At 42.1% G+C, this 264,419-nt stretch overlaps 3 protein-coding genes and 1 long non-coding RNA gene across 10 annotated transcripts; 3 read left to right on the top strand and 1 right to left on the bottom strand.

Annotated features, from left to right (window-relative positions):
• The first annotated feature begins 18,407 nt into the window (after window positions 1–18,407).
• Window positions 18,408–30,026, top strand: LOC141985774 (flavin reductase (NADPH)-like). The gene is made up of 5 exons (XM_074949968.1): window positions 18,408–18,787; window positions 21,254–21,395; window positions 22,492–22,693; window positions 24,111–24,278; window positions 29,819–30,026. Exons 2-5 carry the CDS (start codon window positions 21,261–21,263, stop codon window positions 29,974–29,976), a joined length of 663 nt encoding a protein of 220 aa, XP_074806069.1. The 5' UTR covers window positions 18,408–18,787; window positions 21,254–21,260; the 3' UTR covers window positions 29,977–30,026.
• An 8,400-nt stretch (window positions 30,027–38,426) lies between these two features.
• Window positions 38,427–75,700, top strand: KLHL8 (kelch like family member 8). 4 transcript variants are annotated; one of them, XM_074950554.1, is made up of 10 exons: window positions 38,427–38,648; window positions 48,259–48,581; window positions 60,065–60,613; window positions 62,837–63,023; window positions 63,768–63,911; window positions 64,801–64,912; window positions 67,651–67,819; window positions 69,034–69,193; window positions 71,608–71,809; window positions 73,208–75,700. In XM_074950554.1, the coding sequence occupies exons 2-10, from the start codon at window positions 48,375–48,377 to the stop codon at window positions 73,329–73,331; spliced, it is 1,854 nt and encodes a 617-aa protein (XP_074806655.1). In that variant the 5' UTR covers window positions 38,427–38,648; window positions 48,259–48,374; the 3' UTR covers window positions 73,332–75,700. The 4 variants fall into 4 exon arrangements, with proteins under 4 accessions (XP_074806655.1, XP_074806656.1, XP_074806653.1 ...); XM_074950555.1 differs by having other exon boundaries at window positions 48,255–48,581; window positions 60,065–60,463; XM_074950552.1 differs by having other exon boundaries at window positions 48,255–48,581.
• Window positions 75,701–88,385: 12,685 nt separating this feature from the next.
• On the bottom strand, window positions 88,386–249,829 carry AFF1 (ALF transcription elongation factor 1). Of its 4 annotated transcripts, none has more exons than XM_074950549.1 (22): window positions 249,589–249,829; window positions 238,597–238,659; window positions 178,092–178,212; window positions 176,616–177,515; window positions 141,153–141,197; window positions 137,111–137,197; window positions 135,735–135,771; window positions 135,289–135,340; window positions 126,396–126,450; window positions 126,230–126,267; window positions 123,399–123,555; window positions 119,831–120,748; window positions 116,088–116,182; window positions 112,016–112,280; window positions 110,300–110,391; window positions 108,799–108,862; window positions 103,501–103,637; window positions 101,864–101,935; window positions 101,180–101,273; window positions 101,018–101,061; window positions 99,192–99,421; window positions 88,386–95,921 (listed from the first exon to the last, which is right to left on the bottom strand). In XM_074950549.1, the coding sequence occupies exons 2-22, from the start codon at window positions 238,629–238,631 to the stop codon at window positions 95,800–95,802; spliced, it is 3,660 nt and encodes a 1,219-aa protein (XP_074806650.1). In that variant the 5' UTR covers window positions 238,632–238,659; window positions 249,589–249,829; the 3' UTR covers window positions 88,386–95,799. The 4 variants fall into 4 exon arrangements, 3 of the variants coding, with proteins under 3 accessions (XP_074806650.1, XP_074806651.1, XP_074806652.1); XM_074950550.1 differs by lacking the exon at window positions 249,589–249,829 and adding an exon at window positions 249,017–249,097; XM_074950551.1 differs by lacking the exons at window positions 238,597–238,659; window positions 249,589–249,829 and adding an exon at window positions 219,349–219,442.
• Window positions 249,771–257,342, top strand: LOC141986248 (uncharacterized). Its single transcript, XR_012639238.1, has 3 exons — window positions 249,771–249,845; window positions 255,769–255,905; window positions 257,261–257,342. It is a non-coding gene; the product is annotated as an uncharacterized LOC141986248 (long non-coding RNA).
• Window positions 257,343–264,419: the final 7,077 nt, after the last annotated feature.

Genomic DNA, 264,419 nt, shown 5'->3' with positions numbered 1-264,419 from the left:
AGGCTCTGAGTCTGGACTGTGGCCAAGGTGAGCTTAGCATAGGCTGAAAATGCAAAGGGACAGTTTACTCATCTGTTAAGCAGTCACTCACCTTTAAAATGGATGTTTACCTACCTCCAAGGAGCATGGAGAAACGTAATTAAGTAATGTCTTAAAGGGCTTTGAGAACCCTGTGAGCAAAAGCGCTGTATTTTCCCCTCTCTGTTAGAAGGCTCCTTTAGAGTATGTCTACACTGCAGCTGGGAGTCAGCATCTCAGCACAGATAGAGTCCCGTTAGCGGGGCTCAAGCCAGCCCGCTAAAAATAGCAGTGTGGATGCTGCAGCTCAGACTCTCAAGCCTAGGGAATCAGACTAGGCAAAGTGGTTTTATCATTCCTTCTAACCAAGGCAGTTCAGGGCCTACCTGCCCATAAGCCAAAGTCACCATTTCCTGATACCTTCCATCTACATTCCTCATCTTACTGTACTTCAGCTGCCTCATAAGTGACATCTGTCTTTGATTCCTGTGCATGAATTTGAAAGTGGCCAAACCGCCTCCTTCTGCGAAAGATACACACAAGTCAGACTGTCATCCTATCAGTTACCTGGAGTATATGCCATGGCAGATTTCCTTATACTGTCTCTTCCTCCTACATATGGGTTTCACATTTCCATTCTGATTCTCCACAGGGAATATTACTTCAAACACCTGCTAGAATGCACTGGCTTAGCTAAATAAGACCAAAGTCTCTCTGTTCACTCATTCCAGCTTTGGTACCTGCCTTTCTTGAAAGAGAGCCATCAACTCTCCCATAGATCAGTCCCCACCCCACATCTCCATCATATCCATCCACTGGCTCCCTCTTCTCGATTATACCAAACATAAGCCACTTGTGTTCACTTCACAGCCCTTCACGACCTATCTCCACTGTACCCGTCATCCCTCATTTGCTAACAAAGTGTCAACTCCCACCTCTGATCAACCCATGATGCCAGTCTCCATTGCCCACTTGTTAAATTTTCAAACAGGCACCTCCATGCTTTCTCCTGTGCTTTCCCTCACACTTAGCAGAAGCTCCCCATAAGCATCCCTAAAACTAATTCACTATCTTCCTGCAAAACTCTCATCTGTTGTTTAACCTACAAAAAACGTAATGGTTAGGCTGGTGGTACACTGAGACCACAATCAATCAATCTGACCAATATTGTCTTATTGCTTCCCTGTACTCCCCCATTGGTCTGTCTGTCTTAATCTGTTGTCTTATATTTAGATTGTAAGCTTTTTGGTGCACGGACTTGTCTTTTCGTTCTGTGTTTACACAACTCCTAGAACAATGGAGTGCTGGTGCACTGGTAACACAAATAATAAACAAACAGTAACCAGGATCATTCAAAGGAGCCAATTCCAAGCAAGACACACGGTAAACGCCCTCTGGTCTGAGACCAAGATTTGTTTTTCAGTATGCTCATTTTAGAATCCTCAAGATGCACCAGAGTTTTGTGCACATAATGACCTTGTGATTACTGGCTTCAGGTAAAAATTCTCTCTCTTATTCAAGCAAGCCACTCACAGTATTTTAGACTGCCAATTGGAGGACAATATTGCAAGGAGTCTGTAGCTGAAACAATGAATCTCCTGCTTGAGATTCTCTTGCTTTTTGTCACCATAATCTACTCCTTCATGGAGGTTTCTGTGAAGCTTTTTATTCCGGTGAAAAGAAAATTTGTCAGCAGAGAAATTGTTCTGATTACTGGAGCTGTGCATGGAATCGGGAGACTCGGCCTATGTATTTACCAAGCATCAAAGCAGATTATTGTGTTCATGTCCCACAGAAACAAGGCAAACTGCATATCTACCTTTACTACCCTTCTGCCCGCAGGCTGGAATCTTCTAAAGGAATCAGAATTAGAGCTGGATGATATTTTTAGGATGAACAGTTTAAATGGAAAAAAAAATGCAGTCTCAATAGACCCAAAACGATTTGTGAAGTTGCCAAATAGCACTACTTGGAACAGACTCTTCCCATATTGCCTAGCTTAGTTCATGCAGCCTGCATGAAAAACTGGAGAGTCATAACCAACCTCTTCCTCTTCTCTCAGCTGGCTAGGGCCAAAAGGTGTAAATAACTAGTTCTCTGCAGGATGAAGCGTGGAAGCAGAAATGCACCTTCTTCTTATGCTGCATATTTCATTAATGTACCTAACCCCAACCAAGTCTGATCCTCTTATTTCCTCTCTTTCCTCCTCTCTTTTATTATCAAAGCTAGTAAAAGTTGCATTTACATAGTCATAAAATGGAACCTGCATTAGCTTGTGGCTAGAACAACATACACTGAAATGAATGTGAGTCCATGACAGGGCCAGCTGGAGAGAAAATTTTTGATAGGAAGCCCATGTCAATTGCAAAAAAACCTTTGGGGTTTCAGGTTTATTTTTCAAAGGGTTTTGTGCAATCACAACACCCTTCCCACAAAACAAACAAACAAACAAACAAACCTTTCTAGTTACATTCCTTATCCATGGCTTAAACATCGCCATTTATAAACACAAAACAGCATAAGCAGCACAGCAGAGCTTTCTGTCCAGGCTTCTAGAGACCAATAAATGGTGGAGACTTAGAAGGGCAGTAGCTAAGCTTGACAGGAGTCAGGGTGACCTGAATCACCATGGAGGGAACTGATGAATATGAGAGAATTTGGGGCGTTACCAGAGAGGTTGTTGGGTGTTAGACTGACTGCCTGGAGGTAAGAGATTGTTCAGGGTGGATTAGGAAACAAGGGAGAGTTGTTTAGACTGGGTAAGATTGCTGGGCTATCACATCCCTGCTCCCCATTAGCCTCCTTCAGCTCAGCTACTTATGTGCTTGTGCCCACACAATTCAACTCCATCCCAGTCCTGTCCCACCATACAACCCTTGTCCCTTCTGTTAGTTTCTGTTCTCATTCCATTCCCCACATTGGGCCCTCACTGCCCCAGCCACCCTTGTAGAACAAAACCAGGGTGTGGTTACAGAGATCAAAGGTCATTCCCCCCCTAGAAGCTGGGGAGCTCAGGCCAGCAGACAGATCAGGGAATGGCAGAATGCTGCGGACAGCAGGGCTCTGGCTACAGCATTATACCATGCGTAATTAAAAGTAGTGCAGTTGTTCAGGACAAGCACTCAGTGCCTGGACAGGAAAAACACAGCCATCTGCTCCGTTGTTGCATCCTCCTAGCTGCCTGCAAACTGGCTTGGGGAACAGAGAGCAATCTGAGCGGGGTAGAGCAGCTACCTTCAAGTTTGGCACCAGAGCAGCGCTGATGGTTGGGAGGACTTTCTGCAGAGGAAACCCTGCTCAATGACTGCTGGACACCGGAGACACCGGCAAGGCCTCAGGAATGCATATGGGTTGCGGTAAGCTGCAGATATGAGTGACATGCCCAATGCATGACACTTGCATGGCTAGAAGCTCCATAGTGGTTCGAAATTCAAAGGTTTGCATCTAAAGCATTCCTTGCTTTGTTGTGAACACTTTTTGTAGGAAACAGATGATGTCTGATTAGTTTAAGGTTTTGTTACAAGGTTGAAACCTCAGATAGGGTTCACCTAAAGATTTGCTAAGGGACAATTTATAGTTCAAGTGAGCCTGGACTAGCATCATTTTGCATTAAAAAACCACAGAAACCATCAGTGCCCCTTTCTCCTGGGTACCAAGCATTGTCCCAGCATATCCGAGGGTTGGCTCAATTAAGTTTACACTGCTGTAAGCAAGAAGAGAATCATGTCCCTCATCCTTTTCGTACATTGAACAGCTAAATATTGAACTATATGGTGCCAGCAACATACTTTTCTGTTTAGAGTACAAGCAATTTTGTTAACCTATAAGAGACCAATAGGAAAGCAGGATTTCAATTTCCATAATAGGTGTGTAATGCTCCCTTGCTCTCCAGTGGGGAGGTAGGCCACTCTCCCTCATTGTATTGGGTGGTCGTCCTTGGGCTCGGGTCGCACTGGCCAGGATGAGCTGGAGTCAGTCTATGGTTCTGGGCCTGTCTAACAGAGGCAAACAAACAATAGTCTGGGCTCTTGTCCCCACCTTTGGGCAGGGCAGCGCCCTGTGTAGTCTCTAGCTCACAGCCCCTCAACTGGGGCTGACAGCAATTAATAGTCAGGGGCCCTAGCCCTTGGGGCAGGGCCAAGCTGATAGCAGCCTATGGCCTTAGCCTCTAGGCCAAGGCAGCCAGCAAACATGCAGTCTCATGGGTCAGATACGGATGAGCCCCCACATAGTCTAGGGGCTCGAGAAGAGTTGAGCAAGGGTTAGAATGCCTAGTTCCAGCATGGTCTGGACTTCCTGCTCAACAATGGCCTTGTGGTCTCTTGCACGACTTCTCCTGGGTTCGTCAATATGCTATGCTGGACGAGTGCGGTCTGGCCTACCTGCGCCGTGAAGATTTTAGGGAATGCCTTCAACAGACTCTAGGCTTGCCTCAGTTGTGCCTCACTCTGGGGGTCCCCCAGCTGTGGTCCTTCCGAGTCGGCTGGGTCTAGGAGCTCGGGTCCGAGGTCTGGCTCCGGGTAGTATGGGGCAGTTAACAGTCCTTCACGCTCCCACCAGGCCTTTAACAAATTGACAAGGTAGACCAGTCGTTTTTTCTTCTGGTCAGGTTGGGGCCTTAGCCCTCGGGGCAGGGCCAAGCTGAGAGCAGGCTGTAGCCAAAGCCTCTGGGCCAAGGCAGCCAGCAAACACACAGAGTCTTTAGCTCTAGCCCTTGGGGCGGGTGTGACATTCCCCTCTGGTGTTACCTGGATCGGTGATCTGCTCCGCCTCTCTAATCCTTGACTCTGGGAGCCAGCCTTACCCTGCACTGCTGTGAGAACCCCCACTCCTGGGCTGTTCACACACAGCTAGGGTGACTAGATGTTGTGATTTTATAGGGACCGTCCCGATTTTTGGGTCTTTTTCTTATATAGGCTCCTATTACCCCCCACGCCCTGTCCTGATTTTTCACATTTGCTGTCTGGTCACCCTATGCACGGCCTCTGGCATATAAGCTGCTCCCAGCTACTTGCAAGTGAAGGACACTAGCCAATATCTCCGGTCCCAGAATCAGCCCTAAGAACCTCTGTCTTGCAGTGTCCAGTTATGCCCACTGGACACTGCAAGCTTATATAAGTTCATCAATTTAACAAAGAAATTGATATGTATCAGGCTTGATATCCCAAGGGGAGCCTTTCACACACTGCAAACCAAATGCACTGCTTCAGTTTTATTGACAGAACAGATTTATTAGCTTTAAAGACAGATTTTAAGTGATTATAAGTCAGATTTGGTCAAATGAAATAAAAGCAAAACGCATTCTAAGCTGATCTTAACACTTTCAGTGTCCTTAAAAACTTAGATGCTTCTCACCACAGGCTGGCTGGTTACTTTTCAGTCAGGCTCTCCCCTTTGATCAGAGTTTCAGTTGCTTGGTGGTGGTGGTGTCTGTAGATGTAGGTGGAATAGAGAGAGCATGGCAAAATGTCTCTCCCTTTTATCATGTCCTTTCTTTCCTCTTGCCTTTGCCCCAACCCTCCGCCCTCCTGTATAGTCAGGTGAGCATTACCTCATCGCAGTCCCCAGCTGCCCAAAGGAAGGGTGGTGACTCCCACAAGGGTCTAACGGATTCTTTTGTTGCTGCCTGAGCCAGTGTCCATTGTTCCTGTGAGGTTTGTCCCGTCCATGCCCTGATGAGGTGTGAACTGCCTCTCTGCTCTTGGAGAGTTCTTGCATGGGCTTGCTTTAAGCCATGAGGATACATTTGCAGCCTCATAACTGTACACATGAAATTACAACCTTTAACCTTACTATAACATTACTGTAACAATAACTATAACATCACTATAACAACCATGCCCAGTGCATTATGAGCCTTCCGAAGACACCCAACATGACAAACTTTGCATTGGATACCACACGATCATTTTATAAAGATGAACATGGAGGTGTAGGGTGTTCCCCTGAGGTACAGAGCATCATAGCGGGGCAGAGCAGGGAGCAGGCTTTAGCCTCAGGTTGTAGGCTAAGGCAGCCAGCAAACATGCACAGTCTATAGCTCTAGCCCTTGGGGTGGGGCAGAGCACGGAACAGGCTCTAGTCTTGGCTTGCAGGCTAAGGCGGCCAGCAAACATGCACAGTCAATAGCTCTAGCCCTTTGGCTCTGGGGGGTACGAGGCAATTAATAGCCCCTCACGCTCCCACCATGCCTTTAACAAGTTGACAAGCTAGACCGGTCGTTTTTTCTTCTGGTTGGGTTGGGACACTTCATAGGTGACAGGCATGACCTGGCGAATAATTTCATAAGGCCTCTGCCAGCGTGCTAGGAGCTACAACTCCTCGGAGGGTAGTAGGAGCAACACCCTTTTGCTGGGATCAAACGTCCTTCCGTGGATACCCTTGTTATATGTTCACTCTTGGGCTTTCTGAGTACTCTGCAGGTTCGCTCTCTCCAGGTTTCCCACCATGGTTAACCGCTCTTGAAGCTGCAGGACATACTGGAGGAGGCACTGTGATGGCGATGGTGCCCATTCCCAATTTTCCCACATAAGGTCTACCAGCCCCCTCGGCTACTGACCATGTAACAACTCAAAGGGGGAGAATCTGGTTGATGACAGAGGGACCTTCCTGGATGGCCAGTAACATGGGTGGGATAAGTTGGTCCTACTGGCGAAGATTTTTTGGAGGGAACTTTTGCAACATTTCCTTCAGTGTCCAGTTAAAATGCTCCACAAGCTCGTCTGCCAGGGGGGTGATACACAGAGGTCTTCAGTTTTTTTATTCCCAGGAGGCTACAGATTTGGCAAAGGAGCTTCGCTGTAAAGTTAGTCCCTTGATCTGTCAGAACCTCCCAGGGAAGGCCCACCTGGGCAAAGATTTTCAAGAGTTCCGTAGCGATTGTTCAGGCTGTGATGTTTCGGAGGGGGGAACGCTTCTGGAAATCATGTGGCATAATCTAGGATCACCAGGATGTACTGAAATCCCGTGACACTCTTTGGGAGGGGCCCCACGAGGTCCACAGCGATCCTCTCAAATGGAGTGCCAACCGCTGGCAACGGAATGAGGGGCGCCCTTGGTACTCCCCTCGGGGCTGCTCATTGGCACTAAGGACAGTAGTCACAAAAGTCTTTCACTTCCCTGTGCACTCCAGGCCAGAAGAATTGAGCCAGAACTTGTGCTAGGGTTTTCTCATGGCCCAGGTGTCCAGCTGCTGGGTTGTCGGGGTAAGCCACAATACTGCACATCAGAGGCACCGGGGTACCACAAGCTGGGCTCGGGCTTCGTGTGTCCGAGGCTCACAGATGATCCAGTAAAGGCGGTCTCCGGTGAATTCTGATGATGATGATGGGCCATCACTTGTTATCAAGTATGATCATCTTCCATGGGAGTTATGGATCCTCAGGTGTCTAATAAGGCCAATCCTTGAACCACAAGTTCTATTACAATGAGGGCAGATGTTTTTAGGCTCAGCAGGAGGCTGTTGACCATGACTGGAAGCCAGTCTTTCCTTCCTCCTGCACCTCTTGAGCTCTTTGGCTTGTCGAGAGCAAGTTCAAAATGCAGGGGACCATCACGTAGGACTTCACTCCATTTTAAGCGATCCTGGGCAAGTGTCTCCCAAGTGTTATGGTCAATATTACACTTTTTTAGGTTGTCTTTCAGCAAGTCCCTTTAACCCTTCCATTGTCCACCCATGTTATGGTGCCCTTCTTTCAGCTGAGAGAACAGGACCTGTTTTGGGAGGCGATGGTCTGGCATCCGGACAATGTGACCAGTCCAGCGGAATTGCTGACGGATGATCATTGTCTCGATACTGGTGGTCTTTGCCTCTTCCAGAACACTAATATTGGTACACCTGTCTTCCCATTTGATCTTCAGAATCTTACGAAGGCAGCATTGATGGTGCCTCTCAAGGACTTTCAAGTGGTGTCTATAGGTTGTCCAAGTTTTGGACCCACACAACAGTGTTGGGAGAATAACAGCTTGATAAACAAGAAGCTTGGTGTCTGTTCGAATCTCGTGATCTTCAGAAACCCTGTGCTGCAAACAAGCAAAAGCTACACTGGCACAGCTCAGACGATGTTGAATTTCTGCATCAATATCTGCCTTGGATGGAAGATGACTTCCAAGGTAGAGGAAATGATAGACATTCTCCAGTGCCACTCCATTGATTTTGATAGATGGGCATGTAATACCTCATTTGGAGAGGGCTGATAGAGCACTTTAGTCTTTTTGATAGTAAGAGTGAAACCAAGACATGTGTAAGCATTGGCAAACACATTCAAGATAGTTTGAAGATCTTTCTCAGAGTGGGCAAAGATTGAGTTGTCATCAGCATACTGAAATTCCACAATAAATGTTGTGGAGATTTTACTCTTGGCTTTAAGTCTGCTAAGTCTGAACAGCTTTCCATTTATTCTGTAAATGATTTCAAGGACAACTGTAAACTTCCCAGCAATTAGGTAAAGAATGATGGCAATAAAAACCGCAAACATGGTTGAAGCGATGATACAGCCCTGTTTGACTCCTGTTTGTACTTTGAAAGGTTCACTCTGGGAGCCAGTGCTGCTCAGAACAGTCGCTTTCATGTTATCATGAAGCAATTTTAGGACACTGATGTATTTATCAGGACATCCAATCTTAGAAAGTACAGTCCAGAGGGCACAGCAATTCACTGAATCAAAGGCTTTAATTAGTACAATAAAAGCCTTGTATAGTGGTCGGTTGTTGCTCCCGAAACTTTTGTTACAGCTGCCATGCAGTAAAGTTCATATCCACAGTTCCACAACAGGCTCAGAAATCATTCTGTGACGCCAGTAAAATTTCTTCTGACGGGGCAAAAGGCAGGTTGCAAGGATCCGCGCCAGAACTTTGCCTGCAATGGCTAGGAGGGAGATACCATGATAATTTCCACAATCCATTTTATCCCCTTTCTTGAAGAGGGTGACAATCAGGGCATCCCTCATTTCACTGGGTATCTCCTCCTTTATCCAGAATGTAAGGCTAAGCTGCCAAATTAGCTCTGGTCCACCGTCTTTAAAGGTTTCAGCAGGGATCCCATCTAGACCTGCTGCCTTGTTGTTCTTCATCTGCTTGGTGGCAGTGTACCTCATACAAATCGGGACGGTCTCCGAGCTCATCCCTAAATGGTCGTTGAGGGATTTGCTCAAAGACTTCATCTGCACCATAGAATTACAGTTAAGGAGATCTTCAAAATGTTCTTTCCATATCAAAAAGAGAATTGATGGCTTTGTTGTCCTTCAGAAGTGTGGTTCTGTCCTTAGAGTGAAGAGGATTCATACCATGGCAAATTGGCTGATAAACAGCCTTGGTGGCACTAAAGAAACCACATGTATTGTGGATCTCCACGAGATGTTGGAGTTCTTGTGCTTTCTCAGTCCACCATTTGTTCTCCAGTTCTCTGGTTTTATGTTGGCCTTCCGCCCTCGCCTTGGCAGGAGCTTCTCTCTTTATATTATAATTTATGACAGGTTTCAGAGTAACAGCCGTGTTAGTCTGTATTCGCAAAAAGAAAAGGAGTACTTGTGGCACCTTAGAGACTAACCAATTTATTTGAGCATAAGCTTTCGTGAGCTACACCTCAAATAAATTGGTTAGTCTCTAAGGTGCCACAAGTACTCCTTTTCTTATTATAATTTATGTCATTCAACCAAGCACAAAATGCCATCCTCTTGTCATGGATGAGTTGCTCAATTTCAGCATCATTCTCATCAAACCAGTCCTGATGTTTTATGTTTTGGTAGCCTATGGTTTCCTCACAGGCATTGATGATTACTGCTTTCAACTGGCTCCAATGTTCCTCAATTTCTTCTGGAAACTCTGATGGGAGCTTTTCTTCTAAAACTCCTTGGAACTGGTCATGCTTAATCGGGTCCTTCAAAACTTGAACTTTCAACTTGCGCCTGACCTGCTTCTTTTGCAGCCTCCATTTGGGAGCGATCTTAATTTTCATCTTGGATCGAATAAGGCGATGATCAGTCCAACTGTCATCAGCACTTGTCATTGCTCTTGTGAGAAGTCTGTCACTATGATCTCAGGCACGAACTATGACGTAGTCGAGGAGATGCCAGTGCTTTGACTGTGGGCGTTTCCAAGATGTTTTGAACTTTTTTTTTTGTTAGAAAACAGTGTTCGAAATAATAAGTTCATGTTCAGCACACTTGGTCAGGAGCAGAATTCCATTTGAATTGCCTTTGCCAACTCCTTCTTTCCCGATTGTTCCTTTCCACAGGTCCAAGTCTCGTCCAACACATGCATTGAAATCCCCCAGAAGGATGATCTTGTCTTCTGTAGGGGTCTCCGATAAAATGGTTTCCAACTGAGAATAAAAATCTTCCTTTACTTTCTCATCGGCATTCAGTGTTCGTGCATAGGCGCTCACAATAGTTGCCTCTTGATTTTTGGTGAGCCTCAATCAGAGTGTCATAAACCGCTCATTAATGCCAAATGGTACCTCAGAGAGGCACCTTATGAGCTTGTTCTTTAGAGCAAAGCCCACTCCATGCAATCGGGGTTCATCTATAGATTTTCCCTTCCAGAAATAGGTGTATCCTCCTTTCTCCTCCCTCACCTGTCCTTCATCAGCTCTTCTAGTTTTGGACAAAGCAGCAATATCGATATTAAACCGACTCAATTCATGAGCAATAATGGCTGTACGTCACTCTGGTCGGTCGCTGTTTGAGTTGTCCATCAGGGTACGTACGTTCCAAGTTTCAAAGCTGAAAAGTTTCTTACATTTTTGACCGCTGTGGTGGTGATCTTGCTGGACGCAGCTATTCAGCCAGGAAGAACAGAGGCAAGACTATTTTTAGGGTACCTTTTCTAACCCCCTTCCCATGTGGGGTGAGCAGAGTAAATCCTAAAAAGGACCGCTCAGTCGTGGGTGCAGCTGCCGAGATGCCCGACCCGCCTCCATCCTCGAGCAAGATGACTGTATCACACACTCGCTGCCTGTGTGTCGGTCTGTGACTAGGAACTTACGGATTTCACTGTCCTGTTCCTGTCGTCACTCGCCAATCGCCACCGGACTTTTGACTTGTGCAGATGTTATTTTCCCAAAAACTGGAAGATGCCTGTATGGGACTTCTTTTAAAGTGGTGAGACTGGTGCACAACAGTCACCACACTATCCTTGACAGATAGAGGACCAATGGCACGGACACCATGACGATTGGAGATCCTCTATCTGCTGCAGCCTTCATCCACCTTCACAGCTGTTGTAACATTACACAACAGTTTCACCTCCATTGTGCAGTTATCCTCTGTCTGCTCTGCCATTAGGGACTTCTTGGATCACACATTTGAATTCTAAATGCGGGTTCACTATTGCCCGGTGGGGTTCCATGATGGTCCCATTAATGCAAGCCAGCTGTTCATAGGCCCGACTACATGAGGGATTCTTCCATTGGTCCCGGCTGAAGTCAGCCCCCAAATTTGGGATTTCTTCCTGAGTGGGTTGCCGGCGGTCAATCTCTTCCGCTGTGGGGTCAGGGTCGCTAGCCCTTCGGCCCTCAGAGATTCCATCGGCTTCCTCGACAGGTTCCCCCTTGAGGACTACTTCAGGTGGTGGGGCCCCTGCAGTTGTCACACACAGGACCTCCACGAACCCCTTCCAATCACAGCCCACGATGATGGGGTATGCCAGCCTTAGTGCCAGGCCAATCATCATAGTCCACATCTCCCCTCTCACAGTCAAGGCAACCTGGGCCTTGGGGTAGGGCTTCACATCCCCGTGGATGCACTGTAGTGGAATGACACCCAGCAGCAGGTCGGGAGACGGGGCAAGATTCTGGTGGACGAGAGTCTCCCCGCACTCCGAATCAATGAGAGCGGAGAGTTGGACTCTGTTCACATCAAGGGGGATTGTCAGTTTACCCGAGGGCTGATTACAGGCCCGAGCCTCCCCGGAACAGACCTGGCCAAAACTGCAGTTCGTCAAGGGACACTCACACTGAAGGTGCCCGAATTGGCCACGAGGTGTAACAAGGGCTGATTTCGGGATGTCGGGGATGGTCTGTAGAGTTGGGCAGGGGTACTGGCACACCTGCCACCCAGGGCTTCCCCATGCTGGCTACATCCTTAGGTAGTCCCCGCACTGTAGAGGGCGGCCATCGGGGCCTGCCGACCTCCCGTCCATCAGAGTGTTTTGGGCCGGTTCGGGGTTTGCTCCCTTGGCTCCAGGACTTCTCTTCCTGGGGTTGGACCATTATTGGGGTCACGGGCCGAGCCCCTGCCTCTGCCACCAAAAATGAGGGTGGGGCCACACCCTGCATAGTCTTTTACTCCCAGCCCCTCGGCTGGGGCTGACAGCTATTAACAGTCTGGGGCCCTAGCCAGAGCAACCAGCAAACACACAGAGTCTACAGCTCTAGCCCTTTGGGTGAGCAGAGCAGGGATCAGGCTTTAGTCTTGGCTTGCAGACTAAGGCGGCCAGCAAACATGCACAGTCAGTAGCTCTAGCCCTGGGGGTGGGGCAGAGCAGGGAACAGGCTTTAGTCTCAGTTTGCAGGCTAAGCAAACATGCACAGTCAATAGCTCTTGCCCTTTGGCTCCAGGGTGTATGAGGCAATGAACAGCCTCTCACGCTCCCGCCATGCCTTTAACAAGGTGCCCAAATCGGCCGCAGGTGAAACAAGGGCCAATTTCGATGCATCGGGGAGGGTCTGTAGAGCTGGGTACGGGTACTGGCACACCTGTAACCTGGGGCTTCCCCACGACTCCTACATCCCCAGGTAGTCCCCATGCTCTAGGGGGTGGTCATCGGCGCTACCGACCTCCCATCCACCAGGGTGTTTTGGGCCGGGTCGGGGTTCTTTCCTTTGGCTCTGGGTCTTCTCTTCCTGGGGTTGGACCATTATCGGGGTCACGGGCTGAGCCCCAGGCCGTACGATAGCCCCTGCCCCCAAAAAGTCCTCCAAAGGGCCACAGCTGTGCTCAGGATCACTGGCCGGTGGTGAAAGAACCAAGTTCTTCCTCACGCTGGAAGGATATGTATGAACTGCTCAAACACAACTTGTTTGGCAACTTCGGCCCCCATACACCATTTAAGCTGTAACCAGCACCAGCATGCATCCTTCAGCTGCTGGGCTACCGCCCTCAGTTGAGCCCCGGGAGGGTAGCTCTTCTCCTGGAGTCACTGCCCGAATGTCTCTGGTGTGATCTCAAGTGCATTGAGGATTGTGGCCTTCAACTGCCCATAGTCCTAGGCTTCCCTTACTGGGAGCCCCCCCATCAAGTACAGAGCCAATAGGGTGGCCCATTGCTCCGGGGGCCACTTAGCTGCGGAGGCGACCCTCTCAAATGTGATAAGGAAGGCTTTGGGATCATCCTCGGGGCCCATTTTTCCCAAGCATACTGGCACCATGGGGTCAGCCAGGGCCACTGCACCCCTGGGGTTGGAGCCCCTTGGGGTCAGCAGAAGTGCCACAAGCTGCTGCAAGCACTATTGTTGCTGCTCACGGTTTTGGGCCCCCAGTTCTCAAATCAGTTACTGTTGCTGGTTCCTGAGCTGTTTCAGCAGTTGCTGCTGCTGTTGGCTCTCAGCGAGCCATTTAATCAATTTCTCGACCTCCATCCTTCCTAAACTGGAGAAGGGTGAAGGGGGTCCGTCTAACGCTGTCGTTGGCTCGTCCCCTTATCTCAGGGGAGGGGACGATATCCATGTTCTCCACCAACTGTAGTGCTCCCTCGCTCCCCAGTGGGGAGGGAGGCCACTCTGCCTCATTATACTGGGTGGTAGTCCTCGGGCTCGGGTTGCTAACTGCAGAGCCCTCCCTTCCTGCCCCATCCTGGTACTTACGGCAAGGGGGGTGGAGCAGGTTTGGCTCTGCCCACCAGGGGGCATGTAGAGCTCTCTTGCTCTCCAGTCCGGTGGGAGGGCACTCTGCCTGATTACCAGGTGTCATTGTAAATCTTCATAGAATCATAGAATATCAGGATTGGAAGGGACCTCAGGAGATCATCTCATCCAACCCACTGCTTAAAACAAGACCAATCCCCAATTTTTGCCCCAGATGCCTAAATGGCCCCCTCAAGGATTGAACTCTCAACCCCGGGTTTAGCAGACCAATGCTCAAACCACTGAGCTATCCCTCCCTGCGAGTATTGTAAAATGCTGAGTATGTTTATAACTATTTCAAGTACATCCAAGTTTTAAAATTGGAGTGTGTCAAAACTTCACAGAGTATTATTAATCAGTTGTATTAAAGTAATGCATAGAGACCACAACACAAACTGCGGTCCTATTGCACTAGGCTTTCTACATAGAGTAGGACAACCCTATCCCATAACAATCTAAATTGATGAGACAAAGTATGTAACATTAAACGAGCTAGGCAGCAGACTAGAAGACAGGAACTCCTGGCTTCACCAGTGACTTTCAGGAAGTCACGGGTTAACCTCTTTGTGTCTCAGACTCCACCATCTGTAAAATGGGGATACAGCAGAAGCCTCCGATGAAGGCATTTCACTATATAATAGGGCAGAACCAGCCTAACACGAGATCCCATTATTCTCACACCAGAAGTGGTGGCAGGGCATCAGAGCCAGCCTTTCAGATGGCCCTTGGAAACTATTTTTGCTGCCTTCACAGACGAAATAGACTCCTGTCAACCATGATCACAGAGCTGGCCTGTGAATTTGTAAGATGATTGTTTGAATACACCACAAATGTAACTGACTCGTAAATACAGTGCTTTGAGATGTTTAGGCCAACTCCAGTCTCCTCCAGCCAAAGTAGAGTCCAGCAGCTTTTTTCTTTGACCCTAGTCATTCACCTATACCAGTTTACTGTAATAGGTGAGGAAATGTGACTGAGTTGAGATGAGGACATTTGGGACTTTCAGTTCCCTTTACTACAGAGCAAATCTTCTCTCTACCATGCTGCCCAGGGACCTGGACATTGTGGAAAGGGAAAGAGCAGGGGTTTTGTGGGTTGCAGTGCTGCCTAAAACCAGGACTGATGTACCTAAAGCCAGGGTGTAGGTGCCTAAGTCCCTCTGGATCTGGCCCTAAGAGGCTTCCTTACGTGAATGCTTGGGGCCAGTTCTCCACATTCTGACCTGTTTGTATTCTGTACCCACCTAGCACCAGGGTAGATGACCGTACTAGTTGCAGAGTAGTGGAAAAATTAGGTTCTAAGCCAGGGGTGGCCAACCTGAGCCTGAGAAGGAGCCAGAATTTACCAACATACATTGCCAAAGAGCCGCAGTAATACGTCAGCAGCCCCCCATCCGCTCCCCAGCCCCCACCAATCAGTGCCTATTCCCCCCTCACCCTGCAATCAGCTGTTTCATGTGTGCAGGAGGCTATGGGGGGGAGGAGCGAGGGCCTGGCAGGCTCAGAGGAAAGGGTTTGGGGGAAGGGGCTTGGGAGAAGGGGTGGAGTGGGGGCAGGGCTTGGGGCACAGCAGGGGGTTGAGCAGTGAGCACCCCCCAGCACATTGGAAAGTTAGCATCTGTAGCTCCAGCCCCAGAATCAGTGCCTAGGTAAGGAGCTGCATATTAATGTCTGAAGAGCCGCATATGTCTCTGGAGCCACAGGTTGGCCACCCCTGTTCTAAGCTATTTGAAAAGAGCAAGAAGGAGCAGCTGCACCCTCACAAAGCAGAAAACATGCATCTCCTGGAGTTCTAAGCCACCTTCTTTATATCTATTGACCAACCAAGCTCATCTAAAACTCCTCAGGTAATAAGAGCAGATGAGATGAGACATATTTAAGTTTGTATTGACATAAGAGGGCACTGCTGCTTCTTTTTCACGTGAGACTGGATCTTAGATTAACACTTTTAAGCCCTCCAAATTCTCTGGCTTTATTTGACTGTACTTTATTTTTTCCTGTTTGTGTTTTCCCCCCTCCCATGCCTTAACTCTTAAGCCACTGTTGTTGTTTTTTTTAATTTAAGATGAATTCAATGTAGAAATGTTTCTAGCTTTTGTCATACACAGCCAACGTCTTTCCCTACTCTGCAAGTGCAACCTCTGGAGGCATCAGCACCGATGTCTTCGAACCTAAACATTGTTTTAAGTTCATAGGTTGGATTCACAGCAATGAACAAGAGACTCCATCTGCCAGCCACACCCACCTGGTCCAGTCAGTCCTCCCATATCTCCTCTAAATTGGCGTGACTTTGTGTCCAGAGTGGAGAGACTGGGATTTATCATTAAATTCCAATCCAAAGTTAATTGAACTAGCACTTTCATGAGCCCAGTGCATCTCAAGGTGCTTTAAAATCAATACACAAAATACAAAGTGCAAGAAGGGCTCAATAGCATGAGATTTACATGGAACCGTATCTTTTTATCCAGTTTATGTTACATTAAAGACTATTAACTCAGAATCAATAAATCTGGTGGGCAAAGATTTCCAGATTCAGGAAGCCCAAAAAGCAAAGGAATATGATTTTTAAGGTCTTTATCCTAATTTTTGAAACATCCAGTAAACGGATATTGGATGATCTCGAGCAACAACTAAATGTTTCCTTGATAATGACTCAGATGAATTCACCAAAGTCCTTGTGTGTACCTCCCACAAGTCTTCAAAGCAGTTTTACTGTATACATTTAAAAAAAAAAATCAATGAAGTATTTCACTGAAAACCTGTCCTAGAAATGCATGTGGCTATAAAAGTTAATAAATAATTACTCCCTCATGACAACAGCACCATGGAGAGTTTGTGGCTTCCAGTTCTAATTCCACCAGCAGCATTTCACACAAGTTGGAATGGAGAATGTGGCTTAGTTTCCAGGAATGCAATGAGGTTTGGGCTTCTAAGTCACTTAGATGCTTTTGAAATATTTACCCTCAGTATCGTAATGTAAATAATTAACTTATGTGTGGTCATGCCTTGGCTTCAAAGAGGTTTATGTACAGAGGAGATACCATCCCTTGCGCAAGATATCTACTACAGTAAACATACAGTAGAACCTCGGAGTTACAAACACCTTGGGAATGGCGGTTGTCTGTAACTCTGAAATGTTCAGACCTCTGAACCAAACATTCTGGTCGTTCTTTCAAAAGTCTACAACGAAACATTGACTTAATACAGCCTTGAAACTTTACTATGCAGAAGAAAAATACTGCTTTCCCTTTATTTTTTTAGTAGTTTACATTTAACATAGTGCTGTACTGTATTTGCATGAGTGTGGGAAGGAGAAGAGAGAGAAAATAAACAGGTTAACCCTCAAGATGCATCAGCAACTACATTGTTTCATGCCTCTAGCCTCCATCTTCCCAGCCCCCTTTTCCCCAGATGGTGTTTGTCCTCTTCCTCCAAGCGTCTCAACATTATATTGTAATCACCTCAGGGCAGCAACACTGCTATCTTTAATTAGTCACACATGTAGGTGGAGCAACAGAAATAGCTGTTGATAATGGCATAGGTGCAGCTAAAGGAGCATTAGTTTTATGAGCTTTGACATAGGCCTATCCTCCTCAGTGCTATTTTAGCAAGCTAACACAGGTTTATCTACATGAGCTGCAAATCACACCCCCGCCTGTAGTGTTGAGATACCCTCCCAGGTACACAATGTCCAAAGACAGAGGAACAACAACTCTTCCACCCTGCCTGGGCTTAGTTCCCTGCAGACTCATTACCCTACTCTCAGGCTCTGCAGAGTTCTGCCTCCCTATCTTACTGAGCCCTGCAGCTGTCTCCTTGAATGCCTAGCTTTGCCTGAGCTGCTGACTAACAGGGCTTCTTTCTTCCCTACCTGCTTTAGGAGTCTCTTTTTTGCACCAGCTATCTGGATGCTTCAGGGACAGTCCCACACTACAAACTCCTTCCTACAGGCCTCATCACAGTTCCTTTCCCAGCAGGTAAATCTAACCCCCCCCACCTTTCTTTTTTTTTTTTTTTTTTTTTTTTTTTTTCCTCCTTCCTTCCTTCTTCTTCTTCTTCTGCATGTCCTTCCCCCTATTACCCTGCAATCCTTCCCTTATAGGAAGCCTGGCCTGGCTCTCCCCAGCTGGTTCTAATCCTTCATTGCCTCTCCACTCCAGGTGCCACAGAATGTGCTAACTGAGCTCTCTGGCTCCCCCTCCCACTGTCGCTGCCACTGTGGTGTTTATACACCCATCCCAGGTCCCCACTTGACTGAGGCTTCTAGGCACTACCCCAAACAGTAATCAATGTGCTCAGGCAGGAGCAGACCCCACGGTTCTACAAATTTGTTCTGCAAAATCAGGATCTCTTGAAAAATGGAGACCCCACGTCAGAGAAGTCCCAGAAACAGTGTCTAGATGCAATCAGTATCAGTGGCAATTTGTATTGCTGACAGCCTAGCTAATGTGGTTAATGGGTTTCTTTCCCCCTTGCATAACTTGTGTGTAACCAGACACTGGAGGCGTGGCAACATCCCAGCACTGCAGGCTCCCTGCCCGTGACTTTCTGCTGCGTTAGCAGGATTGTTCATGTTGTAATAGAGAAAAGGGAATGGGGCTGGACTGTGGGAAACTAGTGATAAGCCTCAAAATGCGTAAAAAACAAACCAAAAGTAATTAAGACATTATTTTTAGGCAAGTAAAACGATCAGGGAGGCGGAGCCTGTAAAGAGGTAGGAGGAGGAGGGGTCAATGCATACATGCTCAGAGGATTTTGTTTGGAGAACTTAGTGTGAACATGACAGAAAAGGAAACCTGAATCCAGTTCGGCCTCCCATACACAAATGCAGTAAGACTCTCTGGAGAGTTTGGTGCAGAGCTACTTCTAGCTACTACTCTAACCAAGGGGCATAGCCATCTCCCATCACTTGTCTCCAACAAGTGATTTTGGTAAGTATTTGTTTTAGTTTGTATTAAAGAATGGGCTGGGGAAAAGTCACTTCTATGCTCTTATCTGTCTCCTTGTTGCTGAGAAGCGGTGCTGGGTGGGGCAAGGAGAACTTGGCCTGTTTAAATTCCTACTGAATAGTCTTATGGAATATCCTGGGCTGATCATATGATACAGTAAATAAGCAAAAAGAAAAGGAATACTTGTGGCACCTTAGAGACTAACCAATTTATTTGAGCATAAGCTTTCGTGAGCTACAGCTCACTTCATCGGAGCGAGCTGTAGTTCACGAAAGCTTATGCTCAAATAAATTGGTTAGTCTCTAAGGTGCCACAAGTACTCCTTTTCTTTTTGTGAATACAGACTAACACGGCTGCTACTCTGAAACCAGGAAATAAGCAGCCCTCTCTTTCTCACTGATCCCTTGCCCCACTGCTGCTGCTACTCGATGTGACACCTAAGGAGTGTATAGAACAAATGGGTAGTGGCAGGGGATGGACTAGGTGATCTAATAGTCTTTTCTCATTGCAGTATCTCTGAATGTAATGTATGTGGTGATAGGGGAAAGAGGGAGTTTCTGGTGGGGGGAACATGAAGCAGATGGGGAATAGCTGTTCCAAAAAATTCCCAGAAGGGAACAGGGCAGCACAGGGATGAACTCCAGAGAGAGCCCTGCAAAGAAATAAGATAAATAGCATATGCAGGTACACTCACAAGCACAGAATTTAGTCTCAATCTGAAAATATAGCAATGGCAGCTAGCAGAAATCCCTGGCTCCAGAGGATGATTCTGCATTCTGGAATGATACAAGCAGCTGTCTGGTCCTTGATCACTCAGCAGGCCTGATATCTAGGAAACAGCACAGGACAGAGAGGCACTGAGCGAATGAGGTGTGGTTCCTCGCATCACAGAAGAAGTGGCTACAATCTCCTGCTCCACCTCTTCCTTAGAAAAAAGACTCACCCTCCTGCTGAGTAGGTACAAAAGGAAAGGAATTTAAATAATCAAAAACACAAATCTGAGCCAATTGAGTTGCTGAAAACTATGTACCTCAATGTTACAGTTTGTCAGGCTGGTTTATAGGGCACTGTACTAAGAGTCAGGAGGCCTGGGTTCTATTCCCAGTTTGTTCTGTGGGTTTGGGTGGATCACCCCATCTCTCAATGCCTCATCTTTCCAATCTGTAAAATGAACCACCCTTATAAAATACATTGAGACCTATAATGCAAAGTATATAGGAGCTAAGTATTCCTTAGGCATTCTTATGTTGATCTCACATGCAGGATCAGGGACCCATTGTGCTAGGCACTATATGGCCATACAGGAAGACAGTCCTAAACTGAAGAGCTTACAATTTAATAAAAGACAAGACCAAAGCAGGGAATGGGGGTGGGAGAACTCGGGTAACTGGGACAGGAACATGTGGTTGTGTAGAATAGTTATGTGCACCTCTGGATGGCCTTGGGTCTTTTTTAATTATAAAGTAAATGTAAGTAAATACATTGATACTGTAGCAGCAATCTGCCCAATGTGCCCTGAAGTATGAGGCACCACACTAACAATGGCAATGGGGAGCAAAGTCTGGGAGGAGCTAGAAAGAATGATGAGCAGCAGCAGTTGTTCTAGGACAGATTCCCACCTGCCCCTTGATCCTGCTGGAAACGTACAGTGTGCGTAAATATTTCTACACACTTTACCCATCATAATTTCCACGACAGATAGTTGCCTCAAAACAAAACAAATGAATAGCCATGTTAACTAGAAATGCTTCTGATGCCTAGAGAGGGGAATGGGCTTCAGAGTCCGAGCTCCAGCCCTATCTGCAACTTCAAAGGGCTGTCTAGACAGCTATTTATTTAGAGTGCTAGCACGAGCCCCACTGGACCAAGTCTGTCAACCTAGGTTCTCGCTCGCTCTGGAATGCCAATGTCTGCTGTGTAGACACACTCTTAGAGGTTGATTGTCCCTCGCCTTTGAACAGGTGATGGCGAGGGAATCGGATGAGAGTGGGTCACACCAAGAAGCTTTTCTGCATCCTGTACAAGAGCCAGGGACAATTGCAGTCTGTGCCTTTGGTGGACTACAGTGACTGATTCCTTCATGTCCTGCCGCAGCATCCTTACTAGCCTACAGAACTTGCCAGCAGTGAAGATGGGAGCAGGCTGAATAGTGCTAAAACATAGTACAGGCTGTTCATTCCCATCACTTGCACCGGGGAGTGGGTGAAGGGCTGTACTTCCCAAGGAGCAGTCTCTCGTAGAGCTTTCCCTGCAGTCATGTGACTCCATACCGCAACATTGTAACATACACATTCTGGTCCCTAGAGAGCTCCTGATACTTGAGTTGGACCTTAAAAGTTACTGTCTTCCTAAACATCTAGAGACCTTTTTTTTTTTTTCCTTTTAAATTTAAATACCAGGCAGCTATTCACAACCAAAACCATTCTCAACCTTGCCTTTTCTTTGCAGATAAGTTATGAAGCTGTCGGTTCTTGGTGCAACAGGTCAATCTGGTCAGTTTCTGGTCTCACAAGCGCTACAGCAAGGCCATGAAGTGACAGCACTTGTGCGGAATGTCACCAAACTGACTATTCAACATAAAAATCTGAAGGTATTTCATTTTTTAAATACTAAGCAGATAATAGTTTTCTATATGAGGTCGTTTGCTGAAGTGACTAGTGATTTTGGGTACCTCAACTTGACACTTTAGAGGGGCCTGATTTTCAGAGGGTGGGTGCTCAGCACTTTCTAAAAATTGTGGTCATTTTAATGTGTCTCAAGTCAGGCAACCAATAATGCAAGCAATGAGGACCACTAATTTCTTTTTTTTAATCTTGGCCTAAATATATTCCATATTTATCTACTGGTACTTATACTGCCTATGGATCTGATCCAAAGCCTGTTGAATTCAATTGAAGTCTCTCCATTGGACTCTGTAGGCTTTGGATCAGCTTTATAGATAGCTATTATAACTCAGGTTGGGCAAATGATTCTACAAAAACATGTCAGCCTGCCCAATGACATCTAAATTATTTGTGTGGCATGTGATCTCCGAAAACCAGATACAGCACCTGCAGGTTCCTGCCCTATTAGAAATTCCCACCTTACTTTCTGAGCCAATATCTCTACAATCCCAGGAGATTTTATGTTATACCACGTTTCCTGCTCTTTTCTTCTTTAATTTTAACGATGAGCGCTCCAGCAGCAGTTTGGGTCTGGGAATTGAAAGGGTGGAATTGCCAAAGGCTCTGTTCCTGCAGAGTGCTGATTTCAGTGGGATTTGAGAGCAGTCAGCAGTTCTCAAGAGATGCTTGCAGGAATGGGGTCTAACTGCCTCAGAGAACAGCTTCATCAGACACCTTGACTGGACTTCTTGTGACCTTGGAGAAGAGAGCATTGACTTTGGACCAGGCAAACAAAGAAGTGAACACGCCCTTGAAGACTGGGTCCTCTCTAGAGCCTGATCCTCTAGGTCAGTATCATTAGTCTGTCGAGCTGGGAGGCACTGAACTCCAGTGCCGTCCAGTGTATTAGGCAGTGGGCAAGGAGTTAGGCTCTCTCAATTCTATTCTCAGCTCTGCCACTGAGGTTCTGAGTAAACCTGGGCAAGTCCCTTCATCACGCTGTGCCTCAGGAGAAGGAAATGTTGATGGGTATGGTGGGGAGAGAAGTATTGACAAGATTATGATATTATTACATCTTTTTAGGTGGTGGAAGCAAACATCTTTTCAGCAGAACTGTTGTCGGGACATTTTCAAGGTCAAGATGCTGTCATTTCCTGCTTGGGCTTCCCCTACAAGATCTTCTCAGCAATTTCAGGATACACAGATTCAATGGAAGCTATAGTGGCTGCCATGCGGCTAGCCAGAGTGAACCGTGTAATAACCATGACATCATGGTACACTTCCCGTGAGTACAGTAACCAGCGGATTGTTCAAGTGCATCTTTCTAGACATTGGCTCCAGAGAGAATGAGTAAGGAGGAGGGGTTACTATTGTCTACCGGGTAAAGGGGATTTTAGCATCTGAGATTCCTGAGAACCTTGAACTGAAAATTAAGAGTCTCAGTACTGAAGGAAAGAAGAGGCCCTGGAGGTTTTTCGCCTTCCTCTGTAGCATGGGGCACGGGTCACTTGCTGGAGGATTCTCTTCTACTTGAAGTCTTTAAATCACGATTTGAGGACTTTAATAGCTCACACATAGGTTAAGGGTTTTTCGCAGGAGTGGGTGGGTGAAATTCTGTGGCCTGCGTTGTGCAGGAGGTCAGACTAGATGATCATAATGGTCCCTTCTGACCTTAGTATCTATGAACAAGCAGTTCTGTTGTTGTTGACCAGGGATAAAATTTTCAGAAGCCGTAATTGACCTAACCTTCTACATTGTCTTACAAGTCAATAGGACTTAGGCTCTTAAGTCACTTTATTATTTGTATTACTGTACTGCTTAAGAGCCCTAGTCACAGACCAGGAGCACATTGTGTTAAGTATTGTACACACACAGAACAAAAAGACAGTCCCTTTCTGAAGGGGCTTACAATCTAAATAAGGTGCCTTTGAAAATTTTTCCCCATATCCCTTCTTGTTGGATTTCTAAGCGGAACCCACTAAAATTCCTCAAAGTCCTGCATACAGCCTGGGATAGCTTCTTTAGAGGCTGTCTTGGCTTCATTTTTCCCAAAAACCTCATATCCTATCCAGAATATTACAAGGATCACGATAAATTACATTGTATTTCATGCGACTGGACGATATATCCTGTCTGGTGCATTTACAAATAGAGCTGAAAATTTGGTGAACCACTTTTACAGTATTACAGACCAGCCTCATTTGACAGAAGATGCTGATACAGTAGGTGTTATAGTGCCTAGGCCCAAGGTGTTTACCATGCTTATCTAGAATTCCTTCTTTTATTGGCTAGTTAAATAGCTAAACACTGGAAAACACCCTTCTTTTGACTTTCATTTAAAAAGTGTTTTTTAAATCTGTAGGACAACAGACTGAGATCTGCTGGAAATTCTCTCTAAGCGTCCTGGTTCCCTCCTGCAGTCTCTTTCCCTACAGACTTCCCTCACCTTATTAATGCATACCTCTGCCCTTACTATAGTGAATCAAACTCCCAAAGATGGTAAAGGGGCCCTCTCTCAACTTTCCTATGCTTCACAAGGAACTCCTCTGGGTTTACCTTCCCTGTCTGGATCCGTTCTGTCCCAATACCTAGACTGATGCCATATCTCTTGAGGATGCATGAGTGCTGTGATAGCCAATATAGCCAAACTCATGTTCAGGAATTCTGTGAGAACAGTGAAAAGAATGTCTCTTTCCTTACAGCTGAGTCTGGACAGAATGCTCCACTCATGGTGCGTTTTCTCCTCCTGCCACTCATCAGAAGTGTGCTTTCCAACATGAAACAAATGGAAAACTACTTAGAGAAGGAGTGCAGTGACCTCAGCTGGACTGTAGTGAGGCCACCAGGACTTCAAAATGTTCCAGCCACAGGTAAAGGAACTATGGTAGCAGCATCAACTATGGGAAAGCTTTGATGACTGTATAACCAGTCAGTAATATTGATGGCCTTATGGGTGATGAAGATATCCACTCATTGCCTACTGTCCTTATTTTGAATAGATGTTAAGTACCTCCTGCAGCAGGTGCTGATTAGCCTTAATTTTGACTACGTTTTTATTTGTATTATGGTAGCACTTCAGAGCCCCAGTCATGGCCAAGACCGTATTGTGCAAGGTGCTGTTCAAACGCAGAACAAAAAGACACTCCCTGCCCCAAAGAGCTTTCCTTTGGAGCTGAGGCCACTCAGTATTTTGCAAGTTCTGTTAGTTAGGCTTGAGGAGCATTGGTAGAGCTATGTGGAAAAGAGTGCAGAGCGACATCTAGCTAGTACCGTTAATTACTTTCGGGTGGCCTGAAATATTTTAAACTGAAAGAGGGAAAAGAAAGTATTAAATGAATTTGAGAATAAATGTTTCCAGTGTAGGGGTATCAATTATATGTTACCTACATCATTTAGCCAATGTTTCCAGGGACTGATATATCAAAGCTTTACTAACCAAGGACCTGATCCAGTGCCCACTGAAGTCAGTGGAAAAACTTCAAGGGGCATTGGACCAGGGTCAAGGATAGTAAGTGGAAAAACACTGAATTGAAGGAACAGTATCAAAGAATAGACAGGCCCCAAATTTATCTTACCTGTTACTTACTTCATGCCATGCATGCAGGAAAATCAAGCCCTGTTGTGTTCAGTTTTCCATTCTAGTGTGAAGGTAGAGCTCTTGTTAATTTCATTTTGCCATGACTGCGGCAGATAAAGCACTAGACTAGAGCTGTGTGAAACCCGGGGTGTTCAGCAGAGCTCAGACAAATCTCTTCATTTCATGTAAGGTAGTAGTAGTACCCTCTCTGTGTTCGTTTGAATTTTGTGAACCCAACATTCCAAAGCAAAGCTCACCTCTAATTAACAATTTGGGGCTGATTTGACTCAGGCCTTGGCTACTCTTGCAAGTTAGAGCGCATTAAATCAGCCCCGGGTGCCCTAATTCTTGAGGTGTCCACACTGGCAAGGCACTTAGAGCGCCTGGACTCTGCAGCTGGAGTGCTCCTGGTAATCCACCACCATGAAAAGCATAGAGCTTGCTGTGCCCCATCTGAAAACACCAGGGTTTCAGTGTGGATGACGTGTTGCATTACTGCATTGTGATTGGCCTCCGGAAGCATTCCGTAATCCCTTGACGTCAAGTGGCCACTCTGATCATTGTTTTGTTTTGAATTCAGCTGCAGGCATGCAGATATCCCCTTTCAAAGCTCCCTTTCCTGCCAGCCAGCTGCTTATCTGCTCAAGGACAAAGCAACCATTACTGTGGAATGCTCCCCCTGCTGAGGGGCGGGGGTGGGGTGTGTGTGTGTGTGTGTGTGTGTGTGCACGCGTGCGCTGACATCCGGGTTCCCCCTGCCGCTGTCTGAACTTACAAGACAGCATGCTGACACACTCTCTGCACTCCCCCAACACACTGTCTCTCCCCCCACGTACACCCTCCACCCCCCCATTTGAAAAGCATGCTGCAGCCACTTGCACACTGGGATAACTACCAATACACTGCTCTCTGTGGCGTTGCAAGAGCTCCATGCCACTGCTTGCAGCTGACGGTGTGAACACACGGCAGTGCTTTCCCTGCTGCGGTCTCCAAGGGCTGGTTTAACTCCCAGCGCTCTACATCTGCAAATGTAGCCATGCCCTCATATGATCACTTTTCCCAGGGCTTTTCCCTATGCCCAGGTTTGTCCATACTCAAACCAGGGACCCAGGAAGATTGACAAACCTCAGTGAATGTTTTAGTCATTCTCACCTGAGTTTGTAAGTAACAGTTTTGCCTTGATTCATTTTTTGTTAAGAATGTGTTTGCACTGCTGTGTAAATCACATTTTGTAATTGTACTCACATAAAAATCACACTCAGCCCAGTCAGAATCATACAAGTGATAATGTGTGTATAGTCACACTAGTGTCCATATATGTCACAATCACACTGAGGTATCTGAACACACAGTCTATCACTTACATGTCTAACTGCTCTGGTGTGTACTGTAGGCTTACGATTGTTTGTGAATTTTTGCACACATAACTGGGCTTTTTTTAAAAAAAAAAAAAATACGGTCCTAAACGTCTTTCAGTATAGCAGTAAAGCTCCTCAGGGCCTTACATTCTTCAGATCCTGTGAAGGATACAGACCCCAGATTAGCAAACCTTTGTGTTTTTAATTGAAAACCCTATTTATCATATTAATAAAACACCTGTAAACCCCAACCTTCAACACTTACACATTTTACACCCATGAGTAATCCTATTGCAGTCACTAGGATTAATCCCATGAGTAAAGTTCCACATGTACTTAAGTGTTTGCAGGATCAGGGGCTTAGATCCCAATCCTGTGAGTTACTGAGCTACTCCTAGGAGATGCTGAGCATCCTGGACTCTTAAAGTCATCAGGACCTAAGAGTGCTCAGCACCTTGTGGGAGTAGTTACCACCTTACAGGATCAGGCCTCCAGTTATTAACAGAACACATGTGGTTAATTTTATAAGACTAGCAGCAGCAGTTAATGCTTAGAGAAAAACAGGATATTTGAGGACTGATAGTATATCAACAAGCAAAGCTGTTTTGCTGGGGATAATCCCAGTGGTTTATTTGATCATGGAGCAGTTTAATCTTTGTAAAGTGTACCCTCCAGAAATTCATGGAATTAATTGTTTTCTTGTGATCATTGTAAATGAGTTAAAAAAATAATGTCAGCCTTATCGGTGAAGCTTCATAGTAGCTTAATAAACTAACAAAAAGACCTTTGTTGCAAATGGGGGGCGGGGGGAAATGCTGGGGTAATAGATCTCACTGCGTTCTTGCAGTATAGTAAAATCCACAGCAAACTGTTATTAAGAATGAGTTATTTTAATTAAGTCCTCCCCACTGATCCCCAGAGCTGGAGCCTGTCAGCAGCTTGTTGATAAGTCACTAATAAATTGGTTAGTACTCCTTTTCTTTTTGCGAATACAGACTAACACGGCTGCTATTCTGAAACCTATACACGGTAGTTCTATACAGGCCTTTTTGAGCTCAATGGGAAACAAGAGGGGGATAGAGCAAGGTATCTCACCATGTGGACTTTATTGCTGGGGTGCACCCTTATTTTAAGTAAAGATTGTTATCAAAACAATGGAGTTTACTCTACCTAAATGTAAAATCTAATTTCACTTGAACCTGTCACAGAGCTGGGATCTTGGGCTAATCAGCACTAAAGGCAAAAGCTCTTGATCCTCTAGCTCAGGTGTGGGCAAACTACAGCCTGGGAGCTGCATCTGGCCCTTCAGACATTTTAATCTGGGCCTTGAGCTCCTGCCGGGGAGCGGAGTCTGGGGCTTGCCCCACTCCACGCGTGCTGTGGCTCCGCATAGCTCCTGGAAACAGGAGCATGTCCCCACTCCAGCTCCTATGTGTAGGGGCAGCCAGGTGGCTCCACACACTGCCCCAGCCCCAAGCGCTGCCCCTGCAGCTCCCACTGGCTGAGAATCATGGCCAATGGGAGCTGCAGGGGCGGTGCCTGCGGACAGGGCAGCGTGCTGAGCTGCCTGGCTGCCCCTCCGCGTAGGAGCTGGAGGAGGGACATGCTGCTGCTTCCGGGAGCTTCTACTTGGATCTGAGCTCATTTCTCCCAGGACCTCAGCCTCAACTTAAATTCCCCATTTAAAAATGAACATGTTTATGTTTACCCATCAAGCCAAATGCTATCAGGAAACAAGTTTTTTATGCTATTACATTTCCCTTGAAGAGAAGCTCTTTGTCCTGTCATAGCTATGACTCTCTCGGTCTGGGAGAGATGGTAAAACCAGATGGTAACTTTTTACACCATATCAGTTTATAAACCTGCTACAATTGATGCATCCAGAGAACGTCAACTGGCTTCAGTGTTGTGACTCTGGATTTACACTGGCATAGCTGTGAGCAGAATTTGGCTTCCATTTTTACAATAAAAATGAGACGGAAAAATAAATGAGTTGAAGTCTTAACCAAAACTCCCTTACAGGGTAGACACTTGTCAAAAACACTGTTTACCTGCTGTACGCTGTTTCTTAGCCAAAACCAGCTAATACAGTCTCTCCGCAATGTTGAACAACGTTTTATAACTGGGAAATGTTGCCACTTCCACCTTCCTCGCTCCACCATAAAACAGTAACAGGACCCATTTTAAACATTTGTCTAACTTCCAAAGAGATTTTAATAGGCTTTTCTGGAGGGAGGTTAGGTAATGATGTGCTGCAGGCAAATGTGTGGAATAGTCTTTGATCCAAGGGTAAGGTGAGGCAGATCCTGCTTCAGGGTGGCTCATTACTTTATAAATAATATAGACTGGTTGTTATAGAATAGACCTCCAGACAAATAAATAAGATAGTGATATAGAGACTACTACTAATATGGCAAATACTAAGGTAATGTTATTTAGAAGTTGTTGTTTTTCAGACTTTATTTTAAGAAATTTAAATGAGTACAAGTGCAGTAAGGAAGTAAACTGAAAATGAGCAAAATTCCCTCTTAATGTACTACAAGGATAAAAAATGCTGTGTAGAAGCAAAAAATAGCTTGATAGTAACACACTAGACCAGGTGATTACTTACCACTCTCGGTGCATTCATTATTGCTATGTAATAGATCTCTTCAGCTGGTGGAAGTTGGTAGTGCTCCTGTGACTTCAATTAGTGTTCACTAGCTGAGGATCTGTCCTCTTAGGTGGCTACCTGAAGGTTAAGCAGGAGTTGTAATAGGAAGAAAAGGAGAGCGAGAAGATAGAAAAGAAGACATAAATCGAGTGATGGAAGTCTTCGGGTGGAGGGAGGGAGGTGATGTCGCCAAACCTAGCCTATCGCACATCTTGCGGAAATCCTTGAAGTTATTTAGTTACCTAAAGCAGGGGGTCTCAACCTCTTTCTTTCTGAGGCCCCCTCAACAGGCTATAAAAACTCCACTGTCCATCTGGGCCACAACCAACTATTTTTCTGCATATAAAAGGCAGGGCCAGCATAAAGGGGTGGCAGGCAGGGAAATTGCCCGGGGTCCCACGCCACTGGGGGCCTTGTGAAGCTAAGTTGCTCAAGCTTCGGCTTCAGCCCTGGATGGCAGTGATTGGAACCCCAGGCTTCAGCCCCATGCGGTGGGGCTTCGGCCTTCTGCCCTGGGCCACAGCATCTCTAATGTTGGCCCTGCTTGGTGGACCCCCTGAAACCTGCTTGGGAGCCCCGGGCCTCTGGTTGAGAACCACTGACCTAAAGCAACTGGCAATACTTAAGAGTGGCCACTGTATTTCCTGATTTGTCAACGATACAGACTAGTACCTTTCTATAGCTATTGCTTAAAATTAACTTGATATTTCGTACTTACATTGGGGTTGGGCAGGTGAGAATCAATTGAAATGTAATGTTTTGACTCTGCAATTCTGTTTTTTCCACCTACAGTTCATATCCATTTATATTTTTCTCCTACAGACAAAGAAATTCTGACTCATGAAGGCTATTTCGTTCCTGATCCAAATGGTTACCCGGTAACCAACTCAGTGGCAAGAGGGGATGTAGCTCGCTTCATGCTGTCTCTCCTCAACAGTAACAAATGGATAAAAAAAGGAGTGGCAATGTGTACCAACTAGAGGTTGTATTTTTCTTTGGCAGGATAACGTAAGTACCAACCCCAGAGCAGCGGCAAAGAACGATCAAGCACTTATGACACAAGATAGATTTTTTGAAAAGAAAATTTTATTAAGGCAAAACTTCAATAAAATATTAAAATACTATATCATATATTACGTATTCAGGATCAAGTTAATATTCAAAGAACCTGGCTAAAGAAGTTAGTTTGTTTGAATCTTCGCTTGTCTTGACACAAAAGAATAATTTTCACTCAGTCCTCAGAGGTGATAAGCACCAGTAATTGCCTCGGAAGTCAGCGAGAGCTTTGGGTGTTCCACATCTCCACTAAATTCAGCCCTAAATGTTCTCTATATTTATCAAATGCCTCAGCTTTACTTTACCATATAACTACTCACAAAAGACATTTACTGCTTCAGATACTCCATCACCACAAATGTTAGACCTGATTCTCTTCTCACTGTGGCTTGACAGCAGTGTAACTGCACTGGAGTTGCTCGTGATTTACACTAGTGTAAGTGAGAGGAGAATCCAGCCCATAGTCACTTTTTGTACCTAGACTGTTAGCCTCCTAACTATGTTGTTTATTCTACTCTTCAGCTAAAAGACAGTGTCCTAGAATTTAGGAAATCTAAATATATGAACTGTGAGCTACAAACTTCCCGTAGATTTAGGAGTTGAAGGTCATGTCAGTAATTCACATTAGCATACAACCATTTGTCAGGTCTGGTTAAATTGCTGCTTGGTGCTCTCCCGCAGCTCTTTTTAAGGGAAGCCATTCTAGGATATATATAATCAAGGCAGCATTGTATCTTCAAATATGGGGCAACAGATTTGATAAGTTCATACTGAATCTTACAGGGTTTTTAAACCAGTTAATTGTACTTAATGACACTCTGTGCCTTGCTGTATTGTTTTTTTAAAGTTGAAAGTCTTTTTATATTACTTAAAATGTTGCAAATTTTACTAGTTGTCATCCTCCTATCTTTGATATTGTTAGAACCAGCACTGTCTTCAATGTCAAAATACCAGTGACTGGACTATGGATAAGAATTGCTATTCACAACTGAGTATACCCTGCCACCAGGGCAGATGTGCTTGATAACGATATGCCCAAACAACCGAGCATGGACGTGCTGCTGCCTCCTCAGTGCAGGTTCCGTAAACCTTTCTGTCCAGATTCCCAACCACCTTCTTTCTGAGTGCAAGCTCCCTTTTCCACCCTTCTCTCTGCAAGTATTCCCCCAATACCACCACCCAAACCTCCAGCCTTCATCCTCCTTCCACACCCAGTGCAAGTTGATAATTATCCTCATTACCTCTAATCACACTGGCCATTATTGCTGGGAACCTTTGTCAACGGTAGACTCATCCTCAACTCTCTGGTCTATACTGCTGGCAGCTGTTCACTTCCTCTTTAAAGACCTGATCTTCTGGGTGCTTTGGAGTTGATGGTACTCAGTTTTTCTTTTCCCAGGAGCTGCACAGTACCTCAAAGGATCAAATCCTTAACAGGGCATCAGAGAATTTATACCTTTTTATAGTCACTTTGGGTAACTGCACCGTCTGTGACAGTGTAAGGACAGCCATGAATGCTGTGAAAACCAAAAGAACATGAGGTCTATCTTACAAAAAAACATATGAGGTCATTCAAAGGAAAGTGATTGGTTTACTTCAGTTTTTATCCAGATGTCTGGTTCTGAATTATTTCTGGTGCCTACTTTCCGAGTAGTATTGTGAATATCAGTGTTTTTTCTTATTCCTATTTCAGTTAGCTGTACATGTTCTCAAAGCACCCCAGCCAGCCTGGGCACAGTTAAAAACAGCTTTGCAACATTCATCACTGATACAAATAGGTTTTTAAAGATGCACATTACAAAGATAAATTATGATAAATCCTATTTTAAAGTATAATAAGTAATTATTTCTCTTACCAATAAAATACATCTCATTTATTTTGATGTTTCATTTCATTTTGAAATAGTTCACTTTCACAGGACAGAAATGTGGAAAAAGAAATAATCCATAGCTGTCTGGAAAAATTTAGGAATCATAACTTTAATCTTGTGTTACAGGCTCACCCTGGGAATTGGATCAAGGCCATACATACATAACATGCAGTATTACCAATGCTCTAATAACTAGAATTAAGAACACAAAGGCATTACTTTATTATCTGAGATGATAGACTGCCAACTGCTTCCTGCCTGCTCCTTCTAGAACAGGGCAAGCAGCTGGCACCAACCACCATCTCATTAGGGCATTGTGCGGAAAGGGTACTTAAATAGGAATCTATTAAACCACCACCATCTAATTGCAACCTCTAGTACAGAACCAAGCTGTTGCAATTCAATGATGATGATTCATGTGGGGTTCTGCTCCATTATCCTGCACGGGATCAATGTCAGCTTAACAAGCCTATAATTACCCAGGTTATCCCATTTATCCTTTTTAAAAATTGGCACAACATTAGCTTTCTTCCAGTTTTCTGGAACTTCCCCTGAGCTCCAAGACTTATTGAATACCAAACTTAACAGTCTGGGTCTGCAGCATGTAACTGGAATAGAACATACAAATATTGAGCCAGGGCTTTTTGGCTTGTTGGTAAATATGGGATTTTATTATTGTTTACTATTTTGCAATAAGTAATTATCATTATGATTCCAAAACCAGGAACTTGTATCAGGGTAGTTACCAAAGTAGATTTCTCTTTAGAAATGTCAGAGAACTTTTGCTCTGTTTGAGCCAGTCTGTAACTTCCTTCCCCTCCACATGCCATCTCAGCTAACAATTCAGATTTGCAAGTCAAGTCTGAATCAAGAGTTATCAAATCCTTGCCATGCCACTCCAAAGGCATAGAGTCTGACTACAGCTCAGAGGTCTGGACAGACTCTAAATCCAGACAGACAGACAAACTCTGAAGAAGGAGGAACCTATGAGCAGCAGCCTCTTCAAAATTCTAAAACCAAACCTGTGAATACTAGTATGATCACAATGGACAGAAGTCAGTGACATTTGGGATGGGATAGGACAGACCTAAAAAGATATTTTGTAAGCCCACCCAAAACTGCCAAGGCTGTCTTTGCTTCCAACTAGAGTGAGGAAGAAAAAACTCTTTAAAACTTTGGGAGAAAAGAAACATACTACAATATGTGCCAGCCTACCACTATGAGAAATGGCCAGTAAAGCCAGGACTTCTGTATTACTACTGTGAAATTGTCCTTTACACAGATACTTAACATATATATCTGGACACTGCTGTCATGCCAATGAAGTTACTGAAATTGAACAATATTTTTGCACAAGAATCAGGAGACTGGTCTGTTCCTAGTGGAAAGACAATCTTTGAACTAATATAGACTAATTACAACAACCTTCCTCACGTGGTGCTTGATAAAAAACTGGAAGTGGAGTAAAGGATTAGTCTCTTTCATGTAGAACTGTCAGTCCTTACCAACTCCTGTTTTTCTCCTCTGTCTGGCAAGACAAAGCAAACTACAGCCAGAGCAGCTGATGTCAGCAATGCTATGTGAGAGCCCACAGTTTCCAGCAGCAGCAGCAGCATACAACACACATGCTTTGTATAGTCATCTTAAAACTGGGAGAGCAAAAATAATCTGTTTGCCTATTGTTTAATGGCAACAGAGTAAAGTGCACATTTCTGCTTTTCCTGTAAAGCATAAATTCTCAAACTTTTTAATTCAGCAGATTATTTCATACAAGGAAAAACTTGAGGGGCAACCACTTCCCCTCCTGACATTTCATTCTTCTACTGCTTGGTTCTCAAAGTGTTTTATTATCTGGACCATCCCCAAGACCACAATAAGAACCACTGCTATAAAGTAGCATGATCATTTTCTGTCCTTTACGATTTCCAAATAACCTCTAAAAGAGAAAAAAAGAGGCAAGAACAGTCCTTCTACTGTGCTATCCTGTAACATAAAATATAAAGTCTGAATTAAATGAAGAAAAGCAAGGAAATCCAAAGGTAAGGCTGATGCTTTGTTACAAACTAATTTTTTTTTTTTTTACATTTAACTTTCAAAAACCTGGTGCCATATTTTTATAGGATCATAGCAACCAGGGAGGGAAAAGACTTTTGCTGTATAATCAAGTCTATTCACCTGCAATAGTTAGATACAGTATGAAGACTGAGAAGGTTATCTGATATTAAATGTATCATGGCCATAATCGTCATTGAGGATTAGTGCCTTTAATGTAGATGATGAAATGTGGTTTCAAAAGAACCAGGCTGAGTGTTTTAAAAACCTGGACTATAAAAATGTACCCAGGTATGACTTAATGGAAAATAGTGTACTGTGCATACCCTAAGTTTTGAATGATGTACTGATGTGCAAGTGTGCATATACTTGGCGTGAGGCACATCATAGCTGTGTTAATTTCAATGATTATGTATTCAAACAGAGATGTCATGTAGTTATTTGAGTGAACTATAAATCAAATTTCCTGTATTGGGGCTGCTTATGTGGCCTTCCTCTCCTCTGCTTTAGTAATATCATCTTTCTGACTCTAACTGGCTTCCTGTTTTTTCCCCTACATAAAATCAGAGCTCGGGGTTTTCACCATTAAGACCCTACATAATTTTTGCCCCATCTACATTTCTAGTCTCCTTTCCTCTCTCTCTTACCCCCTATGTTCATGTCAATCCTTTTTTCTTACTGCTCCCTAAATCTTTCCTTGCCTCATGCCTTTTTTGTGCTGCCCCATTTGTTTCTTGTCCAGCAAGCACTTTCTTTTTCCTTCTTCGAATCCTGTTTTAAAATCCATTTCTTCCCTCAATTCTTCTTGTACTGGCCTCACCAGCAATGATTCCATTCATACCTGCATCTGATCTGTTGTCCTATGTCTATTTTGTCTATGACAGTTATAAGCTGTTTTGGGGAGAGACCATGTCTTCTGTTTTTTGACAGAAGACATGACTTATATATGTACAATTTACATAAATATAAATAAAACAACAACAGTAGGAAAGATTCCTGTGGACTTTAATGGAAGTTGAATCAGGCCTTAGCAGCAATGAAGCCAAAATGTATACCCTCCTTCATCCCTTTCACATGAAAATAATTTGCACTGCATGTGGCTGCAGTTGTAAAGCTGCCTTGATGGCAAAGCACAATATTTTGTCACACATTTTATTTTTAATTTAGAGTAATATTTTCTCAAGTTTTTCTGGGATTCATCGATCTAGATTCCTTGAAGATGGCTAAAAAAGGAGGCAGGTGAACAGACTTTCGACAGATTGTTCCAGACACAGACATCTTGGAGCAATGAATAATACCCTATTCCCATCCCCAACTTTGTTCCCAGAGCAAAGACAGAACAGCCATTCACAACTGCCGTGAGGGACAAAGAAGGAGAGGCAGTTTCTTAAGTACCCCACGGCTGGATTATTAACATTGCATGCATTATGAAATAATTTTAACAATGTTAATAATGAGGTTTGCAATGTAGATGATAGCATCAAATGAATATCTAATTATCAACTACACCTATAAAAAAGAGGTGTTTCAATCACACTTTGCACATTGCATAGTTCACATTGCCTTTATTGTTAACTTATCCAACAATCAAACATATCAGCTTAAGCTTTCATCCCCATATTAGCTGTCCCTAAGGTTTCTCCCTGCAGGGCTGCTTCTGTCCCATCCTCTAATTCCCTCTGCACCAAAGACAAAAACTCAAACCCCTATTGTACTCCTGGAACTATTTGAACATGCCTGATCCAACTTCATAGTAACCCATCAAAACTATTAGAATGACCCCACAGAAGAGTTCACAGTTCCCATAGTGCAGGGGTGGGCAAATGTTTTGGCCCCAGGGCCACATCAGGGTGCAAAACTGTATGGAGGGCCAGGTAGGGAAGGCTGTGCCCCCCAAACAGCCTGGCCCCTGCCCCCTATCCACCCCCTCCCACTTCCCGCCCCCCTCAAAACCTTCCACCCATCCAATCCCCCCTGCTCCTTGTCTCCTGACCGCCCCCTCCCGGGACCCCTGCCCCTAACCACCCCCTGGGACTGCACCCCCATCCAACCCCCCCTGCTCCCTGTCCCCTGACTGCCCCGACCCCTATCCACACCCCCGCCCCCTGACAGGCCCCCCGGGACCCCACCCCCTATCCAATTCCCCCTGTTCCTCTCCCCTGCCCCCCCTCAAACCTCTGCCCTATCCAACCGCCCCCTGCTCCTTGTCCCCTGACTACCCCCTGCCCCATATCCAATCCCCTGGCCCAGGCCCCCTTACCATGCCGCTCAGAGCAGCATGTCTGGAGCCGCGCCGCCCAGCCGGAGCCAGACATGCTGCCCTGCGTGAGCGCGCAGCCCCACCACCCAGAGTGCAGCCCGCGTGGTGGCATCGCTGTGGGGGAGGTGGAACAGCGGGGGAGGGGCCAGGGGCTAGCCTCCCTGGCCAGGAGCTCAGAGGCCGGGCAGGACGGTCCCTCGGGCCGGATGTGGCCCTTGGGCCATAGTTTGCCCACCTCTGCCATAGTGGGTCCTAAACATCCACCATCCTACTACAATATCATAATAGGAAATCTGAGAAGTCCATCACCAGACATCATAAAGACTAAAGAACATCCAGGAGGAAGTTGTCACATGCACCCTGGAAAGACACCACAAAGTTTTCTTCGAAAGCATTGTTGTTTCAGAGGCTTAAACTAAATAGCCATAACAGAAATTCAGTAGAATACATTACAGTCTTCATCTGGTCTTTATGATTGCTACTGACCTTTGTTGGTTCCTACTGCAGTTCCAGTAGGTGTTCAGATACCTGAGTGATGAGAAAGGTGGAAATGTCTAGAGAGAGAGAAAGAAATAAACACAGGAATCAGTAACCCTGTAATGGGGTATACTGGCCCTTTAAGCCCAGAAGGGGCGAGGTGACCCTGTGCCAGAAATACGGGCACAAATGAAAGCCGAGGACATGGCCAAAGCCAGAGCAAGAAGAGAGGAAGTAGCCCCAGGGAATTAGTGGTTGGTGGGTAAAACTCAGCCCACTGTCTTTTTAAGAAGAAAAAAGAAAAAAGAAAAGGAGTACTTGTGGCACCTTAGAGACTAACCAGTTTATTTGAGCATGAGCTTTCGTGAGCTACAGCTCACTTCATCGGATGCATAGCATATCGTGGAAACTGCAGAAGACATTATATACACACAGAGACCATGAAACAAAACTTCCTCCCACCCCACTGTCCTGCTGGTAACAGCTTATCTAAAGTGATCATCAAGGAGGGCCATTTCCAGCACAAATCCAGGAAAACTTTGTGATGTCTTTCCAGGGTGCATGTGACAACTTCCTCCTGGATGTTCTTTAGTCTTTATGATGTCTGGTGATGGACTTCTCAGATTTCCTATTATGATATTGTAGTAGGATGGTGGATGTTTAGGACCCACTATGGCAGAGGTGGGCAAACTATGGCCCAAGGGCCACATCCGGCCTGAGGGACCGTCCTGTGCTGGAAATGGCCCTCCTTGATGATCACTTTAGATAAGCTGTTACCAGCAGGACAGTGGGGTGGGAGGAAGTTTTGTTTCGTGGTCTCTGTGTGTATATAATGTCTTCTGCAGTTTCCACGATATGCTATGCATCCGATGAAGTGAGCTGTAGCTCACGAAAGCTCATGCTCAAATAAACTGGTTAGTCTCTAAGGTGCCACAAGTACTCCTTTTCTTTTTTCTTTTTACGAATACAGACTAACACGGCTGTTACTCTGAAACCTGTCTTTTTAAGGGTTCAGGACCAGGAACCCTGTGGTGTAGGATAGGGCAAGGCTTCCCTCTTTCTCAATCAACCAGAACAAGCCCTCAGAAGGAGGGCAATATACACACTGCCCCTTCCTTCTCCTTCAGGACGGGGAGATGCTAGAAGGAGGAAATCTATTTGTGTGCTGACCTCTCCAAGGGAAAGAGGCTGAGTGTGAAATAGGGACCAGCTGGAAAGAAACTGGTTGAGGCCTAGTCGCTGGTCGGAATGGCAACCCAGATGCAGGAGAAAGGCTACGAACTCCCGGGAGAGGGAGAGAGGCTGTTTGTCTTCTAGTCTGTCTCTAGGAGGAGTGCTGTGAATTCCTGAGCCAAGGAAGGAAACAGCTTTTATCCTGCTCCCGGGAGAGCCCTGCGGCCCGCTGACGCCAAGGGGGAAAGGCTGTGCAGGTGAGGGCATGCAGAAGAACAGGGCTTCGCAGAGCTAGCCCGTGAGGACCTTTGGAGAGATGGAAAACCCCTGGCACGGAGGCCACGTACATTTCCTCGCCGGGCCCCCGTCAGCGGTCAGGAGGAGCCCTGCCCCGACGTTTCCCAGGGGCCCCGCAGAAAGAAATTTTCCCCCGCCCCCGCCATGGCAGCGGGTTGGCGCATGTGCAGGAGTCCGTGCCGCGTGCGTTTTGCGGCCCCCCCCAACCATCCTGGCGCCTGCGAGGAATTGCACATGCGTAGCAGCCACCCCGCTCACAGTCCGGTATGCGCCAGAGAGCTTCCCACACCCCTCCGCACGTCCCGGAGCTGGGATGCGCGCGCACAGTCTTGCCCTTCCCCGGCCCTCCTCCTAGGGTGGTGGAGCGCGTGAGTCCGCGGCTGCCGGCTCTGGGCTTTGCTGCCTCGTGCAGCTGTATCGGCGCTGAGAGAGCGGTGGCGGCGGCGGGTAGCGCAGCGCGCGAGAGGTAACGGCCGGGCGCAAAGGCCCCGTGTAGGTGCGCCCCTGGGCTCGCGAGCGGCGGGATGCGGGGGCGGGGGTTTTTTTTGGGGGGGGTCGGTCGTCTGCCGAGGGGACAAGGGGGGCGGGGGAGGTTAGGGAGGAACCTGTGGAAAGCTCCGGGGGGCGGGGAGGCCGGCTGGGAAGCGAGGCGGAGGGCAGGAGATGGGTAGCTGGGGTGGTGCATCTTTGTAAAATTATTATTTCCTTGTGCGGCTGCAGGTTATGCATTTGCGTACTGTGACCTAGCACCTTTGTGACATGGCAGACCCCCACGTTTTGGCAGCAAGGGGGTACACACGTTATTTTTCATGCATAACAACATTGGGCACTTTACAAGACGTCACATTTTTCACTTATCACTCAATTTGAATGTGCAAAGTATTTAACTAGTCAACTCATTTTTCATAAACATGAAACTTCCTCGAAAGCATCTAGCGATAATGCAAATACTGCGATAATGCAAATACTCCAGTAATGTAACATGTTATGAATGCTCTAATTAGAGCTGTACTGCTGGCCTCAAATTGCTGCTGCCTCTTGGTTACAGGGCTAAATACTGTATTACCCCTGCTAGCACCCAACCAAGATCCAGGGCACAATTTTTCTAAGTACGGTAAAGGCACACGCAGTCTGCCTTGAAGAGTTTACAATCCAATTAGGGTCTCAAGTATTAAACAAAAAATGCTCTCCTTTCCTCTCTCACTTGTGGGAATAAACAATAAGTTGTAGAAGCATTTTACTTGGTGGGTGTGGGGGGTATATTGTATATATGGGGGTGAGTATGTGTGTAATTTAGCGAGGAAAAGCTAAATCGGAAATAATGCAAACTTTTCTTTCTACGTGCTGAAGTTAGTAGTCATTTTTATATGTTTGAGTATTGAATTCCACAGTCCCGGTCTGGTTCCTGTGAACACTGTCTACTGCTGTCCTGGTCAACGGTTTTTAATACAGTATAGCAGTTGTGACGGGTCATGGTTATGAAGAGAGACACAGTCTCATGTAGCTAGGGCCAACTGCATGATGGTCTTGGAATATGAAGACAAAGTTCTAATTGGATTCTGGATTTAACGTGGAGACAGTGCAGAGCATGCAGCACAGAGGTGACATACCTATAGTGATCTGTATTAGTCAGCATTCTGTATTGGCAAAAGCTTTCTTAGAGGTATGTTGCGTTCTTAGATCTGAATTGTAGTAACTGAGCGTTAGTCATGATTGCATGGATCATCATGTCTAAATCTAACAGGATGGTGTGCAGTTTTCTAGCTCACTGAAGATTTAGAACAGGTCTAATCACTCAGAAGCATAACAGAATCCCTACATTCCAAAACTAATGTATTTAGCCAGTCATTCAAATCACTACAAAATACCCCATCACATCAAAAATCTCAGCTCCCCCCAAAAGCCCAACTAATTAGATGGTTATTTGTAATGATAATTCTTCACAGCAAGAAATAGGTCTGGAGTTGAATGGAACACTTCATTCTATGTTATCTCACTACTCTGAAGGCAGCACCCCGCCAGCAGCAGTGCAGAAGTAAGGGTGGCTGGCAACAGGCTCCACTCTCCGGCCACCCAGCTCTGAAGGCACTGCAGAAGTAAGGGTGGCAATACCACAACCCCCCCTACAATAACCTTACGACTCCCCCTCCCCCCCCCCCCCCGCCTCCTGTTAGGGGGCTTATTCCTTCACCCACTTACTTCCCTGGTCCTTCTCGCATGAACAGAGAGCAACAATACCCGAAGTCCAAAGGTGCAAACAATTCAATGTTTATTGGGGTCAACTTCCAGCAAGCATGATTCCAGTTTCCTTCCTTAGTATCCTCCTTCCCAGCTCTGACACCACAGAGCCTTACACCTGTGTCCCTGTTCCCATTCCTGCCCTTAGCCAAACATGATTCCAATTTCATTACCCCCATTCCCTGTTCCCATTTTCCCCCCACCCGCATCCCCACCCCCCTACTTCCTGATTGACTGCAGACTAAATAGTAAAACTTGAGTTCTGCTTAGCTATACCTTAACCAATCATTTTCCTGAAATTTAACTAACCAATCCTAACATATTGTAACATGATTATGTAACCAATTATATCCCACCACCTTAATTAGTTTACACCCAGCAAAATTAATTATACAGCAGACAGAAACAATCACAGAACCAGACAGAGATTATACAGACAATAGCAAAGTGGGAACTATAATGACAAAACAATACAGAAGTGAGGATTTCACATCCTAGCTATTGGTAAGTGAGTTCTTGCCAGACAGGATGCTATCAAACTAAGTTTCCTTTTATATTTTCCAGGCACTTCCCTTTCTCTGGAGGTGACAGGCACTATCAGGACAGGATTATATTCCTAACAGCCCAATAGCACCTTATTTCAATGTGACTAGTTTGGAATGTGAGGATGTGATCGTTCACTTCCCAGCTTATGGCTGCCTCTGTTGCTTAGCCAAATACCCCTACAATAATCTTACGACCCCCCCCCCCACTCCTTATTAGATCAGGACCCCTGCAATTACAACACTGTGAAGTTTCAGATTTAAATAGCTGAAATCATGAAATTTAAGATTTTAAAAATCCTATGACCATGAAATTGACCAAAATGGACCGTGAATGTGGTAGGGCCCTAGCTATAGGGTGGGAGGCAGGATTCCCTGAAAGAAGGCATTGTCAGCTCTCCTCCCCCTTTTGTAGGGACCTTAGATTATCTGAACCTTTACCAGACAGGAAAGCAGATGCTGGCGGCAGCCCAATTGCTGTTTGTCCTTGGATTGCTATTTTGTGAATGGCTTGAATTTTTGGAAGGTGGGATTTTCTGAATCTGTGCTCAGTTTGACTTTCCTGGTGTCCATGAGACTGTCCTCAATATTTGTGATCTTTGAAGTACATTATTTCAGTCTACAGATATGAAAGACATGTCCACAGCTGTAGGGGCTCCGATTATGTATAATAAAAATCCAAACAGAATTAGCTACTCAGAAGCTTAGGTGAATACCGGTGCACTGGGGGTTCTTACCGACTTGTTAGCTAATGAAATACTCTTATCACAATCATATCCTCAGTTCTTCTCCAAAGCCCTAGCAAATAGAGGATAGAAGTAATTCCCACAGCAAGAAAGATTTTGAGGTTGGGTGGAAGTTGTCTGTGTTTATGAAGAGGTTTTATGGCTGAACGAGTTTTGCAGGCATGTCTTTGTAGCTCCTAGGCCAGGCTAAAGAAGTAGGTTCCTTTTTGTGCCTTCACAGTTGTGGCATAGGATTGTAAAAATTCCTTGTGGAAAAATGAGTCTGTCTTATCATGCTTTTCACCACAGATGTCTAGTTTTTCTTTCTTCCGTTCTTGCTTTTTCTGCCAGCAGTTGTCCAAGAACCAAGATATTTGTGTGGGCAGTGGCCTGAGAGAAGGTGTTTGTCTGCAGCAGTCATCTGGGTTTCATTGTATAAAGAGATTAAATGTCCTTGGGTTGTGCCAAATATATGGAGATCTTTTTCTTTTACATTGTCTTATTAACCATAAGGCACAAAACAGTATTTCACGAATTGTTATAAACACAGCTTCCTTTGTATTGATTGAATCCTAGCTTGTTTTCATGTTGAGGAGTCTTAATCTGTATTGTGCAAGAAAGTAAAGTGCTTCTCTTCTGTATATTTATTGTTAAAAGATTTAGTTGATTAATTCAGTGAGACGCTGAATTATTTTTTTGTTTAACTGTATGGGTTTCTTTGTATAAATCCAGCCACAAAATCTAATGCTTCTGGGGCTGGTAGAATGACACTTCTTTTCTCAGGATTAATTCACTTATTTCAAGTCCAGTATCAAGCAAAAATAATTATTAAAATATACATTTCATGTTTTCTTTACATATAAATACTCTGTCACTTGCTCTGTCCCCCTTCACACTCCCAATTAGCATGGTAATCCTAAGCAGTTTTGCGTGGGGCTTGTGTAAATCGGTTAACTGTTAATCTAATTTAGTAAAGAAGAGTTTTGAGGCTTACATTAACTTATTTTTGTATAAGGTATACTTCCTCTTTTTTTGCTTCCTGACCTAGCTGTAATCAGAGGATGAATAGTGAACAGCTGCTTCTGCAGCCAATGCCAAGGCTGCTTCTTGGTTGTAGTCTGGACTAGAGAGCTGCATTCCCCTCCTCTTCCTTAATTTTCTCAGGGCATATCTACAGTACAAACTAAAATCGACCTGTGTTATGTTGACTTAGAGTCACCACAATAATTACTGCGGTAGTTTATGTCCATGCTGCCCTCCTTCTGTCATTGGTGCATGTCCTCACCAGGAATGCTTCCACCAACTTAAGAGGGGCAGTATAAAGGGTTGAGAGCCCATGCTCTCAGCTCTGTGCAGTTCCCCTCTGGGAGCCCAGGCAGCTGCCCCCCGGCAGGGAACCTCGGTGCAGCCTTGGCAGGGAGCTGGAAGCCCAGGCAGCAGCCCAGCTGGGGACCAGGAGCCCTGGTGACAGCTGGGCTCTAGCTGGAGCCCCTGCACCCTTCCCAGAGCAACAGCAGGAGCTGTGAGCAGTTTTCTTGTCAATTTCATGGCTCCATGTAGGGACCCCATAGATAATAGCTTTCTGCTGTGTCCCTTTATCTAAGTCACACTGCTGCTCTAATTCCCTGGGCTACTTCCCCATGGTCCAGGGCTGTCTTCACACTTACCTCAGAGCCTTGTCCTGATGGAGTCCCCACAACCAGCTCAGGGCTCCTCCTCACTCTCCCCAGTTTCTGGCAGTACTACCTCATCTGAGGTCCTGCAGCTCCCTCAGCCACACACCATCCATGCTCCTCCAGCTCTAGCAAGGAACTGGAACTTAAACCCTGCAGCTCTTCTTATACTGACCTGCTGGGCGCTGATTGGCTGTGTCCCACACAGCCACTCTAGGCAGCTTGGAATACCCTCTTCACTGCCCTTTTGTGGGGCAGGTTGTGGCAGGGCCACGAGGCTTCCAGCAGGGGGCCTCAGAGTTTCTGATATTCCCCGTCACAAAGACTACCTGTGCTATGTAGGCAATCATAATTTGGGGTGTATCATAAAACACTGATTTTTTTTTTTAATGCAAATTCTATCAGTATATATTTAATACTATTCAGTTTCTTATTTAATTCAGTAAAAACTTCCATTTTCCATAAGAACTTCAACTTCAGTTTACCTGAAACAGCTGCAGAATTTTACTTGCTGCAGAATTCGGTGCTGTAATGTGGGCTTTATTGGTGCATGAGTTTCAGCCTTGCTTGTGGACAAGACAGAGCTAATCCTTGTAGTTCCAAAAATGGACGTTATTGTTTCAGATGGAGATTGAAAAGAGAGGAAGTTCCTAGTGGAATAATGCTGCATGTAGGGTGGATAGTTGTCCCTTAGGCTGTCACGGACAAAATTTGTTTCAGCTTTTGAAAAGGTTTTGGAAAACCCTGGAGCATGAGTCCAGCCTGGATTTTTGAGTTGGAGCCAGGCAGATGACAAAAAAGGCTGACTTAGCCAAGTACTTCCCTCTTTAGGCTTAGCTACTTCTGTTTAAGTTGACATGTACGATGTAGCTGGAATACCAAAAAGAAGCTTGGTGAACATTGTAGTTCCAAACATTAACTGACCATGCCAACTGCCTCTAATTGTTCAAAAGATTTAATATATTAAAAAAAACTTAGCAAAATTGCACCATTTTAACAAACATTACTTATTGATTCTCCATCTATTAGGTTAACCATAGGGGAACCGCATAGTATCTGTGATGTCACAGTTAACTTAGAGCAAGTCAGACATTCTGAAATGTGAGTAGGTAGTTTTGTAAATAGTCATCTTAGGTTGTAAGACTAGCTGTTTATGTAAATAGTATGTACCAATACTAGCTTAGATAAAATAAGGGCTATAAATGGTGCTTCAGGCAGGGTGGAATGATTTAAAACAAGAAGATGTAAATCACAGATTTGCATCAATAGTAAAGACTTGACTAAATCACTGACTTAACTTTTTTTGTTTTCCTCCCCAAAACAGTTCTCATTAGTAGCAGGGCCAAAACCTACTTTGTTCAAGCAATGAGATGACTTAATTTAACACAGTACATCTATTTTTATAGATAAAGTGTTTTGTAGACACGGTTTATCAATATATCTAAACTTTATTGCTATAGAATTAATTTGAGTATTGCTAGAAGAATCCTGTTAGAATCTATTTGTATTACATCAAAATAACACTAACATGACATACATGTCTGGGTGAACTAAATACTGTTTCCCGTAACAACTCTCTAACCTTCTTGGTATCATCTTAAACCCTGAACACTCATCCTACTACTTGTGTCTACAGATCTACCTGTCACCACTTCTGCAATATTGTCTATGTATGCCTAGATGCTATTGCCTCAGTTTAATCTATGCTGAATTCTCATCCATGTTTTGGTCCTTTTGGTTATTGCAGTGTATCCTTTCAAATGACCTCCCTAAGTCCAAACACTCAAAATTCCAGCATATGTAGAATGCTGCTGCCTGAAGCCTTCCATGGTTCAAAACATAACCACGTATTGCCCTATCATGAAGCAACTTTACTACCTCACCAGTCAACTTGCAATCCATTTCAAATTCATTCTACACTTTTTTAATGCTTTCATGTTGTTCCATTGGCTGACACCAGCTGACCTCCTGAACATTATCTATTTTCCACCTAGTGGAAGTATAGTACTGCCTACTTGTAGTCTTGCCAATGTTGGTGGAAGAGTCTTCTCCTCTGTTCTAAATAAGGATATATCAGATTGTAGCTCGTGCCAATCTTTTTTCACATTTCAGTTGAAAACAACCTTTATTCTTGTCTGTCTCAAAAGAATACCAGCTAGATTAAATCTAGTCAATTGTTAAAAAGCTTCAGTTATTTTAGATACCCAAGTTGCCCTGCCATATATGGCTTTACAGATTTATCCCTCTCATAGCTTCCCCGTTGCTGTGCGAGACCCACACAAACATGGGAAACTACCTATGCAGTGGAAATTGGGAAGGTGCCTAGAGCACTGGGTGGGTACCTATAGGTGTAATTTATTTTATTCTGATTTATTTAGTTTTTTTAAACTGACTAGACACAATTGTTTCAAATGCACAAAGTAGAATATTTTGCTTACTGGTATATATTTAAAATTACTGTAATTGGGGGGAAAAAAAGTAGGTAAAAATTTCAGTCAGATTGACAAGTTTACTGTCCTATTAATTTTTCTGTCTCTATAGATCTGTGGCTCAGATTGCTTCCACTAGTGGCAAGATTATGATTCCATGTTCCAGCTATTTTGTCCTCATATTTAGAAATTAAGATATTAACATATTGAAAGTTTTCTTGCTATTCCTGGTATAAAGCATGTTGTGCCCTTTCCTATTTGTTGGATATTTGTACTGTATACACTAGAAATTAGGGATGTTTGCCAACTTGTTTCCGTATTCCATCAAGTTTTAAATTGCTCCAAGAATTAAGAGAGTAAACGTAGCTATCAGAGAGGAGAATTGTAATAGCAAGATTCAGCATAGAAGTGAAAATTGCTTTCAGTACCACTGAAATACACACTGGATAGCCTTATTACGGATGGCTACAGAAACAATTTTATATTTGTCTTCCTGTATGGTTACTCCCTTTTTAACTGTTACTTAAAAATACTACTTCCTTATTTCTCTTAATTTTGAGGATCTTTGATTCCCAGTGATTGTAGACAGTAGTAGCCTCACCTTAGTAATTCAACTGTCACATTGTTTGATGAATTCTATGTACTCCCACAAATTTTATAAAAAGAAAAATCAAAGGAAGGCATCAATACTGTTATACACAGGAGCGTGCAGTTCCTATACAATATTTGGATGCTTAAGCAACTCTGCAGTAAAAAAGGGCAAACCACTGCAAAATGCTCTAAGGAAGTTCCCATTCCATTAAGTTATTTCTTCACAAATATTACACTCTGTACATCTAAATTCTCAATCTTTCAGAATGCTATAAGTAGAAGAGAAAATTACTAATATCCTAAATATCCTGTGCATGTTGTTACTGTGCTGCATACTGTGCATTACCTGACATGCAGCAAAAAACTGGATTAAATTCCACCCCCCTCCACCTCCCCGCAAGCCCAGACAAGCCCCAACTTCAAAGGGAACAGCATTTATGTATAAACCTGGATCATCTTGCTAGAGCCTATTAATGTGTTTTCTAAGTTAGCTCTGAGGTACAGTGGCAGCTGGTAATGAGGGACTTCACTCCAACAATAATATCCCTTCTCCTTTTTTTAAACAAAGGTGTGACAGATACCTTTCTTCTCCCCTTTCTCTGCAGCCCTGTAAGCCTGTGGGGGGAAAAGGTATATTAACTTGAGCTAAAATCTTAAGGGGCTTATTTACACACAAGTGCTGCTGTAGGGCTTCAGTGAAGACGCTACCCCATTGGGAGTGGTTCTCCCATTGGCACAGATAATCAACTTCCCTGAGAGGCGGCTGATGGGAAAATTCTCCTGTCAACCTAGTGCAGTCTACACTGGGGTTTAGGTCGGTTTAACATTGTGGATTTTTCACGCCCCTGAGCAATGTAGTTATACCAACCTAATTTCCTAGTGTAGACCAGGCTTTAATGTTTCATAGCAGACATAACAAGAACTTTGATTTTTGGACAGAATTTTCAAAACATTTAAATGACTTAGGAGCCCAGCCCCACGTCCCTTCCGTAAATGGAACTTAGGAACCTAAGTCAGGTAGACGCTTCCGAAAATTTTAGCCCTCACCATTTCCCTTAACTGAGTTTTCATTCACAAATTGAAGTTGGCGCCTAATATTGCTGTTATATATTTTTTTTAAAAAGTCAATTGTTATCCTCATGTACATACTTGAGAATGACACAGAAGTTCAAAACACACTCCTTCCCCCTACTCTAAACAAACATTTTTTTCATGATCCTGGATGAGATGTATTGACATCACATCTAAAATTTCTTTAGTGGTAGAGAACTACATAAACAATGTTGGACACCCTCTCTCCTTAGAAGGTTTCAGTGTAGGTCTGAATGAAAAGGCAGTCATTCTTGATGAAGCAGGAACAAAGTTTTGTACAGCATTTTCATTTTAATGCCTCAAAGATCAAGAAGAATAATTTGGTAAGCTGAGGTTGCTAGATAAGAGCATTAAAAATTGCTTCTTTCCTTTTATTTTCCACTTCACAGCTTCTAGGTACAAACAGATTTCTAAAATACTTTCAAATTACAATTCTTTTTATTTATGAAAAATTGTTAAATACAGAATGTCTTTGATATTTTCATTACACTTAATTTTGACTAAACATACAAAACACATTTTCAGATTGAAATATCTTACTAGGTTTAAATAAAGTCAAATCAATTTTCCCTAGAGAAGAAATCCTACATTTTTTAAAGATACTATCTGCACAGGATTCTGACTTGTGGATCTGGTGCTTCCTGTGTGATGGTATCTTGAAAGGAACAGAATTACTGGTAAGAACTCTGAAAGTGCACATTGGATATTAGACATGATGTACATTTGGAGAAGACTATCAGAAGAAAATGTCTAATCTGTTTTTGTTTTATCATTGCAAATAGGAAGATGGCGATTCTACTTGACTTTGGACGTTTGGCCTGAGTTCTGATGGAGCTGGATTTTTCTTGTTTTTTTTATGGGAAGTGTTTGAATATTCATGCTGTGAAAGAAGAAAACATCCAATGGCTTCAGAATCTATGACCCCAGAATCAGCAAAACACTATCAGATAAAAGGGAAAAGGCAGCAGCAACAGCAGCAGCAGGATAGATCTCTGAACAGTGATGGCGAAGAAGTCTTCGTATTTGAAGCAAATGAAGCTTGGAAGGATTTTCATAGCTCTCTTCTTCGCTTCTATGAAGCTGGGGAACTCTGTGATGTTACATTGAAGGTGACAGATAAAACAATTCACTCTCTTTTACCATTACCCACATCTGTTATGTTAATAGTTTGTGAAGTTCGCTCTAAAATGTGCTGCAGTTTTAATCATCTCTTGCAAATTATTACAATCCCCTGATTTTGGGGTATTGTTAAAGGCTGCTTGTGATTCTGTGAACACTACTGGCAGCTCAGGAAGTTCAGGCTGTGGTGCTGAAAATTAAAAAAAATCTTTTTCCAAGAATCCTAATATTCCTAATTCTCTCCTACAGAACAAAACAAGTAACTGGGGGGAGAAGTGGGAATTTACTATGCTGGTGTTAAGCAACATTATTTATTCACTAGCTTTTGTTGCATTGCATCCCTTATTCTTCATCTATACATTATCTATAGTGTAAGTTTTGTGATTAGAACCCCTTTTTATATAGCACCAAAACAGCATTAAGTGCTTTAGATAAATATTAAGCATGGAAGATTAAAAGAGATGGTGGGGTAGTTCCACTCCCCAGATAAGAGGCAATGCCCTAGTGAGAAGCTCATCCCCTATGCCACCCTCAGGTGCTCAGTTTTCTATCAGAATGGTGTTCCTGGATCCTATTTGGGGACTCCACATTTTCCATAAGCCTCTGCCTAATGGATATCTGATAGATTTTGAAACTCTCTCCTCCTGTCCACTTAACTGATGGAAGAGAGAAGGTATAATTCATCCCCATCCAGAGCCTACTATGAAGAGGTGCAGAGGAAAGACATTTCTGCTACTCTGTTCTACTCCCACACTCCATTTTGGGAGGAAAAAGGGATCTGAGGCAGTCCTCTTCTTAATTAATATATTCATTGTCTATTGCCACTACTGGTAGAAAAGCTAAGCACAGCAGCAGAACAAAGAGACACAATTCTTGACAGTACTTGTGTTGAGCTCTCCAAAGAGTTTACAATCTAAGACATTCTCCTATCCTGAGGATGCTGCCATATGAACAAGTCATTGTTGGAAGGCAGGATATTGGCAGATACATACCAACCCTAACTCTCTCCCCATTTTTTATTCTGCTATCTGAACAGCTCCTTCTGGAATAATCTCATTGTTCGTTTCCAGTTACCCATCCTCATGTCTCTCCGTCCTTTCCCCCTTTCTCTTTCTCTCTTCCCCACCCCCCTTAATCTGCATACTGTAAATGTTATTTTAAATGTCTTATGCTTACCTCATTATACATTTGTTATCCAATTTTTTTGATAGCTTACACATCTACAAAAATGTGATTTGAATTATATTTTATTGCAGTGGATTGAGTCAATTAAAAAAAATCCAAACAATTAGCCTGTATCATTTAAGTAGGAGTTTCTTTTTTATCACAAGCTAGCTCACTTTAACTGATCTGCAGTGAAGTCATAATCATGTTGAATATCAGTCTGTTATGAAAATGATTTTCATATCACAAATTGAGCCGTCTAGCTTCACTGCAGATTCAAGAAGGACTAAGGCTGTGAGGAAGTCCTGTTGAAATGCAAATAATTAGCCAACTTTGCTAGAACAGGTATTTAAAACAATCATACTACAAGTAATTGAAGTCTGAAATACTGAATTTGGAAGCTTTTTTTTGCCCCAAGATAAACTCCTTAAAAATATCATTTCTGTCAGAAAATTTTGTAGCTATTAAGGTTGCAATTTTGTAGCTATTAAGGTCACTAACTGACCAAGGATTAAAGAAAAAACTCTTAAATTTGTTTATTTTATGCATTTGGTAGCACTTCCTGTATAATCTGTTTCCCTCTGAATGGTGAAGGGGCCTGGCTTTTTCAGGCTCTGTAAGACGGTGTTATAATTAAGACCTGCAGCTGCAGTTACCCACCACTAGGCAGATGTGTGCACAGAGATGGAGGGGAAAGAAAGGCTGGGCCATTATACTTAATGTTGTTCTCAGGCCTGCCCAAAAGACGAGCTGGAGGGAAGAAAAAAGCCTTTTTTTCCTCCAAATTTAAGTTGCCAATGGCCCTTTAATGACATATAGTCTGACAGAATTATCTCACTTTAATCTTACAGTTCCACATATGTTTCTTCCATAATGAGATATTTCAAGAACAGAGGTAGACTTTTTCCTTTAAGGAAAATGTCCTTCGATTTCTCTTTAGCAGAAGGCCTGGGACGACATTGGGCAGAGGACCACTTACGATGTTTTTGAAGTTTGTGTTGTGCTGTGACTCACTGGTGCATGGTTCTTGCACTGGTCATAAATGTATAACCCAGGAGTGACAGACTAAGTCAAAGAAATAAGGGAATAGAGGCTTTTATGTTTAGTACTATAGATTCTAACAAAATAAACAATTTCAATTGATGTGGCCATTCAGTAGAATCTGTAAATATGTAAATCCTGAATCATAAGATTATACAACTGACCTCTGTTCAAGTCAGTGCATAATACTGAGAGAAATCAAATGTCAAATCTGCTAAAACAGTAACAATGCGTTATTTCAACTAATGAAATACTATACCAGCTGATCAAATATCACACTGGGCCATAGTTCAGAGGAGCAATTTCTTGACATCATAAATGGTCACTTCTGGAAACAGCTAGACACTCATTACAGCGATGGGAGGGATTCCCCCATTGTTGTAGTTAATCCATCACCCCAGTAGGTAATAGCTAGGTTGATGGACTTAGCACCATTGACTTAGCACTGTCTAAAGTGGGGGTTAGTTTGACATAGCTGTGGAGCTCCGGGTATGTCTACACTGTAGTTAGACACCCGTGGCTCGCCTGTGCTAGCTGACTTGCGTTCCCAGGGCTCAGGGTGTGGGGCTGTTTAAGTGCAGTGTAGATGTCCAGGCTCTAGGACCCTGCGAAGTGGGAGGATCCCAGAGTTTAGGCTGCAGCTGGAGCTAGAACGTCTACACTGCAATTAAACAGCCCTGTGGGCACTGGCCAGCCATGAGTGTCTAATTGCAGTGGAGACATACTCTTAAGGGGTTGATTTTTCACACCCCTGAAGACATAGCTATGCCGATGTAAGTTCCTGATGTAGACCAGCCCTAATACAAAATCCCAGAAGGTATCCTTATCCATGGTTTGAAATCAGTTCAGCACCAAGTAGCCCAACTGTCCAGGGTAAAAAATACCTATGCTGTCACTCCTCTGTTGTCTAAAAGAGTAAAACAGTTGGATGCTGTGTTTACTGCATTTATTTAACATTGTGTCAATCAACTTTCTATTTAATATGTTTAAAAAAATGTAACTCACTGTCTGTCTTCGTTATATGTACTTACCGTTAGAGGATTTTTTTAATCACTTGTCAAGGATTTTTCAGAGAAGGTCACAAAAATGATACGGATATGGAACAACTTCCACATGAGGAGAGATTAAAAAGACTGCAGTTGTTCAGTTTAGAAGAGATATGACTAAGGGAGGATATAATAGACGTCTATAAAACCATGAATGGAATGGAGAAAGTAAATAGGGAAATATTATTTGCCCCTTCAAATAATGCAAAACTAGAGATTACTTGATGAAATTAATAAGCAGCAAGTTTAAAATAAACATAAGGAAGGACTGCTTCACACAACGTACAGTCTACCTGTTGAACTTTTTGCCAGGGGATATTGTGAAGGCCAAAAGTATAACTGGGTTAAAAAAAGAATTAAATAAATTCATGGAGGTTAGGTCCATCAGTGGCTATTAGCCAAGATGGTCAGAGAAGCAACCGATAGCTCCAGGTGTCCCTAAACTTCCAGCTGCCAGAAGCTGAGACTGCATGTCAGGGTCACTAAGTAGATTGCCCTGATCTGTTCATTACCTCTGAAGCATCTGGCACTAGTCAATGTCAGAAGACAGGATACTGGGTTAGATGGACCATTGATCTGACCCAGTATGGCCATCCGTATGTTCACTTCTGGCTTAACTCTGCCTTTTTTTTTTTTTTTTTTTTGCCTTTTTTTTTTTGTATAATAGATTTCCTCTTTCCTTCCCCTCAAATGCTGTCTTTTCTTCTCTAACCAAAATCTCTCTAAATATCATTTCTAACAACACTTCATTCTCTCCTGACCATCCTCACACCTTCACTTGCACATCCATGCACATGTAGAGCTTGGAAACTTACTGGACACCTAATAGAGGACTAAACCTACGAGCCAAAAGCTGCTAAGAAAAAGTGGGGAGAAAGAGAGAGAGAAACACTCAGGAGCTTGGGGGCAACAGGGTTAAGAGAAGGGTTCTGAAAATCTAAAGGTAATAGGTTTCTGTAGAAATTGCTCTAAAAACATAGAGAATGGAATTCTTTCTCTAGGCTTTTTGAACCATCCTATAGAATTTTATGGAATGGATATAAATCTGTATTCTATAGGATTTTTCTAAAAAGTAAAAACATAATTAAAATTTGAGAATTTCTGTAAGGATGCCATACAGAGAACTTGCTTGCAGACTTCATGTTTCATACCAGCCTCTAGTTATTGGCTGTGATAAATTTGAAGCCCCTCTCCAACACTCCACCTACTAGCTGGAGGGAAAAAAAGCATTCACTGTTTTCCCTCTAACACCAGAATTCATACCTGTTTTCAGGCGTGGGATGCCAGCTGCTCTTCACCCAGCTTAGTAGGAATTGTGATGGTGGGGTAGATGTCATCAGTACTGGGGAAGGGAAGGAAGAGGACTAAAAACTTCTGTAAACAACTAATTGGACTAAAAACTTCTGTAAACAACTAATTGATGGGATTTGTCCACTGCTGGTTTTGATGGTTTGCCAGAGCCTTCTGATGACCATAGGATGTGCAAGACTTCATAAAGTTTCATTGTTCTAGATGTACATTCACTGCTTTGTTACTTCTAAAGTGGCTCTTGTTATAGGGTCAAAATAGTACATATTGGATGTGTGTATTTGTGTCTGCATCAGAGGTTGTACTTGCTGACTAGACAGGAGTAAATGCTGAGATAGCCAGACTAGCTGGTAGTGAAACTCAGTTCCCTTAAAATTTATCTGTGTTGAGGATATCCACTAAGACTGTATAGATTGATAATGCTGTAAAACTCTGTAGTTGAGGGCTTTTCCTATCCCTTCCTATAAAATCTGGTGCTTAGGATGTACTATTAAAAAAATAGTTAAGATGGAGTGGATAAAGATAAAGCGGTAGACAGTAGAATCTCAGACTTACGAACACCTCGGGAATGGATGTAGTTTATAACTCTGAAATGTTCATAACTCTGAAGAAAACTTGATGGTTCTTTCAAAAGTTTACAGCTGAACATTGACTTAATACAGGTTTCAAACAGCACTATGCAGAAAAAATATGCTGCTTTCTCTCTCTTTTTTTAGTAGTTTACGCTTATCACAGTACTATACTGTATTTACTTTTTTGGGGGGGTCTCTGCTGCTGCCTAATTACATACTTTTGGTTCCAAATGAGGTGTGTAGTTGACTGGTCCTTTTTTAACCCTGGTGCTCATAGTTCTGAGGTTCTACTGTATATCCCTGTTCTATTCATCTGCTAAGCCTTTTCAAACATTGAGGCAAAACTTTCCTCATGACACCTCCGGGCAGCTCCATATTTGAGTTTATAGGTGATGCTGGAAACAACCCGTTTCCTCAACACATGTAGAAATTTTTTTTTGCGGGGGGGTGGGGAGGGGTTGTAGCCAGTAGTATTTACAGCTACTCCTAGCTTGACATGAATCTTTAACTGTGGCTGTCCTAATTTTCTTCAGCCCTGTTGTAGATTAATTAAAAAATAAAAAATATGCCTCCACGATTGTAATACAGAGAACTTGTCTCAAGATGAACACAGACCTCACTGATCAGTCACGGCATTATCCAAAACCTCGTTAATAGGTAGCAGGTTTAAAGCAAACAAGAGTATTTCTTCACACAACACACAGTCAGCCTGTGGAACTCTTTGCCATAGGCCAAGACTATAACAGGGTTCAAATAAGAACTAGATAAGTTCACAGAGGATAGGTCCATCAATGGTTATTAACCAGGATGGGCAGGAATGGTGTCCCTAACCTCTGTTTGCCAGATGCAAAGAATGGGCAACGAGATGGATCACTTGATGATCACCAGTTCTGTTTGTTCCCTCTGCGGCACCTGGCATTGCCAACTGATAGGATACTAGGCTAGATGGACCTTTGATCTGACTCAGTATGGCCACTCTTATGTAATCTCGTCCACCTTACATTTCTTGCTAGTAAACCTTTTTGGTTACATTAGATCTGGGTGGGCAAACTTTTTGGCCCTAGGGCCACATTGGGTACAGAAATTGTATGGAGGGCCAGGTAGGGAAGGCTGGGGGAGGCTATGCCTCCCCAAACAGCAAGGCGTGGCCTGGCCCCTGCCCCCATTCCAGCCCCCCAAAACTCCCACCCCCATCCAAACCCCCTGCTCCCCACCCCTGACTGCCCTCTGGGACTCCTGTATCCTATCCAATCTCCCCTGCTCCCCTCCCCCTGACGGCCCCGCTGGGGCCCCCCTGCCCCCTATCCAACCCTCCCTGCTCTCCCCGCCCCACGTTACCTGTGGGGTGGGGGAAAGGGGGGCTCAGTCCTTCCCTGTGTGTTTCCCCTGCTCGTTTGGTGGCTGCTCTCCCTGGCAGTCGGGCGGGGCTCACTCCCTGTCTGGGCTTGGCTGCTGGGGACAGGGGCCAAGTATGCTGGAGGTGGCGAGGAGCCCTGGTTTGCTCTGCCCCTGCTCCCGGCAGCAGGGCCCAGGCCCCTTGACACCCCCCCCCCACCTCGAACTTCCCCTGACCACGTCGCCCTGGAGCACCAGGTCTGGCCGCGCTATAGCCGTGCCGCCCGGCCAGAGCTGCTGCCCAGGAGCTGGGGGAACTGTGACTGTGAAAGAGGCAGGGAGGGAGGGGAGCAGAAGGGGAGGGGCCAGGGGCTAGCCTCCGGACGTGGCCTGAGGGCCGTAGTTTGCGCCACTCTGCATTAGACGGTTGAAGCTGGTAGACTATTAAAAGGCTAGCTAATTGAGCAGAAGGGACAAAAACATTTAGTGTTTGAATTGAATAGATAGAACTAGGCAAGTATGATTCACATTTTTACATTGGTCTTTGTGGAATAACTTATAAATTAAAGACTCGGTTAAAATTGATAGACTGGTCAAATTTAAGATCTGTTTGGAAGTTGTATAGTAACTATATATAAATATATATATATAAAAATATCTAAGTGATTGCAATTCAGTTCCTCTAACATTACCTTGAAGTGTAGACTAATTCAAACTCATAACTTTAAACAAAATAATTCAATGTCCCAAATATTTTTACTTTATGAAAATATTAAACCTTATCATTTTCCTTTTTAAAAATATGGTCTTCAGTTTTGTAGCTGCGTATAGAGGGTTATGAAGCAAAGGTTACCCAAAGTGAATGACACCCCCCCCCATAATCATCAGGTTTTTTTTTTCATGCATAAATTTATTTTATAAAAAAAGGGAACACAAATATCTGAAACAGTCAGACTTCATTTTAAATGAACATGCTAATGGCCCTAGTCCTGCAGTTAGATCTGCATGGATGGATCCCTACTCCTGTGGTGGTCTAATTGTGGAGCTTTATATGGGCACAGAGCCTATTGGACATACATATCTCATTGCAAGATGTGGGGGGGGGGGGTCTATAATTAGGGCCTTACCAAATTCACTGCCATGAAAAATGCATCACAGACCATGAAATCTAGTCTCCCACCGTGAACTCTGGTCTTTTGTGTGCTTTTGCCCTATACTATACAGATTTCATAGGGGAGACCAGCGTTTCTCAAACTGGGGGTTGTAACCCAAAAGGGAGTTGCAGAGGGGTTGCAAAGTTATTTTGGGGGGGCTGCCCTTCTGCACTGCCTTCAGAGCTAGAGAGTGGCAGCTGGTGGCCGGGTGCCCAGCTCTGAAGGTGGCGCCCCGCCAGCAGTAGCGCAGAAGTAAGGATGGCAATACCATATCATGCCATCCTTACTTCTGCGCCGCTGCCTTCAGAGCTGGGCGGCCGGAGAGTGATGGCTGCTGACTGAGGGCCCAGCTCTGCAGGCAGCACCGCAGAAGTAAGGGTGGCAATAACATACCATGCCATCCTTACTTCTGTGCTCCTGCTGGCGGTGGCTCTGCCTTCAGAGCTGGGCTCCTGGCCAGCAGCTGCCACTCTCCAGCTGCCCAGCTCTGAAGGCAGCGCCGCTGCCAGCAGCGGTGCAGAAGGGTAGCAACCCACTCCCCACAATAACCTTGCGACCCCCCCCAACTCCTTTTTGGGTCAGGACTCCCACAATTACAACACTGTGAAATTTCAGATTTAAATCGCTGAAATCATGAAATTTATGATTTTTTAAAAATCCTGTGACTGTGAAATTGGCCAAAATGGACCCTGAATTTGGGAGGGCCCTATTTATAATGGTAACTGACTTCACTGTAATACATTTGTTTCCAGTGGTTTCACAAATGCTGTTAATATTGAACTAGGAATAATTCAAGGGGCAACTTAGATTTTTTGTAAGTTTCTATATTAGTTCAAAAGTGCTTTATACCAGAGGCATTTTGCCATTTTAAATGGCCACTGTATTTGTGAAAGTCATTTGTAGAAACTTCTGTAACTTTGCTTTCAATTAAAGCAAAATATATGAAATCTACAATAATTTACAACAAAGTGGGCATTAGTTGGCTGATACACTAGAGAAAATAGACAAAAACTATGTATAGGGCGTGCCTTTTTAGAAATGTAGAATCAGCATGTTGTGTTTTTTAAAAACATGCAAATACTCCATGAATGTTTGAATGCATTCTATAAATCCAAATAGAGCGTATTTTATGGATATTGATGTAATAACAGCTTCATATTTACCTGGCATATTTTCAGTGAATTTATATAATAATTTAATGTTGTCATTGATCTGACATGAGGTAGCATAAATCACAAGCTGTATTTCCTACAGGATGCTTCAAGTGTATTGGTAGTCTTTTAAAATATTGAATATGCAGCGTTCTGTGACAAAAGAACATATCCTTGCCAGTAATAAAGTATAAGCTTTAGACTTGGCCTGTTTTTGTGCCAGGATGTGGTACTGAACACAAATGTTGGGTCTAGAATTAATAATTTAATACAGTTCTGAAAAGGAAATCAGCTAAACAATGATCAGTACTGAACTGAAGAGTAATACTTTAAAGACTGAATGATTTTGTGGAAATTAGTTTTAAATTAGCTTTTTTGATTACTAAATATATTATAAAAATAAGGAAATCAAATGTGTTTAAGAAAGGAGGGATGTCAGTTCAGAGGCTGAACCATGAACACTGACTAGAAGATTAACTGTTATTTTTGGTAAATCACATCTGACAGCTGTGAAAGGCCTGGTGTAGCTCTCAAATGTAGTATTAGTGATACTCCACATACAGCGGCATAGATTGGCTAAAATGTGCTATAAGGGAAGTGAACAATTTAAAAACCCATCTGGAGAACGAAATGTACATTATGGCTTGAGTTATAAGAGGGGAAACAGTACAGTACACTCTTTTTTTCACCCCAGTTCATTGATTTGAAAGGATGAAGAACCTTCATTCAAGAAAACGAACAGAACACCAATTTACAGTGCTGCAGTGTAACAGTTAAATACCATATCTTAAGTTTTCTTTAATTTCCACATATGATGTCTCAATGAACCAAATGCTTGTGTTGAAACAAAGGTTTTGGTTTTCCAAACATGGAGAAACTTCTTTTAAAAAGGAGCCATTCTAGTGGTGGCTTAACAGGAAGATACTATGCCTATAACATGGAAAAACAAATATTTAAGGAATTTGAGCTATATTATTTTGAGACTGTGGTAGCTTTATAAACTACTTTACCTTTTCTTTCTTCATCTGTGGTGTAACTGGGACTCCTTGAATGGAATTGTAGCTCTGCACATCAGAATTGCTCAAATACTTACTTTGCTTGTTTCATATATTTAACTCTTTTATATAGAACTGTTTGTGCTTGCCAGTGCCTGAGGACACTGAGCACAGTATCACCTCCCTTCTCCCTACAAAAAAAACAGATTTTTCTCCTCCTATCTTGGTAAACAACTTTTTAGTTATTGACTTGGCTGTACAGTAGAACAGTAGAGTCTGTTATGCTGTCAGTGTAATTTTTATACATTGTGGCTCCCCTAGGGTTTGTGTTGATGATGGACCACTTCCTGTTCAAAAATAAATCCTCCTTTCAAAACATGTGGAACATTACTCAGCCCCAAACTGCAGAAACAGAATATAGAGTAAAATGTCTATTGTCATCTAATATAGGAGTTCGCAACCTTTTTCTTTCTGAGCCCTCCACCCCCCACATGCTATAAAAACTCCACTGCCCACCAGTGCTCCACGAGCTTTTTTTCTGCAAATAAAAGCCAGGGCCAGCATTAGAAGGCAGCAAGCAGGGCGGTTGCCTGAGGACCCATGCCACAACTTTGTCAGTCTTCAACTGCAGCCACAGGTGGCAGAGCTCAGGGCCCCGGGCTTCAGCCCTGCACAGCATGGCTTTGGCTTTCTGCCCTGGGCCCCAGCAAGTCTAATATTGGCCCTGCTTGTGGCCCCCAGGCCCCTGGTGGAGAACTGCTGATCTGATATTCCATTTACTTGAACTTAATTTCAAATTCAGCTCTCAGCAAAAAAGGTCAGCCTTATGCAGCAGATTCAAACATGGCTGTGGTTGGAGGTTTGTCAGGAAGAAGGCTCCTGCTGTGTCTGAGGTTGGCATGGCACAGAAGAGGCAGCAGAGGCCTGGAGGGGACAGGCCCTTCCATTCCTGGGGACAGATCTTCCACTGATGTAAACTGTCATATTTCCATTGAAGTTAAAGGAGCTATGACAATTTGCACCAGTGAAGGATCTGCGCCCTGATATTTTTGGAAGGAGGAAGTAATCTATGCTCCGCTTCCCCATACCCCCACCACACACCTGCTTCTGGAGAAGAGTTGATACCTGCCTCTTTCCTCAGTCTTGTAGTATCCCATGGGAGAGGGACAAGAAAGTTACTACCATTGCCAGCCTACAGTCTGTATATCTAGTTTTCCTTAGTGTGGCTGCCACTGACCCATACTAGCAAAGACTGTTTATTTCATATGCACTTCAAATTTGTGTGTAAGCTAAGATAAACCAGTGATCTCCTCTTTAATCCCCAGGCTTCTATTTGAATTGTTTCTTAAGGGAATTCCAGTTCTGCTTTATCTTTTTAAAAGGTCCTGTGTGGAGGGAGGTTTATATAAGAGGAATAATAAATTTTATTGGGGACTTGAACTAGGGATTGGCTGTTGCCTTGTCCTGCTCTTGTGAATTAAAAGGTCAGATGTCTAAACTGAAATCTGTCCTTTTGGTTTTTTATGCAGCTGGGTAAATGACAAAAATAAGCAACTAGAGGAATTCAGTTTTTTACCAAGTATGCACCACAACATTACATGACGGTCCAGGATTCCAACCTCAGCTATAATTTGTATAATTTCTTTTCTTTAAAACCAAACCCCCCCCAAGTTTCCATTTAAACAGTCTTTTTTCTTTCCCTGACAGGTTGGTTCAAAGCTAATCTCCTGCCACAAGTTGGTTTTGGCTTGTGTTATCCCTTACTTCAGAGCTATGTTTCTTTCTGAAATGGCTGAGGCAAAACAGACATTGATTGAGATCAGGGACTTCGATGGAGATGCAATAGAAGATTTGGTGAAGTTTGTCTATTCCTCCCGACTTACATTGACTGTCGATAATGTCCAGCCTCTCTTATATGCAGCATGCATTCTTCAGGTGGAGCTAGTAGCAAAAGCTTGCTGTGAATATATGAAACTACACTTTCATCCCTCAAACTGCCTGGCAGTGAGGGCCTTTGCAGAAAGTCACAACCGTATTGACTTGATGGACATGGCTGACCGATATGCTTGTGAACACTTTACTGAAGTGGTGGAATGTGAGGACTTTGTGAGTATGTCACCTCAGCACCTCCATAAACTCTTGTCTTCCAGTGATCTGAACATAGAGAATGAGAAGCAGGTTTATAGTGCTGCTATCAAGTGGCTTCTTGCTAATCCACAGCATCATACTTCATGGTTGGATGAAATACTTGCTCAGGTAGGGAAAAGGTTGGGTGTATGCATAGATTGGAGCATATTTTCCTGTACCATGCAGAGATGAAGCCATCCCTTTTGTTTATAGTAGAAAATCTATATAGTAGAAAAAAAGAGCAAGAAAAACAAAGACAAACAAAAGATGCAAAATATTTCTTTCCCTGTCAAAACTCATAATTGATTTAGTTTTGTGTTGAATAATCTTCAATTTAATATTCAGCCTTTTACTAAGGAAGACATTTTCCCCTGGTACAACAGTCTGTCACAGATTTATGTTGTCTTCTGCTTAGAATAGAACCAATTCTGATCTATGCTTGGATATCAGAAAAGAAAATCACATTCTTGACCAGTTTCTGAAAGGAAAATTTTTACCGTAGTGTTTGAATTTCATGCTAATTAGAAATAACAGAAAACAGTATCTGTTCTGGAAGCGAAACCTTTAAAAATGTATAGGTAGTCAAATAGAGAACATACTTAATGCATTTGGCAGTAGTAAATTCGGGGGCAGGGAGTGGGAGAGGGGATGATTTCTTTGGTGATAAGTATTTGTCCTGACACAAAGCTGAGACTTTCAGAAGTTATATTAAAACATTGTATGCTTCCTGCATTTGGAGACAGGACTTGAAAAAACCTACCTACACCTAGTCAGAAAACAGAAATCCATTTGCCGAATTAAATGTCACCAGGGTGCCCAAATTCAAATCTGTCAACCAATACTACCCCTCATCTCCACAGTCCAGCCTCTTCTGCTAGTTAGGCTAATAGTCTTGGATGTCCCCTGCTAATCTGGAACCAAAGATTTGGTCCATGCTTTGGCTAGTCTGTGTACTGCTATATTTCTAATCCTTTCTGCTGCCTTGTCTGCTCTGTACTGCCTCTGGGGTCTCGGCCATTTAGCTCTCAACATCCTTTAACCTATACTGTGAGGCGAGATGTACACTAGAAAAGGCTTGCTAGTGTTGCTAGCAAATTCTCCTAGTATAGATAAATTTATACCAGTAAAAAAGTGCCATATCTTATAGTGGTTCCCCAAATGAAGTAAGCTATACTAGCAAAAGCACTCTTACGATGGTATAAATGTCAACATTTAGGGCTTTTGATGGCTTAGAAGTGTTGTAAAAACACCATATCCTTCTTTTACATTGGTATATCAGCAAAGGTATAGACATGGCCTCATTCACCTGGAGAAAGAAGGAAAGTATGCAGCAGTACTTGAGGCACTACCTGTTGTAACAACTATTATATTGCAAGCAGTTAAGGTGCCACTTAGCCCATTCACGCTGGAGCGAGCAAGTGGATTTTTTTTTAAGCCCTGCCTAGAAGCAAACTACTTTTTTATATAAAGAATTTAATCAAGTGAGGGTACGTCTACACTTGCAGCAGCACAGAGTGGAGACGTTGCATGCCCAGCTAGCATGTGTATAAATAATAAACTGTGAGGCACAGCTTATGTGAATGGCATAGAGTGCCCTTCACACCTGAACCCTGGGGTATATACCCTACAGGGCTCTCTACGTGCCCAAGCAGTACCTCTCATATGTACACTGCTATTTTTAGCAGTGTAGTATCCTGCTGCCTCTCCCCTGCTAGGGCCTTTCTGTGCTGCTGGAGTCTTTGGGTATATCTACATTGCAAAAAATAAAACCCTGCAGCAGCAAGTCTGAGCCTAGGTCAACTGACTCAGGCTCAGGAAGTGGGGCTAAAAATAGCACTGTAGACAGTTGAGCTCAGGCTGGAGCCTGGGATCTGAGATCCTCCTCCCTCAATGGATTTCAGAGTCCAGGCTCCATCCTGAACCCAAATGTTTATACTCTTATTTTTAGCCCTGTAGCACAAGCCCAGTGAGCCCAAGTCAATTGATACAAGCTCTGAGACTTGCTGTTGCAGGTCTTTTTGCAGTGTAGACATATCCTTTCATTGCAGCGGGGAAAGGCTCCAGCAGCTTCACCTGCTGTGCGTAACTACAAACCATGAGTGTGGACACAGCCTGCTTTTCACTGCTGCACGTAGCTACATGTACACTGCAGCTGTAAACAAGGTCTGAAAGAAGTGTTCCTTTGTTCTCCCCAGAAAGAATAAAGTTATATATTAATGGACTTGTATTACTCCTTTCACTGAAGGGTGTGTTTTTAACTTAAAAGTTACACAATTATACTCCTGACTGGTGTATTAGTCATTGATGTTGAGCCCTGATCCAGAGTAGCTGAACTGTGTATATTTCCATCAGGTACGCCTGCCTTTGTTGCCCATTTGTTTCCTTATGGGCGTTGTGGCAAAAGAAGAGATCATCAAGCAGAATCTAAAATGTAGAGATTTACTGGATGAAGCAAGAAACTACCACCTTCACCTGAGCAGCAGGGCAGTGCCAGACTTCGAGTATTCCATCCGCACAACACCAAGGAATGAGACTGCTGGTAATTAAATGGGGATCTGATGTTCCCGTTCTGAGGAAGAGTGTAGGGGAATCTGTGTAGGGATAGGTAGTGCAGAGTAAATTGTTTATGATCTAATTAATGTTTCAAGAAGAAGTGAGTAGATGCAGTGCATAGCTTTTAGCACCAATTTTATTTAAATTAGCTTAAAATACTAGTTTAACTAGATCAAATGTAAATATTCTAGGCAAGGCTTGCAGAAAGCATATTAATGTGCTAGGAACTGTACAGGAAACCAAAGATACTCAAGCCCTACAAAGTTTACTTCCTGGGGAGAAAAACATATTGCTCCTTTTGAACAGTTAATTGACCATAAAGCAATAGGTTGCCTTTTACAAAGTGCTCTGAGTTATGCAGATTAGACTGCAAATTCTGATCTAGAAATCCAATTTGATGTAATAGAAGAAATATGGCTGTCTCCCCAGTCAAATAACTAAAGTGACTAAAATCCCATTATGTTTTTGGAGTCTGATTAGCAGTCTCTGCAATAATGTTGACAGTCATTTTGCATGTTAAAATTGCATGGTTCTTGCCAGCTGAAAGGTCAGGTAATTGCCACAAATGAAGAAGTGTAGCTGTATTGAATGTGACCCAAGAGGGAGGAGAAAAAAGTGCTTGTCTTCAGTTAATTTTGTACGCTAATCCATTCTCAGTAAAAATATTGCCCATGTTTTGTTGGCTAATCATGCAGAGGCCAGTATTTACTCTTTATATCTTCTCCTTCAGGTGTACTATTTTGTGTTGGTGGTCGAGGTGGATCAGGTGACCCATTTCGCAGCATTGAATGCTACTCTATAAACAAAAACAACTGGTTCTTTGGTCCTGAAATGAACAGCAGGAGAAGACATGTGGGTGTAATCTCTGTGGGAGGTTAGTAACAACATAACCTTGTACGAATATTTTTTTTTTCTTCTGCAGTAACTTAATTGTTCATACTGACAATAATAAAAGCCTGTCCCATATCATAGCTAAATTACTTGACGTGTTTGTTTACTAAAGAGCTATTTTTCAGGTCTGAAAACATTCCTGTGTTGTTATAACACCAATCTGAGAACACATTTGTTCTAATGAGACTACTGCTCTCTGTCCACAGCCTGTGGCTCATTACTTACAGTCGTGTATAGTTTCATTTTTCTTTTTTCCTCAGAGAGGAATAGTGTGAGCACATAACTGTAAGCCAGTTTTTCTGAGTTCTGAAACTGACTTCCTTTCATTTGGTCAAATCATGTAGCCCATAATTTTCCAAGACTGCCATTAATTTTGGTAACTCAATTTTTGAGTGCCTCAACTTGATACTTAGAGCCAAGAAGCCACAACTGTTGAGTTGCTCTTCCCCAATATGTTACGTTCCTGCAACAGAACCAATGGAAAACAGCTTTTCAGATAGCATACGTTCCTTTGTGCCTCTAAATATTAAACTACTTTGTTTAAAAGAGTTTGGTATTTTGTTTAGAGGCTGAAAAATTCAGCCAGCCTGCGGCATGTTGTTTTTAATATGAAAAGGGAAGATCTCAGATTAAGATGTTAATATGTCCTATAAAAACAGCTGTTAATGCAAATCTCTGTTTTAGAGACTGTGTATATTCTTATACTACAGATTCTTAACCTTCAAATCTTACTCTTGCAACTGAAAAGTGTGCTGCTACTTTGGAAATAGCTTGCGCCTGTATATTTCCCACTGTTTGTGGTGATCTTGTGTGTCAGGCAACACTTGGGTTTCCAACCACCCATTAAATCAAAATGCTTCTCTTTTCTTCAGGTAAAGTCTATGCAGTAGGTGGGCATGATGGAAATGAACATTTAGGCAGCATGGAAATGTTTGATCCTGTCGCTAATAAGTGGATGATGAAAGCATCAATGAACACCAAGAGGTAAATCTCCCTTAAACAAAAAAGGAGCAAGTAATTCTTTTAGAAAATAATCCAGAAGTTATTGCAGTCTAGTTTTTGATCCACCCCTTTGTGCATACCATTTTTAAAAAAAAATTCTTAAGGTTTCAACAGACCATTCTTCGGTTTTTGGTCTTTTTGGGTTTACGAATGCAAGCTGGTTGCTCTTGCAGTCAGCTGCTGCCTATTTTCTTTTGCTTGGGCGGGGGTTTGAAATTGACAAAAATCTTGTTTTGAAATTATTGCCAATCTTAATCTTTCGCCAGCTACAGAAAAGATACACTTTGATCACTACTTGCAGATACATTCTGTATTGTTTATGTCCTGTATAACAGTATACCAAGATTTCAGTGCAGGGTTGTGTTGTGGAGTATTCATAATGCTATTCCCGCCCCCAAAATCATTAATTTAAATGACACTTATTTGTATATTCCTACTGGACTAGTGTAACACTTTAAAGAGCAGACAGGCAAAAATAACGTCTGCCTCAGTGTGTAATGAAATGAATCTCATATGCACATTAGAGCATTACTGGCGATGTAAAATATATAATGTTCCTTTACATCAGCCTCCAGCTACTGTATTGTTTGTAAACTTAGGAAAATCCAATCTGCTTTTTATTAATTACTTAGTAGTTGTAACATTGGATCAAAGGAAATATTATCAGACATACTACCCAAAAAGCAGTTTGGAAATAAACTGCATATAAAGATAAAATATTTAGTAATTTTTTTTTTTTTTTTTCAGATAAACCTCCCCCTGCTAGTTGTGACTAGCTTCCTTTCACTTCCTCAGCATACTACTTTTGGTTTTCTGAGTTAACTGTGGATAAAAATAACTAAATGTTCTGGTGTAGGAATCTAATGACTAAGAGTGCATATTGCTTTTTGAGAGAGACATGCAGAAGCCACAAGCTTAATTAGATATAAAACTGCTATTTTACACTTATTTTGGTGAGAATTTTTTAAACTGCTTTAACTGAGGTTTCTGTTTTTCTTCTTACTGAATCTCTATTAAAAACAGTCACCCTTACTTTTACTTTAAACCTCCATAACTTGTTGAAGTCTAAGGAAAATATTTTTCTAAAAAAAAATTTAAGACTTCTATCAGAAGCTTACACTTAACGGGTGGAGTGAAGTACTGGGGCATGTCTGAGTCCTGAAACATTCGGCTACTGTGACTTAAACAGGAAAGCACAAAGCCACTTCGAAAGAACCAAGAATCTGGGTCATCAACTTGCTTCTCTGATACTGTTAGGGCTCAGATGAGCCCTTCAAGCTTTTGTGGCACTTCCTGTGAAGCACTGTAGTAAGAGGAGTGGTTACTGTACTGTGTTGTAGCCTCTGTGGTGTAACCTGAAGAAGCAGTTGCAAGATTGTAGGACCTTCTTTTGTGGGAGAAAAATAATCTTTTTCTTCTGTCTTGAGGTACTATCAGTTCCCTGCAGTCAGAGGGCAGGAAATGGGGGCAGTCACGAAGGAGAGGAGAGGTTGGATGGGGTAGCAGGGGGCAGTCAGGGGTGGGAGTCCCAGAGGGGCCATCAGGGAACAGGGGGGATTGGAGGGGGCAGGAGTCCCTGGGGGGGAGGAAGGGCACAGCAGTGTGGGAGGTCGGATAGGGGGCAGGGGCCGGGCCACATCTGGCTGTTTGGGGAGGCACAGCCTCCCCTAACCGTCCCTCCCTATAATTTCCAAAACCCGATGCGGCCCTCAGGCCAAAAAGTTTGCCTGCCCCTGTTTTAAATAGATCACGTAGCTTTCATAGGTAACTGTTCTACATGCAACAATGTAGCTGTCAGACTAGACATGATTCAAAAGCCAAGGAAGGAAACTTTAACTAAAGAACTAAACTTCTGGATTTGATCTACTGCATAAGAAAGAAACTGAAAAAGAGTGAGGAATAGTGCTGAAACACTCTACAGCTACACCATAGCAACAGCTAACACATGATTCATGCAGTTATATACTAACTGCTAGCACGAACTCTTCTGTTCCTAGAATCCCATTGCTTTTTTTTTTAAACATTTGTTTTACATTGCAGTGGATTAAATCCTAAATAGTACCTTGTTCCAACATTGGTTTTTGGATTGTGTGATTAGATTGTAGCTGAAAGGGTAGCTGCCTGCCATAAATTAAGACCAGCTAGCTTTTCTAGTTAAAACAACACTAACTTACTTGTAGTGGGACTCTGGATGAGGGCAGGGCTTTGTTCTAGGGGATCCTGAGGCAGGTCTGGCGCTTTAGGGTAGGTACACCCTCTGAAAATGAAGTAGTCTACTTTATGAAGCTGCTACTGCACCAACAGTCAACTTGCTACAGTTATTGATCAAAGAAATTTTTAAGTTCCTTCATTTCCCTTTTGGTTTGCATTACACTTTATTTCCAGTTTCAGAGTAGCAGCCATGTTAGTCTGTATTTGCAAAACGAAAAGGAGTACCTGTGGCACCTTAGAGACTAACCAATTTATTTGAGCATAAGCTTTCGTGAGCTACAGCTCACTTCATCCACAGTATGCATCCGATGAAGTGAGCTGTAGCTCACGAAAGCTTATGCTCAAATAAATTTGTTAGCCTCTAAGGCAACACAAGTGCTCCTTTTCTTTTTACTTTATTTCCTGTATTTTGAAACAGTTGCCAGTCAGAGAAAATTGCACTTGGTCTAACTGGCTTTGCCTAGTACCTTCAAGGATATACTCAAGTGTTGATGCTATGATTTTATTAGGAGAGGAATTGCTCTAGCCTCCCTTGGTGGACCCATTTATGCCATAGGAGGGTTAGATGACAACACTTGCTTCAGTGATGTGGAGAGATATGACATTGAATCTGATCGATGGAGTGGAGTAGCGTCAATGAATACGCCCAGAGGAGGAGTTGGCTCAGTGGCCCTTGTGGTAAGTTAATGCTTCCTTCTGAGTCAGTATTGAAACAATGCCTTGGCTTGGTATGAGGAGGCACAGGTCTAATGAAGGGGACTCTTTCAAAGAAGACTTAAAACTGAGGTACTGACCACTTATAACCTTAGAAATACTGTGCAGTTTCTGAAAAAGTTCAGGGTGTTAACATCAGTGTTCCACCCAAACTCCAGTGTATGGATTTACATTGTCTAACATTCAAATAAGTACTGTACTGATCCTGTGATCAGTAGGTTGGCACTCCCAAAACAACTCTTCAATTATGGCCAAAACATGACATATTATGTAAAAGAGAGAAGAGAAAAGGTTATGGATATCATTTTAAACGTCAGATTTGTCATAGCTGCTGTGTTAAGCATACTGTGCCTGATGCACCACTCACTTCCACCTTTGTTGCGTAATGGATGGAATAGTCTACCACATAGGATTTCTTCATTCACTCAGCTGCAGGTAGCATTTTGCACCAACATAAATGACTACACAAGGTGCAAAACATTGGAAAAAGCAGGTCCACTACAATTTTGTAACAGTTCCAGAGCACTTCACACTTATATAAACACAAATAATTTCACTCACCAGTGAAATTTAGCCTGCAATATGGCATCTTTATTAACATTACATAACAGTTGAAGACAGGAAATAAATACTATTTCCAATTAAGACAGCAGATGGATTTAGGTAGGCAAAATGTAACATTAAATGAATGATACAATGTGACACTTGGTAGTAGTGCTAAAATGTAACTTACCTTTTTTCTACTGTTTTCAAAGTCCATGTATTATTTCAGCTATTCCCCCCCCCCCCCCTTTTTTTTTTTTTTTTTAAAAACAGTGCTAGCACAAATCAGTCACTGTATTTGCCCGTGGAAAAACAAATGTCTTTCAGGGGGTTGTTTACAGAAAAATTGTGGAGAGGTAAATTGTGAAATTAATTTACTTGGCTGTATTTTTAACTTCTTGGTCATGATTGTACTACAAGCATTCTGCACGGTACAAATATGTGATCCTTGGGATGGACAGCCATTCCAGGATCAGTGCATATTCCTAAACAATCACTGCTCATTTAAAAAAAAATCTCTGAAAAGGAACTGGGTGATGCCGTGTGATGTTGAATTTTACTACAAAAGTACTATTGACTTTTCATATGAAAGGCTAGTTCTATGTATGAAACGTCTCTGCTCAATCTTCTTTCAGAACTATGTGTATGCTGTTGGTGGCAATGATGGTGTAGCTTCTCTCTCCAGCGTAGAGAGATATAACCCCCATCTGGATAAGTGGATAGAAGTGAAAGAGATGGGTCAACGAAGAGCTGGCAATGGGGTTAGTGAACTCCATGGTTGCTTATATGTTGTAGGTAAGTAGGAGTGTTTCTTCCTAAGTGATAGAAGAGACACTTTGTCCTATAAAAATGTGGATTGTGACTGAGAATGAAGCTGTTTCAACATAAAAAATGCTGTTATAATGTATAGAAAGTTAAAAATCTAAGTACTTTATAAACTTTTAAGCACCTTCCAGGAGAATTAAAAAAAACAAACACTCATGCATCTCGGTAAACCAAAAAAATGACCTGCTCTGTCCTGATTCTGGCTCTCCCTTATCCCTTGCCTTAAAGTCAGGTCAGCACAGGCTGGAATGCTATTGCTATAAAGGAGAAGATTCTTTTGGCTGCTGACAAGATACCCGCTCTAAGGGCTGGCAGCTTTGGGGTGAAAGTCTGAATCTGTCATTCAGAGCATACTGCAATGCTTATTCCTCCCCATCCCCCACCAGTAGTTATAAATAGGCAGGGGAGGGGGAAAGTGTCAGGATGGAGAACTGGAGTGGAAGTGCGATATGAATAAGTTCCATGGGGGTTAAATTTATTCTACTACACTTAAGGTATTTGTGATTTATTTAGTTGGATCTGGGGCAGCTGGAGTCTGAGACTAGGTGGCCTTTGAACATTAAACGAATCTAAAAATTAAACCCTACTTAATTTTTTCAGTTTAGACAGTGTTTGCTCTGAGCCCCTTGACAATTCGTTAAAGCTAGTCAATGCTTCCCAGTGGTAGAGATGAGTGGTGCAATTAGCTGTGCATTTCACAATATACCATGGACAGTTACAGAACATGTGCTCACTTGGTTTTTTTGAAATTTAAAAGTGAAGCTTTCATGTAAGACACTAGTGTGATCTTAATTAATACCAGATTCATTGCACAGTGATTTTTACCCCTACTGTTTAGAAAATATAGAAGTACATCATAATATAATTTCCTCTTTAAAAATAGACCCTGAGACATGTACATGTATCTCACACCTTTTCATTTGTTCACTGTGTGCCTGAGCTCAATAGTTTCTTTAGATTTATAGACTTTTAAAAACTTTTCTTTACTGCTTCACATTGAGTTCTGTTTTCCCAAGTAAACTATACCTAATTTGTTTGTTTAATTGTGCATACATACCATAGAATTGCAATATGAATCACAAGGTCACCAACTAAATGAAATTTTACATAATCTTAACTGGCCCGAGTTTTAATCTAACTTTGTCAGTGAGATTTAAAAAATGACCTTGCTAACAGATTCTTAATATCGCTTTCTCTTTAAAACACAGAATCCCTTTCCCCCCACCCCCACTTTTTTTTTTTTTTGAAAGCCATTCCGTTGTAGTGTTTACTATTTAGAAGCGAGGTAGGAAGTGGTAGAAAAGGGTATGTGGTGTAGTTTTAGAGTTGAAGTGGCACTTACAGAAGCAATACAACTGTGGAAGAAACACAGCAGAGTAGTTCAGCACTGATGTTCAGAGCTGCATATGGGGTACAACTTCATGAGTGCTTTTAGTTAGTTGACAGTATGCTTGGATCTAAAGCAGATTGCAGCACTTACTGACACTTATTTTCTGGCATGTTATGAAATGTTGACTAGCTTGAGTAGTCTGCAAAAGAGAGACAGCCAGAACATTCCTTAAGTAGAAAGGACACGCATGACTACAAACCTGTATGCATGTAAATCTACAGTTGAAGAAACCAAAATATCCAGAAGGTTCAGTAAGTCTTTATGGTATGGATTAACTGAAATAACATGGTGAAATTTGTAGTGCATAAGGATGAGTCTCTGGCCTTAATGAATCCTTTAAGAAAATCTCTGGGTAATTACAGCAGGTGCTGTTGGGAGTCCCTTATAGCTTAAATATCAATATGCAATTAAACTAACTCCTGATGATTTCCATTTGGTTATTAAGTACTTACATGCACTCTTTTCTTCCTTTGTCTCTAGAAAAGCCAATGTACTTGTTCACTGCTTGCTCATTTTCATTGTACATATTGGTATCCTTTATAGAATAGGAAGTATTCTCATCAAGAGTAAGTTTAGCCCCATTTTATTCTGAGAATTACTATATGCATGTGGTGAGGAAACAAGCACAAGGACTCTCAACAATCTTTGGGGAGAAGAGTTAAAAACAAACAGCAAGAGGTGGTCTTATGATCACTGTGCCACAGTGGCCAAAGTTTTCTAATGTAAGGGCCTAAAATTAAAGCACCGCAAGCAGTCTGTCTATTCAGAGGTGGTGAGCACCTGCCACTTCCTTTAACTTTTACACCTCTGAAAACTTAAGGCACACACTGCTACCTAAATATTGATTTTAGGTACTTAACTTCAGGAACCCATGTTTGAAAAATGTGGCCATTGTACTGCCAACCAGTTGAATATTATGCAGTCTGAATACTGGACTCCAGCATTACTAAAATCTCCCTCCTAACAAACAGTAATATAATGTCTTTCTTTGTAGGTGGCTTTGATGACAACTCTCCATTGAGCTCTGTTGAAAGGTTTGATCCTCGCAGTAACAAGTGGGAGTATGTAGCAGAACTTACAACCCCCAGGGGTGGAGTTGGCATAGCAACACTAATGGGTAAAATTTTTGCAGTTGGTGGTCATAATGGCAATGCATACCTGAACACAGTGGAAGCCTTTGATCCAGAGATGAACAGGTAATTCTGAGTTAGATGAAGACAGGTGATGATGGCTTCATGTATACAGTGTAGAATCACTGTGGCCCTTAAACTAGGAAAGTTATTTGAATAATTTTTCTCCTTTATCTCAGTATGCTACTCCAGATAGTGGGTAGCAAGAAAAAATGCAGGTTTTTTATATCTTGTAAAGTAAGCTATCATAACTGAGCACGTGATTGTCCTCAACAGGTAACTGAGCAATTTTACTCAGCGACAGCTGAAGGATATTTAATGCAAATCCTAGACTTGTCAAATTACCTGAAAGTGTATTTTTAAAAGTGCTGTCTTGTATGGACTAAGTACATACATCCAACAACAAATACTCAATCTAGTTACATTAATGGATATAAAGAATTCAGTTTTCTCTAGGAACGTAGTTCAAATCTAGATTGAGGTTCTAATTATAATGTGTTTAGTGATTTCACATTAGTCTCTACTAGAAAGGAGACTAATCTCAAACACCACAAATTGGCACTTTAGGCCCAGTCTTCAGTCTCTCCCATGGTGTTAGCAGTTGTGGCTTAAGCCATATGTCATTGAAAAGCTAACTCTTGTGCAGCCTTTCATTAGTCTCTGATTTGACCTATGACCTTAGTGATTATAGTTAGACAAAACTATTACTTCAAAAAAGTTTTTGACATGGTTTTATGAAAATTTATGGCCATGGATGGCTCCGATCTTCATGGAGGCTGCTGTCTTCCATATAAAGAATCCCATCTGTTTATCACCTTGAATAAGTAGGAAGGGCACTACTTAACTGCTCTTGTTTTTTGGGGGTAAAATATATATATATTTAAGAGTAAATACTTATTTTTTCTTGATATGCAGATGAATACACTTATTAATGTGCTCCCTCTATACCTTTGGCTTTTTTTCTCACTTACAAGTTCATATCTCCCATCTCCTCACTGAGGCATAGGAAGCTTCTCTCGTCAGAGTACGATAAATAAGATCATTAGTGTAAGGCAAAATTGGATTAATCCAATGAATTTATTAGCCTAGTTTCATTATTTCTCCGTGCTTGAGAGACTTTATTTTCAATAAGGATCTAGCTGGCAAGGAAATTACACCTAAGTCTCTCTGGCCTCAAAATGTGGTTGGGTGCAGAAAAGAGGAAAATAATTTATAAGTACAACATTTCAAGAGTAAGGTGGATGCAATTCAAAGTTATGAGTAAATGTAGATTTGTTTTAAATTAAGTGGTAAAACATTCAAACTAATGCTTTCCCCTTAAATTAATACAATGGAGGCCTCATTTCTCCTAGAGAGAATGTACCAATTTTAATTAAGATATTGGGGGTAGAGAACTTTTCAAGGGAAAAAAACTAACACCACCCCCCCCCCCCCTTGTCTTTCTTGCTTTACCATTTTCTCTAGGTGGGAGCTTGTTGGATCTGTTTCTCACTGCAGAGCTGGAGCAGGTGTAGCTGTGTGCTCTTGTCTTAGTAGTCAGATCCGTGATGTTGGTCAGGGATCCAACAATGTGGTTGATTGTATGTGAACTCAGATTCAAGCCCCGAGCAACTCTCCAGAATTTCAGAAGATCCTGATAAGACTCCAGGATGGAGGCACATGACGACAACAGCGTTGCTCTGGGGTTTTTAATTATTATCCTACATGGTAGATAAATACTGAATGACTTATGTGTGGTAACTATGAAAAGCTGAGTCCTAATTTTCAAGTTTTCTGAAGTTTATCTGATTCAGAAAAGTCTGGGTAAACATGAAATAAGGACCTTGTTTTTTATTTGAAAGCAGATAGCCCTTTATAACTTTCTGAAGGTACAAAAAATATTTAAGGGGCATTAATCTGGAGCATTTATAATTACATAAAATATACATAGGCTGTGGTTAAAGAGTTGCACTTTGAATTGTTGAGCCTTAAAACTACTTCCCTCCCGCCCACTCCCCCAAAAAACAAGAAAACTTTGATTCTAGGATACACACTGGAGTGTGTTTTTAATATGTACATTCTGATAAATACAAGAGAGCCTTTAAAAAAAAAAAAGCCTAGTTCTGTAGCACTTTAGACAGGAATAAAGCACCTCAACCCTTTGGAGGTTATTTTTCCTATTGTATACCTGAGGTTCAAGATATAGAGGTTCATTACCTGACTGTCAGGGGGCTGAGAAGCAGGCACTGAGCATCTCTGAAAATCAAATTAGTTGCTCTTGTTACAAAGCTGAGAATAAAATCCAGAGTTCTGGCCTGTTTTATGTGGGATTTAGCCACTGGAACATATCTCCTCTCTCATGCCTCCAGTTAACCCTATATTAAGAACCACCTTAAGAGTGGAAGCATGCGTGAGGCTTCCTGTATAACTGTCTTATTTTAATAGAAGTGATTTCTCTAGATAGACACCGTTTACTGGTCCTTTCTTACAAATGACTGTATTCCTGAAAACAGGAATGCACAATGGGGAAGAAATCCCTTTTTCTAAATGTTATTTTCAGCTGCTTACATGTTCAGTTTTAGTAATCCAGTGATATGGTGTGAGGTTAGCGTCACTTTCAGGAAGAGTACAGATGTGATGGTTTCAGACACAAACAGGCTTACTTATCTTGTGGATATTCTAGTCTGAGCCCCAGAACGAAACAAAACTTCAAATGAAGAATTGCATCTGTTGGAGTCTAAAGTCTCTTTAAACAAAAGGAAGTTAGTAGCAACACAAGTGATACATCAAGGGATTAACAGTCTTGCCTCGTTGCAGTTTGTCAGATGTAGTGATAAATTCTAAATCAATAATACACCTAAACTGTGCTGTCATTACAGACTGTTTCCCCACTGAAATACCAGGAACCTATAGTTAAGCCATTAATCAGCTGTATTTAGTGTATAATTGTATATAAATATTTATTTAAAATTTGTTGAATTTTAAATGTGTTTGAGAACCTCTTTCAGGCTTTTCAAGATTACCACCTCAACCATTATTTATAACATGGTTCCTGCTGGTAAAACTGAGACGTTCATAGGAATCTTTTACATCTTGTGTAGGTGCTTGCCTTTGTCTCAGTAGCATGAAGTGGTACCCTCCTATTCAAACTGTCATCATTTTGTTGACTGATTTGCAGTTAAGGTTTAAGCAACTGCCTTTTTGGTAAGTCTGACCTTTTGATTTAACTTGACAGGACAGAATTGTTAAAACTTGAATTGCCTCAGTCTTAATGTTTAACAATTTTAAAGAGTATTCTTCCGTTGGGAGTTAATCTAGCTTCATTTTGGTGTGTAGCTTTATGTATTGGAATTGTATTTTTGATTATCCAGTGCTGACCATATAGTGGCCACCTCAGACATTAATCACTTATTTCCTCTTGGTTGATACTCTACATCAAATTAAAATACTGATGAGGGAGGTATATGGATACTCATAGAATTTCTTAGAGGGTGCCATAACCTCAGTTGACTTGGCAGAAAACCAAACCAATGGTGAAGGGAAGAAATGGCAACACTGCATTGTACAAAGACTTAATATACGTGTGGAGAGCCTAAAATTCAAGAGCAGCTTGAGCAAAAGATTTTCACAGTCTTGAATTTTCTTGACAAGTTCAACAGTTAACTTAGGAAAACTGTACAGTGTTAGGTATTGAAACACTTGTAGAGACTATGACAACAGGGTGGGGTTGGAGCAAAGTATGGGAATGAAAATCCTATATTTCTTAAAGAAATATTTATGTGGGTTATTCTGTATATTCCATGCCATACTAGGGAAGCTGTAGCTTTATCAGCAGTCCCAAAGCACTACCATGTTTTGAAACTGTTTTGTATTTCAAATTGATTGTAGTCTGGATATTCAGTGGACAAAATGCAGAATGGACTGGTGTAATTATACTGAGATATATGGAGGTTGCAATAAAATATATTTGTACTTCAAGCTATTATTCTGTTTAATTCCTAGCATAACTGGAACTCCCCCTAGGGATAGATCTTAACAGCTACAAGTATTTATCGAGTTGTTTAGAGCCCTTTTTCCTCCTTCTCAAGCCTGCATCTTTGGGGCCACACCCTTTCTGGCTAAGGAGAGCTAAATGGAGTGCAGCCTTGTCATAAATATAAAGGGAAGGGTAAACCCCTTTAAAATCCCTCCTGGCCAGAGGAAATCTCCTCTCACCTGTAAAGGGTTAAGAAGCTAAAGGTAACCTCGCTGGCACCTGACCAAAATGACCAATGAGGAAACAAGATACTTTAAAAAGCTGGGAGGAGGGAGAGAAACAAAGGGTATGTGTGTCTGTCTATATTCTGTCTTTGCCAGGGATAGACCAGGAATGAAGCCTTAGAACTTTTAGTACGTAATCTAGCTAGGTACGTGTTAGATTATGATTTCTTTAAATGGCTGAGAAAATAATTGTGCTGAATAGAATAACTATTTCTGTCTGTGTATCTTTTTTGTAACTTAAGGTTTTTGCCTAGAGGGGTTCTCTATGTTTTGAACCTAATTATCCTGTAAGGTATCTACCATCCTGATTTTACAGGGGGGATTTCTTATTTCTAATTACTTCTATTTTTATTAAAAGTCTTCTTGTAAGAAAACTGAATGCTTTTTCATTGTTCTCAGATCCAGGGGTTTGGGTCTGTGGTCACCTATGCAAATTGGTGAGGCTTTTTATCCAACATTTCCCAGGAAAGGGGGGGTGCAAGTGTTGGGAGGATTGTTCATTGTTCTTAGGATCCAAGGGTCTGGGTCTGTAGTCACCTAGGCAAATTGGTGAGGCTTTTTACCAAACCTTGTCCAGAAAGTGGGGTGCAAGGTTTTGGGAAGTATTTTGGGGGGAGAGACGTGTCCAAACAGCTCTTCCCCAGTAACCAGTATTTGTTTGGTGGTGGTAGCGGCCAATCCAAGGACAAAGGGTGGAATATTTTGTACCTTGGGGAAGTTTTGACCTAAGCTGGTAAAGATAAGCTTAGGAGGTTTTTCATGCAGGTCCCCACATCTGTACCCTAGAGTTCAGAGTGGGGGAGGAACCTTGACAAGTCTGCACCACCCCCCTAAACAGTTAGGTATCTGTACAACATGAAGTAGTGTTCTCTGCACCCAAGGTGACATCACAGCATGGGAGGCCTGGAGAGGAAGGGTGGCTTTACAGGTCACAGGTGTCAATGACAGCCCTGTGGGCCTGTCCACATTACAGCAGCCTTGCGTATGGACTGCAGCACTTCCACTGTGACGTACAAACCCTAGCATGCAGGGTAAGTGGAACCTCAGAAAGTAGCTTTATAGCTGTCATCTGCTGTGCTTGCCTTGCCCTACGCCACAGCCAATACAGGGCTTTTAGAAACCCTTTACATCAATCCAGCCCTCTTACTTGATGTCAGGAGCTGGAGTACCCTGAAATGCTGTCCAGAGAGCTTCCTGCAGCACAATACAGCCACTTTGCTACCAGATCAACCAGCATTGGTGCTTTTCAATTTACATCCAACTCCACTTAGTTTCTGGCTTTTAATAAGCATTAAAACAGGCAGCTACTGGTACTGTTAACAGCCCTTACTTATTTGCAGCTTCACTATTCTCGAAGTATGCAGATGTCTTTCCATTTTAAATGCATATTTGATTCTGCTTGCTGAAAGGAAGCAGGGAAATAAAGGCAGCTTTTAGTGGAAATAGAAATGATATGGGAACACATTTCTTACCAATTATTGCCCTGACTGGGGAAGATTGAATTAAAGTCAAATGTGGCTAAATTTAAAACAGTTAAGTGACAACTAAATCTGTTGGTTTGATGAGAGAACCCTTTATTCCTTATTCTAGCTCATCCATACTTGATTAAGGAAGACATTTGGAGCATTTCTACTTAATCTACCAGAGGTGAGGATAGCAGAAAACTAAACTAAATAGAGCTGAATTAGTGTGGAGCAAGGGATGCTCTCTCCCTGCCCCCAAGCTTTTAAAACAAAACTATTTCTATATAGTGATCATCTGCAGGTTAAAATAATTCTGGATGTTTCATATGAAGTGTCCCTTCCTTTTTAATTCTCACCAAGTCTCATTTCACAATGCTGAGTGAACAACCACAGCTCTGTAGGAGAAGCATTTTCTTTAAAGAAAACTGCTGCTGTGTATATCCACATTGTGGGCTTAAATTTCAAAGTGAGGCAGACTTGGTAAGGTAGGTGTCTTAGGCCTGGGATATTACACATGAGTGGTGGGGGGTTGGTGACATTTTCATTCCAGCAGAAGTCAGTGTACATGTAGTGACACCAGCCAAAAAAAAAAAGCATTTTTGGTAGTACAGCCTCTTTTTGGCGGGCGGGGGGGGGGGAACCGATGGAAATTATACTAGGAAAAAGTATGTCTACAGTAGAAAGATATGCCAGTGTAGGTATAGTGGCAAACTTTTTCTAGTGTAGGCCTGGCCTTAAAAATACAGCAGTTGAAAATGTGATCGTGAAGTAATTGCCCTTTTTATAATTTTGGGGAGAACAAATATTTACTTGGGGCAATGAATGTGTGAGCTTAATGGAACTACTCACGTGCATGAAGGTATTCATGCATGTTTGCAGTAGCAGAGGGAGCGATGTAACTCAAATCTGGGAAATACTGTTCCACCTTTTTTGCTCTCACATGAGTAAGTTCAGAATCATGCTGCAAAACTGGCTTCTCAGACATCTAAACAAGGCAGAAGACAGTGCTGTTGGTTGCTTTACTGTGGTTTTTAAATCAGAAAGAAGATTGAGTAGCCTCTAGTGGCAGCAGTTGCCTATGACTATTAACTTACATTATTTGGGGCCTCAGCTCTTTGCAAAAACTAATGCATGGAGAGAAAATTGCCAGACTAACGAGAAAACAAAGTCAAGTTTTAATTTAAGCAGAGAGTTACTATAAAAAGCTAAGAAGAGAAGCACTTACTGTTGTAGAACCAAATTGCCCCCTCTTTCACAATGTGCTGTTTCCAGGCCCCAGACTTATCCATTCCCAAGAAATATTTATATCTCTTGAATGCAAAAACAAGGAGTCAGTTTTCAGATGTCAGCCTGTTATAAGTGCCATGACACATGGAAACTACCAAGAGCAAAAAGCTAAACTGCAATTACTTTGCTGAAAAATCCTTTTCAAATCATCCATGTAGGATCAAAAGCTAGCTGAATATTTACCTTAGATAATTGACTATAATGCATATGCTTTTTAATGGATACAGACAAATGAGTGCCCAGCATAACAGCAGCCTTGCTGAATGTTTTAACAAGATGTACCAGGTAAGGGGGAAGAGAACATTTTAGTCATGGAGGGATCATAATAGACAAGTCAGAAACAAAGTCAGAGTTTTGTTCCTGTGTAGAGCAAAACGTGGAAGTTGGAATCATAGGGCCAGATTCTCAACTGAAGTCAGTGGAGCTACACCAGTTCGTGCCATCTGAGGATCTAGCCCCACGGTCTATAGGAACACTTCTATCTTCCATGTTTACCTTTTCATAACTCAAATTATTGTACCTGTTTAAATATTACCTCGTGCTGCTTCCAGGAAACCCAGTGAATCAAATAAGATAGGGAACTCCTTTTAACTGCCCTCAGGAGAAAGAGCTCACCTTAACCAGTACACACCATCTACAAGAAGTAGTGAGGGAAAGCAGTAAAGCCAGAGCCATGAGTGGAGGAGAAATGACTTAACTGACTGGTCCTGCATGAAGTCGAGCCAGCATCTAACGCTTCCTGCTCAGAGGACAGCATGACTCATCTGTGCTGAATGCAGAGTTTATGCACAGGTTTTGGTCCTTTCGAGAGTCCAAAAGAGCTGTAGTCACAAATGGAAACAGATGCTGCATGGCCCTGAGTAGGCTTGGGGATAGATCCTGTAAATGGATCTGCACAGGTGGAACCCTACAGCCATGTGGAGCCCCACTGCTCTCAATGGGGCCCACTACAAGTCCAGTAGTGCACACACATGCAATAAATTACAGGAGTGGACCTGGAGTCAGAAATTCCCATTTTATAGTAAAACCACACTTCAGTGTAGTGTGGTTTTATTTATGAACACTTAGAAACACACTTTACAGTTGGCCAGCTAAATGGTATTCCACCAAGTCCTCCATATGAATGCACTGGTTGTGTTGAAACCCCGTTTAAGATATTTCAGCTCAAATATTAATGTCTTAGTCTTAACTGTGGTGTGTAGAACAGCCACTTTTGCAGGAACTGTTGCTCCTTGGAACATCAGTGCAAACTTCCCAAAATAGTTCAATCGGAGTGATTTCATTTAGTTCTTCCCTTGCTGGAAGTTGATATGACGTAATAGTCCCACACAAGCTTGAATAACCTTACGAAAATTGTCACAAAAATACCCACAACCACCTTGTAAAAGTCATTTCACATTTTAACTGGGTTGCTTACCTTACCGGTTGCTGCCTCAGTTTTCCTCAGATAGAGTAGCAGGCAGTCTTCTCCTGGTGGATAAGTGATTGGGGTTTAGCCATCTGGGCAAACCTCAGAATTCTTCCACTTTCGGTGACTAACAAAACAACACAGCCAAACAAAACAGCCCTTCTCCCGGTTAATAATGCAAGGTTGCTCTCCATGGGCTGAATGGTCTTCACCCATCCCAAACCCAGCTTTTTATTTACCCTGTTGACTCAGGTGTAACTCCATAGTGTGATCAGCTCTTCCCCAGGATTCAGAAGTTATACATCCGACTTCCCCAGACCCAGTAAATAGTCCTTTGCCCTCATCAAGCTTAATGGATCCTTACCTTGATGCTACAGGGTTGAAAGAATTGCTCCTTCCCTTGCTAGAAGCCCCCAAATAAAGACTTGCCTTACCACTGAGCCTCCAGCCCACACCAGTCTTATATTGCTTCAGGCCTGTTCCTTCTTGACTCACCGCTCCCACAGGCTCCCTTTAAGTCCTGTCTCCTCGCAGGTTTTTTTCCACAGCCTTCCGTCAGGGCTCCCTGAACAAGAGCTCTTCTCTTGGATTCAGCACCTCCTGCAGCTCTCTCACTTGAGAGCTAGAGAGAGTTCCTTATATAGTCTGGTAGTCACATGCTGCTTCTTGATCACCTGATCTCTCCCAGGCTACATCTTCTGGGCTCCCTATAGACAACATTTCTCAGCATTCCATTGCTTTTAAGGGCTGAGCCCTCTTAGCCCCCATTCTTAAAGGCACACACATTTTCAGATTTCCCTCAATCCTCTTGGTCCTGTGAACGTACAAAACTAGTCAAGTTTAACCAGGTGAAGTTTTCCTTTTTGAATAAAACTTTTGAAGCAACTTCTGTTAGGGGTCCTGCAACCCTTTCTGAATATACGGAAGATTAAATTTCTGCTCCAAGATATATTTGAAAATTAAATTCTTCACCTCTGCCAGTTCAGAGCACCTCAATGACAACTATTCAGTTAGATTCTTGAGCATTTCCGTTTTTCTGTGAATTATTTAAGTCCCTATCCTTGAGAAAGGGGCCCTGATAGAGCTACAGCAACCTGTTTGCATTTTCTCCATTTCATACATTCCTTTTATACTGGATTACAGTGAACCAATTTTTGATGCAAGACTCACTATATAAAGTGAAAGAATCTGAGGTTCAAGGATTTGATTAGCTCTTAATCAAAAGAAATCCCTATGACAATGTACACTTTTATGTGTTTATGAAACACTGTTTGGACTAGCCAGCCTACTCACATACGAGGTACAAGAAGCAACAGCTCATAAGGTATTCAATGATATGGGATAGATGCATAGCTTTCAAAGCAGAGAGAGAAGAGAGCTGTAGCTCACGAAAGCTTATGCTCAAATAAATTGGTTAGTCTCTAAGGTGCCACAAGTCGTCCTTTTTGCGAATACAGACTAACACGGCTGCTACTCTGAAACTAGTAACTATAGTTCCCCTTCAAGATTTGCCTGACTAAATCCCCACTCTTGGGAAGCTGCTACCCCCAACATGCGAGCTCAGGATCTTCTATTCGGTGGGACTGTGGTAAGCAGTGATTGCAGACCTATCCCCAGTGGGCAACTGCTCCCCTTCAGTCCCTTATTACTGAGTCTACAGTTTATCTCATAGGACTCAGGCCTTGTTGTCAAAATGATCTGCTTCATGCCTTGTGCCTCACATAGTTGTGAATAACATGGCACCGACAACTGCACGTGTACCTTGCGGAGAGGCACAATCCTGACCAGTGCTGCATCTCTTTCAGCCTCAAGACCTAATGGGCTGGCATTCTTACTTATGGAAGCAGTTCCTCTTGTCCTGTCGATTGATGCCAGTCTGGACCATCCTGCAGCGATGATAAGGGGGTCTTTGATACTGAAGTCTCGTTTGCTTAATGTGCATGCCATACACCTGGTGAAGTCAGAGTTCCTCAGTTTCACAAGCTGGACAGCCAGGGTGGTACAGAGATCACCTCGGCACTTCATTGGGCTAAGAAGGCTGATGCCTGGACTCAGTGTTTAGCACTCTGTGCAGAGACTCCCTGCACAGAGTCTCCATCTGCCTGAGAAATGCAGGCCCCTGCTATGAGATCAGATATTTCTGAAAATGAGACAAATGCACTACAGAGCTGTAAAGCCATTTAATAGCTAGGAATGTATTTTATACGAACCCTTCCAGATTTACACTGAAGTGAAACCCTACAGAGAAAATGATAGGTAAAAAAATAATTTGAAACCCCCTTAATCTGTTTTCAATTAGCAGAAGACACTTTCTGTGGAAATGGATAGAGCAAACTGAACCCTTCAACAGTGACTTGTCTGCGGTAGAAACTCTTAGGGGTAGAAACTAAGTAATGCCAATGCTGTTTTAAAATAGTTCCCACAGATTTAAATTTCTAAAGATGGAATTAAAGATTTCAACTGTAAAGAAAAAAAATTATTATATACACTTATATAGATCCACAAAATAAGACTACCCCGAACACCCACTTTGCTATTATTTGGAAAGATATTTCAGGGCCCACTGTCATGCTGAGACACATAACAACCAGTAGAGGGGGCTGATAAGCCACAACTACAGTAGAACTTCAGCATTACAACCGAGTTACAGACTGACCAGTCAACCGCACACCTCATTGGGGGCGGGAGGGAGGAAGAAAAGCAAATATAGCTTTTTACTGTTAATGAATTGCTAGCACAGAGAGGGGCTTTTAAAAAAGCCCCAACAAACCACAAGTATCATCACTGTTTAGAATAACTGGGGCTAAATTCTGACACCCTTACTTGAAGCCCTGACTTTTGCATAGCAGCTACTCCACACACAGTCCTATTAGATTTCAGAGTCAACTTGTGGACTCTTTGCAGAGTAAGGTACTGCATAAAGGGTCACAGAATCTGGCCATTGGTGAATTTTACAAACAGAGTTGAACTAAGTCTTGCTCAAGAACTGCTCATATAACTAAAATTCAGTTGATTGTTGAAACTCAGAAGCCTTGGTATTCAAAGTTTTTGTGAGTACACAGCTAAAATTACATGATATTGTTACTATTTCCTGATTGGATGACCTAACTTTTATAAATTATTATAAATTACTTCTGCTTCTACAAATTTTGTTTCTGGATTAAAGGAATCTCTGCTGTGAGCTTGAAATGTGCTATTTGGGAACAATTATACGAGTAGACAAATATTTGCAACAACGAACAACAAAGAGGAACAGGCCAAATCAAAACTCTGGTTTTAATCTGGGAAACTGTTTAAACAGGATTTTTTTTAATTACAGGTAAAACAAGTTTTGAAAAGTCTCAGCAAACCACCAACATTTCCATAAAATTGGTTTTTCATAATACTGGGCTTTAACTAGTCATCCAGTTGGTGATTCTAAGTAGCAAGTTCAGTATCCGGCAAAGAAAGTATAGGCGTCAGCAATACAAACTTTCCCTGATCTGCTCTGTGATCTAGAAACATCACATTGGTAGGAAAAAGAAAAGGAGTACTTGTGGCACCTTAGAGGCTAACCAATTTATTTGAGCATGAGCTTTCGTGAGCTACAGCTCACTTCATCGGATGCATACTGTGGAAATTGCAGAAGACATTATATACACAGACACCATGAAACAATACCTCCTCCCACCCCACTCTCCTGCTGGTAATAGCTTATCTAAAGTGATCATCAAGATGGGCCATTTCCAGCACAAATCCAGGTTTTCTCACCCTCCGCCCCCCCACAGACAAACTCACTCTCTTGCTGGTAATAGCCCATCCAAAGTGACCACTCTCTTCACAATGTGTATGATAATCAAGGTGGGCCATTTCCTGCAGAAATCCAGGTTCTCTCACCCCCTCACCCCCCTCCAAAAGCCACACACAAAAACTCACTCTCCTGCTGGTAATAGCCTATCCAAAGTGACCACTCTCCTTACAACGTGCATGAAAATCAAGGTGGGCCATTTCCAGCACAAATACAGGTTTTCTCACCCCCCCACCCCCATACACACACAAACTCACTCTCCTGCTGGTAATAGCCTATCTAAAGTGACCACTCTCTCCTTAAAACGTGCATGAAAATCAAGGTGGGCCATTTCCAGCACAAATCCAGGTTTTTTCACCACCCCCCCCACACACACACACAAACTCACTCTCCTGCTGGCAATAGCTCATCCAAACTGACCACTCTCCCCACAATGTGCATGACAATCAAGGTGGGCCACTTCCAGCATAAATCCAAGTTTAACCAGAAGGCCGGGGGGGGGCGGGGGGGGGGAGGAAAAAACAAGGGGAAATAGGCTACTTTGCATAATGACTTAGCCACTCCCAGTCTCTATTTAAGCCTAAATTAATAGTATCCAATTTGCAAATGAATTCCAATTCAGCAGTTTCTCGCTGGACTCTGGATTTGAAGTTTTTTTGTTGTAAGATAGCGACCTTCATGTCTCTGATTGCGTGACCAGAGAGATTGAAGTGTTCTCCGACTGGCTTATGAATATTATAATTCTTGACATCTGATTTGTGTCCATTTATTCTTTTACGTAGAGACTGTCCAGTTTGACCAATGTACATGGCAGAGGGGCATTGCTGGCACATGATGGCATATATCACATTGGTGGATGTGCAGGTGAACGAGCCTCTGATAGTGTGGCTGATGTTATTAGGCCCTGTGATGGTGTCCCCTGAATAGATATGTGGGCACAGTTGGCAACGGGCTTTGTTGCAAGGATAGGTTCCTGGGTTAGTGGTTCTGTTGTGTGGTATGTGGTTGCTGGTGAGTATTTGCTTCAGGTTGGGGGGCTGTCTGTAGGCAAGGACTGGCCTGTCTCCCAAGATTTGTGAGAGAGTTGGGTCATCCTTCAGGATAGGTTGTAGATCCTTAATAATGCGTTGGAGGGGTTTTAGTTGGGGGCTGAAGGTGACAGCTAGTGGCGTTCTGTTATTTTCTTTGTTAGGCCTGTCCTGTAGTAGGTGACTTCTGGGAACTCTTCTGGCTCTATCAATCTGTTTCTTCACTTCCGCAGGTGGGTATTGTAGTTGTAAGAATGCTTGACAGAGATCTTGTAGGTGTTTGTCTCTGTCTGAGGGGTTGGAGCAAATGCCGTTGTATCGCAGAGCTTGGCTGTAGATGATGGATCGTGTGGTGTGGTCAGGGTGAAAGCTGGAGGCATGTAGGTAGGAATAGCGGTCAGTAGGTTTCCGGTATAGGGTGGTGTTTATGTGACCATTGTTTGTTTATTAGCACTGTAGTGTCCAGGAAGTGGATCTCTTGTGTGGACTGGACCAGGCTGAGGTTGATGGTGGGATGGAAATTGTTAAAATCATGGTGGAATTCCTCAAGGGACTTTGTGACTTTGTCCTTACCCATAACTATTTTACATTTGGGGACCATGTATACCTTCAGATCAGCAGCACTGCTATGGGTACCCGCATGGCCCCACAGTATGTGAGGAGTGAGGTGATCACTGTTCCATTAGTGAGTGAGATTAATTTCAAATAGGCCAGTCAGTCAGTCATCAGATAATAATTCAGTCAATTAACCTGTTCGGCTTGGATTAGAACCAACAACTTGTAACTCCCTGTTGAATGCAGCTTAGTTTTAAAAGTGATTTCAGTCTACATTATTTTGTGCAGATGCTTTCTTCTGACACTTGGCATACAATTTTGCAAACCTAAGTCCTTTATTCTAGATGCTCCATTTTAGTTCTCTTCTGGCTGCTTTTGCCACATCTGTATTTGTTTTGTGTGTTCTCTTGGCTGGAACTGGAAAAAGATATAGCAACGCTAGCCAGGAGATTTAACTTTTATTTGTAGTGTTTTTTTGGCTCTCTCAACAAGTTCAGTGCTGCTGTCACTTCTTGACATTTTAAAGAGACTCTTGTTGGCTTCCTGGGTCAGTTTCATCTTCAATCTGTCCTAATAGAAAAAAGTATGCAGACAGCCACGGAATTTCCACCACAAGGGAAGGACTTGGCCTGCCAAAAGGGAGAGCAGAAGCTGTCATGCTTCATCATTTTAAAGTAACAAAAATAAAGTGGCTCTTTTTCCCCCTTCAACCTGTGTCCAGCAATTCGGTTTCATCTGAACTGGCTTAGACCAGTTTGAAAGATTTTCCACTGGAACCGTAACTTGATCTTTTAATTGTGGTGCAGAGCCTACATGAAGGGGTGCTGAAGCCAGTGTTCACGTATTGCTGGAGGCCCCCTGGAGATAATAAAGCATGCGTGCTATGGACCAGGGAAGCAAGCAAGCAAGCATGCATACTTGTGGCTGGATGTCCTGCTTTCTGAGGTGCCCCCTACTAATCTGACTACGTACCAGAAGAATTTCTCCAATGGGTATTAAATTAATGGTCCCCAAAATTAATGCTCTAAGCAGGAAACTATGCAGTTATAACTGTGCCTGGGTGTAGCAGAGGGACTTGCTTACGATTACATAGCCAGTAAGAAAATGTTTCCATGTCTTCATTTGCTTGATGGATGATGGGTCACTCGGGCCAAGAACCATAAGTAAATTGTCTCCCCTCCCACACACATTTTGCAAGAGTGAAAAAAATGGAACCGTGCACATCAGCGCACCTAATCCAGCATGGGCCACTGGGATGTGCTGGTAAAGCCAGGCACTGTCCTGACACAACCTATGTCAGCGTGGTGACTGAACAGCAGCCAGCTGAATCAAACAGAGCAGATTACAGCCACCCAAGTCACTGCACTTAGGAGCTGACCAGAACGTCACTCCAGAAAGCTGGCTTTCCCCTTTGTCCCCTCCCACCATCACGTTCCGGAAGTGGTTGGCAAATCAGGGGCAGTGCAGGGCTGAATTTCCAGAAAGGAGAGGGAAAAGGAGGTATTGCTACCCAAATAAACTTCCTTTCTTGTAGCTGTGATGGGGCACCGCAGCAGCTACCACTCTTCTTCTGTAATGTCTGCTTCCATGTGTGCTTTCAGACTAAGACCTTCAGGGTAGGGCTCCACTAACATATGCCAAAGCTCCCTCCATCACAGCCTGCAAGAAGCTAACCTCTTGAGTAAGGAGTTCACGCGTAAAGGCCACGCCCCATTCCGGGCACACACTTGCCATGTTTGGTAATGTCTGTATCAGTGCTTTTAAGCCTCTAAACCCTTTGAGATGGGGACCCATTCTAAGTCTGGCACTGATGTTCCATTGCACAGCTTTGTGTACACATACAGTGCTATGTAAAGTAACTAAAGAGACAGGTCTCTCAGCTTTAGAGCCCCCTTGTCTCCGAAGTACCCACAGGCTGGCTGACCTTCAGGGAATGCTGCCATGCCTAGGTTTTCATGCAGGCATTTTTGAGCAGGGGGCAGCCCAAGGAGTATTGATGTTTAGTTTTTGGTTGTTGCTAATTTAGTTGAGACTGTTTTGCTAAGGTAACTGCCAAACGTGCTTGAGTAAATGTAAACAGGTGCCTATTTTGCATCTTTTGCTATAAAAATAAATAGACAACAAACATAGCATTGGACCTATGAAGTCAGAGAGAGAGAGAGAGAGAGAGACGGACAGACAGACAGACACAAAAACACACCTTGTGGGTACGGATCCTTTGAGGCCCCGACTCAGCAAAACATTTAAGCTCCTGGGCCTAGATCCTCAAAGAAATGTAGATGCCTACCTCCCACATCCTTAACTTCCACTGAAAACAAGAGGGACCTAAGCATGTGCCTTAGTACTTTGCTGAAGTGAGGCCTAAGGGTCTAACCAAACTGAAATATCAAGGGGGAGGGTGAAAAGTAAACTGTAAATTAAGAAACAGCAATTTGATACCTGGTCTTGTTATTGGGCGAGATCAGATCACCCCAGTAAAACTCATCTCTCTGATTATTTTCATGAGTCCAATGCATGCAGCCAAAACGGGGGTTACACAGCACAATCCCATCAACAGGATACAATAATACTTTGCTCCTAGTGCATGAAGTCTCCAACCACAGAGCTCAGCCTCACAATATCCCTGTGAGGTAGGGAAGTATCACATGGGGAACTGGAGCACAAGAGGGTGAAAGTGACTTGCTCGTGAAAACCAATTCTTTTCTTCCTAAACACATTTTATCTTTACACGTTCCACCCTGACATCTCTCTCGTCAAAATAATTTCAACACAAATAAATCAAAATTTGCTTTAATATGCATATATATATATATAGATATATAGACACACAGCAATTCATCCTTGATACAGAGAACAACAAACAGAAGATCCGTGGCACACTTCTTTGGAGAAATCTTTCACATATTTTTTCTCTTAACAGATCAGCTAAGTTTTTTCACAGATCTGGTTTTAGTCTCTTTAAAGGATTGTACAAGGCAGCTAAATCTTATTCACAGAAGCCCCAGAATGCAGTTTCATTGCTGGAAGTAGTTAAAATACATCAATTCCCCCTTCTGGTTTTCTTTACACATCCTCCCATAAGAGGCTTCATCTCGCAAGGTGCTGACCACCCTCAACTCCCAGTGAAGCCGACAGGAGTTGAAGGAGCTCAGCACCTTTCAGAGTTGGGCTCCAAGACCATAGCTGTACCCCATTACACGTGAAGAACTGCTGATGAGAAGAGATGGTTAAGGACGATTCAACATGGTTATTTTTAAGACCAGTGTTCCCCATTCATAAACGAGACAATTTACTTTTAAAAACTAAACACGTGCGCGCGCACACACGCACAAAACCACACTGGGGTGATACCAACACTTGATTTACCCACTAAAACAATGGGGGAGAGGAAGGAGCCCCCTTGCTTGAGCACATCCAAAACACAATCACACAGCAACAATCTGGAAAGAAAAAGACTGTGTACTTGTCAACCAACCCGATGTACAGTAGTTTTTTATCAATATGCCACGATTCATTCTCCGCCTGGACCGTTGGCAACATTAATACTGCCCGTGCTATCATCCTGTAACAAAAATCACTTAACGAAAGAAAACCACTATTCTTAAGACCTTCACCCCACTGCCTTCATTCTGAAAATTATATTTCACTGCTATAGCTTGGCTGCTGAGCATCAAGGCTTTCTGAAAGAAAACTAGACCGTTCTCTATGTAATTCCAAATAGCTAGAAAAACTATTGAAAAAGCTCAGTTCAGGGAGTTTACTGTGATTTCTGTGGCAAGCAAAAGGTTTACAAACTTGATCATCACCTTAGAAATACTTTTTGATTATGATAGACCGTGCACGGAATCTAAACATTGACAAGAACCAGACATTCCTCCGGTGGACAGACATGCACCTTCAATTTACAAACCAATAAATGTATAAAGAGACATCAGGTGGGTTGCCTTTTCATTTTTGTTTGCTTATTTAACAGGGTCAAACAACATTGCTGCTCTGTTCTGAGGTGAAATACTGGCCCCAAAGAAAAAGTCAACCTCTGCTTTACTAAGTGGGAGAGGGAAAATAACCTGGTACTTTAACAAGACAGATCCATGCAGAACAGGTGGCAATGTGTGCAGTTAGTATTCACACAGTTCATAGCTTCAGAAAAGCAGATAAAAACACATTCAGAAATGCTGTTGCTGGCCCAGGACTCCTGTTGATTTGTGGTGGGGACGGTGGTTACTAAAAGTGCAATGGATACAAAGCAAAGGTTGCCAAAAAGATAATGTAGTGTTTAGAGAAAGGTATGGGGCTCAGCTGTTTGGCTTCACAGCCAAAAAGTATTATTGGCCTCCAAAAAGGGAATGGGACAAGCAGAGTCAAAGAAGAGAAAAATACAAGTCTTTAAGATGAAGCAAACGCAAAATAGATTATACACCATTTCATAATTAGGTTTGGTCAATAAAAGGTCAATAAATACATCAAAGAACAAACATTTCTTTAAAATACCTTCATAATACATTACCAGGGAAACCCACCCTCATGAAAAGTCAGGCCAATTTGATTGGACCCACATGCTCTCTGCAAATAGACTTCTCTGCACTGTACATCTTTATAGGTTTTGTCCAGTCTACACGTTTCATCTTTTGTTTTCAGTTTAGTATGATAATACTAAAGTGCAGGGGAGTTCTGGCACTAGCATTTTATCCTCCGCTCTGTTTAGTGTAAGTTCAAACTGGCGAGGGAAATAGAAATGGAGAACCTGGGAATAAGAAATCTCACCACAAGTTAATGAAATAGCGTAGCATCCAATTCTCAGTTGGTGTAAATAGGTGCATTGATTTAATAGAGCTGTGCCTATGTACACCTGTGGAGGATCTGGTCCATTCAGCGGAAGGTTGTTTCTCAGAGACTGGTACCTAGTGCTGCCTTTCATGTTCCCATTTCTGGAGTATAAAAGGCTACAGGGAATCATAGTGATGAGCAAAAATTTGTTGTGTAAAGAATCAAAATTTCCCCACATTCATATTCAATGTTCTTGGGGGGAAAATCCTTGTAACAAAAATGTACAAGTGATTTCTCTTGCTTTTTACTTAAAGTCTCAAAATGGCTGTTTCCTACCTCATTTACTATAGGTGATTTCAAAGTTGATCTGTACCCTTCTTAATCTTATACATTTCCTTTCCTTCACCCCTCCGTCCCCACCTTTTTTGCTTTTCTCCAGTGGAGTTTGATCAATACTTTGGAAAACAATTCACTTTATGAAACAGGGAGTTGGAGTGGGGCCTTTTTTTGGAGGTCATTTGGATAACCAGGTTCTAAATCATCCATTTCATTTGGTTTAAGTGTCTCCAGGAAGGACAGATAAGAACATAGCTATTGCTGAAACAGCATCCTAGCCCCTCACCAAAACCAAACCAAACCTACACCATACATCCTAGGAGTGCCAAAACCAAAAGCAATTTTTCACAGGGTCTTTTCTTCGACTACAGAAGTCTAAAACAATCTCTGGGCCCAATTTTAATGCCATACTGCTTGAAACATTAGCTTCAATGAATTCACTCCCAATTACTAACATGACTGAGTGTAGAATCAGGCTCATTGTGCCTGTGTTGTGATGAAAGTAGCATAAGCTGAAATTTTAGCTTTATGGTCCTTTTTTGTCTTCCTACTTCAATATAAGTCTTGCCTTTGGGATTTTAAATGTGCAGTGAAAAAATGCATTTGCTTAAAAAAAATTCTTTATATTTCTATATACAGTATTTGTAACAGCAACAGATCTCATGAATATGAAACGGAGTTCAGCAGCCACTACATATTACAAACTACATAAAAAAGGGGTCCACCATTAGGAAATATTCTCTTAGGTGCAATGCATATTGCAAAAATGACCTGAATTATATCACAATAGTGCATACAGATATGCAAAAATCATCCTTCCAAGGAAAAATTCCATTCTCAACACAAAACAGAGAGGAAAACAAAACCCAACACAAACAAGCATACGGCCACTCAAAAGAAACAAACTCCCTTTCTCACTGATTCTGGAGATAACAGAAATTGAAAATAGAGGAAGCACTCAGACTGAGTGATGAGAATCACAACTTTGGGCATTAGGAGACCAAATCTGAAGTGGTCAGAACTCTCCTCTCCACAGTGTTTTATAAATATATTACTACATTATAGTGTGGGTGAGGATTACAGTGTCCTTTACTCACTGAGTGAGCACTGCTTTCTCCCATATCACGCCTTGAAATCTGTTCATGGCATGTGCATAGCACACCACAATCACAAATCTGGTCTTCCATTATTGCTCTCAACTAGTTTGTTAGACTATTTTGAAAAAGGCCCATAGCTTTGCCTCTGACAAACCATTCACAAACCAGCCAATATTGGACATTAAAGACCAGACTGCTCAGAGATCTCATGAAATATCCTGCATCTATTGCATTAGGACGCAGGGCTGATGTCTGCATGTTGTAATGCTCCCGTCTCACAGAACCTTTGGATTTCAACCACCTGTTCTTTATCCAACAGGAAAGGGCAATAAGTGTTAGATACAGGAGAACTTCAAACAGCATCTTCAAGTACAGCAAATTACGCTTAAATAAAAATAATTTAGAGACAAAACACTGCCACGCAGAGTGAGAAGGCAGCTCGCAACTACCTCTACGACAGACTGAGAACTTGCGGACTCTCACAGCAACTCAATGAACAGGTTACTTCATTTAATATTTATTTTATTTCCCCACTTGAATGAATCAATCAGTCTGGAAATTCCATCACACACAGGGCAGAAAAGGTTATTTACAAGATGGAGACACACCCCCAAATAAATTTAAACGTACAGATTTATACCTGGAACCAAGGATGGGGGAAGGGATGGGGACAAGAACAAAAACAGACAGACAAACAAAGGACTTTGCCTTTTTAAACAATATTGCAGTCAAACTCTGACTCCGTTACAGAAGAGCTCCATGTCTCCAGTGTGAATGGGGCTTTCGAACTATTAAATAATGGCATCTTAGATATAGAATATTTGACAATTTAAATACATTAATTACTTCTCAATAAATATTGCATGGGAAGGCTACTGCCTTGCGACTGCCGCCCCCTTCACTCCTCACAGGACTCAATCTTATCTTCACTTTTTCTTTTTGCAATGGCAAATACTATTTCATTTTTTTCTTGCTCCTCCCTAAGAGCCTGGCCCAGGGCCAACTGAAGTCAATGGCCATCTTTCCAGCTACTTAAATGGGCCTCAAACCTGGCTCTAGGCTGAAGACAGGTAGCAATTCTTCCTAATTAATAATATCTATAGAGTCCCTTCAAAGGGAAAAAATAGAATATAGCTCCTGATTTGTAGTTTGCTATAGTTGCTCCCTCCTGTCTACTCTCCACTTATGGAGCCTGTATTGACTATGGGCCTGATCTTACTCCCTCTGAAATAAATGGGAGGTTTGCTGCCAGGTTCACTGGGAGCAGGACTGGGCCCTACATATCAAATTTTACAAGAGGGTTTGGATTCTACATTATTTCTGAACATAAACAATCCTGTAAGGCAGCAGCTGTCAGCAGTGCCTCTGCATTAAGTGGATCTCCTCTTGACAAGACCTTTGCCCTTCTACTCTCTTTAGCTCGCTTTCTTGTAGGAATAGCCCTGTCCAACTATTAAAAGTGTTCACAGGTGGGCTTAGGCAGGTCCCATGGAATCTGGGGTCCATGATCAGAGGGCTTCTAGGTGGAGCAGTAAGTCAGAAGCAAAAGAACAGGCCTCAGCACAATGCACAACCGAAGTCCTGCTTCCAGTTGGGCTGGGCCATCTTGTTTAGGAGGGAGAGTCTGTGTTGGGATGGAAGTGGCTGGATGGAAGGAAGAGGCTGTCTGAAGGGTGGAGAGGGGGCTGCAGGAGGGATGTATGGAAGTCACACTGAATCTCGGTCTTCATTTATCCTTAAATCTATCCCTAAGCGTCTCCTCTGGCTCCTGCAGAGTCCCATACTGATTCCTAAGTCAGGGTGGTAATAACCCTTCCTTTCCCCTCCTCCTCTCCTGTGACATTAAGGCAAGCTGCACTGCAAGACAAAAAGAAGAGGAGGATTTCAATCCATCAGTCTGGAACTCCAGCTTGTTAGTTATACTTGTATCAGAACGCAGGCTCCGAAGCGTGCAGAAAGGCCTGACTTTTCTATGCCCTTCCCAGGCTTCCTGAGAACAAAATTTATGTTCATGAACACCTTGGACTGTGTGTTTTTATTTGGATCAGTTATTCCTTCCAAAAGGAATGTGCATGTGTATGTATTTTATTATATATAGACGGGGAGAGAAATACGGAACTTGCTCCCAATTAGGTTAGAAGGGCTTATCCCTGAAATGAACTACGGCTTTAACCAAGTGGTAAGACACGAGGAGGTTTCTGAAGGTTCCGTGCAGCCAGAGGAGACGAGAGAACGGAATGTTCTTGTGCTTATTTCTCTCTTAATACAAGAGGTGGGGACTCGTTTTCTCATAAGGCTCTCCAAAGAGTCATGCTTCCCTTCTGCTAGCTACACGGGAGCTTTCTTGGGCCTCACGTTGCAAGGGACTGTCTCAGTCTTATATGGGTCAGGGACATGGCTTTAAAAAGGAATAGCTTTTTGAAATTCAGACCTCTTGCTTATAATTTATTGAACCCTAAAACCCTCAACAGGCACCTTAGAAAAGGAGTATTGCTTCATTACAGCACATGTATAGATCTGTTTCTATATGGATACATGGTATGTGCAAATGCTTCCTTTTACAATGGGGAAAAGGGGCTAATTCATTGCAAAGGTTTTCCTTTCTGTAAAATCAATATGCACAATTCATTTGGGCATCAGCATTCCCAGCAGTCTAGCATAAGTCGAGTGCTGGTAGAGAGGACCGGAGAGCTAAGGCACACTATTAGATATGAGGATGGCAGAAAGCTTTACACAATAGGAATTCTTTGCCATCTGACTGGATATAAAAATATTGTGAATGTAGTCTTCAGTGTTACTGTCATCTGCATAACTGTATCTTTAAAAACACAACTTATGGTAAAGAAGAGCTGCTTGCAAATCTAACAAGAATATCTGAATATTCTCATTTGTGTTCCTCTGAAGACAGATTTTGAGCTGCTGGGCAAAACCTGTAACTTTGCCATGAAATGGGAGTATCTCCCATATGAGGGTTACAAGACTTCAGTGCCAAGCCTGCTCTCAGATACTCACTGAAAAAATCAATGTGATTGTGTGTGAATATCCAAGGACAAAATCTGACCCTTCTTTTCCAGGTATAGTGAAAGCAGATACCTCCTTATGCAGAAGCAATTCCTCCTGATTTAAAGATCTGCAACTCAGCACAATGTTCGCACAATCACAACGAACCATTCTGACTGTCCCTTACCTTCCCTCCCCTTCATACCCAATCAGCAACAATCTGAGAGGATGCACAGTGACAACTCCCTGCCTTCCTTTCAGAGGAAAACAGCACAATCCTTACGTGCTCCTTACCTTCCCCACCCCAACTGTGTTTGACGTACGAGGCCCAGACTAAGAAATACCACAACTGAAACAGTTTGAGAGTTAATGGTTTGCATTGTGTGTGTGTGTGTGTAGAACGGAGAAAAAAATATCAAAGCAATGGTGATCTACTAAGTGAACTTGCAGTGCTAAAGGCAGTGGTTGCAATCAGTTCCAAGAGTATCAGTAGAACAGTTGGTTTATAAATGCAGTACGGTATGGTTAGGAAGTGGGCAAGGCAGATTGCTTTGCTGTTTCTAGCTTAACATAATGCTGTTTGGTTCCGTTCAGGTCTTGTCCTCCCCCTGACATCCCAACTCCAAGGAATAAGAATATACATCATGGATTGCAGCTGTGGTATGCAAAAACACTTCTCTGAACTCTCCGATGGACATGTGACTGCTGTGGCTTTTGAGATGTTGCATAATAACTTTTGGAGGTGGACTTCCTTCTTGTCGGCACTTCTTCACATGTTATTTTTGCTGGTTATTCATTTATAGAAATGTTTATAGACCACCAACACACTGAACCTTTCAGACAGTACATTGCACTTTGTCCTTTTAAAGACAGGCATCATCAACCATGAGGCCTCCCTTCATCTCTTCAAGGTGGCCAAGTGCCACCCTAGAAACACAGTTTAAAAGTTCTCCAGTGTAGTCAGATCCCTTCCATCTTGCTTTATTTTCCCTTCCAGGCGCTTTGTATCCAACGATTCAGCCAGACAGACTGTTTCTGAGGCTTCCAAAGTGCAAAAGAGTTCAAGGTATTAACCACCTTGAGCACCAGTTAAGGCGTATTTGTTTCCAGCCTCAGCCACTGTAAACCCTGCCTAGTGTAGTGTACCAGTTCAGTCATACTACTGTTCAGTGCCAGAGTGCACACCGCTGTACTGAGTTCGGCAAAGAATTCTAGAAAGATGGGAGGGAAAAAGAAAAGTGATTAGTCAGTTTTTACACAGGAGACACATCTGAAGGGGAAAGAAATGCAACAAGAGAAATAACAGAAAATATTTTATAATAAGAAAGTAACATGATTAAACATAAAAAGAACAGGAGTACTTGTGGCACCTTAGAGACTAACAAATTTATTAGAGCATAAGCTTTCGTGGGCTGCAGCCTACTTGACTGGATGCATAGAATGGAACATATAGTAAGACAACATAGATATGTGTGTGTGTGTGTGTGTGTGTGTGTGTGTGTATATATATATATATATATACACACACACACACACACACATACACACATATATACATACATACACACACACACACACATATACAGAGAAGGTGGAAGTTGCTTGTGCAACTTAAATCTGCTCCCTTGTACATATGCATTATGATACTGTCTTTCAGTTACATAATCACGTTATATTTTGCATAGGACTCCTGACTTATTCAGTAAATGGGAAGTTATTCAGTATTTCCTTGTACCCTCTGTGTTCAATGTGTGGCCTCAGGCCTCATTTACCAGATACCATCCAAACTCTGCACTGAATAAAAAATTAATTTCTTCATAGCATTTCTATGGTGTTTTCGGTTTACTATCAGATTGCTTTATAAATATTATCAATGTATCTTTCCACACCCTCTGAAGTGAGGTGTATTATCCCCATTTTACACATGGAGAACTGAGGCATACAGACTAAGGCCAAAATTGCAAAAAGTGTCCTCTAATTTTGGGTCCAACTTGATATGCCTCGGGCTCAGATTTTCAGAGCACTTAGCATTTTTATACACCTTAAGTTCAAAGCACCGCTCTCACTGATTTAAACTGCAACCATGAGTGCTCGGCACTTCTGAAAATCTGGCCCCAGGTCTCTCACACTGGACATCCAGAAAATGAGGAACACACAATGAGTGACCTATGAAAAGTTTGGTTTAAGTGATTCAACCAGCATCACCTAGGAACTCTGTGGCAGAGGCAAGGATAGAATCCAATTCTCCAGGGCAGCATTCAAATGCCTTAACTATTAAACCATCCTTTGTCCTTGTGCCTCATCTCCTGCCTTCTTCACCATACAGATAAAAAGCTTCATTCACTGCAGAACCCTGATTCGTTCCCTGCGTACTGTCCATTCTGTGCACTAAATGAGGCCAGGGTCCTGTGAGAAAATAGTATGGTATTACATAATTAAAGGCTATTGCAATGTATATGCACAAGGGACCTAAATTATGGTTGCAATTTTTAAAAAAAAATTTTTTTAATGAAAAAAAATTCCAACATGTGGAACCATGCTGACCCCCAATAAACATCATCAACAGGGTTCAGACCTTTACATGCATAGCACGGACCTCTATTTGAGTTAACAGAGTAACTGGTAGCAATAGCAGGCTGTTATCCCTTATGTGGGCCAATCACTAAATGGGGGTATGAGACACACTTTGCCAGTGGGTTTCACATGTATTTGCTGATACACAGCAATGTAGAGACTCAACTTCTGAGCTCAATTCTAGGTTCTGCAGGGGAGTGTATCTAGCGGTTATGAACCCTTACGCCCCTGTGCCCCTAGCTTGTCTCTGTCCCCCTCTGCTCCTACTCACTCTCTGGCTCCTGAAATGCCCTCACATCCTATTCTCTCCTTTTCCTGTGCCCATACCCCTGTTCCTCACCTCTCTGGATTCAAATCAGGCTCCCTCCTCCATCTCCGCACTGCCCAGGCACCAGCAAAGGAGACATTAATAACACAGGGGAGGACCGTTCCTGTGGCCCCCGGCAGACAGAAGGAACAACTGCAGTGTAAGTCCAGCTCAGCCCTTTCAGTTGAGGGGATGGCACACGTGCAGTCGGGTCAGCAGGTAGGAGCTGTGCGGGGTTTGAGCATGCTGAGTGCACATGGAATCTTCGGAGAATTTAGCTGCCAAACTCCGACAAGTCTCTGCTGAGCGTGTGCAAATGGATTTTTTCCCCCCAAAAGGCTTGTAAGTCAGCCAAATACAGGTGAATTTTCATAGTGAGACACACCCCTGACATCAGAACAAATTCCAAGCCTTTGCTCTATTTTTTACATGGCAGATCTTAATGACTCAGTTCTGACACACTCCTATGGCATCATTATATCCTGAACAGACAACATGAATATTTATTGTCTTCCTTTACAGACATCAATTCCCTGGGAAATATTTACTCCATAGAACTATTTGTAATCTTTATTCCCCTTATGTTAAGAGACCACCATGAAATGAGTCCATGGCTCTTCTCTCATAATTATCTACCTTGAGTTATACACAGTGCCTACCTTGTGTCCTGGCTTATCACCAATAGAAATACACTGATTTTTACAGCGGAGGTCTTGTGAAGTTGCAGTCCATTAGATAGAAAAATTCTAATGCCATGAAGCTTTTTCTAACACCGTGTGCTGCCTGATTGAGCATTTTAACTTATATGTTAAGTCCTCCCAGTATTTTAACAAGACACATGGAACTTTTTACTTTTATTCCTTCTTCAAGTTTGCCTTTTGAACACATCCCTTTGCCTTCAGCAGCTTGCATTTCTGTGAAAAAATTACCTCACAAGCCCCATGTTAATGGCTGACCATAATCTGAGCTTTTCTTCCTCTTTCACTATCTGTGCTGAGAGATGGCAAGGTCACAAACTTAACCATGATAATGTCTGAGTAAAGAGTGTGACAGAGATTGGGGAATCCTCTTTGCAACTGCTTGGCATGCAAACAGGAGTGATGTCAGGAGGGGCCAATGCTCAAGCCCCCTTCATGCAGGTTCTTCTATGAGGAGAGGTCAGAGCCACTGTTTTTAGTGTAAAAAATAATGAAAACAGGAGCTAAGACAATAAATAAATAAATAAAGCAGAAGTGGCTCTTCATGGACCACGAATCCATAAGCTGAAAAAGTGCATGAATCTGAAAAAGTTTTGCTCGTCACCTTTAAATGGTGAGCTTGACTTTTACCACTTTAAATTCCTTTTTCACTTTATTTTAAGTGAATCAATCTTTCTAAGACAACCTTTTAATTAGAACAAACATCATACAGCAGAAACAAACAGATTATACCAATAACCTGCTCACGTACCATAAACGCCTTGGTTTGTTTTAATCCTTATTTTGTTTGGATTAAAAAGTGCCTCTTTAAGGCAGAGTTTGCTGAGGTGTTAGGAATTTTTAAAAAGGGTCTGCAAACAAGCACAATATTAGAAGGAGAAGCCTAGGGAAATAAACCTTACCCTTATTCTTCCTGGCCAGAGCATCGGCCTGCTCCCAAATATCATAGGCATAGAGGATATAGGAAGTGATGTTGACATAGGAAAAGGTTATGCTTGGGATATTATGTAAGGTGTTGATTGAAGAACCAAGGCCTCCACTGCCACAGGTGCTCGCGTTTGATCCTGGCTGGGAACTCACAGAGCTGGCGGGAGAGGGCATCGGGGAAAGAGGAGAAGGTGTGCCTGTGCTTCTGAGGAAGAAGATGACATCATGAAGCCTTAAGGCAACAGGTTAATGACTTGCCACAAAACACCCAGACTTCTCTTTTTATGAGCCCCCCACCATCAGAGTTCTGGTGTCATATACGCATGCTCAGCAAGAGCACTGTGAAGTACAAGGCTGAGGACTAAGGTGTGGCAAGGCACCACCAAAGGCAGGCAAGATAAATAGCACCAACTGCATTACTGTACTTAAAAAGTGAGGCCAAGGTTTTCAAAAGTGACTTGGGATTTTGGGTGCTCAATTTAAGACACCTTCAAGGCACCTGATTTTCAGAACATGCTGAGCATCCACTCTGAGTCCCAAGTCGGGCACTCAATCTGTACTCACTTCTGAAAATCTTGGCCTAGTTATTTAAGTGTTTTGGCTAATGAATCCAATTCCATGAAGCCATGGTCTCCGCATTAAAGAGTTTAGGCTTTTTTATGGCTATTCAAAATTTGTGTCTCAATCCAAATCACTCTTCAGATCTGCATTTGTTTTTATGGAAGCTTGAGACAGAACAGATTTATTTGGTCAGCTAGTCCATCCTCCAGAGACTGTGCAAGGTATACTCTCCACTGCTTCGCCTAGTCCCATTTTAAATTATCCAAATGATGGCGCTTCCATCACTTTCCTTGGGAGACTTTCAGTTTAATTAACCTCACTGTGCTAGGCCATGGTAGGGGTGATGGTGCTTTCAGAACCAATATTCTAATACATAAGCATTCTTTCAAAATATTTTCAGAGAGGTATGCATGGAATTGCATGCCTAGCTTGCACTCAAGACACTCAACTTCCACAACTGAGTATGCCCAAATGCCTGATTTGTTTACAAGCTGCCAACAGGATGCACACTTGGCCATGTGCGGGCACATATCCCTTATTTACACATGCAATTGCTTTAACGGCATGCCAGCCTGTTGAAAATCAGGTCCAGCATCAATTTGTAGAACACAGCTTTTATGTTTCTTTTGCTGCCACATCCAAAGTAACTCTGATGCAGACACACAAAGGTAGCAAAAAGCATCAATAATCAGCAAGAAATTTAAAAAAAAGTTTCTGTTAGGGGAATCAACTCACAAGAAAGTGTCAAAACACCAGCTAAAAGCTAATCTAAAATTCAAAATGTACTACTGGGAGTAGTACAGCATCTGTATGCGGGGACAGGAGAGATGACAGCAGAAGTGGATACATTTACAAGTCCTAAGAGGAGGAAAATCCAACATCCGTCCTCTACATCTATTAACCCAGGACAAGGATTAAAACAATGGGATCTCTACAAACAACAGTTTCTAATACATTCTCTGTTTCCCTAATTCTTTGATAGGACAATAACGTGTATGACACAGAGTGGGTTTATATTGTCTGTAAAATAAAAACAAACAAACCTCTCTCTGTAAGCTGAGGTGAGGGAAAGAAATAAGAAGCAGATAAATATTTTAAGAATGTTATGCCAGCCCATAAAACAGGAAGTGATTCAATGCACTCAACCCCCTTGCAAAAAAGTCTGCAATTCAAATGTGTAGGCAAACTGCTTCTGTTAACACAGTATGAGAAAGATTTTAATATGTATTTTAAATAATACCTTGCAACACATGGAGAAGGTGCTTGCGTGACTCTGGAAGAATTCTGTAGCAAAAAGGAACGTCTAGTTAGATTTGGGTTTCACACTGACCTATACTGAACACTTGCAGCTTCTTCCATCTTTCTAATTTGAAACCTATTCAATAATGCAATCAAACCCTACCTTGAAGTGTTCATTGAGGGTTCGGGAATACTTTACTGCAGTGTCTTTTTTGTAACGAAACATTGCCATGTGCAGAATGGACTGGCAGCGCATGCTGTGAACAAAAACCAGGAATCAGTGTCAGAACATTCAACGGCACTCCAGCAGCAATTCTTCTCGCCGAGCCTGAGGACATATACATCCATTTTACTGCAAATTAAAGAAAGTTTGTGCTTCCTTCCCCATATATCCCAGATATGATCTTCTCACAGTGGCTGTCAGAGAAAAATAGGAACAGTCAGGGAAGTAGATGTGCAACTCCTAACAGGTGTTATGGGCCTAATATACCCTGTGTCCAAAGCAGACTTCGGTATGTTCAACCACGGCTTCAATTACACAGTTCAGAAACCTCGTCAGTCAAATCACATTCCACCCTCATCTTAAGCCTCTACGGACTCTTAAATTACCAGCATACCAAGTGAGATTTAGAACCTTAACCTGACACACATGGTTCCCTACTGATATGCCAGTTCATTTTAAAAAGAGATATTTTTAAGAATTCATTCTATTAAAATTTTTCTGCATAAACCTAACAATATCAGTTTAGCCCAACCCTCCACCCTTCAGAAAGAAAGGTCTTTCAATCTACCAGGTTCGAGAATATAAAATGTCGTCACTGGGGGGTTGAGGGAGATAGCCACATACCACAAAACAGCAAAGATTTTTTCATGTGCAGATGCCGAGGTATCGGAAAAGGATTTTAATGTCATTATAAATCTGTAAGAAAACAAACACAAAAAAATTAATGACGTTCATCAGCAGGGCTGGATTTCTCAATGACATAAATACAGCACACCATTTATGGAAAGCTAGCACGGTCCACTGGCTCAGATAGTGGATCAGGAAACCTGAGTTCTATTTCCAGCTCTGCCTATAACTCTCTGTGCGATCCTGAACAAGCCACTTTACTATCTCTCTGTAACTTAGTTTCCCTACATGTAAAAAAGGAATGCTAATACTTACTCACTCATGTAAAGCACTAATTAAGGGACTGACACTGTAGTTGCACCATAGTTAGAAATCCCCTTAACTTTAGCAAGTGTTCTACATATGGAATAGCTTCAGGATTGGGCTATAGCACAGTTGTCCACCTTACTGAGCTTGATTCCAAGTGGGCATCCTGAGGCTGATATACAGGAAAGCCAAAATGGGAATGGTAAATGCACAAGGGCAGTTTGGGGAGCGGGACAGAAGGATATAGTTTGTTGAAATTTTTCCATCTGAACATTTTAAACAAAAAATGGCTTTTTAATCAAAACATTTTAATGGGAACTTTTCATATGGTCAAAAATTTCCATATTTTCAAGGAAAAAACACAAAGCTTTTCAGCAATATATTTTGGGTTTGGGGTTTTTTTTTGGGGGGGGGGGGGGTTCAAAAACCACAAATATTTAAACAAGAAAATTAGAAAAAAAAATTGAATAAAAAAGTTCCCATGAAAATTTGGTCTTTTTCAACCAGCTATAGTGAAGGAAGTTAGACCATGTCTGGGAAACATTCACCAAACACTGACTGCGTACGGATTACATGATAGCCAATAGATTTCTGTCTGATTCATGCTTCCTTCAATTTGGGAGGTAATTTACATCCTTCATAAGCGGAGTTTACTGTAACTGCAAAATCCCCTCTTGCAAAACAACAGCAAACTAAAAAGGGAACTTGGCTAAAAGAGCTTCCTATAAATGGGCAGGAAAGTGTAGGCCCAAGAACCGATCCCTGCAGGACCCCACTAGAAACATACCCATTTGATGAGGAATCCCCACTGACAATTATATTTTGAGACATATCAGTTATCCAGCCTTTTAAATCCATTTAACGTGAGTCACGTTAATTTTATCTCTCTAGTTTCTTAATCAAAATGTCATACAGCACCTAGTCAAATGCCTTACATTACATCAACACTATTACCTTTATCAACCAAACCCGTAATCTCATCAAAAAAAGATATCAAGTTAGTTTGACAATCTATTTCCGTAAACCCATGTTGATTAGCATTAATTATATTACCCTCCTTTAATTCTTTATTAATTGAGTCCAGTATCAACTGCTCCACTATCTTGCCCAGGATCAGAGAGATCAAAACTGAAATATGAGTGAAATTCAGAGGTATACTTAGATGGTAAGCTCTCTGGACAGTCTTTTAATTCAGTGTTCATGCAGTGCCTAGCATAACGGGGTCCTCGATCGTGACAGGGGCCCCTACTACTAATGTAATACAAATAATAAATGGGAAAAACTTTTTTAAAATCCATGCTGTGTCACTGAAATGGCGTTACACTTACTTAAGGAGATCTATGGTGTCTGTGAATATGGTGTATGCTGATTTTGGTGTTAGTGCATCAGATTCCATAGCAATTCCATACTCGATGAAGGAAAGGGCAGCCTCCAAGTACTGAAATGCCTTTGCAACCTTGTCTGTCTGTTGGGAAGAAGGTGCTCATGGTTAGCCAACAAGAAAAATTATGGTTCTTCATTCATTCTTTGCCATATCTGGTGCCTTCTCTTTGCTTAGGTATGCACGGTTTGGACAGGGGGGGGGGGGGGGGGAGAGTCTGGCCTCAGAACATTACCCAAAGAGTTCCAACTCTGACCCCAGAAAAAGTGTCCGACATCTAAGAGGTGAGCTGCACCTGTGTTCTCTCCCCCAAGTCTCCCCCGTGGGCTCTCTTTCCAACAACAGCCTCAACCTGCATTCTTCAGAGTGGAACTGTGCAGTTCACACCACTTAAGACTGGATCACCAGCTACAACAGCCCCCAGTCACACCATCCTGCCAGGGTTACAGGAAAACTTATACTCCCTTATATCCCCTCTGGTGACTGACGGCACCACTACCTTCACCTCTCCCCGAGGTTTCACCCTAACACTCTTGGACTGGATCTCTGGGTGGCAGCCCCCCGATTTCCACCTGTCTTAATATGACAGGCCCAACTGCAACTGGTACCCGCAAGACACTCTTCTCTGTATGCCCGTGACCAGCATCTGTTTAAAGTGACTCAGAACAGCTCCTTCCAAACAGGCGTATTGTCCATGTGTCCAAAGGTACAACAGCATGCAGGGAGAATGGGTTAAACCCACAAAAGGGCCCACATGTCTGGGACTTGCCTGTAACTCACCACCCCTCTCAAAGCTCAGGTGAGCCAGCTGTGTCAGGCACATCCTGCAGAGCCTCTGCCTTAGTTCCACAGCCATGGTGTATGTACTGCCTATGCCAGTCTCTCCCCCTAAGAAGCTGTGGCCTGCTCCCCCACTCTTCCTCTCAAGCCCAGAGCCTTTAAAACCCCTGGCCTAGTCTACACTGCCAAGTTGTCAAACAAAACTTTTGTCTTTCACGGGCACTTAAACCACCCCCCCCCCCCAAGACAAAAATTTTGCCGCTTGCGAGGCTGGAAGTATTTTGTCAACAAAAGTGCCGACAAAGAGCGTTGACACACGCTGACATTTAGCTGTCTGGTGTAGACAAGCCCTTAGTGTTCTTCTGATATTAGTCTCTGGCCTTGGAAAAATGGGTATGTCACCCTAGGCAGGGAGGTATTTTCCAGTGTTTGGTTCACCCATTGTTCTTTTAAGGACTCTTGGTATTCTCCCTTCAGGTACCTTATCTCTGTCATTGTTTTGTTTCCTGCTTGTTGTCTCCCACCCTGCAGCCTCCTTTGATTTAACTTTGTGCAGTCAGCCAGAACAATATCCAGCAGCTAAACTGAAACATATATAATAGTCATACAAAATAATACAGCTATCACACTTCTTCTCCAGTGTCTTTTTAGCAAGACCACCCTGGGAAAAGAGAAGAACAATTCTAAATGAGGGAGAGCCCAGAAAATGCAGCTCCACTACACCACTAGAATTTGATATGCCTATTTAAAGAGAACATGTGTCAAACATATATTCATATTTTAAGCAATAAATAGGTACTTTGCTTGCTATTAACACTATTATATAATCTTTTGGAACATCATAACCTCATTTTATTCTCAAATTATGTATTTGGAAAAATACCCTACAAAATAGGTTTTTCATATGGTTTGAAGTTTGTCCTGCTATTGGAAGAAAATGCTGCCTTTATCTTTACTTGCAAGCACTTACGTTATGGCATTTTACACAAAAGTAGTTCCGTGGATTTTCTTAAACTGCAAAAACGTCTAATCCTTTATAATCCAAGAAGCCGGAATGCTAAGAACCAAATGTTTAAAACCAAATATCCAATTTCACATGAATTAATGTACCTGTATTTGCACATGCCATTGTCATACCTGTCCTCTGCTGTGAAGGCACTTTTTGCAGCTATGTACACTTGTGATCAGCTTGGACTGAGATAACTAACATCCCTGAAATGTATTTTATCCTAAATTACTGACATGCACTCTCAACTTTAACTTCATTTTAACAGATTTTTTTCCCCAAGGAATTGCTTTGGTTTCTTTTTCAATTAAAAATATCATACATGCACTGTAAGCAAGAAACCCAAAGAAAATGCTATTTTATGAAGTATTTTCTGGACTGTTATGGGCATAATCACTGGAGAAATCGGACTTATTTTTGCTACTCTGGAGCAGCACAAAGCAACTAGAGCATACTGGACAATTAAAATAGGTTTACAGCTGCTTTGCATCACTACCCCAGTTTCCTCCTATCTCCTGTCATCCTGTCACAGTTCCTATTCTAATGGGTCTCTTGGGGGCATCTCACTCAGGTCTCAGACATCACGCCATCATCTCTCTGAAGGCAGAATCATGAGATTCTCCCACTCTCAGACTGGGTCCTAGGTGCAGTTCCCTATGATCTACCTCAGCAGATCTAACTTCTGCCTAGACCCTGTGATTCTGCTCCCTTCAGAAGCAATGGTAGTGGTAACCAGGGACTAGGCAGCCTTCTCAATGCAAAATATTATTTATTAGAACAAAAGTATTTCAGAAGGAAAAAACCATTTTATATAACAATAAACCAGTCTGTACACATACCGACTTTTCCCTAAGTCTTACCATCCCCTGGAACTGGGAAGGCCCGACTCCTTCAGAGAAACCCCTCTGCAGAATCTCTGTGTGTCAGCCTGTCTCCCTCAGCAGCTTCTGACAATTGACCTCCTTTCTCCCAAGAAGGGCTTTTCAACTGCTTAGACTTTTGATCTCCAGGCTCCCAGCTTTGGCAAAACAAGGCTTGCAACTTGTTGAAGACAGGGTACAGGATCCCTAAAGCTAACAGCATGCCCCACTCTCTCAAAGGTGTGCCTGGGTGTTCTTAACTGAGAAGCCATTGTGTTGTCTTCCAGCATAGATCCCACTGGATTTGAGCATTATAGGCACGTAATAAACATTTCACTACCCCAATATAAGTTATACAGTCTCTCTCAGTAACTAGGTTACATATCAGTATTCTTAAATTTATTACATAGACCCATGTCTGTCAGACCTCCAACTCCCCTCTCCTTCTTGCTCTGCTAGTGCTACCAACTCTTGCTGTTCCATTGTGAGAGTCAAGATATTTGGAATGGTCTTGATACCCCAAGCTGTTGGAATCAAGAGATTTTGAGAATCTCAGCTTTTAGTTTTTAAAAGCAAATTTCTAGCCCTCATGATTACAGAGAAAAGCTTGAAAATGTGTAGCGAGCACACCCTAAATGCTCGGAAACTAGGAGGAAATAAAGAGAAACCAAAAATATGACATTTTACAAAATACATTTAAATCCATCATTGTTTCTAAGTGCTAGCCTCATGATTTTAGAGCGCTTGATGTTGGCAATAACGTACCTTACACCAGAAGCAGTGCTTTCAACACACACACACACACACACACAAAATGTGTTTCTGTGTCAAATATTTATTTCACCCTCTGTTACAGTGTGCAAGTATTTTCATGCATTTTACAGTACATCTTCAGCAGTGCAGGGCACTTGCTAGAATATTCAGCAACTTTCCAGAATATGAAGGGAAACATGACATATAATATATAATTTTACTTGTTAAGAGACCATAGACCATACAACAGCAAATTTTAAGAGGACAGAGTAAAACTGAAAAGGGCAAGAGGATGTGTTATGCTATGTCAGACTGCATGCGTAACCAACCAATACATGGATACTTAACCCAATATGTACTGTTTAGTATGTGTGTTTTCTTCTTAATCCACTACGTTTTACCAGTTCATTTCTTATTCCCCCATCCTCCCTCCACCCCACTATTTAATTTTTAGGTGCAAAAGTTTTGTGGCTTGAATAAAATAATAAAAAGGCATAATTAATATACACACAAATCGAAATTGGTTCTGCGAAATTAAGGGACTAAGTGTCTGATCTTGCACCATTGAATTAAATGGGATTTTTTCCTTTATTGTCAACAGGAGAAAAAAAAAACAGGCCTTAAAAGCATTAGCTAGAGCCAGGGCAAAAACCATCTAGAGGATTTGGATTGTCAGTTTCCATTTAATTTAAATGGTGAGAAATACTCTAGGGATCTTAAAAAATAATGCTGAGATTTTTTAAAGTAGGAAGAAATTAGAATTAGGAAAAAAGAAAAGGAGTACTTGTGGCACCTTAGAGACTAACCAATTTATCTGAGCATGAGCTTTCGTGAGCTGTAGCTCACGAAAGCTCATGCTCAGATAAATTGGTTAGTCTCTAAGGTGCCACAAGTACTCCTTTTCTTTTTGCGAATACAGACTAACACGGCTGTTACTCTGAAACCTGTCATTAGAATTAGGATAGAACCTAGGTATTTTTCACTTGTGGTCTATGTAGTGTTTTTTATAAAGGATTTCCAGAGATGAAAGAAACTAGCTAGATCCCTCCAGTCTGTCTATTTTAGCAAAAGCGTCTAAAAGTTACAAAACAAATAAATCCCTGAATTTTGATTTTACAGATACATTACAGAGGACAAATGCTCCTGTTACTTGATTATACCATAACAATGAACAAAAAGTATGTTTAGTTATGCATGTTATTAAACAAACCACACCTCTGAGAAATCCAGGTAATCACAGTTAGAGTTCATTTCAATCTTGTTTACGAGAAGTATAATTATATTTTCAAACAGTAGACTGTCTTAAAACTGATTGTTCAATCTGCTCTCTGACAGTTTTGGGAAGCAAACAGATCTGCTAACCTTGTACAGTGTGTATGGGGTGAACATGGTCATATCAACTTTGAGTACCGCAAAACAGAATTCATTTTCTACATCTGGTCAAAGGACCTAAATCTGGACATAGCTCTGCCTTTAGTGGATACAAGCCATGTTCACTAAAAGAAATGTGACAAGAGCTTCATTTAACTGGGAATAATACGAACAAATCTTGTCCATACTCCCGTGTGTACTAGATCTGAACGTGACAGCTGGATTTAACACAGGATTAATCGATTTTGAACCCCCTGACCCTGCAAGATAGGATTTCCTGGCATGCGTCCCAAGAGCAGTAGGTTGTACCTTGACCAATAGATACAGAAGGCTAGGTGGGAAGGAAAGAACAAACACTGATATAAGCTCCTTTTATTTTGTGATCCAGGACATGTGCAAAAAGCCAACCTTCATAAGTAAGCAGGTTTATTTAGAAAACCTTTTAACACTTCCAGCACACAAGGCCCAGACTTACCATTGTGTCAGCTTTGTGCTTCAGTCTTTTGGCCTCCTCTATGTGATACTCCATCGGATGCTGTCTGAATTAGGAGTGAGGGAGAGGAGAGAGAGACAAAACAAAAAGATAGAGTAAGTATCAATTTTAATGTCACATCACAAGGACCCTGTAACTGCTGCATGGGCTGCTACGCTGATTACTTAAAAAATTACAATCAGCACCAACTGAATACTGTCAGGCTGTTTGGCAATGCTCAGAAGTCAAGTTCCTGCTTATTAAAGAGCTTACAGTCTAAATCTAATAGACGGGATGGCCCGTATTCCACCAAAAGAAAGCTACATTAGAAGAACGTTCAGGTTGTGCTCCTGGGTACTCTAAAGTCAGAAAATTCTAATTTATGTTGCAAGGGCAAGTTTAACTCTGCCTTCCTGCGCATATGCATTAATTTAATTGCATTATCCTGTCTTGCTTCTCAAATATAATACAGCATACATATTCTTCTACAGTCTTCGGTTTACATGTGCAGCACTTCGTAGTACCATTCACTATTCTAGGTATGCCAGACAAACAGGGTCCATTAAACTCCTTTGGATGCAAGATACACAGTGAATGAGGCCGGGGCTCTTACAGAACCCTGCCTTATTCAATGCACATTTTATAAAGCATGCTTCTGGCCACGTACACCTACATGCATTAGACTAATGTATTTGCTGTACAAAGTGTGTACAGCTCACTGTGTACTCATAAAACTAACAGAGAAATAAGAAGGGCTCTGCACAGACTACCCTCAGCCTGAACTAAAAAGCACACCAATCGCACTGCTCATGCACATTTTATAAAGCATGCTTCTGGCCACGTACACCTACATGCATTAAACTAATGTATTTGCTGTACAAAATGTGTACAGCTCACTGTGTACTCACAAAACTAACAGAGAAATAAGAAGGGCTCTGCACAGACTACCCTCAGCCTGAACTAAAAAGCACACCAATCGCACTGCTCATGGGTAAAGTGCAATTTTCAAAGTCTCATAATTCAGCCAAATAAAAACAATGTTCACTGATGCACACAAAGGCACTTCTCAAGAAGGGTGATTTCCTTGCCAAATGATGTGTGATTTCTACACTGGCTGCCCTCCACACTAGAGCTGAAAGAAAATGGGAGCAAAAAAATATTTTTTTAAATAAAAAACAGGGCAAGTCTCTGCTGGGTTACCACACATGAAAGAAGTACGTTTTAAGGAGAGATCTGAATGAAAAGAGAGAGATCATGTGGATACAAGGAAAGTAAGTCCTAAACAAAAGGGGAAATATAAGAAGTGACTGAGAGATGTGACTGGGAGAAGGGTACAACTCAAGGAGGCAGTGAGAACTGAGATCTAAGCAGGGGTATCACTGTGCAGAGAGTCTTGAAATTGACAGGAACAAGTTTATGTCTGGCACAAAGTTAAGGTACTCAAAGGACAATGAAGATGACGCGATCAGTGTGAAGGAAAGGAGGATATAAAGAAAAACCTTACTTTTCAAACTTGATTTGAGGTCTCCTTGGCTTGGAGGTACCATTTGGCAAAGAAGGCACCGGGAAAGGGTTTTTGCCATCTCCTGAAGGTCCCTGGGAAGTCATCATGCAGAGAAGAACTGGTCAAGGAATTTGTAATCAAAAGCAGTTTTAAAAGCTTTGGGTTTCCAAATTAAAAACGAAAATGATTATTTAGTCTCAGAATATATTCTCTTTTCTCTCTCCCTCTTTTTTGTAGAGGAGGAGGAAACTTGCCTTCTTATATTACTGCTTATAATCTTCAACACAACTTGAATTTTTCCTGAGGGGAAGAAATTAAGTAACAGGTTTCCCTTGCTACTGAAACTAGAGCTGTATTTAGCGGGACAATGGCATAGTGAGCTAAGAGAGCACTAAGACTGATAACAACCCTGTTTTCTCAGCGAAGTCTGGTACAAATAAAATCTACCCCATGTTATCCACCCAGACCCACTGCTAGCTTAACCTTGGGGTATGAGGCAACAGTAGCTGATTTTAAGTTACTTGCTGAAATTCCAGAAAAGCAGAGTTACAAAAGACATTTGAAGCTGGCTAGAGCAACTGCCCACACACCCTCTAAAAACAAACAAATGAACAAAGCTCAGATTACATTTATCCATCCACATAAAAATGGCAACGTAACTGGGTTTTTTATAACCTGAAAACATCCAGTTCTAGCCACAAGGCTCACCAGCTCTACTGTAAAACAATTTTAGAAATAATACATAGTAGCACAAACCCAAGTCCTATTCAATAACAGGGGCCTGCTTTTTAAAGGGAGCTCAAGTAAAAAAAAATATTTTTTTTTAAAACCGACTGATTTTGCATATGCAACTATTGTGCCTGCAAATGTGCCTGGTCAAAAACAAGGCCCTGACTGAAAATGTGGTCCTATCACCCAAGCACCATCTTTTACATTTGTTACTCCTCCTCATTATTTGCTTACTAGTAGGGTGAAGGCCGATGGGAAACTTTATGGAAAGCATCAAGTTAACTGCCTTTAACCGCACAGGTCACCGAGGGCCTGTTACAAAGTCCAATGAAACCAACAAAAAGACTCCGATTGACTTCACTGGGCTTTGGCTCAGGTCCCTGGAGTTGCTGGATAACTTAAGTCTCGACCAGCAGATGTCCTGCCTCAAAGGCATTTTTTTCTGGAACAGCAAAATCTTAGAAGGTCATATAAATAACTTAAAAACTTAGGCCACAGTAGTGCATTTTGTAAATGAGCAAGTAAAATTAGCAAACGTACTGAAAAAGCAAAGACGCTACAGCATAATCTCTGCTTTATTTCGTTATCTGGGGTTTTAACATACAAATCATTGCAAACAACAAACAAGTAGGGTACTTTGTAATAAACAATGATGTCTTAAGAAGAAAAGGAGGACTTGTGGCACCTTAGAGACTAACCAATTTATTTGAGCATAAGCTTTCGTGAGTAATCAGAAACCTCACACCCTAGTCTCTGCTTTTCTACCAGGGGAGAGCATGCTGATTTTTGGTCAGCAAGATTTTGCTAGACAAACTCACAGGAACCAAGAAAAAACAAAACAAAACAAAACACTGTCTAAAAACCCGTAGCGTCACTCATTCACATGCCTTGTCCTTTAAAAACATGAAGGAAAAGAGAATAATGTTGCAGAAGGAAATTGTAGAACACTCACTGCTAGAATGAAAAGCTCTGCCATTAACAACTTACACCTAGTTTGTTGCTTTTAGAATGTTCAGAATGCTTCCCCTCCGCTCTCCTGTGCTTGGAGGATGAAGAATCCTTGTGGTTGCTCTTGCTCTTGGCAGTGTGGTTATTTGTGGCAGGCAGCTGGCTGCACGTGCTGCTCTCACCCTTGTGTCTTTTTTGTGCCATCTTGGCTGGCTTCTGGGCAGGCTGCGCAGTAGACATTGGTGGCAGAGGTGGTGGTAGCAGGAGCTCTTTCTTCAGTGTCTCGGATGGAAATCTGGATACTCTGGAGGTGGAAAATGAACTTACCATTTAGGGTGTTCATGGTATATAATACAGTGCTTTAAAAAAATAGTGAATTACATGGTGTAATGATTCTGTTTATTCAGCTGATGACTCTGGAAATGTGAGATGACGAATTAAAAAAGAATCCATTAAAAGCAAGAGGAAACTTTAGGGACTTTCTGGAGATTTAGAAAACATGTCCTCAACTGTCAACAACATGCAGGAAAATCATATTTGAAGCAGCAATAAAGACAAAATTTCAGGTTTGTTATCAGAGGAAAATGTTACAGCTAAATGATTTGGGATTTAAGAAGAGCGAACATAAGAACATACGAATGGCCATACTGAGTCAGACCAAAGGTCCACCTAGCCCAGCATCCTGTCTTCCGACAGCGGCCAATGCCAGGTGCCCCAGAGGGAATGAAGGTAATCAAGTGATTCATCCCATCGCCCATTCCCAGCTTCTGGCAAAGAGAGGCTAGCGTCACCATCTCTGCCCATCCTGGCTAATAACCATTGATGGACCTATCTTCCATGAATTTATCTTGTTCTTTTTTGAACCCTGTTATAGTCTTGGCCTTCACAACACCCCGCAACATAGCCACCTTCTCATTTCTTCCTTCTTCGTGGACTTATGAGAGACTAGAATCTCTGAGAAAGGACATCGGGAATGGTGCAAGCTACCACAGCACGTTGTTTTTTCAAAGTGGCTTACCACAGCACTGGCCTTCTTCCTTATTTTGCAGAATGCATTCTCTGTCCCTAACGTCAGACAGAGTTCCTCATTACCTCAGATCATATCCTTTCATTAAATTAAGCGGAAGTGAAGACTAGCCAGTTAAATTAGCTTGCACAGAACTGCTGAAATAGAGACCACTGTTCAAGGGACAGGGACTTACCAGTTTTGTTCTGTAGTTAGAGAAAGAGGTTACTACTAGTGCTAGTTTGGAACTTTTGGACAAAACATTTTTCCATTGCAAAATGCTACTTTATCAAAGCAAACATTCCTCCGATGGTATCTGAGGTTCAGGATGGAATTTGAGAGAGAGAGAGAGAGAGGGGGGGGGGGGGGTTGACTCTGTACTCTGATGGTCAGAGCACTCACCTAGAATGTGACACCCTGGTTGAAGTCCCTGCCCTGAATCAGGCATTGGGTCCGATTATAGGCCATTCTGAGGTGTTGTGTTTTTGTTTTTCATGAGGTTTCATTTTCATCCCAATGTGAATGGACACAAATATCAGAGACTTTTTGGAAAACAGAATTCTTATCTTTGGGCCAGCCCTAGTTACCATCAGTTTGCAGCGTCTCTCATCATCGCAGGCCAGATTTAAAACCAGTGAACTTTGGAAGCTGTGTACCTCATCTGTAAACCTCACTTAACTGGCCACTACCTTTGCAGCTTCTTTGGGTTGCCAAAATGGTATAAGGCATCTGGAGTGGAACAGGGAATCTGGCCCCATGATCTTTAATGACTGGAGTCCACAAGAAAACACCAAAATAAATGAAAAACCAACCCATTCGAGTCTATCTCCTTCAGGAGATGAGACAAGTTGTGGCCTTGTACCATGCCCTAAAGCAGAAGTCCTCAAACTGTGGGTTGAGACCCCAAAGTGAGTCATGATCCCGTTTTAATGGGGTCGCCAGGGCTGGTATTAGACTTACTGGGGCCCGGGGCCGAAGCCTGAGCCCCATCGCCCGGGGCCCAATCCCAGGGTGGCAGGGCTCAGGTTGCAGGCCTCCAACCTGGGGCTGAAGCCCTTGGGCTTCGGTTTTGGGCCCCCCACCCTGGCTGGGACAGCAGGGCTCAAGTTTTTGATCCCCCCTCCTGGGGTAGTGTAGTAATTTTCTGTTGTCAGCAGGGGGTCGTGGTGCAATGAAGCTTGAGAATCTCTGCCCTAAAGAAACTCCAGCTCTTGTTCGGCCCAAGGCAGAAGCACATTCCAGAACCGAAGGCCTTCCACTAATAATGCCCTGCTGTGAACACCCAGACATTTAAATGTAGGGACTGTCAGCGCAAAGACCTCACCCAATATCAATTGCCTTAGTGTTTTCCCTGCAGAGAGGCTGTCTGCTCAGATAGCTAGACCCAAGCCATGAAGACATTTATAGACTGAAGACAATTACTTTTGGTTCAATTCAAAGTAATAGGACACCACTTCAGCTGGTGCAGATCTGGTTTTATAGGCCCCCTCCAGCTGATGCAGCCGAGCTGCAGGCTGTATTAGTTGTAGCCTACAAGTCATCTACACTCATGCAAAGTGCATTGCAACCATTGCATTGAGGCGTTACAAAGGCATGGATAACTTTGGCAAATCTAAGAGAAACGTTGCAGCTATACTGCCAGATGCTGAGGAAAGACGACATTTTTGGATACTAATGCCAGCTGGAACTCTCAAGGTACAAGACACACCCCAGAATTGTGAATGTTTTGGATAAAAGATGGACCAACTGCCCTAATAATGGAAGTAGGAACAACTTCCAAACCAAAAAGCACATCTGTTCTCTGGATAATGTTTTGGCTGGTCTACTCTCATCCAAGTCCCGATCTTGGCAATGCACTGAGAAAAGGAGGGACACTGCACTATCTGGGTGTGATTAAAGCCAGAAAGTTGCATGTCATCTGCATACTGAAGACAGCACAGGCCACATCTTCCCACTCTCTCCTCAGCAGCCTCACATATGCAAAGGGTGACAGAACAGAGCCCTTCAGAACCCACAAGCCACTTAGAACACATGTTCAGTCATCCAACACCACCAACTGTGACCTCTCGGACTGGAAAGAGTAGGACTACTCAAAATAGACACGGTCTACCCAGCTAGGGTCTGTAGGCAAGTTGCCAAAACCACATGGTTAGCAGTATCAAAGACAGCTGTCAGACCTAACTGTATCAGCAGTAACACCCGATTTTTGTCCATCATTAGGTGATCACCACTAACAAGACAACTGTGGCCTCCATATCAGAACCAAACCAAAAACCAGAGACATCAGGGAAATCCGAGGCTGCTAGATGACCAAGTTCTTTATCACAACCTTCACAATATTCTTCTAAGCCAGAAAAGTTAGACAAGGCAGCACAATTTGGTGAGCCACTTACACCCTGATCCAAAAAAGCACCGAAGCACAAACTTAACTTTAAACATGTTCGTAGTTCCATAGAAATCATGTGCTTAAAGTTAAGCGTGTGCTTAAGTGCTTTGCTTGACTGGAGTCTTAGAGTGCAAAGACAGTTCATAGCATGCCAGAAGCCTCTCCTCTTAGGACAGAGCTATTGGTCAATCAGGGGACTGGCAATCACAGCTTCTGGGTTCTCTGTCCTGCTGTACCTGCTAACTCCCATGTGCGATCTTGAGTAAGTTACTTCATTGCTTTCTGCCTCAGTAAAATGGGTTCCGTGCCATCCTACTTCCCAGAGGGTTTATGTGCCTTAATTGTTTGTAAAGCACTGCAATCCTGATTTTAAAAAACTGCTCTGAGTAGGAGTATAAATTCTGCATGCACAGCTTCCAAAAAATAAAAATGACTGCTGAGGCTGAAAGGTGATGGGAAGGAACCAGGAGAGCAAGGAAAAGAAACAAAACATCCCGAGATATCCCAAAGGGCTCAAATCCAGATTTTAAAGGTATGTGCATATGTTGTTGGCAGCAAGTTGTAAAGATAAATTTGCACCGTATTGTATTTCAGCTAGCATATACATCACATTAAGCAATACCATCCTCACAGGGAGACAAGGGGAAGCCACTCCTCACCAAAACCTTTTTTTAAAAAGAGCTCAAGTTCACGCTTTTTTCTGGCATCTCTATACTCACTTCATTTTACTGGCGTCTCTGTAACTTGAAGACAACGATTTGGTTTCTTTCTCCAACTTGATTTTCTTCTTATCAGTCTCTTTCTCCGCTTCCCCCTGTTGAAAGCAAATCACCACCACTTAGACTCTACATACACATGTAAAAGTGCAGGCCAACATAGCTAAATTTGATTTCCTAATGTTAAAAGAAAAATACTAAAAATCACAACATGCAAATCCAGATCACAGCTGATTAATCTAAACTTCAGCTTCCTTGAAAAGAATTCCCAATGACATGAGATTGATTCTGGTGGATGGAGTGGAAATACTTCCTCCCCCCCCCCGTGCCGCAAAAGAAAAAGGTAAAATATTTTCTGACTCATGCTTGTGACAGCAAGTATTTCTAAATCGGCTCTTGGTGTTTTCTTGCTAATGAATATGAATCATACAGAGCAATATAAAGCATATAAAAATTCCTTCCAGCTATGTCATCAATGGTAAGGGATTGTGTTTTGTGATATACATCACTTGCCAAAAAGGAAAATAAAGCACACGGAAGAGTTAAACCACACAGATTGTCCCAAGGTCATTTCAACAGGAATAAGATACAGGGAGAAATTGGGGGAAAAAATGTTTGGAACAATTATCCATATGCGCTAAAAAAATACCAGCTTCTCAGGCAAAGAGATATACAGACAGAGCTGGTTAAATAAGATTTTAAAAATGTATTACAAGATCTGTGGTAATCATGTGTGTATATCTGTTGAATTATCAAGGGTGAAAAACTTAAAAACTATTTTAATATGGAAATACTGCAAAATTTGAATGAGTTAATCAATCTGCCCTGCCCACACAGCAGTTGGTACTAACCAAACGCATGTGAAGATTCTCACTAAAAAGATGAGGGCATCACCTCATAAAGGGCTCAGTGCTGTGAGGTACCAATTGCCCTCAACTCTCATTGACTTCAAAAGGTATGCAATACCTCACAGGACTGGACATTTTATGAGTTGATGGCCCGTTTTTTTTTTTGTTTGTTTGTTTGTAAAAAGCATCTCTTTAGATCACCTAGCTCCCAGTCTGTCAAACTCCTTAACTGAGAAACTGGGGTAGCGCACAGAGCCACCTGGCCGCACCTTGGAGCCGGAGTGGGGACATGTTTCCGGGCGCTGCTTGCAGTAAGCGCCGCCCGGAGCCCTCACCCCTGAGCCTGCCCCACACCCCAATCCCCTGCCACAGCCCTGATCCCCCTCCCGCCCTCCGAACCCCTCATTCCCAGCCCCACCCCAGAGCCCTCACCTGCCTGTGCCCCAACAGCCTGCCCCATCTCTGATTCTCCTCCTGCCCTCTGAACCCATTGGTCCCAGCCCGGAGCACCTTCCTGCACCCAAAACCCCTCATCCCAGAGCTCTCCCCTCCCCCCCCCACTCTGAACTCCTCATTTCTGGCCTCACCACAGAGCCCACACCCCCAGCCAGAGCCCTCACCCCCTCCCACACCGCTACCCCCAATTTCATGAGCATTCATGGCCCGCCATACAATTTCCATACCCTGATGTGGCCCTCAGGCCAAAAAGTTTGCCCACCTCTTCTGAAGAGGCTTGTGCAATTCCCCCAGCAAGCCAGTGAAAGTTAATTTTTCAACCTGGCCCCAATAAATCCAGCAAAAAATTGCAAAAGGCCAATTTTTTTTCTTTACATAAATTAATTAGTCTCCTCTCCCTGAAGGTGTTCTTGAGAGTCAAGTCACTCATCTCTCTGCTCTCCTGGGGACAGAGCAGAAGAGACAGACTTACCTTTCAAAACTGGAGTTCTCTCTCACTTCCTCACAGTACAGACTTCTGGGTTCTCAAGTTTTTCCACCATTCCTTAGCAAAACAGGGGAAAGTGCCCTGTGTTCGATGGCCCCTTTCTCTCAAAAAAGAGTAGCTAATTCTCTTTCCAACAGCATAAAAATACTGCTATTCTCCCTCCAGTTGAGAGCAAATAATCTGGTGTTTCCTGAATAGTTAGGAAGAGTTGGGAATAGGCCCTGATGTAGCCATGATGAGTATACTCACCATGTGAACTCATTGTGCACATTGTAATGTATTGACTGTGTATATGTGAGCCAGTGCGTGACATTATCCTCTAGGTGCGGGCACTCAGAGGAGTTAAAGGACCTACTGCTACTTCAGCTGAAGGAGCTGTCCTTGAGCTCAAGTAACAGAAGCATTTCCTTTTGTACTGAAGGACCAGGTTTTCAGTCCCAGCTCTGCAGATTAACTGTGTATTTTATATATCAATTGTTTCTTTTATCCGCAGCACACAGATTCTTTCCAGTATTTCAGAGCAGGTTATGGAGCAGAAGTACCATACTAAGGGTTAACTTTCTCTGTGCTTTTTAGGCCTCTACAGCTGCGACTATAGTTGTCAGAGAACACTTCAATTAATTTAACAAAGAAAATAGGTCCCCTTTTGAACAGACCAGCCCAGAAGAAGTTGGGCCCGAGGCTGGGTCTACACTCAGATTTTGTACTGGTATAATCATTTCAGTTAGAGGTATGATTTCTTTCCCCCAAATAATTATACAACTACAAATCCTAATATGGATGCAGTTATACCAGTATAAAGATTTGGTATGGATGTAGCTATTCCTTTCCTATACAGAAATAAGCCATAGCAGTATTAGCATCTTTATAACAGTATAACTGCATCCTTGGGGGGGCTTTGCCAGGGGGAGGGTATTGTAGAGTAGAACCTCAGAGTTACGAACTGACCGATCAACCTCATTTGGAACCAGAAGTATGCAATCAGGCAGCAGGAGACCAAATAACACAGTACTGTACTGTACTTGCTTTAAACGGAAACTACTAAAAAAAATAAAGGGAAAGATCTGACAAGATTTAAAAAAAAAAAAGATTTGACAAGGTAAGGAAACTCTCTGTGCTTGTTTCATTTAAATTAAGATGGTTAAAATCACACTTTTTCTTCTGCATAGTAAAATTTCAAATCTGTATTAAGTCAATGTTCAGTTGTAAACTTTTAAAAGAACCACCATAACATTTTGTCAGCTTTATGAACATTTCAGAGTTACTAACAACCTCCATTCCTGAAGTCTTTGTAACTCTGAGGTTCTACTATACTGCTTTATACAACTTGTGTGTGCAAACAAGGCCTAAGACACCCATCTCTGCTGAAGTGGAAGAGTTCTCACTGAGGGCATCCCTACAAGCAGGAGACAGTGGTACTCTCCTGCAACTGATATTGAATGGGTTATACAGATGAATGCACAGCAAGGGAAGCATTTCAAATACCATGCTCCTTGTAGCAAAAAAGGCACCGTAGCCTCCTCCACTTACAAGTGTTGCTTTGGCTAAATTCAATTAATTGAAAGAGGGAGAAATCCAGAGAAACATTAGCAAAACTGGAGATTACATATTCCTAGAGCTGGTTGAAATTTTTTAACTAGAAAGATTTTATTTTCTGAAAAATGGCCTTTTTTGACAACACAAAATTTTGCTAAAAGCTTTCTGAATATTTTGTGACTTTTTAAAAAACAAGAACATTCCTGAACAGTTACTGATATTAATAATTTGCTGAACTGGTTTTTAATAAATAAAAATATTTAATAACTGTTTTGATAATACAATTTTAATTTAAATTTGATTATTTGAGGGAGGAGATGAAAAACATGAAATGTTATTAAAATTTCTCCCTCACCTCCACATTCCCTGCCAATTGAATAACACTGCTACCATTGCAAGAATGCTCCTCTCCCTCTCACCTTTCTCTTTTTGAGAGACTTGTTAGGAGTTTCTGTGCTTTTCTTTTCCAAATCCTGCTTCCTCGCACTTGGGAGCTCTTTACCCTCAAGTTTCTTCTGGCGACTCCCTTTCCCAGGTGGCTGTGGAATTCTTGAAAGGAGACACAGCTCAATTTTAACCACAAGAGCGTGAGGGACTGGGAAATCCCTCAGGGGCGATAACAACGTCTTATCCCTGATAGGCAAGAGAAGTTTGTCTCTATGGAAGTCCTCTCTGACCACAATGGCAGGCTTTTTGCCACTAGTCCTGGTGGGGGTGGCGGGCTTCTGGCTTTGAGCTACAGGGCTGAGAGGGAAATGTTCTGGGGCACCACCAACCACAATGTCTTTCACAGGCTTAGGGTCCAAAAATGCTTTCGTAATGGCTTGGTGTGAGCTCTTGTGCTTCTTCTTTTCCAAGGGCTCTTGCACCGTTGGTTTCAATTCTTTTTTATCTCTGGATTTTGGCCTCCCTTTCGTTTTTACTTTGGGCTTGTCTCTGGAAGACTGGTCTTTAATCCCATATGGACCAGGCTCACTTTCCACTTTCAGGCTTCCCCTGTGAGCCTCTTGTAGTGGGGCCTTGCTGGGCTTCTTGGTACCAACTGTGAGCCTCTGAGAGGGCTCCTCGGTGCGCGTGGGAGACTTCTGGCAGGTCCGTTTGCTAGGAAGATGTACCCCCTGAGGAGCCCTGGTTATTTTGCTTGAGTTTTTGGCGTGCAACTCATTTGATTCAGAACGTTCATGAGAGCTGCTGCTGCTGCTTTTCCCTTGACCCTTGCTCTCCTGATGACCAGGCCTATGGACAACTTCACTGAGATTCTCATTTGGTGCTGCTGGTTGGTTCACCTTGGTTAGCCAGTTGTCCAGCTGCCATTTATTTGATGTTGGTGGGTCAGGCTGTAAAGAAAAAAAAGTTTTATGGGAGTTATCTCTATGGATTATTCTGATGCCTGACATATTAGATGCTATCAAAACCCATTAAATTTTACCCCTACTATTAAAGATATAGGAAATATAAGAACTTAAGAGAGAGGACACACTGAGAAGCTTTTGAACAACATCAAAACAAAAAGTCCTCTCTTTTTGCATAGGGCTAATCTGACTATTCATATCAGACTCCTGGTCTCAGACAAGCTTCACCTTTGTATCAGTAAGAGACCTTTCATTCTCCATAGAAGTTTGGCCTTGGGTTGCCCTGTGCCAGAAGCAAACATTGTTGGCTGATTACCCAGTGCTGCTGACCCAATGTGAGTTAGGATAGTGACTGTGAAATGTAACTTGCTTGTGTCTTTAAAGCACTCTTCAGCTACAATGAAAGTTATTTCCCACCCCTCTTAGGGCACCTAGAGCTATTTTGTATCTATGGACTGGAATTGAGGTTAGAGTGAAAGATAGTGGGGGGAAAAACTTTGACGTGGGAATGTATGTCAGAAACTGCAAATTAAGAGAATTATCGCTACAGGCCCATTCTAAACTCTTCTGCTGCCAAATGACCTTCAGGTGCATTCCAGCAGCTGGGAATCCACAGAGCACAGAGATGGCCCCAGCCATGTTCCTTTTTTTCCAGCCATGCCCTTACACCACCAGAGAATAGCAGTCCTGGAGGATTCCCCTAGACTAGGCAGTCCTCACTAGCCAGATTCCCTGGATTTAAGTCTGATTTGTACTGGGGAACACGTCTTCACTGCAAACACACACAAAAAGGTGAGTTTTCAACTCAAGTTAGCTAACTTGCAGATTTATTATGAGTTAGTAGATAGTATTAACCCCCCAGGCTCTGCTGTAGTGTTTGACTCAACCTGCTAACTACAACTGCCTTGTCCTCACTAACATTTTAGCTTGCGTAAATTTTTTTTTTTTTTTTTTTTGGCAGTGAAGACTTCACTTGAGACTTGGATCTGTAAGTGTAAGAGTGTACCCAGATTGCTGGGTTCTGTTTGATTCTTTATACGCTTCCCTGCTACTGCCAGCTGTTATTTGTGGTTTGTGCTTTCCTACATGTTTTCATTGCCTAACACCACCTTACTCAAGGTGGTAAGAGACCATAAAATAAAAAAGCAACCACTGTCAACAGGTCTTTAAGCAATCGCTTTTGTCTGTGATGAAGTTTTCTATATGTATTCAGTAAGTGAAATGTACTAACAGCCTTGCTCTCAGTTTACGTCAGGAGCTGCTGAAAGGATGAACTATAGCAAGAAAAGGACATAACATTCAATGGAAATTATCTGGTTAGTTCTTCTCCTTTCCCATCACCTAGTAATCTCAAGACAAGACAGCTAGGTTTATATATAGGAACAAAAGCATAACACTTATTTCCTTCAGATAGCACCTGAATTTTATCTGAACTTTACTCAAATGAAATCTGCAATCACACAAATTGGTGTATGTTGGGAATGGGGTGGAGAAGTATTTGTTTTTCAAGATTCCCGTGCCTTCTGTGCCAATAAACCTCAGTTTTGCCCAAATAATCTCCCTATATGTGTGCTCCTACACTTGTAATGGGCGAAAAAATTAGATTACAGGGTGCAAGAGGGCTGGGGAGAACAGAAGAAAATGTAAATTGCTATACCCTGACTGATGCATAAAGTGCTGCTGAATCTGCATGTATGATCAGAAATGTAGCCATGGGATACCATTTTACACCATTCTGTTAATCTGGAAACATTCGGTAGGTTCCCTCTTTCCCCCACTACACCACTGACGGAGAGAGACAGCGTTTCAATGACATGTTGCACCTAGCACAGCAATGCGCCTAACGCTTAACAGGGACTTGGAAAATATATTTTCATTTTGGAAGCAATCTGAAAAATGCCTCTGGTCTTGATTATGAAACTATGAAGCGTTACCTTGAGTTCTGTTAGCTTACTTTCCCAACTAGGTCAATAAGGCCTCCAAAGCACCAGTAGGGCAGAAAAGCAAGCCAAACTCAACAGCAGTGAGTCCAGGCACATTCCAGTGGAGACTTCCTACAGGTCTGATCATTTCAAATGAAATCTAAGAGAGAGGTTTCACCTCATCATATGCAGCTGCCATTCGATTTCAGAAGGAAATGCACTGTTCTAAGAAAGAACAACCTTGCTTTAAATAGCAAAAAACCGGTTTCACAATAAAACAGCTCTCAAATAAAGGATCCATAATAATTATATACACAAAGATGAGCCTGAAACATTGAAGTCAAACACTGACCCAAACTACCGGAAAGTTTGGATGCTGGAGGTTTGGGTCTGGCCCATTTCTAGGGGGAACACTGCAGGCCATACTTCAAATGGGGAAGAGAGCACCAATCATGCAAGGATTTTGAAACATTCTTTCCGAAGCCCAATTATCCTGTGACCAAGGCCTATTTGACTTTCAAAGCTTATTAAACAGCAAGTGAGAAAGTTCACGGAAGTGGCGTGGGGATTAAAAGAACCTGCATATAGAAGAGGATGACATTTTTATCCCAAGGCTGCTTCCCTGTAACTATTTTGGCATTCGGTGAGTGAGGAGTCAGAAGCGGTAAGCTTGGTTAAGCCTCGCTACCTCCCTTGCATTCACCACACAGTACCTCAGACGTAGAAGTTCTCGGTGGCTCGTTCGCTTCGCTGTCGCTCGAACTGCTCTCACTCTCTGAATCCGAAGAGCTGTCTGAGTCACTGGTGCTCCCTGACTCCGCACTGCTGGAATGTGCTGATGCCGCACTCTCGGGCTGCGATTGTGAGGCACTGCAAGGCCATCAGGAGATAAAATTAGAAAGCAGCATGGGTGAAAGTTTTATATTTTCATTGACATGACAACATTTGGAATTAAAACAACTTACATTTTGGCACTGGTGAGAAGGCAAAGAATTCATTACCATACCATAAAAGAAAGGTAATGGCTCAAAATAAACCCTCCCCTGAGCCAGATGAACTTGTGAGCAAAGTTTCACCTGGTACTATAACAGGTTGGGAAGCTCTATTTATATGGCAAAAGTAAAAACGGTCACTGAGATTTTTCAAGTCTAGGTTTTCGAAAGACCAATACTCAATGGGACTGACAGATGCCAGTTAAATAGCTAAAGAAGTATGAGAGAAAATTAGTTTTCCTGAAAAGGTTTTACACACACACACACACTCACACACTCTTCACTGTATTTGCCTCCTTTGGTTTCCATTTCATCAGAAGCATTATTTAGTTAAACTGCCATGCTAAAGTGGCATATTACCCCCAGAACACCCATCCCCTCAGAGCTCACTTCTGAAGTCTGCCTAAAACAGAAATGTACTAAGTTCAGTGGGAGTTGGGACTTACAAGCACAATGCATGTTTTGGAAAGGGGTTAAAAATAAAAATCACAGTATTAACCTAAGAAAACTCCCACGTCAACACCAATACACTTGCATGAGTTGCAGTCAGTTTTCTTGCTGATCCAGAGACTCATACTGACAGAAAGCTACATTTTAAGTGCTCTCCCAGAAGCAAATTGATTATCACTGCCCAAAATCGTCATGCCCTTCTGCAAGGCTGACTTTGTAGACCATTATTCTTTGCTTGAAGAATATAGTTAACAGGCCAAAAATGTGGTCTATATTTAAGCTGTCTCCATTTGGAAGGGTTCTGAGCTTTTTTCTTTTTTTAAAAAAAAATCATATGCCCATTCATTCCACCTTGAACACTGCTGCTGACTAGCTGCTTAAAAGATTGTATCAGCAATGCTCAGCTGTCATATCAGGAGGAGCTGAAGCAACTTGAGGTCTAGTTTACCCCTTTGCCGTACTTCGCATATGCAACTGTTTCTGGCTTCTTGTGACTTAAAATCAGACGTACACATTACTTGCCAATGTGGTATTGCCTATAATACCAGCTCAAGTAGGAACCTAAACACATTGGCCTATGGGGGCAGGAAGAGTTAGAGGTGTAAACCCTTGACCTATTTATCCAGCCTCAAGACAAAAGGAAATTTTGCTTTGAGTTTAAAAAAAAAAAATTAAGGCCAATTTTCAGACCTGTATCAATGTTAGACACCCAAGTCCAAATTGAGGCATCTAAATAAGTAGACTGATTTTCAGTGGTGCTGAGCACCTCATCTCTCGCTGAGTCTATGACAGCTGCAGGTACACACTTTTGAAAAAAAGTCAAATCAATTAATTAGGTGCTTTAACATTAGGCACTCGGGCCCAAGTTCTCAATCCTTACAGCTGTAAAGATGACCTTACAGGCATAGCCTCCTCTCCTCCTTCCCCCCTCATCACCTCCCCCCCAAACGCTGTATTAGCCTAAAACAGCAGTTTGAGAAGAGATTAGAAATGCCTCTATTCATCCCAGCTGAATGTTAATTCTGAAGCTCTTAATGATGAGTGTTGAGTTTCAAAACCACAAATGGTAAAAAAAGAAAAAATCAAATGAGAGTTAGGCAGATGACTCATTTGTGCTTTTGGAAATCTCCCTAAAACCCCTCAAATAATATAAATGCATTACTGCATGTGTATTTATCATATGCAGTTACTGCAACTATGCACACAAACTGAGCAAAATGCACATGCAAGTGGCAAAGTAAGACAAATGACAAATAGTGGAGGTCCTGAAAATGCCATCTTTGCCCCATTGAAAACAGTAAAAACTCTAATAACTAAAAGGACCATGTTTCATAAGGACCATGTTTCTACTCTTGACCTCAGTGCAAACCTCCTATTATTATCCACAGGAGATCCATTGGGAACTGAGGGTACCATTTGGCTCTAACAACTTTATAGCTTTGGTCCACTGACCAAAATGAAAAATTTAATTCAGCTCTTTCCATAGCTTGAGCTTGATTCACTTGTATTATACATTGCATACATGCATATAGATACATACATCTATCTCAAAGAGCACACGAGGACAACACTCTACATTCTCATAACTTTCCGTATCAGATGAGTTTCTCCTCTGACTAGCATGATCACTTTAATTAGCTGTCTTTTGACCAATTACTTTTACACCACACTAGAACAAAAACAGCAACCAGATTAATTTACATTTATTAAACGTTTCGAATATTTCTTGACTTCAGTGAAAGCTATCACAAGAGCTTGGGCAAACAGAAATGAACCTCGAAACATCAGCTAAACCTGGCTAAGCACCGCAACCAATGAATTAAACTTCCAGAATATGCTAGTCAGTCAGTCAGTACTTTTCCCTTTGCCTTCTAACTCGCTCGCTCATTCATCTGTACAAAGTGCTACGGGCCAGGTCCTCAGCTGGGGCATGTCAGCAAAGCTGCTTGTTTTAATACCATGAAGCTGCTCCACTTCACACCAACTGAGGATCTTCAAAAATCAAAATAACCTCCATCCTCCCCCATTCACTGCTGTGTACAAAGTATCAGGCACATTCTTCTTCCTGTTGCTCTAGTTAGTAGTTCTGGAACAAACAGTACCTTGGAGGAGCAGATGAGGGAGGTGGCTTTTCAGAGACCTAAGTATTTGAACAAAGAAAGAGGGGAGGGGGGGAAGTTAGGTTAAAGAGCTTAAAACAACAGTACATATCACACCGATTTAAAGGGATTTCTGTGCGTGTAGTATAATATAAAATGTCATACTGACCCGATCATCATCACTGTCTTCACTATCGCTGAGCTGGAGGTCATCTCGTAACATTCTGAAAGACCAAAAAAAAAAAAAAAGAAGAAGAAGAAGAAGAAGAAAGAGGGACATATAGATGGATATGCTTTAAAAAGGCAGACTCTAAGAACAAAACCCGATCCTTCCGAAATCGCGTGTCTCGTTCTGATCCCATACTTCAAAAAAACATCGGGATTTTGTTCCAAGATTTAAAACATTCTAGTATTAAATGCCATTATTACCTAAACAGACTATAATACATTACCTAGCTCTTCCACCTTACACATCTCAAAGTATTTACAAAGGAGGTCAGTAGCATTGTACCCATATCACAGATGAGGCAATTGAGGCACAGGGGAGAAGTGACTTGTCCAAGGTCAGCCAGCAAGCCATTGGCAGAGCTAGGCAAGTGCTCTATCCACTAGGCCATGATGCTTCCTGATAGAATAGTAAAGTGTTTTGCAGGCACTAGAAGCAATGTATGGGCATTCACATAGTTTTTCTTGGATTACGATTACTTCCATTATCACATAGGTTCTCTTTTTGCAGCTGAAGTCTCTAACTCAAGAATGCCTAAACCAATGCCAAGTTCAAGCTGAAACTGCCCCCCCCCACCCCAATCTTCTTCTTCCTCTACATAACAGGATGTCATGCTCCAGCACATCACACTAGGAAACGTAATATTTAGTGCAATAAAGAGAAATACTAACAGACAAATTCTGCTCTGATGTCTCTGGGAGCAGAGAATGTGCAAGAACAGAATTTGCTCATAACTTATTCACAAATATGTAGATGACTATCAGAGTAGGACTCTTCCAGTTGTCTCAGAGCATTAGGAAGAAAACAGTGCCTTGAAAAGGGGCGGCAAAAAGTAGCTTGAGTCCCACTGCATTTTTTTTTTCTTCTTTCTGATGTATGAAGGCAGTCTGAAAGTCTACTGACCAAAAAAATCCTCCTAACTCAAAAAACTAGAAATGCAAGTCTTAGATACCCAGAGAACTAGTGACGTGATATTTCAAAAGAGAAGAGACTCAAAGCTAAGGGACTGAGAGGGAAAGGAATTTTTATTCAGACAGTTTAAAAAGCATCCTTTGTTTTAAATCCCTGTTCGAACTAATGCTGAATGATCATTTGGGAAAAATGATTGCTCTGTTAACACATCAACACCCCCAGCTCTTTAAGGTGTGAGAACTCAGAGTAAATTTCTCTGGGACCCTCAGGAAGTCCTCCAGCAAAACCAGGGAAATATAGACTTGACATTCCTGATATTTTTCAACCAAGTTTTGAAAAATCCTGTCAGGCCTTCATTTTAGTTTGTACAGAGCCTAGCACAATGTGATCCTGGTCCATGACAATGTCTCTCCTAGGTGCTACATTGATACAAATTATAAATTAGAATAAAAGGGGGCAAACAAGTCCAACTTCTAAAAAAAAAAAAAAATCTTTGTAGGTCACCTTTAAAGACTTTAAGCAGTTCGATATTAAGATGCTGCGAACACACTACAGTAAAAGTTTAAATAAGCTGAGCAATTTCTTTTCAGATACCATCCCCCACCTCATTTAGACAAATAAGCAAGATGTAATCTTACATTTACAAAGTGCCCTTCATACCAAAGCATTCAGGCAAGCACAGATACATACACACTTTCACAAATCATTTCTAAACCACTGAAATATGACCAACTGGGCTGTGGAACTTGGCTGCTGAAGTGGTGAATCCCAAATCCAAATGAAACTGCAGGAGAAATTGCCTTGTCAGCCAGATAAGATCTATTTTAACAGTGAAGCAGCAACTGGCAGTCATGGTGGAACAGTAAACCATGATTCCTCTCAGAGCGCATGAGGTTTTTCAAGCACCAAACTAAATTACCATAATTCTAACAGTAATGAGAAAAGCTACACCTTTCTCTTAAATGTATGAGCATGTTGCTGCCATTAACAGTAATGGGGAATTATGCATAGGGAATGAACAGGGAATAGACTGAAGTGATAGTTTTGAAGGTTTTGTTTATTTGTGTTGCTTGTTCTGCTTTTACAGTTTCCTTTAAAAAGGGTGCTAACAAATCACCCTTCTCCACTCTTTCGGCATAAAACACAAGCCCCTTCAGTTACACCATGGGAAAGTACAGTTAGTTTTCAGGAGTCAGGAAATAGGATTAAAGAAAACCCCTCCAAAACCATTTTTGCACTTCTGGAAGCTAAGCCGCCTTTCTAGGACATCTCCCAGCCAAGTCAAGCAAGCTATCTGAGTACCTGAAAAGCTATTGTATTAAAGCTTAAACTTCCTGCAATCCCCACAAAAAATACAGGACATACAGTAATACAGGAGTTCCTGTGTACCTGAGCATAGCTGTTGTCATTGAAATCAGCCACTTTTTAGGTCTTTGCTAATGAAAATAAATCCTAATGAAATCTGGCTGTTCAGCATTCATGTTGTACAACAAATACTACTCTGTGAAGGAGGAGATCTGTCAAGCGATGTCAATATAGCTGCAACCCCAGAGGGATACATACAGGGAGTTCAGAGAACCTGATTATTAATTATTTATTTTATTTCCTGATTCCATAATATATATATATTTTGTAGAACCCTCCAAAGAAGAAAGAATAGGCAAAATCTATTCCATAACTCTACAGAAGGACAACTTTAGACACTTCCAACTAAATGCTAAAATTTTGTAAATTGAATAGTAATGTCAGATGCCCAACATGTAGAACCTTAGAAACCTTATTTTCAGAAAGTCCTGAGAACCCACACTCTAAAAATCCAGCCCCTTTAAGGTGCCCGAAACTAAGAGACCCCAAATTACTAGCCTCTTTCAAAAAATCCCATTAAACTCTTAAATGGAGGAAGCCAACTGAATTACATATTGCAAGTCAAAAATTTCTTTACCTAAATTATTTCTACCACCTTTCATTATTAAAAGAATTTTAAAGAGCCAACTTGTTACTATTTATGTTGTTTGTTTACTTCTTGCATTTTACTGAGTTTGGACAGTTTCACTTTATATACATTCAGCTTTACACTAAGAGTCTCGAGTGTTGGGTTATAAACATCACGGTGAAATGTTTCCATTGCTTTTTTCTCCCCTCTGAAAGTTCTGAACTCCTGAAAACAAAGTGATACAAAGGACTGGCCATGCGAGCCTTAACCTTACCGCTGCAATGTTTGAATGACAGTGAGCCAAACAGAGGTTCTTTGTATCTCTGGATTGGGTAAGTACCCCATATGCTGTTGGTAGTAAAGTGTAATAAATCTTTACTAATTTCATTTTTAATGACAAATTCTTTTGTTTGAACATGTTCTTGCAGCTGTTAAAGCAGAGTTAAAAGAAAAAAAATCTGCTTCAGAATGCATGTGTTCCTGTGGGATTCTCACATGAGTCAGAGCTTACTGGAAGTTAAACTACTTCGGTCCATTGCTTTTTGCATATGCACTAAATTAACAGAAATATTTTTTCCCTCTTCTCACAAATTCATCCATCCTCCCTGCAAAGCCTGTGCTCCAAACCAAGGTTCTGATCCTACTAACTTTACTCACTGAGTAATCCTTACTCAAGCAAACAGTCTCGTTGCAGCTAACTTGCATGAGTAAGGGTTTGCATGATCGACCCCTAAGCAAAGCTGCAAGAAGTCTGTTTTCCAGACAAAGACTAAGCTATTCAAGTATCTGAACAGTCTTTTCCCATTAACCTACATATTCCTGCTTTCTTGTTGGAGTCTAAAGCTGGAGTGTCCTTTTCTGAAATCAACGTATTGCTAAAAGGTGCTAGAATGACCATCTTGCAAAGCGAAGTCCTCTAATTAATTACAATACAGAAACAGCACAGGGTCAGCAGTAATGCAAGGATCTACATACACTATCCTGTCTTAAGTGACTTTTAGCTTATGGATGTTTAAATCTCCATTCATCTTTCTGAAGAGACGGGCAACCAGAATGGCTGTTTTTTTTCTGGAGGGCAATGCAGCCAACTGTTCTTTAGGAATCAGACAGACCTTTGGGGAATTAGTCATTAGAAGGTGATAACTACCACCTTGAGTAAACTCTGAGCCAGCCAGCGAATGTTTCATACTCCATTACCAATTTCAAACCACAAGTTTCAGGCTGCCCAGATGTTTAAAAAAAACCAAAACCCTACTAGGAACTTCTTTAAAGTCTGGGCTGCAGATGCATTTCCTTCCAAGGCAACAGGACGACGTAAGAGAGAGCACTAAGACTGTTAGGAAGTCCTCTTTAAATTGCATTATTTTAAGAAGTGCCTTCCACTTAAGCTATTAGTAAATGAAACTGGTTGGTTGGCTCAACAAATAATTCTTCAAATGAGTCATGCTTTCAAATAGATAAACAGATAGCCAGTTTCCTACATAACATTTCAACAAGTTGTTAAATGGCCTACTTAAAGAAAATAAACCCAGACTAATATTTTTAAGACTTTAATTAGCTCAGGAGTTGCCATATTTTTAAGTGCTGTCGCATTCTATTCTGTAGTCTGTAGAAACTGCAGCACATGTACACACTCATTCTCTCAGAAAACCTATTAAAAAAAAAGCTTTCTTAGGGAAGCAGTTCTAAAACTAATGTAGCATGCCAGAAAGGAACAGCTCCACTGAATGCACAAGCTGGCCTCTCTGCAGGCCTAGTTAGAGACACATTAGCAAGAATGAACTTGGCGTCTCCCCTTCTAAAAAGAAAGGCTACGTCCATTCGAATTAAGCCAGGTGCTAACTTAAGGGCCTTATTCAAGAATGAAAGCCATCTGGGAAATCCTTGTATGTTCTGTATAGCTGAATGCTTAATTTGGGCACACAGACGCATAGGGATTTCAACCTCTAATTAACCAGCACAAATGCTGTTTGTTTTCAGTCAACTACACTTCCTAATGTGAGCTACTCTAAGCGGCTGCATTTTCAGACAGTCACATGTATTTCGAAGAGCAAAGGAAGAATGTGCCATTGTATAAATGAAAACAAAAATCAGAGATGCATCAGTTCAAGAAGGCGGCGTAATTAAGTCTCTGGGCAAATCATGGCTTACACCATTAGATATGCAAATCTAAGTCACTTCCCCTTCACACTGACTGGCTATGCATTTTGGTCGATTACACTTACAGACATCGTGGATAATCAACATCTGAGCAAAAACTAATTCTCATGTCCTGATAAAGCAGTCACCATTAAAAGACATTTAAAATTAGATATTGCTGGGTGGCATCTGAGAGAATCAGCTTCTCTTTATATCTAAAATAAAATAATTCTGGGGGTAATGGCTTGTATTGGACCCAATCCTTCCTTGCGTTACACTTTGAGTAGTCATTCACACTTGTGCAAAGTGCATGAAGAACACTACTCGCTCAGAATTTACCTTTCACTGACACTGGTGGGAGCATTTTATACTCACTGTGCCCTCTGCACAGCTGTCAACATGCAAGGCAGTGGAGAATGAGGCCCATTGACTTTTTAATGCTTTCTATTGTACATCAAGCAGCTATAATTTACTTTGTTCTGGTAGGCCTTGTCTATGCTAGGGAGTTTTATCAAGAAAGGCTCACCAGTGCTACCTCTGATTCAGCTGCATTGGTGAGAGCCCTGCCTTTCTTTAACTCACACACAGTGCTAGAAACACTGGAAGCCATCACAGCTTAGGCTCTGCCATGTCTCCCACTGATTCAATATAGCTGGGATTTTTGTTTTTTTTAAATGGAATTCCCTAGTGTCCTTAACGATGGGAGAGAAGCTACAGAACTACTAGGCAGAACCTCAGAGTTGCTGTGTTCTGGAAAACTGACCCTCTTCTGACAAGAATGGTCAGGAAAGCGTCCCGCTGAACTGGTGTTGAAAATAGTTTAACGACTAGCGTAGAGGAGATTAAGCACCACTACTGTAAGCCTGGGTAAAACTTCTATCCCTGCCTACACTAGGGAAATTCTGCAAAACTCTCCTACAGATATAGCAGCAATGTTGGGAGCCCCACGGTAGACAGGGTGTTGGCTACTGCCAGTATTTTATGCACCGTATCAATTAGCTGTTCCAAACAGAATTAGAAAACAGAGTGTCTACACTAAGGCTCCCGATGTTACTATTACCAGTGGAAGTGAACTTTGAAGTATCTAGCTCAAACTACCATCACAGTGAAGCCCGAACAACACTCCCTGGGAACCTGAGTAGCACTTGAGTAGCTAGACTGTGTTGCCACAGCTTCACTGCTATAGTTATACGAGCTAGATAGATCAAAGCTGGCTCTGGTATATCTACCGGTGCTGCTGTCACACCTGTGATTCCAGCAGAGAGATACCCCGAGAGCTGCTGACACTGGTACTTTTATCTAAAGGAGAGGAAAGGGAAGAAGTCATTGAAGGGCGGGGGGGGGGGGGGGGGGGAAATCGTTGGTGGAAAAACAAAGGCAAAAGAGAGGGAAGAGAAGCTAGGTGGCCCAATCTATGGGATTCCAACCAGAAACCCTTAATATGGCATGAAAGGACAACTAATGGGCCCAGATGACAGTTGGGTATGTTTAATAGATCTTACAGCACTCAGATACAAAATCCCTTCAGGCTCAGTTCAATTGAGCAGGAAAGCCAGAGCACAGGCCAGTTCTGCTTTTCCCCCATCCCTGTTCTGAACAATGTTAAAAATGCCTAATTTCATTGCTAGTGGTTAAAACAGAGTCCGGGTGGGGGAACCTCTCTCCAGTTTGTAACACTCAGGGCTAGTCTACACTGGCAACGTTAAAGCACCAGCGCTTGAACATGGCTTGGGTGGTCGCAGCAGAGCGCTGGGAGAGAGCTCCCCCAGCGCTCTAAAAACCCACCTCCATGAGGGGGGCGTAGTGTTCTTTCACACCCCTGAGCAAGAAAGTTGCAGAGCTGTAAATTGCCAGTGCAGACAAGCCCTCAGAGAACAACATTCCTATTAGTAACATTATGTGGCTTTAAATACTGCAACAATTGCTAAACATAAAACGATTCAGCAATTACCCTGCTATGTGAATTGCCCTTGAGTAACTTAGCACTCTTTACTTGAAACTTACTCTTATACAAGGCTCAGAATCTAGCAATGCCGCCATCTGGGCTGGTTAACCTTACAGGACTAAATTTCATCACACAACAATACTTTGAAACAGTTAACCTAATTCACTGGTTACTGTTTTCACCTGCTACTAATGCTACAAAGTCACTGTGTTACAATTATTAACCTTCTCTACACATATTAAAGAGAAAAATGAATCACTTACTAGCTGGCATTCCCTAACACCCACCAGCCCCCTAAACCTTTTCAAAATATAAACACTTAAATTCAGATTTTCAAAATGCTCAGCCATGGCCTAACATTGGAGTTTACTTCAATGGAAGCAGAGTTAGGCCAACACAGACCTTTTGAAAAATCTTACACTAAATCAACCTGGTCCCAATATTCCTGTATTAAAATTAGCAGAGCAAGTATCATTGCAATTCCTGATACCACTAGGAGGATTTCAGTGTTACATACAAAGGCCTTGACTCCTAATCCATACGGGTGGAACCCTCTGCCTTGAGGAACCACACTGACGTCCTTGGGGCCACACTGCACATCTGATTGGGACCACAGGGAGTAGAATGAAAGGATCGGTGTTTTATACAATCCTATCTAGGCAAGGATTCCTAAACTTTTGAAAAACCTTATTCTCCAGTCTATAAACTAGCTCTTTATCAGTAGCACAATGTAACGCGTCTGAAATCCAAACACCCACTTGGCTAAAAGCTCTGGAAGAATTAAGCAGTTCTAAAAAACCAAAGCTAAACGGATATGTAAATTTAGGAGAGCAATATTTTAATGGAAGAAAAATGTACTCATAAAAGTTCTCTTATAAAACAGGAAAGGATTTAGTGGAGAAAATTCTTATTTCACACACAGAAATGAGGTCACAAAGTCACCTCTACTTTTCCTTCCAACAGTAAAAATGTTTTGTGGACTAGAAAATCTCTCTCACTCAGAACAAATTATAAATTTACTCATCTTAGAAAACACAACTAACAAAGAGAACAGGGGCAAAGCAAATAAGTAGCCAATAAGAAACCCTCATACTATGCAGCTGGCTAACAGACTGTTTGCTACAAACACTGAATTTTTAATGTTTGGCTTAAGCACAAATTTACACCCTAATTTTCAGAAGCAGAAATAAAGACACTCTCGTTATTTGAAGGATTAAAAGAATGATTCCCCTTTAAAACAAATAGGAAACCAGCAATAAAGTCATTCAGGAAACTTTCTTTTGGATAACTGGAAAGAATAATCCAAGAGACCAATATTATCTCTATAATCATAGAAATATCATTATTGGTCTTTTAATAATTTTAATCTATAGTTTCCCAAAATCCAACAGCACACTAAGTGCTATAAAAATCTGAATTTGAGACTGAGGAGTAAGTGTTTGACTAGTAAATCAGAACTGCAAGTACTTCTGTCTAAGAGAAAGAATGGTACTGGGTACTTTACTAATCTTCATAGACTTTAAACTATATACATGAAAGGAAACAGAAGCACATTTGCATTTAAGACAAGAACTTCATGTGCTATTTGTAGTTCAAACAGTGTGAGGTATGGCTAGATATTAAGCAGTGATAGGACAGAGCAAAAAACTTCAAAGCATATCATCAGTAATACTGAAAAAACCCAATTCATTAAGGGCCTGATCTAATGCGCACTGAAGTCTAATGTAGTCTTTCCATTGACTTCAATGTGTGTTGGATCAGACCCTACATTTATTGAAAGAGGATTGCTAAAACTTCCATCTCCACAAAAATCCAGTAAACCAGGGTTTAAAACAGGTAACGCCCACCATAATTCCATAACTGCAGCTCACTGAACGTATCACCAAGAAGCGAATCTGGTTACTTACGATGTTCCTTGCTGTGAATTAGGCAATGTTTTTGAAGGTGCATCATACTGCTCTGTAAAACCAAAGAAACACAGTTGGTGTTGTACACCTCATTTGTGCCATATTTTATTGCACTGACTTTTTATTTGTGTTTTTAAATAACTTGATCTTTGGGTCAGGAATTTTCACAGACATATGATGCTGATCCAGCATATCACGCTGGCTATTGACCACTCAAGACACACAAAATAAAGATCAAGGCCCCAGTTCAACAAAGCCCTCCAGCATATGCTTAAATTTGAGTATGTGCTTAAGTTCATCCCTTCTAAATCACTTAAATCCTTTTGAAAATCTCTCCCCTATGTAACACACTCACTCTCCATCCCCGCCGCTCGCCCCGCACCCTGTATGGATGCTCCCTTTATAATATCAAGTCTGATTTGGATTTTTTTTTTCCTTTTACTTACTCTGATTCTGTATTACAGATCCAACAAGCTGGGAGTCCTAGAAAGAAAGAAAGAAAGAATGAATAAAAGCTAAAAATTAAAATGTTTATAAAAAGTTGAGAGAGACACAAGGTGGGTGAGGTAATATATTTCATAGGAACAACTTCTGTTGGTGAGAGAGACAAGCTTTCAAGCTTACACACAGCTCTTCTTCAGTTCTTTCAGAGAACTAGACCTAATATAGTATTAATTATAATAGCTGTCTGTTTGCAGTTATCTGCATTTTGTTTCTGGAGGCATAGGCCCGATTTTGTAGAGGTGTTGAGCACTCATTCACAGCTCTCAAGAACTTAAAATAGACTTGTGGATATTCAGCACTTCTGAAAAACCAGGCCCAACAGTTTCAACTGAGTTACCTGTTATTATATGAAAATCTGTTTTGTTGAAGTCTGACCTTCTGTCTTTGCGATGATGCAGAACCCTAAGATGTACTGAGATCGTTTATCATGGACATCGTGAGATGTACTAGTAATGTCAACAGTACATATATTAATAGTATACTGTATTAATTTTTGAATCATGAAATAAAGTGAAAAGAAGATTTGGTAAACATTTAGGAGGATACTTTTAAAGTGATAATAAAGAGTAGTAATTGTTTATGCTATAAACCCAGATGAGACCTTGCAAATCTTTGTGAAAGTATGAATTATTTTTGAAGACCAAGATCCTGACAAATATACATTAGGGTTTTTCTTTTCCTGATTATTCATCCAAAGTTTTTCTATTGCTCAAGATGTGTTTTATAATGGACAACGAGACTTCAGTGTAAAATTAAAAAGGTAGGAGAGGATTACAGCTGGACACATACAAGAAGTTTGTAGCCCAAACAAACCTAATTACTCAGAAGCAAAAGCTAACCTAATTTTGATCCAAAAAGATGGGTTTAAAATAAGGTAGAGCGACTTTATATTTAAAATCCATCCTGCTTTCATTTCATATCTGCGTTTTCTAAATAAAAACAAAATCTAACAGCCAATTGCTGTGCTGAAAGAGACGACCCCAGGTGAAAATGTATCCTAGTTGAAGCTTATTCTTAGGTCATGTCTGCATAATGGGCACTATAGCAACATAGCTACAGCATTGTAACCCCAGACTGTAGACGCAAAGTAACCCAACAAAAGGAGTTTTTCCATCACTGTAGAAACTCCACCTCCCCAAATGAAGGTACCTAGGTCAACAGAAGCATTCTTCTATTGACCTAGTTACATCTACACTGGGGTAGATGGATTTTTCACACCCCCGAGCACCACAGTTATGTCAACCTAAGTTTTAAGCGTAGACCAGGCCTTACACATTAAAAAGTATGTGGGGAGGAGGGGAGATGGTTAGTTTTTTACCTTTAGTGGAAAAGGAAATTTTGAAGGCTCAGCTGTGCTAGGCGTATGGATAGCTGTCAAGGGAGGTGGCCATGAGTGGGTCATTTCCTAGAAAAGAATAGATATTAAATGTTTTGGTTTTTTTAAACTACTGATACCCAGGAGAAGTTCTACACCGTTCCTGTTAATACACTGAAAAGTCCCTGATGGGCCTGCTTATAGCTAGAAAATTATTTAGAGAACATTTCCTGTGAAATTTACATTCTGGTCATTCTCAATACAAAGCTATGGCCCCTAACTTGCAAACACTTACACATGGGAGCAGTCCCACTGAAGTCTGTAAAGTTAAGTATATGTCTAAGTGTTTGCAGGATTGGGGCCTAATACATTCCAGCTATTAGAAGTAATAAAGGCAGATGCAAATAAAAACTTAATGCAAGCTCTTTGGCTTTCAAAGTGCAGGACTTGCCTATTATGGAAGTCATCACAGTCACTGATGGAGACACAATGGATAAATAACTTTTCATAATACCAGGGGGTCAACCAGCGAACTCTGGCTGCAACTAATCTTCTCTTTACTATCTGCTTTTAAGCAACCCACTCAGATTTGGAGCTGAAACTGCCTCCATTGGCACCATTAAAAACAGAGCATTCACTGCTCCGGGTACCTGTGGTATGACTTAATCCTTCAGAAGCCGGTTATCCTGAGATTAATACATTTTAATGCCAGAATGGAGCACTACGATCACCTTGTCTGATCTCCTGCATAACGTGGGCCACAGAATTTCACCCAATAATTACTGTATTGGGCCCAACAACCTGTGGGTGAACTAGCACATCCCTTTTAGACAGGGGTAATCAATAGGTGGACCGTGGGCAAAATCTAGACCACCAGACACTTTTTAATGAACCGCCAAATCTGTTTATTTACTTATCATCGCAGTGTGAAAACACATCGCGGTGTGTTTCTCTAGAGTCTGGACCTTGACTATACTTTGACCAAGAAATCTGGACCTTGGAAAAAAAAAATTAAATTGACTACCCCTGCTTTTAGGAATAAAGGCAGTCTCAATTTAAAGACTGAGCGACAGAGCTATTCAAAACGCTTTAAAAACTGGCCAGTTTCAAGGATTTTCCTGTCACCACTGGGGACCAGTATAACTGACAGGCAAGCTGAACGCAGGAGGATTGGGTCCAGACTCAAGGAGGGAAACAATCCTGATGCAATTCTAGCTCTTCAGAAATCCCTCTTCCCTTCTCACCTGCATTCCAGATATTCCCCTCCTCCCACCATTGCTAGGTGCCATCTTCTGGTGCTTGTTCCTAGCCTGAGAAGCAGCAGGGTACAGAAGCAACTGGAATTGGTAGGGACTAGCACGTAAGGTAGAGAATGAATAATGCCTCTTGTGGCACTCAGGCCTTGTCTAACCTAGGATTTTAAATGTGTGTTGTTAGAAAACGTTAGCTACTGTTCTAACTTATGTGTCTGAAAAAGTCTAATGTAGACAAGGCTCTGCCTTTAACACATGCTCAGCTCACTAAGTTGCAGCCTCATCTAGACAAGGCCTCAGGGAACACTGGGGTTCAAGAAGTTAGAAGACCCTGGTTACATTTAGGAAAAATGGCACTTACTTAGCTCCTGTCTCTTAGCTCTTAGAACCCTCTCGACCAGTGCTACTCAAAGTGGTGGTCCGCAGACCGGAGGCATCGATTGCTGGTCTGCGCGCATATTGGAAAAAAAAATGCCAGTGCCCCACATCAGATAGCTTGAGAAGCACTGCTCTAGACAGTACTCATTCCAAGGTCTAAACATAAATCCATAGGGCTGGTCATTTCCTCCTTCTCACCCCAGTAGTATTTCTTATCTCATGTTCCAACAGACACTTTTGCGTTTAACGAACAAGAATTTCCCTTATTCCCCAGTCCATATTCTCCTCTTTACTCAGCCTTAAGCTCATCGTTCTGAATTGGTGTCATCACAATTGTTCCTCACGGAAAAAGAGTATAACGCCAGGCACTGACTTCATTGGAGGCAGAAATGACCGAATGAAATTAGCATGGCAGAAAGATCACTGCGAACAGAAACATCTGCAGTTTGACAAAGAGTTTACACAAATTAACAGGTAAATTATTTGTGCGTAAGTGTTCCTCTTTGTACCACAGTCTGACGCAATCTTCTCTACGAGGAGCAACACGAGGAAAGCTCTGAAACGTCTCTAGCTTCCCAACCAAATCACATTTCAAAGAAGGATTTTAATGTGCAGAAGAGATTTACATTTAAAAAGTCCACATTGTTATATTTGACTCTACAAACATCCATTAAGGTGGTCAAGAGAGATTTCTACGCATGAGCTGGGGGCGGAGTATTTTACAGACCTTATCATCATCTTTATGAGCCTCTTATCACAGCTACTCTAAGTAAATGTGTGATCATATCATCATTACCTTTGTCCTCTTTCTCTCTTCACTCCTATTGTTTCATAGAATCACCAGAGTGGAAGGGACCTGTCAAAAGCTCATCTAGTCCAATCCCCTGCACTCATGGCAGGACTAAGTATTATGTAGACCATTCCTGACAGGTGTTTGTCTAGCCTGCTCTTAAAAATCTCCAATGATGGAGACTCCACAACCTCCCGAGGCAATTTATTCCACCCTGACAGTTTATTCCACCCAATTTATTAACCACCCTGACAGTTAGGAAGTTTTTCCTAATGTCCAACCTAAACTGCCCTTGCTGCCATTTTAGCGCATTGCTTCTTGTCCTATCCTCAGAGGTTTGTTGCATTCACTTGCTGCAACTTGTTTCAAAATTAGATTACAAGCTCTTTGGGGCATAGACCACGTCTCCATATATTTGTGCAATGCCTAACACTTTGGGTTCCTAATCATGATTGGTTCCTTTGGGCACTACAGTATTAATACTAATCAGAATCTGTTATCACACAGGAAAGCAGTGTATTTCCTAAAGTGTGAGGGGAAAGGGTAGCACTTACGCAATGGTAACAAATATTGCACCTGGTAGTAAGTTTTTGTAGGATCATGTCTCAAAATGAAACAGTGCCCTGATTACATATTCTGGTTATGACTGACGGGTCAGAATATTGACTCTTTGAAGCAACATTGAGGGAAATGAGTGGTAGAAATATGCATCCATGATGAGATACAGAGCATTGGACCAGGGTTTAAAATCCTTGAAGTGCCTTTTCAAAATTAACTTGACTAGCTTCTGAAACAAATACATTTTCACACAATAGGTAGGAAGATGCTACCACTTAAGCCACCTACTGTTTGTATTTTCTACCACTTCTTATGAAACAGACCATCTTCTTATGTGATAACCCTACTAGAAGTTCGTGGAGCCAAATGCAGGAATGCCAGGCTTCTGGACTAGCTTTGCAAGAGCAGACCCTTAACTACCATGAATGTCAACTGGCTGAATGGCAGTGTTCTGCATTGATCTGCAGAGGTGAGATCTCCAGTCTCTAAGACCTTGTGTACACTGTCATTTTACAGTACTGAAACTTTCTCGCTCAGGAGTGTGAAAAAACACAACAACCCTTGAGCACGGCAAGTTTCGGCGCTGTAACGTGGCAGTGTAGACAGTGCTCCAGCACTGGTTGCTCCTTCCCATGTGCTCTCTCCCAAAGCTGGGGCTGTGACTACACAGGCCGGAGCAGCGCTTTAACGTTGCTAGTGAAGACATACCCTTCGTTTCATTCTCTCAGCCAGCAGGAACTGAAAGCACTGATGCGTTCAACATCTCTGGGAAAAGCAGGCTTTGCATTCAAAAACAGCAACCATCTAATTAAGATGCAGATTGGGTTGGTTCCATAGTATTTATTCTATATTGCTTGTAAGCCATCTTCTGTATTTTATCAGAGGCATTACTTTTAGATTCTGTAGGATGCACAACGAAACAATCCTGGTAATTGCATTGTGGTCTGACACAAAAGAAGCACAATACAATTTCTCCCAATTTTGCCTTTTAATAGGAAAGTGAAAAGAGACTCACTACACAAGTATCTGTCTTTAAGCAACTGAAGAGTTGCAGTGGTGCACTCACCTTCAAAATTTCTTCAACGCAATGGACTTCATTGGGGAAGGTTTGCTAAAATGTGAGAGAGAGAGACTTCTATTAATTTACATGAACACTTCATCTGAAATCAAAGATGAGCAAACGCATTTACTGATCAGATACTATAAATTTTGTGGAAGCTAGTAAATAAAACATTGATTAAACTAAAGATGTGCCCCCAAAATAGAGGTTATTAATACTAGGAGTCCTCTTACAAAGCTGGGGCTTTCAGGTCCTTGCTGAAGGGAACGAGGATTGGGGTGGGGCGAAGAAAGGTGAGGCTTCTATCCATAAACAGAAACATCTGTTGGATCCTATCATGTGCTCATTCAACCTCAGCTGTGTTTCCGGCTCACGTTCATGTCTTCGCTTCTGAGCGTTAGCTTTGCATTAACCTTTTTTTTGTGATAAACTACATACAGAGAAGAAAATCAAGCTCATTTATTGGAGGCACTTGACTTATTTGACCAACAGGGTGTCCCTCTCCCCCCAGCTTCATGACCTGCTTCGTTACCTTTACCAAATCAAGTGCACCCAGACCTGCCAGGTAGTGTCAGAAAATTGCTAGAAGAAACACCAGACTGAGAAGTAGAGACAGAGCTGGGTTAATGCACAGACAATACAGGTCAATGCCGAAAGCCCCAGCTCCTTGAGTCATGTGATTACATCAGACTCTGAGCTTTCATGTAAAGACAGTTTCTAGCTCCTATAGTTGTGATGAAAAGCGTGATAATATTACCCAAGTGTAACTGATGTAGTGACGTCTGCCACAGTCTGCAGACAGCCTGAAACAGCAGCTCTGGGGGGAGAGGGAGATGGTGGATGGGCAGCCCCATGCATCTCAAGGTGTGTTAACTCCAAGTTCCACTGCTCTGGGGGGTGGGGGGAGGTCCTCTCAAAACCACTAGCAGAGGACGCTGTGTGTGGCAGGAGGAGAGTGCAGTGGAGCTGGCCCACCCAAGGAGCCAGGTCCCAGAAGCTGAGGTAAGTAACATGGGTCCCCCTGCCTCTCTGGAGGTGAGGGGGACTCCTGCTACTTCTGTGGGAAGGAAGGCCCCATGCTGTTGCCTCTGCACACCTCAAGGAGTGGCGAGTGCCTCCTGCCACTACAACGAAGTGGGGAACAGGGTTACAGCAGAAGGGCAGCGCCTCAGGCTCCCTGTGTTGCAGTGTGCCTAAAACCATGGATTGCCCACAGGTGTGAATGGAGATCTGGGGCAGAGTCACTAACATTTGCCAATGATATAGCACAGAGCAGACGTTATAGCTTGTGCAGAGACATTAGTTTGTTTTAAATATCCCATTGGATATACACAGAGCACAGCGAGTAACAAAACCACCTAGTAGTATCCACAACACTCAGGCCAGATCTACACTATGAACTTACATCAGTAGAACTACCTTATTCAGCGGTCTGAAAAATCCACCCCCCTGTGCAACGAACGCAGTTATACTGACCTAACTCCCAGTGTAGACAGCGCTACGTTGGTGGGAGAGCTTTTCCCGTCGATATAGCTACCGCTTCTCGCGGAGGTGGATTAACTGCGCTGATGGGAGAAGCTGTCCTGTCCGTGTAGTAATGTCTTCACTGAAGCACTACAGTGGCGCCACTGCACTGGGGCAGCATTTTAAGCTTAGACCTGCCCTAAATGTGGATACAGCCAGGGAGGCAAGAGGAAGACAATGCCTCATACCTCTCAAGCACACAGATATAGAAGGTACCAACTCAGCCAGCTGATGCACAGTGGCATATGGTTATGGTCTACTGCACAAGGGGATGCTCAGTGGCAAAAAATTAATGGGAGGCCCTCTCATTCCAGCACCAAGAACAGCAAAGACTGTGAAAAATGTCAATTGACAGGACAGTACACTGCTTCAAAGTATCCACCTGACGTCTGGCCAGGGAGAACAAGCCTTCCTGATTTGTGTGTGTGTTTCTCATTGACTATTTTCTATCCTAGTAGCAAAAGGCATCTTTTATACATACCGCCTCATACCTGACTAGCATCAGCCTTAGCCCAAAAAATAAATAAATAAATGAAATCAGGAAATCATTTAATAAGCTCCATTTGTCGAGCAGCTGCAATCACCAACTTGTGGTTAAAACCAACTTTTCATCCTTCATTGAGAGCATGGGGATCAAACCAAAACATCTCACTGTCAATGTAATTATGGAAGGGAGAAGGCTAGGGAGAAGGATTCTCTAGCATTAACTAAATGAGATCAGAAAGCTGCAGCTCTTGACCAGACCTCCACAGTTACCTGCAATAAAAACAGCAAAGCTGGCAAACAAGGGTCCTCAGTGCTGTCACTAGTAGGTCACTCTAACCTGCCACAGGTGTTTTCCATGTGTGTGTCTGTTCACATGTGGAAGAGGCAAGAGCAGACACATTCCTTTCCCTAGCATGCTAAACAAATGAGCATATTTCCTCCTCATCCCTGTAAAAGCTAGCAATATGTCTACACTCATGTACTGGAAATTTTACTTTTTCTCCGCAAAACGAATGTCATGGGTTTGATTCTGATCTTTCTTACACCAAAAGTCACTCCTCTGGGTTAAATGAGTTACCAAGATGAGACATCACTGATATCTGAGAGAGAGAGAGAGAGAGAGAGAGAGAGTGTGTTCATTCGTTCAAGAGACAAAAAAAGAAGCAAAACTCTTGCATTACTGTGGTGGAGATATAAACATATCACAGCTCACATTGCACAAAGGAGCTCTTCCCTTCTTTTTAATGTCAGCAATTGTAATCCTGTAGTCCAACAGTCTAACTAAGGTTTGGTCTACTCTAGCAACCTACGTCGGTATAACTACGTGGCTCGGGGGGTGTAGAAAATGCACACCCTTGAGCGATGCAGTGACACCGACATAACTCTCTGTGTAGACACTGCTATGTCGACAGGACAGCTTCTCCCGAAAACATACCTACCACCTCTCAGGGAGGTGGAGTACCTATGTGGCTGGGAGAAGCCCTCCTGCCAGTACAGGTAGCATCTCTGCCTCCGCTGCAGCATTTTAAGTGAGGACAAGCCCTTAGGTCCCAGTGTCACAACTGGCCAACGCCCCACGAGCTCTAAAAACATGCATGTCCTCACACTGAAATGCAACAGTCTCACCTGAGAAAAAGACTCTTCTGAAAACATTCTGGTACAGCAGGGGGTCTCACGTTTCATTGCGCCATGACCCCCTTCTGACAACAAAAATTACTACACGACCCCAAGAGGGGGGACTGAAGCCTGAGCCTGCCCGAGCCCCGGGTGGGGTGGGGAGGCAAAGCCAAAGCCCGAGCCCCACTGCCCCAGGCGGGGGATGGCCCAAAGCCGAAGCCCAAGGGCCTCAGCCCCAGGCAGGGGCCTGTAACCTGAGCTCTGCTGCTCAGGGCTTCAGCCCTCTGGCTTTGGCTTCGGCCCCAGGTGGTGGAGCTCGAGCTCCAACCCTGGACACGAGCAAGTCTAAGCCAGCCCTGGCGGCCGCATTAAAATGGGATCGCGACCCACAGTTTGAGAACCGCTGCTGTACAGCATGCAGCACCTGAGAGGACCAGTTACAGAAGGGATTAAAAAGGTTCTCGAAATAGTGGATAGACAAGGAATTAGGTCCAGAGCCTGGCTCAAGTATCAAAGTCCCTTGGCCTTTACAATATAGTAACTGAAAATCAAGTTCGCTTTTCTGATATAGGATCTCACTGTATTTAGGGGTTAATTGGTGGCAAAAGTGGAACACTGTTAACTGAGGCAGGAGGAAACCAACCAGGGTCAGTTCTCTTCTCTCCCTGTCTGTGAGTTCACACCCCTTGACTCACTCAGTGCAGACCTGCTGAAGTGGAGTTTCTGAGCTTGGTTCAGTTTTCTATACCGCAACTCCTTACTGTGAAATCATCAGGAGGATTCAGTGTGATTCTGTACGCTCATGACTGCCGGCTGACTGTACAGCACGGTGCTCACATGCTAGCAAGAGACAGGAGATACCTTCTCCCGGTACAGTAAAGAACATGCAGCTGAAACACCCATAGCCCCCAAAAAAACACTTCAGCACTGGGCAGTGACAGCACAGCACTGTTTTCTCTACTATACCTTATTGCAAGGGGATCTTACTTGTGTCTTCTCAGATATGTCACATTTGACTATAGCCATGACCGTAAGAGCACAAGCAGTTCTGGGGATATCGATCTGCTTTCACTCTTACGCTAACAGATAAATTCAAATGTAAAATATCTACAGTAATGAGGAACTAGATGCCACTACAGGAGAATCTCCCTTCCCTACCACCAACCCCCGCCCCCCGTAAAGAGAAAAGTCAAACCTGTGTTCCTGAGAAATATTTAGGTTAATATTTGTACTCTGATATGTTGCCCTGTGATAGAAAAAACTGAAGGACACACCACCACCAATAAATGTGCAGGTGGCAAAGAGAACTGTTGCCAATGAATGGACTGGCACCATCTGAATCAGATACACATCGAAATGTTTACTTTACAGGGTTCAGTCACAAACTGTCCCAAGTAAAAATGGATATTTATTTTCAGTGCCAAAAAAATAATTTATGACAGAACCACTTGAAGATACAATTTGGTTTTGAGAACCAGATTCTCCCCTGGTGCTGTGGGTCAGCACCAGGATTTCTGCATTATTTTCATGCTGATCCTCTGTGGGATGAAAGGGGTCAGCTAGCTAAACGACCATGTGGGAGCGTCTTAATACCTCCTACACAGTGCAGAACCGATCTCTCCGAATCAGCCTAGTCAGGGTCTGAACAGAAGATGAATTTGTGGGCCCAGGAAGGGGCAGTGGATCTGCACTTATTAGGACCCAGGGACCCCAGTGTCCTGTACAACCAGCACAGAGGGGCTACAAATGCTATTTCAGCCCAGAAGCAATGGAATTGCAATGTCAAGGGGCTGTCAGGCCATGGGTTGGGGGGTGGGGATGGGGAGGGAGAAGAGAGATGCACATGTGTGAGAGTGTTTCATTTTTCTGGCTGTTCTCCTGCGCCCATCACTGTGGTATCTGAACAGCCATGAGTTCCCCTCCCTAACCTTTTCACACCCCAGCCATATAGAACTTGAATTTCTGGGCTTTATGTAGGTGGAGAGAATATTACTCAGAATGAAGAATGTAAATCTCTGCTTTGTTTCAACATGTTTCCTAACATTAAACCACCTTTATTACCTAGAAGCAAGCACGTTCCTTGCCAGTTCTGTAGAGACGAGAGGAGTTGGGGGAAAAAAACAATTGTTGTCCAAAGAAGAGAGAGTTAAAAAACCCCAAACCCTGAAGTACAACAAAGAAAAAAAAAAATCATAAAGCAGCTCTATTGAACAATTGTGGGTTCAGAACATTAAATAGCATATGTTGTTTTCTATCCCTTTGAGCAGTTTTACAGCCTTTAGAGAGAACACTAAACATTTACTCTAAGGAAAACTAGATTTAACACCATGCATATTTTCTGGCTGACACTGCCATTTGTACACACTCCAGCTAGGATTTCTTCATGACACGTTCATACTAAATTTCAATTAGGGAATGATGCAGACTCCACGGAGAACCATATTACCAGCCCCACCCCTACCCATCTTAGTTACATGCACAAAACCATAGACATGGTGCCTACTGGCAGAGTATATTTAAAAGCATCCAGAAAGTATGTGTGTGATGCTGGCAGACCAAGTCATCAGCTCATGATGAGAAGGAGTTCCCCAGAGTTATTCTGGGTAGCCCTCAGAGACTTTAGGGAAACTGGCAGATTACTACATCTCTGCTACCATTTGCAACTACAGACTGTGACTCACCTGTACATATATTTTATCTGCTTTAACATCTCAATAACTCTCGTTTCCTTTTCTTAGCTAATAAACCTTTATTTAGTTTACCATGGAATTGGCTACCAGTGTTGTCTTTAGTGTAAGACCTAGAGTACCAATTGATCTGGGTAAGTGACTGATTTCTGGGGACTGGAAGCAACCTGAATGTGATGTGATCTTTGGTGTAGGGGACCATTTATCACTAAGTCCAGTTTGTCTGGGTGACAAGATAGAATGTAGCATCTAAGGCAGCAGTTCTCAAACTTTTGTGCTGGTGACCCCTTTCACTTAGCAAGCCTCTGCGTGCGACTCCCCTTAGAAATTAAAAACCCTTTTTTATATATTTAACATTATAAATGCTGGAGACAAAGCGGGGTTTGGGGTGGAGGCTGACCCCCCCCCCCCATGAAATAACCTCGCAACCCTCTGAGCAGTCCTGACCCCCAGTTTGAGAACCCCGATCTAAGGGGACTGTATGTGCCTGCATGGTAAGACTGGTATAGTGATCCAGGAGTTCACGTCTGGTACCTGCTGGGTGAAATCTAATGATAGAAAACACCACCAGTTTGAGGTATCTTCCCTGTTTTCTGATCGTCTGCCCTGAGGTAACCGTTCTCAGTTGTGAGCTACTCCAGACAACGTGACAATATTCATTTTCCATGAAACAATGAGGGAAAAAAAAGATACTACAGACTCGCATCATAAGATTTTAAAATGTGCATCTATGAAAGTGGTATCTGCAGTTACAGTAATTAGAATACTATTACAAGGACTAATAGTTCTCATGCTTCATGGGAGCATAAGTTAACCTTTAGGAGTAGGGACAAGAAAAAAATAATTATTGCACCACTATCTAGGTGCAGTATGGACATTTTGCTTTTCTCTAAAGCACAAGGTGCTGGCTAATGGCAGAACCTGAATGCTGGACTACATGGACTAATAAAATGCTCCTGTACAGCAGTCCCTTTATTCAGTCCTCTATTTGATGGTGGTTGTGGGTGCTTTTAGGGAAGTGTTTCTCTCTTCATGGGCAGAGAGAAATAACAAATACTGGAAAGGATTTGGCTTTGTGTGTTAAAAGCCAAACAAAATAATGCTACTGATGGGCTTAATCCAATGTACTTCAGCACACGAGTAATCAAAATCAATAGTAGCACTCACACACTTAAAAATGCTGAAATGCTTTGCTGGATCAGAAACAATGCTCAGTGGTTTGCACGATCAAGCCCAATATATCTTCAAGCATTTCCCCGTATGTAGAGTTAAAAAACCATCATACACAAACAGGGAAGCAGAAGACAGATGTTTAATAGTCTTCCTCTAAAACAGACTTCACCAATCCAGGGCAGGAATACGTGTTGGGGGAGAGAGGGAGTTCCTAATTTAAGAAAGTATGTTAAAATAAATTCTGCACAGTCCTACTTGACAGAGGACAGTGATTATGTGGCAAAGGCCGCAGATTCAACTTGGTGACCAAGTCCATGTGCCTTAAATGACCATAAAGGTTGCTGGTGTCTCACACCTTGCACAGCTCTGCTGGGCATTTTGAAGAGGGTCAGGAGGAGGCCAGAATGAGAAGGATCGAGGCACTGGTAGTCAGCTATGGCACAGTGCTATCTGGTGCACAAATGACGTGCTGTATCTGATCAAAAGTTCATCTGGCAACCAGTAACGGTTCAGTAACCAGCACAGGGAGTAATGAAGAGGAAGATACAACTTCAGTTCATCTGGCCTGAGGAGACCCTTTTGTGTTGACCTACCACAGCTGGAAGGTCATGGCAACAGGAATAGTGCTGCTGCTTTGGAGGCTGGTGAGGGAGAGAGAAAGACTTAACAGAATGACAACCCAAAGTCTGTCATATTATTCAATAAATGGAAGAGATGTCTGAGGTCCCATTCTCTCACATTCACTCAGCAGTCCAAGAGCTTTTTAAACTGTAACAAAATGCAACCAAAATTTTCCAAGCTTCGGAACCTAAAGTTGGGCACCTCAATCCATATTTAGGGTCCAAAAAAAAAAAAAAAAGTGACCTGGTTTTGAGGGATTGGGGAATTCTTAATCCAAACCCCTCTGGTGTACATTTAAATGTTACATTTCTTATTTAACAGAAAGCACCACAATATTCTACAATTACGGTCCAAAACAGTATGATTACACTATTGTGAACTGTACTGGACCATTGCCGTGGAATACTGTTGTATTTTAATTCTTCCCATTAAAGCAGGTGTAGGCATAAAACAGGAAAAAAGAAAACAATACATACTTTGCCAGGAGATACGAAATATATTTTAGAAAGATTAAATTTATATTGTGAGAAGTCTCCAGATCCAGGAAAGCAAGTATTACAATACTCAATCTGGAATTAAACTAATAAAATGAAACATATTCAGAAGGTGCAATGGCTAATACATAATTGGTGCCAAATTAGGAGGTATTCATTGTAAGCTTAATTTCTAATACTAATAATTTTTTTCATAGCTAGAAGATCTCTTACTATTAAATCATTAGCAGACACAACTGGAAAATGTCTACACTTTTGTGAGATATGACACAGACTGTGGCATACACCTTGTCCTCCTCCATCTCCTGCACACCCTAAAACAAGATAGTTGCTACAATGAATTAAAAAAAAGCCCATATGCTTCACATATATGAAGAGGTTCCTTTCTTCCCCCTCTCCACGCACCCATACATCTTTTAACTGGATTCCTTGCAAGGTGTGCAACATACACAGTAGTTTAGAGCATTTGCTGTCAACAAAATTGTTCTCAAGACAAAATTGGCCATACATGACTTCACCAGTCACAGGGTGTCGTTGATTAAGCAAATGAGCACTTTTAAATTGGCAGCAAGAACGGCATACCGATTGTGCAGAGATCTGTAAAGCAGATTCAGATGCGGATACTAACTGGAATGGAAGTGAACTGCCTTTCACGAAAGCATTAAGGTGTTACGGACCTTTCTGTTCATTCCTGCAGCACTACTTTCCACACCACTGCTTATCTGCACGCCTACTACTGTCACATTCTGTTTAGAATTTCCTCTGCGATATCCTGTACAGAACAGACAGCCAGTTTCTCGATATTGATCGTACAGGGTAGAGCTGAATATTGGCTTGAGTCGTTGCAGGATTGTAGATTTATTTTTATAAGAATTTGATATTTGAGCAAATATTCTGACATTTTTCAATCAAAAGGACATTCGGATGTGTATGTGTATATCTTCTAAAAAGAAAATATATCAATGTAAGAACTAAGAATACTATAAGTAAGAACTATACCATGTTTACCTTCAGATGGATTTTTAACGTGAAGAGAGCATCCTGAAAAGTTCAAGGAATGCAAGCAGGCACTAGAGATTGAGCCTTCAACCCATGCATTCTAGCCCATTGGCTGCACTGCTAATTTTGTTTGGTTACTGGTTATGACCTTTGTCACTAAAGAACTATTAAGATGCAAGGTAATCTATACGCACTAGAAGGTAGTGTTATTTTAAAAAAGTCAGATTAATCTCAGCTGTTTTCTATTGAATAAATTGGTGCTTTTTTAAAAACACAAAACAAACAAACAAAAAGGTTAAGTGCCCTGGCTTTTGCCACTTGAATGTTATGAAGCCAAATTGTAAATACAACAACAAAACTGTGTTTACATGCAGGACTTATTTGAAAACCACAAAACAAAGGAAAATTAAGCTCAAGGCTGCTGTACTGTCCTCAATTCATCTGTATGTGTCTAGTTACTATAGCAAAGGCTTCAGAGCTGGGGGAGACCTTGCATATTATAGAAGTTTTATTATCTGCATACAGCAAGGCAAGCTGAGGACAGCACGGCATCCTATCCTCAACTACAATCTATTACCTGTATTCTGGGGGATTTAAACTCTTTCCTCTTAACATTACTAGAATGTATTTTTTCTGCATTTTGTTAAAATAAACTAGTCCACAGTTGAATCCAGAAATATACTGGGGTAAAACAAGATACATTCTAGGAACTCTGTTACTGTTGTTACTGGATGTGGTAATGTTCTGCAATGTATAGTAGAAGATTGTTAAAACATCTAACAGGAGCTGGCCTGGTTAGGCCCAAATTTTATTTTCCGATTGATAGAGAGAGAGGCACTCTTATGGTGATGGGCACCAGTAATAAGAACCTGAACAGATGCTTTCTAAAAGGTTAAGATGTTTTTTCTTTTTTATGAAATAGATCATGGATGTCTTTGGCCCACACAGGGCTAAAATATGGCTCATGGCCACCCTCTCTTTTCAGGGGTAAGACTAAGTTACTTTAGGTTTTTACTGCTGCTACACTCAAACAGCGAGTAATTTCTATGCTTCCATTATGGATGATGTATGTAAAAGCGAACAGGAAGGTCACGTGAATTTATTTCTGGCAACAATAATTTATGTACATTTATAACCAAAGTACACACTGTCCTATTGGCAGGCTGTCAACATGGATGGCCTTTGTTGGCATATTTGAAAGAGGCTTCAATGTTGCTGCAGATAAAGTATGTTAATTTAACAGATCTATTTTTTCATCCAAATCAAATCTCTTTCATAGTGGAGCTTTTGGTGCACTGGAAATTTATTATTTTATCAAGAGTTCATGGAAAAAAGGTCTTCCAGGTCTGGTCTCTAAGAATTTGTTTTATGCACAAAACATTTTCCTTTAACAATTCATGAAGCAGCATCCGTCTAATGCGAGGTGATTTTCTTCCTATGCAAAGTCCTGTTGTTAATCTCAACAGTGCAGATTTGCTACCAATACAAAACAAGACCAATAGACAGAGAATAACTAATAACAATGTGATCATGTCAGATGTCCCCAGATTCACATGTGTTTTGTCTAGCATGTTCTTACCCAATATTACACATGACCGTTTATTGAACCCTAAGCAGCCTTGCCTGTCAACCCAAGGAGAGTCACATAAATGCAATCCCATTTGCAACAGTTCACCAGTGACCTTTTGAATGAATCAAAAGAAGTAAGGGACTTTCCTGCAGTCAGGAAAGGGAGTAAAAAAGAGTGAGGAGGAGGAGGAGGAGGAGCAGCACTGAAGTTCGGAGAATCGGACAGGAGCTCTACGGGGAACAGAAGGCTCAACCACTACTGTCAGCTTATTTTCTGCATGATTCAGTCCCTACTGAGGATATGAACTTGCATGAAAGCCCAGAGGATACTGGGGAAAGCTCTAGAGACCAGATACCAGAAACCAACAGCACTGTGTATATAGGGACACTCCGTAATGTTAAGGAGAGTCAACTAAAGGAGTGAAGTCAATGTGCATAAATGAAAGCATGTTTAAACCCTGGTGTGGATGCTTTTATTCAGGAGTATAGTGGCCTTAGATCGCAGTAGCTCCTCTGAAGAGGTTACGTTATAGCAAACTAAAACTTTACTACTGAATGAGATTATCCACACAGGGATTTAATGCACTTTCATTTATGCACACTGACTTTACACCTTTAGTTGATTTGCCTTATCTTTCCTGCATGTCCCCACACAGACAAACCCCAAAGAGGAGCAGCGGTCATAAAAAGTACATCTTCCTGCAGAGTTAGTCCAGGCTCTTACCTGAGTGTTGCCTATTCCAGATACTACCTCCAAAACAATGATCAAAGATTGTGGTGCTTTAAATCCAGGCTAGCTGGCATGGTTGCGTGTATAGGTTTGTGCCCAGGTTCTCCTTTAACCAGATTTGTAACCCTCCCACTTTGTCCGCCAATACCTTTCCACAATTCCTCCTAGGCCGTATTTTTGTCTCCTCTACCTACTCCCTTCTCCTGCAAAGGCACTGCTGCTGCTCCTGTATTTCCAACTAGGCCATTGTTTGAATGAAAAAAAAAAAAAAGAAAAAAAAGACTGAAAACATAAGAAGGTGATGACTCAAACACGCTGTGCATGAGGTGCTGGTGAAAGTGATTGCCCACAACAGCCCCCTGGAGCATAAAACCACATTTCTGTTTCCTGCCACAGGTTTCACCAGCACCTCCCCCTTCTAACAGGCACAAATAGATATTCTGTTTGATGTGTTATTTAAGGCACCACTAATCATTTTGGATAAACATAGTTTCAGCTGGCTGGGGAAGCCAGACAACTCTGGAAAGCCTACACTCTAGGTTTCTCTACCCAGGAGCGCAGCAGCAGAAGCGAAGGCAGTCTCTGGTTTTAGGGACGGATCTTACTTCTCCTGAAGTCAATGCAAAGCTTTCTGTGGTGCAGAGTCATACTCTTACAGCGGCCGCAGATTAGGAGCACAAGCTTCGAAGCCAGCTGGCACCTCTTCACAGCGCTGCAGGGTTCCAGAATCCACAGCACAGTGAACAGTACAGTATAACCCTGGGGCACCTTACACAGTTTGATTAACTAAATTTCAGATTGCGCAGCTTCAGTCCTCAGCTTGCATCCAAGCCATGCACCCACCCGTCCGAGACAGCATCCTGCAGAGATTTTTAAATGGCCATTTGAAAAGGAATAGCATTGTTTAATGCTTACACTTGTGTAAAGTATTCTTACACCATCTAACACACGGCCATTTCTTGGGGATTTGGGAACAAATTAGAGTTTAATCTAAATGGACATGCACTCTTAATTTGAAATCTAGTCAATTGTTAAAAATCAGTTAAATACAGATATGACACTTACTCTTGATCACCCCCATAAACTTGAGGTTTTATCATCATATTTTCCTGTTTTTAAAATGCCTCTCCCACCTGTTCTTGTGTGAACGATCCCCACCAACCCCTGGAGAACTTACCACTACACAGGGGAAACAGTAACTTACTAAACACAAAGATCTGTCAAATGCACAAAATAAGCAAACGGGTGGAAAAAAAGATGACATTTCCCTCTGTAGTTTCTTTCAGTTACAGAAATCTTGTGTTTCTTGTAACAATACCAGGTTAAACAATATTCAAAAATAAGTGATTTTTTAAATAATGAAATAGGATTTGACCCAAAGCCAACTTAAGTCAATGGGAGTCTTTCTATAGGCTTTGGATCAGGACCCTAGGGAATCAGGCTCAGACCTTGGAAAGACTTGCTTAACTTTAAGGAGGTGAACATTCCCATTGACTTCACAAGGACCAGGCTTCAATGGGACTACTTAAAGTTAAACACATGTGTAAGGCTTTACTTTTTAATTCTCTCTCCAACTATGTGATTTTTGCATTAACCCCAAACACACACTTACTTGATTTAATTGATTTTAAGGTAAGACAGGACTGGTATGATCATTTAGTCTGACCCTTGAGGAAGCCATTTACTTAAGTTTCAAACTCTGCAGTAACTGACAGCATCCCTAATAAATGGCTTGGGAAAATCATAAGATTTTGAAGGCCATTTTTTATTAAATATGTTGTTTTACTAGGGTTAACTCCCACTGAAACCAACAATCCACAGATCTTTATCTGACAACAGGACCCTTTATACCAGATGATGGATTCATTATAGGAAATTCAGGAACCCATCAGCAGTGAAGCTTAAATTTGTAAGAAAGGAGACTGAATTTTCTCAGGAAGTAGCCCAAGACTATGGAATTAACACCGGACTCACCGCTTTCAGAGCCAAGAATAAAACTCACTTTGACTTATAGCTTTTCCCCAACACACAAAAAGGAAGATAGAAGAAAGGGGAGGGGAGTGAGAAGAGGAGGCAGCACAAAAAAAGCAAAACCAAAACACAAAACCAATTAAAAAAAATCAACTCACTACCTTTGTGGAAAGAGGAAAGGAAACCATACGTAGGACTCTGAGGCTCTGACAAAGGCTTTGTGAGGTGCTCAGAGATCACAGTGGTGATTTCAGCGTAAACAACTGGAAAGACGCTTTCTGGGGGCAAAATAATTTCTCCACCACAGAGACTGACCTGATTTCCGAGCACGCTGGTGCAAGAATAAGAATTAAAAAAAATCTGTTTGTCACTGTACATGGTATTAGTTTCACTTTTGCGTTTCTAGAGGGTGGGAAAATAAAAAGCTTTCACATTCTGGTTTACAGGCACTAAGCGCAATGCTGCGGCATCGAAGTAACAACACTGTAGAAAATGTTTAAACTTTTTTTCTCCCCATTAAAAAAGCTGACACCGAAATTTCAACAAAACATCAAAAACACATTATTTATAAAGTCATTTCTCTAAAAAATGAACACAAAACAATAATTTTTGGCCCTAAACTATGAGCCTGACCAGCTCCATCAAAGTCCACGTGAATTTTCTTTAAATATTTCACTTTTTTTTTAAATTAAAAAAAACATTGTAACTATTCTATGGAAGGTTTACCTATTTACTTCTGTTTACTTCCTCTGCTCTCAAATACTACAGTGCAGTGTTCATTTGATGTTATTCCACTGATTAGCAACCGTACAATGCTAAAAGTTATTTTGTTCCTATTCAGTCTTATAGATGAGCTAACTGTAAACTCAGCAGTCCATCCCCACAAGAGAAGACAGAGCAATTCCCTGCTGCCACAGCAGTCATCGTGGGCTTGAAAGCAAATCAAACTATTTCCATGGACTTCTACTCTTGCTTTCTTAAGCTGACATGAGATGACCCCGACAATTGAAGCATTTTACATCTAAATGTTCAGTAAACAATGGTTGCACTGTAGTGTTTATGCATGAATGCCCAGAGGAAATCAAACATTCGTTAAAGATTTTACACGCTTTTCTAGCCCTGAGATGGATTATTTTGCTCAATCTAAAAATAAACTGATTCTTTTAAAAAACAAAAGCTGATTAATATTCAAGTGACTCCTATGTCTCTAATTGGTCTTCACCCAATTATAACTGAAATCCAAATAAAACAGATTAATATGAAAATTAAGTGTATGACAACCTGTACTAAATACGGTACATCTGAGAATTCCAGTCAAGAATTCTTATTTCACAAATTAAGTTGCGGGTGGTGGTTTTGTTGGTTTGTTTTATTGTTTATTTTGTTTTAATAAGAAGTCTTGGTACTAAAATATCTCTTCGCTCTATGGATGCGCATCCCCAACTTTCTATCCTAAGGAAGAAGTTTCCTTCTCTTAGAATCAAGCCGAAAGAGTCTTGTAATAATTAAAAAAAACCCAGATTACAACCACTATTTAGAAGTCACATTCTATGATCAAAACACTGTACAATCACATTAGCTACTTAATCCCCAATGCTTCCTGCCCTTCCCTTATAAATATGTCAGTGTTGCTCCTGACACAGACCACAGATTTCAAGCCATGATTTCACAGAGCAGAAGAACCTTATTCACCTGTGTACCACTTCATCTCTCCTATGTTTAAGGCACTTCTTTGCAGTGACTCAAGTTAACTTTCCTCCCCTCCTCCCAAAAAACGCTGCTCCCAAAAACTTTTCAACTCCATGCAGAACAGCCCCCACGACCTAAAAGGACTATGAGCTGGAACCTCTGGATTCTTACATTCAGAAACCTTCACATTCCTCAGTGAAAATGGGACAGAAGTTGGGAAGAATAAAAAAGGGTTAAAAAAACTCCTCAGATTGAGGTAATGGGGATCTTCACTACCCCTTTATGACAGACCAACTTTTCATTTGACGTAGGCGTTGTCAGACCCAACGCTGTTTCCAAGAAAGCAGCAAACTCAGGCCTTGGCTACACTTGTGAGTTACAGCGAAATAAAGGAGCCCCGGGCGCACTAGCTCACTATCCGTCCACACTGGCAAGGCACATAGAGCCTCTGACTCCGCGGCTACAGTGCTGCTGGTACTCCACCTCGGCGAGTGGAATAACGTTTGCTGCACCCCCACTGGAGCGCTGCGGCGCCAGTGTGGACAAGGTGTTGCATTACTGCGCTCTGATCAGCCTCCGGAAACATCCCATAATCTCCTTAAGTCAACTGGCCACTCTGGTCATTGTTTTGAACTCACTGTAGGACTGCAGATATGCCCTTTGAAAACTCCGTTTCTGACAGCCAGCTGCTTATCTGCTCCGAGACAAAGCAACCATTACTGTGGAATGCTGTGTGCGCATGAGAGAGAGAGAGAGAGAGAAAGGCTGGGGGGCGGGGAGGTCTGCTGCTGTCTGAACTTACAAGACAGAATGCTGACACACTTTCAGCCCCCCAAAACCCCACTCTCTCCCCCCACACACACACAACACACTCCCTGTCACACTCCACCCCACATTTGAAAAGCACGTTGCTGCCACCTGCATGCTGGGATAGTTACCACAATGCATTGCTCTCTGTGGCCGTTGCAAGAGCTGCTAATGGGGCCACGCCAGTGCGCTTGTAGCGGTCAGTGTGGACAGACTGCAGCCCTTTCCCTACTGCTCTCTACGATAGCGGGTTTAACTCAAAGTGCTCTACATTTGCAAGTGTAGCCATGCCCTAAGACCACTAGTTTCAGTACTGAAACTTCTGCTTTCCTTCTAGACTCTCTCATATTGGTCATTCCACTGCGGGAACGCTTCAAAGCGCATCAAGGCCTCATCTAAAATAGAAAAAGTATGCCAGTGTTGTTATACAGGTGTAGCTATACCAGCCAACCTTCTCGCTATAGACGCAGCTTACACTGGGCAAAAGTGTGCTTTTGTTGATATAATTTATGCCAGTTCCCTGAATAAAAGCCTCATTATAAGAAAAAAATTCACATCCGTAGCTGACATTACTATATCAAAAATTTTAAGTGGAGACCCTGCCATAAGGGCTGTTGCACCTTAATGAATTTCGAAGGAATGATTCTGTGGCTTGATACATTACATACATCACTTGGTTCTCCCAAATAGGATTTAACATATGGGTCTTTAACATGAATGGCTCTTTCAAAATGCACCCATATTTTACTTTAATTGGACAAATCAAGTATAACATTAAATTACCTAAAAAAAATTTTATTAGTGTAAAAATATTATAATTGTAAATATAAATCCACAGGTCAGAAAATTCAAATTACGGAGTAAACATTTTCAACAATTTAAGAACTTCTGTTTTCAAAAGTGACTTAGGCCCAGATTTTTAAAGATATTTAAGCATTGCTCTGCTCAGGGTTGCAAAACTTAAGAGTGACCTAGATGGCTAAATCCGATTTTCAGAAGTGACTCAGGCACTTGGGAGCCTAACTCTCATTGAAAGTTAATGGTAATTAGGCTCTTCAGTGACAAAAGTCACTTCTGAAAATAGGGGCTTTAGCTGTCAGAGGGCTTGTCTTCACTGCAGCAGTAGCTCAAGGTACAACCTGAGTACTTCTCTTCACCCAACTCTTGTGGCACAAAATCTCTAGCTTAAGTGAACTGGTGCTTTAAACTTGAGCTAGCTGTGTGAAATGCTTTTGAAAATGCTACTTAGGTACTTTTGAAACTTCATCATGCAGTAAGGGAAAGATGTAAAATAATAGCAGGGCTACAGGCCAATAGGTTCCTATTTTTCTTCAGTTCCCAGAAGATGAAATGATCCTGATTGGATGGCGAGGTGATTTGGTTCCTTCCTTGTAGGAACAATAACTTTGCTAAAATAATGCCACACGACTGCATGATGTATAAGGGCCCTACCAAATTCACGGCTGTGAAAAACGCGTCACAGACCGTGAAATCTGGTCTCCCCTGTGAAATCTGTACAGGATAGGGTAAAGGTACACAAAAGACCAGATTTCACAGGGATAAACCAGCGTTTCTCAAACTGGGGGTCCTGACCCAAAACAGATTGGGGAGGGCGGTGGTGGAGGGGTTTGCAATGTTAATGTACGCTGCCTTCAGAGCCGGAGAGCAGTAGCTGCTGTTGGCCGGGCGCCCAGCTCTGAAGGCAGCGCCCTGCCAGCAGCAGCACAGAAGTAAGGGTGGCAATACTGTGACCCCACTACAATAACCTTGCAACCCCCCCACAACCGCCTTTTGGGTCAGGACCCCGAGTTACAACACAGGGAAATTTCAGATTTAAATATCTGAGATCATGAAATTTACAATTTAAAAAAATCTTACGACTGTGAAATTGACCAAAATGAACCGTGAATTTGGTAGGGCCCTATGAATAATTAAAACCCAGCAATGGGGCCAAAAGATGTTTTTTATGGTACAGGACTCTTGTCTTGTTTAGTGTGTGGGTTACCAGGGCATCTGACAACCTCTACCTAATAAGAAACTTTTCCATGTGTTATCCACAACTGCTTTCTTCAGGGTTTCTTTTACCTTTTTCTGAAGCAGCTGGTACTCCATTGGAGACAGGATACTGGACTAGGTGAACCATATGTCTGATCCATGGCACTTCCTATGTTTTCTATGTTACTGTTTTTAAGGGACATTTCATGGTTTTCCTCATACATACTGCTCACATGACAAAGACACTCGAGTGAGAAATTGCCACACTGCAGATAAAAATATCCTATCTAATTTATTCTTTACATTTTAAGGAATCTAGAGAGAGATATGAAAACTTGAAGGCTTTTTATGAACCAGGTTCAGAAAAAGCTAGTCATAGGAATATAATAAACCATTATTCCATTCTTTGTCTGAAAGGACATCAAGTCTCTGTACTGGATTTATTTCAGAGATAATCCCAGAGCAGTCTGCTGCATGGTAGGCAATAAACGTTTCCCACTGTTGGGAAAGGAAAAAAAAATGAAAGACTGCAAACTGGGGGTATATATACTCTGAGGAAATATAAAAGGAAGGCTGTGAAACACACAAGGGATCATTGCTCCTACGCCAAACACAGTGAATGTAAATACAATTCACCTTCAGTTTCTTTGTTAATATTTTGTTTCCATAAATAAGACATTTTTGCTAAAATTAACACCACCCTGTCATACAGAGAAATGGAGGGGAAACTAATCCTGCTTTGTAGTGAGGAAAGCCACGTAAGCAAGGAAACGAGGAAGACCTCGAGCACTGAGGCAGCACAGACGATATCCTTCCAATACTTCCAGACAGAAGATACGTATTGCAAAACCCAGCCCCAACAGAGTAGGCCAGATACGTTATGGCAGATTCAGTAAACGTTCAACCGCAGAGTTTTTCTTTTGTAAAAATACTCATTTATTTAAGTCAAAGGTGTTGCACCCTTCACTTTCATCTGAATAGAAGTCAACATAGCAAGTCAACATTTATAATTTAAAGACTCTCCATAGCTCATAGCTTTAAGCATTTTTTCTTTGATATAAATATAATGAGCTGACAAGCTGAATATTCAAAATGAGCGACCCACATATTTTTAAAGGGAGAAAGACTGGTTGGCTATGAATTTGACTCAACATGGTATCCTCCTACTGTCACCTCACTCTCTAGCTTTACCTCTATTTGTAAAATCTATGTCGTCTGCATAAACCACTGTTAGCTAGAACACAGCCCATAAGGAGCACTGTAACAAACCAGTATCTTGTGCAATGGAGGAAAACAAATCTTAACATAAGAAGTGATTTTGACTACAAGATTCCCAACTAGTACTAATGCAGCGTTCAGGTTTAGAAGTCAACCACTCTAAAGTCAGGAAATTCTAACGATTAACATTTCCCCCACCATCTTAAAGCCCCATTCCGCATTCTGCACTTTATTATACAGATTGTAAAACAAGCAGCTAACACATCAAGGTTTGTATTTAACGAGGAATAGAGAGTACTTAATCTGTACAACATCTCAGGCATAGCATTACAAGGGAAGCCCTAACTTTGAATTTTCTGACTTTTCAGTGCTTTATTTGCAAACTTCAAAGCTCCATTAAAACAAGTGTTTGCATTTAGGTCCTTATTTCAGTGAACACTTAAGCACATGCATAAATGCTTTGTTGAACTGGGACCTTAATTTCCCTGAGGTTTTAAAAGCAATTTTATTTTTTAGTTATTTTGGAAAAGAATAAGTGCTGCTAAATCACCACAGTTCATCCTAAATGTAAGCAACTCGGGAGGAGGGGGGGGAAGGAAATGTAACGTGGGTCTTTGCCAATTTTAAGTGAGCATACCTTTAGAAATAATGAATTGATTTATCATTTTTTTCCTTCTTTCTCAATAAAGGTTACTAAAAATAAACCAAAGTAGAAGTTCGTAGCTCTGCATTATGTAGCAAAAATTTCAATGGGAAAATATGGAGAAAAAACAGTTTTCTACATCCGTAAACAGCAAAAAAACAGCTGAGTCAGCTTTGCACGCACAAAATGTTACAAATATCTGAGTGGAGGGCAAGCAAAGATGATGTTGTACCCCACGAATTTGCTGTGCAATGTTCTCCACATTACACATTTGATCAAAATGAGGTAGCAGAGACTTCTGAATTAAGTAGCACTTCCCCTTACAAATTTTTCCCCCAGCCTAGTCCAACACAATATTCCTCGAAATATATTGTGATACTAATTTCAATTTATAACACCCCCTCCATTTTCATTGTGTTGCAGGTTTTAGTCTGACTCAATTACCAACATTGTAAAAACGAGGAGTCAAGGAGCCACCGGACTCCTCATTGTTTTTGTGGATACAGACTAACACGGCCACCCCGCTGATACTTGGCAACGTTGTAAAAGTTGTCAGAGTTGGGAGCAGTTTGGGCAGCTACATGGGTGGTGACAGCTGGCTTATTTGGAACACAGAAAAGCAAGTCTGCTTTGTTTTCTGACAACGAGGAGATAGTTAAGGTTTCCGGGATCTGAAAAATGCTGTGACTCTTCCCCTCCTGAGCAAGGGCAAAAGCAATTTTAAACCTAGGCCAAGGAAGGAGATTTGGATTCCTTGTTTCATACCCTGACAGTTATTACTTTTTCCACTCCATACTCTCCCACTGTTTGCCATTCCATAGTAGCATGTTACATGCCAGCATTGCTATGTTCAAGAGTTAACACTCTATTGGGACCAACAGGTCAGTTTTCACTTTTCTCAGAGCAATCTTTTCCAGCCGTCTTCCTTTATCTACCCACCTTTCACATATTGAAGGTTTTCTTTGCAACCACAAGGGCTAGAGACATGGCGATATGAAATTAAAGCTCTTAGATTCTGGAGCACAATGGCAAATTCCAAGAGAAGTAACACCCTTCCTTCAGACTGGAAGAAAGGTCACATGGTTAAGATACTGGCCTGGGACTCAGAAGAACCAGGAATCATTCCCAGATCTACTGAAGACTTTCTGTGGGTCCTTGGTCAAGTTATTTAATCTCTCTTTGCCTCAGTTCTCCATCTCCAATAACAGACATAATGCTTCCTGTCCCCCATTTTTGTCTGGTCTATTTAGACTGTAAGCTCTTTGCAGCAGTGACCCCCCCATACTGTGTACAGTGCCCAGCACAATGAAGACCAGATCTCAGATAGGACTTACAGGCACTACCATTGTGCAAGCAAATCAATAATTATGTGACAACTGACACAGCTACACAACTGCATTAGACACAGGGCCCAAGCTATGAGCAATGAACAATGGGAAGTGAACAGAAGCTGTATCTTAAACTTCAGCTGCAGTGATCATCATCAGTGAGAACTACGACAACTACATTTATCCTCTAGTTAAGCAAAATGCACATCTGAATAATTCCTCTTTAAACCACCTAAACTGGAGATTATATTGGCATTGCTGAATAACACTCCATGCCAGGGTGGAGTATCATTATCTACAATCATTACAGCTGGCAAATCATGTAAAAATTAGCTCCTAAACTGAGAATTATTGATCTACCTTCTCTTATCAGCCAAAGCAAACAAGATTTTTCCTCGATCTCTGAGGGGCGGGGAGGAGAGACACGACACCACCTCATTGTAAGAGTAAGAGAAAGAAAAAATATTGTTAAATGAAACACCTAGGTACTATTGTGCCCAGTCTGTTTTCTTTGTGCTTAGCTGTATGCAAAGGAACACAGGTATGACTTCGTTCAAAGTCTCTAGCCTCTCTGAACTGCTTAAACCACTAGAAAAATTCACCACTGCATTTTGTTTGGGGTGCAATATGTTCCCAGTACCAAAAATCATGTCATGATGTACTGCCAAGGTCACGCTTAGCAGCGCTTGCTTCACCTGTATGCATGCAAAAAGAGCACCCAAGTCCCTAATGAAGGTTATAAAGATTTGTACTAGTTTCGCAGTAATACGAAGCACTGTTAATACAGCTAATGAAAGAAAAATATTGGTGCGCCAGAAATAAAGGGTAAAGGTTGTAAAAGGAAGAAAACCCTTCCAACATGGTAATTACAATACCCAGTTCCTAAAAAATGATTGTCATTCACAAATATCCAGTATTATTATAGAAATGAGCAAGCCAGAAAGCAGTGGTTACAAAAGAAAACATCCGGAGCTGTTAGTACTTGAATTTCACCGGTGACTTAAATGTAACACTGTGTAATTTAAAAGGTATGGAATAATTAAATAATAAAAAATGTTATTTAACTTGTCTAAGAGAAATAAGATGCATAACCAAATGGAAAAATAAATGAGTGAACAGAATGAAGTGATTCTAGGCAAGAATCTTTCCTATTGTGAATGCAAGTGTACTGCACATTATTTCTCTGGGTATGTCCAAGTGACAAAACTATAGGGCAGCAGCAACCAGTGTAATGGGAAGCACAGAATTTGCTATAATACATTAGTTCACTGGACCTCCAACTCTGGAAATGGCCAACCTGTGAGACTCCAGAGGAGGACAAACCACCACGGTGCATCTGGCCAAACGTACAATGGGGTAACGTAGGAGGAAAAAATTCCTTTCCGACCCCTTGCAATGATCAGCTGATACATTGGAATAGGAGAATCTACCTATAATTTAGCAAGTATCACTATAAATATTATTACCAACACAGCCTTAATTTAGAATCTGCTTGTGGCATTTGACTGTGGCCTCTTGCAGAGTCTTGAACCCCACAGGCAAACTACATGAATCAGCTCAATGGTATGGGTATTTTACAACAGCAGTACACACATCCTGTCTTTCCCTCTTCACCACCTTAACATCCAGGCAACTTTCACCAAAACCCAGGGCAGCAACCATGTTTCCAGTGGCTTATGGCAGCAATGGTTTCCCTGTGCCTTGCCTTATACTATGGAGAACAGCATCAGAATCAGGATCACAGTCGATGTTTTAAACGAGAAAACCAAAAATTCCACAAAACAGTTACTACCTGCAGCACTATCTTTACATAGAATGTATTTATAGCATCTTTGATCCACAAAGTGTCACCTGAAATGTGGCTAACTGGCAGTCATTTACCACAAAAAACAGAATATAAAGCCTGTTAAGCATTTATCTTTTAATACATGAGGGTTGTTTTGTTTTTTTGTTGTTGTTTTTTTTAAAAAATCCACACCCCCGCCCCAACCAGAAGTTCCATGAGTGCAGATGACAGTTCAATAAAAGTTATCCAGGGAAAGTACGATTTTGATGTACAAACAGAAAAAAATTTCAGTATTCAAACATTTTGCAGTTTTCCTGAAAATATGGAGCTGGATTTAGACACCAGACATACCTTCTGCCACACAGTTACAAGCCTTGTCATACTCAACCTCTTAAGAAACATCTCCAATGGAATCCAAGACAATTAAAGAAAAGAAACACGCACCACCTGCCAATTATCTATCAAGTGTGTGCAAGGGAGGGGTAAGGGGAGGGGCACAGCTATACCTATGCCATTAAAGCTTGTCTTGTTTACAAGCTCTTTTGTCCTTTGATAGCTCCAGAAGTTCACTTGAATCCCTTTTTCAATGAAAAAGCCTTTAAATCAAAGGCTGTAAAAAGCCCCTAACAAACCACAAGTCCTTCACTTGTCTATTTATAGACAAACGAAAAAAAATTGCAGCCAAGGCCTCCCACACTGCAATCTGCCCTGGTTCCACCCCCCCCCCCACCCTCCACCGCCTAGTAAACACCTTAAGTTGCTCTAGAAGAGGCAGCTTAACACCAAATCATGTTTGTGTGGTGCACTTACCTCTGTGAACATGTCTTACTGCCTTCCTACATGACAGGAGAGATTTCCTGTTTTCATACATTCCCTTGTCAACCCTAATCAGTGTCAATAGGTTAGTGTCTTTTGTGCTGGCGGCTGCAGTGGTAACCCTGACAGGAAAGAACTTTTAATCTCTTCCCTTGCACTGAGCCATGAGAAGCCGAGAGCGCTCCCAGGCATAACTCCCTTGGCTCCTCTCCTAAAAACGCTCTCTCAAGTGCATGGTTGCTTAGCAATATTTGCCTTTCCCCTGTACATTTGAAATTGGCAACATCTGTCCCTTTGCACAAGTCAAAACTGCCAAAGGACCGTGTGGAGAGTTTTCAAACCTACGAACCAAGCTGGTTGAAGATGTATCATGTAAGACTTTATGGCTGCTCTGGTATTTTGTTGTTATTTTATTTTCATCATGTATAAAACTTGTGGCTCTGTCTGGAGGAAAGGTACAGAGGAAAAAACCGTCATGTCCAGTGGGAATCACCTGCTAAATCACATAACAAGTAGCTTTTTGTGTTTACATATTTATACCTGCTTGCTTTGGCTCCAGTCTTTTTTTTTAAATGATAATTCACTATTTCACTGGAACGGCATCAATTCTTCAGGATGAAATACGGGGAATATAACATCTGTTTATGTTTTTACAAGCAGTAGCTTCTGCATTTTTATATATATACTTGCCATTTAGCACATTAATTGACTTCATAGATGTTTGTCAAGCACTTGCAGCAACAAGGCACCAATCCTGATTGTGGCCTTTGAGCACTACTGCAAAATAAATGGCAAACCTGACCAATATATAAAAAGGGATGGGATTTTACAGTGAAGGATAAAACGGTAACAGATGCTCTCATCACCTAGAAACAAAAGTGCCTGGGAAGATAGACATTACAAGGATACTTCCTTGCGTCTTGGTATTTTGGAGTGGAGGAGGGAGAATATATTATATCCGCAAAAAGAAAAGGAGGACTTGTGGCACCTTAGAGACTAACCAATTTATTTGAGCATGAGCTTTCGTGAGTTACAGCTCACTTCATCGGATGCTGTAGCTCACGAAAGCTCATGCTCAAATAAATTGGTTAGTCTCTAAGGTGCCACAAGTCCTCCTTTTCTTTTTGCGAATACAGACTAACACGGCTGTTACTCTGAAACCTATATTATATCCTTGACTGAATTTTACTTTGGCCCATCCTTACCCAACCCCAGTCATCGCCTTATTGTTTGACAGGTTCTGAACTGCATTTCTTAATGTATGTGTGTGTGCTGGGGGGCGGGTTGTTGGAGGTAGGTTCCCCTCCCCCAAGTGGGGGAAGATTTAATATTATTTAGAAGGGTCTGATTTAAATTTGAGGGGTGAGGGGGTGGGTTTTTTTTGTTATTTTTATTAACCAGATGGAGCCAGACTAATGAAATGTAGTTAATAGGACGGAATGCTGGCAAGAGGATGCCATTCCATGTGAAGTATGTACAGGAAATATTTGAAAAGAAACAAAAAACAACAACAACTAAAAGGATCTTTTTTGCATAGTGTTTTTTTTTTAAATCCACCACCAACCCCCTCTTCCGACACTCTCACACGAATTAATGGCATGATCCTACAAATCCTGTGGTAAGCAGTCTCAGTGACATCCAGGGGACCACACATGATAGTAAGCATAGCACCTGATAATAAGGTCTTGGAAGAATTTGGCCCTAAGTTTCTTTTTAACAAAAATTAGACAAACAATTAGTCCATATTATAATACATGCCAAGATGTTGTTTTTAAAATGAGCCATGTGTTAGCTACAAGAGTACCAGAAGTTTAGTATCAGAGAGAGGAACTAAATCATATATACACAACATATAACATAATAGTTGTAACTTTTTTCTTTTTAAAAAATAGTTTCATTCCAGTTTTAGACAATATAATGCCACAATATAAAACCCTGTAATAAAAATTCAATCTCCATTAATGGATGTTTATAATGGAAGTGCTGATGCATGGTTAGCAAATACTGTGTTGTAAAAATCTAACAGTTATTCTTTTATCAATGGAAAAATTACTTTTTGGGAGGGAATAGTAGTTTCTGTTACTTGGGAATGAACACGATGGACCTTCTCATAAGTCTGAGCTTGCTGTTCCCCTGCCAGTTGACAGTCACCCAATTGCATGGCCCACCTTGCAAAGTTGACATTTTCAACTGCCCCCTACTGGTTTGTTTTTAAAAAAAATCAGTTATGTATTTAAAAATAAATAAACCCTGATTTATAATTTCAACTGAGTATATTTACCCTTCTTTTTTCAGTTTTACTTTAGATTAACATGGTGTAAGATACCACAGGCTTTGGGACTCAGATGGAGAATGAATCCTACAGGAACTTTTCAGAAAACCAAAGTAGATTAATACAAGTAGCTTGATCAATTAAGTTAGTGTTGCACAAAGGCAGAAAGTTTTCTCCCTCCCTTGCTGCCCTGAAGGAGTAGCCTTAGCTTTCTTTCAAACTAGCAATATTTCAAAAACCTGATCCATATAAAAATTTGTAAATATTTTTGCCAGAAGGAAAAAAAAGTCTCATTTTGAAATACCAGCTTTTCACATAACAAACATATAGCTTCTTTGCCAAAGGTAATCTGGCAGTGGTCTGTCCAATACTGAGCTACAGCTCACTTCATCGGATGCATCCGATGAAGTGAGCTGTAGCTCACGAAAGCTTATGCTCAAATAAATTGGTTAGTCTCTAAGGTGCCACAAGTACTCCTTTTCTTTTTGCAAATACAGACTAACACGGCTGTTACTCTGAAACCTGTCCAATACTGGAGTACCACATGGATGTTCGGGAGCGGGGCGGTAAATTTTGATAACTGGGTTACAAATTTACAAAAAAGGACCCATGTCTTCCTTGTAGTTAAAAGGCCCAGAATGAGAGGGCTTAGAGATGAGGTGTAGACAAGCAGTTGGGGGCAACATTCACCTCCTCCTCTGAGAGAGATGTCTGTTTTTACTTTTGAAACTGGGATATGCTGTTGTGTTGCCGGGTATTGTTTTGAGCTCATTAACATGCATATCGTCTGTCACCTTTTGCTGCTTTCAGTGTTTGCTTTGAAGTTGCCTTGTTGGAACTCTTGGCTGTCATCTGTTTCTGGCCTTGCTCAGGCTTTCCTGCTGGTTTCTGTATTACATTTTTTCTTTTTCATATTAGTCATATTCCGCATTAACGGTAATTACATGAGCAATCTGAAATGCTTTTAGTTAGATATTGTAATGTTTCTGCTTCAAACCAGGCTGTATAAAAATAACTGATCAAAACAGTTCTTGTATTTCATCTCACTGTTTTCTTATTTGTGAGTACACATCACCAAGGATATAACTGGACACCGTTAACTTAGGCTTGAATAAAGACTGGGAGTGGATGTGTCATTACACAAAGTAAAACTATTTCCCCATGTTTATATCTCTTCCCCCCTCCCCCGCCCCCGCTACTGTTCCTCACACATTCTTGTCAACTGCTGGAAATGGCCCACCTTGATTATCACTACAAACGGTTTTTTTTCCCTCCTACTGGTAATAGCTCACCTTACCTGATCACTCTTGTTACAGTGTGTATGGTAACACCCATTGTTTCAAGTTCTCTGTGTATATAAAATCTCCCCACTGCATGCATCCAATGAAGTGAGCTGTAGCTCACGAAAGCTTATGCTCAAATAAATTTGTTAGTCTCTAAGGTGCCATAAGTACTCCTTTTCCTTTTGCGGATACAGACTAACACGGCTGCTACTCAAACTTTTCATGTACTGTTTTTCTACACTGAGAAGGTCTGTCTGAACTTTTTTGAAGTACGTACGTGGCCTTTTATTTCTGTTTGGTGAATATTCCTCACACCAGCCACCATCACTTGATACAGACATGAATAGTAACAAAACCTGAAGACAATGTCCTACGTTCTCCACTGTTTGGAGAGAAGTCACCTACTACAGGCCTGGCCCAACAAAGAAAGTAACAGAACGCCACTAGCCGTCACCTACAGCCCCCAACTGAAACCTCTCCAGAGCATCATCAAGGATCTACAACCTATCTTGAAGGACAATCCCTCATTCTCACAGACCTTGGGAGATAGGCCAGTCCTCGCTTACAGACAGCCCCCCAACCTGAAGCAAATACTCACCAGCAACCACACACCACACAACAGAACCACTAACCCAGGAACCTATTCTTGCAACAAACCCTGGTGCCAACTCTGTCCGCATATCTATTCAAGGGACACCATCATTGGACCTAACCACATCAGCCACACCATCAGGGGCTCGTTCACCTACACATCTACCAATATGATATATGCCATCATGTGCCAGCAATGCCCCTCTGCCATGTACATTGGCCAAACTGGACAGTCTCTACACAAAAGAATAAATGGACACAAATCAGACATCAAAAATTGTAACATTCAAAAACCAGTAGGAGAGCACTTCAAATCTCCCTGGACACTCAACAACAGACGTAAAAGTGGCAATTCTTCAACAAAAAAACTTCAAAACCAGACTTCAATGAGAAACTGCAGAACTGGAATTAATTTGCAAACTGGATACCATCAAATTTGGCCAGAATGAAGACTGGGAGTGAATGGATCACTACAAATAGTATTTTTTTCCTCTGCTGATACTCACAACTTCTTGTCAACTGTTGGAAATGGGCAACATCCACCTTGATTGCATTGGCCTCATTAGCACTACAAAAGTAATCAACTGTTGAGAATAGGCCACTTCCACCTTAATTGAATTGGCCTCGTTAGCACTGACCCCCCCACTTGGTAAGGCAACTCCCATCTTTTCATATATACATATATATATGCACACACACATATACTGCTTACTGGATTTTTCACTCCATGCATCTGATGAAGTGGGTTTTAGCTCACAAAAGCTTATGCCCAAATAAATTTGTTCATCTCTAAGATGCCACAAGGACTCCTCGTTGTTTTTGCTGATACAGACTAACACAGTTACCACTCTGAAACCTGTTTGGAGAGAGTTTCCCATGTCCCATACAAATCGTTCATGGGATTTTTAGGTAGTCACCAACATTATTAGTAACTGCACTCAATTTTCTGCAACGAAAGCCACTGCAGTTTATGACAAAGAAAAAAGTACATTATGCACATTTGTTTTTCAAAATTCTATAATGTAATTTAAACTGCAATACCGAATCAACGTGAAGGGTGAAAATTTCCATCAGACTTCCATTTCCAAAACATTTTGGAAATATGTTTTCGTATTTATTGTAAAGTCCCAAAACAACCCATCATCTTCAAGTTTTTGAAAAGCTCTTTATTTTGGCTTGAAACTGATCATGCTTCATCTTAGGTAAGAGGGATATTTATAAAGAAAGCTTCAATTTAATTGACAAACCATTTTTTCAGTTATTATGCTTCAGAACAATTGCTGGGTTTTTGTTGTTGTCCTCCCCAATTTGGAAAAAAAAAGCAGTGTAAGCTTTCTCATCTACTCAATTAAAAATAAATGGCTTGTTGTAAAAGAAGGTCAGTCTGGTCCAGTGCACACATTTGGACAGGATCACTTTGACAAAGTTTAGTTTCCAAATTAAAATGTTATTCAAGGTCAAGTAGTTAATGCTGGAACCTCCTCCGGTCCCCCTGCCGGGATTATAACTTTCTTTAAGTAGCTTGGCCAACGGTCACGGAAGTTACCACTCCAGAGGCATGCCAAAGGAGGTTATCTATTGCAAGGCTTAGCAGCGTCACTAGAGTTTATAGCCACTGCTGGAATAGCCAGAGACCTCACAGAAATTAAAGCTTAAGAAGTTGTGTGATTACATGAGAATCTTAGGGTATGCTGTGGAAGCACTTTCATGTGGCTGTGTAGTCGCGGCTCCAGCGCTGAGAGAGAGAGCTCTCCCAGTGCTGTAATAAAACCACCTCCACGAGGGGAGTAGTTCCTGTCTACACTGCATCGCTCCGGGGTGTGTTCTTTCACACCCCTGAGCAAAGAAAGTTTCAGCGCTGTAAGCGGCAGTATAGACAAGGCCTTAGCTTTCATTTTAAAATTAAGTTTCTAGCCCTCAGAGTTGTGGAGAAAAATTTAGAAAACGTGACCTGTCAGAATGCAAATAAAAAAAAATCCAATGTTTATTATATTCCAAAATCGTATGATTTTTAGAGCACTCATATGTTCTGGGCAGCCAGCTCTGGATTTTGGAGTGTTTGGGGGCTGGCAGCACTGAAGTCCTGATATGGTAGTTAGCATTTGGTAATAATCTCTTTGTCTCTAGTTACTTCTACCAGATAGCTCTCTGTGATATCCAAGCACCTTCCTGGTGTTTCTAGAGATGTATTATAAAACAAGTCTAATCTATTACACTTCCTGTATCTGATTGTCAGCGTTTGTGACGCTGGAACATATAGTGTATGCCTTTTATATGGTTATAGGTCTTTAAATATTACAATTTATATTGCTGCATTTTGGGTGTTTGGGGGGATACACTTAACAAAGCAAACCCCAGGAGAGATTATTCAGATATGCAGCCTAAATTATCATTTTTTTTTAAATTTCTTCCAGTCAGTTCCAGTTATAGTCCCTTGTACCATGTTAAATAATTAATCTTCTCCTCCCTTCTTGGTTTTTTCAGCCCTCAAATACTTACAATCTTTTTCGTATTCCCTATCCATAAACTGGATTCAGGATAAACGTTTACTAGATGCACAGGCTGCATCTACACCAGCTACACAATTCCCTCTTGACTCCAACTGGTGTTGAACTCAACTGCCCTGCTAGCAAGGGTATGGTCACATGAATTGAACACCTATTGTGCAGTCGACCCCTCCACAGCAGGACAATCAAGTTCAACACAAGTTGAGGAGTTTCAGAGTAGCAGCCATGTTAGTCTGTTGAGGAGTGTGAGGGACCTTATCCAACCCTCAGTGTCAAACAGTTAAAATCCTAGCATAGATACAGTGCCATAGTGTGGAAATATTACTTTCCTGCTCCACATTATTATGCCTCTCCTGTATGTGACCCAAAATTGCAGCAGCTCTTTTGTCACAATGCTGCATTGCAACATTTGGAGAGGTTACTGCCTCTTCATCAGTTAAGACTGCACCCAGCTTCCTCATGCAAGCTGGAAGTCAGTTCAAACTGGTTTTGGGTTACAGGTCCTTAAAAAAAAAAATATTACCCAGATTTGACTTATATCTAATATTTCTGTCTTCCTCTAGTTCAAAAATTACTTACTACCCCTGCAAATTTTCCATATCATTAAGTCACCTTACTATTTTTGAAGAACACACATTACAATTAAGCAAACTGAACAATTTTTATTGTGCACAGTTGTGGGGCCACTCCTGCTCAGATCGATATCTGTGGGAGCTTTTTGCCATTGACTTCAGCGGAAGCAGGCCCGAGCACCAGTGAGCAGTTACTCTCTAGTGGCTGACTACAGCTTAGAATGAACAGAAAGTTTCGCCTGTAGCTAAGTGCTTACAGATATCTGCCATCAGTGAAAGGGGAGAATTGGGGGCGGGGGGGAAGAGTTGTGCAGTTTGTACTCACATACACTGTGGATTAACTCACTCTACAGAGAAGCTGCTTGTCTAATTCAAACTCAAAGGCTTAACTTGTCAGTGTTGCCATGAGCAGAAGCTGTCAACAATTAATTCACAGATGCAGGTGACATGCGGGCCTTGGAAATTCAATTAGCTGAGAGCCATTTGGTAGAGGCAACCTCTCTTAAATGATGGTGAGAGACCATGGGGAAAAACTGGATTTGGACTGTGACTGTCAAGCATAATTGGGGCTGAACAATTTTTAAAAAAACCATAAAAACGTGCTGCAAATGGGCAGCAGACAGGAGGGGGAATAAATGAAATTCCACCAGGTCACATCAAATCAGTACTTCAGCATTGTGTGAAACAGCAGAAGCGGAGAGACCCAGCAGCTCCTAGATTTTCATTTCATTTCCCATTCTCTGCTTCACTAAAAACTAGGACATTTACGGTAGCTCTCCTGAAAAGGATAACTAACCTCTGTTTCCTGTCAAAAGCTTTTAACCTTACGCCACAGCATTTCAGGTAGAAGTTTTGTTTAAAAAGACCCTATGGCTGTACTACCTTGCTTTTAGCGACATGGCTGTGCAGTGTAGCTGCTGTTTGTCGGCAGGAGAGAGCTCTCCCGCCGACAAAAAACTTCCAGCCCCCACGAGCGCCAGCGGCTTTGTCGGCAGGAGAGCGCTCCTTCCAACAAAGCACTATTCACACCGGTGCTTTACATCGGTTAAACTTTTGTCGTTCGTGGGGGGAGGGGGGAGGCGAGGTGTTTTTTTAACACCTCTGAACGAGAAAAGTTTTGCCGACAAAGTGCCAGCGTAGACATACCCTAACCCCAACAATTAAAGGGTATATCTAGAGAGCTTCTAAGGAATGCCATCCCACTGTTTGTTTCCACTGCTCGAGTCTCTAGGCCTAACTAGTGAAAGGATATGGTTCCTTTTATGAAGACCAAAATCATTCTAAAATTAAGTTGTAATAAGTAGGCTGGAACAACAAGATGTCTTCATGATCTAAAAGTCATGCTTCTTTTACTAGGCTGAACAGAACCATTATCCCAAATGCACACATCCGCCAAAGCTTTTCACAGAGGTTACAAATTGAAGACAGCTATGCTATTTGATGGTCTGAGTCATTCAGCATATTCAGAAGCGACGTGTTTGAGTATGTTATCAGATTATGAAATATGGCTAGAAACATAAATGGAGATGAGGTCTTGTTCTTACGGAGCCAATTTTTGGAATACATTCTAGTCCTCTTTCATCGTGCCTACACATTGCTATCACTCCAGTGTTACTTCCGAGCTAGCATATACAATAGTGCTGCTCTCTGGCAGGCCCGCTGTCGGAATGTGTATTTGGACTAGCAGAGTCTCTTTTTCTCCTCGGGTGCCCAGAGGAAGCCGAAAAGGAAGCAGAGTTTCATCTAACATATAATGTCATTGGCCCACCCCGTCTCAGACATGAGACATGTAAGAGGCTAGAAAGTAAAAGAAAGACTGGAGACAAAACTAAGAGAAAAGTAAACGAAGTAGAAAGGGACACGAGAAAACCCAACAACGAACGAAGGTTGGGAGGAGAAGAGATGTGCCATTTGAGAGAAATATAGGGAAAATAAGCACTTCCAAAATTCATGGCTACGTAGAGTGCAAACATTTAAAAACTGCTAGCAACCCGCTGCTCCCCTAAAACCATGATGTGAAGAAAATGAAATTATGATAATACTCTGCTTTACTTCTCACCCTGCAGCAAGAAATTTGGTTAGATGAAACATGAAACCCTGACCATTTTGCTTATTTTAAGACCAGATTTGCAGTATGGGAAATTCATTGCTTAAAAGAAAACAAGCAATCTTGGACCTGAGTGTCTTTTCACTACTGCTCATTAGTATCTATCAGGTTTCAGAGTAACAGCCGTGTTAGTCTGTATTCGTAAAAAGAAAAAAGAAAAGGAGTACTTGTGGCACCTTAGAGACTAACCAGTTTATTTGAGCATGAGCTTTCGTGAGCTACAGCTCACTTCATCGGATGCATCCGATGAAGTGAGCTGTAGCTCACGAAAGCTCATGCTCAAATAAACTGGTTAGTCTCTAAGGTGCCACAAGTACTCCTTTTCTTTTTTCTTTTTAGTATCTATCAGTTTCCTCTAATTTTCCCCACAAGAAATGGGCTTAGATCACACCATATACTCAACAAAACACCCTGTAACATCCCTTTCCATCAAAGCCAGGCCCCAATCATCCTTTTCCCCTCTTGCTACAACATGGCAAAATGCCATTTGAAAAATAACACTTCAGTTCTCTTTTGTCAAACTGCCCTTCAGACAATACTGTGGAATAATTACACTCTGGAGCATGTGTTAGGACACTCTCAGAGCTGACAGCTACTTACAGCAAAGCTATCAAACATCCACCAGACACCCAAAACCACCCAGCTCATCTTTCATGGGCTCTGGGTCAGGGAGTAAATATGCAAATCTTCCCAGCAGAGGATCATTGTCATGAAAAATAGTTTTACAAAGATATTATAAAACATATTGAACAGGACACACGCAGGAGTTTCTTCTCATTTAGAAACCCCTGTTGCCAACGACAACTTCAAATACAACTTCACCCACAGCACCTTCAAGAAACCCAAGACTTCTGTGGCTCAGGCAAAGGAGCCAAAATATACATGACATATCAACCACATTTTCATACAGTCAGCAAAAACAGATTCAGGGAACCAGGAATGAGACAACCTTTTCTGTGCAAGGCAAGAGTTAGAAAGACAAAGAGGAAAAAAAGAAAATCAAAATTCCTTCCTCCCTGTTTTTCAACTTCTGATTAAAAAAATTAAAATATAACATTGCCACTCCTTTGTTCTGAGCTTCCTTTCATGGGAAGCATACAAAATCCTCACTTGTTTCCTCATAAACCCTGTTGCCTGGGGCAAAGGAGACCAAGTACTTAGCATTGGGGCAACCTTAACTTATGAATTATTCTGTTTTGCAGGCATTTAGCCTATTATCAACATTGCTGTATCTTATATGGTTGAAATGCATCATTCTGGAAAAGAGTTACTGGTTAAAAAGAGCAAGGAGGCCGCGTGAATGAAAACTGGCCAGTTGAAATATTGAGTCTAACTAAGAAAAGATGAGGAAGGGAGTGTTTGCATCAGAAGAGAACCACAAAAAGGGTTAGAAAAAAAGAGAGGCAAGCAGACAATCTGAAGAGATTCTGGTTTACATTAATCCATCCCTGGTAATGTATGGCTGAGATTTTCAAAACTGGCTTAGAGGAACTGTGTATTCTAATCACTTAGATGGCTTTGGAAACTTCAGCTTACACGTTAGTTAATAAAACACTGATAGTCAAATAGCTGGCTAGTCAGTTTTCTTTTCTGCAGTGGAGGAGGTAAACAACTCTTTCCCCTCCTCTCCAGCACCCACCTGGGACTCAGGCCATCTCCAACGTAGTGACTCAAGAAATGTGGTCATCACCTCATCTCCTGGGAGCATGATTTTTCACCAGCCTTTACCACAGAAAGTAACTGCAGCAGCATCACACCCAAACCTGAGGTTTAAGGAGCTGAAAACCTCTTCCAAAACAGTGAATACCTCTTAAAAACAAGTCACTGAGGCTATGGTTGCATTAAAGTTTAAGCTTTGTTGCTGAGGGATGTGAATTAGCCACCCCCCTTAGCGACATAACTTATGGCAATTTTAGCACCAGTGTGAACAGCGCCATGTCAGCGGGAGAGCTTCTCACCGCGACATAGCCACTGCTGCTCAGGGGGGTACTAGAGTAATTAGCAGACAGGAGAACTCTCTCCTGTCGGCTTCGAGCATTGGTGCAGCTGTAAGTTCTCTAGAGTGGCCATAGCCTAAGGGGTGTATAAAAGCTATGTGCCATATTTTCCTCACCCAGCCACAGGGTGCTCTCAAACCTCAAGATCTCACACCACAACACAAAAAGCGTGTAACAATCAACCCTTCCAGCAGCCCCTTTCCCTCCAGGCTCTGCTTCCTTAAGTGTTCAGTTTAACAGGTTTCAGAGTAGCAGCCGTGTTAGTCTGTATTCGCAAAAAGAAAAGGAGGACTTGTGGCACCTTAGAGACCAACCAATTTATTTGAGCACTGAATGCATCCGATGAAGTGAACTGTAGCTCATGAAAGCTTATGCTCAAATAAACTGGTTAGTCTCTAAGGTGCCACAAGTCCTCCTCCTCTTTTTGTTCAGTTTAAGGCATTCTATTGGCAGCTCCTGCTCAGAAAAACAGCAGCAATTTCACTCACCTCAATGGGCTCAGAAGGTATTTTCAATTTGGATAGTTTGGCCTTGGCATTTGCTTTTAAATCTGCTATTTTCCCATAGGGTTGTCCAGGGTATTCCTCCGGAAGCGGCTTGAGCTCCGGTGACTCATTTGGCGCCTGATCTTGGCCATCCATTGGTCTGACGTATGCAGTAGGTTTCTGCTGCATTACACTGTTTTTTGGCGGCAAGGCTGGAGGAAATGTCTGAGAAGATGGTTGGGCCAGATTAATGGCTGAACTGTCCCGGATTTCGTTATCATGCAATCCTGCCACGAAGTCCTGAGGCGATTTAATTGGATGGTAAGTCTGCCCGTGACTTTTGTTGTGGCTCTGTGACCTGGAATGGATATGCTGACTGGAATGTAGAGGTGACAGGGGTGCCACTGGAGAAGACAAAGAGGACAGTAAAGGAGAAAGCTCTGAGAGGGTGTCTTGCAGTTCATCAGCACCATCTTCATCAACACGTCTATCATTTTTCTTTTGGCGACCACCGTGATTGCTTTCCTGACCACTGCGTCTCTGTTCTGGGCCTTGGCTCTGACCACTGGACAAGCTGTGGCTTTTGGTGTGCAAACTTGCAGCTGGTTCCATTCTTGCTTGTGTCTTTGGGTAGCGGATGGAGTTACTAGCAGAGGGGGGAGCCAAACCGGGGGGTCCCATGGCCTGGTGGCGGTTGCTGTGCTGGAATGAGGTTGGTAATGTACTGCTGGTCTTCTCAGGAAAGAATGGGCGATCAGGCTTTCCCTGATGGATCAGAGGAACAATGCTCTTGGGTATCCCTATGAGATTCTGATGGGACTTGGTGCTGATTAGCTCCTTGACCTCTTCGTAATTGCCCAGCATGTTCTGAATTCGACTGGACAATTCATCTTCTTTGTTAGTCTGAAACAGAAAAGTAGAGAGGTGAAAATACAAAAATTAGAAAAAGATAACCAAGATCCAGTTTCAAGAAAGGCCTATTAATAAGTGGCTTACTTTCAGAAGAAACCGCTTTATCACAATTTTAGGGTACAGTTATACATGCTTTACTTTCCCTAGGTAGCACTTACTTATGTCTGCAGTCTCCCTGCCGTGAAAGAAGCTGCTTGAATGAATGTTAACGTGAGTAAAGGGTGCAATCAGGACTTTAGCAGTTCCCCACATCACCAACCAACTACCTTGTTTCCTGTTGTACTTAGCGATGAATGGGTAGTCCTAATGAGTCACAAGTGCTCACTGGCTGGCTCATGGAGACCATGAGGTCTCAAACTGGCCCTCCCCACTACTTCATCAGCAGAGCTTTCCAGCTTAGCACTTTAGTAATATGCAAAGCGAAACACCTGGAGGTTGCATGTGCCTGTTTCAGGGGCTGCAATGCTTATTGACAAGGTTCTACTGTACATGTAGACATGTTGTAGTGCACACGAACGTCACATCTCCTTCCGCCTCCCTCTCTGCAACATGATACATTATCAATACCTTGTAAGGTTCTGCAAAGAGGGGGGTATTTTCCGGGTATGTCTCTCTCTCCTGAAGAGCTTCCTGATTCCGTCTCTCTCGCTCTCTGATCCGGAGCAAATTTCTATCCTCATTGTACAAGCTTTTGGAGAGAGAAGGAAAAAAGTTTCGTTAGCATTTTACTTCCATCTAGCGCTGTCGAAACAAGGGTCTGTGCTGGACAAAAGCCATTTCCTCAGCTAACACCACACTTCCAACAAGCCAACTGAGTTTAAAATCAGAAAATCTATTGGATAATTGGACCGATCTATCAGTCACATAAGGCAGTCAGCACATGGTGTGGAAAGAGCTCACACAGCAGATCTGTCAGTGTGTAGGCTACGCTGAAGAGTTTTATTCCTGACATCATACACCAAGGCGAGCAAATGGATTAATAACTTTATAAAGATGCTCAACTAGAGGAGATGTCAGCAAGGTTTCTGACCGCAGAGCTGTCATTCAAATTCAGAGGCAGCGGTCTACATGACAATTGCTATTTTGCCCCCTTCCATAGCAATAATTCTCCAAACCTGATTTGTTAAAATCCCAAACCTCCATTTATAAGCCCCTGGTTTTAAGGGATTATATTTCTTCCAGGCTGAACACTGCATACATCATCCTCTTGAAGAGGTGTAAATTTTAAATTAAATGCTTTATTTTCAATGAAATTTTTTTTTCCAAGCTGTTTATTTGGGAGGTCATGTAGTCTGATGAAAGTATTCAAGCGAGAGGAGGGTTTAAGAATCAAGGGAACACTGACTAGAGCCACTCACAAACAGACAGAGAACAGGGAAGTCCCTTGACCTCTTTGTGCCTACTTCAATTCAGCTACAGAACCGTGACACATCCACAAAAGGAAGACTTCGTAGAAAACCAGATGCAGTAATTGAGCTGCCCTTGACAAATGTTACTGAAAAATAAAAGAATCCATTGCTCTAATATGTATGTACGTTTTGTAAGAGAAAGTCTGTGTGAGTTCCACCCTTCCTTTCTCACGGCCTACTGCACACGCACAGTGATTACATTCCTCTTGACATGATAGGCCACAGTGGTGTCCCAGTATTAAAATATCAATGATAACTGTCCCCCAAACCCCTCGCGCTGAAAAGTTTTAGACATACCCAAAAGAAAGGCAGAGGCCTGTCTTGGCACAGGAGTCAGTTCACTCAGGAAGGATTTCGGATATTTTCTCAATTCTGTGCTAGTCCACGACACATTTTATCATACAAATGTGATGATAAAACACTGTTTGATTGTAAAGATCATATTTTGCTCTAACAGTTCACCCAGCAGTCTGTCCACTGCTGGCAGGGTATCTGTGACTTTGTTCAACTTTTGGGATATGATGCTATCCAATGGCAAACTTCCAGATAAATGAGTACAGCCAGTACGTACTTATGACATTATGGAAAATTAATGTGCCATATGCAATTTATGTCAGCCATATGCAAATTTTAAAAATAATTTTCATCTTTATTATTCCTTATTTTTTTCCAAATGTAGCAAAGCATGAATTCCCAATGAGTAGCACTGTACACATATGCCAGATTTGAAAGGCGCACAGTCGATTACAGAAAAAAAAAAAACCTCTTTACGAAACACGTTCATGTACTATTGTTACAGGTAAGATGTAGCTGAAATAGTAAGGTTTTTTCAGTTTGTTTACTTTGTGTACTTAACAGCACTGTGTGTGTCGTGAGGTTCACTTATTCCTCTGTACAGTCAGTTAGCTAGTCAGTTTCTCCAAGTGATTTTGTTGTTGTTTTGGAAGGGGAGGGAGGAAGAGAGTTCACACAGCAAATAAGGTGGAGTGGTTTTGTTGGGGTGTTTCCCCGCCCCCCATCTTTTGTTTTTTAAATAGAAAAGTGTGATTGTAAAAGTCACAAATACTGACACAGGGAATCTGGGCCAGATTTAGTACCTGAAACTAGTTTTGCCTCCTTTTTTTAAAAAAAAAAATGTAATAGATTAAAGTTGACAATGAACCTTGAAGTTTTAAGGATGCTGGTATTTGAATGATCTGGAAAGGGTTTTTTTAAAAACATGGAACAGCACTTTCCCCACATTCTAGTAAGCAAAAATGGTTTAATACATTTCCTTTGAAAACTTTGCAAGAGTCACTTCACGATTGAGAACAAACATGGGAAAGGTCAGGCCAAAAGGTTTTTTCGGAAAAAGTTAATAGCATGAACATCAGATCTTAGAATGGACGGGCCCTCCCACTCTTCACTACAGAGTCTCTTTCACAACACTGTGCATCTGTATAATATGAGCAATGTCCTCTATTGGGGGCACCATATAATTCCTTGGCAGGAAAACAGAATCCAATATATCTTTTTGATCTCTGATTTAGGGTGACCAGGTGTCTGGAACACCCAGTCGAAAAGGGATCCTGCCAGGCCACCCCTCAACATAGGAGGTAGGAGCGGGAGGGGGGACATGCCGCTGCTTCCGTCCCCCAGGCCCCAACCCCCCGCCCCAGCCCTGATCCCCCTCCCGCCCTCCGAATCCCTCAGTCCCAGCCCGGAGCACCCTCCTACACCCCAAACCCCTCATCCAAAGCCCTAACCTAGAGTCTACACCCCCAGCCAGAGCCCTCACACCCCCGGCATCACAACCCCAGCCCAGAGCCCCCTACTGCATTCTGAACTCCTTATTTCTGGCTGCAACCCCAGCCGGAGCCCTCACCCCCTCCTGCACCCCAGCTCCCTGAGCCAGCCCGGTGAAAATGAGTGAGTGAGTGAGGGTGGGGAAAGCGAGCGACAGAGGGAGTGGGGATGGTGTGAGCGGGGCAGGGTCTTGGATAAGGGGCGGGGCATGGGTGGGGCCTCAGAGGAGGGGCAGGGCAAGGGTGCTCGGTTTTGAGCAAGTAGAAAGTTTGCAATCCTACTCTGGTTACGCTTTCAAAAAACAGGAGCTTAAAGCTCCTAAACCCATACTCAGGCCCCATAATAAGTGGCCTTGTTTTAAAAAACACTGAGCATCCTGTATTTCCCGTTCAAGTCAGGATTAATGCTGGGCACTCAGTATTTTTAAAACCAGACCACCTACCCAGGTGTCTAAATATAGATTTAGGAGCCTAACTTTAGATGCCTATTTCTTTAAAAAAAGAGTCTTTGCCTACAATCCTAAAGTAGAGAGGGTGCATGTATGTTTTTAGTCTAAAGTTTAACCTCTCAATCCCACCTTTCTCCTCTGCTGACCACAATATTGTTAACTACCATGACACCATACTGTATGCTGGTAATAAACTCTGAAGGAGGCTAGACAGCCTGGGGGAGTTGAAAACATTTTCTGTCACCTAGCCAGCCAAGCTATAAAACATCATGTGTAAGACAACTTGAGAACATACTGTTCTTTTTTTCATTTTAAGTGAGGAAACAGGGAGAAATATTTTCCAGCTAGAGAAAGTTATCTACATTTTGAACTTCAATTTCGATTACACGCTCTCTCTTCAGAGAGATATGCTCTAGAAATTATTTTGTGGAAGTTCTGTGGCCTGTGATATACTGGAGGTCAGACTAGATTATCATAATGCCTTCTGGACTTGGAATCTATAAGTGTAAATTGCAGTCACATCCTGAAGTGTTATTTACTTTTATCCCAACTCCCATCATTACAAAGAGATGGAGGTAAAACTAAGGGTGTGGAACTTCTCTCATCTCACGCCAATATCACGTTTCCAAAGTATTTCCCTCACTGTTCCCGTAAGTATAAACTCACTTTCCCAGTCACGTTGTGCAAGAACTGATAGAAGACCCTTCATCATTCATTGGGCATTTGAGGAATGAGCATGAAATAGAAAATTCATCAGCCTCCTCACTTGGGACCAGATTTAGCTTCTTTGACTAAGTGGGGAAAACGCTTCAAAAAGACCAAGATTTCCCCTCCCACTTTGCTGTGATCTGCATGCACTGACACCCAGACTGCCACTGTAGATGTACTGAATTCTGAGCATTTAAAAAAAAATTAACACCATAATGATTGTTTTATTTTACAATTATGGCTGAACTAATTCTCATGAAGGCAATGACAGCACAGGCTAGAGCAGGGGTTCTCAAATTGGGAGTGGGGACCCCTCAGGAGGTCGCAAGGTTATTACATGGGGGGGTCGCGAGCTGTCAACCTCCACCCCAAACCCCGCTTTCCAGCATTTATAATGGTGTTAAATATATTAAAGTGTTTTTAATGGATAAGGGGGGTTGCATTCAGAGGCTTGCTGTGCGAAAGGCATCACCAGTACAAAAGTCTGAGAACTCCTGGGCTAGAGCAAATTGTACGCAGGTGTGCAAGCTTCCCCTACAAAAGAAGTTTGCCAATGTTAATTAGAGATACTGCAACATTTTTCCAGCTCCAGACCTAGGGCTCCCCTGAGAGCGGCCACTGAGCTGGTACAACTTTAGGTAGAAGGAATAGATCATGCCAAGCAAATACCGTTTAAAATATTAATCTAAACAACATGAGACAATCTGCCAAATCTTGATTTTTAAGGATAACAGATATTTACTTGCTTGCTTGTTTCCAAGAGAATAAAGTATAAAAATACAGAGGCAAAACCCAAAACCATTTAAAGAATGCTGTCAACATTATTAGATTTAGAATAAACCACCCATTCCTCACACAAACCCCTCCCTAACATTTAAAAAAAAAACCTCGGTTACTCTTATTTTAAAGGGGGAATCATTTGAAAAATAAAAGGTATTATGCATCATTATTCAGGATGAGAACAAGCCTTTACTCAAAATGGAGCACGTGTAAGATTTGCATTTGAAACATTTTGGGATATTTAGTTGATAAAAATAATTGCAAGAAGTAAGATAGTTTTAAAGACACATATATTACCCTCTATCAACACATATACAGACAGGAATAGGATGGATATGAAACATTAGGGAAGGATGGTGTTTTGTAAGATTTCTGATGATGTTTTACGGGATCCTCCATTTCTCTCCCAACCAACTCCTTCAACTAGTATATGCCAGCAACTAACACACTAACTGTTGGTAATCCATATTTTAATGCATGAAAATGTGTCTAACATGAGATGAAGATTTAAGATGTGTATTCTTTATTGGACTAGCATATTGCAGGTGCTCTTCTGAAGAAGAAAGAACTCCTTTATTAAGTCTCTCTCTCTCTCGTTATCTGCAGTAATTTGTTCTTTACTGCAAATGATATTGAGGGTTTTCCCCCAAAAAATATGGTTTCTGACTCAAGGATCTATCAACCCTTGGTTAACGAGAAGCTGGCATGATAGATGTAGCAATTTTCTGCAATATCCCTGACAAACCTTACTGAATTAAATTGAAGTAACTTTGGAGTCCATTGTATTAAATGCAAACGTATTATTGTGGGCCTGGACTCTATGTAACCTATTGTGGGAAGATGTGATCTAAACCCTGGAAGGTGTTATGAATTCCGAAGGACTGTATTGAACAATGTGCCGGATAAGAATGGACTTTTGGGACAAACAGTATTAAGTGGTTTGCCTGGGGAATGTCTAGGGGGAGGTGAATGCAAATTCCCTACCTCTGGTTATGCAAAAACTGGCCTTCTGAAGCTACGCCCTGGGGAGAGAACCACTGGCTATTGATTACCTGTTCCTCGAGTCTCAGGATCAAAGGCCCAAGCTCTATAAAGGAAAGACTGAACTATGAACAGGTGGGATAGTTCTGAGCTAAGGCGGTTATGAACTTGTGACCACAGAAAAACCCCTTTTTGTGGGGTATGAAGGATTGACTCCTACCAGAGCCCTTGTTGGAACTGGGGGTGATCTCTGGTAAGCTTATCATCATGCGTGTAGATTCCTTTATTATTTTAATATGTTTTCTCTGTAATGCTTTCACCTTAAGCATAAATCCACTTCTTAGAAAGAGCTATCTGGTAACCTGAAACTGCCAAGAGAAAGCAAAGCGCAGATGCTGACCTATTTCAGTGGTCTGGGTTGCTGGCAATATCACAGTATGGCAGGGCACGATGCAGCCTGGAAAATCCCCAGTCAGGAGGGAGAGAGACACAGGTCTCTACCCAAGACAGGCGACAGCTGAGGAGCGGGAAGCCTAGAGTGGGTGCCCTTGAGGGACAACAGAGGGAAAACACAGGTGCAACTGCCCTAAACTGTGAGAGCTGGCATCTTGCCATCCCTCCAGGAGGCTTTGACAGTTATCTGTAAAGACCCAAATAACTCCTTGCTTGCTTAGTTTTTAAAAGTAAACTAAACTCTCTGTCTTTTCAGTCTCTTTGCATTACTTATGTTCTCAACTGCATGGTGTAGATAAATGTCCTTTAAAATGTCTGCCTGTAATGTTTTGGATGGCTTCAGTTAACATCCTGGGTACTTTTTCCAAATGCAAAATGAGCCAGTTTTCCTTTAGGGAAAAAACGTGGTGAGACAACCTGATCACATTTTCATGGATTGCATCTTTGTGCAAACAGAGATGTTGTGTACTGTCAGTGCAAACCTGGGTGGGCCTGGCTGGGGAGGACAACAGGCACACGTTATGGCTAGAGAGCCAGCAGGTTGTTCTGATTATTCTGCTATAAAAGAGAGTGTATATACATGTCTGAACACATGCTTACACACACACAAAACATCTTTAGCAATAAACGAAAGTTGAAGAGCATTAGTTATAATCTATGAACATTTAAAATTGTGATTTTATTGATATGAAAACCACTACTAGCCTGTAAATCTCTCCCTACTTGACTCAGCTGTGAAGGAAATAAAAATATATATTCTGCTTAAGATCACTGATCATTTTAAATTAAGAAATGAGGTCTAAGAAAAACGTGGAGCTTGTTTTTGTTGAATGATCATAGATCACACTTCTGTTGCTTCCCACAAACTGAACCAAAGAAAAGCAATAAAATGTTATGATGGTGCACGTAGCTCTTCTGATGTGTTACGTATATGTAATTTTATCAAATCACTTATGTTTCAGAGCACTAGACACTGGCTGATTCACTTCTTTGTTACTAGGAGCTTGACAAAAAGCCCAACGACGTCACTAGAAATATGTTTATCTGCTTCAGTGGGCTTTGGATCAGGCCCTAAGTGAGAATTCTTCAGACTTGCATTGTAGATATGATCTTAGGTACATGTAGATCCGGGTGGGCAAACTACGGCTCGCAGGTCACATCCAGCCCGCCAGTCAATTTAATCCAGCCCTTGAGGTCCCACCAGGGAGCAGGGTTTGGGGCTTGCCCCACTCCCACACGCCAGCCGGGGAGCAGGGTCAGAGACCACTCCGCATGCACACGTGTGCCACAGCTCCCGGAAGCAGTGGCATGTCCCCACTCTGGGTCCTCCTATGCAGCTCCCAGCCAATGCGGGGCTGTGCCTACGGACAGGGCAGGGCGCAGAGCCACCTGGCCATGCCTCCACAAAGGAGACCGGGGGGGGTGGGGAGGAGAGAACATGCTGCTGCTTCCGGATTTGCTTGAGATAAGCTCTGCCCGAAGCCTGCAACCCTGAGCCCCTCCCACGCCCCAACCCCATTCCCTATCCCACCTTCCGAACCCCTCGATCCCAGCCCAGAGCTCCCTCCTACACCCCAAACCCCTCATCCCCAGCCCCACCCCAGAGCTGCACCTCCAGCCGGAGGGGCTCCTCCCCTTCCCACCACAGCCCAACCCCCTGCCTCAGCCCAGAGCCCCCTCCCGCACCCTGAATTCCTCATTTCTGGCCCCACCCCAAAGCCTGCATCCCCAACCAGAGCCCTCACCCCCTCCCACACCTCAACTCCAATTCCGTGGGCATTCATGGCCTGCCATACAATTTCCATACCCAGATGTGGCCCTCAGACCAAAAAGTTTGCCCACCCCGATGTAGAGGAACCCCAAGCAGACCACAGGAGAATCCTGGCTTGTATACTGTACGGCAATTCAGAGGGTCTGTGTTCTGATACATGTGCATTAAACATGAGTCTTTCAAAAATGTCTCAAATGAAATTAAGAGCATTTTGTAAATAAACATAAAGCCAAATAATGTACATTTCATCTCTACCACAGCCACCTCTTATTGGTAATATCATAAAATAAAGTAAAAATAAAAACATTAAAAAGCACACACCAGGACAAAAAAGTTTTCAGAAGGGATGTTGAAAATTCATAAGACTGACATTAAGATGGGGGGGGGGGGGGGAGTTAGAGTTATTTTTATTTCCCCTCTTAAAATATAATCTACAGTCACCAGTGAGTTGTCAATGCTTAGCATTTAAAAATTTCAGACCTAGAATGTGATATTGTAAGATTAACAAATTACATACTTAGAAATTAATGGTTTAAAAAAAGAGCAGAAAGCAGAAACAATAAAAAGCTAACAAAATTCAGCATACAAATTATGATCCTGTAAATTGCGTTCTACTAAATATGTAGTATGACATCCAAGTGGATTTGGCATATATTTCTGTCGTTCCCAGAAGGGAAAATAGAATTCCATATTCCAATAAAGTTGCTTTCCTCATACATTCAGGAGGTATTTAAATGAAGAAAAAACCTCCACTTTCTGCCTCCATTCACACTTGTTATAACCTCCTAATTAAAAAGAGCATCAATTCCTTCCCATCTGCATACTGATACTGAGTGTAAAACTGCATCTTAAATTCTGCTTGTTGTAAAAAAAAAAAAAAAAACACCTGTAATGTGTCTAAAGACCTTTTCTGCCTCTGAACCTTCCCTGCCGCCCACCCATGAATCAAAAGAAAAAAAAAAGTCAAACACAAAGATACAGTGAGGAAGAAAGGAAAAAAAACTCAAACTAAGTTTTTGTGATGACACCAGTTCCAGCAGAACACAAACATGTCTGCTCTGGAATAGTCTGGCTGATGCAAGTATTCTCACATGTACTTATCTACCAGGATCTGCTAAATGAGGTTTCAGAGTAGCAGCCGTGTTAGTCTGTATTTGCAAAAAGAAAAGGAGTACTTGTGGCACTTTAGAGACTAGCAAATTTATTTGAGCATAAGCTTTCGTGAGCTACAGCTCAGCTCACGAAAGCTTATGCTCAAATAAATTTGTTAGTCTCTAAGGTGCCACAAGTCCTCCTTTTCTTTTTAAATGAGGTTAGTCATGCATTATTACTAAATGCCATTTAATGCTGTCATGGAAACTACTGGCCCAGACTGTTGACTAGGGACAGCTGACTACCCACTTTTTCCTGTGGACTCTGATTTGCTTTTTACTGAACCTGATCTACTCTCTTACTCACTTTTTAAACCAATCCATCAACCCTCATTCAGGGTTAACAGAGGCGTACTTTCCTCTCATTTAAGTGCACAAAAGGAAATACATTTTTAAAAGAGAAGAGGCTCGGTGAGTTGTATCCATTAGCTTCAAGTTTGGAATTTTCCAACTACATGGCCAATTAGAAGTAAGGTCTCCTCTATTCACAAACTAGAGGCAAAAACTAAGATTGATTATAATTAACACCTTTATCTATTTCTGTGCACATCTGTGGACATTATTTCAGACTAAGAACACCCTATTTCAAATTAAATTAAGTCTCTGTTGTACCAAATTCTGATAAAATCGAAAAAGAGAGCATACTCTAAATCCAAAATAAGAGCATTCACACCGATTTACACAGAAATAATTAAAGGTGTGAATTAAAACAACATAGCTATTTTGATTCCAGTTCATATGTAGAGAAGTAGTTAGGTCAAAATTTTCAAGAATGATTATTGGAGCCCAATTTGGGACCTTTTTAAAAGGTGTTTGATTTTCATAAAGCACCAAGGACCTAGCCTTTGATAATCAAATCCTTTAAAAAAGATATTTTGATTAGGGCACCTGAAAATTACTAATCAGTTTTGAAAATGTTGGCATTAAGACTGCATTGCAACCCCGGGTCTGCAAGACATGGGCTTGTAGACTCTGTTTTCTCAGCTTGCACTTGAGCGTCCACGCTGCGTTGTAAACTTAGGCTTACAATTGCTGCACCCCAGTCTCACAGCATACATCTAATGAAGCAGGCTGTAGCCCACGAAAGCTTATGTTCAAATAAATTTGTGAGCCTCTAAGGTGCCACAAGGACACCTCGTTCTTTTAGCCATGCTAATGTGTCCATACGGCACTGTGCAGACCTTCTGACTCAAGTCTGCAGCTTGAGCTGTGCCCATAGCGTAAAATGACAGCACTTGGACCGAAGTCACAGCACAACTAGGTCCTAACCCACCCTCCAGAAAGGTCCTAGGACCTGGGTCCCGAGTGCTTACTGACCCGAGTCAAACTGACTTTCATGTGAACAGAGGGGGGGCTTGGGCTCCAAATTAAGTCAGAGCCTGGGCTTCATGTGCAGTGTGGATATACCCAGAGAGACCATAAATTCTACTACCGTGAGACAACACTGGGAGCTGGTGACCCCACATACATTCCTAATTCTAGACAGAGGGACAAACCTGACACAGACAGTCACACAACATCTAGAGCCTTATATCCATTGCAATACAGACTACATCTGATGAAGTGAGCTGTAGCTCACGAAAGCTTATGCTCAAATAAATTTGTTAGTCTCTAAGATGCCACAAGTCCTCCTCTTCTTTTTGCGGATACAGACGAACATGGCTGCTACTCAAACTTCTTGGGCTATTCTCTCCTTCCTCCCTCCCCCCCAATCCTCCGGGGGGGGGGGGGGGAGGGAGGATTAGGCCCCAGAAGCTTTCAAAGAGATCAAGCCACTTTACAGGGAAGCCTACCCCTGAAGCATGCACCTATTGAAGATAGCCAGTCTTTTTCTGTGCTCTGGAGAAGGTGTGTCTAGCTTAGGCATTTCAAAAGCATCTACCACTTGTTATCTAAGTAGAGCTGGCTGGAAACTAGAATTCCCCTTATACAGTAAAGTCCGAAATTTCAAAAGAATTCCAGAAAGAAAAGAAACTGAAATTTCAAGTTTTTCGTACACAAAGGGAATTCTAAAATTTTGTTTTGAAAAGACAAAAAGACATTTTATTTAAAAAAACTTTTTTGAAATGTTTCCAAGGTTCCCTGACCCATCCAGCATCCCGGCATCTCAGACAATCATCACAGAAACCATCAGCATTGCCTCTGGATCAAAGTTAGTCCAAGGAAGGAAGAACCCCAAGGAGATGAAAGCCACATGTGATTTGGACATGGGGGAAGGAAGACATAGGCCTCCTACCTTCCCCCTCTCCCCAGCGGCATGTAGCTTCCAGGGTCCAGTGTGTGTGTGTTTAAACATGGGATAGCCCTGGGTCCATGGGTACAGACTGTATGGCTGATCTCAACAGTGCAGAGGATGCATCTCCAACTAGTGGCTTGTCATGACTGAATGGTTGGGAGAGGGAGATGGAAACTGTCATGAACTGCTAAACTCAGGTACATTTTTCAGGGTGGAAGAGGAATGACAATGGAATTTACTTGTAGTATTAACATGTGTGTTTGGAGCTGGATCCAGTTTACAGAATTTACCTGTTGCCTTTTTCAATAAATTTCTGTTGGTGAATGTATTGTACATAATGGGGGAGAGATGGGACCCAGCTTGTAGTGGGCATAGCACTGGGGTAATCCTTAACTGTTTACAATCATGTCACACACAAATCTTTCAGGGCAGGGCAACGGGGGAGATGATGGGAACTTTGCAACTTTCGATTCCCCCGCACCCTTCCTTCCAGTCCCCTAGAGCTAAGACATGACCCTGTAATTGATCACACAAACTGCTCAGGAGCAAAGCATAGCACTCTCCTCTTCCACCCAAGTGCACTTCCAGCTCCTGCCACCATGAAGAACAAGGAACCCAGGACCAGGAACTGAAAGTCTCTCATCGCATTGTCCTCTAGGCATTTCTGTTATGAGTCATCTGGGTACCAACAAGTGGCTAATTATTCGTTTGTACCATTGGTGATCTTCCAGAAAACACCATCTTGGCCACTATGGATGTAGAAGCCCTCTACACCAACATTCCACACAAAGATGGACTACAAGCTGTCAGGAACAGTATCCCCGATAATGTCACGGCAAACCTGGTGGCTGACCTGTGTGACTTTGTCCTCAACCACAACTATTTCACATCTGGGGACAATGTACACCTTCAACTCAGTGGCACTGCTATGGCTACCCGCATGGCCCCACAGTGTGCCAACATTTTTATGGCCAACTTAGAACAACGCTTCCTTAGCTCTCGTCCCCTAATGCCCCTACTCTATTTGTGCTACATTGATGACATCTTCATCATCTGGACCCATGGAAAAGAAGCCCTTGAGGAATTCCACCATGATTTCAACAATTTCCATCCCACCATTAACCTCAGCCTAGACCAATCCACACAAGCGGTCCATTTCCTGGACACTACTGTGCTAATAAGCAATGGTCACATAAACACCACCCTATACCGGAAACCTACTGAACGCTATACTTACCTACTTGCCTCCAAATTCCATCCAGGACACACCACACGATCCATCGTCTACAGCCAAGCTCTACGATACAACCGCATTTGCTCCAACCCCTCAGACAGAGACAAACGCCTACAAGATCTCGATCAAGCATTCTTAAATCTACTATACCCACCTGCTGAAGTGAAAAAAGACATTGACAGAGCCAGAAGACTACCCAGAAATCACCTATTACAGGACATGTCCAACAAAAAAAATAACAGAACGTCACTATCTGTCACCTTCAGGCCCCAACTAAAACCTCTCCAGCACAACATCAAAGATCTACAACCTATCCTGAAAAATGATCCTTCACTCTCACAGATCTTGGGAAAGAGACCAGTCCTTGCTTCCAGACAGCCCCCCAACCTGACACAAATACTCACCAGCAACCACATACCACACAACAGAACCACTAACCCAGGAACCTATCCTTGCAACAAAGCCCGTTGCCAACTGTGCCCACATATCTGTTCAGGGGACACCATCATAGGGCCTAATCACATCAGCCACACTATTAGAGGCTCATTCACCTGCACATCTACCAATCTGATATATGCCATCATGTGCCAGCAATGCCCCTCTGCCATGTACACTGGCCAAACCAGACAGTCTCTACGCAAAAGTCTTACTACACTAGCCTTCCTTCTGTTTCCACCATTGGTGGAGCTGAACTATTGGTAGCAATGGTGGTAAATTTGGGGCAAAAAGCCTCATGTAGACACCCTAACTTATATCACCCACGTTTCCGTTTAAAACGGAGCTTAAGCATGTATCACTTGTGGAGTCATTCTCAGTTAATATTATAATCCTCAGAGCACCATTTCAAAGGTTCATACTTGACTATTTAACCCGTAACAGTAACAGCTGAGAGCATCCCAGATTTATAAAAACAACAGGGAGTGGAGAGAAGTTACATCCGCACCTCTCTCCTGTGCATCCTGAACAAGGAAAAAGGAGACAAAAAACAATCTTTCCCACTTTTAACTGCGTTCAGGATCTGCTGCCGGCTGCTAAAAGGAATTACTCCAGCAGCAGGGAAGGGGATGGAGAAAGGCTACAAGAAAACACACAAAAACAAAACACATAAACGTGCAGTTTCCCTTCAGCACACGCAGCAACTCTTCCTCCAAAAGATTAGGAGGGAACGTTTCCTTTCAGTACAACTGCAGGAAATCACAAACTTATTGAAGCTTTTTTTCTCATTAAAGATTACTTTTTTTTTCCCATGAGAAGCTGATTACTAATGTTTCTCAAGATCACGACATGCTTATTTTTAATTGAAGTCACAGTATGTTACAAAAAGAGAGCACATAAGAAGTGCACAGGACACATTAATCAGACATGACCCCCAACTCCACTCCCATGGAAGTCTTGACGCACAAATTCCCATTCATGTCTACAGGAACAGGATCAGAGCCATAGCTTTTTTTTTTGGTTAAAAAGCCGTCTTATTTATCATCCCACCATTCAAAAAATTAAGCTTGGTAAAATGTGCCACAGGAAGTTACCACTAAACACATACCATATACAGTGTGGGACTCAACAAAGCAAACTGCTTGGGTTATGCAGTGTGAAAGTGATGGCAAGCCAAGGATTTGAAAACAAGACACTTCTTTTATTTTCTTTAGGTGACTTCTGGGAACTCTTCTGGCTCTATTAATCTGTTTTTTCACTTCCGCAGGTGGGTACTGTAGTTGTAAGAATGCTTGATAGAGATCTTGTAGGTGTTTGTCTCTGTCTGAGGGGTTGGAGCAAATGTGGTTGTATCGCAGAGCTTGGCTGTAGACAATGGATCGTGTGGTGTGGTCAGGGTGAAAGCTGGAGGCATGTAGGTAGGAATAGCGGTCAGTAGGTTTCCGGTATAGGGTGGTGTTTATGTGACCATTGTTTATTAGCACTGTAGTGTCCAGGAAGTGGATCTCTTGTGTGGACTGGACCAGGCTGAGGTTGATGATGGGATGGAAATTGTTGAAATCATGGTGGAATTCCTCAAGTGCTTCTTTTCCATGGGTCCAGATGATGAAGATGTCATCAATATAGCGCGAGTAAAGTAGGGGCGTTAAGGGACGCATTTGCTCCTACCCCTCAGACAGAGACAAACACCTACAAGATCTCTATCGAGCATTCTTACAACTACAATACCCACCTGTGGAAGTGAAGAAACAGATTGATAGAAGCCAGAAGAGTTCCCAGAAGTCACCTACTACAGGACAGGCCTAACAAAGAAAATAACAGAACGCCACTAGCCGTCACCTTCAGCCCCCAACTAAAACCCCTCCAATGGATTATTAAGGATCTACAACCTATCCTGAAGGATGATCCAACACTCTCACAAATCTTGGGAGACAGGCCAGTCCTTGCCTACAGACAGCCCCCCAACCTGAAGCAAATACTCACCAGCAACCACATACCACACAACAGAACCACTAACCCAGGAACCTATCCTTGCAACAAAGCCCGTTGCCAACTGTGCCCACATATCTATTCAGGGGACACCATCACAGGGCCTAATAACATCAGCCACACTATCAGAGGCTCCTTCACCTGCACATCCACCAATGTGATATATGCCATCATGTGCCAGCAATGCCCCTCTGCCATGTACATTGGTCAAACTGGACAGTCTCTACGTAAAAGAATAAATGGACGCAAATCAGATGTCAAGAATTATAACATTCATAAACCAGTCGGAGAACACTTCAATCTCTCTGGTCACGCGATTACAGACATGAAAGTTGCGATATTACAACAGAGAAACTTCAAAACCAGACTCCAGCGAGAGACTGTTGAATTGGAATTCATTTGCAAATTGGATACTATTAACTTAGGCTTGAATAGAGACTGGGAGTGGCTAAGTCATTATGCAAGGTAACCTATTTCCCTTTGTTTTTCCTACCCTCCCTCCTCCCCCCAAGACGTTCTTGTTAAACCCTGGATTTGTGCTGGAAATGGCCCAACTTGATTATCATACACATTGTAAGGAGAGTGATCACTTTAGATAAGCTATTACCAGCAGGAGAGTGGGGTGCGGGGAGAGAAAACTTTTTGTAGTGGTAAACACCCATTTTTTCATGGTTTGTGTGTATAAAAAGATCTTCTATACTTTCCACAGTATGCATCCGATGAAGTGAGCTGTAGCTCACGAAAGCTTATGCTCAAATAAATTGGTTAGTGTCTAAGGTGCCACAAGTCCTCCTTTTCTTTTAACAGATACTAAAAAACATCAACAGGTTTTCTCCACTCCTTCCCCCCCACACCCACCAACCCACCCACCCCTCCCTTTTCTTTCTTTCTTTTTTAATTATTAAAGACACCATCACCAAATCTAGACCTGTTGGATATTTTTATTTTTATTTCACTCCTTCAGGCCTTGCCAACATAGAGATTGGTATTATGGTCCCTTCTGACCTTAAAGTCTACGATTCTATGATTATTTCAATTGATATTTTGAACAGCTCCAAATCATTACTGATATTTCATTTCTGCAATGGGTATTTTGTACTGCTAGCAAAGTATTTTTGTTAGGAGAATGTTTTCAATTTAAGGAACTGTGTTATCAATAATATTTTCCAAATTTTGATTTTTTGACTGCAAAAAAAAGGCTGATTTTTCTCCCATTTTTAAACAGCTCTACTATTTTTAGTACAGCAGCTCTTAGAAACCCCACCCCGATCGAGGCCCTGCTGCTGGGCAGTACCTCCGTGGTGCATGGAAGAATCCCTTTACAAACATTTATGGACTACAGCATCATATAACACAGTATCCAATACTGCTGCATAAGTCTCCTCACTAACAGAAAGCATGTGAAAAATTAACTGAGAAACATTTAGCCAATTTCAAATATACATTTCCTCAGGCTATGTTGTGATAAAAGAACATCGGGGGTTGGTGCAGGCAGCAGAGAGTAGCCATTTTTAAAAGTAAAAAATTAGTTTGATTTGAAGTCAGTTCTAATGCCAAATTAAATATCTACCCACCTTACTACTTTTTAGACTACATTTTGGAGGGGGGAGGGGATGGAAAGAGAGAAACATACCACATTAACGTCCTGATGCTATCCCTGCACTTAAAATACGTTTATTACTGAATACTGGAGAGGTTTCAGTTTCCTTTTAGCACACGCTACTTTTTGTTTGTTATGGGCTTGATCCTGGGAGGGGCTGAGCGCCCTCAACACCCACTGACTTCAAATCGCAGTTGAGGACACTCAGGTCCTTATATAATTTGACCAGCACCCTCAGCAGGATTGGACCACATACCCTAGTGACCAGGCAGACAAGCTTCTAAAAAGCTACCCCATCGTGCTTTATCAACAAGCAGAACATTGAACAAAAACCTCCCTTCACAATTAAAGAAACCCCCATACACAACCCAGCCACCCCACCCTCTAGCCAGTGCCCTTGGCAATGTGAAGCATAAGGAGGAGACGTGATTATGAAAATCTAGAAAGTCCGTTACTGTAGATGCATAAAATCTAAGCACCATATACAAGCGAATTGCCCCACATCCTGAGGACACTGACCGTAGTGTGGACTCATTTAAAAACATACATGCACAGATGCATTTTAAAAACATTTAGAACCTGGATTAGCCTGGATGTTTGTTAGTGGTAGGGCACAAGTGCCAAAATCCAAGAGCTTGCACTCAGAGCCATCTTTGAATAACTATTTTATACATAAGGTGCCACAAGTACTCCTTTTCTTTTTTATTTTATACAAATATGGCTCAGAGCATTAAAAAGAAGCTTTAGCAATTTTTCATGTGTCTGTACTTGTCAGCTTAATTCTGTGCCTGCAATAACAGTACTTCCGCAATTATGTTACTGCTGTAAAGCTAAAAAAAACCCCAAACAAACCAAAAAAGAGACTCCTTTTCATTTATGATGCTATAGAAAACAAGACCCCAAAGAAATCTACAAGTTCATTGTCTCTTCAACAATAGAGCCGAGTCTGGGAAGGTGTTAATTAATAATTATGCAAGGAATGGGAATGCTGCCGTTCTCTGTGCAAAAGGAAATGCTCTCAGGAGGGCTTCTAAGAAGGTGTGGATATGTGAAGTGTAATTAAAGGAAAACAGACAAAGTTTTACTTCCTTCTGCATGTGAACAAGGATGAATTTAGGGTTGGGTTTGATAGGGACGGGACTAGGACAGGAGCAGACGTGAAAAAATGGCAAAATCATCAAGTGTATATATTCACACACACACCCATGTCTCTTGAGGATAAACAACCCTGGGGATGCAACAGAACCAGTGTCATTCAACTGCACAGCAGGGGATTCCTCATCCCATGCATGACTCGTAGCACAGCTTCATACAGGCTCCATGCCCAAGTGCACGTAAGCACTTTGAGGTGGGGAGAGGAAAGAAAAGTGGATCTGCAACTCAGCAGTATGCCATTTGTTCTGCATCTGTAGAAGGGCTCAAGCAAAGGAGAGGCTATTCAAACTTGAGACTGCAGTATCCACAGAAAAGCTCCTCTACGGCTCCACAGCCAAGTACACAGAAGACAGAGAATTGGTGAAGGAGTATTCCTTCTTGGGCTCCCCACTGTCTCCTTGCAGACCTCTGTGCATAGAGCAGCCACCAGGATTGGTTGGCTGGGGTATGAATTTCAGTTTCTGTGGTTTAAATGTTAATGAATTTTATATGAAAGAGGAACTTGAGCCTCTTGTCACTTTGCCAACTTTGACCCCAATAAAATTAACCAGTATCTACCCTAGTCTCTGAGGGGAAATGATGGGGGTCATGCTGCTGTGCTGGAAGAGGTGGCAAAGAGCATTCGGAAGCAGCTCCGCTGAAGTAATTGAACTTTCCCAAGTATGACAATTTCTACCAAAGTGCAACTACTTATAGAACTGGAGGACTTGTGGCACCTTAGAGACTAACCAATTTATTTGAGCATAAGCTTTCGTGAGCGACAGCTCACTTCATCGGATGCATTCCATCGTTAGGCAGCTGAGCTAATATTTTTCAACTCAAGTGCCTGAAGTTGCATTACACACTCATTGAATCTAAAAACCTGGACTGAACCCAACTGGTATTTTAACCAAGATCATCTCTGGTGAGACATTGCAACCTTGCTTCATCTGTGAAGAACCTTTCCAGAGAAGCAGAATTCCCTGCTGAGTTACTTCTGCTCTAGCACTGAGGGGATACTGAATCAGCACTGACCACCCCAAGACTTGTCCATACAAAGACCTAAAAAGCTGATCCAGGAAAGGCAAAGACAGAGAGACATTTACCCTTCAAATACATTGACATCACTAGATCAAAGGCTGTTAGATGTAAACAGGAGGCCTTGACATTATCAACAAACATTATGGGTGGAACCCCTTCCACCACTATGTAAACTTTGAAAATACTTGTAAATTAGGCTCTTCAGGAAAGAGTCTCTAATCAAAGCAAAAGAAAGACTAGAGATTTCACAATACATAAATGGCAAGTTTGCCAACCCTTTGCCTCTCACTTCACCCTACACCCCTCATCTGTGTGCCTAGTTCACACTTCTCCCACATACTCCTGATGTCTCCTTTCAAATGGCCCCTCTTCCATGGAAACCCCCTCCTGAAGTCATTCACCAGACCACCACCTACTCTTCCAAGTCTCTTCTCAAAACCTACTCCTGCGGTCAAGTTTGTAAGCTAGTCATGGATATGTTGAGCTTTTTTTTAAACTCTGAAACCTTCAGGACATGCCATTCATCACCCAAGTGACTGCAGGATCATAGTTTCACTCTCCCTGTATTTGTCTCTCTCCTCTTCTTGCATTAACTTAGGGCCCAATTCTGGAAAAACAGTTTAAAGCACCGCTTCACTCAAAAGATTTTTGAGAGTGAACAGGAGTCTGGTTAGGGGCAACACTCGAGTTATACCTTGTCCTAACTCTGCAGTGAAAACCAGCCTTAGTTAGGCATGTGTGTGCACCCACTAAATATAGCTTCACCCTTACATTTTTAACTGCTGTAAGCAAACTGGAACCACATTCCCTTTACAATAACTCACACTGCCCCTAATATTTTTCTGTCCTAGACACTTTTTTTTTTGCACTATTGTAGTAGATACACCACATGAGAACTAAAGTGGGGCGTTTCTTTTTAAGGAGGTGCTGAAAAAAAAGAGGGGTTGTTAGGAACTATGAAATTGTCCTTTAACTTGTCAGTAAAAAAAATCCAGGGTTGAAAGAATTTTGAAAGCTATTGGATCGTTCTTGATCAAATAAATACTTTTCACTATTTGTGTTAACTGAACTCATGTAAGGAACTCCATTTTACAGAAATGAGATAAAGGAATAAAAGGTATACAGCGCAGAAACTGCTCCAGTATTTCTTATTTTAATGAAGGTTTTACTAACAGTCAGCAATCCCTCTCACAGGACATCTAAATTTAAAAAAAAACAGGTCACAGTTTCAGATGAGTTACCTAGTAATGATCATAATTAGCTGTCCCTAGTAAAACACGACTTGCTCTGTCTACATTGGGCACAAAGTCCTGTTTAAATCATGTCAATTAGAATTAAAGAGACAACATCACGAGCACAAGATATTCACGTATATTTTTGCCAGGAGATCAAAAGTATGAGCTCTGAAGATCCCCCCAAAAAACTGTTAGAATTTGAAGAGTAGTTTGTTTATATAGCTACTCAACATGTTCCACTATATTCCCGTACAAGATCGGTATATGCATGCCCATGTACGCATTCACGGTGGTCCTAACACACAGGATTATTCTTAATGGAATGCAAAAATTATTCTCCTTTTCTACAAACCCACCTCCAAAGAGAGGGGACCTCCATTGTGAACTTCCAGAGGAATACAGTTAGGGTGACCAGACAGCAAGTATGAAAAATCAGGACACGGGGTGGGGGGTAATAGAAGCCTATATAAGAAAAAGACCCAAAAATTGGGATTTATCCCTATAAAATTGGAACATCTGGTCATCCTAAATAGAATGTGGATGAAAAATACAGCTAGAAATTTTGTTAACCCATCAGCCCTTCCACTACAAATAGTCTGAAACAGTTTCCATTAGACATTTTGCCATGCAGGCAACCTGAAGAAAGCTGCAAGTCAGCAAGCAACAGGAAATAGGATCAGAAAAAAGAGAAGCATGCAATGAGGGTGGCGATGGAGAATTAAGAACCTATCTATCAGTAAGCAAGCAAAACAGCCTTTGTGCCAATGACAACTCTCACCATTTTATGATGAATCTCGTTATATTTGCAAAAAGAAAAGGAGTACTTGTGGCACCTTAGAGACTAACCAATTTATTTGAGCATGAGCTTTCGTGAGCTACAGCTCACTTCATCGGATGCATACTGTGGAAATTGCAGAATACATTATTATATACACAGACACCATGAAACAATACCTCCTCCCACCCCACTCTCCCGCTGGTAATAGATTGCTATATTTGAGATATTTGAGATTTTCCTCAAAGCCTCACCACCTCAAGCCATACAATTACAGGACAATCTCAAATTTCATTGGGAAAAAAATATTTTTAGGTCCCATGGTTATAGAGGAAAAATTTGAAAGCCTACACCCTAGTGATCAAAAATAGAAAGGCAAATAAAAGGAACCGAAACATTATTATTTTTTAAAATGATGATTGTTAAGCCAATCTCATGATTCTTGAATGCTTAAGGTTGGGAACCCTGACAAAGAAATTGTAAACAAATTAAACAATCTTTTACACTCTACTTTCATTCCTCTTTCCTCAACCAACAAGAAAAGGAGGAAAGAAAGCAGGGGCTTCGGTGGAAACATGCTCTTTACATTAGCATAAAAATCTTTCAGAGTTGTAGCCGTGTTAGTCTGTATCAGCAAAAACAATGAGGAGTACTTGTGGCACCTTAGAGACTGACCAATTTATTTGGGCATAAACTTTCGTGGTCTAGAACCCACTTCATCAGATGCATGGATTTTGGGTTCTAGCCCATGAAAGCTTATGGCCAAATAAATCTGTCAGTCTCTAAGGTGCCACAAGTACTCCTTGTTGTTGTTATAAAAAAAATTTATTAGTTTCATGGCTGAGTATCTAAAGAATCTGCCACCTCAAAAGTACAACTTATTCCCTCTGTGAAAAAGCAACTCCAGCATTCAAATCTAAATATTGCAACATGAAATACATTCAAGACAACTTTGAGAGGAAGTGACCCCTGGGGTCGGGTTCATTTCAAGCCCAACGAGAGCAAATGAGCATGAGTAAATGCACGAGTACATAACATTGTGGTATTATATCACCGGTGTTGACAGAGTACGCAGGTTGCTGAAAAATAGCTAACACCAGCATACCGTTGCCTTACAGTACAACCTGATTTTGTGAACTGCTCACTGTGGCTAGGAAAACTGTTAACTGTCTTCTAGCAACAACCATGTTCAAGTGAGAAACATACTAACAGTGTCAGTGCAAGTGTGGATAGACCCATACTGAAGAATGCCACCATATAAAGTACACTAGATGACTAGAACACTCCAGAGGCAATCTGATCTGAGGAACACTCAGTATTGCATTTGTTTCCCCCTGACATCACATAAACCACGCTATAGCAGAAAAATTGGACACCTACTATTAATCCAATTACATAATTGCATTCATTACACCTCCCCAATTTGACACCTGATAAAAATTTCCCTCCTCCAAAGGACATATCACATTGCCACGTTGCCAGCTGTAGTATTTGCAGGTAGGTGGGACGAGCAAAGTGAGGAGGAAGGGGGGGAGAGGAGGATTCCTTCACTCCCCTTGTCTCCACAGCTTTACATTTACTGATATTGAATGAGAGCAGCTACGATATAAAGCTACACCTGCCCAAGCCAATCTTCGAGACGGTACATTTCAAACGAAAAAAGGACTAGAAGGGTTAGCAAACTGCCCCCCAAAAAATCACCGCCGGGTGTGGGGGCGACATGTAAGAGTTGAGACAAGAGTGTCAAAGAACCACAAACAGTTTCACCAACTGCAGTGGATACCATGTCCCAACCCCAGTGTGACACTCTAGCGTGCTTATATCAACTGGCTCAAGCACATCACTGTCTGCCACATCTCTATAGTATTGCCTGGTCATTATTTCTGTTTGTTATTCAAGGACAGATATAGCGGCTACTATTTGGTATTCAACTGTGTAGACTACACTGAAAGTTCTTTGGGGCAAGGGACAGTCTCATAACCCGGACTGGGGCTTTGGCACAGCCTTGCTATAATTAACACCGGTTATTTTAATATTAATATTTCTAATTGTAGACAAATCCAGACACTGCAGCAGCAAGATTATGTTTAAAAAGAGGGTTAAAAAATTGCTCTCCCCTGTACTTTAAAGCATTTTTACAAGAAATGCTACCTGGTGTCCTTCACAAAGCCAAATTCTCTCACTTCCATCTCTTTCACAGTAGTGTAACCCCAGTGACGAACACCTGATTTGCACCACTGAGGATAAAAATAATGTCCATATTTTGCAACTGAGTAATAATCTGGGTTTTTCCATGAGGAGCAGAAACTTTTTATGTACATTTGTTGCAAATACACTCTTTTCCGCAACACAGTCTACTCAGTGCTCAGATAGCTGGAGCCAAAAGTAAAGGAATCAGGCTTTTGGAGATGCAACTCCAGAGAGCTACAACAAGAGATTGCATCTGTTGCACTATACCAAGATCTAATAGTTGTCTCGTTTCAGACAACATTTCCGGGCCCATGTTTCAAACAAGTTCAGTGTTTGAAAAGATTGAGTGGGTAATTGCATGTAACAATGGCTAATTACTGGAGACAGTTGAAAAAAGGAGGTCTGCAGAAAACATTTTCCATTTCAATTTTTCCAACCTGCCATACTGTTATATTCAATTGCTCACACAATTTCTTCACTTGCATTCATACACACATTAAATATGCATTTTGGGTACCTAATTTGTTTAAAGGCCTGGTCCTTGATCTTATCTGTTGTAGAAAATGAAAATGTGACTACTCTGATATATCTGCTCTTTCAGACCAAGCCTCCCTACATTATAGTATCTGTATAGCACAGAAATGCTGTATCTCATGAGGCTCTCTCAGTAAGTACAATTTTACAAACAAAAGGAAGGGAATGCAGCTGGATAATACAATAAAATAAGGAAAGTAAGTATACAAGTAGCTTTGGAGGCATCAGATACATTTCAGAAAGAAACAATGTTTAATTTATAACTATTCATTGAAAAGCATTTCAGAGTGGTTAAGGAGGCATTTTATATAATCTATTAGTTTTAGTCCCCCAATTCTCTCAGTGTGCATAAAAGTTTACCACAGGTACAAGAAGTTATTGCTGCAGTCAATTTTCTACCTTAAAAATGCAGTAAAATTACTTAAGCCGACAATCATTTTGTTTACTAATTCTGTAGAATAATCGCATCTCTGCAAAGCATTAAAAATAGGAACTCTACTATTGTTCTCTACTGTACCAAAGAAGAATTCTAATATATAGAGATAATAAAACCAAAAGCTGAAAATATTTACTGAGCAGCTGTTTTCTGTCTCTATTAAAAATCTCTTCCTCCTCCCCCACTAACACCTCTAACCACATAATTAACATCCCCTAAGACCTGTCTGAGTAAGTCATTGTTTTTCTGTAGGAGACTCTTTTCACTTGACCTGTTCTGAGCTCTGGTAAGCCTGTCAGCTGGATTGTCACACAGCCCACAGGTGTCATATCACATTCACACACACATGTTGTCCTCCTTTTACTCCCTGCTTCTGATAACACCTCTACTCCCCAAACCCTTTCATATCAACACATGCACACAGTCTCTCCCTCTCACACACATAAACACGCACAAAACACAGACTTATTTTACTACAAATGTATATTTTACATTATGAACACATCCATGTTCCAGTATCAATCTTGTTCAGATTCTGTCTCCCAAACACTGGGAAGGAAACACACACGTTCTTTGTAACATATAAGCCCATTTAAAATAACTGGTTATGTTAAACAAAACACTTGGCAACATTTGAAAGACTGATTTTCCAAACTAAGGTTGTGCATCACATATGAGACCCAACCCTTTAACCCTCACTCATGTGAATAATCCTCACCCACTCAATACGCCCCACTGTTCTCAAACAAAAAGAAAAGGAGGACTTGTGGCACCTTAGAGACTAACAAATATATTTGAGCATACGAGCTTATGCTCAAAATAAATTGGTTAGTCTCTAAGGTGCCACAAGTCCTCCTTTTCTTTTTGCAGATACAGACTAACACAGCTGCTACTCTGAAACCTGTTCTCAAGCAGAAGTACTCATAGGAGTAAATAATTACTCCTACTAGTCAAGATTACAGTAGTGCCCCCCATCATGCACAATATTGTGCACAGATTATTTAATTTGTATGGGTGAATTTACTGCTCACAAAAGTGAACAGATTAACAATACTTGTTGGGCTGGGTATTTTGGAACACTCCTATACATCTTTGACCATACACATCAGTTCAAACCTCATGCCTTTGCTAGACCAATTGTGGGCCATGTGGATTGTTGAGACCTACGCCATCTGTAGCCACAAAAAGGCCCAAATTGAAAAAGAGCGGCAACTTCAATTCTGGATTTTATTGCTTCTGTTCATTTAAATCTAATCACGAAAATCAAATTCATTGCTGTTTGTGGTCTAATTGGCTCTGATGCAAAAAACAAAACAAAACACCTTTGAATTCTGAGTGTTTAACACAACAGACAAAACCATTTTCTTTGATGTTAATACACTGTTTAAGTCAAAGTATGTACACGACAATTTTACCACGACAGATGTACGGACACATAAAACCACTAATATGTTAATTAATGTAAAAATGCACTGTGTTTAAAAAGGATCACAGAGTTTAACCTATCAACCTATCTAACTGAGTCCAGTATTGGCAAATTTATATTAATGCGTCAGTCTGTGATATTAGGCAAATGAACACAGGCCACTTTTCAAACATTGGTCCAATAACTAACTTCAAATTAAATAATTTTCAATGTAGACTAAAGGCCTAAAAGGCTTTTTAAAATTAGCTATGGACAAACCACATAATGAACTAGTTGTCCTTTTCCCTGTGTTTTCCAGTTGTGTAACAGAGCATACCGCTTTAACAGGCTGGGCAAGTCCTTAATTTAGTCCTTGCTCTACAGATAAGTAGAAGCAGAAAAAGATTAAATATGTTTGCACAAGAAACCTGTTTATATGATGAAAACCATATTTAGAAGGTCTTTTCTAGTTAAAGATTATTTGGACATAATGTACAGATCTTCACCAGATTGCAGTGACTCCATGTATATTTCTCTCTCTTTTTGCAAGCATATAGAACCTTCTACTAATTTTCCTGTGGTTTGTAACATTTGAGGTTTAGTAAAAGGCGCACTAAAATCACCTGGGGCACAGCTTTCTGTGCTGGAGTTCTATTCTAAAATTGTCTCATCAGTCTGATATCTGTATGAAGAAACATCTAATTGTCAGATAATCTCCACTCAAGAGCACTTTGCGAGTGTTCACATTATTCTATAGCAATAATCCATGACACGGTCCATAGGTTCTGGTGCATGCCTCTGGTGTATTGTGAAGCACAAGGCCCACTAACGCACAACCAGAGTGGCTTATGATTATATTATTTAAGGATGGCTCATTTCTTTTACCATTTTTATTTTTAAATTTAAAGGGGGGTTATTCAATCTATCAAACATCAACCATTATGAAAGGCCATTACTTGTAAAAGAAAGAGAAATTAGTAGCAAAAAATGTTATAAAATACACGTCTCTACTATTTTCAATATATTTGATCAGTTTAGCTTTTACGTTGGAAAGCAAGTTAAAAGTGGTGCACAGGAATTGCACCACCCTCTGCAAGGTGCTTGGCTCAGCACTAGAGCAACGTGGGGATTGAAACTCTCCTCTGGACAGAACAGTGGCTACTGCTCTGTGGAGAACTGCAGAAATTGAGGCCTTCACTCCACAGTACTGTGCTCAGAGTGTGTGATGCCCCAAAGACAAACGAAAGGGCCTGAGCACTAATGGGGCTTCACTTGGGGAACTTACTTGTCTGTTCTCTAGCAACACAAGGAAGCAATGGAGAAAGTTAGAAAAAGAAGGGGGTGGGGGGGGGAAGGCTATTACTCCATTGCCATGTATGCCCAAGGGGACTAAGAAGGCAATTCCCTAAATGTTTACCTTGCCTTTCTGGGCAAAGTACAAGAGGCCCAGATTTTTAATAACCCTGGGCTGTTCAAGAGGGGGTACCCAAAGGTGCATTGTGCCCACAAAAAGCCACAGATATTAATTGGGTCTCTGCCTGAACTCTAATTCTGGGAATCCTTGTTTATTCCCTCCTTTCTCAGATTTTGTAATCTAGGTAAGATTTCAATACGGTGAGACATTGCTCCAGCGACTGCCTCAGTAAGAGCTATTGTGCCTTTCGAAAGTTTAAGGCAAGGTGAAAATCCCAATGGGAATGCCTTTGAATAGACCCTCTCTGTTATTTTCTACATGCTGTATTTTGCACAACCTATCAGAAAGCAAAGGCACTATGTCCACAGGAAGCAGAAAGAGAAAGCACAAGGGACACTGCATTTTACCAGCTTGACGCTCTTGGGGTGCAGAAATTACCATTCTTGCCAAGAATTGGTACAATAATTGACCATTTTAATATGTCTATATTCAGGTTGCCCCATGGTCAATACTTTACCAGTGTTGAAGAAGAGGAGTGCACTTACGAATATATTTCTACTAATAATTACTGTCTATTATTTGTATCATGGTAGCATTTGGGGGCCCCAACTGAGATCAGAGTCCCATTGTGCTACATTCTCCATGAAGACATAGTGAGGGGCAGCCCCCACCTTGGAGAGACTACAGTATACGCAGACTTCTGGACTTTGTTTTTACAGCCTGATCTCATGTTAGGACCTGTAATAACTGCAGTTCTTAACGTGTAAATTATTGGTGTAGTCTCTTTCTGTTCGCTTAAGAGAACGCAATGTACACATGCTAGATAGCCATTTAATAGCACTGTGATTAAGAGTTTATTATGTTTTGTGTTTCCGTTGGGTTTTACCTTTCCATTAAAGCACTTAGTGAAATGACTCAGACATTTGTGTTCTGTAGTTGATCCATGAATACAGCCTCACCACACCATTCACAAACAGCAAATTTTTACCAAGCAGCAGCCAATTGAAAACTGCTCACGAGGAAGGGGGGTGAACTAAATGAAGGTCTGTTGGTGGTATGCAGGGCTTAAAGTTCTGGAAGATGAAAGAGAGCATAAAAGAGGAGTTTACTAGAGTGACAGCTACCCAAATGAACCTAATGGGAGTCAACACCACACTCTGGAGAGATCTTAGGTGGGAGGTTCCTATAGACCAAAGGAAGCCTTCATTCATCTGGAGGGAGGAGCATGTCTAGAGCAGATCAAAAAATGATAACGAATGATTCCCCCCCCCCAGACCCCTTTTCCATTTTGCCACTACTTGCAAAAAAAAAAAAAAAAAAAAAAATCTTGCATTTTTGACCATCGGACTTAATTTCCTGTTTTCACTTTCATAAAAGATTGGTTTTCAAACAAATTGGGGAAAAAAATTGACAAGCTAATCATGGCTTAGTTTTTCTTTTCTACATGCCTCATTTGCTTCTCAGGCAACAGTCATCTGAAGACTTTGATTTCCCTTCTCCTTTTATAGCCTAGCTATAAAAAATTGGTTTTCTTTCCCAATCTCGTCTCCTCACTCTTTTCTATTTCTTATCAAGGTACACCTCTAGTCTCTTATCCTCCTTTTCCATCCTTCCCCTGTGACATCTGGAATTCAATGGTGAAGCCTCTCTTAACCCTGTGTTTCAGATTTCCTAATCACCACAGTTACAAGTTGTCCAATATATTTAGATTTAAACACACAGAACTGAGAATCATAACTGATGTCCTAGCACAGTGGAAACAGTACATCAAGCAAAGAGGAAGACACTTTGCTTTGAACCTCAGCCAGAAGCCAGAGCAGTGAAGAGCTGAGAGAGCTGCAGCTCTGACAGCTGGAGATTGGAGAAGGATTGAATAAATCCAAGATAAATTTTAACTCTGCTAAATTATGTTTATCCCATCCACCAGTAGAGATGGTCAGTGTCACACGGGCTTCCCCCCACTCCTGCCTCAAAGCTGGCAGGCCACTAGTACCAGCTAAACAGCCAACTCTGTTTATTGTATTATGTTTTTTTTATTTTATTAGCTTCATTACTATTTACATCACTCTTTTAAAGTTTTAAACTTTCTAGGAGTTGGTATCTCTCCAAAACCATTTGCAACTGGCTGCAACACCCATTGAAAGAAGGGCTTCTGTCTAGTGTAACTACCACTCCCATGGAAGGGCACATCTACCAGGCTTGCAACAAAGGCTGGAAAACTGTTACACAACAATAGCACTGGGGATAAGGTAAGAGGTGCACCAGGCTTATGCAATATTTCATCTCTTAAACAGGGAGCAAGGAGGGTTTCTGCGGGCCGCTCCCCATTTCACTTTCTGCTTGGAACCAGAGAGGTTCTGCTCCCTCAGAAAGATGCATCTGCCCTTGCCATAGCAATCACGAAGCGTCCAGTGGAGCCATCCCCAATGTTCTGACACAGCCCAGTCCTCAAAAAAAAACAAACAAAAACAAAACAAAACAAAACAACAACAACAAAAAAACAAACAAAAAACCCCACACACTTGTTTCAGTGCCCCTCCTGAATGGGGATGCTTTCCTGAATTGGGGCCTACAAGTTTAAAGCCAATGGAAACAAGATAACCAAAATAAAACTGAAAAGTGATCTGTGTTTCTCCATCCCCCCTCAAGCGCATTTCAATGCCATACAGCATGCACAGTATAAACCTCTCACTATACGCTAAGTTTAAGGGACAGATCAATGGGAGTTGAGTCCATGCACCAAAGCCTAGAATTTGGCCTTTACTCAGATTTACATAGAAGAAAACACTGCAAACCATGAAATCCAGAGCAGAGGCTGAAACGACATCCTCCACTACCCCCTGCTGTGCCCTGGCACATTCTATCGGACTCTGGTCTGCAGTTCCAGCAGAGTGAAGTGTTACTAACCATTTCAGTTCTCTCCTCTATTTTCTTAGTTTCAGTCAAGACTTTCCCATTTATCATGGGGATCTATTCATTAAGCTTTAACAAAAGCACAATAATGAAAGGGAAAAAAAGAAAAAATCTCAAGGACTTTCTAAAAAAGTACATTACTTGTTTAGGGCCTTTTAAAACACATCTTATTGACCCATTTCACTGGTACTGTTCTCTTGCAGCCATCATAATCTGTTTTACAAATACATGTTCAGGGATTTTTTTTAAACAAATCATTATTTGCTTGGCATAAATAGCAGTCCTTAGAGCTGTTACGCTCATGTTAATACAGTTTATTGTGCCAATATTCTCTATAAAATTCTCCTTTATTAATCTAAGGGGAGGCGGGAGGGAATTCTAGGTCCAGTTTTTAAGAAGCCATTTTAAAAAGGGATATCAACTTGAAATCTAGTCAATTAAGGGCTTGACTTCACTGCTAAAAATGCTGTGTTTTTTTTAATCTCAGGAACATGAGTCTAAGATGAAAAACAGAATAGGAACTATACCTGTGCATGAGTACCTCTGCCACTTTCCCATCTTAAACACTTTTGATCTACCCTGTAGCTGAGTGAAAGACTTAACAACCTGGAAACTGACCAATTTGGATAGACTTGAAAAAGACTAAATCCAAGTGGTGTCAAAAGCCCAAAGTCAAAGAACTGAAATAAAATAAAAAGGAGCAAAAAACAGACACCAGGGGGAAAATTTTTCTCTCTAATCCCCTTTTATTTATAGTAACCTTAGGTGCCACTTGTAAAAATACCAGATAAAAAAAATCATTGTGAAAAACGTAAGTTAGTGTCTATATTTAAAGGAGAAGGTTTTTTCCCCAGTTATCAAATTCACTTCCCATTATCCAGTGCTTGAATAATTCTTTTTAAAAAAAGTCACAGAAAGGAGGTTCTGGTTGTGAAATGTACAGCAAGGAACGTGTAGCAGACCAGGCCCCGTGAAAAAAGAAAAGCAATACATTTCCTGCATATAAATTAAGCCCATCAGTGTAAAGACTATGAAAAGGGGATATAATTAGAGAAATGTAACAACCATTGTGGGTTATTTTATTCAGTTTATTTAATTAGCTTGAGCATAAATCACTCTCTTCACTTCATTAAGATGAATCAAACTGATTCACATGCTTAGGAAACATTAGATGTGGTCTAAGAGCCAACTTTCAGTTTAATTTCTGCTCATTAATTCACACTCTTGTCTTTCTATTTTTTACTCATTGAGGTCTTGATTCCACAAAGTCATAGGCAACTGCATGACTTTAAGCAGGTGAGTAGTTCCATTGTGTTAAACTGAATAGATGAATTTATATGCTTAAATTAGGCACATGAATAGGTTTTCACAGAACTGAGGCCTGACTGAAGATCTGAGAGCCATTTTCAGAAACAAGAGAAAAGCTGGAAATTGTTGAAGAGGTCATGGTTACATTCCTCACCCCACCCCCTCACCCACACACTACTCCAAGCTGGCCTACAAATTAGATCCCTGATCCAGCAGAGATGTGCATGGGACTATTTACAGGGGATAAACTTCAAGAGATGACTAAGTCTCTGCAGGATGAGAGCTCTTAAGTTTGACATTATTGCACACAGACTCTTGCAGCCTCACTATTATTCATAATCATACCACGAAGGATTCACTTTTTGTGGTCAGTTGAGCTTCCATAAACCCAATAACCTTCCTTTAGTTCTGATTGCTACTCGTTTCCTAACAGGCTATAAATGAACTAAACACCAAAACATTTTTCCTCTTAGAAAGGCCTAAGAACTGAAAATTTGTTTTGCACACACCCCTAGAGTTTAGAAGAGGTAATGTTTCAGAAATGACTTGCCATAGGCAACATGTCACCCCAACACTTGCTCTTAATTAACACTTTTATTAGTGTTACAGGAAGAAGTAATGTTAATAATATTCTTCCTTTCCTTTGTCTCTCTTGCTTGTTGAATGTGTCTTGACCAGGGCTGTCAATTAATTGCAGTTAACTCACACACTTTTATCAATAGAATACCGATTGAAATTTATTAAATATTTTGGATGTTTTTTGACATTTTCAATATTGATTTCAATTACAACATAGAACACAAAGTGCGCAGTGCTCACTTTATATTTTTTATTACAAATATTTGCATTGTAAAAATGATAAAATAGTATTTTTCAATTGATCTCATACAAGTGCACTCTCTTTATCATGAAAGTTTAACTTACAAATGCAGATTTTTTTTCGTTACATAACTGCACTCAAAAACAAAACAGTGTAAAACTTTAGAGCCTACAAGTCCACTCAGTCCTACTTCTTATTCTGCCAATCGCTAAAACAAACAAGTTTGTTTACATTGATGGGAGATACTCCTGCCTGCTTCTTATTTACAATGTAACCTGAAAGTGAGAAAAGGCATTCGCATGGCACTTTTGTAGCCGGCATTACAAGGTATTTACGTGCCAAATATGCTCAACATTCATATGCTCCTTCATGCTTTGGCCACCATTCCAGAGGACAAGCTTCCATGCTGATGGTGCTCGTTAAAAAAATAATTCATCAATTAAATCTGTGACTGAACTCCTTGCAGGAGAATTGTATGTCTCCTGCTCTGTTTTACCCGCATTCTGCCATATATTTCATGTTATAGCAGTCTCGGATGATGATCCAGCACATGTTCGTTTTAGAACACTTTCACAGCAGATTTGACAAAACACAAAGAAGGTACCAATGTGAGATTTCTAAAGATAGCTACAGCACTCGACCCAAGGTTTAAGAATCTGAAGTGCCTTACAAAATCTGAGAGGGACGAGGTGTAAAGCATGCTTTCAGAAGTCTTACAAGAGCAACACTCCCATGTGGAAACTACAAAACCTGAACCAAAATATCTTGCAACGCCAGTTACAATAGTGCCAGGAGAATGCCTGTTCTCACTTTCAGGTGACATTGTAAACAAGAAGCAGGCAGCAGTATCTCCTGCAAATTGTAACCAACCTTGTTTGTCTGAGTGATTGGCTGACCAAGAAGTCGGACTGAGTGGACTTGTAGGCTCTAAAGTTTTACATTGTTTTATTTCTGAACGTAGTTTTCTTTGTACATAATTCTACATTTGTAAGTTCAACTTTCATGACAAAGAGATTGCACTACAGTACTTATATGAGGTGAACTGAAAAACAATTTTTTTTTGTTTTTCACACTGCAAATATTTGTAATCAAAAATAAATATAAAGTGAGCACCGTACACTTTGCATTCTGTGTTGTAATTGAAATTTATATATTTGAAAATGTAGTAAACATCCAAAAATATTTAAACTAAATGGTATTCTACTGTTGTTTAATCGCGCAATTAACTGCGATTAATTTTTTTAATCTCTTGACAGCCATAGTCTTGACTATACTACACTTCTAATGTGTAAGGATTCTGCATTTTCATTGTAGGCAGGGAATTTTAACTAGCTGCTTCCTCAGGCACAATGTGTTTATCTCTAACACTTGAGCTCTTTGGTGGGATTAAGATACAAAATTCTCTGCCACTGGCTTCTTTCATTTTATTCTGCAAGTACAATTGTTCCACAACTATTCCTATATATGGGGCATGCTTCACAAAACTGCGTTTGATTAACTGGTGCTGTTCTCATTACAACTAAGTAGAAAACAAAAGTTACTAAACAGAAGCTTTTTAGATAAACCTCATTACTTGCTCAAGATTACTGTTGAATAGTAAAATATGAAATTGCTATACTTTTTTTGCATGAGTCAGTTTTGGGCAGTTTATCCGTCTATTTTTAAAGCCTCACTGTGTGAGTCAATTGAATGTCATGAAACATTTAGTGGAAAACAAACATGTCTCTGATCATCATATCTATTATTGATTAGTGTCTAACAAAACATTAGAATTTAAAAAAAAGTGACTTCCTCTCTAGGGTTTTAGATAGTTACATAAAACTTTCTTACTGTTTCCAAATAGACATAAGAGCCTCAAGGGTCTAATCCCTTCCCTTTTAACTCTTTAGAGGAGTCAACATTTTTAATCACTGCATGTTTCATGCATTTAAAAACTTTAAATATAATTTTATGTTTATGTAAATACTTCAGAATGATATAAAAGCTCTAATCAAGAAAAAAAACTGATTAAAAAACCCCAAAACACAACAAACAGAAACACAACTCAAATTCCCTTTCTTCACGGCCCTCCACTAAAAACCCCTGGGTTTTCACAACCTTGTAGTCCACATACAACTGAAATAAAAGTAGTTGAAAGCTAACAAAATACAGATTCTCTGAAGCCAACTGAAAAGCTAAACAGGCAGGCATTATGTGGTAATTTCAGCAGTCTAACTCGTATAGAATAGGATTGTTGAGTAGAACAGATCCCTTCTTGAAGCTCTGTCAACCAAAAAAAGACAAAAAAGAAAAAAATAGTAGTTCTGGTACTCTACCTGCCCTTGAGCTCCATGCGAGTTTTTGTGATTTTACAATCTATATATTATTTTGTTTCTGCTTGTTGCTGTGTGAAAGCCCTCCACAAACAAGGGAAAACACCAAAGGGAAGAGCAAAACAAGGTATAAAAGTCCTTTCAAATTCACACAAAGCAAACATTTAAAAATAAGGGAAATAATATAACTTTTTTTTTAATCTTATCTTAAATTTACAGTAATCTTTGGGGTTACCTTTAACATTTGACAAAATGATTTTTTTACACTGATAGTGTTCCCTGTCTTCCTGCAAAACTGTAATCCTGGGTACCATCTAAAACTGGGAGTTCCATTGAAAACTTGGGGGAAATATGAAGGAAAGAGGACAAGATGACAAAAACAAGGAAAACTTGATCTCATAAGAATGGCCATACTGGGTCAGATAGAAAAAAAAGGTCCATCTAGCCCAGTATCCTGTCTTCCAACAGTGGCCAATGCCAGTTGCTCCAGAGGGTATGAATGGGTTTGATTTTTTCCACACTCCTGACATAGCTATGCCAGCAAAACTTAGGATACTCTTCTACAAGTGACTCTTTCAGACTGACTGCTATATTCAAAATTATTTCTAAACAGAAAACTAGTGTTATTCTGACATCAAAATCCTTTTAACCACTAAAACATGAGATGGTAGGGATTGATATCATACTTGTAAACGCAGTGCCCTGAGCATCTCAGCTAGGGGGGAGGAAACGGGTATTTTGTAGTTAATATTATGCATGTATAATATGCACACACATCCCAGCTGCTAAGACACCTGCAACATGAAAGAGATATTCATACTGTGATAAATTAACACATCATCTGCTGCTTATTGCTCTCACTCCATACAATATTCCAAGCAAAAAAAAAATTACTAAAATTAATAACTCTACCATATGACTTTTTTAAAATGAGGACTTCTGGTTACAAACTCAAAGAGTTCTTCCTGGTTGTGTGTGTTTTTTAATAAAAAGCAAAATGACGCCAGAATGCAGAAACAAGACTTTTTTTATAGTTCTGAGAATTGACTCTTTTGTTGTCACTCAAGTTAAATATTAACGTATTGGTTGGAGAAAGGGAAAAATTAAAGCAGGAACATGTTTTCCATATAACCTGACATTTACTGCTGCAGAAACAAAAATATAAACCTAATCTTGTGAATTGTTATGTTCGTGTTTTAGTAAATGATTCTGTTTATTTAGTGCAACTAAAAAGGACCAAGCTCAAAACTACATTTAAACATCACCTAGATCTAAACCAGCCCAGAGCACAAACATACTTGCATGAATCATGAGATAAAAGCCTGCCTATCTGAACTCTAAAAGCAATATCAGTTTGACCATGATTAGTTCAATGAATTCATATTAGAAGGCACTACAAAGATGTACTGTAGCCAGAATTAAAACGCTGCCTCTTGACTGGTAAAGTGCCTCCCTAACCTCACGTCCCTGCTGCAGTACTCCTCACTTCCTCCCTCTCCATCTTGCCTGCCAAGAGCTGTTAAATAGTCAAGTGCACCTGGACTGCAGTATAAGGCAGTGAAATAAAAAAATGTCATTATCTGCACAGCATAACAAGATACCCGCTTCTTAAACACTCTCTGTATCGAGAAATGTCCTGAAGGAAGAATAAAAAAGAAAGCTGTGTGGAAAAACCATCAAAACTGGAAGGGTGGCAGGAGAAGCCCGATCCTGAAGAGACTTACGCACATGCTTTAACCTTGAGCAGCCAAGTAGCCTCACTGAGTTCCATGACACTATTCACATGCTCAAAGTTAAGCATGGGTGTAAATCTTTCCGAGACTGGAGTCCAATACTGGGTGCATCGCCTTCAGTGGATCTACTTCTTCCTGTCAAAGCCCTTCCCAATCTAGCCGCATCCTATCCACCTTAGGCCTGGTCTACACTAGGGGGGGTGGATTGACCTAAGATATGCAACTTTAGCTACGAGAATAGCGTAGCTGAAGTTGACGTATCTTAGGTCGACCTACCTCACGTCCTCACAGCACGGGGTCAACTGCCGCCACTCCCCCGTCGACTCCGCTTCTGCCTCTCACCATGGTGGAGTACAGGAGTTGACGGCAGAGCGATCAGGGATCGATTTATCGCATCTACACTAGACACAATAAATCGATCCCCGATAGCTCAATCACTACCCACTGATCCAGCGGGTAGTGCTGACGTACCCTAGTAACTTATCTCACAGTTGACATCCACCATCATTCAGCCCAACTCTAGTCTTCACTGCCGAATTTCCCCTTTTCTTCCTCATGTTTAAATCATCATGGAAGGAAAACTGATTCTACCTGCCCAAATTTAAAAGTATGGCATAAAAGGGGCCTTCTGCAGTAATTATATAAACATAACCTACAAAAAACTGTATATATATTCATTTTTAAAAAAAGTTAATGCCTAAACAGAATGGATTTTTCTGTGGAGAGATTTCCTATACAACATTTTGTTTAACTAATATCTGAAAGGGTATAAAGTGAGGAGCAGCATCAGCATCTATTATAGGCTTATCTCTGGAGCAACCTCAAGTGGAAAGTACAAGTTCCAGAGCGTGTGTAAAGAGAATTGTGGAATGAAGGCAAGATAGATAGATGGCATGAGTGTGTGTGGCAAGGAGAAAGCTAGCAGGGAATGAAATGCACACATTTGCGTCAAACAAGCAAGTTATGAAAGCATGTTTCAGACCTGGCCTTTAGAAGGCTGCAAAAATGCACAGGAACAAAACAAAAGCAGAAACCAGCTAAGCAGCATTCTCACCAGAATAGAAATAAACACCACATACAAATAAAACGTGGCCACCTTGTAAAGAAGTTTTTCAACTGAAATTATTAGAAATAATCATGTTTCATCTCCCTTAAGAGTGCAGTTGATTTAACTTGGTTTTAGGAGATAGAGTGCAGAGAGATTCCCAGGTCATTGTGTCTGTTTGCTCCCTGCATGGCTGACTCAGTAGAAACAACATCCTGAGATACAACAGAAAAAACAGACCTGTGGGATACCCAGAGTTCATGCCTACCGATTCTCCATTTTTATGACAGTGCCATAATATTCAGTACTTACAAAGACTGAGAAATTGTTTTTACCAGTTTTCAAACATAGACTCGGCTTTGCAAATAATGATTTTGTTTGCAGTAGCGCTTCCCACCACCATTTAGGAATTATGCAGTTCACCCCTTATCCCCCCAAACAGGCGCACGCGCGCGCGCACACACACACACACACCAGTTAGGGAGACGAACTGTTTCGCACTTCATAACTTGGTATTTTGGGAATATGGCTGTGCAAGACAAAAAGAAGAATGAATACAGAGTCCTTAGCAATTTATAGTTTCAATAAGCTGTTACATATAGGGCTTGAAATGTTTACAAGACACCTATTGGCCTGAGAAATGAGATCTAGTTTTTCAAAAGGTTTTGAAAGCCTCAACTTTCAGGCGGTCAACCTGAGCATCTTTTAAACAAAAAATAAAACTCAGAACCACACAGACCCAAGATGCCTCTAGCTGGACGTCCAAAAACTGAGGCACCTAAAATTTTAAACCACTTTCGAATATTTGGACCTAAATCTACTAGCCAGAAGCCCATATAAGCTATGAGGAGCCCAGACATTTAGGTGAAGAGGCAGCATCCTAGTGACAGCCCCAGTACAAGTGCTGGTAAGGAGCAGCAGAATGGTGGGATTCTTACCAGAGTATTATCCGTAGACCATACTTGGGGTCAGTAGCGCAGCTGGGGGGGAGTGGAGCAGCGGCCGCTCCCCCACTGAGCAGAAGTGGTGCCTTTTTAATTCTTTGGCGCCTTTCAAATTTTTACTCCCCCGGTGGCGCTCCGGGTCTTCGGCGGTGGGTCAGGTGGCACTCCGGGTCTTCAGCAGCACTTTGGCGTCGGGTCCTTCACTCCCTCCGGTCTTTGGCGGCATTGCCGTGGTGGTGGGGGGTCCTTCAGTGCCGAAGACCAGAGCGAGTGAAGGACCCGACGCTGAAGTGCTGCTGAAGACACAGCCTGCCGCTTGACCCGCCGCCGAAGACCCGGAGCGCCGCCGGGTGAGTACTAGCAGGTGGTGCCTTTTTTCCATCTCTGCGCCCCCTGTTTTTCCCACCTGGCTATGCCACTGCTTGGGGTCTTGCTGTATCACTCACATCTGTCTCTGGCTACTAGGTGTCCGATGAATTTTTCAGCTTTACTAAGCAGAAGAGTGAACCTGACCTGGTCCTAATTAATTTTGTTCCTGGTCACAGGCTTCTGAACAACAGCCATGAAACTGACCAGAGACTTGTCAGTTTTACTCTGCCCACACTTAAAGGATGAGCAGCAAAGGCATTGAAGCATCTAGGCTAGAAACTAGAAAAATAAAAAAGTTGGTTATACAGAAATCAATAGCTTAGTTTACTCTCATTCTTCAGGGAAAGTTACTGGCGGGCAATTCCCCTGCCCCGCTTAAATGTTAACACCTAAACAGAATGGATTTTCCTGTAGAGAGATTTCCTATGCAACACTTAGTACTGTATACACACATTTACTCATTACAGTGATTGTCGTTAAAAAGTTCAGCATCCCCAAGAGTTAACACACTACGTTTACCTCTCAAGAAATAGACTAGGAAATAACTGGAGCACCTCTTGGCACTTGCTGACTTTTCACTGATGAGCATTGTCCTAATGCTCACAACACCCAGTAGATTTCTGACAAAGAAACAGTCAGAAGTTCAGTGAGCTGCCCAAGGCCACATAACAAGCCAGTGCACAGCTGGATTAGAATTTAGGAGTTCTCTGGTTTCCAGTCCCATTTCTCTGTTCAACATCCTCCAAAATAAGAAATCACTTGATTGCTGCACATATGGCCATGTGATATATTTAATTTCTTCAACTTGTGCACATGGGCAATAATAGCTTAAATGAAAAACAGGTCACTTACTGAAGCACAAACTAAGAAAACCCACTCGTGATGTCAAGCCCTGCACTGCACCGTCACCACTCACATCTCCCATGAAATCTTCTCACCAAGGTAAAAGAAAAGAAAATCCAGGGTAATAGATACTGGTAAATCCAGGTAAAGTAATACTGACTATGGTTCACGGTTACCCCTCCCTACCAAAGAAAAAGCAATCCGTGGCCTTCATTAACTCTCTCTCCTATTTAGAAAATAGTCTGTTTTCTGTCCTTAAACGCCATCTAACTCAGGAAAGCCTTCAGCGATTGTCTCCATCAAAACTAGCCTGTTTGAGAGCTCTCTCTTACCCCAGTGCAGCACACCAGAACTTAAACACAGGAAAAGGAAAGAGGAGGGTTATCAAAGGACCTTTTCCATGCAGGAGAGCACAAAATGTCTGCTTTGAGGACAGACATCACTGTTATCCAATATCACTCAAACAGAAATAATATCACAACCACAATGCCATCAAGTAAAATGACATGCCTAACTCCTGCTGCCAAAACACAAGACACATCCCTTCTACTCCACAAAGCAAGTTCTAGCCATGATCCCCCTACACCCACCCAAGAGATGTCCATAATCACACACTACCACTTTTCTCCATGGTGTGTTGAGGTGACCTCCTTATAAGCTGTGTTGAAATGGCTTGATATAGCTTTATGGCAGGGAGCTTTGGAGCTCAGTACACGAGAAGAAAATTTGCACAACTCTGACATGGCAGACTTGGGAAGAGCCCAGTTCACTCATCTCATAGTACCCACCCTAAGACAACACCACATACCCTACAGTTCACCATTTGAGTACTAACACAGCCCTGTTCCTTCAGCATGCCACATTAACTCTGGAAACCCAATGCCTCTCTTATAGGGCACCAGATATCCGTCAACAACTCCAATCCTGTCCTTATTCAGTCAGTCTGGTGGGGACGGGGGTTAGGCACAGATTTATTTCCCATATTACCTCTTATTTATTTCCCATATAATCACCCAAGAAAATTAGAGTGTGACCACTGGGACTTCAAGCATGTCCTTGAACTTGGAATTAAACCATGCTTTAAGGCCAGCTAGAGGCCTTAAGTTTTATGCTAGATCCTCTCTCAGCACGTTGGAATATTAAAGCAATGAACTGATAATGCAGACCTGTAAGGCATATTGGTCAGTGATCGCACAGAGGAAAAAAACATGGAAAGGAAGGCATCTGTATATTAGCAAAGTAATGCACTTTCTGAAGGATAGAACCCCGCCTTGTACAGAGACAGACCGACATGTTTAGCTACCAAAATAGTTCAACTCCTCATAAGGAACTCCCACCTCCATTCCCACCTCCCAAAGCCTCAGTGTTTTCCCCACCACGAAGTTGACAATTTCATCAGTTCCTGGTCTCAAATTGGGGGGAAAAAAAAAAAAAGAGTACAGCAGTCAGAAATGTTGCCAGTACCAAACTTCAATTTAGATATGCCACCACTGGCCGGCCGGGCCCGGGGGGAGGGGGGAAGGAAGAGAGCTGTGCTGGGACTATCCCACTGTAAAAGTTTCTCACTTAGGTATTTCTAATATGCCCATTACTGCAGTCTATATGCTAGAAGGCAGGTAAAAGATACACTGAGTTGTGAGGTTTCCTCATAAAACCATTTTAGCATGTTAAGAAAAAGCAACACCCAAAACACCGACTTTCAAAATCTGCGGTAAATAACACTCATTTTCTCCCAACCACAAAATGTAAAATGGGTGCTCTGAGAGCTCCCTTTTTAAATAAACATATAAAAAAGCATTCCTACCCAAGGCTGGGAGGTCTGCCGGGGTTTCTTTCAACAGCATTCAAGTGACAGCAACTAGAGTTAATTATTCTTTTTCACACTCTCCCCTTCACAACCTCACAGCACATTCCCAGCCTTTGCCTACTCAGCAGATTCACATACAAAAACCTGCTACCATTTTAGTCTGATAATTTTTCAGATCGAGGAAAGAAACCAAGTGCAACTGTAATATAGATCCAGCTCAGCCACCTTTTACGTACTCTCACCCTAACTCTAAGCTATCACAAGTGCCTTTTTTTGCACTTGGTAAGATGCAGTTAAAGAAAAAAGCAAGTGCACAAAGAAGATAATGAAGGAAGTGATAAACTTGCTGCTTTGAAAAGGAGTTATTAACTCAACGTATTTCATGAAATTTTCCATTCACAAGTTTATCCTGAAAAGAGATACTACGTTTAGCCTTAAAATGCAGGATTGTCATCCAGATACATTTTACCATAATCCGATTTTTAAACTGACTAGCAAGCTGTAACAGAGGAAAATGCAGCTCAGTAGGACAACTGGGGGACATGAAAAAACCTCTACAGTGGAAAAAGTTTATTTATTTTCTTACCTTGATTGGGCAGCCATAGCGAAGTTTATAATGGCAAATGTCTTCTGTCCATGAGCCCCTTCCCCCCACTTCCCTCCCTACCCCCCAGCCAAAAATTTATTTGCCATTTGCTGATACTTTCGCTCCGTTTCCTGGTTTCCGTAAATTTACCCACGCCAAAATGTCACTGAACTCCCTACTCCCAAAGACACAGGTTCCTGAGTTAAGTCTCTCTAGTTCAGTATTGGATTACACTAATTTTGATAGACATCCGGGCATTCAGGGCCTCTTTTGGCTTGATGCATTCCAAATCTACAGGGAGTTTAACCAGCTCCCGAATTTTCAGCTTCCCAGATTCAGCAATTCCAGTTTAAAAGTTTAACACTTCCTAAAAAGCTCATCAGCATTACTGTAACACATCAATGTAAAATGTTGTTCTTATTCAGAAAAGAAGCCTTTTTTCCAGCTCTACTCCCAGATGCCTAAACAGCCCAGAGCAACCCCTTTTCAATAAAGTTTTCATGGTACAATCCACCTCCTTAAATGGACATGTTATTCTGTCAAGGCAAGAAAACTGGAGGATTGGATAAGAAGAGAACAAGCCCGGGTCACTAGCCTATCACGGATGAAACACCCATTTGTTTTCTTTGCCAGAGACTCCACCTGCATGCTCATAAATGGGTCGGTGCCAGATCCCCAACAAGACTTACAAACACAACAGCAAGAACACAGGGTTCCCTGCTGCTTAGCACTCTAGACATAATGAGTGTGTTTCATGGGATGAGGAGGAAGAGGGCAGAGCAAAGGAATATTTACTAAAGAGGAGGAGGAGGGGAAGGTACTGTATAACATGAATTCCTCACTGCCACTTAAGTTTTTTGAAAGCTAGCAACACGAGAAAGGCTTTATTCTGAGCATGATATTGTTCACACAGTCAATTTTTAAAGCAAAAATATAACCAGTCCAGAGAGACATTGTTAATGTAAGTTATTTAAAAACTGGATACATAATATAAGTTGCAGGTGCCCATACATGGGATCCCAGAATTAGAGAAAAATCGTTGTTTTCTCTTTCATATTAAGACAAAATATAGATTTTTCTTTTGGGCCTCAATGTTGCACAGAGCACAGTGCTGTATTGGAGACCTTGATGCGTGTACTCGTTCATAAAAAAGTAGCACCTGCCCTTTGCTCTGGGTGCTTCTTGACATGTTTTAAAACAATTATAAAAATAGTCTACTCCAGTAATTCCCTTCAACCAATAATTAACACACATAATCCAGCAGTCACAAATATATTTAAGATCCTTGCAATCTCCTACAGCAGAGCGTGCATACACAAACACTCCTCTCTAACATAACAAAACTATTGGTATTTATGTATTTCCAATATTAAACAACAAAAATAAAGAGCGCTTTGAAAGACTGAGCTGCTACTGAGAAAGTTTTATTTATACAGCATCTTAGAAAAACAGGAAATTCACCATTTGTAACAAAAACTATATATAAAAATATTTAGAACAGGACATAATTGGAAATGGATGACTTAAAACATTATAGCAGAAATATCAGCAATAGCTATTGTTAAAGGACACTTAGTAGTTTCCATTCTACCCCATTCTCGGTTGCATATAAAACTTTCAGGCAGAAATAATTTTCTACTCCTGGTTAAAAGTGAAATAATTTTTTTGGAAAGTCTGAGCCAAAAAAAAAAAAATATTGCACATTGCAGAGGAGGTAGATGATATACATTATACATAAATAAGGGCCTAAATGTTAAAAAGTGAGCAGTGACTTCTGGGTGCCCAACTTGCAACACTTTAACAAGGTCTGTGCTGAACATTAAAAATTGACAGACGATGATTTTGGCTATATATCACTGTCACTAGTCAGTTGGGCCAAGTATTGCAACTTTTACACAAAACAAATAACTACAGCTAAAACAGCTTGTCACAGTTCAGGGCATCTGCACCTGCATCTTCCCCCTTATGGTCCACGGAGGACACCTACTCAAGTTCCCAGCTCCTAAGCCATGATCTGTCTTGGGCTGAGACCCGCACCTCTCCCCCTGCTGACCAGGGGTTTTCCAGGCAGCACAGTTCCTTGCCTACACTGTAATATCCCCAGCAAGTCAGGATGCTAACAGGCCAATGTCTGCCCTTTGCTTTCTCTCTGAAGGCTCTGATCTGGGTAATGGCCCACAGTCATAACTTACCACACAGCTCTTTCTAAGCAAGCACATTTATTCTTAAGGCAAATAAATTCCAGAGAAAATGTATAAAAAAGAATATAAGAACCTACATACATGCTAAAAAGTTTGCCACAGAGGTCACCCCACCTCCAATCCTGGGTTCTGGTAAGTGTCAGTTCTTCCAAACCTTACCTAAGGATTGCACCCCTCCTTGGACAGAAGGTCCTGACTGTTTCTTGGATCAGAAAGAAAGCTCTGAGTCAGTTTAAACTCAGGCTATTTAACCAAAAGTCCTTTCTTTGTCTCTCAGTCTCTGGAGAATCCAGTTTGAACAAGCATATGGCAGTCTACCCAGGTGGTGGTACTTTTCTGGAGTATTGCAACCGGAATGTATTAGCCTAATCACTCCACAGTAGCCTTAGTTCTGGGGGAGCCGTGGTTACCCTCCCCCATGGAATTACGTACTATCACTGGCCCACAACGGTACAAAAACTTAATGCAGAAAGATCTCTCTCCGAGATACCGCAAGAAATTGCCACACAACCGAGAAGAAAGTTGACAATTGGTTACGAAATTAGCCTTCATTGAAGAGCTGCATTTAAGTTTTTCTGGGGAAGACTTAGTTTTGGTTTGACCAAAGTATTGCCCTTTGTGCATAGGCCCAGTACACACATTTCCAGAGGGGATTTGTGTGGGGTTTTGTTTTTAAACTAAGCTTGTAAGAGGTATGGTTAAGAACGCTGTGTTGCATATTCAAGTATGGCTAACTTGCTTGACACTCCTGAGGGAATTCTGTACTAAAAAATAAAAATTCTGCAAGTTTTGTTAATAAATAAATGTGGGGGCTTCAGTATGGCAGAGGGGAGCACAGATCACTGGCTGCATGGAGAAGGGAGATCACCCTGCAGTCTCCCCAGCCGCGGGACACAGACTTGACAGCGAGGCTGCACCTGCCCCTCTCCACAGAAGCACCAGGTGTGGACAGGCAGGCTCAGCCCAGCAGGATCCAAATGTGGAAACACTTAGTGTGGGAGGATCCAGGTGCGGGGTGAGAGGGCTGTGCGGGGGGCAATCTGGGTGCAGGCAGCTCAGTGTGGGGTTCCAGGTACAGGGCCAATGGGAGTCTGAAAGCAAGGTCCAGATGAAGATGGTTGAGGCTCAGCAGGGAGGGTCCAGATGCAGTGGGTGGGGCTCGGTAGACGGGGGTCCGCATGCAGGGTGGTGAGAGGGCTGGGTGCAGGTGGAGGGGGGGAGGACTTGGTAGTAGTCCAGAGGCAGGGGGTGGGGTTTGGCAGGGTAGGGGTTCGGTGGGGCAGATGCACAAGGGTTGGGTTGACATTGGAGCAGCTCCCCATACAGTGATTCCTACCCTGACAGCTGAGGTATGATGGGGGCAGGAAGTGGGGTGGGCTGCAGAGCTGGGGAGGTGTCTGGGGGTAGGTCTAACCTGGCCCTGGCTGCTCCATGCAGGGGAAGTGCACTCTTCCCCCTAGCAGCTGAGCCTGGAACAGGGTAGGAGCCACCGGCCAGAGCATGGGGCTGGGGAGAGCTGGGTGAAGGGGGGCTCCAGATGCAGGGAGTGAGGCTTGGCAGAAGGGTCTGGGTATGGACGCACGGGGGTTGGGTGGATCTGACTGAGCACTGGCGGGGGAGTCCCCAGCCCCATCCCTCCTCCCTGCAGCGATTTACCTCTCTGCCAGCTGCTTCGGGTGCCCAAACCGACACTTCCACATTGCTGGGGAGGGGCACATGGCTGTTCTTGTGGCTTCCCTTTGCTTCCCTGTTAGAAAGTCATTTTTCTGCAGGGAAGCAAAGAAATCTGCGGCAGACATGAATGCTGCACGCACACAGAGAGTATTACTTGCCCAATGAAACACATACTGAAGGTACAAAGAGGTTAGGCAGGACTGCTGCACGTGTTCTAAAGTGTACAGGCAATAATACTGCTTACCTCTTTACTCCTCGGTAGATCTCAAAGCACTGTTCAAAGGAAGTCAGGATCATTTTACAAATGGAGAAAGTGAGGTACAGATGAAGTGACTTGCCCAAGATTATCCAACAGGCCAGTTCAAAGTCAGGAACAAAAACCAGGGCTCGTGAGTCCCCACGCAAGGCTCTATCCGTGAGGCCACACTGTTCACCAGTGAAATACTCCACCGAGCCTTGGCAGCTCTTCAGCTGGGAAAGAAATAAAATTTCTTCCCCAGCTTCAGAGCCATGAAGGCCAACAGCTAATGTGATGGTTAGGCACATGTTTCACCATACTTAGTCATTTACAGCACTTTATTTGCTCAAAGCATTGTAGACACATTAACTACTTAACCCCACACAATTCCCCAGTGAGGTAAGTAGTATTAGGCTACATCTACACTACAGACCTTACAGCAGTACAGCTGCACTGCTGTAATGTCTCCTGTGTAACTGGTCTATGCTAGCGGGAGAGAAATCTCCCGTCAGCAGAACTAAACCACCCCCAATGAGTGGCGGAAGCTATTTTGGCAGGAGAGGAGTAGGGAAACTAAGGCTATGTCTACACTGGAGCATTTCTCGGCGAAACTTCTGTCGGTCGGGGGGGGGGGGGGGTCCACACCCCGACTGACAAAAGTGCTAGTGTAGACATAGCCTTAGTTTTCCTATTTCTAAAATGGGGATGTGGTAGAAAGGCAAGGTACATTGCCCAAGGCCACACAATAAGTCAGTTAAGCAGAGCCAGCGTCAGGTCTCCGGACCCCTGTGCACAATCCTCCACATTGCCTTATTCAATTTCAGGACTTCCCAAATGCACTCAGCCTTGGCTGTCAATACAATCATTTCCATTAGGGCAACAAAAGAAACCCCACATCCACGTTCAAGTTTACCCATCGCTCCTCCCCCACCAATTGAGAAAAGATGTGGAGGACAAAAAAATTTGGAATTTGAGAACAGAAGTTGCTTAACCAGTGAAAGGAACTTTTGTTTTTAAATATAACCCAAAAATGCTGATAATCAAACACACCATTATCGTTATTTAGAACGCAGTAATGCCCAAAGTATGGTAGGGTTTTTCCAAAGATATGCTCTGCCCTCAGGGCTTACAGTTACAAATAACACCTGAGATCTTCAACAGGAAAAGAAATTGGGGGTGGAAATCTATCATTTTCAGTTTACTTGCACATTTGAAAGCTGTGTGTGTACGTTCAGTTTCATCTCTTTGCATGCATCTTTTTTGCAGAGAAAAGAATTTTTTTTTAAAGGAAATGTGATAGGCTGGGGTAGGTGTAGATTTCAAGTTGGTGGTTTACGTTTAATGATTTAGGATCTTTTGTATTTATTTTTATAGCATTTCAGTTCACGTTTAGGATTGTCACAATATCATTAAATAATAATGAACTGTTAGTATCAGTCAAAATTTACCAACCAGCTGGATTTTTCGTCCCTGCAGCCTGCAAATCTTTTGTTACAAAAATCTGAAAATTGTCTTGGGCTTTCCCTCCCATGCTAAAAAAACCCAAATAATTTTCCAGTAGCCTAGTTGTAAGATATAGCCCTCAAATAATTATGAAATAGGACTTCTAATTGCAAGCAAAGGATTTCTGCTAATACCCATAGAAGCTATGCAAACCTTTGTTTTCTGGCTAATTAAAGGCTATAGGGAATCCTTTATTGCACTCTTTTGTAGTGGCTTCCATCCAAGGATTACTAAAAGCTCTACTCCTGAATTAAGCCCCACTACCTGCTTGGAAGCGAGTGAAGTATCCCCATTTTACAAATGGATAAAACTGTGGCACAAAGTTGTTAAGCAAGTGGACTAACGTCTGTCACACAACTATTTTGTGGCAGTGTTGGGATTAGAACACGCCAGTTTACAACTCCAACTACTTTAAACACAAAACCATCCTTCTCCTCAAGGAAACAAACAGTGGCTCGACATGACTTCTAAGACAAGCAGGAACAACCCAGCCAGCTTTAATTAAAAGCCAGATCTCCTAATTAAACAAAGGACCAGAGACCATTTATTTTCCAGTACATACGTGGGGGTGTGTACCAAACATTTGGGGGGGGGGGGATTTTGAGAGAATACCACTAAATTATGTGATCAGCTTCCTTTCCTTCGGATCTATTTCAAATCTGCTCAAGAGAGGCCCAGGACTGGAAAAACATGGGTGATTCAGGTCGGATTGAACGAATACGGGCAAAGCCATATAGGTCATTCTTCACAATACCCGGCCACTCTGCCCCTAGTTGAAAGCAGCTCTATTATTTCCCCTTGTTTAACGAGCACTCACATTGACTCAAATATATATTTTTTAAAATTCTAGGCCAACCTGTAGGCTGACAAGCAGCACCCTTCTCCATAGACATGTAGCATCATAAAGAATTAAGATATAATTTTCTTCCAATCTTAAGTACTGTACGCGCCTTTTCTGTATATTGATATGCATACACTAACATTCTTTGATATCAAGGCATTTAAAGTTCTGTACAATGAAACATGCTATGTTGAGTTGTATTTATAGATTTCAAGGACAGCAACGCTGCATACTATATAAAATGCTGAAATATTTGAAAAGGAATTTATATTTTTGTAACTTGAATCAGGCATTGTATTTCATAGAATCATAGGGTTAGAAGGGACTGCAAGGGTCATCTAGTCTAACCCCCTGCCAAGATGGTCATCTAGTCTAACCCCCTCTAGCAATCTATGGCCAAAATGTTAATATAATAAACGGACATATTGTGATCAATTTTAAACACTGTTAAATCCTTTTTATTATCAGTTAATTTCAAGAACACTCATAAGCAATTAAAAAAATACTACCAGATTTCTTTTATACTTCACTGAATTCTTCTCCTGGAAAGAAAACATAAATAAACGTCTGACATACTGATGTAATTAGGTAAAGAAAATTTGTTGTTTATGTTTTCATTCTCCAGGCCACATGAGCACTTTCCATGTTGGAAGCAATTTGCATAATGGAAACAGAGCAGGGAAGAGACCAGTGGGAATCACCCTCTTTCCTGGCTATAAACATCCAATAACTTCCAACCAAGGAATGCACACTTCGTCTTAAAAATTATTTATTCTTTACCATCCCCGCACATAAAAGCTTACAGTCCAAAAAGTCAAGTGCCATACAAAAGGTATGGGGAGAAGAATACATACATCGTAGGTGGGGCTGGTGACCAGCCACTTCCCATTATAAGACTCTCTTTTCAATTGCTTATAAAACTTGATCAAACTTTAGCTATGTCCCATGTTTGCCTCAGGCTTATTTTTTAAAAGTTTTTCAGCCCAAACAGTTCAGACATTCTTGGGAACAAACGTAGGAAAAAATAAGTTTTACCCATGTTAAAAATTCTGGTGACCTCTTTGTGAAGGTCTACTGCACCTATGCTCTGGACAAAGACATTAAAATTTGGCAGGGGGGTTGGCCTTTGCTTCAGGGATATGTCTTTTGCCATCCCTATGAAAATCCACCCAAATTTGGCCATGTTATATGCCTTGGAAAAATTGCCATCTGCTCAGTAGAGTCTTGCTGGATTTTTAGTAGCTAGGTTCTCTTTCGTAGCTAAGTAGATTCAGTCTGCACTAGGCATGCTTTAGCCCATGACTGAGCTTTGGGCTGCTATGGGCTGTGCTAGGTTAAGGCACTGAAACGGAAAGCCGGGAGGCTCTCTCTCTTCTACTCTTGGCCCAGGCAGGAGGAAGCTTCCTGCTTCAAATGCAGAGGAGACAAGAACCAGACCTGGGAGACTGACTCAAGAAGTTCTTGATGCCAACTGGCAAAACTGGAGAGCGGGGCGGGGAGGGGAGCCTACTAGAATCTCATGAGTGTGGTGTGTATATTCTAGTTCACCAAAGAATGGCATGTGGTCTCAAACAGAAGCAGGTGTCACACTGGACATCAATATCATTGTGAAATGTACATACAGATATCGAGTAAGGAGTTACATACATATTCTGAATACATGTTCTTAAGAGTCTTTGTATCAAGGTGCTGATCACCAGCAAAGGTGAAAAGCAGGTTTTGTGTCAGACAGATGTTTATTCATCTGTTTACATGTAAATTGTCTCCTTCACAATGGGCTTATCACAAGTCTGAGCTGAATGCAAATGAAGGATCCTCAGAACTTCACATGTAACCTAACAGGAAGAGAAAAACAGCAGGGGAGAGAACCTTATCTGGAAGTGCACTTCAAAGGGTTGGGAGGCAGACAAGACACCCAGGCACTCTTCACGGAGGAAGTAAAAGCACAGTGGTTTTGCTTCATGAAAAAAGCATCTCAGCCAGGCTTGGCTAAAAACACTGGGGAGAACTTCGGTGAGATGAAACTTCTTTAGACGGGAGGTTAACCTGTTAGTTAAGTTTAGTATCTAGAAAGTATGTTATGATTTTGTTTTGTATGTAACCATTTGTTTCCAATATTCTCTCTTACTATCACTTAAGTGACCTCTCGAGGTCCCTTCCAGTCCTACGATTCTATGAAATCTCTATTATTATTTGATAATAAACTTATCCTTGTTTCACTATAAATATAGCTCAGTGCTGTGGCGTTAAGCTAAGTGCTGATCCTGAGCTGAATCTTACAAGCCGGTGTTTTCTGTTCCTTTGGGAACAGTGGGCCTGGTAATTCTGTGAGTGTCCAGTGGATAAGGGGCTGGACACTTCAGGGAAGGCTCTGAGGACTCGGGGGGTTGATGTGTGCCTGATAGTAAACCCTAGGGAGGCCTAGAGGGACTGCTTGTGCTGCCAGAGGCTGTTTTCAGGGAGTTGATCCACAGCGGGCACAGACGAGGGTGCCCCACACTAAGGGCAATTGGTGAAGTACCTCGCAACCCTGGGGAGCGTCACAGGGCAGGGGAGGGTGTATATTAAAACAAGGGCCCTGGAGAGGGGGAAACTGGGACTGGGGAGCCAGAAACAGACACCTGACAGCAGCGCGTATGCCAAAGACTAAGAACCAAAGAGGAGGAAGGAAGGGGGTGGGAGAAGACAAACCTGACAAGGAGACAAGGTGCAAGGGGAGAACCACGAGTAGCTGGTTGAAGAGACTGGGACAAGGAGCTGTGGGGTCAGAGGAAAGGAACTAGATGATGAGCCCAAGGAGGGAGACTGGGAGCCATTGGGAACAGAGAAGGTAAGTGTGAGGAGCGGGACAGAGAAAAACTGGGCAAGAAGCAGGGGAAAGGAGAACTGGGAGGAGAAGATTGAAAGGGCTGCAGCAGAAGAGGTCAAGCTAAGGAGGGAGGAGGAATGGGCACAACAGCCTGAGCCCACCAGAGGACATTCCCCTCCAGAGTCTAGAATGGAACCAATGATTTCTGAGTTTGTCATTCCTCTACTGTCGGCAAGTATGCGAAAAATCCACTGACAAACAGTCTCTCTCATACCCCTCTGGTGCTGGGCCACACAGAGGATGACAACCTACTACTGCTATCAGTTACTCCAACAGCGCAAGTGACAGATGTCTGTGTGGTAGATCTTAAGATTCCAACTCTGATGAAGACCCATGTTGGTGTCAACATAAAGCCATATAATTTGATTTCTGTTTTTGCTTTCTCCTTATAAAAAGCTAGGAAATTATGCATAAAAAACGATGTTAAAAGAACACTATTCAGTACACAAGTCAAGCACTCAAAAGTTAGGAAACGCCCCAATGAAGGTTGGCTGTGCAACCTTAATTTAGCCTCTTTCTGCGTTTGCATTATGATACAGCCTTTAATTACATGATTACGCACTATTTTTCCACAGGATGTCTGCCTCATTCAGTGCACAAGATGGACCTGCTATAGGGATGAATCACAGCTGTTCAGGAAAGGAGACTATTATGTGTAAGACACCTGCCTAATTTTTGCATAAGTTGGAAGGTGTGTGGTGAACAAGGCAGGGAATGGCACGGAAAAAAAACTAGTGTCGTGTTGAACACTGCCCTTGAAAACTGGGTTCTATCCCTGCCTCTGCTACAGAAATCCTGTGAGATGCTGGGCAAGTCCCTTAAACTCAACTTTTTACAAGTGGTCCCTATTTGTGTTCTCCATACTTTCTGGGTGCCTGATTTGATACACTAGGGTCTGATTTGCAAGAGTGCTGAACACTTACAGATGGAAAAGAAGTCAATAGGATCAGTGCTTTGAACATATAAACTGCTATACAATGCTAAGTACTCTGAAAAATCAGGTCCTAGTTGTCTCAAAATTGAGACATGGCATCCAAAATTAGTAGAAACTTTTGACCTTCATCTCTCTGCCTCTGCTCTTCATCTGTAAAATAAGGATAATAGCACCACTCCTTCACCTCACAGGCGTATTGTGAAAACGAGTTACTGTTTGTGAAGTACTCAGTATAACAATGAGCCGCACAGAAGAGCCCATGAAACAATTATTAATTCTGTCTTCAGAGCAGGGTTTGAATCACACGCAGTAAATAAGGCATGGGGCCACACACTGAACAATGAGGAGAACACAAAATATTGAACAGTTGCTCATTAAGTGAGCACCATCCACCCTGTGCACTGAATGAGGCAGTGTTCTGTGGAAAAGATATATGATCACATAGTTAAGAGACTGCGTCAGAGTGGATACAAATCATTTTTTAATTGAAATCAGATTTAAATATGTTTTTAAAATTTTATTTAAATGATTGTTTCTTTTTTAAAAATAAGCCAGTTTAAATTTAAATCTGAATCTAATACAAAATATTTTAAGCCCAAAATATAAAATTGTATTTAATATTTAATTATATAATTATAATTTAGTTGTAAACGTGCACGTTTTTATATAAGAAGTTTATGTATGCAAAACATTTCAGGTTCTTTTATTTAATACACATGATTTTTATATGCTGTTGTGTATTTAATTAAATTCCAGTTACCATCAGGAAGGCCAAAGCATCACTGGAGCTGCAGCTAGCAAGGGATGTGAAGGGTAACAAGAAGGGTTTCTACAGGTATGTGAGCAACAAGTAAGCAAGCAACAAGGAGGAGGTCAGGAAAAGTGTGGGACTCTTACTGAACAGGGGAGGCAACCTACTGACAGACTATGTGGAAAAAGCTGAAGCCCTCAATGCTTTTTTTGCCTGGGTCTTCACTGACTTATGAGGAGAGGCTGAGGGAACTGGTCTTATTTAGTCTGCAGAAGAGAAGAGTGAGGGGGAATTTGATAGCAGCCTTCAACTACCTGAAGGGGGTCCCAAAGGGGATGGAGCTAGGCTGTTCTCAGTGGTGGAGGATGACAGAACAAGGAGCAATGGTCTCAAGTTGCAATGGGGGAGGTCTAGGTTGGATATTAGGAAAAACTATTTCACCAGGAGGGTGGTGAAGCACTGGAATGGGTTACCTAGGGAGGTCGTAGAATCTCCATCCTTAGAGGTTTTTAACGGCTTGACAAAGCCCTGGCTGGGATGATTTAGTTGGGGTTGGTCCTGCTTTGAGCAGGGGGTTGGACTAGATGGCCTCCTGAGGTCTCTTCCAACCCATGTCTTCTATGATCCTGAAGCAGCTTGACTCAAATCATGAGCAAAAAGTTAATTAGCTAGCAAAGAAGAAATACATCATTCACCATTTCCTAACATACTAAAAGTGTACAATTAATACAAATCTGAAATTATCATCCTATATAATTGCTTAAATAAATGTATATAGGTAGCAAAAAGATCTACCAAATTGTGTAAAGGCGCTATTTAGTTGTCCAACTGAGACAGACTCTTGGTCAGAGACTTCTACACCCTTCAGGGACTAATGCACAGCACCCGGCATTTGCAGTGACGCTCAAGCGGTGTCTTCAAAACAGGAAGGTTTATTGATACTCAGTTGGAATATAGCACCGGAAGTCCTTCGGTTAGCATAGAGACAAAGGTTAAATCGTTCATTCTGGTCAAACCAGAGCAATCCACCAGCCAAGCTGGAGCGAACCTTTCATTTTCGGAGTCTGAGTTTCTCTCCCCTTTCTTCGTCAGTTCCCAGGTGAGAGCTCCCGCTTCTTCCAGAGTCCACATTTATTCCCCCACTTTAAACCTCCCAGTCCCCTTCATTCTCGAGCGCTGCTGAGAGGTGGGGAAATCTTCCTCCTCTCTGGGTTGTTGGCAATGTTTCAATGTCCTTCCACCATCTTCTGAGATTTTCCACTGATACGGGTCCACCTTGGCCAGTCCTTTTTTAATGACCCATTTCATCCCCACAGACAGCTAGGTGAGACAAACCTACGTCTTCTTAGCCTGCCGTAAGAGCAAACAATCCTTTTCCTCCCTACCAGGTAGCCAAGCAAAGTATAGGGGAAACTGAGGCATACATATACATCACAAAAAATATTACGAAAAATTCCCACATAGTCACAGACACATGGAAGAGGCATAGAGGGTACTGCAGCACCCAGGCATGTGTGGGAGGCCCCAGAGACAGGAGACGCACCCCATTCCCGAAGACTGAGTGCAAGGTAAAAGTATTGTCCACTTTGCATGGGGCAGGGGAGTGCTGGGGAACTAGATCAGAGCTGGGGTGAGGACTTGGAGCAGAATTGGGTGGAGCTGGGGAGCTGGAGCAGAGCTAGGAAAATGGTGGGGCTGGACTGGAGATGTGTGGGAGAATCGTGAAAGGGGGCCCTAACTTATTCTTGCACCAGGGCCCTTTACACCTTGTTACACCACTGGTCAGATTATTTAAATTTAAAAGCATCCACTCATTTTAAGGAAAGAAGAGAGAAAGAGACTCCAACCCATGTCCCTAGTTAGATGAAGGCGTGTCATGCATTTTATTAAATACTCATGAGATAAAGTGCATAGGTAACCTTTTGATAACACATTCACAGTAAGAGAATATTTGTTTATACACAGAAAAAGTAGGTCAAAAACATGCACCTACCAATTTTTCCAAACATTGCATTATACTTAAGGATTAATAATGTAATGGGTTTAAAAAAAAAAAACCCACACACCACCATATACTCACACCCTCACTCTCACTTCTAAAGAGTCAGTGCTGTCTTAATTAAAAGGTCTTTTCCCAGCTCTGTTTACAAGAATTGCCACCGTTTACCACCACTGGCGATTCCTTTTCACTCTGAGGTGAAAAGGGTCAGACACATTATGTCTGTGTTTCCAAGTAGCTGAAGCAGACATGCAGTAGCCTTTTTCATTTGCCAAGGGGTTCTTGGCACCAGGTCAGTGAATGACATTTTCAAAGGAAAGAGTGAGCCTTCCATATGCATCCAATATTATGCCAAGCTGCACTCCTCAAAACCACCAATAATTTCTCAGCAAAATGGGGTCTCACCCTGTATTTCCCTCAGTGGCATCGCCAAGCAACCCATCACACTGCCTCCTGCTTTCACTCAGAGGCCGATTCTTTCTTAACTGAATTAATATTTTTCTGATGCTGAAGCACAAACCCCACACAATTAGAATCCAAAGTACTGTCTGTGGCTTGCTGCTCCTGTGCGCCCAGTCAGGGGACATGAAATTCAGGACTTAAGCAGTGATCCCGACATGCTGAAATGAAGGCCCATTTTATCATTTTACATCTTCTCTTTACAGTAGATTCAGCCCTTTAATCACAATACTGGGATCCTTCCAGAGTCCTCTCAGTGCTTCTCCTTCCAAACAACAAAGAGACAATTACACACTACTAAGTTGCTAGGTAAGTTCATATTCCCCACGCCACAGGTTTTACAGCTAGCAGGAGGCACACACCCTTACGTTGCTATCGTTAGTGTGGGAAGGAGGGTAGGAAGTCACAGAACCTTATACTAGATAGCATCCCAGGTACAGAAAATAAGGGCTTGTCTATACTGGCACTTTACAGCGCTGCAACTTTCTCGCTCAGGGGTGTGGAAAAACACCCCCCTGAGCGCTGCAAGTTCCAGCACTGTAAAGTGCCAGTGGGGAGAGAGCACCATTCCCCTCGTGGAGTGGGGTTTTTTTATGGCGCTGTCTCGGCTCTCTCCCAGCGCTGTCTCGTGCCGTGACTACGCAGCCAGGGTAAAGCGTTGCTGCGGCAGCACTGTAACGTTGCTAGTGAAGACATGCCCTCAGTCTGTAAATCCCACAGTCCTGCTTCCTCAAGGTAGAACTGCAAAGCCAGCAACGCACTGAAACCCAAGAGTGCAAGCAGACATGAAAAGCCAGTTTAACTAGGTAAATAAGGTTGTGGATTAGAGCGACAAGGTGGGTGAGGTAATATCTTTTATTGGATCAACTTCTATTGGAGAGAGAAAAGTTTTTGAGCTTTCAAAGTTATTCAGAGCTGGGAAACTAGAGGGATGTAGGTCTGTAGTGTGCCCAACCTCAAAATGTCACAATGAAAAATACCAGGTGAAACAGATTGTTTATCTTAAGTAGTTAACATATATTTTAAGCCACCTTTCAATGTGAAGCGACCCCTCCTGTCACGGGGGTGGGGTGGAGTAAGAGGGGACAGCGGGGGGGGGGGGAGAGGGAGTTGTTAGTGCATTATAGATTGCTGTAATAAACCATAAATGCCGTGTCTCTATTCAGTCCATTATTTTTAGCATCTAGCAAAATTATGAATTTAAGTCCCAGGCTTGTCTTTTGAAAGTATTGTGTGGGTTTCCTTGAAGATGAGGAAGGATAGGTCAGATACAGAGTGATCATTTTGTGAAAAGTGTTCACCCATAGGTGATAGGGTGTTTTTGTCTTTTATCATTTTCCTGTGGAAGTTCATTCATTCCTCCACAAACTCTGAAACATTAAAAACCTCCCTCAAAACACCATCCTTGCCACCATGGATGTCACTTCCCTATAAGGCATGGGTGGCCAAAGCCCTGGCTTGTGAGCCACATGTGGCTCTTTTTTACAGTTAAAGTGTGGCTCATAGAGCCCCCCATGCCCCGCCCCCCATTCTCTGCCTACCAGACTGGGTGGGGGGAAGCTCGGGGCTTCTCCCGGCAGTTGGTGGTAGGGCTTCAGCCCCGTGAGGTGTGCATGTCAGGGCTTGGGGCTCCTGTGGGGCTGAAGCTCTGAGGATCCCCTTGCTGCGGGGCTGAAGTTCCAAGTGCCAGCAGGCGCTCCCGGCTCTCGAACTTCTGAAGATTATCATATGCGGCTCAGAGGGTCTGTAAGTTTGGCCACCCCTTCTGTACACCAACATCCCTCACAATGACAGCATAGCTGCCTGCCTCAAATATTTACAAGACAATGGACCACCCGCAGATATCCACCCCAAATACATCGCCAAACTCATCCATTTCATCCTCACATATAACAAATTTTACATTCAACAACAAAGACTTTGTCCAAACCATGGGAGCAGCCATGGGTAGTAGGATGGCTCCCAATAAGCCGATCTCTTCATGGGCCACAGTGAAGAATTTGTGGACAAATGCACCACAAAACCAATGATATACAAGAGATACATCTGTGATCTTTTCATCCTCTGCACAGATGACAAACTCCCTCAGATTTCCAGCGCAACTTCAACCACCACTCACAACTCTCTCTCAAACACTCCCATACTAGTACCAACTGCCTGGACCCCATGATCAGCTACAAGAATCAAAGTCTACAGACAGCCATGTATAAGAGAAATCTACGGCCCACCACAGCAACCTTCATAGATCCAGTAACCACCCAAATACACCAAGAAATCTGTTATCTACAGCCAGGCACTCAGATACCACAGAATGTGTTCAGAGGAGATACACCTTAACACACTCAAAACTGCCTTCAAAAAACAATGACACTCTACTTCTCTAGTGGATTGCATTATGAGAGAACCTGCTTCAATACAGAAATAAAACCCCCTCCGACCACACACCCTAAATTGTCACCTACCAGCCCACACTGGAACCCATAAAGAGTATCAAACAACCACAATCCATACTCAATGGGGACCCAGTCATCAATAAATAAATAAATAAATAAATCTTTCCTGATCCCCCTCTTCCTTCAAACAACCCCCACAATCTCTCCAAACTCATCATCAGAAGCAAGCTCTGCCAGAACAGATGCAAAACCTGCAGACACATCTCCATTTGAACAATGATCAATACGCCCCCACAACACACCTTTCAAGATCCCGGGGTCCTACACATCCCTGTTCCAACATGTGGCATATCTCAGCCAGTGCACCAAATGCCCCGACAACTATGTGGGTGAAACCAGACAATCACTACGCTCTCCAGTGAACTCACTAAGGAAAATGATAAAAAGACAGAAACACCCTGTCACCTGTGCATCTACACTTTTCACAAAGCGATCACTCTATATCTCACCTAGCCAGACTCATTCCCAAAGGAAACCTGCAGAATACTTTCAAAAGATGAGCCTGGGTGTTTAAGTTCATAACTTTGCTCGACACTAAGCATCATGGACTGAATAGAGACATAAGAACATAAGAGTGGCCAAACTGGGTCAGACCAAAGGTCCATCCAGCCCAGTGTCCTGTCTACCAACAGTGGCCAATGCCTGGTGCCCCAGAGGGAATGAACCTAACAGGTAATGATCAAGTGAGCTCTCTCCTGCCATCCATCTCCCCCTCTGACAAACAGAGGCTATAGACATCATTCCTTACCCATCCTGGCTAATAGCCATTAATGGACTTAGCCTCCATGGATTTATCCAGTTCTCTTTTAAACCCTGTTAGAGTCCTAGCCTTCACAACCTCCTCAGGCAAGGAGTTCCACAGGTTGACTGTGCACTGAGAGAAGAATTTCCTTTTATTTGTTTTAAACCTGCTACCCACTAATTTCATTTGGTGGCCCCTAGTTCCTATATTATGGGAACAAGTAAATAACTTTTCCTTATTCACTTTCTCCACACCACTCATGATTTTATATACCTCTATCATATCCCCCCTTAGTCTCCCCTTTTCCAAGCTGAAAAGTCCTAGCATCTTTAATCTCTCCTTATATGGGACCCGTTCCAAACCCCTATTGTTTTAGTTGCCCTCTTCTGAACCTTTTCTAACACCAGTATATCTTTTTTGAGATGAGGGGACCACACCTGTAGTCAGCATTCAAGATGTGGGCGTACCATGAATTTATATAAGGGCAATAACATTCTCCGTCTTATTCTGGAATGGTCCCTTGAAATGTGTGTTAACTACTTATGCTAAACAATCTGTTGCAACTTCTAATTAGCTGTGACACACTGATTTCCCAAACCTGAAGAAGAGCTCTGTGAAGTTCTAAAGCTGGTCTCTCTTCCACCAACGGAAGTTGGTCCAATAAAAGATACTACCTCACCCACCTTGTCTCTCTCGCTCTCTCTCTAATATCCTGGAACCAACATGGCTACAACGAAGGCTGGGGATTGTGAGTGATAGCAATACTGCTGGCCAATGGTGGGAAGGAAGTTGGGTGAGGTGGAGAAGATATGTATGGCCCTGATTCAGCAAAGCACTTTGGAATGGGTTTAGCTTTAAGCACATACTTAAAAGTTCCACCACTTGGCTGAACTGGGGCCTATGACAACAACATCTCTGCCATAGCGCATGTCTGTCAGCTAATCCACGAGTAGCACTGTATAAACGTTAATCAGGTGCCCTTGCCTGCCCCGCACAGGTGGAGGAAGACTCCAAACCTGGTAGTGAAAAATAGGGACATTGAGCATCGTCCTGAAAGGGGGAAAATATAAGTGAAGTACTATTTTGACTGTAGTAATAGCAGAGTTTATGAATGCATGCAGTTGTTTAAAAGTGTTCTGCAGATGTTAAAAATAAAAGATATTCCTGAGCAAGAGGGACGTGGAGGGGTATAGCCAATCACTGGTTCAATATTTCAATTAAAAGAAACAGCTTTAAAAAAAGACCCATACCCGCCCATGAACCAGACTATCTTGCAGGCTGCACCCCACTGTCTCTTTGCAGCCATCATCAGGAATTCCTATCACATCGCTTGGCGTTACCTCACTGTCATTCATAGGGTCCTAATACTTTAAAGATGTGCCACAAGCAACATATGCACTTTCCTAAATGGTTACAATTAACTTAGAGAGGTTTAGATACCTTGTTGGCTTTGGCACCAGAGCTGTAAGAAACCACACTGTGAAGAGTGTTAAATGTCCTGATTTTTCCAATTGAATCAAGAGAACAACCATGTGCAGAACACAATGTACCCTGCAGACTCAACAGCTGTCAGATTCATTTTGCTGTGATATCTGACCCCAGGATGAGGCAGAGATGTATGCAGGATAGTGATCGAATAAATCCCCATAATTTTTTTTATTTGTCCATGCTGTTATACATTGTATCCAGACATGGATATCTGAATACAAAGAGGACGTTTCTTGCATATCTATGCCATTTTAATGAAAAAAAATTAATAAAGCTAGATTAATTTTAGATAAGAGGTTAGGGGAGGGCTTAGTAGTTAGGGAGCTGGCCTGGATTCAATTTCCTGCTCCACCACCAGCTTCCTGTGACACTTTGGGCTACGTGCCTGAGCTTGCCATCTGTAAAATGGGGATATCAGCACTTCTCTACCTCACAGAGGGGTTGGGAGGATAAATGTATGAAAGGTGATCAGATACTACCGTGATGGGGGCCATCTAAATACCTTAGACAAATGGATACATTTTGTTTGCTCAAGTGATCCTAAACACATCTTCCCCCTGCCTCCTGCACCTCCAAGGGATAAGCTCAGCACCTGCAGGATTCAGTCCTCAGGTCAGAACAGCCCTTGAGCTCTCCCTCCATACGCATAAGTGACACAGGGTAGAAGCAATGCATTTTAATGGCACAATCAACCTCATGCAGATAATTGTTTGAAAAAGGGTGCATCAAGTTCTCTCAGTTACCCTGGGGAAGGGATCAAACCACTGTATGTGTTTTAAGATAGGGCCCCACCCCACTTACCAAACCTGCAGAACTGGTGGCCACTGTTCTTTGGTGCTGCTGGATAAGTCTTTCCCCTCATTGAGAGCGGGTGTCAAATTCTTTATTTTACATTGCACTTATATGGCAGAAAGTTACAGTAATCTCTGGCTTTTACAAAGAACAGCAGATTGTTTTGTTTTGTTTTAAATCTGTTTCCCCCCTCACAACCAGTCTCAAAATGAATGAAGAGAGGTTAAATCTGAACCTATCTAAAAGTTAGTTTAAAAAGTAAAAGAGAAGAGTGTGCCCAGTGTTACACTGGGTTAATTCCTACCCATTGGTGCTGCTTGGTGTGTCCGTGGACGCCATTACGACACTTCAGTGTAGATCAGCTCATCTGGAAGAGAAAAGGGGACATGAAAACACAAGTTAAAAATATCCAAGTATTTTCCCTTCTGTAAGACACAGCACATAATATTCAGCCTGATCCTAGGTGCCACCTAAGCTTTGCTTAAGCAATAATATGGACCAATGGGATCACTTTTCTCCCATACAGTTGCTCCCAGTAGATGGTCATATAGGGCAGGACAGGAGGCTGGGCGTGTCATCTCCAGAGAAAGGCTCTCCTTCTAGTACCATCCTGCCTGAAATCTCTTGTTAATTTGAAGCAGAAATTATCCAGGGAGGGAACAGACATTTATATTTGTGTGTATATCTGCCTTTCAGCTTTGGCTGTCAGAGGTGTCTGATCCATCAGACAGCTCCTTCGATAGCCTGTTTTCTAAAGCCATACTGTAATTGAGCAAAATGCAGGTACCCCTACAAAAATAATGCTCTGTGATCATCATCCATGAGTGAAGACAAAAAGCAAAACCAAAACACATGCACAGCATTTTTCAGCAGCTCTCCCCAAGATCAGCTTTCCCCCTCAAACCTGCAGGGCAGTCTGAGCTATCATCCTGAATGACATGTATTAGCAAGGCAAATACTCTACAGAGTAGATGGTCTGCCTGAGGCAGCAAATCATCAGCAGTATTGCCAAGCCCAAAATGTTCAAAAATCATGAGTCAGGCTCACCAAAAATCATGATATTGGCTTTAAAACCATGATATTATGTAAAAATATTAGATTTGGGGTTCTTTTTATTTGACATCTGCTTTTGAAGCCTTTCGGGTGCACTCGGGTCACATTTTGGACCTTTCTCCACAGCTACACAGGTTAGAAATTTACTTTTTCTGTAAGAATGAAGGCTGAAATGGTCATATACCCACTTGTCTCCATGAGCTGGGGCTTTAAGGAAAACAATAATTATGAGACTCATGACAAAATCAGGAGAGTTGGCTACACTGCATTAAGACTATAGCTATGCATTAGTAAAATTTTGACACTTTGCTCAGTGATTTACACTACGCAGAGAAAGAAAAGTTCTCTGCCTCCAGAAGTTTACAATCTAAGAACCTGATAATGAACACAGAGCTTAGTCCTGTAAGTTGTCCCATTGGTCTGAACTCCACTAGTTTGAACTGTTGGCTTCAAAGGGACTTCTCACAGTGGTAAGGTTTCAGAGTAGCAGCCGTGTTAGTCTGTATCCGCAAAAAGAAAAGGAGGACTTGTGGCACCTTAGAGATACTCCTTAGAGATCACTTGCAGAATTAGGTCCTAAATGTCTAGGAGCAACACAAAACATTCAGTAGTTGTTTGTGTTGTGTGGCACTGTGAGCAGGTATTTGCCAAACAGAAATCCCTAGAACTAGCACCTAGTTTGCCATTATCGGACGTCACTACTCATGCTGGGCTCTTAAGCATTTCAAGGCCCAGAGACGTCTACATTGGAGTCACATGAGCACTTGCTTGAAGCATACAATGCTGTATTTTCCAGCTGGGGGTGTGACCCATGGAAGCACCAGATTGGTCCAAGGAGATAGACATAGGAAAAGAGCATCTGGGTGGTGAGGGGAGGGAGAGAAGCTGCATGACCCTTGATACCCCCACACCTTTACTGCAAATATGTCCTATAAATGCGGCTAAAGCAAAGGGAAGCTCTTTGAAAGTTACCACGGTCTCCTCTCCCCCAGCTGTGGTACCTAACTGCACTGGATTACAGGCTCAAGCAGTAGCTTACCAGCCTGAACTTCTCTTTGTTCCCAGAACACTCAAGTCCAACCTCAAAAGCATGTACACCACAGCCACATGGGGCGAAGGAACAAAATGATACCAATGGACACTCCACTCAGAGTATCACATAACCCTCTGGTGAATGGAAGAAACAAAAAAATATACAGCAAAATAGAATAAAATAAAAGGTACAGTAAAAAAGGAAAGAAAGAAAGAGCAGTGAGGAGAACAGAGAAGACAGACAGAAAAGAGAACACAGATACCAAGTCCCATCACAGTTACGATGAGGGAGAGACGTGCATTGAAATGGGTGGCTGTAACAAAAGACTGCTGTTCACAGCCAATTGGGTTTCAGGTATCAGTATCGCTCCACCCTCTTGCGCATTATAAAAATGAGGTCAATTAAAAAAAAAAATTAGTTGGATCTGCCATCTCCAAAGTCTTCCCTGTGCTCAAGTCCATGCAAATGCATAGAGCCTATTTTATTACAAAGCTTGTGGCAACTACCACAATAATCACCTTGATTCCTCCCTCAGATCTACTCAGTTTCTCAGGGCAGGTCTATGCTTAAAATGCTGCACTGGGGCAGCTGCACCGCCGCTGTCGTGCTTAAGTGAAGATGCTCCCGCGCCGATGGGAGACCTTCTCCCGTCGGGGTAGTTAATCCACCTCTGCAAGAAGCCGTAGCTATGTCGACAGGTGAAGCTCTCTCACCAACATATGCTGCCTACACCAGGGCTTAGGTTAGTATAACTATGCCATTCACACCCCCTAAGAAACTTAGTTATACTGATGCAAGTGTGTAGCGTAGACCTGGCCCCAGTGGAATAGGTTCCACAAAAGTTTAACAACAGTAATTGGTTTAGAAGACGTTTCAGGTGGCTTTTTCACAAATGGCTTTCATTAAGAGCTGAGAAGTGCTCCCCAAGAAACTGCTTTTGAATAAGACCAAAGTGAAATTAAGGATAGAAAATAGGGTCTGGATTAGTGTAAGTACAAAACCCACAACAACCCAGGGGTACCAGGAGAAGGGAGAGAAAAACACACGTTGGAAATAAATTCTGGCAGGAAAACAAGCACTGAAATGGTTAACACTCAGACCAGACCCTTTATCTGCAGCATCCCACCGTACTGAGAGCATAACACAGATTTATGGCCCAAGGACAGGCTGCAGGAGCATTATGCAAAACAGTGGGAGCTCAGCTCAGCCAACTGAAATTAAAAGAAGTGGATGAGTTGGTAACTGGATAAAGAGGCTGACCTCTAGGTCATCAGTTTCATTCCAGGCCAGTCCGCTACCATTAGAAAGTTTTTCAGTCTTCAGTGCACTATATCAAGCAAGTTTGGTGGGCTCAGATTAACTTATGACAGCATCTCTGTCAGATCACTGCCACCAAAACAAAAATTCCAGTTGAAAAGATTCAGGACTAGATATGCATGGAGACGACACTATCAAAACACTGTTACATATAGACAGTAGGATGCAAACAAGGGATTCCACTTTGAGCATAACAATGTAGGAGAGCAGCAGCCTCTCTTGAAGGTTTTGTTCCAATTAAATTTGAGAATTTAAAGAGATGTAACATTTCCCACACTTCTCTGGGCTTTCCCATCTCTAGTCCCTGTGTAGCCTCAGAACCCCATCCTACCAAGTGCTGAACTCCTCCCACGAAGTGCTGAGCTCCATCGCCTCATGTTGCAGTCATTAGGTATGGAAGGAACGGAGCTCCACTCAGAGGTGCAAAGCAACTGTACCATGGCTTTGCATCCTTGGCTATCCAGAGCTCAGTTATCCAAAGCTCCCCACATCAGAAACAGGACTATGATCTCAACATCTGTTACTTTTGCTGAACTTTCAAGTATCAAATCTTTACTATATGAACATATTAACATCGCCCATGACACTTGGATAAGAGAGGCTGGTAAAGTATATAATAGATTTTACTTGATTATAGCAGAGGAATTAATAGTGCTCAAATACTATATAATAATGAAGAATGGATGGAACCCTTTGTGGTACATGCTCCCAGTCAGAGTTTAAGACATACCTGTGACATTCTATGATCAGTAATCTTGTTTTAAGAAAAGAAACCGAGATGACACAGTTGTAGAAAAGGCAGCTCAGCCTGACAGACAGTCTAGTTGGGTTTAAAATAAACTAATGTAGGTAAACAACCCAGGAAGGGTACTAAGTGGGTAAACTACTACTCAAATGGTCCTAACATTGGCTGCACATGATCAAAAAGGAGTTTGCCCCTCAGGAGAGGCTTGGGCCTCAAGAGGTACAGTACTATAGAGGAACACCAATTAATCACAGATTGACTGGGAAGCATGGGGAGAGATGCATGCACTGCCACTACTTATGTTATATCTGCTCTATGGATATAGGGCACATTAATCTCGGAGATAAAATTCTCATTCCATTGAAGCCAATGGGAGTTTTGCCACTGAGTTGGTCACACAACCAGGTGTGTTAATCCAGCACTGCAATCATTTAAGAGAGTTATTAACATATATCACATTTTAGTAAGTCACCACTAGCTGCAGTTGTCACCTGTTTCTGCCTCTCTCGCCTCAGTTTGCATTTGAAAGATATTTGTTTCTAAATAGAAGCTTTCCCCTCCAATGTCAATTAATATACTGAAGAATTCTAGCTAAAATTCCTGGGTTTGTTCTCAAAGTGAGCACACAACATACAAGTAATTTTTTCCCTTACAGATCTTTAACAGTTTCCTCCTTCACCAGTTCTGAATGATGTCTGTGACTTCCCCCTCCTACTACGTTTCAGAAATTCTAAGACGCCAGAGGTTTCCTCTAGAGCCAGAGTCAGGAAGTGAACCCTCTTTCAGATGGCTTACTGAAATGCTTTTTCTAAACATATTTTCAAAATAAAATCCAGTCGTTTGTGAATAAATGTTCCTCAACTCTTCAAACTTTTTTTGAAGAACAAAAACAAACATAATTGGGAACCATCCAAATTATAAATATTTATTTATGTTTATTCTTCTTCTTACAAGCCATTAAGTCGCTACTCAATAATACTGTCACTAATAGCCATACAATACCTAGCACTCATGACATAGGGCTCCAACACTGATCTTTTATAAATCCCATGGAGAAAGGCAAAACAGCATGGGCTACATGTTTTAATTGCTAGGGAGACTTTTACTGTGGAATGGGAGGGGAAAGATGATAAACCGCTATTTGGAAGAAACTTAAATTTTGACTGTTTGCTTTGTAACTCTACACTTAGCACCTACAGACTACAACTTTCAAACACCTAGAAAGGAGAGAGAGAGTTTGAAAGTGGTTAAAACAGTTTATAACTTTTATAATACAAGTTTCTAACACAGTTAGAAAGAGCTAAGTTCAAACTCTGATGTTGGGAGACAGGTAGATAGTGTTGAACACAACTGCAAAGTGGCACACACTAAGCATTTTTGCCAACAAATTTCCCATCACTGATACCACCAGTTCTACTCCACCCCTGGGGAGTATAAATGTAGACAACACTCCACGCAGCTGCTGCTATTTTAGCCATCATGTCATTTAACCCTGCAGAGTGGCTGGGGAATTTAGTCAGGACTGAAAATTTCCCCTGCAATGGGGCAGACTGGGAAATTCAATTTCCATATACATAGATACACCCTTTTAACATTTCTGTCTTGTATAACTTTATCTTACTGTCAGAAGTATGTCTTTTTCATACTATTTTGAACAGCAATGCAAACTTTTAACATCGTTTTTTAAGCAGTTGTATGTACACGCACACACACAATTCTTATGAATGACCACTTTGGTTATTTCCTGGAGCTGTCAGGCACTCAGATACTACAGTATTAGAAGACAAATACCTAAACAGGTTTTCAGAGGATATCATTAACCCATCAAACCTAATTTTTTAAGTGACTGTTATCAACATTTTAAAAGTGTCATACAAAGAAGTGGATCTATATAGAGAAACTACTGTCCATCTCAAAAAGAGGCTGTAAATAAATCTCTAGCGGCAGGATTCTATGGAAGGAAGTTTAGGTCACGGATCCTGGCACACTGGCAGGGAAGTCCTCAACCCTAGTTTACCAGGCTCCTGTGGCTGATATCATAATATGTCCTATATAAAGTATTTAAGGACAACAGGAAGCCCAAACACAATTGGGAGCTTTCCTACAAACCACAACTTTTTGAATGTGTAAGATGCATCTAAGCGGTTTAAAAAACACAGATGACCCAGGCACCTGAAACAGCTGCATTAGGGCAGTTTTGATGTGACATTGTTGAAACAGATGTTACGCTATCCCTTGTCCACTTCCACTTAAAAATACTTTTAGCAAATCAATGCACAATTCAGAGGCTTCAGTGTAACTTTGTGTTCCCAGCTGCTGTTAGACTGGTGTAGAATTCATTGGCGGGGAAGAGGAAGGTGGGGCTCTCTCATTGTGGGAGCCACCATATAAACACACGGTAGTAAACAGTCCCTGCCCCCAAAGGGCGTAGGAGAGCTACAGGTTGGGGAAAAGGAGTAGAGCACCCAAGCAGAATTATGATTTGTAAATGTTATGTGAGTGCCGCTTTTTTTTTTTTTTTAAAAGACATTTCATTTCTGTACTGAAGTTTTCAAAAACTTATGGGAGTTGTATGGTTTGAGGCAGATAAAGACTGCACCCTATAATCCAGAAACTAACCATCTGGTAGAATTCAGAGTAGCAGCCGTGTTAGTCTGTATTTGCAAAAAGAAAAGGAGTACTACTGGCACCTTAGAGACTAACCAAATTATTTGAGCATAAGCTTTCGTGAGCTACAGCTCACTTCATCGGACGCATTCAGTGGAAAATACAGTGACGAGATTTATATACACACAGAACATGAAAAAATGGGTGTTATCATACACACTGTAAGGAGAGTGATCACTTAAGATAAGCTATTACCAGCAGGAAAGCCGAGGAGGGAGAGAGGGGGGAAGAAATGGTAGAACGTTTCAATGGGACATTGAAGTCTATGCTGAGGACATATGAGAGAATGACTGGAATGTATTTCTTGTTCACATAGACTCTTGTCCCCTAAGAGTCTACAGGCTTGCTTCCTTTGATCTCCTTTATGGGAAAGAGGTGCAGGGACCCCTAGATTTAATACAAGGCCCTTGGAAGGGTAGTACAGAAGAGCCTGTAAGGGAGTATGCCACTTGTTTTAAAGAGAATTTAAAGGCTATGATGGACATAACGCATCAGAACCCTGGAAGGTTGGTACGACAGGCATGTTGGAGAAAGGTCTTTTGATGTAGGTGACTTGGTATTAGGTTTGAATCTAGTTAGGAAAAACAAAAGTTCAAGATTTGTGGGCGGGACCTTTTGAGGTAACAGAGTGAAGGAGGCAAACAGTTCACGTCAATAGACTGAAAACTTACCACAAAAGAGAGACGGGGGTGAATATGATTTATTGTGCGGATGAGGGAACGTTTACTGCCCCTTTAACTGATTTGGTCCTGAAGAGTGGGGAAGAGACTCCACTGGAGAGCACTGAAATTTGGGAGGGTGAACCCAACCCAAAAGTAGGATACGTTGGCCCTCTTGAAATACCACAGGCAGGTATTTTCCAACCAGCCAGGTTTAACGAACAAAATAATGCATTCCATGAAACTACAAGGTCCTGCCCTGCTCCTAGCAGAGGATACTGTGCTAAAGATGAAATACAAAAGACAAATTCAGGAGAAAGTGGAGAGCATGCTAGGCATGGGAGCAATCACTAAATCAAAAAGCCCCTGGGCATCTCCTACCGTGATGGTACCTAAAAGGGATAAAACCCTGAGATTGTGTGTGGATTTTAGAAGGGTAAATGCCATCACCCAACCTAATCCTTACCCTACACCCCAGATAGAGGACCTTCTGGATCTACTGGGCAGTGCAAAATTTATAATACTCTGGATTTGACTCATGGATACTGGCAAATTCCCTTAGATGCTGATGTCCAGGAAAAGTCAGCTTTCATAATGGAATGTGGCCTGAGTTTAAGATTATGCCTTTTGGATTAAACAAACTTCTGAAAGATAGCCTCCACATTGTCAATGAGGTGCTGCAGGGTTTACAAACCTTTGTCAAGGCCTATGTAGACAACTTGGCTGTTTTTAGTGACTCCTTGAAATCTAGATTACCTGAACCTTGTGGGAATTGTATTGCAGGGGCCTAGAGAAGCCAGCCTCACTGTCCAGGTGTCAAAATTCAAGATGGGGGCCACAGAGGTACCTTATCTAGGACACAGGGTAGGCAGTAAGTTTGTTCGTCCTGACCCTTTAAAAGTAGAAGCCATTCGGAACTGGCCTGTCCCACAAACCAAGAAGCAGGTCCAATCCTTTATCCATCTGGCCAATTAACACCAGAAGATTGTAAAGGAGTTCAGTGACATTGTGGCCCCCATAACAGACCTTACGAAAAAGGGGAAGCCACACCAGGTGAATACGGACTGAGGCCTGTGAGAAAGGCTTCAAGGACATAAAAGAGGCTTTGTCTAAAGAGTCAGTTTTTAGTCAGCTCTGATTTCAGCAACTCCTTTGTGCTGTGCTCTGATGCTTCTAATACTGGGTTAGGCGCACCGCTAACGCAGACTGGGGTGGGGGACAAGCAGCACTCCATTGCCTTCTTCAGAAAAAAACTGACCTCCACTGAAAAGAGCTATGCTGACACAGAGAAGGAATGTTATGCCATTGTTTGGGCTATCACGCAACTTAAGCCTCATCTGTATAACAGAACATTTGAGTGCTATTGGACCACTCCCCACTAACATAGCTGTGCGGAGCCAGAGGGACCAATTCGAGACTATTACACTAGAGCCTAGCTCTATAGGAATAGGACATGGAAACAGTCCATATCAAGGTAAAAAAAAATAAATAAATGCAGTAGCAGATGCCTTGTCAGGAGCAGGGAGACCCTGATGCATATTCAGGAGCAACAGTGACATCCCTTCTGACACCATTTTTGCACTGGGGGTGATGCCAGCATACCAGGTGCCAGCTCAGGCCAAGGTCCCCATGCTTCAACTGAACACTGACAAATGCATAGCTGAAATCAGTCTGGCTCACCTGTGAGTTAGTATTCTTACATTAGTATAGGCATTCGAATTCTATATTGACTTTATGGAATGCCTGTAGGTTGCTGCATGCATTAATCTCACTTATAACATCTGTATCCCATATTAGAAGGTAAAATTTGAGTGTTTGCATTGTAAGACCGCCATGTAAATGACCGGACAGGAGAGAGACATTAACTAGTGTCAAGTGCTGATCTCCAACAAAAGGTGTCACATCCTGGCCAACAAGGAAGGCCCATCAACACCAGACAGATGAGAGCAGAATACTAAAAAGAGGACTAAAGACTTTGTTGTTTACTCTTCCTGCCCCCATGAAGAAGAGTCTTGCAAGGGAATTCCTCCCATCAGCTGAGTTTTTAGCTAACAGCAGAAGAGGGTGGGGGAGAGAGAAGAGCAAGGAGGAACTGTATCTTTATGCTGCTTTGACTGTAAGGAACAAGGATTACCAGGCTTAAGCAAAAGATCCCCAGCATTTAGCCTGGGTTAGCCTTAAAGGATATATAGAGCTTGCTTGCTATAGAAGCTTCTATTACTTTTTGAAATTTCAGACTGGAGCTCTTCTTCAGCTTAACCTATTGTTATTCAAGAGCAGAATTTGGATCCTTTATTAGTAATGCTATTTAAATAAAATGAGGTCTTCCATTGCTTTGAAGAGCCACAGGATTAGAGCAGTTCATATACATAGTCCTCTTTCTGGTTTGTTTTTAAATTATAAAAAATATAATTTTAAATGTGAGCCATTGCATTATGTTAAAGGTAGATGGATGCTTTAGGGGTTACCTACTGAGGCCATGTCTACACTAGCGAGCTTACAGCGACACAGCTGTACCAATGCAGCTGCGCCACTGTAAGATCACTCGTGTACCCGTGCCATACTGACATAATAAAATCACCTCAATGAGCAGTGATAGCTATGTCAGCAGGAGAAGCTCTCCTGCCGACACAGCACTGTGCACACGAACACTTACACCAGTCAAACTTATGTCACTCGGGGAGTGTTTTTTTCATACCCCGAGTGACATAAATGGTAGTGTAGATATGGCTTTAAGACATTTCAATGGGCGAGTATCTCAGAGTGGAGCAGTTTGCAGGACTGGGGAAAGGACATGCCCGAGTAGAGCTGGAAGCTTGCCCCTTGGGTTGAAAGAGTGACCTCTGGTGGACCAACTTATTCCCAGGTTTCAGAATTGCTCACTGTTGACTTTTTGTTTACCTATAGTTAATGTTTTAATTATAATGTTTCCATTATAAACCAACAACAATATAAACGATCAGTTCAACAAATAAAATAATAAACACCAGTAATTATCTCATCATTAAAATTATTAGAGTGCATATTTATAGCATACGATTGTCATATGAGCAAGCCCTTTGTAAGTCTTACCAACCATACTAAATACAGATGACTTGAGCAAAACAGTAGTCTACTCCATCCAGTATAAGGGGAATAAATTAGATACTTAGCCCAGTGCTGCATTTTATATGGAAACACAAAAGAGAAAAAAAAAATCACAGTTTGAAGAAAGAAAAAAAAGAGAGACAATTGCTGGAAAATGACTCACCACCCAGAAGCCAAGAGCTGAAATTATACAGATTTTTATAACCCTGTAGAGTTGAATTGCAAAACCCAATACTTGGTGGCTGTTAAGCTGTCTTTAAGAACGAACACAACATTTTACACAAATGGGAGTGATAAATCCCGTGCAAAGCTAATTAAGACAATGAAGTTTTGCAGTTAACGTCAACAGACCCTTCTCACACCCCCATCAGGAGTTCAGTCCCTCCCCCAAACTCCGGACAATTTTTTTTTAAAGTCACAAGATCATTAAATACAGCGACTGGCAGCTGCTTGCTTTCACACTCACGCTCTTGCTGCATTTGTTTATAAAGCAAAGCAAAGCAAAGCCCCCCCCCGGCCATGGGAAAGTGTGAGCGCCGATCCCTGAAGGCTGGAAAACCCAACGCAGGAAACAAGGGAGAAAAGTTTCCCAACAACCTCCCCTGGTAACTGCCCGCTTCCTTCTCTCCCCTTGCACTGCTGCAAACGCCCCCTCTATCCCTTCAGGGCGGGGGGGAGCAGGAGAGCTCTAGGGGGGCTCTCCCTCTCCAACATCCCTCCTACATCCATCCTCACCTCTGCCAAATCGATGCAAGCTCCCTCAGGGGAAGGGCTGGGGCAGGGGCTTCTTCTGAGCGCTCCGTTCCTTGCAGGGGGAGGGGAGAACGAAGATGCTGCTTCGCCCCTCTCCTCCCTGACCTGTTGCAGCAGCAGACAGCCCGATTAGGCTACCCCCGCCCCTGCCTCCAGCTGCTGCAGCCTGCGCGCACGTCGGGCAGCAGGAGGGAGGTGTCCGGGTGGTGGAACGCGTAGGGAGGCGCGCGCGCCGCAAGGTGGGTAGGATGGGGGTGGTGGGGAGCGCCCAAGCCCCGCCTCCTTCGCTCGGGACACGCCCCCTTGAGCCGAGCGCGCGCGCAGGAATCCTCCCCCCGAGAGGCCGAGCGCGCCGCCGCTGCAGCAACCTGAGTAGCTGCTCAGGCTGCCCAGCCCTGCAGTCCCTGCAGAGGGGCGGGGCCTGGCTCCCTTGCCTGGCTGGGTTGGGGGGGGAGAGAGCTGCGTCCCCAGCCCCTGCTGCAGAGCAGTGACCCAGGGCAGGCCCTTGAGAGCCGGCACAGCTAAAGGGGGGTTCCCCGGGCACTAAATGGTCCAGCCCATAGGGGCACTGGGGCATGGCATGGCCACCCAGTAGGATGTGGGGCATGCTGCATATGCCCAGTCCTTTGGGACGGGAGAAGGTTGCATGGCCCAGACCATGAGGGTGCTGTGACCCAGCCTTTGGGACACATGGTTGCTGGGGATGGATCTGAATCTTTGCAAGCCCAGAGCCCATTCCTCACCCTTCCCTGAGTCAGCTCAAGAATTGTTGCCACCAGTGTGACTTGCATGCCCAGTTACGGGTGGGTCTCAAGCCTCATCTTGAAGTCATAGGCATGGGAACTAGGGGGGCTGGGGGGTGGCGCTACTGCAGCACCCCTGAGGTCCCAGCTGCTGGCCCCATGTGCCTAGGGCTTTGCTCCTGGCCTCAGCTGGGGGTGGTGGTGGTAAGGGAGCTGTCTGGCTTTCTGCACCCCCACGATTAAAAATGTTCCAGTGCCACTGCTTGAAGTGCACTCAGTCACCTGGCCTCAGCATATTCCGTTTATTCAGATTGCAAGAGTGCCCAGGAGCCCCACTTATGGACCTGTTATGGATCTAGCCTCACTGTGCTAGGCACTGTATAAACACAGAACAAAAAGATGGTCTCTGCCCTAGAGAGCTTACTCCAGGAGGAAGACCATAGTTGACAATATCACTCTTCTGGCACAGTGGAACTCTCTACAGTAAGGGTAAAACTCATCTGTTCAGGAGACGCTAGCCAAAAGGGCTAAGTCAACCCTTGGATGCATGAGCCAGGAAATCTCAAGTAGGTGTAGAGAGTTTATTTTACCTCTGTATTTGGTCCTTGGGCCACCATATTGGAATGTTATGTCCGGTTCTGGTGTCCACAATTCAAGAAGTATGTTGATAATTCAAAGAAGAGCCACAAGAATGACTATTCGAAAGCATGCCTTATAGTGTTTGACCCAAGAAGCTCAATCTATTTATCTTAACAAAGAGAAGGTTAAGGGATAACTTGAACACAGTCTACAAATACCTATACAAGGAACAAATATTTGATAATGGGCTGTTCAACCTAGCAAAGAAGGTTATAACAAGATTCAATGGCTGGAAGTTGAAGCTAGACAAATTCAAAGTGGAAATAAGGTGTAAATTTTTAACAGTGACAATAGTTAACCATTGGAACAATTTACCAAGGGTTGTGCTAGATTCTCCATCACTGGCAATTTTTGAATCAGATCCCAGCCCCCACAGCTCGCAGATATACTGTAGTTCAAAGGAATTGTTTTGGGGGAGTTCTATGGATTGTGTTTTACAGGAGGTCAGACTATTACAATGGTCCCTTCTGGCCTTGGAATCTATGAATCTATTCAAAGCTGGAATGAAAGAGTTTTAGCTCCCTTTCACTGTTTTTCTTTTAGAGACAGTATCACAGACATCATTTTCAATGTCCATAATATAAAATAGTTTCATATTAGACTGGCAGATTGCCACTACAATAGCGTAAAATATTCATAAGGGCATACAAAGATATTTTACATTAATGTGTTTTCCCCCCTCCCTGTTTGTTTCAGACATTTTGCATGATTATTTTTAGGAAAATGGGTCAAACTCAATTGGATGTGAATATTTTTGCATGTTCTCAATATGAAAATACAGATTTATTGCTCATTGTGGGTCTGTCAGATTCATATATACCTCTGTGAAATTCTTGGGACAAAATGTGAAATCTGAATAGTTCTGTTGACATCTATTTCAATATTTCCAGCCTCATTCTAATTTTACATTGGAATTTGCCAAACATTTTACGTAGGCTCCAAAATCACTTTGTCACCCACAAAACCATCACTTTTGCAACTTTGTAGCCCTGGAAAAATAATTCATGCTACCAAAAGTGCTTCAGATGTCATGTGATGATATTTTACACATCATTGTATTGCCTCTCAGCACAATGCCCCAGATCCTCAAAGGTATTTTGGCTCTAACTTTGCTTTCATGTTATGCCATCCTTATAGCCAGCCACACACAGTTATCTCATGGGGAAAGGGCTTCTGTGGGATCAGATGGCGAGAGCTTATGATGCTTTAATTCTGCTGCCCGCGCTCTATAGCTTTCAGGTTCCACCGCTTTCATCCTCACCATGCTATGCAAAAGAGGGGGTGATGGATACATCTCTTTGTGTACATTTACAATCCTGTAAATTGGATTTCAAATCTTTCTCTTTAGGTGGTGAGACGCAGCACACCTGTGATGCTGTCGACAGTGTCATGTATGAGGAATAATTTTACATTATGTGAAGTATGAATTATTAATTAAATCCACCTGTTAAGTCCATAGGTTGAAACTCGCACAGGTACAGAGGACCCATGCAAGGCCCTCAGCACTACTTGTGTCTCACATTGCCCCTCTGTGATTGCCCTTCTGCAAAGTGATGCCTCTGAACCCCAGCATACTATAAAGGGGAGTTCCAGGAGGGCTTGAAATAGGCTGGCACAGAGCAAGAGGCTGTGGAAGGGGCTATGCTGCATGAATACATGCTGCCACCCAAAAAATTTAGGGACCACAGTATGCCTTTAAGGCCTGATCCAAAACTCATTGAAGTTAATAGATAGATTCCTATTGATCCTTGTGGGCTTTGGGCCAGACCCTTATTGTAGCCCCATTGCCTGTCCATGGGTTGAGGAGGATGCATTGTGCATCTCCACAAAAGAATGAGGCTGAATGTCCCCCCAAGGAATAAACACAGTGGAAGCACACTGAGGGATTCAAAAAGAGGCAAAAACTCCAAGTAGTTTGCTATTGTGAATTCTCCAAGGAAACCGCAGCCTGTTGTACCTACCACACAGGTACACTGAGGGGTGGATTAACTTAAATGTTCATTTAGGAATGCTTAACTCTTTGCCAGAGAAGACCTGAAGTGAGGAACACAAAAAACACACAGGAAAGGAAAAGAAGACTAGGAACAAAGGAGATGAGACAATACAGTTAATGACAGTTAAAATAACACACAGCTTCAATTTTTATGCTAACGGATAGTCTGTTTTTTGTATTGTGGCTAAAGAACTTCACTGATTTGGCAATACGTTTTCCTCAAAACGTATGTGAAGAGGGAGATGTGGAGACTGATTTATTGTCCTCTGGGGGTGCAAGCAAGCAGTACATGAATTTTAGATGCCAAACACAAGCCTCATTCCTGGTGTTGTTGAAATCATTCAGAGTTTAGCTACTGGCTTTGCTAGGAGCAGGAGCAAGTTCAATGTGGAACAATTTCATAAAATAAGACTATTTGAAAGGTTTCATAATGTATTTGTAGGTACAACTGATCAAACTGGCAAAGCAAGGGTTAATTTGGCTTCAGTCATGCTGCTTGAAGAAGAAGGCTTTTCTCTGGGAATACCTGGCAAAGGGATGGGGGTGAATAAAGTGTATTTGCAGAAATGTGAGAGGAGGCCATCTGGTGCTCAGGGACGTCTTCCATAATCTTATCACAAACCCAGAATAAACTAACCTTGGTGAAAAGAATATTAAGCTTGTGTTTTCCAAAGAGACAGTGAGTGCGTCTAGGTGAGACGGTGTTACTTATCTGCCTCTGAAAGAGCACTATAAACCCTATGTTCATAAGAAATAGGTTTTAATCAACCGTGTTGAGAACATGTTACAAATGTATAGAGAGAGCTGGGAATAGGGTAAGATAAAAACTTTGAGTTAGTCACAGTCAGAAAATAGTCGAAGAGCTACATGACAGAGCTTCCAGTCTCTCTCCAGCTGGTTTACAGCAGAAAACAGCCAGTCACCAATGAGTCAACTGCATCAATGGGGGGTTGTATATATGAAGATATGGATATCTTCTTGTAACTAAAGAAAGCTACCTTGAATTCAGAAAAATACTGGATGAATACTGAATTTCTGAAGAATCCAGTAGCAGCCTGTAGGACTGACAATGTTAAAAGTAGAATGTAGTACACCTCTACCCCAATATAACACTATCCTCAGGAGCCAAAAAATCTTACCGCATTATAGGTGAAACCGCATTATATTGAACTTGCTTTGACACACCGGAGCGCGCAGCCCTGCCCCCCCCGCCCCGGAGCACTGCTTTACCATGTTATATCCGAATTCGTGTTGTATCGGGTCGCATTATCTCGGGGTAGAGGTGTATGTCTTATCTACAGACTCCAGAATATTATGTCTTGAATTATTTGTCTGAAAGAACATTAGTTAAGTGTATTGTAAGGTGTTTTAAGGTAGTAATGTCAGGCTTGCAATAACATTCCTGGGGAGTTTAAGACTATTTAGCCTGAATTTCAAGAGACTGTTTTTGCCCTTACAAGCTGAACCTTGAGGAATAGTCATTTTCTCCAGATTTATGCAGATCTCTGGGATTTGTTTTCCCTCAACTTGTGCTTAATTTTAAGTCAGTTGAAGTCAGTTTGACATGCTTAAATGCATTGCTGAATAGGGATCAGAGTTAGGAAGCTGTAAAAGGGCCTTCTCCCAGATCTGATAGTTTTGTACCTAGACTTTCTGTTTAGATACTTGGCTTTTCAGCAGCATACACACTAGTGACAAGTGTGCTCTTTAATTGCTAGTAATATGTCCCTTTATTACGTAGCTACATAGGCTATAAGAAGTAGGCAGAATTTCAGTGAGTTATTACCTAGTTTCAGGAATAATGTATGCAGTTACACATTAGAGCTACAAATACTATATTAGAGACTCAAGCATCCAAGTATCATGTACATAAACACTTGCAAATTAATCTGGAAGTTCATGCACACAAATGAGGAAAATATTATGTAACATTATCAAAGGTAAGGCAGACGTTTTTTTTTTATCACACAAAAACAATATAGCTTCATGACAGCTGTAAAAATTTCCTCTTATTTCAGATCACTGTATCCAAAAGTGAATGAAAAAAAAATTTTTTTGGAGTATGTTTTGCTTTTATATTGCATACCTCCTTGAAAAAAACAAACAAACAAAAAATATACTGGCATGATCAACTGAGATGTCTGTGCATGCACGCACACACACACACATGCACACACACACACTCACCCACCAACCCCTGTGTGCCACATCCTGAAAATGGATCTGCTCAGGTCTATCCCTGCATCTGCATGGATTCAATTTCCACACTTTTTCTTTTATCTCGCATGGCCTTTTGTAAAACCTCTCAATTTTCAGTACAGGACAAGCCAGTTCTTAATTGTTTTCATAAAACAACTTCTCCATAAGAGAAATCCACCTTTGGTCATGCGGCCCCCGACAAAACCCTGCTCAGTTCTTCAATGTCACCTTCAACAGGAGAAAAAATAGGCTTGTGCCTTTTATACATCATTAGAAAGGCTTAAAGTGTTATAATTTAAAAAAAAAAAAGGGGGTGGGTTTTTGCTAACTTGTTACAACCTTAAAAATCCGAAATAGGGTCCGGTCAAGATATAAGGCAATATAGGCCAGTGCTCAGAGTCCCAGCTTTTGGATTCATGTGATTACATCAAAATGTCATTTCTCCTGTTAAAAAAAAAAAGTTGGTAGCCCTCTTGGCTGTGGAAAAATACTTGAAAGCGTGACCTGAGTGTAATCCCAGCAATGATGTCTGCCCAAGTCTGCAGACACCTAAAACAATAGCTCTAAACTGCCTTATGCTCCTCACAGGCGTGTAAACTGCAAGACACAATGTTCAGGGGAGATGAGGAGTCTGCCATCTCCACCAGCTGAGAACTCTGTGTGTGGTGGGAGGAGAGAGAACCTGGCCTGATGTCCACCTAAGCAGATAGCCTCTTGCTGTTGGGGTGAGTACTGGGGATCCCACTGCTGTCCCTCGGGGAAAGGGGATCCATGGTACTGCCACGGATGCTCATGAGGGGAAGGAAGCCCCTGTTGCCACTTTTGGTGAGGAGGAGGAGGATGCCTCAAATCACAGCCTCTCTGGGCAGGAAAGTCAGGTTGCCGCTGTCAACCCAAGTAGGGCTGGAGCTACGAAGCTGGTGTGGAGCCACCAGAGGCCCTGTATTGTGGCATGCCTGCGGCCCCAAAATCCCTTAATCTAGCCCTGCCTGGGAGGCTAGTTGGCAGTTACAATCTCTCAATTTTATCATGCGTATCATGATATTTGGAATTTTTCCTAGAGCTCAGACTACTGGAATAATCAGGTTAGTCCCTGATAAACTCATCTTGCTTTCTAAATAAGTTTCTAGCCCTCATGGCTATGAAGAAAAGATTGAAAACGTGAACCCCAAACGCTCCGACACCAGAAGGCAAATAAAAAGAACCCAAGATTTCTTATTTCTTTAATCTCATGATTTTCAAGGCAGTCTCATGATTTTGAACGGGTGGGGGCTGGCTTATGATTTTCAAATACTTGAGGTTGAGTATGTTGAATTATGACACCAAAAGAAAGAAGAGAGTTAAAGCCAAATAACTGAGCGGGGAAGGGATTTTTACTCAGACTACGTAAAGCTGCATTTTGTTTATTTTTGCTCACACGTATTAATTCAAATGCCTGATTAACACTTGGCAGAAACAATATGTTTGTTTTTACTATAACACCCCTCTCCCTTCAGTTAAAAGGAGATCTCACAATACGCATCTCATGAAACCCCCAAGAAGTGCTCCAGCAAAACCAGGGAAGAACAGACTTGACACTCCAGTTAGTTCTAATTAAAACAAAACAAAACAAAAAACAAAACAAAAACCCCTTTCAGGATGTCTTTATAAACATAGAGAAGCAAAAAAAATGGTACCAATGCAAGGCACCTTTAATTCCCAACTTAAGTCTTGTATTAAATGCGTGCAGGATTTTTTAATAAACACATGGGAGCGAAAAACTCCGGAAAATGCCCAGGTTCCTTTATAGGGACTTTTAATGGAGTTCATGTCTGTTCACTCTGTCTACTGTGCATTCCAGCCTACATCACTTTCCTGTTCATGTTCTCTGTGGTTCGGTTCTTTATTGCTCATGTACACAGCAGGATAAGTGTCTCTTTTTTGGTGTGGTTACACACCATCTGGGAAGGTAGGATGCAAACAATAAATGAGATGGTAGCTGAATATAGACCCCTAGGGAGAGCCCTGTAAACATGGTGAGGACTGGGAAAGACTTGGTCTTGAGGTGGATTTTTGAGGTGAACTTTTGTTACCCTTGAAGGGATGGAATTTTGGTTTAACTGGAGGGCCAAACAATGAGAGAGACAGACTACCGACCAGAGGAGAAATTGAGGCACTGCCACATCATGTCAGCGAGAGGTAAGATACCTTCTCACCATGCCTCTGGATACTACCACTACACACATAACAAAACTAGTAGCTGCTGTTAGAGGATGAGTCAATTCATAGTAAAGAATCCAGATTAGCACTCAATTATTCAAACAGAAGGTGGTTTCCTAGCTTGCTTCTTGTGGTCTCTGCTTTTCTAGTCTGACCTACAAGTTCTTTCAATTAGTTTATCAACAATTTCATTGATGATATCCTGTTCAAGCATGATTTAGTGGCTATCTGTTCAAAGACTACATTAATGTCTCTTTGGCTGGATGTATGCTACAAAATTTTGAGGCATATGACGTTATATCGTGTTGCTATTTTTCTTCCGTTTCCCATCTTATCTTCTAAAAAAACAACAAGGAGTCCAGTGGCACCTTAAAGACTAACAAACATCTATCTATATATAAAAGACACTCTCTATAATGCCTGCATCTGTAATTTTCACTCCATGCATCTGAAGAAGTGGTTTTTTATCCATGAAATCTTATGCCCAAATAAATCTGTTGGTCTTTAAGGTGCCACCGGTCTCCTTGTTGCTTTTTTAGAAGATAAGATGGGAAACGGACTCCTTGTTGTTTTTGTGGATATAGACTAACACGGCTACCCCCTGATACTTGACATCTTATCTTCTGGTTTTATAGTTTTCTTTACACAGTGCCAATTTCAAGAGATACAGATGGCAGTAGTATTCCTGCCAGTTTCAGGTGCAGAATTTCATAATTGAATAATGTGTGCCTGCTCAGCTGAGCAAAGTTACTCAGGTGTCTTTCCCCATGAGGAATTTCATCCCTCCTTTCCAGCTAAGAAGCAGCACTGCTTAGGAAAGCAATATTCCCTCTGCTGGAGAGACACTGACAACCAACAAATCCCTCTCCTATCTATCTCATAACTTAGCTGGCAACGCTGGAATTAATCCTTATGCTGAACCTGCTGTTTCTTTATGGTTGATAGCCTTTTGTTACCAGTTACACTGGGCAGTTAGGCAGGGCACATCACAGAAAAGGGCATTATAAATAGTGGTTAGAAGTGGGAAGGATCTGTTGCTGCTATTGAGAAAGGATGGTCCTGTGTTAAAGAACTGGCCTGGGACTCAGAAGATCTGGGTTTTGTTCCTAGCTGTCACACAGATTTTTTGTGTCTTTGGGCAAGTCACTCTCTCTCTCTCTTTGTGCCTCAATTCCCAATCTTCTGCTTGTATGTTCTCACTCTTTCTGCCATGCTTTGTCTGTCTCACCTATTTAGAATGTAAGCACCTGAGGTCAGGAACGGTCTCTTATTATGAACTCAGAGCTGTGGGTCACTGATTTTGGCTAGGGTCTCTAGCTGCTAATATAATGCAAATAATAAGCAGTATTTGTTCATCAAATCCATCCCACCTTTCCATCCTCATCATGCAGGATATAGTCCCCAGACAGAGGACATATCAGTAATTAAACTGGTACGCCATTCTGTCTGAATTTTCTTTTGTCCTTATAGTCTCTCAGGAGAAAAATATTTCTTTAGCAGAACTCATTTCCTAGCAACATGGGAACTATTTTATTGGCAGCTATTAAACAGGTAGGAGTATATCACAGAGCTTGTAAACTGCTTGCATTAAATTGCTAGAAAATAAACTAATAATTTATTAACAATAATTTATGTCCAATAGTTTCTTGGTGACTTTCAATACTAAATTCAGACACATTTGAGTTGGAAACTAAAGACAAACTCATACCCAGTTTTTTGTCCACTAGCACCCAAAGGTATTTTTGTGCAACATTATTAAATATTGGTTTCCTCCTGCTTAAGTTTCACACTTACATACAAAGTGTGTTAAGGGATTACTCAGAGCACATACTTATTACAAAAAGATTTTACTTTGACCAAACTCATACTGTATTAAATATATAAATTTTGGCCCCAAATTTAAAATCTCAGTTACAGTTGGGGAAGGGAGTGGGAAAACTGTCCTCCAGATTCTGATGAACTGCTGTGTCTTTTAATTTCCACTGCTCTATCAGTGAAATATTATCATTGGTCTCTGATGTGTCTGCAAACTGGCGATCATGGACTGTGCCTAGCACACAGGAATTGTCTTATCAGCTCAGGCCAGTGGTCTGTCTAGGTCTGTCTCCAACGTTGGCCAGTACCAGCTGCTTCAGAGGAAGGTCCAAGAAACCTTGGAGTAATCCTCCCCTAGGGAAAGCTTTTTCCTGACCCCCATTAATTAGGAGTTGGTTTATGCCCTGAAGCACACTTTGCTACAGCAGATATTTAACCCAGTTGACCTTGTCCATTCCAGTAGGCCAACAGTCCGCAATACGAGTTTGAGGGAAAAGGGGTGCGGAGTTAATATTCAGAGTCAAACATGGCAGCTTCTGTAGTGGACACATATAACCATCTGTTATATTTGGACCTTCCATACCAAAAAATTATTGCTCACACGGTAAAGAATTTGCAACTGCATAGGCTGCACAGTGTACTACAGAAATCGAGAATTATGGTTTGAAAACTAGGCACTGGAGAGCACTCATAAAAAAAAATGAATTAGATGGTTATGCTAGTCCTTGAGGAGACTTATTTTTAAAGCTCAATCAGCAGTCATTCCTTCTGGAACCTCACCTTTACTGCTTGCCATTATTTTGACATACTTGAGCCTTTTTTTTTTAAATCCTGTAAAAATAATCTTACACACAATTTGCATTTCTTTTTATGGTGTTGTAACTGTTCACAGAGAAATTATTAATGGCGTGCTGAGCATAGAATGCAGGAGTAACTACTTGTTGTGAAAGCTGAAGCAGCAGTTGTATCCCCCGAAGAGAAGAAAAAGAAAAACAAGAATTCCAGAACACCTGAAACTGCAGCCAGGGGTTCACCAGAGTTCAATCCCCCTTTGCCTTTAAGTCATGCTCACAAAGATCCACACCCGAAGTGCTGCAAACCTTTTATTTGGGCGAATGCTAGGGGGAAAGTCCCAAAAGACAGGTATGCTGTCATTTTCCAGGCTGTCCACCAAATGAAGGCTTAGCAGGATGGATGAATAGATACATGTGTATGTTTACAAAATATGCGTCCTGCAGTCTCCTAAGTGTTAACTAAACGTACAAGTTTGCTGATGTTGGTACTGAATAGTTCTCAGGGAGAGGTCATAGTTACCATATTTAAAAGGAAAATGTGACCAGTCTGAGAAGTTGGAGCTCTGGGGCCGGCTGGAGCATTGCATTGCATCGCATCCTAGGAAATGTCAGGGTTTTTAATATCAATTCCTTGACTCATAAAGCCTGAATCTGAGTGTTAACTAAGTAGTCAGAACCCATGGAGACCCTATCCCTCCCCAAACAACCTCCCCACCCCCAATTACTGGCAGTTGTCTTCTAAGGGAGAGGCCCAGCAGCCAGCAATTGTCCCTCCCCCCTGGCAGTCGCAGTCCTATCCCCTTTTTGGGTGTCTTCAGGAGGATTCTCCTACATTCTCTCTCCATTGAGGGATGGGGGATTGGCACATCACCCTCCTCTCTGTCTTGCAGGGGCATCTGGAGACTTATCTCTTGTTGGTCTCTGTCTTTGGAGGTGGAGGGGTGTGCGGCTTCCTGCCTTCCTTAGGGCCCCCCCCCCCCCGTGTGTTCCTATCCTGCAATAAACCCCTGTGTGCTCCCTGCACATTCTGCAAAGTTCCACAAAAATGTATCCATCCTTCCACTCCCCCATTATTGCAGTATATTTCATGCAATAACAAGCCCTTAAAAGGCCGGGGTCCTGAGCAGAGATGGTGCCCTGCAACCAAATTCCCTACCATAGCTGTTGTTCTCTTGCATGAACAATCAGCCTACTAAGGACCTTACCCACCCATAGGATGCATAAAAAATATAAAGAATAAAAAAACCCCACACATTTCTGGCAGGCAAAACATCTCTCTCTCTCTCTCTCTCATCCTGGGACGTTGGCCAGGACTCTTTTTTGTACAAAGTCAGGACTGTTTTAGGAAAACCAAGAGGGCTGGCGACTCAGCAAAGAAGCAAACATTTACAGAATTTGCATTACTCAAGCCAGTGGGAAAGACAAGCTCTTTTTTTAATATCAGAAGCTGCCAAAACAGATCTCAGTTCTACACCCATCAAGTCAGATCCTTAGCTGGTGTAAATTAGTGCAGTTTAAATAACATCGATTTAGATTATATCAATTTAGACTACCTGAGGCTCTGGCCCAATTAGTTGAATGGGTGCGGTATCAAGTCCAGAGAAGGTAATATTCAGAGTGAGATCACTGCATCATCATCTCAGTAAACATTGCTCCAATTTTTATATTTGGTTGTGGGAATGTTGTCTTAATTTCACTGGAATCACTGCTTATTTACACTGGCGGGTGTGAGAGGACAGGCAGGTGAACAGTATTTCTTCTTCTTCCTCTTCTTGATTAGTCTCAGATCAGACACGGCGGTTTCCTCTGAGTCATTTTCCGCTGATGCATGGACAGGCTTCCCAAAACAGAAGTGGGCTGCTTCAGCAAATGAGGGGAAATAACCCTCATGCAAAACACTGATGAGAGGTGTGCTGCCACCATGTACCTGGATCTGACCTTTGAAAGGCAGAGTGCCACAATCATTTCTCCGTTTTGGATGTAGTCCAGAAAGCAAGAGTGACCACAAAACGCTGTCAGGGTCAGACTCAGTGTAGCTCACAGGGGGGTTGTAAAGGTAGCCAATGAGCCTCCAGTGAGAAAAGAATCACAAAAGGGTGCTGGCACCCCCAGTTAGCGAGATCTGCCACTTCAACTTTGATTAAAGCCAGGAAAGCTTAGGGCTGAATACCAGGGACAAGGGATTTATTTAAGGTCAGGCACACAGCATCAATAATCACTTTTGAAAATGCTGGTTTAAAATGTTGTCCCATATAACTTAATACAGGGAAAGAGTTTCCATAATAACCCTACCCCAGAGGCAATTAAATAAGCCACTCAAGGAATCTGACTGCACCTTTTGCACCTAGGGCCATACATGCAATTATTCTGTGCCAAAGGCTGTGATGATGACAGAAAATCACAAGCTGATAAATGCAACGTGCTTGGTATATTTTATATGTGAAGGGACTCTGGTGTACACAAATCCCTCTCTGGAGCCTGGGAACACAGACAATTGAATGAGCCAGAGAAGAATCTGACCACTTCCTTTGCAACGAGGGTCAAATATACAATTACTTTGTGAATTATTTAAGAATAAAATTGTGAAATTCTGCAGTCAGCCAACGTATCTCATAGTAGCCTAACGTTTCTAAGAGCATGCAGGCAGGCCCATGTGATTCAGAAAGAAAAAGCTTTTATACAGTCTAAAATTCATTGATCCAGTTTTCTTCTTACCTCTCCGCACATACACTGCTGCATCTCCTTGAAAGATTTAAAATCCTAATGGCCTAAATTCTGCAAACCCTCCTGCTGATTATGGAATAGAAACAATCCCAGGCGACCAATCACAGCTAATCAAAACACTTCAGATTTTGAATAGAGAGTACTGAATACTCCCTCAGTGAACTGTTCATAGTTAGCTCCTACAACTTAAAAAACCCACACTGGGTAGATATGAATAATGAGGAAATATGAGGAACTCTCAATCCACTCAGACATTCCATGAGCAGAAAAAAACGCTGAATTAATCAAGGAAATTATTTACTCTGCTGTAATAGTGAAAAACATTTATAGGGCCTTCTTTTTGTGACCACATATGCAATTTGCCTAATTGCTCACTAACTGCACAATTTGCTCACATAAGTGCCCCAAAGTGTGGTAACTTCATGACTCAAAATTTGTATACCCAAAAAGGAGGCCCTTTATAAATTTAATATAAAACATATATGTGCCATTATTACCACAATGTTCAATGACAGTAATAAAACTTTTAATAATATTTTTGCCTAATTCTAAACCTCATACCACTTCAATAGCTTTGTTGGAATATTGTTTTGGTTTGCTTAGTGATTAATAAGACTGCAGAAGAAAAATGGCTTCCTGCTTTCCTTTTTGGCAAAAAATGGAATCCCACAGTAATGAAAATCTTTGATGTAATGGAGAGTTTGCCATTTAAATCAACTCATAAAATATTTTCTGTTTTTCTTCTCTTGAACTTTGCCCATATGAACTGTCAGGCATCCTATCTTTTCTGTTAGAGATTAGTGTACAGTTTGTTTTATTTCCTGTATTCAGTTGCTTTATTTTGTAACTCCCATTGCACACTACTTCATCTTCCCTTGTATTTTTCTGCAGAAAAAAACCCAGTAGAATATTATAAATGGAAATACGGTAAGTGAGTGATTGCATCTATGTACTTAATTGAATGTGTAGTTGATAATGGAGAGACAAGGTGGGTGAGGTAATATCTTTTATTGGGCCAGCTTCTGTTTGTGAGAGAGACAAGCTTTCGAGCTACACAGAGCATCAAGCTCAGGCCATTTAGCCTGTCTAGACTAGAATTTAAAGTTGTGTTCTTAGAATATTAGCTAACGTTCTAATTAACACGCTTGACAAGTCTAGTGTAGACAGGGCAGTGTAGATTTTAACATGTGCTAAGCTGGCTGAGTTAAAGCCTAGGCATTCCCATAGGCTTTACATGTCCAGCTTAGCATGTAGGAAAGGCAGTGTGCCTCTTCACATGTATTAGCCGACATGTTCGAACAGCACACCTTTAGATCTTCATCTAAACAAGGCCTTAGGACAGCGGAGAGCAACCTGCGGCCCGCGGGACACACACGGCCTGTCAGGGTAATCCGCTGGCAGGCTGCGAGACAGTTTGTTTACATTGACCATCCACAGGCACGGCTGCCCACAGCTCCCAGTGGCTGCGGTTCGCCGTTCCCAGCCAATGGGAGCTGCGGGCAGCCGTGCCTGCGGATGGCCAATGTAAACAAACTGTCTCGCGGCCCGCCAGCGGAGTGCCCTGACGAGCTGCAGGTTGCCCACCACTACCTTATGGGCTACCTGAGGTATCTGGAGTGAATCCACATGGGAATAAGCTATTCCTATATAAGGCACCTTTATTCTAGTATAACTGCTGTCATGCAGCAGGATTATACCACTTTAATT

Source organism: Natator depressus, chromosome 4 (assembly GCF_965152275.1).
Source record: "Natator depressus isolate rNatDep1 chromosome 4, rNatDep2.hap1, whole genome shotgun sequence".
Classification (NCBI taxonomy): domain Eukaryota; kingdom Metazoa; phylum Chordata; order Testudines; family Cheloniidae; genus Natator; species Natator depressus.
This window is presented reverse-complemented; position numbering and strand designations above follow the sequence as displayed.

Bases quoted from the DNA above. Each gene is read 5' to 3' on its own strand.
- LOC141985774 (XM_074949968.1), top strand. From the start codon at position 21,261: ATGAAGCTGTCGGTTCTTGGTGCAACAGGTCAATCTGGTCAGTTTCTG. The intron at 21,396-22,491 runs GTATTTCATTTT...ACATCTTTTTAG, and splicing joins TTCAACATAAAAATCTGAAG to GTGGTGGAAGCAAACATCTT. The intron at 24,279-29,818 runs GTAAAGGAACTA...TTTCTCCTACAG, and splicing joins TCAAAATGTTCCAGCCACAG to ACAAAGAAATTCTGACTCAT.
- KLHL8 (XM_074950554.1), top strand. From the start codon at position 48,375: ATGGCTTCAGAATCTATGACCCCAGAATCAGCAAAACACTATCAGATA. The intron at 48,582-60,064 runs GTGACAGATAAA...TTTCCCTGACAG, and splicing joins TCTGTGATGTTACATTGAAG to GTTGGTTCAAAGCTAATCTC. The intron at 64,913-67,650 runs GTAAATCTCCCT...TGATTTTATTAG, and splicing joins GCATCAATGAACACCAAGAG to GAGAGGAATTGCTCTAGCCT.
- AFF1 (XM_074950549.1), bottom strand. From the start codon at position 238,631: ATGGCGTCCACGGACACACCAAGCAGCACCAATGG. The intron at 116,183-119,830 runs GTGAGAGGGAGA...TGCTTTCAACAG, and splicing joins AGTCTCTCAAAAAGAGAAAG to GGGGAAGCGGAGAAAGAGAC. The intron at 112,281-116,087 runs GTGAGTATAGAG...TTCCACCTCCAG, and splicing joins AGAGACGCCAGTAAAATGAA to AGTATCCAGATTTCCATCCG.